Source organism: Bos mutus, chromosome 16 (genome assembly GCF_027580195.1).
Source record: "Bos mutus isolate GX-2022 chromosome 16, NWIPB_WYAK_1.1, whole genome shotgun sequence".
Classification (NCBI taxonomy): Eukaryota; Metazoa; Chordata; class Mammalia; order Artiodactyla; family Bovidae; genus Bos; species Bos mutus.
Genome location: NC_091632.1, coordinates 1,344,785 through 1,590,733, shown reverse-complemented (window position 1 = coordinate 1,590,733; position 245,949 = coordinate 1,344,785). Strand labels below are relative to the sequence as shown.

At 51.7% G+C, this 245,949-nt stretch overlaps 6 protein-coding genes and 2 long non-coding RNA genes across 27 annotated transcripts; 6 read left to right on the top strand and 2 right to left on the bottom strand.

Annotated features, from left to right (window-relative positions):
• The first annotated feature begins 4,773 nt into the window (after positions 1-4,773).
• On the top strand, positions 4,774-13,001 carry PPP1R15B (protein phosphatase 1 regulatory subunit 15B). The gene is made up of 2 exons (XM_070384547.1): positions 4,774-7,072; positions 10,137-13,001. The coding sequence occupies exons 1-2, from the start codon at positions 5,198-5,200 to the stop codon at positions 10,356-10,358; spliced, it is 2,097 nt and encodes a 698-aa protein (XP_070240648.1). The 5' UTR covers positions 4,774-5,197; the 3' UTR covers positions 10,359-13,001.
• A 20,107-nt stretch (positions 13,002-33,108) lies between these two features.
• LOC138991216 (uncharacterized) lies at positions 33,109-38,068 on the bottom strand. Its single transcript, XR_011467171.1, has 4 exons — positions 37,935-38,068; positions 35,359-35,426; positions 35,088-35,252; positions 33,109-34,285 (listed from the first exon to the last, which is right to left on the bottom strand). It is a non-coding gene; the product is annotated as an uncharacterized lncRNA (long non-coding RNA).
• Positions 37,195-176,165, top strand: PLEKHA6 (pleckstrin homology domain containing A6). 15 transcript variants are annotated; one of them, XM_070384532.1, is made up of 27 exons: positions 37,195-37,969; positions 44,445-44,521; positions 47,735-47,792; positions 131,702-131,782; positions 132,503-132,617; positions 137,159-137,263; positions 137,928-138,000; positions 140,343-140,443; positions 144,160-144,365; positions 145,820-146,302; positions 148,196-148,712; positions 149,178-149,264; positions 154,525-154,605; positions 155,370-155,438; positions 156,635-156,715; positions 156,996-157,145; positions 157,903-157,998; positions 159,491-159,602; positions 160,734-160,873; positions 163,155-163,284; positions 163,642-163,748; positions 164,588-164,761; positions 166,271-166,438; positions 166,525-166,658; positions 167,148-167,293; positions 171,677-171,800; positions 172,408-176,165. In XM_070384532.1, the coding sequence occupies exons 1-26, from the start codon at positions 37,887-37,889 to the stop codon at positions 171,790-171,792; spliced, it is 3,690 nt and encodes a 1,229-aa protein (XP_070240633.1). In that variant the 5' UTR covers positions 37,195-37,886; the 3' UTR covers positions 171,793-171,800; positions 172,408-176,165. The 15 variants fall into 15 exon arrangements, with proteins under 15 accessions (XP_070240633.1, XP_070240642.1, XP_070240632.1 ...); XM_070384531.1 differs by having other exon boundaries at positions 37,197-37,969; positions 164,585-164,761; positions 172,408-176,164; XM_070384533.1 differs by having other exon boundaries at positions 37,197-37,969; positions 144,220-144,365; positions 164,585-164,761; positions 172,408-176,163.
• On the bottom strand, positions 125,143-129,718 carry LOC138991217 (uncharacterized). Of its 3 annotated transcripts, none has more exons than XR_011467172.1 (5): positions 129,267-129,718; positions 128,582-128,682; positions 128,142-128,370; positions 127,810-127,942; positions 125,143-126,841 (listed from the first exon to the last, which is right to left on the bottom strand). It is a non-coding gene; the product is annotated as an uncharacterized lncRNA (long non-coding RNA). The 3 variants fall into 3 exon arrangements; XR_011467173.1 differs by having other exon boundaries at positions 127,810-127,939; XR_011467174.1 differs by lacking the exon at positions 128,582-128,682.
• A 17,707-nt stretch (positions 176,166-193,872) lies between the features above and the next one.
• Positions 193,873-197,803, top strand: GOLT1A (golgi transport 1A). The gene is made up of 5 exons (XM_070384736.1): positions 193,873-193,902; positions 194,135-194,413; positions 195,522-195,700; positions 196,885-196,948; positions 197,504-197,803. The coding sequence occupies exons 1-5, from the start codon at positions 193,873-193,875 to the stop codon at positions 197,540-197,542; spliced, it is 591 nt and encodes a 196-aa protein (XP_070240837.1). The 3' UTR covers positions 197,543-197,803.
• Positions 197,804-201,966: 4,163 nt separating this feature from the next.
• Positions 201,967-204,619, top strand: KISS1 (KiSS-1 metastasis suppressor). Its single transcript, XM_005898383.2, has 2 exons — positions 201,967-202,090; positions 204,315-204,619. Exons 1-2 carry the CDS (start codon positions 201,988-201,990, stop codon positions 204,617-204,619), a joined length of 408 nt encoding a protein of 135 aa, XP_005898445.1. The 5' UTR covers positions 201,967-201,987.
• Positions 204,620-215,322: 10,703 nt separating this feature from the next.
• Positions 215,323-227,897, top strand: REN (renin). 4 transcript variants are annotated; one of them, XM_005898382.3, is made up of 10 exons: positions 215,519-216,372; positions 219,699-219,849; positions 220,311-220,434; positions 220,953-221,071; positions 221,871-222,067; positions 223,821-223,829; positions 224,313-224,432; positions 224,805-224,949; positions 225,234-225,332; positions 225,927-227,896. In XM_005898382.3, the coding sequence occupies exons 1-10, from the start codon at positions 216,293-216,295 to the stop codon at positions 226,086-226,088; spliced, it is 1,206 nt and encodes a 401-aa protein (XP_005898444.1). In that variant the 5' UTR covers positions 215,519-216,292; the 3' UTR covers positions 226,089-227,896. The 4 variants fall into 4 exon arrangements, with proteins under 4 accessions (XP_070240631.1, XP_005898444.1, XP_070240630.1 ...); XM_070384530.1 differs by lacking the exons at positions 215,519-216,372; positions 223,821-223,829 and adding an exon at positions 215,323-215,488 and having other exon boundaries at positions 220,935-221,071; positions 225,927-227,897; XM_070384529.1 differs by lacking the exon at positions 223,821-223,829 and having other exon boundaries at positions 220,935-221,071.
• A 277-nt stretch (positions 227,898-228,174) lies between these two features.
• On the top strand, positions 228,175-245,704 carry ETNK2 (ethanolamine kinase 2). Its single transcript, XM_070384528.1, is given in 9 exon segments — positions 228,175-228,432; positions 230,115-230,374; positions 233,183-233,305; positions 238,121-238,197; positions 238,200-238,262; positions 238,804-238,887; positions 241,632-241,777; positions 243,315-243,388; positions 245,045-245,704. Coding segments are annotated over 9 exon segments (1,068 nt in total). The 5' UTR covers positions 228,175-228,264; the 3' UTR covers positions 245,118-245,704.
• Positions 245,705-245,949: the final 245 nt, after the last annotated feature.

Sequence of the window (245,949 nt, the reverse complement as noted above, 5' to 3'; positions counted from 1 at the left end):
CCGAGTCTCTGCTTTCATTTTCACATGGCGTTCTCCCTGTGTGCGTGCGTGCGTGTCTGTATCCAGACTTCCCCATTATACAAGGACATAGTCATGTTGGATTTGGCCACACCCTCATGACCTCATCTTAACGTACAAGGATGATATTTCTAAATAAGGTCACATTCGTAGGTCCTGGGGGATTAAGACTTCAGCATCTTTTAGAGGTGCACACATCAACCCACGAGTAAGAGAACTGGATTTGGCAAAATGTTCTTGGTGATCTTGATAAACTCTGGGTTGTTTTTTGCTGCACTGGCTCTTTGTGGTGGCCAGTGCACTTCTCTCGTTGTGGTGCATGGGCTCGTAGTTGAGATGTGTATGGGCTTAGTTGCCCCACGGTATATGGGATCTTAATTCCCCACCCAGGAATGGAACCTGTGTCCCCTGCACTGGAAGGAAGATTCGTAACCACTGGATCACCAGGAATGTCCCAATAAGAGCTGTTTTAATGAGTGTTTGGGATGAAACCCACATTGGAGTAGCCTGAAGACAGAATACGTGCAGAGAAAGTGGAGGCTGTGAGAGTAGACAACTCTTGAGAAATTTTTGCTGCAGTGGTGTAGAAACTTGGAGATGCAAGTATCTAAGGAGAAGTTATTTGTTGTTTAACATAGGTGATATTAGCCCATGTTAATGTGAGTGTTCAACTAGTTTAAGAAAAAAAATTACATGTTATAGGAAAGAGGAGATAAAGGAGGCCAGATTCCTCAAATGGACATGAAGGGATAGGATCCAATAGGCTTCTTCGCTTATAATGGGATCAAAAGCAGAGTATGTGGGTCCTGATGCAGGTAGATTGGTGGATTCGGTGGTGAAAAAATGAAGTTGTTTATGTCCAGTTGTATCTGTCTTCTCAGTGAAGTAGGAGGTGTGTCCATAAGCTGAGAAGAACGTGTATGGGAATGCTGGAACTTTGAATAAACATTGTGAGACAGGCTGAGCGGAGGCGATGCAAAGCTGCTAAGGGACTATCTAAGGGGACTTCTCTGGCTGCGCAGTAGTTAAGACTCTGCACCACTGCAGCAGGGGTGGGTGCAATCCCTGGTTGGGAAACTAGAATCCTGCATGCCTTGGCCAAAAAAATAAAATAAAAACGAACTATGTAAGAATGCCTGGCATGGATGAAATCTGTTATCACAAAGAGGAAGTGAGTCAGTCAGCATGTTTGAGTGCTTTTCTCAAGGTCGGCAAGACTGTAGGCTCAGAATAAGTGGATAGTTGGGTTTCGCTAGGGTTGAAATTTTGCCAGAGAAGAATTCTGGAGTAGGAGAAGAGCATGAGAATGAAGGGTCTTTGCATGGGGGTAGTTTTCATACTGGATCATGAGATTCTTGATTGGGTAAGGAGGCAAAGAAAGAGGGTGATGAATCATAAAAACGTGGTAAATGCGATGGTTTGGAGGTTTGGCGAGGGCAGTGATAGCAGCTGAACAGGGGTTTCAAGGCAGTGAGCTGGAAAGATAGAAGGTGGTTTTTAGAGTGTGAGATACTTGAAAAATAATTTTGGAGGTGGTACTGACTGAAAAATGAAGGGAAAAGCTACACACCCTTTACCTTAGACCCTGAAAAATCTTTTAAAATAAATATAACTGAGGTTTAAATTATCTTCTGCCAAACTGCCAGCTTGCCTGTCTAAAGACTTCTTGTCTTCACCAGCAGGCACACAGCCCTGGCAAGACAGTGCTATCTCTGCGGACAGAGCTGCCTTCCCTCTGCTGCCTGCTAGATAGCGGGCTTCAGGAGGTGGCTCACACTTTATTTTCCTGCCAAGACTGACAAGGCAAAGTCACATATTCTTAAAGTTTTCCAGTACTTTATGATCCCATTGTTTCCCTTTAGAGCAAATTCCAAGGTAAGGAAAGTAAAAATTATATATCCAATGATCAGATGGGGAAGGAAGGCCCATTCAAGATGTTTTAAGGAATATTTGGGGGGAGGCAAGTGGTGGTAGTGACAAAGCTGAATGGGATGTAAGAGACTTGGCCATAAGGAAGATGCTATTATTTTAAAGTATTAATACTCTTCCCATTCATTCAACAAACATTTATTGGTCACCGATCACGTGCCACTCAACATCCTAGGTCAGTGGTTCCTAAACGTTTTGGTCTCACGATCCCTTCCTTAAGAATTGGGAAGGACAATTCCTTAAGAATTGTTGAGGACCCCAAAGAATTTTGTTTATGTAAATTATATCTATAATTATTGTTTTAGAACTCAAACCTGAAATTTTTTAAAAATATTTATTAATTTAAAAATATAAACCCATTACATGTTAAATAAATAAGAGAAAAAAATTTTTTTTGAAAAAATGTCTAGCGAGAAGAGGGGCATCGTTCTACATTTTTTTCCCAATGTCTTTCCTATCTGGCTTACTAGAAGGCATCTGGGATCTCATATCTGCTTTTGCATTCAGTCTGTTGCCAGATCACATATCATGTACCCTCTAGAAGATACATGTGTACTATATATTCATGAGAAAAGGAAAGTTAAAAAAAAAAAAACAGCTTAGTATCATTGTGAAAATAATTTTGGCCTTGAGAACCCTCTGGAAAGGTCTTAAAATGGGATCCTCAGGGGTGTTCAAATCATACTTTGGGAACTACTGTGCAAGGTATTGGAATACAGCCCTCAACAAGCAGAGACCAGCAGGAGAGAACATTTACAGGGATATATACAGAGCAGTGTGTTACATGCTCTAATGGAGTACAGCGGTACAGTTCTGACTGTGAAGGTCAGCAGAGACTTCGAGAAGGTGTTGACATTGGAGCTGAACCTTGAAGCATGGGTAGATATACAACAGAGAAGGTGAGGGCCTTCTTGACTGAGAAACTGTGAACGGTGGCATGGAACAAATCCAGTGTTCCTCAGAGTATAACCTGCATGAAGGGAAGTTACTAAAGAGAAGGCTGGAAAAGCCTAGGGAAAGGACAGACTGTACAGAGCCTTTATTCTACAGATGATGGGAAAAAATCTTTAGTGGATACATAACAAATATTAGCTGATGTCTGTGCCTCTAATCTGGAGAAGGCAATGGCACCCCACTCTAGTACTCTTGCCTGGAAAATCCCATGGATGGAGGAACCTGGTAGGCTGCAGACCATGGGGTCACGAAGAGTCGGACACAACTGAGTGACTTCACTTTCACTTTTCCCTTTCATGCATTGGAGAATGAAATGTCAACCCACTCCAGTGTTCTTGCCTGGAGAATCCCAGGGACGGGGGAGCCTGGTGGGCCGCCGTCTATGGGGTCGCACAGAGTTGGACACGACTGAAGCGACTTAGCAGCAGCAGCAGTGCCTCTAATCTATCTAGAAGAGGAACGATATTAGAAATTTAGTTCACTCACCAACCCACTGAGCTTTGAGTATTTAATTTGCATACCCGGATCTCTTGTCATTAAACTTACTCCCATTATTAATATATTTTTTATGAATTGTAAATGAGCTATTGCTAGAGATATGGATAATAAGATAAAAGAGGATAAACCATAGAAATTGCGGACCTCTTAGTTTCCTAGAAAGAAGTGGCCATTCTTCCAACAGTCTCAACAAAGCAAGAGGCGCCCTCTGGGTTCCTGAAAGATCTTGTAGCTGTCTCCAGGGCTCAAACCTGCTACACTCCCTCTGAACAAATACTTCACTTCAGAGGTGTTGATTAAAAAGTTTTATTAGAAATAAAGAAATGGACTAAGATCAAACTCACAAGAAAGAATCAAATGTAGCAACTAAGATTATAAACTGAAGTCGCTCAGTTGTGTCCGACTCTGTGCGACCCCATGGACTGTAGCCCGCCATGCTCCTCTGTGGGATTTCCCAGGCAAGAATCCTGGGGTGGGTTGGCATTTCCTTCTCCAGACTCCTTACCCTCTGATAGACACAATTTTTTTCAAAGGATAATTCTCTGTGCTTTCTTCTTTGGGTGTTGTATCCCATGGTTCTAGGGGCTCAGGATACAAATATGACTTGAATATGACTTGAAGGGGAAGCAAAGACTAAACAGTTCTAGAGGCTCCGTTTCTTTCCTCCTCTGTTTGCCTCATTTGAAGAAACAGGGACACCACCTGAGAAACAGTTCACATTTTTAAATGAAAGACTTATGTGGGTTAGATGCTGAAAGACCTCAAAGCTGGATCCTAGGTAACGCTAACCCGTTATTTAGAAATCGTAAAACCGAGCGGGCAGGAATGCATAATGATTCATTTTTCACTTAAGACTTATTAATCACGCCACATTATTAGTGTTTTTAACACGAGATATATATTTACACATCTCCCAACTTTTACTGGACTTAAATCTTAGGGTGATGATCTACTTAGCAGTGAATAACACTGGAACCACAGTGTTGCATAAATACATGCAAGTCTAAAACATACGTGTACACTTGGACTTGGGTACGTACCACGCCATTAACAGGTCCAGGGCCCTCTCCACCCGTCTACGCCGCTCCCTTGGGCCCAGAGCGCCGAGGTAGTGGGCGAGGGAGGGCGGGCCGCGGCGGAGGGGCGGTTTCCTAGGCGACCGCTAAGCTGCAAGTGCGCACGCGCAAAGCCTGGATCCGGCTGATGCAACCTCCCGCGCGCAACCGGGTCTACCGAGAGTAAGGAAGCCGACAGGGACCTGGGCGCGGCCAATCGGCGGCCGCAGGAAAGAGCGCGGAAGGGCCCGCCCCCGGCCCGGCGAGTGACGTCAGGCGGCGCGGGGCTGGTGGCGTAGCCGGCCGCCGTCCTTCGTCTAGTCAGCCTGTCTGGAGAGGTGTTGCCGCGGCGCTGGCCCTGCGGCCATTTTGAGCTTCGCTTGCACCCGCTTGCCCTCCCAGATCAGCCCTTCCGGGGTCGCGCTGCTGAGGGGAATCTCCACGGTCCGTGCCTCCGAGGAAGCCGCCGCCGCGGAAGGGCTCCTATCTATGGTGGAGCGGCGCGGGCCGGAGTAGGACCCATTCTCGCTGCCAGGATGGACGTCGCCTTGGCCGCCGCGTCTTGTGCCCGCCGTTCCGGACTGTGGCCCGCTGCCTGCGGCCGGAGCCGCTCTCCTTGTTGGCTCTTCTGCTGGCCCGGGGGTCGGCCTGGGGCACCCACCCCGCCGCTGGGGAAGGCCGAGACTGTGTAGGGCCTCGAGCTCCGCGTCCCTACCTCCGTGAGAGACTGCCGACACCGGGAGATGGAGCCGGCGGCGGACAGCTCGCGGGAACCGGACCCCCGCTTCCGGCTGCCCTCCTTCTTCCCTCGGCCCTCGGGATCAGGCACGTCCAGGTTCCCCGCACCGCTCTCCCCGGAACCCGACCCCAGGCTGGCTCCCAGCCCCCCGCCCGAGGCCCGAAGCAGCTCCTGGATGCAGCTGCTTTCCCAGCTCCTCGCGCCGCTCCCGGGCTTGCTTCAGAAGCTGCTGGTCTGGAGCCAGCTTTTCGGTGGGATGATCCCTACCAGATGGCTAGACTTTGCTGGAGGCTACGGCCTCCTGAGGGCTCGGAAGGAGCCCGCAGCCCCCTCGGCGCCCAAAGCTCTGAGTTCGCAGCGGCTCGACCCCTCGGCCGACGCGGCCGCCAGTCCCCTTGACTGGCTAGAGGGGGGCCTCCACTGGCAGTGCTCGCCCCCAGATCTGGAATTAGAACTTAAAGCCAAGGGAAGAGCTTTGGACTCCGCAGCCCATGCTTTTTTTCTGGAGCAGCCGCTGTGGGGAGTGGAGCTGGTGCCCCGGAGCGTCCAAGCGCGTCTGTTTTCCGACCCGGAGCTTGGCCCTTCGCCCTCTGGACCGCTCAACGTTCAGCGCTTAAGCAATGTCAGTGTCGTCTCCTATTTGCTGAACCCCTCCTATCTGGACTGCCTGCCCCGGGTTGAGCTGAGCTATCAGAGCAGTGTTGGAAGCTGCGAACTGGTCGATTTCCAGGCGCTGAGCCCAGAGAGCGGCTGCCTGGATGAGGCCTCGTCTTATCCCCAGCCGCTCAACGCAGAGATGGCTCCCGCCTCGTGGCAGGGATGTCCTCCTCTCTCTAGAGAAGGCCTGCCCGAAATCCACCATCTGCGCATGAAGCGGCTGGAATTCCTTCAGCAGGCCAGCAAGGGTCAGGCTTTACCCACCCCTGACCAAGATCATGGCTACCACAGCCTAGAGGAGGAGCACAGTCTGCTCCGGATGGAGCCGAAGCACTTCGGAGATAGTCCGACTCAGTGTGTTCCTGCTGCTGGAGCCGTTCCCGGAACCGCCCAGGAACCCACTGAAGAGAAAACAGAATTGTTGATTAGAGAAATTCCTTTTGGATTGGAAAGACAGGGCCCCTCGGGAGGCATTCTATCTTGTGAGACTGGACAGGAGCTTGGAGAGGACCAAATAAGTGTAGTTGACTCTTCAGACATAGACGATGACCTTCCCATTTCTGCCAGACCAGCCTGTAGTAACAAGTTGATAGATTACATTTTGGGAGGTGCAGCCAGTGATCTGGAAACAAGTTCTGATTCGGAAGATGAGGATTGGGACGAAGACGTTGAGGATGACGGTTTTGATAGTGATAGCTCATTCTCAGAATCAGACCTTGAGCAAGACTCAGAAGGGCTCCACCTTTGGAACTCTTTCTATAGTGTGGATCCTTATAATCCGCAAAACTTCACAGCAACAATTCAGACTGCTGCCAGAATTCTTCCCGGAAACCCTTCTGATTCAGAGAAGGATTTGTCTGACAAATCTGACCTAGGGAATTCTCCCCAGACTGAAAGTCTTCCCGAGTTTCCTGATCATAATTCTGGAGATGATGATGACTGGGAATCTAGTGCAGATGAAGCAGAGAGTCTCAAACTGTGGAATTCTTTTTGTAATTCGGACGACCCCTACAACCTTCTAAATTTTAAGGCTCCTTTTCAAACAGGGAAAAATTGGAAAAGCTATCTTGACTCAGAGAGGCCATCTGAGCCCATTTCTGAGTGTCACACCTTACTTTCCTGTAAGGGGCAGCTGTTAGGGAGCCCAGAAAGTAAATGTCCAGACTTGGTACGGGGTGTGGTTCTTTCTGGAGAAACACACACACATATCCGGAGAAAAAAGGTTTGTTTCTTTTAACATTCTTGTACTTTCTGTTCTGATGTGGAAAAGCACGAGTTTCCTGGAGCCATAGTAGTGCTTATTTTTTAGGAAAGACTCCAAGCTCTTACACTTCGGTTGAGAAATGACCACCTCTCCTTTTCCCTTATGTAGAGTGTTGTTCCTGTCTGAATTGAAGGTGCCTGTGTATAGATGTTAGCTTGAGGGTGCTGTTTTCTTCAGGGTTGGCAACTCTGGGCTGTTTCCCTTCAAGTTTCAACTTTCACTTTTTTTAAGGAACAGAAAAATTAAAATTTGTGTATACATGATTTAATTCTAGAGGTTGAGAAGGTCCTATTGTAGCAGTAGAGTTTTGTGGTATTAAGTGTAGCATGTCATTTGCAGACAGTTACTGCTCCAGTTTCAGGATAACTGTTTTCATTCCTCTCAGTTAGAACCCAAAGGGATGATGGTACCAAGTAGCAAGTCATATTTGTCTGGTTGTTTGCCATGAAAGAAAATATTAGTTTCAGTATTAAAAACTTTGGACATTTGGAATTTTGATTGACAATAATACTGAAAATAGTATTACCTTTTCTTAAGATAGCAGTCCAAGTTATCATTGGCCCTCTATAGGTTAATCATTTGTAATTATGATGGTCACTTATTTGGTTTTCTTGAGTAGTTGTTTCCTGTTTCCAGGCTAGTCTTAAAACTTCATGGAGCATTTATATTACTCTTTCAACACATTATAAAGGTAACTGTATTTGGGTAATCTTTTGAATTGTTTTTTTTTTTTTTTTTCGGCTGATGTCATTAATTGAAGAGAAATCCCCACAAACAGACAGGGTATCTTTTATTATGGAGCAAAAGTGTCTTTAGTTACCTTTACTTTTATTTGGAAAGATAAAGTCATGGGTGAATTATTATTGACCTCAAATTCTGCTGCATCAGAGTTTCAAGTGGAAAGAACTATAATCCATTGGCTCCAAATGACCAGCTTAATCTTTGAAACTCTCCCTAGGGTAGAAAATGTCCCTAAATGGTGGTATTCTTATGTCTTAGCTGTAGAAGCAAAATAAGGCATATTAAAAATTAGGTTTTAGTTCACACTTTTGTTAATGCTGTCTTAAATGTTTTTCGCTATGTTTTTTAAAGGTCCCTGACAAAATGGCATGTTTAGTGAATAGATAAACAAAGTGAGGCAATGGAATGAGCACTTGGCATCTGGAGACTTGTGTTCCCTACTCCTAAGTGGTTAGGGCCAACAGATTTAGGAAGATAGCCAGAGCTGGGAAGTAACTTGACCTCTCATGGCTTTGACTGACTGACTTATAGTAATAATAATAATGGCTATTGTATGAATTATTGCACGATTTAAATGAGGTGAGTAGATAAAACTCATAGTTGCTTTGCCTTAAATGATAACTCTTGTTTAGGGATCTCAGCCCAGCCTCATGTCTCTTTTTAGCTTGCTCACTGAGTGAAAAGTGAGATGAGTCAAGTAGATGTTACTATTACTATGCACTAGAAGCAACATTTATAAAAGATTATGTCTGGAATATGGTAAAGTTATTTATAACCTTTGACTACATCCCATTCTTTAGGTATATGGGAATAATGGATAGTGCCCAATTCTTAGAGTGAGGCTTTCAGATCTGAGAATGCTTTTTTAAATGGCAAACATGGTGCAGATTGTAGAGCCGGGCTCAGAGTTGGAATCCTGATTGCACCCGTGGAAGCTGTGTGATTTAAATGAGTCAGTTTACCTTGGTTTCCTTATCTATACAATGAAGATGATGATGATACATACCTTATAGGGTATGTATTATTAAGTGAGATTAGTGAGATGAAAATTGTTAAGCACTTTGAAAAGAACCTGGCATATGGTAACCACTGTATAAATGTTATTTATCTTGGTGATAAAATGAATGAGTAATGCTAGAATGCAATATTTAGTAAGGTGTTACATGTCTACTAATTGTCCTCGGGGGTATTCCTTGGCCTGATGTAAAGGGAATGAAAGTAGCCAGCCACAGTGGAATTAGCTGATGTAAGTATTGAATGTACTTTAAAACAAGTTTTGACATTTGGTGTTTGATATCTTAAAAAGAAATTTCTATATTAGAAATTGAAAGATGGTAACGATAACCATGTATGCAAGACAACAAAAGAGACACAGATGTATAGAACAGTCTTTTGGACTCCGTGGGAGAGGGAGAGGGTGGGATGATTTGGGAGAATGGCACTGAAACATGTATAATGTCATATATGATATGAATCACCAGTCCAGGTTTGATGCAGGATATGGGATGCTTGGGGCTGGTGCACTGGAATGACCCAGAGGGATTGGATGGGGAGGGAGGTGGGAGGGGGGTTCAGGATGGGGAACACATGTACACCCATGGCGGATTCATGTTGATGTATGGCAAAACCAATACAATATTGTAAAGTAAAAAAGAAAAAAAAGAAATTGAGTAGGGATTAAAGGGAACTGTCACTCTTCCATGTGATCATATATATTGCAGTAGTCATAACTGCATGTATGTGTGGTGATAGCATAATGAATACAAAGAGGGTTTTTATCTTAACTACAAAGTCTCTTATAGTAACATAACCTTAAAGATATGTTTTGTTGCAGTTTGATTACTAAGTAACTTTTTCTTCTGTGTTCTGATTATAAAAGTAATTAATATAAGAATGCTGCTGCTGCTGCTAAGTCACTTCAGTTGTGTCTGACTCTGTGCGACCCCGTAGATGGCAGCCCACCAGGCTCCCCCGTCCCTGGGATAATCCAGGCAAGAATACCGGAGTGGGTTGCCATTTCCTTCTCCAATGCATGAAAGTGAAAAGTGAAAGTGAAGTCGCTCAGTCTACTACATGTTTATGATTTAAGAATTGAAAAACACTGAAAAGTTACTTTTTTTTTTGAAAAAGAAGTAGAAGTGAACTTTTGTGCTGTAATGAAAGCATTCAGGATTATATTTCTGAAATAGGAAATATCTGTCATTTTGGAGGAGTGTACAAGTTTGTTTCTTTCTTTACTTCTGTTATATTTGAGATTAAAATTACTCTTTTATCTTTATAGGTAACCTTCCTTGAAGAAGTTACTGAGTATTATATAAGCGGTGATGAGGATCGAAAAGGACCATGGGAAGAATTTGCACGGGATGGATGCAGGTTCCAGAAACGAATTCAAGAAACAGAAGAAGCTATTGGATACTGCTTGACATTTGAGCACAGAGAAAAGATGTTTAATAGACTCCAGCAAACATGTTTCAAAGGACTTAATGTTTTCGAGCAATGTTAAGATGATTCGACAGCCTCTGGCCCTAGCATACACTACCTCTTACTTGAGAGGTTACTTTTAAAAACAAAAATTGGCAGCTGTCCTTCAACCCTGTCTTAGAGGATGTGCAGCTTGGATCCAGTGACCTAGTTTAATATTTTTTTGCAACATAGCCCACTCAGAAATGTCCAGGTTTGAAGCCAGGCCCTGAAAATGAAGGATGAGATGGTGTGATTTCTAATCCTCCCTTTTTTGTTTAGTTGGATCTGTTCTAGAATGTTGTTTGCTTGCTGAAGTGAAAAGGGGACCTTTTAAGGTGTAATTTTGCACTTTGGAAACTTGTTTTCTTGGGAAACTATTTATAGGGTTCAAAGCCCATTTCCCATTCTAATTTAAATTATGTGCACCTGTCTAAAAACTCTGGGCTCTCCCCTCCCTCCAACATTCTGAAATTACTGGGCTGTTAACGTTTTCTATATATTCAGTAATTTGACCCTTCTACTTCAATGTTAAGAAAAATAATTTTGTATATACGACCAACTTAAAGTACATTATCGTGTGTCTTTTTTTTTCTTTTCCTAAAAATGACTGGTTGAAAATGTGTGGTTGGTTTTTATTTCCAGGTTAAGCTCTACCTAGGAAATGTTTCCAAGGACTGCCACAAAACCTATATGTGCAGTACTTTCTGCTGCTTTGGGAAAGCTGCATATTTCTGCCAAATTTTAACATCTGATATATTTAAGTTCTTTGTAAACTCTTTTTGGAGAGGATTCTGTATATGTTATTGTAGTTCCCACTTGAGTGGTTCTTTGTGTCTTCAACAGGTAGAAATTGTTGTTAAAAGACTCCAGAAAGTAATAATTGTGTCATAGTTGCTTTTAAATTTAAAAGCTTAGAATTTTCCAGGAAGAAGAACAGGAGACATCTCAGAGCAATTTGGTTTTGTTGTATATGCTCTCAAAAGAAAACCAGTGTTAATAATATCATGCCTCAGCACCGTCACTTTTATAACTTGTCAGGGTGACACTGTAAACTTGGAAATGGGCAGTTCTGAATTTTCCAGTTTGAAATGTAAAATATAGACTTCAGTCAACATCCAAGTTTATTGTGTTCTTCTTTTTTAATAGAGAAGTAATGGCAAGGCCTATAATTTCAGGAAAGATCTATAGATTTGACAGATTGAAAGTTTTAATATCTTCATCCCAAAGCTTACATTTGAATTGAAGTTTCTGCAGTGACTGACTGTGTTTGGTTTAGTTAGCACTACATGATGTGCATATGATAGGTTGAGGGAATATTAACCAACAACTTTCTGGTCTGTTTTTACTTCACACACCTCCTGTTACAAGTAATAGAAAGTACGAGCAGAATAGATGACCTCTTAGTTTTGAAATTTTTCATCAGAAGTGCTTGCAGGATTACTACCTCAGTTTATAATCTACCTGGTCGTTATTTTTTTTCCATTTGGTTTGCTCTGAGAGTACAACAGCATAAAAGTTGGTCAGACTTTTGCAGAGCTCTTTTTCAGTGTGTTTTGTGCCCCTCTATTTTAAGTAATCATAGGGAATGCATTTATAGAGTCTGGTGTAACACCATGGAAATGCTAAATTTCAAGCATCAGCTGTGTCAGTTGGAAAGAAAGTATTGCCTTGAAAAGAAAACTGAAAATGTATAGGCATTCTTTTAAAACCAGACTGAAGTATACTATTTTATTTCAGAGACTTAGGTTGTGTTTTGGGGTTTTAAGTCTTGCACCTCTGCATATATGAAAATAATGGGAAATCTTTACATTTACTAGGCTTCCCTGGTGGCTCAGATGGTAAAGAATCCACCTGCACTGCAGGAGACCTGGGTTTGATCCCTGGGTCAGGAAGATCTCCTGGAGCCAAGGGAATGGTAACCCACTCCAGTGTTCTTGCCTGGAGAATTCCATGGACAGAGGAGCCTGGCAGGCTACAGTCCCTGGGGTCACAAAGACTCAGACGTGACTGAACGACTGACACTTTACATTTACTGGATTTTGGAGAATTGTTCTCTTGAGATTCCAACCTCACTGCTAAATATGTAAAAGTTTGGTGAAGAATTCTTCCATTTACTACCCTCCTTTAAAAGAAGTGATCAGACAGTAATGAGAAGGACAAAAGGTGAAGAATTCTTCCATTTACTACCCTCCTTTAAAAGAAGTGATCAGACAGCGCTGAGAAGGACAAAAGGGACCATTTTAAAGTTGGACAAGGGAAAAACAATTCTTACCAGTTTTGTCCAGATCCTAATTGTTAGAACAAAGTTAAAACTTCAGTCTTAAGAAAATCCTTGGAAGTTTTAATTGAACATTTTACACACTTAAAGTCTTGCAATGGTGCTTTATGTATCAATGTAGCATATGAAAGGCTTTGTGCAGAGAAGTAAACATTTCCTTTTTTAAGTGTTAAAATGTGATAACACCATCTCCTCATCTTTAACTTGAAATCAAAACTATCAGATTTTATTTTTTTATAATTTAAGGAAGGTGAAGTTAGGGGCCTAAAAGACTTATAAATTGGCTTCTTCAGATCCAATGACTTAAATGTAACCAGTTTTTGTTGGGACTTTATAAAATTATATTGTGTATATAACAACTAATCTGTAAATTATAATAAATATATTTGCAATTATTAAATGTTACTTGATGTTTTGGTTCAACTTTATATTGTGTTTTACATTGTTTTTGGAATTACTGAGCAGGAGTTTCAGAATTAAGTCAGGTGTTTTTGTAGAAGCATTATAAACGTAAAAGGTGCTGTACAGATTTATGTGGTTAAAAAGGTTATGTGACATGGTAATTGCTCTTCAGCTAACTGAAGAGGAGGAAATCGTTAAGGGGGTAAATATAATTGCAAACTACATTTCAGTATTAGATAAACGAGAAGTTGGTTCTTAGAGTATGAAGTGACCTTCTTAGAGACTGGGGATTTGATTGTAAAACTCACCCCAGCTCTGTACTAATGCTGCAAAGAAAATAGTATTCACAGAAGCAGTAAATTAATATGCTGGGGTTAGCATAGTGTTTCTCCTAAGTAGCATGGAAGTCTGCTGCTTTATTTTGTGCATTATGATTAATGATAACTGGTATTGTCAATCAGCATGTTCTCCCATTTATAATATTGAATAAATGTGATGGTAACATCTGAAAAAACAAACTTCTTATCTTGAAGGAAAAAAAGACATTTGGACTATAGCAAGCTTATTAATGGAATTAATTATTAATTATAGCATTCTTAATTTAGGCATTTGAATCTTGCTAGGAGGTCGCGCAGAGTCAGACACGACTGAAGCGACTTAGCAGCAGCAGCAGCTAATGAAAAATTATTAAAAGTGTATTTCTTAACTGGAAGGAAAGAAACAGTTGCAGATAAATCAGTGTTTAGTACAAACTGAATTGACAGCCTAGGTTATACTTTTATTACCATCTTAGGGTTAATTTAAGCATCTTTGGCTGTCTCTCCCCCAGGAAGATGTATGAAAATAGTCATGTTCACATCAAGCCAGGTTTATTATGACTATCCTGGTATCCCTATAGAGGTGATGATGTTTGTTGTTTAACAGAAAGTTTAAAGCAAGTATTTAATTGCTGATCTCAGAAATTTTGAGTTATACACAGTTTTGGGAGTTTGTTAGTCTTATTTGGAGACTTCCTTTGGACCCTCCTTTATGTACCTTTTAAAAATGAAAATAATTATTTTTTTCCTCAGTTATAAAGGTATCTGACAGAGAGATGTACAAGGACATCCTGGTACATTCTAAAAAAGTACGTTGCCCACCATTTTTTTGGAGCTAAGAGACCTAATTTCTTTATGTGTATGAAGAGGTTTTGATACTCAACTGATTATGACACAAATATTGGCTATTTGGAATGTCCCTATATTGGGAATTATAATTCTTATGGACTTAGTTGAATGCTTTGGTCAATATGAAATACAAGTCTTTTTCTCCTTGGATTTACTCGAGACTAAGTTTTTACTGGTCAAAATGGCTCACTGGGTAAACAACCCACCTGCAACACAGGAGACAGGAGATGCAGGTTTGATCTCTGGGTTGGGAAGATCCCCTGGAGGGAGAAATGGCAGCCCACTCCAGTATTCTTGCATGGGAAATCCCACGGACAGAGGAGCCTGGCGGACTATAGTGCATGGGGTCAGGTCACAAAGAGCTGGACGTGGCTCAGCACGCAGCACGTGACTAAAACACAAAGGCAGCGTGACGCCGAGCTCTGCAAGCCTAGTGTAGTAAGTAGGGTGAGCGGATCTCACCCTGCTCGCTTTGAGGGTTCAGAAAAGACCTATAGTGCATTCAGTTAATACATGTTAGCTACAGGTTTGAGATCAGGGAAGTCAAAGAGAAATGATTTTATACGTGGAATTGAGAACGCATGGTGGAGTTTGGGATTATGTTATTACCGTATAACAGTTTGAGCCACATCAGTGTTTTACTGTTGACAGATTCAAGCTCATTAGGGAAAGATAGGGGAAATCAGACTTATGGAAATTAGGTTACTTGACATAGAGAACGCATGGTGGAGTTTGGGGTTATGTTATTACCGTATAACAATTTGAGCCACATCAGTGTTTTACCGTTGACAGACTCAAGCTCATTAGGGAAAGATAGGGGAAATCAGACTTAAGGAAATTAGGTTACTTGACATAGAGAACGCATGGTGGAGTTTGGGGTTATGTTATTACCGTATAACAATTTGAGCCACATCAGTGTTTTACCATTGACAGACTCAAGCTCATTAGGGAAAGATAGGGGAAATCAGACTTATGGAAATTAGGTTACTTGACCCAGGAAGAGGGTACCCTAGAGATCTAATGGAAACAGGTCTAGAAAGCTGAACTATTAAGAGAAAACACTTCGGAATGCTTTTTCATGTTTTGTTCTTTTATTCCATTACCCCTCCCTTTGTCTCAGTATTATTCCTTTCTTCTAGGTTCCTTCTGCCCTTGTTTGCTGAACATTTTATTTTCACTGCTGTTTTCTAGATCCTACCTAGAAGAGGAATGAGGACCTTCACAGCAGCAGAACAGCACGATTGTCAGAGGTATGTTCATTAGCAATACTATCTATCAAGATGACACTGCAAATTTCCCCACCAAAATGTTAGGTTAATACATACACTGCATTAACTTTTAGAAATATCCCCCAAATGTTCAAGGTTAAAGACAGAGGTGGTAATAAAACTGGATTATACTGCTCTGAGGCAAGCTTTTTTTCTTAATGGGGTTCATGCATTGGCTTTGAAGGCAGAAACCAGAGAGGAGTCCCAAAAGAGTTTTTTAAAAAGTTGATCTGGATATATGTTGTGGAATGGTTTTTAAAAACAAATTTCATCATGCGAAGACTTGTTTCCTCTTTGGATCTCACATATCATCTCCAAGAGACCTCTGACAACCCTATCCTCCAATCCCTCCCTTCCCACTATCTTTAACCTTTTAAAATTGTATTCACTGCCCTAATCTTAACATTGTTACTTATTTCTTGTCTACGGTCACACCCTATAAACTCTGTAAGAGTCTTGCTCTGTGTCTTGTTCACTCTATGAGCACATCGCCTAGGACTGCACCTGCGTCATAGTCAACAGATGCTTGAATGAGTCGATAACTTTAAGTCAGTTCCCATACAGTCTTTATTGAGACTTCGTCACAGCCATGTCTGATTAGACTCCAGTGTGCCTCAGCCATAGATGATACAGAATCACAGAACTGAAAGGTCCTTAGGGAGAAGCTGTAGCACAGCTCTAAATTTTTTGAATGTAATTACAAATTTCAATTGTAATTGAAATTTGTGCTAGAGATACCTCATCAATTAATTTGAGTGTCATTAACAAGGTACATGTTAATTTAATTTACGAAGTTAATATGTGAGCAAATCAGCTGAGACCTTTCTTTTCCAGGATTAAAGAGTACTAAAGTATTGGGCGTGTGTGCTAAGTCACTTCAGTTGTATCTGACTGTAACGCTGTGGTCTATAGCCCACCAGGCTCCTCTGTCCATAGGATTCTCCAGGAAAGAATACTGGAGTGGGTTGCTGCGCCCTGCTCCAGGGGATCTTCCCCACCCACCACGGATTGAATCTGCATGTCTTAAGTCTCCCTCATTGATAGGCAGGTTCTTTACCATTAGCACCACCTGTACTGAAGTATTAAAAGTATTTTCCCCACCACACCAGAGGTTTCATTTCTACTCCTCTTTTTTAGAAAACAGTTGGCTTTGAGTTTCTAGAGATGCTCAGTTGATTCCACCAGATGGCGTGACTTGCCATCTTAGAGCGCCTGACAGATTCCTATCACTGCTAATCTGATGGCTGTTGCTTGGAGGTCATTTCCTTAGTATATAAACAAGCTGGCAAACCGCACTGCCCTGCCCATGCTAGATCTGCCTGGCCAATGGTGACTTCACCTTTTTGTGGTAAGTACTCATCACTGATAGCTCCCTGATAGCTTCCCTGGTGGCTCAGCTGGTAAAGAATCCACCTGCAATGCAGGAGACCTGAGTTTGATCCCTGGGTTGGGAAGATCCCCTGGAGAAGGGAAAGGCTACCCACTCCGGTATTCTGGCCTGGAGAATTCCATGGACTGTAAAGTCTGTGGGGTCACAAAAAGTTGGACATGACTTTCACTTATCACTGGGGGCTGTTCCTTACAGGAGAACCAAAATTTATATTTGAACACAAATGATTCTTCATGGTCTCCATGGAGGAATAATAAAATGAATATGGCAATTTAGGTGATTGTAAGTGAGATATAAGAGGCTGATGTACAGATATTTGCTGGGTTTTTGTGTTAGAGTTTTTCTCTTTAGGGTTTTATCTCACTTAACTGTTTGTTCAACATTCAGTTTTCTGTTGCATTCCTGTGCATCGGGGCAGTCACTGTCAATGAGAGGAGACAGCCACGGTGCTTGGGGCATGGGAACTCCCTGTGCCTGATTACAGAGCTGTATATGCAACTGGCGTGGAAGGAGGAAAAGAGCCTCGAGAACTGTTGGTCTGAGGCTTTGTGCTGGCGTTACCTGTTTCCCGCTCAGTAGCCAAGGCCAGGTGGGTATCCAGGACTGCTCTTTGGTGGGTTTGACATTGGCTCCAAGGGGCTGCTCCTATCTGCTTCTAGGTGTACGGAATGGAGGCCATTACACGTTTGCCTACAACTGGTAAAGCATCTGCCTACAATGCGGGAGACCCAGGTTCGATCCCTGGGTTGGGAAGATCCTCTGGAGAAGGAAATGGCAACCCACTCCGGTACTCTTGCCTGGAAAATCCCGTGGACGGAAGAGCGTTGTAGGCTACAGTCCATGGGGTCACAAAGAGTCGGACACGACTGAGCAACTTCACTTTGACTTTCTCCTACGCCTGCAGTGACGGAGGCACTTTGAGCTTGCGGTGGTTTCCTTTCTTTTGGTTCTGCTTGGTTTGACTGTGTAGGGAGGCGAGGCATGTTTTTGTACCTTCAGGAATTTACATGGGAGTTCTTTGTTTTCTTTACTTCTGATTGCCACATTTTCTAGATATCCACCTCTGAACAGATCTCCCTTCCCCAGGACAATCTGCTGAAAGTCACAGCCTGATTGGCCTGGGGGATATAACCCAGTACTACCTGAGAGATGGCAATACTTTTAGAATAATATTGAATTACAGAAGAAAAGTCCTTCATTGGGATGAAAGTGAAAGTGTTAGTCACTCAGTGATGTCCGACTCTTTGTGACCCCATGGACTGTAGCCTGCTGGGCTCCTCTGTCCATGGAATTCTCCAGGCAAGAATACTGGAGTGGGTTGCCATTTTCTTCTCCAGGGAATCTTCCTGACCCAGGGATCAACCCCTGATCTCCTGCATTGCAGACAGATTCTTTACCATCTGAGCCACCAGGGAAGCCCCAATAGGGTGAAACAGCTGCATTTTCTTGCAATTAATTTCCCAGGTTCTTTCAGATAGGATGACAGTTACATTAGCCACTGTTCATTATTTTTCCTTTTTTCTCATGCAGTTGTTAAAAAAATTAAATTTAATTAAGCTTAAAAAAAAAATCAGTTCACCCATTTCTTCCACTCTCATGCTCTTCTCTGGCAATCACCAATCTGTTATCTGTATCTTTGAACTTGTTTTTATTTGTTCAGCTTTTGTTGTTGTTAAGATTTCACATATAAGAGACAGCATGCGATATTTGTCTTTACTTATTTCATTTAGCTCAATGCCCCCTAGGTCCCAGGTTGTCTCAAATGGCAAGATTTCATTCTCTCCAGGGTCTCTTCTTATCATTTAGCACAGAGCCCTCAAGGGTCCCTTGGGAATGTTTGCCTCTTGTGATCAGGTTTCATCTGCCCTCTACAGGCTTCCCCGATGACTCCATCTCTATATCCTCAGAGCTCATTGTCATGTTTTCACTTTTACAGTGCCCTGGACACCTTCTGATCACTGTTCATCACATTGAATTGTAATTATGTTTGAAATTCCATTTCTTCCTGTAGATTGTCACCTCTTTGGTGGAGGGGTCCCTCAGCACAGGGACCAGAACGTCTTGGGTGCACAATATACTTTTAACTCAAGTTACAGTTTCCAGTCTCCTTCTCCCAAAGGATAGGCTCCCTACCCCACACAACAATTGAGTAATTTACTAATTCACGTATTTCAAAGAAGCAATTAAATATGTGAAAAAGTCTGTCTTCAGTATAAATGTAATTTTTATTTCTAGTAGTTGAGATATTTTGAGAAGCTAGGCGATGGCACCCCACTCCAGTACTCTTGCCTGGAAAATCCCATGGATGGAGGAGCCTGGTGGGCTGCAGTCCATGGGGTCGCGAAGAGTCCAACACGACAGAGCGACTTCACTTTCACTTTTCACCTTCATGCATTGGAGAAGGAAATGGCAACCCACTCCAGTGTTCTTGCCTGGAGAATCCCAGGGACGGGGAGCCTGGTGGGCTGCCGTCTATGGGGTTGCACAGAGTCAGACACGACTGAAGCAACTTAGCAGCAGCAGCAGCAGTATTACTAGTGATGACTTTACACCTAAGGTTTTAGATCAGTTGATATTCTGTCTTCATTACTGATCTTTCAAGTGATACCATGAGGTTTATTGAAATTTGATCAGTATTATGAAAGGCACTTCTTCATTAGGCAGGGTATAATTCATATCCAATTTTCCTAGTTAAGGACTTTTTTTCAATCAGCTTATTGAGGTATACTTTACATATAAATAAAAATGTCCAATTTTCAGTATAAAATTCAATGAGTTTTAAGATTTGTGTACAGTCATGTAAACACTACCACAATAAAAATATAGAGCATTTCCATCACTCCAAAAAGTTGCCTTATACTCTTTTCTGTTCAGCCGCCTCTCCAACCTCCAGCTTTCGGCAGTCATTGCTGTGCTTTTTATCATTGTTTCACCTTTTCTAGAATTTTTAAGAATGGTGTCATATATACAGTATGTACCCTTTTGTGTTTGGCTTCTTTTACCAGTGCGATGCTTTGAGATTCATCTGTGCTGTTTAGTATGTCAGCAGTCCGTTCTTTTTTGTTGCTGAGCAGTATTCCCTTGTATGAGTATATCACCATTTACTTATTCATTCACTAGTTGACAGATGGTTGGTTTGTTTAGTTTATGGCTATTGTGATTAAAGTTGCTATGAACATTTTCATATAAGTGTTTCTGTAGATGTACATTTTCATTCCTTTTGGATAGATTTAAGAATGATATGCTGGATAAAATGATAACTATATATATATATATATATATAAAATTTTATAAGAAAACTCCCAGTTTTCCAAAGTAGCTGTTCCACTTGGCAGCCAGTATGAGAGATCCAGTTGTTTCACACCCTTGCCAACACTTTACATTATAAATCTTTTTAAGTTTAGCTACTCTAGTGGGTTTGTAGTGACATCTTATTTTAGTGTAAATTTTTTTTCCTTGATGTTTAATGATATGGCAAAGCATATGTTCAAATCTTTTGTCCATTTTTTAAACCAAGTTGTGTGTGTGTATATAGAAAATATTTTCTCCTAGTCAGTAGCTTGCTTTTTCATTTTCTTAATGTTATTTGAAGAGCAAAATTTTTAATGTTGCTGAAGTCCAATTTATCGATTTTTATTCTATGGTCTGTGCTTTTTTTATTGCCCTACCTCATAACTCTTTCTCTAATGCAAAGTCATAAATATTTTTTCCTATTTCTTTTTCTGGACATTTTATGGTTTTAATTTTGACATTTAAGTCAGTGATCCATTTATAGTTAACTTTTTGTGTGTTTGTTTGTTTTCAAATGGGCTTAATTAATTTGTTATTTGGCTGTTCCGGGTTTGCACTGTGGCACAGGCTCTTCACTGCGTGCTTCTCTAGCTGCGGCACAGGGGTTAGTTGCCCTGCGGCATGTGGGATCTTAGTTCCATGACCAGGGATTGAACCCAGGCCCCCGGCATTGGGAGCTCAGAGTCTCAGGGACTGGACCACTTCGGGAAGTCCCTGAGTTAATTTTTGTATATGATATGAAGTAAGGTCGTGAGATTGATATTTTTACACACAGATAATAAATTGTTGAAAAGTAACATTGGCATCTTTGTTAAAAATCAATTGACTATATTAGGATTTCCCTTGCAGTCCAGTGGTTAAGATGCCATGCTTCCAATGCAGGGGGCAAGGGTTCCATCCCTGGTCAGGGAACTAAGATTCCTCCCCAGCTCCCCATATGCTGTATGTATGGGCAAAAAAAAAAAAATCAACTGATTATATACTATTTCAATTTCTGTTTCAGTGGTTTGTATCTCTGTCCTTACATAAATGCTATACTGTCTTGATTACTGTTAACTTTATAATAAGTCTTGAAATCACTTTGTTCTTTTTCAACATAGTTTTGGCTCTTGTAGGTCCTTTGCATTTCTCTTTTATCTTATAAGCAGCTTATTCTTACCAAAAAAAAAAACTTAACTAAGGTATTAAATGGGATTGCATTGACCTTATAGATTGACTTTAGAACATTGACACCTTAGCAATATTGTCTTCTGATCCAAAAACAGAGTACATTTCTCCATTTATTGGGGCTTTAAAGTTTTTCTATCACCAACGTTTCATATGTTTCATGGTTAGTAGGCTAGGTGATGTCCTCTCTGTCATTCCCAGTGTTGGTGATTTATATCTTTCCTCTTCTCTTTCTTTTTAATCTGTCAAGAGGTTTGTCAATTTTATCAATCTTTCAAAAGAAGCAGCATTTGGTTTCGTTGATTTTTTCCATTGTACTTTGCTCTGTTTTGTGTTCTAGTCCACTGATTTCTGATTTGTAATCTACTTCCTTCTTTCACATTCTTTGGGTTTAATTGTCTTTTTCAAATTTCTTAAGGTGGAACTTGAAGCACTGTTTCAAAACCTTTCTTTTCTTCTAATGTAACTACCCAATGCTATAAATTTCCCTATAAGCACTGCTCTAGCAGCTTCTCAAATGTGCTCACATGTTGTAATTTCATTTTCATACAGTTCTAGATATTTTCTTTTTTTTTAATTAACTTTTTATTGAAGGATAATTGCTTTACAGACTTTTTGTTTTCTATCAAACCTCAACATGAATCAGCCATAGGTATACAAATACCCCCTCCCTTTTGTGAATACTCAAGACTCTTAATGATCATGTTTTTAATAAAAATATAACATGTGAAAACTAATTTGAATAAACAATCAGGGTACTTATTACTCATTATTATTTCAATTTTTAAAAAATTTTATTTTATTTTTAAACTTTACAAATTGTATTAGTTTCGCCAAATATCAAAATGAATCCTCCCTCACAACAAGGATTTATCCAGTCCCAAATGTCATGTTCTGAGGTTGAGAAACCCACTTTCTTTATTACTTTATACCCAAAGCTCTAGCAGTTATTCAAGAATAAATACTCCTTATATTGGGGGAGGCACCTTTGGTTCATTTCCAGAGCCCTGAGATATTTCTTTTTGATGGTTTGTCCAGTTTTGTGTTTGCTTTTGGTGGAGAGGATTGACAGTCTTGTCACACTGCCATAGCTGTAAGTTTGACCATACTTTTATTTCTAACCGCACCTGTCCTTGTATTTGGGCTTCCCTAGTGGCTCAGCTGGTAAAGAACCCACATGAGCTGCGGGAGACCTGGGTTTGACCCATGGGTTGGGAAGATTTCCTGGAGAAGGCAACAGCTTCTCAGCATTCCAGTGTTCTGGCCTGGAGAATTCCATGGACTGTGTAGTCCTCATATTTAAAGCAGGTTTCCTGTAGACAACATACAGCGGCTTTTTGTTGTTTAGTTGCTCAGTTGTGTCCAACTCTTTGTGACCTCTATGGACTGCAGCCCGCCAGGCTCCATTGCGCACGGGATTTCCTAGGCAAGAATACAGGAGTGGGTTGCCATTTCCTTCTCCAGGGGATCTTCCCAACCCAGGAATTGAAACCACTTCTCCTGCATGTCAGATGGATTTTTTACTGCTGAGCCACTGGGGAAGCCTGTTATAGTTGCTTTCTTTAAAAAAAAAAAAAAAAAATTTGGGGGTACTTGTTGCTGTGTGGAGGTTTTCTCTAGCTATGGTGAGTGAGGGGCTACTCTTCATTTTGGAGCTCAGGCCTCTCGCTGCAGTGGCTTCTCTTGCCGTGGAGCGCAGGCTCTAGGGGTGTGGGCTTCATCGTTGCAGCACACAGCTTCAGTAGTTGTGGTGCCTGGGCTTAGTTGTTCCACGGAATGTGGAATCTTCCTACACCAGGAACTGAACACATGTGCCCTGCATTAACAGGTGGATTCCTATCCACTGCACCACCAGGAAAGTCCGTACAGTTGTATTTTTAAAACCAATATGATGATGTCTGCCTTTTAATTGGGAGTATTTAGACCACTTATATTTAATGTAATTGTCAATAGAGTTAAATTTAAATTTACTGTCTTGCTCTTTGTTTTCTTTATGTTCCATCTGATTTCATTTTTTTCTCTCTTTTCTTACCTTCTTTTGGATTGAGTATTTTTTTGTGTGTGATTTTATCTACACTATTGACCTATCAGCTATACCTCTTTATCTGATTTCATTTTTGTGGCTATTGTAATGTTTAAATATATAGGTTAACTCATCACAGTAGATCTTTAAATAATATTATACCATTTCATGTGTGTACACACAGAGACTTTATTGACTACGCTAAAGCCTTTGTGTGGATCACAAGAAACTGGAAAATTCTTAAAAGAGATAGGCATACCAAACTGCCATACCTGCCTCCTGAGAAATCTGTATGCAGGTCAAGAAGCAACAGTTAGAACTGGACATGAAACAGCAGACTGGTTCCAAATTGGGAAAGGAGTATGTCAAGGCTGTATATTGTCACCCTGCTTATTTAACCTATATGCAGAGTGCCTTATGTGAAATGCTGGGCTGGATGAAGCACAAACTGAAATCAAGACTGCTGGGAGAAATATCAATAACCTCACATATGCAGATGACACCATCCTTATGGCAGAAAGCGAAGAGGAACTAAAGAGCTCTTGATGAAGTGAAAGAGGAGAGTGAAAGAGTTGCCTTAAAGCTCAACATTCAGAAAACGAAGATCATGGCATCCAGTCCCATCACTTCCTGGCACATAGATGGGGAAACAATGGAAACAGTAACAGACTTTGTTTTCTTGGGCTCCAAAATCACTGTGGATGGTGACTGCAGCCACGAAATTAAAAGATGCTTGCTCCTTGGAAGAAAAACTATGACAAACCTAGACAGTGTATTAAAAACAGAGACATTACTTTGCCAACAAAGGTCCGTCTAGTCAAGGCTATGGTTTTTCCAGTGGTCATGTATGGATGTGAGAGTTGGACTGACTATAAAGAAGTCTGAGTGTCAAAGAATTGATGCTTTTGAACTGTGGTGTTTTAGAAGATTCTTGTGAGTCCCTTGGATTGCAAGGAGATCCAACCAGTCCATCCTAAAGGAAATCAGTCTGAATATTCATTGGAAAGACTGATACTGAAGCTCCAATACTTTGGCCACCAGATGTGACAAGCTGACTCCTTGGAAAAGACTCTAATGCTGGGAAAGACTGAAGACAGGAGGAGCAGGGGATGACAGAGGATGAGATGGTTGGATGGCATCACGGACTCAATGGACATGAGTTTGAGCAAGCTCTGGGAGTTGGTGAAGCACAGGGAAGCCTGGCGTGCTGCAGTTCATGGGGTCGCAAAGAGTCGGACACGACTGAGCGACTGGACAACAACAACAGCAAGGTCCGCATCGCTGTGTGTGGGCTTGCTCTCGCTGCAGGGCTCAGGCTTCTCATTGTGGTTGCTTCTCTTGTTGCAGAGCGCAGGCTCTAGAGAGCGCTCAGGCTCCAGTAGCTGTGGCTGGCAGCCTCAGTAGTTCTGGCTCGCGGGCTCCAGAGTGCGGGCTAACCCTTTATTTTTGAATGATATTTTCACTAGCCAAAGAATTCTAGGTTAATTTTTTTTTCTTTCAGTACTTTGAAGATGTCACTCCATTGTCTTGTCCAGCTCCTAAACTCTGAGTCTCTGATTTTGTGCTAGGTTCCTTGGGGTTAAAATGTTACACACAGCACTTGTCTCCTCAAGTTAACAGTTTGCCTTTTCCCAGCAACAATCCTGACATTGCTTTTGGGAATGTAGCCTGATGTTGCTATTAAGATCATAACCTGATATTGCTATTAAGATCATTACACATAACTGTGTAACGTACAGTTCTTTCTTTTCACCTGAGGGGTTATATACTGGCTCATCACCTCCCTTTGACTCTGATCCTGATGTTACTTCCTCCTGATTCTGTGTTTCTCTGTCCTCCTTCCAGAGCACACAGTCTTCGCTGCCTGTTCCATCTAAGCGGCAGTTTAAAGGATCAGACCTCTCTGCTTTCCTTCCCTGGGTCTTTCTAGTGCTGTGAAGGAAACCTAGGCATTGATCCAGACAGACTTGGGCTTGAATTCCAGTTTTCCATTTCCACCAGCTGTGTGCCCTTGAATATTAAGGGGTCATACCTAAAATCTGAATAATAATAATCCCTCTCAGAGAAGTTGGGAGGACTAAATTAGATAATGTATGAAAAGTTCTTAGTACCATATTTGACACATAATAATACCAACTAGTGTATATTATGTGATATGTGTATATATCTCCTGCTTTACGGATGAGGGACCTGACACATAGTAACCTACCCAAGGTTACACAGCTAGGGAATGGCAGAGAACTGAGAGTTAAGCCCTGATTGGTTCTAGCATCCACACTTTTAACTATGATGCTTCACTCATTCTCTCAGTAAATGGGTTGGAGTTTGAAAAATAAGTGATCAGGGGAATGTTGGAGGAAGAGGGAAGTTAAAGGATAGGGAGGTAAAAGACACTTCAAGTAGAAAAAAATGGGTTTAGAGAAAAGGTAGAAATGGAAGAATATAGAGAGCATGTTGGAGAAATTTCGAATAAGCTGGTCAAACTGGGTTAGGTTCTATGGGATGGAGGACAGGTTTGTTACGTAGGGTCTGAATGATAGAGTACTTTGAAAGCCATGCTAAGCAGTTTGGTCTGTTTCCTTCTACATAAAGTATCAAGCCAGCCAGGCAGTGACATGGTCAGACTGATTCTTTTGGAATGGCTCTTGGATCATTTGGTGGTTGGACTGAACTGAGCAGAAGCCAGAAGAGAGATCAAGTAGGATGTTCTTGTACAAGTATAGGTATGAAGCAGTGAGCTCAACCAGAGAGATGGCTAGACTGGAGAGGGGAGCTGGGGAGCAATGAAGGTATTATGGTTGACAGGACTCAGTGACTGATCAGATGAAGGAGGAGGAGAAATTACAATGGGCCAGCTCTACTATGCTTGGCGACAAGGATGAAGATGATGTTTAATAAGCATCGCAAACTTAATACATCTTTCAATTAGTTTTCCCTGAGTCCTCATTATCTCAGAATATGGTCCAATTAACAATCACCCCATTTCTTGGCCCCTCAAACCTAGGAGTAGTATGACCAACTGTCCTGATTTGCCTGGGACCCTGGGTTGGGAAAGATCTCTTGGTGAAGGGAACGGCTACCCACTCCAGTACTCTTGCCTGGAGAATCCCATGGACAGAGGAGCCTGGCGGGCCACAGTCCCTGGGGTCATAAAGAGTCGGACACGACTGAGCGACTGACACTTTCACTTTTGTCCTGGTTTTAGCTCTGATAACTCCACGCCCCAGGAAACCCCTCCGCCTCAGGCAAAACAGAGATTGTTGGTCATCCTAACCCAAAAGTCACCCTAGATTTCCATTTCTCACAATCAATTGGATCTCCCTGCCTCCAGATATACCCCCTTTCCACCTACACTGCCGCCTGGTCCATGCCTCCACTGTGTCCTACCCACAAGGAGTAGGCAGTTGGATCTGTGCATCTGAAGCCCAGGGGAGAGGTCAGACTCAAACAGAAACTTGGGAACCAGCAGCATGTGGATGAGATTTAAAACAATGGAGGACGGACTTGCCTGGTGCTCCAGGGGTTAAGAATCTGCCTGGGAATGCAGGGGACACGGGTGTGATACCTAGTTGGGAGGTTGGGGAACTAAGATCATACACGCTGCAGGCAGCTAAGCCTACACACCACAACGAAAGACCCCACGTGCGGCAACTAAACCCAGTTGCGGTGCCAGTAAGTAACTAAACATTAAAACAAAAAAATGGTAGAGATTGCCTAGAGAGAGTAGGTAGAGAGTATGCAGACTGCAGAAACAGGCCAGGGTGGAGTTTGGTGGAGTTGGAATACTCCAACATTTTGAGGTTAAACAGAGAAGTTGTAATCCAAGAGTTTAAGAAGCAATAGCCAGTGAAGTGGGAGATAAACCAGGGAAATGTGGTGTCATGAAGGCCTGGGGGAAAAAAAGCTCCAGGCAGGTTGTGGTGGCCAACTGTGTCAAATCCTGGACAAACAAGTAGGTTTAAAAGAGAGTTCCTGTTCCCAAGGAGTTTCAGTCCAGGGAAATAGGAAAGTGAGCTCTCACACACGATGAGTACTGTAACAGCGGCAAACGTGGGGCACATGGCCAGTGCAGAGGGCGTCTTCCTGGGCTGTGATTTCAAGGAGAATTGAAGAAGAAAACAGAGAAGGATTCCTCAGGCCAAGGGGGCCACAGGCACGAAGGATAATCAGCTGTAGGGGTTTCAGGATGGCTGGGCTGTAGAGGGTGAAACAGATGTGGCACCCATTGCAGGAAGGAGAGAAGGAAGAACTGTCATCAGGAGGGTCACCTAAGGTGAGACAGAAGATGATCTGCTGGATTTGGCAACCTGGAAATGAATGCTTATTTTTGTCAGAAGAATTCTAACCATTTTCAAGGAGACAAGGGAACAGAAACCAGATTGTGAGTAACCGGAAATAAGAGATTAGACACGCCAAGGACATAGGGCATTCCTTTAAGAAACTTGAAGTCAAAGAAAGGAGAAAGTGGTGATAAGGTAATTGGGGTGGGGGGTTGGCATGGGGCTTTTTTTTTTTTTTTTTTTAAGGCAGAATTCTTGAACTTCAGGGAAAAGCTTGAAACTGTAGGGAAGAAGAGATAGTTGATTTGAGTAAGATTTCTGAAGGGCTTCCCCGGGGGCACTAGTGGTAAAGAACCCGCCTGGTAATGCAGGAGACATAAGGGACAAGGGTTCAGTTGCTGGGTCAGGAAGATCCCCCGGGAGGAGAAAATGGCAACTTGCTCCAGTACTCTTGGCTGGAGAATCCCGGGGACAGAGGAGTCTGGTGAGGAACCGGGAAGAATGAGAACATGAAAATGTAGCTGCGGATAGGAAGCAAGAGACACAGATGGGTAGAAATATAGACTGTTGTAACAATAGGCATGGGGAGACTGCAGTGAAGGTGTATAGACAATGTAACAATAGGCATGGGGAGGCTGTAGTGAAGGTGTATAGACAATGTAACAATGGGCATGGGGAGGCTGCAGTGAAGGTGTATAGACAATGTTGTAACAATAGGCATGGGGAGGCTGCAGTGAAGGTGTATAGACAATGTAACAATAGGCATGGGGAGGCTGCAGTGAAGGTGTATAGACAATGTAACAATAGGCATGGGGAGGCTGCAGTGAAGGTGTATAGACAATGTAACAATGGGCATGGGGAGGCTGCAGTGAAGGTGTATAGACAATGTTGTAACAATAGGCATGGGGAGGCTGCAGTGAAGGTGTATAGACAATGTAACAATAGGCATGGGGAGGCTGCAGTGAAGGTGTATAGACAATGTAACAATAGGCATGGGGAGGCTGCAGTGAGACAATGTTGTAACAATAGGCATGGGGATGCTGTAACAATAATGGCAATAGGCATGGGAGGCTGCAGTGAAGGTGTATAGACAATGTTGTAACAATAGGCATGGGGAGGCTGCAGTGAAGGTGTATAGACAATGTTGTAACAATAGGCATGGGGAGGCTGCAGTGAAGGTGTATAGACAATGTTGTAACAATAGGCATGGGGAGGCTGCAGTGAAGGTGTATAGACAATGTTGTAACAATAGGCATGGGGAGGCTGCAGTGAAGGTGTATAGACAATGTTGTAACAATAGGCATGGGGAGGCTGTAGTGAAGGTGTATAGACAATGTAACAATAGGCATGGGGAGGCTGCAGTGAAGGTGTATAGACAATGTAACAATAGGCATGGGGAGGCTGCAGTGAAGGTGTATAGACAATGTAACAATAGGCATGGGGAGGCTGCAGTGAAGGTGTATAGACAATGTAACAATAGGCATGGGGAGGCTGCAGTGAAGGTGTATAGACAATGTTGTAACAATAACAATAGGCATGGGAGGCTGCAGTGAAGGTGTATAGACAATGTTGTAACAATAGGCATGGGGAGGCTGTAGTGAAGGTGTATAGACAATGTTGTAACAATAGGCATGGGGAGGCTGCAGTGAAGGTGTATAGACAATGTTGTAACAATAGGCATGGGGAGGCTGCAGTGAAGGTGTATAGACAATGTAACAATAGGCATGGGGAGGCTGCAGTGAAGGTGTATAGACAATGTAACAATAGGCATGGGGAGGCTGCAGTGAAGGTGTATAGACAATGTTGTAACAATAGGCATGGGGAGGCTGCAGTGAAGGTGTATAGACAGTGTTGTAACAATAGGCATGGGGAGGCTGCAGTGAAGGTGTATAGACAATGTAACAATAGGCATGGGGAGGCTGCAGTGAAGGTGTATAGACAATGTAATAATAGGCATGGGGAGGCTGCAGTGAAGGTGTTCTAGGTTAAAGTGGTGCTTTCCTTACGGCCTTTATTTTCTCTTGGAATGATGATGGTCTGCTGCTGAGAGTGACTACAGACACAGAAGGAGGCCTGTGGGAGACTGGAGAGTGTGAATGATAGGGGTATCGATTTATTTAATCCCTACAATGGCTTGGTAGGATATTTTTCTAGGCATTGGAGCAGAAAAGGTGGGCAGATAAATTCCAAGTGGAGTTTTCAGTAGGGTAACAGCTGAGAACACATGGACTAGAATCTTGGTTAGTGAGGGGATAAAGTCACAGGCCAAGCGTTTGAGTAGAGCGCTGCAGTAAGTGAAATAAGCGATAGATTAGGAGGAAAGTCAAGAGGCTAAAGGTACTGACCATGGGGTTGCAAAGAGTCGGACACGACTGAAGCGACTGAGCACACAGGTACTGTAGGAAGGCAAGGAACATGTGTAAAGGGAAGAAAGTAAAGAGGACATTAAAAGAACCGAAACTGTGGTCAGAACGTGGGATATTAGACATTTTGCCTTCCAGATAGGAGTAAATCTGAGTTGTGAGAAAGTCCAAGGAATGGCCTTGGGTGTGAGTAACTTACTGGAGTGGAGGTGAATGTCCCTGGAACTGCAGAGATTAAGGTGTTGCGAGGTTAGGACATTGAGTAGTTTCTTCACATCAGCACTGAAATTCCCCAAAGTGAAAGGGAGACAGGAATGGGGAGGATGATGGTGAGCCAGAAGCTGGCGTAGAAGCCTGACCAGCAGGTTGGTGAGTGACAGAGACAGGAGAAGGAACTGGTTGGTTAAAGGCTGGAATGGTTTCAGAGATACAGGCATAATGGTGCCTTGTAAGTTTATTGAACTAAACTGAACCAAAGTGCTGTGATAGTTCCAGGAAACGCCAAAGTCAGCACTAGCTGCCATTTTCTAGAAAAACCCCAGGTCAGACTTTAAAGTCAGTGCTTAAAGATTCAAGAAGAAACCCAGAGAGGAAATGCAAGCAGTGGCTCCAGGCCCCGCCTGCCCGTATCTGCCTGTGATGATAGACTGTTCTCTCAGCCCTGCCCCACCCGCCCTCCACGCCGTGGCTCTGGGGAGCTGCCAGCGCCTGGTCTCTGCGCCAGGACACAGTCCTGGAGGAGAAGTCAGACAGCCATCTCGGGCTGGCCTCCTTCCCAGGAGAAGCCAGCACAGGGACAGAGACGCGGCCTGACGGAAGCACGTTTCAGGCGCTCCTCTCCGTGCTGAGCAAGGGCTCATTAGCGAAAACGATCATCTTCCAGGGCTCTTCTCAGACCAACCACAAAATAACCTGAGCGGTCTCTCCACGCTCTCACCCAGGAGTACAAGTCTCTTCCTGCTCAGACAGAACCCAGCCTAACCTCAGCCCTTCTGGAACACACGCAACATTTGCACACTCCTCCTCCTCAAGAGTGACGTGAACGCACTCAAGGCTCACTTTCAGGACGGTTCTCTCTTGTTTGCCTCCCGCTTCATTAGCCACTTGTGACTGAGTCTTTTGTTCAGGTTCCCTCTCATTAACACGACCTCTAAAAAGTAGTGTGTCCTGGTTCTCAGCCCTTGATCTCTGCCTCCTCCCTACTCACACACATTTTCTTTGTGATCTCAACTTGCTTCATGGTATTAATACCATCTAACCACTGAAAAATACCAAATCTCCCTACTCCTGGCCCAGACGCTAATCTCATACGTGCCGACATCTCCTTGGCATCTCTGCCGGGGTATCTCAGGCATCTCCAGCATGGCGTGCTCAGAGCTGAAGTGGTTTCCCCCTCTCCCTGCCATGCCTGCTCTTTCTGCAGCCGACTCCCATCTCAGTCAGTGGCAACTCTGTCCTTTCTGGTGCTCAGGCCAAATCCCTCGTAGTCAGGTAGGAGGAAACCTTGGAAGTGAGCCTTGAGAGCATTCTCATCATTCACAAAGAAAAGGAGAGGGCAGATCGTGCGTGCATTGTCTTTCTCTCACAGTCCAGTTACAATCTGTAAGCAATTTCTAGCAATTCTACCTTTAAAAGATACTCGGAATCTGACGGTTTCTCACTGCTTCTATCCACCAACACAACGAACCAAACCAGCATGGTGTCTTGCTTGGATTATTGCAGTAGCCTCATAACTGGAATCTGTTTCTGCTCTATTTCGAATACTCGCTAGAATGATCCTCTAAGAGAGTCAGTAAATCATAATGATGATGTCTCCTACACTCAAACCTCCAGTAGTTCCCCATCTCATTTAGAATAACAGCTGATCTTCTTCCCGTATCCTGGAATGATCTAGCTTCTCCCACTGGCCCCCAGCCCACTGGTCCTCATCTCCTTTGCCTCGTTTATTCCGCTTCAGCCATGCTGGCCTCATTATTTCACAAACATTCCAAGGATATTCGTGCCTCAGGGCCTTTGCACTTGTTGTTTCCTCTACTTGGAAAATGTTTCCCCAGGGTCACATGGTTTGCTCTCTCTTCCTTCAAGTCTTTGTCCAAATGTCCTTCTGCTTAATGAGGCCTTTGCTGCCAACCCTATATGAAATCTATGGAATATAAGATAGCAGCATCCACTACCCTCCTCTCCTTTACTCTTTCCACTTTTCTCCATAGACTCATTGTCCTCCAAGACTGTGTATTTATTAAATGTAAATTCTATGTGCGCAAGGACTTTTCTGTTTTATTCACTCTTGGATCCTCTGTACCTAGAAGAATATTGGGGTCACAGAAGGTACTCGGCAAATATCTGTGGAACAAATGTAATTCAGGTCAACTGGCTTTAGAGAAATTTCAGGATTCCACAATCCTCTGGTTACCAGCATCAGTTCAACAGTTTTTTTATAACAAAACGTGCCACTCTCAAGATTTCCCTGGTGGTCCAGAAGTTAAGGATCTGCTTCACAATGCCGAGGACAAGGGTATAATCCCTGGGTGGCGAACACGGATTCCACATGCCAGGAGCGGCGGGGCCCACAGGCCTACATGCTGCAGCTACTGGCCTGCACACCACAGCCGCTGAGAGCCACACGATCCGAGATCAGGCAAAGGAACGGACAATATAAACACTAAAAACCCCACCTCTCTGAAACCTTTATCGAATCACCACTTCTATCAAGCAACTGGTTTGGGCTCTTGCATGTTTACATAATCGTATATCTATTAATCATCCCAGCAGAGAGGGCCTTGATTTCTTTTCCTTTGCTTCCTAGTTCCTGTAAAATAATTAACAGTGGCTAGTGACCTAGCCTGCTGCAGAGCTATTAAACACCAGCACTCAACAAAAACTACTGTTGTGGGTCTTCTTTAGCAGAGCAGAGGAATCAGTTATAATTATAACTGTGAGTCTCTTGGCCAGATACGTTTAAATGATAAAGCAAATGCCTTTAAATATAGCTTTCTACTGATCGGGTTCTCAGGAGACCTGAGTTGTGGTCCCAACTCTCCCGAGGAATTGCCACAACTCTGGGTACTTCTCCTGAGTTCTCTAGTACCCTTAAGAGGGAAATTACAGACTTTGACCAGATGGTCACAAAAGACCTTTCCTTGATCTAAAATTGCAGTTTTATTGGAAGAGTTCACATTCTCAAGTCACTAGAAGTGCAGGTGGTTATCTCATTGACTTTCTCAAAGAAACATTGGTTACAACAAAGCAGAAGGGCCACAGGACACTTTGACCTTTGTCCTGGCTAGGACTTTTTCAGTTGTCAGGGGCAGAAACTGGCTGGAGCAAATAAGGGTGTTTCTGGGCACCTACAAGTAGAAATCCCAGTGATAGGGCCTCTCCTGGCAGGCTGGTCCTGGGGCTCTGGGATACAAGGACGCAGCGTGTCTGTATCTTCTGACTCCACTTTCTCCTGGACTGGACTCGCTCTCAGCCAGCTTCCCCTCAGAAAGACCCCAGCAGCACCAGAGTGACATCTGCCCGCTTGGAATCCAAGAGAGAAAGGGCTTCTTCCCAAGAGCTCTGCTGCTGCTGCTGCTAAGTCAAGACTCTGTGCGACCCCATAGATGGCAGCCCACCAGGCTCCCCCGTCTCTGGGATTCTCCAGGCAAGAACACTGGAGTAGGTTGCCATTTCCTTCTCCAATGCATGAAACTGAGAAGTTAAAGTGAAGTCGCTCAGTCGTGTCCGACTCTAGCGACTCCATCCATGGGATTTTCCAGGCAAGAGTACTGGAGTGGGGTGCCATTGCCTTCTCTGCCCAGGAGCTCTAGGATCTTCTTAAAACTGAGTCTCACTGGTCTGGTCTGAGCCATGTGTCCTTCCTGAACCGATGGAGCTGGGGTGAGTGTGGGGGCAGCCCACTCAACCCACATGGACTGACAGCGGCAAAAAGCTAGACGTCAAAGGGAAGCTCCAGGGGCTATTAACAGGAGACAGGAGGTTGGATATTGGACAAGTTAAAATAACAGACATTTATGTCGGTCCTCAATAACGTATTATTTTCTTATAGGTACTGTGTGAATTTACCAAGATGCTATAGCAAATTACCTCAAATTGGCTGGCTTAAAACAAAAAAAAATTTATTTTCTCACAGTTCTGGATTCCAGAAGACTGAAATTTGAAGTGTTAGGGCCACACTCCCTCTGCAGGCTCGGGGGAAGAATTCCTTCTTCGTCTCTTCGAGGTTCTGGTGACTGTCACCATCCCTTGCTTTGTGGTGGCTTCACTCCAGCCTCTGCCTCTGTGGTCACATTGCTTCCTGCTCTCCGTCTGTCTCAAGTCTCCTCCTGCTTTTCTCCTATAAGGACATGTGTCATTGAATTTAGGGCCCACCCTGAATAATCCGGGATAATCTCATCTCCAGATCCTTATCCTAATTCCATCCAAGTAAGGTCACATTCATGGGCTCCAGGGATTTGACACAGACAGTTTCTGGGCAGCTGTTTTTCAGCCTACCGCTGGAACCACGCCAGAAGCATGATAACATTCAAGTGACTGACTTAAGCTCTCAAAATACATGAGAGAATCAGAATCATTTCTAAATATCACTGATATATTTTATCCACATGATTTGTTGCTTTTAAAGAGATAAAATTTGCTGTAAGGAAAAAACAAACAGCTAAATTTCTGACTTAATTGCAAAGCAGGTAAGGTTTTCATTTCAGCATATCCCTCTCCTGCCTTCTTCCAGGTAATTGTTGAACCAATACCTATTTTTATTTGAGTTTTCTACTGTTTCTGAATTGTCTTTAGTTTCTTTGCTAAAGAAAGTTTCTTTGCTTAGCAGTATCAATCCTGATCATAATTAATAAACAAGAACTAGAATGTAAAGAGTCACTGGCAAGAATACACCACAGTGAGAAAGTATTTTCAAACCTGATTTCTTATTCCAAAAGAGTAAAAAACATTCAAAATCTCAACCACTTGCTCTTTTTTGTTTTTGGTCTAGGTAAATGTCCCAAGGAACCCCAGGCTAGATTAGAGATAAATAAGACAAAAATCTTTTGAAGAAACCCTCAGGAGCCCCTGCTCCTCCGAGAAGACAGTGGTGTGATACATGTTTTCAAAAGCATGTCATACTGTTCCCTATTTCCACCCACCTTCAGCCCAAGAAGCCGCACTTAACCGGTTGCTCAGGTTGGACAGGGAGTGCTCTGGTTGCTGGTATTTTCCCTGGAGGCATCTTGGCAGCAGTCCTGGTGGTTCGGATCATCTGATATCATAGGGGTGGGCAGGTGGCTCTGGGCTTTACCAGCGGGATGGGCCTTAACAGGTGTTTCACAGGTTGGGGATGGGGGACCGGTGAAGTCTGACCCCTTGACACTCCCAGACATGTCAATTCAGGAGCTACAGAGGGGCATGCCTCCTCACCTGTGATTCTCAGATGCAGCTCTCCTTTACTGTCAAATGCAGCTTTCTTTACTAAAAACATGTAGGATCTGAAAAGGCAGAAAAGAGTTGGGTATTATAGGTTTTTGCTCCTTTTTGCTTCTGGAGAATGGACCCAAACTGGCACCAAGAATCAGCCTGTTTGTTGGCAGAGTGAATTTCCAGTGTTGGAGGTAGAATCATGCAATGGAAAGAGTTCTGGCCTGGACATTGGGCAGAGCCTTGCTCAGTGACATGAACTTTCTCTTCACTTCTTTGCTCTTCTGCTTCCTATATTTAAGTCAAGAGGCTAGGATGAGATATTCTTTGAGGCATATTGTGGCTTCAGTGGAGAAGGCAATGGCACCCCACTCCAGTACTCCTGCCTGGAAAATCCCATGGACGGAGGAGCCTGGTAGGCTGCAGTCCATGGGGTGGCTGAGGGTCGGACACGACCGAGCGACTTCACTTTCACTTTTCACTTTCATGCATTGGAGAAGGAAATGGCAACCCACTCCAGTGTTCTTGCCTGGAGAATCTCAGGGACGGGGGAGCCTGGTGGGCTGCCATCTACGGGGTCACACAGAGTCAGACACAGCAGCAGCAGCAGTGGCTTCAGTATCTATGTACACACATTACACCTAGGTTGAGCCTTTAGGATTCCTGAGAAGGCTCACTGGTTGTTCTTTTTTCCAGAAAGCTCTCCCCACATACACCCGGATGTTGCTGGTGGTTATATTTATCTGGCCCCTAAATAGGGTCCAAAAGTACAGGATTGTGGTTAGAGTTAAGAGCCATTTCTAGTTAGGATAGTATCAGTCATTCATCAAATATAAATTGTGTGTCCCAGGTAGGTGCTGGGGCTATAAAGATGAACCAAATGGAGCCCCTGCTCTGAAGGAGACAGATAAGTAAACCAAGGATTGCATTATAGTGTGCTAAGCTCCACTGTATGTATGCTCAGTCATGTCCGACTCTTTGTGACCCAATGGACTGTAGTGGGTTGCCATTTCCTTCTCCAGATAAGCTCCACTACAGGGTTATTAATAAAGTTACATGACACATGGAGGATACACATATAAATCTGCCTAGAGTGGAATCAAGAATGGCTTTCTGGAGTAGGCAACACACGGGTTGATACCAAAGGGATGAGTAGGAATCACCTGGGTAGAACAGGCATCATGTCCCTTAGAATGCTTACAATAAACTTGCTCATTCAACAGATACTTGCCAACTGCCAAGCGACACATTGCTTCCTCTAAAGACAGGTATCTATTCCCTTTGGTCTGACACATGGATTAGGACAGTGTTTACCTAGTGGAAGCCTCAAGGGCAGGTCCTGAGTAAGCTGGGAAAGCTGACTGGAGTCCAACTTTGATGCAAACCAGAGACAGCAGAACTGTCAGTTCAGTCGCTCAGTCACCATAGGGCTCTTTGCAACCCCTTGGACCACAGAACTGTGGGCTCCAGCAATACCATTTTGATATACTAGTACTGAATGCTTGCAATCTATGTTCCGTACATGGAACACATTCCCTCCTTTCTTTCTTTCTTTCTTTTTTTTTTTTTTCTTTCCTTCCCTTTTCTGCACAAATTAGGTATACAAAAGCTGTTGCTTTCTGAGTGCATCTGAAGGTCTCACTCTGATTCTTCCTTAGTCATGGCAGGCTTCTTAGAGGAAGTACTCAGAAAGACAGGTAAGTAAGGACTAGCTTGACTCATGAGGTTGACATTCAAGCGAGAAGGGGCGCCTTGCTACTCACAGCCGTGCCAGCCTTCCCTGCATCTGACCTTTGTTCCTCTGCTAACCTCCCGCCGAGCAGAACCAGATCACTTCCCCCTTTCGGGTCAGAGGCTGGACGTGTCCCTGCGGTTCGGGATTCCCATCTCTGTCTGCCAAACGGGTGCCCCCCGCGCCGGGAGTCAGGACTCGGGGGCCCGCGGGCCGCGGCGGACCCCGCCGGCCGGGAGCGGCCCTCGGGGCGGCGCGGGGCCCCGCCCTCCGCTCGCCGGGCGGGCGGCCGCGTGCGGGCCGGGAGCCGGGCGGCAGCGCCCTCGCTCGCGCTCGGCGCCCCGCGCCCTCCGGGGAGCGTCCTCCGGCTCGCGCGCTCGCCCGCTCGGCCCCGCCGGCTGCCCGGCCGCGGCAAGCAGACGGGCCCGAGCACTAGGCGCTGCCCGCGGGCCGCCCGCGCGAGCGGGGCGGCGGAGCCCCTCCGCGCTAATTGCCCGTCATTAAGTTAAGGAGACGGCGGGAGCGGAGCGCAGACTCCGGGGGCGGCGCGCGTCTGCGGCCGGGCTCGCCCGGCCCCGCCGGGGTTAAGTCTTCCGCTCCCTGCCGCCGGCTGGCGGCCAGCTGCCTCCAGCGAGAGGCCGGAGCCCCGGGCCAGGGAACCCGGAGGACCGCCTGGACCCCCGCCCCCGTCGCCGCCTCGAGGAGGAGCAGGAGTGGGGGGCTCGCCGTAGGCCCCCCGCCCGCCTCCCACCCCGACGCCCCGGTGCTCAGAGAGCCGGAGGGGCTGCGGGACTCCGAGATGGCCGATGAGATTGACTGGCTGGACTTGCCCGGCCGGTGGACCTACGGAGTTGACCGCGGTGGGAGAGTCTTCTTCATCAAGTATGTGAGCCTCTGTCATTTTGTCTCCCCCTCTCTCTTTCCTTTCCAAGTTGTCCAACTTGAAAGGCAGCAGGGCTGGGGACCAGCCGGAGAGGCCGGGTGGTGGGAGGGGTGGCTGGAACAACCCGCATGACTAATAAGTTTATCACTGTGCCTGTTTGAATGTGGCTCCCGCCTTTCCCCAGTGGGTCAAGGTCCAGCAGAGGCTCCGCACTCCCCGCCCTGGAGAGGCGGGCCAGGTGCTGGCTTTGCCCTCTCCCCTGGCCGCCGGCAGAACGGGGTCCCCGAGGAGAACGGCTGGACCTGGTGCCCAGCGCGCAGGTCTTCCCTTCCAGCTCTGGTGACTGACAGAGCCCGCGGAGGGTCCCTTCTTCCTTGTGCCCACCCCCACCTTTCCTACAGGAAGACGTGGGCTAGGTGCCAACCACCCAGGAGACCCTCTCCTACCGTCCCTGCAGTCCCCTGACCGGCACTCAGGGCTCCTCAGATGGCAGCCCCTCTCCGGCACTTTTACAGGGCTGTGGTCAAGGGGAAGAAGGTGCCCACAATACACCTGGCATTCTTTAGAGAGGGAGGCTCTGCTGCTTTCAGTAATATATTAGCACTGTTATATTAATTTCATCAACCAAAATGGCTCTGGCTTAATCTCATTATAACAGAGTGACTCTGCTGACGCTGTTTTGGCCTGCTTCTACGACAGGTATCTTTTGCCAGGATAGAAATCTCCTGATAATATAGCAAGCCTAGAAGCACAGCATGTGAACTGTTACCCACCCATGATGGGTTTTCCCTTTCTCAAGATAGCCGCTCACAGAACATTAGAGCTGAAAGGAAGCTTGGATGCAACCCGCTCCTGTTTCAGATGGGAGGCAAGCTCTGCAGAGATGGAGAGTACTTGGCTGAGATGAGACCACTTGTTAATCAGGGCTCCCACCGAGCCCAGAGTGCAGTGCCTTCCTTGTGTTACAAAGTGCCTTTGCAGGAGTGCAGGCAGCCAGTGGTTTTCTTGTTGGTGTTACTGTTTCCACGTTTGCTATAGGCTTTTCTTCTGTAGTTATTACTGCGATCAAAGTTGATGTTATAATTATACTATCTTAGACATTAACTCCACTAAAATTCTTGACCCTGGGTCAGATTCTGAAATAACAGAACTTCTCCAGTATTAGAACAAGAGTCTCTTTGGTCAGTGGTTTGAGACTTTAGAATCCGTAAGAATCACCCAAGGAAATTAGTTTAAAAGGCCAGTTCCCAAGCCCTGCCTCCAAGGATTCTGTCTGAGTCAGAGGATCTGGGGTGGCCTCGGAATCTGCATTTCCACAGTTCCTCAGGGATTCTGATAAAGTGGTTAATTTGGCTTTTCCTATCTTTCTTCTCAGTTTCTTACTTGCCTTCCAACTTCTTTTTGTTGTTCATTCCATAGACATTTGTTGAATATCCACTATTTGTCTGCTGCAGTGTTAGGGATTGAGATAGAAAAAACAATAAGACACACAGGTTTTTCTTTAAAGGTGGTATAAAATGCAAACAAATACTTATGAAATAATAAGATACATTCCAGAGGTAATTGCATGATGTTATAGGAACACAAGGAAGAAAGAGCTAATGGTCTGAAGAGTTGAGGGAGGGCTTCCTGGAGGAGGAGACATTTCATGTCATTCTGGAGGAGAGAGACCAGAGTGAAAGGGGCCCTAGGCAGAGGCCTGCGGGTTGGAGGGCACCTATGGCTGTTGGAGCCCAGGTTGTCGTAAACACTCTGAGGGGCTCAGGAGAGATGGGATGGGCCAGCTGGGGTGCCGCAGAAGCTGAGGCAAAACAGGCAGGAGAGGGCCGCTCCAGAGGGGCTTGTGTGTTAGGCTAAGGGGTTTGAACATGATCCTGTAGGTGATAGGAAACCAAACGCGATTTCGAACAGAGAAGTGACGTAGTTAGACGTGTGCTGTAGAAGGATCTCTCTGGCAGTTGCAGAAATGATGATTTGGGGGCTGAGTGGGGTGGCATGGGAGACACTGGAGGTGTGGAGGGCAGGTAGGAGGCAGTCACCAAAGTCTGTGCTCTGCTCAGTCGTGTCAGACTCTGTGCGACCCCATGGACTGGAGCCCGCCAGGCTCCTCTGTCCATGGGATTTTCTAAGCAAGAGTACTGGAGACGGTTGCCATTTCCTCCTCCAGGGGATCTGCCTGACCTGGGATCGAGCCCACGTCTCTCTGTCTCCTGCATTGGCAGGCGGGCTCTTTACCACTGAGCCACCTGGGAAGCCCCATCAAAGTCCAGGAGAGTCCAAGAGACTTGAATTAAAGATTTTTCTCCCTAAAGGGTGGGGAGAATCTTTAGGCGTAGAATTGAGAGTTTTCATTTACTTCTTGAATGTTGAGGAATGAGGGGAGAGAGGGGGAAGAGCCCCAGATAATTCTGAGCTAAAAAAGAATGTATTTATTTCTTTTTGGCTGCAGTGGGTGTTCACTGCTGTGTGCTGGCTTTCCCCAGTTGCGGTGAGGGGGCTACTCTCTGCTGCATTGCACGGGCTTCTCACTGGTGGCTTCTCTTGTTGGGGAGCACAGTTCTAGAGCTCAGACTTCAGTAACTGTGGGGCTTGGGCTTAGCTGCCCCTCGGCGTGTGGGATCTTCCTGGATGAGGGGTCAGGCTTGTGTCCCTTACAGTGGCAGGCTGATTCTTAACCACTGAACCACCAGGGAAATGCTAAATCTTAGAATTTTTAACTTGAATTTGATAGAAATCAGGAGTATGGGAAGAGGAACAGATTTTAGGGAAGGTACAAGTTGAGCTAGGAAATCCCGAATTTGAGGTTCCCATGGGACAGTCAGGAAGTGCTGTCCTAGAGGCAGCTAGGTGTACAGGCTAGAGGTTGAAGAGAGAGGCCCTGGACTGGGGAGTCATCACGCACAGCTGGGACCACCCAGGAGTGTGTCAGGGGGAAGATGGGAGGGTCTCTGGGCAAAACCACATTTGAGGAGAGGCCAGAAGAGGAGAGGCCAGATGGAGGAGACCTGGCGTGGAGGTGGGTAGCCCCAGGGTCAGAGTGGCATGGCCCCAGATGGCGAGGAAGAGGGATGATCAGCTGTGCAAAAGCCACATGAGGTTAAGACTGGAGAGCGTTTACTGGATTGAGGAACTGGGGCATCTGTAATGACCTCTAGGAAAGTGGCTTCAGGGGAGGGCTGGGGACAGGAACCAGACTGCAGAGGTTGGTGAATGGCAGGCCAGAAAATGGGGACTGTTAGAAGGAACTCGTTTCTAACAGGGTTGTCTGATCAGGAAGAAGAGGAGCTTGGGAAGGGAGCTGGAAGGGAAAGCAGCTTTGAGAGAGAGAGACGGAGGGTTCAGTGGAAGACACAGACAGGAATGGGGCTAAAGTGACGGATGTGAGAGGGAGGGTGAAGTTGAATGTAAAGCCTGCCATGCTCAATAGAGTAAGGGTCTAGAAAAGATGGGAGATGATGTGGATTGTGACCCACGTGGACCCTTCTTCAATGGGAGAGGGCCACCTTTTGTCCAATGTAGAGACAAGTACTATAGTTCAGTTCAGTCACTCAGTTGTGTCTGACTCCTTGTGACCCCATGAACCGCAGCACGCCAGGCCTCCCTGTCCATCACCAACTCCCGGAGTCCACCCAAACCCATGTCCATCAAGTCGGTGATGCCATCCTCTGTCATCCCCTCCTCCTCCTGCCCTCAATCTTTCCCAGCATCAGGGTCTTTTCAAATGAGTCAGCTCTTTGCATCAGGTGGCCAAAGTATTGGAGTTTCAGCTTCAACATCAGTCCTTTCAATGAATATTCAGGACTGATTTCCTTTAGGATGGACTGGTTGGATGTCTTTGCTGTCCAAGGGACTCTCAAGAGTCTTCTCCAACACCACAGTTCAAAAGCATCAATTCTTCGGTGCTCAGCTTTCTTTATAGTCCAACTCTCACATCCATACATGACCACTGGAAAAACCATAGCCTTGACCAGATGGACCTTTGTTGACAAAGTAATCTCTCTGCTTTTTATTATGCTGTCTAGGTTGGTCATAACCTTCCTTCCAAGGAGTAAGCATCTTTTCATTTCATGGCTGCAATCACCATCTGCAGTGATTTTGAAGCCCAGAAAAATAAAGTCTGTCACTGTTTCCACTGTATCCCCATCTATTTGCCATGAAGTGATGGGACCAGATGCCATGATCTTAGTTTTCTGAATGTTGAGCTTTAAGCCAACTTTTTCACTTTCCTCTTTCACTTTCATCAAGAGGCTCTTTAGTTCCTCTTCACTTTCTGCCATAAGGGTGGTATCATCTGCATATCTAAGGTTATTGATATTTCTCCCGGCAATCTTGATTCCAGCTTGTGCTTCCTCCAGCCCAGCGTTTCTCATGATGTACTCTGCATGTAAGTTACATAAGCAGGGTGACGATATACAGCCTTGATGTGCTCCTTATAAGACAAGAGGAGATACGTATAAGTGTTGGGGGGAGGTTGCTTCTGCTTTGTGGTTTCTATTTCTGTTGAGTTGAGGGATGAGATTATCCACTGAGAGTGAGGGAGAGGGATGGGAGGAAGGCGGGCCTGGGACTTGCCAGCATCCTGGGACCTGAGGTTGGTGGGAAAGCCTTGGAAACACTCAGCAAGGGTCAGCGGATTGGGGTCCCTGAAGAAGATTCTAGCTGGTGGGTTTGCAATGAGCGCGGTCCTTCTGGTTCCACAGTTTCCCCACTAGCCCAGGGGCAGGGTGGGAACAACCTGTGGCTGCACTGTTCAGGGAGCTGACAGGGTGGGGGAGGATGTGGGAGAGGATGTGGGGAGTGCTGGGTGTGCCCCCTCCGTGACCCTGCGACTGTCTGAGGGGTAGAGACACATGTGGTCCGGGGAGCGAGGGCCGGAGGTCTCGCAGGCCGCAGGGGAGGGGAAGGGCTGAGTGTCCCTGGCTCTGCTCCCTCGCCCCCTGTCGCAGGACCACAGCCCAGGCCACAGGCCCTCTGCCATGATGCGCATGGCTCCAGGTCCCGTGACTTGGTTTCCTAGGCACCTGGGAATGCTCTTCCTGCAGCTGGTGTTAAAGAAACTCAGAGGAAATGCAGTGGAGTTGAGGGAGAGGAAGCAGGAGTCCACGCGAAGACCTGGACACGAGTGTTCCAAGTAGCTTTATTTGTAATGGCCCGACCTGGAAACACCCTCGGTGTTCATCAGCGGGGAGGGGGGACACACCTGCGTGTCCTGCAGTGGGAGGAGCTACTGACCCGAACCAGCACGTGGGAGAGAGACAAGAAGGAGAGAAGGCAGACAGAGAGGGCTTGTCTGTGTGATTCCACATGTGTGACACCCTGGGAACTCTAGAAAGCGCCAGTGAATCTATGGTAACAGGAAATGTACCAGTGGCTGCTGGGGACGGGGGGGACAGTGAGAACCAGTGGGTAGAAGATGGGAATTACAAAGGGGCACAGAGAGGATATGGGGGCTCACATCTTGATTTCGGGGTAGTTTCACAAGTGTGTACACATCTGTCAAAACATTACACTGTACACTTTATGTGCAGTTTATTGTATCTTACTCTAGTAGAAATTTAGTGGCACTTCCTTAGTGCATTCCATTATACTATATAATTATATTATATATTAAGGTATTAATTACTGAGTGGATCCTGTTCTGGGCTCTGAGACCCCTAGTCTAAAGCCTGGGAGATAGGGTGGTCCGGGGGTCCTGCCCTGCGCATACCTCGGGCTCAGGAAGTATCAGTGTCCTTGGTTGGCAGGGAGCTGAGAAAGGTGGGTGGACCCCCCTGCCGTGGCATCTGGAGACCAGAGGATCTACACGGGGAGCTACCTTGCTGGGAGTGAGGTGCTCGAAAGAGCTTGGGTAACAAGGGGGCACGTCTGGGCCTGGGTCCTGGCTTCATCACCTACTGATTCTGACTTTGGGGGACTTACTTAGCCTCGCGGAACCGCAGGTGTGTAATCTGCAGAGCTCCTGCTGTGAGGGAGCGTTGTGGATGGTGGTGCGCAGCCCGGCAGACACTTGAGGACTGCCGACCCTCGCAGCCTCCTCTTCTCTTGTCCGTTGCGAAGCTGCAGTGAAGAGCCTTCTGTGTGCGTCTCGTGCGGCTTCACTGGTCACCTCGAATGTCACCTCCTTCATGATGCCACCATGCTGCTGCCCTTCCCTAACCCCGTGCAGGGAGTGCTCCCCCCTCTGACTTGTAGTGCTCTCTCTGTGTGGCTCCTATCACCTCATATTCCAGATATCTTTTTACACGTCTGTCTCCCAGGTGGGTTATACAAAAGCAGTGCATCCTCTGAGGTCAGGGATCTGGGATTCTTCATCTCTGCACCCTGAGTCTGCTCAGTAAATGTTCTGCGTGTGTGCGTGAGCAAAGGCAGCCTGGTGTCTGGGGTTGGACAGTCAGTACTGATGTGACGGTGGTGATGGGTGTCCTGCGCAGGGAAGCCTCTGTGACCTCTGACATGTTCGCTTTGGTCTTCTAGTGATGAGGAGAAGTCAACCTGCTGGGTGCATCCTGGAACAGCATTGCCCATCCAGAGCGGACACTCCTCCTGTCCAGGTAAGGAGCTCGTCCCTCCCTGCCTTTGCAAGCCGTGAGGCGGGGATGCCCTGTGGTGGCTGTGGGAACCCGCTACCCTGACTTTGCTTCTGGAATTTTCCTTTGTCTTCGTATGGACTCAGCTAAGCATTGACCCACCACTGGGCAGATGAGGGCAGGAGGCTTGATGCTCACCTTGAGGTCTTTTCGAGCTTCCAGTCCTGTGCTCAGTGACTGGGACTGACCTCTGAGGATGAAGAGTTTGCTTATCCCTCTTATCCCTCTGCCCAGTTGGAAAACCCCCTCCACCCTGAGAGCGCCCTCCCAGGCTAGCAGGAAAGATGGGCCCCATCCGAGCCAAAATGGTTTCATTCTAAATTGAAGAGGTGGAGACACCAAGAATCATAAGGCCTGGGGTGTTTCAAGTGAACAGCCCACCACCTTCTTCAGGATGCTGCCGTGGACCATAGGGGAGGGGCGGGATCGACAATGTTGGACCCCCTCACCCCATCCCCGCCCCTCGCTGGCCTCCCAGCCCTTCACCCAGCCACACAGATGGCCTCCCAGCCCTTCACCCAGCCACACAGAGTCCTGGTCATTCTTGGGGCACAGGAGCACTGCCAGATGTGCGGGTCAGGTGCTGACTTGCCCAGAGCCTGCTTTCTTTTCATTTCGGAACTGGACTTATTTTGGTCCTAGAGCCAAAAAGGACTTCAGGGATCATGGAGTCTGACTCCTTCATTTTAAAGCAGAGAGAAAGGGCCTGGCTCAAGGCCACTTAGCTAATAAGCAAAGAAGCATCGGAGTCAAATGCGCAAGTTCTAGAGACAGAGAGACCTGAGCTCAAATCTTGGCTTGAGTTTTTACTAGTGTGGCTTTGAGCAAGTGGTTAGTTCTTCTGGGACTTAGCTTCTTTGTAACATGGGGATAGGATTATGAACCTCAAAACGTTGTAGCACCGATTATGCAAGAGAGTCACCATCAACAGAGGTGACTTTTATGGTTTTTGTCGTCATTGTACTTTCAACTTGAAGCAAAGCCTCATGACCCCAAGGCTGCGGCTGTCTTCCTCTGGGTTGGTGGTGCCACCTTCCACGTTTTGACTGTTTTCAGCTGGAGTCTGTCCATCTTACCGTGGCCCTAGGTAAGGCCAGAGGATGAATACAAGCCTGTGAGCCAATCCTGTCGTTTTTGGCTGCAGCCAACTGGTTGTCCAAGGTTGGGAAAGGGTTAAGATGCCCCTGAAGCTTGCTGGAAGGGCAGCTGCCTTAGTGGGCACTCCGCCTGGACAGGAATATAAGCACTCTTGGTGTTGCCTGGGCAGAGAGGGCAGTGTGCAGGGAAGTTGCTGGAAAAGGCAGGGGACATAATCCACGCTGGCCTCTTTCCCGGGCACATCACAGTGGCAGGATTATTTATGATTCTGACCCAATGGGGATCCTTCTACACGGGGAGGCTGCCAACCCACGCCCTTCTGAATGGGAGCATCCTCGCACAGGGACAGAGGGGAACAAGTAGCATTTATGGGGCAACACAGAGGAAAGAATGTGAGCTTTGCACGTAGGCGACCAGACTCCTGTCCTGGCCCAGACACTTCCTGTGTGACCTCTGGCAAGTCGATTGAGCTCTCTGGGCCTCAGTTTCCTCATCTGTACAAATGCTTGGGCTGATGCCTGTTGTGTAATGTTGCTGTGCAGACTGAATATGCTCGCAGGGGTAAACCGTGTGCCTTAGAGGAGAGAGGCTCTCACTAAGCAGTGGCCGGTGGTGTGATTTCTGTGGACCATGTCCTGAGAGGGAGGTGGGCTGCCCCGCTGCACTGAAGCATCGGCATCTCCATCAGCAGCAGCTATGGAAATGCAGAGCCTTGATACCCGGCAGTGAGTGAAGAGAACAGTGAGTAGCTGAGGCCAGCACTCTGTCCAGCCCAGGCCCCACTGTCCAGCAGCTTGTGTCTGAGGGCAGCTGGGAACAGGGCAGGAGAGGTGCAGACCAGCACTGAGTAGCCATAGTTTATAAAACCTCTTACACAGGCAGGTTGAGAAAATCTGTGCCCGTTTCCTAATGTGTCAGCCACAGGGCTCTTGCAGCGGTGCCCTGCCTGCCTCCACCTCATGCTGGATTCCCTCGGACTCCCGGAAAGCTTGTCCTCCTCTGCCGCAGTTGGAGGCGGCCTGTTTGAGAGGCAGGACTCGGCCAGGGTGACTGTTTTGGGGGGGGCGGCAGAGCCAGAGGCTCCCGGAGCGCCCTGTGGAGAAGGAGACGCGGAGTCTCTGGAGCTGTGCAGCAGGGGCTGCGCCTGCCTGGAGGACTGCCTAGATGCCTCAGAGCCAAGATCAGCTTCCTTGGCTACTCAGTCCTCTTTCATTTTGCAAGTCAGTGATTCTCCATTCTAAGCATTTTCATGGATAAATTGTTTTCAGAGGTGCTGTTAAAATTAAAAAAAAAAAAAGCCTCATTTTTTTCTGGGACTGATTTCCCAGGTCTGTGATGTCTTATTCAGAAGCAGAGCTAATGACAGTGGCCTGGGATCTGAAGACTTGTGCGTGCGTACTAAGTCGCTTCTGTTGTGTCCAGCTCCTTGCCACCACATAGACTGTAGCCTGCCACCCGCCAGGCTCCTCTGTCCATGGGACTTCCCAGGCAAGAATACTGGAGTGGGTTGCCATTTCTCCTCCAGGGGATCTTCCCGACCCAGGGATTGAACCTGCATCTCTTGCATCAGCAGGCGGGTTCTTTACCACTAGCACCATCTGGGAAAGCCCTTGGAGACTTGAGTCGTGGTCTTATCTTAAGTGCTAATTATCCATGAGATCTAGGGCCAGTGACTCGCCGTGGCTCCAGCTTCTGCTCCTGTGATATAAGCAGGGATGATCCTGAGGACCTTCTAGGGCGGTCATCTGTGCATTCACTGCTACATCCCTGGGGGCTGGCACAGGGCCTGGCCAGAACAGATGCTCAGTAACTGTTTGTTGAATGAATGAGCGAAGGCTGCAAAGGAGTGATCTGTTTTGTTGCTTCACTGCTCTCTGATGGGGGGGCATCTCCTCCACTGCTACCTCTCTTACTGTTTGCTGGAGCACAGACTGATAAGGACAGAAAAGGGTGAGATTGTTGGTTTGACCACTGCTGGCGTATCTGTGAATTGCCCTGCTTCTCCGAGTCTCCATCCCTCCTGAGTGCAGATTGGGCTTGCGGAAGAGAGGGTGATTTTGTGATTTTGCTTCCTCACAGGTTTGCCCAAGGGCTGGGAGATGGATTCTACCCAGGAAGGAGCTGTGTATTTCATCAAGTGAGTAAGATGGAGTTTCTTTCCAGTCTTGGGGTTCTACTTTTGTCCTTGTGCCTGATACCTCCTTGGGCGGAGAGACAGTTAAAGGGTCTTCCTGGAGGCCTTGCTGGGGTCTGTGAATGGCCAGGAGGTGTCACGGGTTCCAAGTTAAAGATAAAGCCCAGGGCGTGTGTGTGTGAAGCTTTGCAGATAAAGCCCAGGGTGTGTGCATGTGCATGTGTGTGTGTGTGTGTGCCCAGGAGAGCTCGTGTCAATCACAGGAAGTTCTCTGGGGTGGCGGGGTGGGGCTGGGTGATGAATGGAACGCTGGGCTGGGCTGTGTGGGTGGGAGGGACACGGCCCAACAGCGCAGAGGAGAGAAGCTCTTCTAGACACTTGGATCAAAGGGTTAGAGGAAGGAGCATGGTTGTCAGGAGAGGCGGGAAGCAGAGGTGAGTGGGAGGGAAGGGGTGAGCTGGGTGCGTGCACAGCCTGCTTCACGCCCGCCCTCCTGGGGGGGCCTCTGTCATCCTGGGGGTGGCAGGCATGTGTCTGGTACTCTGTGTCCCCTCAGGGGTGGTCAGGGCCCTCTGTCGGATGGGTGGCTCGTGTTCTTGGGCGCAGCAGGCAGCCCTGGGGGCCGGGGTGCCCGCGTCTGCCCCGCTGGACGCCTCCCCCTCTGCCCTGACCTGGGTCCCTCCGCTTCCCCGCTGGCCTGTCTCCGGTTTTGCTCTCAGGGTGAAGCGGGTGGGCTCCAGCCGGCGGGGCTGGGCGGTGGCTGCAAACAGCTGGGGCTCAGGCACCAGCAGAGGGAGCCGCTGCCCAGCCTGCAAGGAGAGCGTTTTTCTCATCTCCTTTCCTCTCTCCCTACTTTCTCACCTTCCTTGTCTGTGCTGTGAGAGGTCCTCTTTCCATCTCCTGCTTCCAGACCAGCCAGCACTTGCATCGGTTTGCCTGTTAACCGTATTCTTACCTAATTGATCGGTCATGTCTGACTCCTTGTGGTCCCCTAGACTGTGGCCCTCCAGGCTCGTCTGTCCATGAGACGACGGGCAAGAATATCGGAGTGGGTAGCCATTCTCAAACAAAAGCAGTAGGAAAAAAATGGACAACTGATCTGTTTTGGAAATTGTTCTGATATGACATGGCTCTCATAGCCTGAGCTTTTCCTGAAATTGAACTCCTTGCTTCAGTTAAGACTTGCTCCTTTTTTTTCTCCTTAATGGCAGCACCTTAGCATTCCCTTATGCATACCTGGTTCTTGAGGTCATTTACGAAACACTGTCACATGTATTAAAAAAATGTTTTTGACTGCATGTCATGCGGGCTATTAGTTCCCTGACCAGGAATGGAACTCATGCCCCCTGCAGTGAATGTGCAAAGTGGTAACCCCTGGACGGCCAGGGAAGCCTGGCACTTTTGCATGTATTACCTTGTCGGCCTTTGAAAGCGCTCCCCCTTCCTGTGGTCCCGGCCGGCCCCTCCCCGCCCTCAGCTTCCGCAGCTGGGCAGCTGCACTGATTCTCGTTTTCCCTCCATCAGGCCAAACTGATTTCTGCCTCAGGACCCTGGCACTTGCTGTTCACTCTGGCTGGGCACGCTTTCCTCCTATTTTTGCACATCTGGCTTCTACTCAACATTTCTTAGCAGGGCTTTCCTGACGACCTTGTCTGAAGCTCCCTCCTGCTCCTGCTTAGCCCCGCCGCACTTTCTTTACCCACACGACCGGAAGGGTTTTGTTTACATGTTTGTTTTCCTGTTTTCTTGTTGGTGTCCCCCACTGCCGTGTCAGCCCTGAGAGCAGATTCTGGCTGTTTTGTGTTCCACTCTGTCCTGGATCCTTTCTGGCACTTGATAGGAACCCAATATTTGGTGAAAGGAATGAACGGATGAATGAAAAATGTCAGGAGATAGAGGCATAACTAACTCCTGCTTTGGCTGCCAGCGCAGAGCCTCTCCTGAGCGCCTCCTTCAGCGTGTTCTGTCCTGAGCTCGTTGCCTTCCCACCACCAGCCTGTTTCATCTTTGTCGGAAGTGCCAGCAGCGCAGAACCCTTGGGCCCCTCCTCCAGAGGTCCTGTCAGTTTTCCTTTTAAATATCCCTCAGCACCACCACTTCTCATCATCGCTGTGGCCACCACCCAAGTCTGTGAACACAGACACTGAACACCACAGTTCAGTTCTTCGGCGCTCAGCTTTCTTCACAGTCCAACTCTCACATCCATACATGACCACTGGAAAAACCATAGCCTTGACCAGATAGACCTTTGTTGGCAAAGTAATGTCTCTGCTTTTTAATATGTTATCTAGGTTGGTCATAACTTTCCTTCCAAGGAGTAAGCGTCTTTTAATTTCATGGCTGCAGTCACCATCTGCAGTGATTTTGCAGCCCCAAAAATAAAGTCTGACACTGTTTCCACTGTTTCCCCATCTATTTCCCATGAAGTGATGAGACCAGATGGCATGATCTTCGTTTTCTGAATGTTGAGCTTTAAGCCAACTTTTTCACTCTCCTCTTTTACTTTCATCAAGAGGCTCTTTAGTTCCTCTTCACTTTTGGCCATAAGGGTGGTGTCATCTGCATATCTGAGGTTATTGATATTTCTCCTGGCAATCTTGATTCCAGCTTGTGCTTCTTCCAACCCAGCGTTTCTCATGATGTACTCTGCATATAAGTTAAATAAGCAGGGTGACAATATACAGCCTTGACGTACTCCTTTTCCTATTTGGAACCAGTCTGTTGTTCCATGTCCAGTTCTAACTGTTGCTTCCTGACCTGCATGTAGGTTTCTCAAGAGGCAGGTCAGGTGGTCTGGTATTCCCATCTCTTTCAGAATTTTCCACAGTTTATTGTGATCCACACAGTCAAAGGCTTTGGCATAGTCAATAAAGCAGAAATAGATGTTTTTCTGGAACACTCTTGCTTTTTCAATGATTCAGCGGATGTTGGCAATTTGATCTCTGGTTCCTCTGCCTTTCCAAGAGGTAATAATAAAAGTCAGATATACACATAACTTTGGAATCTGGGCTTCATTTTTTCTTCTTCTTTTAGTGTGGTTGAGTCAAATTTCAATGAGCAAATACTGATATTTGGCCAGCATCAGATAAATCTGATAATTGTGTCCAATAGATCCTTTCCTACATGGTGCTTGGGAGATCATTCTTTTGTATTACACAACTGATGGCATTGCTGAAGTGTGTGTGCAGTTTTAAAGTGTCATTGAACAGAAAGGGTGTGCAGGGAGAAGAGAAAAAGCACAGGGTTAAAATGTGGGTAAAACCCATTGCCAGCCTGTACGCATGTACACATAAATCCACTGGAGGGCGCCAAAGCACACGTGACCGGCCCACTGAGGCCTTGAAAGGGCTGGCTCCCTGCAGAGGGTGGGTCCTCTCGGAGCTGACAGGGGCGTCCTGACCCTCCTCTGCCACCCCTCAACCACTGTGGGCCTGGTGGACTCCTCTGATGCTTGGAGATCTGGCCGGGTAACACTCATCCCTGATTTTCTCTGTCCCCTGACTCCTTCCTGCTAAGGCACTCATCTGTGGAGCTTGTTAGTTCAGTCTCCAAGAGTGTGTCTCTCTTCGGTTGGCAAAGAGGGCAGTAGGACCAGGGGTCCTTTCTGCGGAGACACGCCCCCGTTACCCTTGCTCCCAGCCTGGGCCCTGCTGCCCCTCCCCCACTGGGACGCTGCCCTGTGGCCGTGCCAGCCTGCACGGGCACCTCCACCCCTCAGGGAGCCCCACCCAGCTGCTGTCACCTCCTTGTTCTGGCCTGGATACTTCCTCCAAGACGGGGCCAGGATGGGCTCTCTGCACCTGTGCCTCTGGTTCTGTCAGGGTGGGCTCAGCGCTGTGCCAGGGGCTGTAGGGGGTGGGGGGGCAGGCACACAGGAGCCCAGGGCTGGCTCACAGGAATCATCAGTAGAGAGCCCAACCTGGGGGACCCCAGAGGAGGTGGTGTCCCAGGAAGTACAATGGAGCCTCACAGGGCAAAGGAGAGAAGTCCCAGGGCAGTGAATCTGCAAGTTCATCACCTGACTAGCTCTGCCCTCCAAAAGGCAAGTAACACCCTGGAACAGTAAAGCATGAGACAGATGAGGAGAAGCGAGGCGTGGTGTGGGGCCCGGAACAGACAAGCCCCATTTGCAGATGAGGGAAACAGGCTCAGCAGCCAGGTCACTCCTTCAGAGTCCCTTAGCTGGTAGGGAACAGAGCCGGGGCTCAATCTCAGGTCCTGAAAGAGAGTTTATCACCCAGGCTCCGTTATCCACTCCCCGCTTATTACCTTCTGGCAGGAGACACCCATCCAGGCGTGGCTGGGTAAGGAAGGGGCAGACACATTTGAGGGCCAGTGGATCGCCCTCAGTTTAGTGGTCCCCGGTACTGTGGTGGGGGCGGTACTGACCCTCCAAAGGCCAGGAGGGTGCGAGTGTTCAGACTGTGAATCCGTGACTGAGTTTTGGACGTTTGTTTTTAAGCGCTGGGGGCCGTGGATTCCAAAGCGGGGCACAGATGGAGTCACAGAGGCGCGCTCTTTGGGACACCCTCCCACTCCCTCCCAACCTAGGCCTTTCAGATGGGTCTTGTTCCCCCTCTGCTGCGTTAACAGAGAGGGAATTCGGATTCGGCGCAGGTGGACTATTTCCCCGGCTCTGCCTCACCGGTCCTTGTTGGACCTTGGAGACGCCTCGCCCCTTGTGCCCCGAAGCGCAGGCGGTGTTCCCGCAGCCGCCCTCGCATGCCTCTCCAGCCCGCAGCCCCACAGATCCCCGGGAGCACCGAGGCTCTAGCTCAGGCCGCTCAGAGGACTTGGCTGCTGCCCTCGCCCTCCGTCTGCCAGAGAGAAAACTCTCAGCAGGCCCGTCTGCCTCCTGCCCGTTCCAGGTGTCTGAGGAGTTCGTGGAATGGAGGCTGGGGTCCTTGTCCCCTTTCCCACTCTGTCTGTCCCTTCCAGATGCTGTAGTCTCTGGTTCCGGCCTTACTTTGCTCCACTGGCTCCTCGAGGCCTGAGACCCCCCAGAGCCCCGCATCTCGGGCTGCCTGGGCCGGGTTCTCCCCAAGCCTGTCCTGGGCAGTCTCCCCAAGCCTGTCCTGGGCAGTCTCGCCAAGTCCTGCAGAGCAGGGACAGGTGGGCTGGACCGAGCCGGTGCTGCCTGCACGGGGCCTGTGTCCAGCATTTCTCTGTCCCTCCGCCGAGTGGCTCCCCGACGGCCAGTGAACTCAGCGTTTCAGCCTTTGGGGGGGTGAAGGGTGACCTCAGGACCCCCTTCTCCACCACAGCTGCAGGCAGGTACATGCTATTCAAACCCGGGGTCCCTGGCTCCAGCCTGGTCTGCTCTGGGGTGGGAAGGATGGCCTTTCCAGTGGCCTCCTCTGGGGTGTGGGAGTGGGCTGTGGATCAGTTGCCTCCTCTGGGATGTGGGAGTGGGCTGTGGATCAGGCCCCCTTAACACTCCCCTGCTGCTGCTCCTCCTGGACTCTGGGAGGAAGTCTGTGCGTTTGCACTTTTCATAGTAGGTTCTTTTTAACGATAAAGGCTTCAGTTGCAAAAGTGATGCTTATACTCATATTACATTAAAAGAGACCCATGGAGAAGGGAAATCGTTGTATTTAAGTGAAGAGAGGCTTAAATTTTAAAAATTAAGGTGATTCAAATAAACATTTGGAGGAGATGTAATAATCGTGTGGGTGGATGCTTGCAGCTGCCCTCTGTCTGTGCCACGCTCAGTCGCTTCAGTCGCACCTGACTCTTTGCAACCCTGTGGACTATGGGCCGCCAGGCTCCTCTGTCCATGGGATTCTCCAGGCACGAATACTGGGGTGGGCTGCCATTTCCTCCTCCAGGGGATCTTCCTGACCCAGGGGTTGAACCTGTGTCTCTTACATCTCTTGCACTGGCAGGTGGGCTCTTTACCCCTAGTGTCCCCTGGGAAGTGCCCTTTTCTAGCCCTTGCTTATTGCAATATTTCTTTACTCAGAAGTGACCCCAGGAACTCATCTGGGGTCTCCGACTTCTGGGTCTCAGAGGCAGATGGGACTAGGATCTGGTAAGCCTACCTGGAAGTTCAGGTGGGAATACTCCATTTTCTTTCCATCTTCCTGATCATGGCTAGGAAACTCAGTGTCTATCCTGCACTCGGTTATTGTCACAGAGAATCTTTTCCTAGCATCCACAGAAAGGCGAAGAGAAGGAAACTGAGGGGGTAGGGAGAGAGAGAGAACTCTGAATGGTATCGGCTTTTCTACAGAAGAAACAGGGCTGAAATCCTATTGACTGAAGCCTTCCTTTCTGCCTCTGACCCTCAATAATGCAAAACACAGGTACCCCCAGCTCAGCTAGCATCCTTGCCCAAGGTCACTGGAGACCAGTTGGACTGGGGGACCTAGAAGGTCCTGGCATCTTGTAATGAACTCCAGTCTGCTCCGAACATGATTTCTTTAAATTCACTGGGTGGACTCCGGGGAAGGGAAGGCACTAGGGCTCTGACCACAGCCTCTCTACACCCAGAGGCATGCCGGGCTCTCGGGTGGACAGCCATGGAGACGCAGGCAACCACAGGCAGGCCCGGGGAGGCCCTAGATGCCAGACCCTGGCCAGCTCTGGCTCCCTGCACTCTGGTGGGAGGACTGCAGAATGCAGCTTACATGGATGGCGGCCCAGTTGCCCTTTGGGGGGCAGCCTCGGCCCTGCGGTGGATGGCCAGGAAGCCTGTGCTGAGGAGCTCTGTTCTCACCCAGACTAGCAGCACGGGTGCTTAACAGCTCGTCACTGGGGTGGATGGAGTTAAACCTTTCCAGGGACTATTTACTCCTGATCCTAAGTGACAGCTTGGGGAGGGAGCATCACGTGGCCCTGAAATCCCCTGGGAGCCGATGGAGCATGCCCAGCTGCTTCTGCCTGGGAAAGATGCTGGATCCTGCAGTCCCCGCAGCAGCATCCTCTCCCCACGCCAGGGACCTGTCAGCCGGAGAGATGACTGATTAGACCAGACCAGACCCGAGCCCTGCACCTCGGAAGGGGGCCCCGGGGGCGGGGAGGAGGACCCCAGCTGGCCTGAGCTGGGGGGAGGGCTGCCTGGGGGCTCGGAGAGGTATAGCTTTTCGGCGTGGGGCTTGCACCTCAGCAGCCGGTGAGTCTTTTGACGCATCATGTGGGCTGGCGGGGAGCGGGGAGCTTGGGCTCTGGTCGGGGCTGGCAGCCGCCTGCCCACCGTGTGAGTCTGGGCTGCTGGCAATGCGGTGCCACTGCCTTCCCTGTCCCTCATTCTTGGCAGCGATGCTTCAGGATCGTGGATGCTGAGAATGCTAATTTTATCCCTGTCTGTGCCCCCACCGCCACCTCCAAAACCCCCGGTGAAGGCTCATGTTGTCTGAATTTATTACATTTGAACCAGATCGCCTGTGTGAGGCCAGCCTTGGGGCTGCCAGCTTCCTGGGGTCCAGCCGGGGCCCCAGTCTGGCTCGAGCAGAGAGGCCAGCCCCACCCTGCCTCTAATCTTGCCAGAGGAGTGGGTTGAAGACCAGCAGGAAGGAGAGGTGGGGTTTGGGGGCTCAGGCTCAGGTCAGCCCCAGGGACCCACCTCCCTCAGCGTGGGGGGGTCGGGTATATATTTTATGGGTTAGAGGTTGGGGCTTACAGCCGCTGAGCTCTTTAATTCCTTGGGGGCATCTGACCTCTGGGTTCTCAGATTCAGTGGGGAGCCCCTGAGAGAGCTGGAGCCTGCTGCGTGGGCATCGGGGGATGGGTTTATCATGGAGAGGGCCAGGCTGCAGCCCCCAGAGTCTTGGGTATATTGTGTGGGGTTCTGAGCACAGGTTGGCGAAATGGCAGAGTAGGGTGATGAGCGGGGGGCCAGGGGAGAGTTGGACGGGAAAGGAGGAGAGGCTCTGGGAGATTCTCCTTCTTTAACGCAGGCACAGGGGAAGGAGTGGGGGCTGCAGCCTGGACCCTTGGAAGGCCAGAGGCGGGACAGCCAGGAGGGAGCCAGCCCCGGGGCGCAGGGCCGGGTCAGTGCTGAGCTGGGGGAAGGTGGTGGGAGCAGGACGGGCACAGAGTCAGAGAGGGTCCCTGCCTTCAGAGCCTGGCTGTTCCTCCTGGGTCCCTGTAGGGCCTTTGCCCTCGGTCTGGCTCCCCTGAGGGTTTCCTGCAGGTAGGGCCGCGAGCCCTGGTGGAACAGCTCTGCCTGAGCCTGCTGTCCAGACAGCCTTGGGTGCATGGCAGGCACCTGTCTAGGACTCTCCCAGATCTGGATTCCAGACCCCCCCTGGGGGGCCCGGGAGCTGGGGGCTCCCGTGGGCTCCCACCAGGAAGGCCCGCCCCTCTACCCACTGGCTCTGCCTCCCTGGCAGAGCAGACTGTGGTGGGGGACTGGAGCCATCGCCAGGTGGGGCGGCTGGGGGGCGAGCCTGGCACTGCCCCGGGGCTTGCCTGGCAGAAAACAAGGGCTCCCTGTGTCCTCAGCAGGGCGCAGAGTACTGGGCTGCAGATATGAATTATTAAGAGTCCTTGGGTTTCCAATCAGAGGCGAGGTGCTAAACGTGTTAGCGGCTGTGTAATTAATCCTGGGGGCGCTGCACAGGCTCGAGACAATGGGGGCCTTTTTTGCCCCTGGTTCATCTTCTTTTCCTTCTTCACAGGAAGGTGATGGTGCAGGACACATTACACAGATAATTACTTTTAACGTGTCTGCCTGGATTATTCAGTTGGGTTCTTCCTGCATGGTGTAAATGACTTAATTACCGAGGAAGTCAGTGAGCAGGCAGCCCCGAGAACGGGCTGACACCTCGCCTGATGGCCTGAGCCCGGGTCCTGCCTCTTCCTTCCGGGCCTGCCGTGGGTCCCCTGAGGCTGCCACACTGAGCCTGGACCCCCAGGGGGGCCTCAGGAGGGGGAGGCTTGCAGTGGGGGGAGAGGTCGCTGAGAGGCACCTCAGCTGCGGCAGAGAGTCCTGCTTGGGGAGGAGGCGGCATGGACATCAGCCCGTCAGTGAGATGACTGGGAGGCCAGTCTCCAACAGTTTAAAAAAAAAACCCACGTGTTTAGAGAGGAAAGAGCACATTTGGGAAACATTCAGAATAAATGGTGAGCAGAGAGGAAGCACGTTGAGGGCAGGCTGAGTGGGACCCTCTTCTTGGCAGTCACAGTCCAGGTGGGCTCCTGCTCAGCACCCACGGCTCCAGACGCCTTCCAAACGCAGACGAACCCTCTGCAGCCTCCTTGAGGGGCGCATCTGGGTCCTACCCTCGCCTGGATAGTCCCAGTGACCGGGGCTCATTGACTCTCCAGGCAGCCTGCTCCACGGTCAGAACATTCTTCTGTCCTGAATCAAAACGTGCCCACTTCTCAGTTCCACCCTTTGGTTTTGATTCTTCGAAGCAGCACAGAACAAATCAGCTCTCTTTCCAAGAGTGATAAAGATGGTTTTCTTCATATTAAAATAGTGCATAATAGCCTTTGCACATGATGTAGTTTATGTAATCGTATTTGTGTTGGACACTTAGGTGGTTACCCTTATTTTCTTTTTACAACTAACACAGCATGATCATTTTTTTGCGTAGGGATTTTTCTGTATTTTGGATTATTTTCTTAGGATGAATGCTAAGACATAGAATTAATGTGATAGAGGCTATACGTTAAGAAAAAATTACTATTCTGTGAGTATAAAACTAATACATAGTCATTAAGAATGTAGGGTAACCCATAAAGAAAACATTAAAATTAAGTGTAATTCTCTCAGAGATTTAATATATAATTTGAATATTTTGGCATATATATATTTTGTGAACAGACATATGACTATATTTATTACCAAAATACACATATATACTGTTAAAAATTGACCAAGTATATATTTTTGTCACTTAAATAAAAAGCATTTCTCCATGTCATTAAGTATTCTTTTACAATATCAATTTTAGTGACTGGTATTTCCTTATAGACCTACTCCATTTATTTGTTTAACTGGCCCCGATGTTAAACTATGTGTTTCCAGCTTTTCACTTTTATAAATAATGCTACAGTGAACATATAAATATCTGAATCTTTGTACATATCAATAGCTTTTTTCCTTAGGTTACATTTCTAGAAGTGGAATTCCTATGTTTTAAAATAGGTTGACATATTTTGCCAATTCATTGTTAGAAACTACTAATTTACATTCCCAGCAGCTGTGTATAAGAATGTATTTTGTGGCATGAGCATCAGCATTGACTATTCTGACTTTTTTCAGTTTCAATTCATTGTTTCTTGAGGTGGATGAACGTTTGTCTATTAGTTTTAAAATTTAAAATTCTAAAAATTTAAAGTGTGAAGGGTCGTCTGTTATCATTTGTTTGTTCAAGTCTTTGGCTTTTCTTAAAAGATAATTTAGTGCAGTTGTCAAGATTGCAGTTACGGGGCCAAACGAAGGCCGACTCTGGGTCCTGCCACTTAGCAGGGACGTGAGCTTGACCGCAACTTAGTCTCTCTGTACCCCAGTTTCTCCATCTGTAAACTGAAGATAATAATGTACCTTATCTCACAGACGTTTTGTGAAGATAAATGAGGTCACATATGTAAAGTGCATAGAATCATGCTAAGCAGAGTAAGTGACAGTATGTTTTTATTATCTTACAAGTGTCGATTTGCACGAGAAACACAGAAGCCAGTGTCATGCTTTCCCTCCCCGCCCCGAGTCCCCCAAGTCCCCCAGGCACTTGGGAGCAGACGCCTCCGGTGACACCGCCCACCCCCTCAGGCTCTGCTGCCTCCCCCCAGGCTTGGTCTCCCCAGCACAGAGCTCGGGGAGGCAGCCGCCCCCCACTCCCAGGGCCACCCCGGGAGTGTCACGCTTCTGTGACTCCTTCTGGCAGGCGCTTGGACAAGAGAAATCGGCTCCGCTAGTGTCTTCTGCTAGCAGGACATTCCGCTGGAGTCCCTGCTGCAGCTGCCCAGCCCCTCACACGCTGCAAGGCAGATGGTATCCAGGGTGACATCAGATCCTTCCAGGTCACTTAATCTCTGTAAAGGCTTGGTCCTTATTGTATGAACACAGGATTCAGGGATGGGCAAGTCAACACTGATCTGACAAATATGGATGGATGCTGAGACGTCCCTCCTGTAGGGCCTGGGACCACCCCCTCTTCCACAGGGAAGGCAAGGCCCCTCCCTAACTGACATCACCATGTCCGCTCAGTCTGGCTCATCATTACCTGAGAACTTGAGTCTATAATTGCAGGTGCCAATTCGCTTTTAATTAGCCTAATGCTTGCAATTAGCTTGTTAAATTCAACCTAACCTCTAGTGGTGAGGTCATTTTTCCTGATTTTACTTGGTTCCTAGATCCTCATTAGTATCAATGGTCTCTCCACAGATTGCAGGCCAGTCTGCTTGTCTCTCCTAAAACTGCAGCTGCTAGCTGGGGAATTGAAGGGATCACAGCAGGGAAGGAAAATCTGCTTTAGGTGAGGTGGGATGGTGGGTTGGGAGTGTTCTGATGGAAACATAGATTTGTTGGACTCACAAGTGGGGTCTAGAATCCAGGTTCCTTCCTTCTAATTCAATGTTCTTCCCCTTCTGAACCTCAGTTTCCCCATCTCTAAAATGGGAATAATAATTATTTGCCCTGCTTGCATCACTGAGGTTCAAATGAGTTAACATAGGAGGTGGGTGTGAATGTGAAGCAATATGAAATTACTTTATCACGTCAAATGTGAAAGTTCTTTAGAATTAAACAAATGATCCCAGCGTCCCTGGACACTAGTTCCTGGACCCATCTGTCTCTTCTCTTGCTGTTTTCTTGATTCTTGATTCCATTGTCTTTGTATCTTGTTCACTCCCCCCAAACCACGGGTGATTTGAAGGCATTGACATATAACAAATGCTCCATACATATTTTTGTTGCTCAGTCGTGTCTGACTCTTTGCGACCCCATAGACTGCAGCACGCCAGGCTTCCCTGTCCTTCACCATCTTCCAGAGCTTGCTCAAACTCTGTCCATTGAGTCGGTGATGCCATTCAACCCTCTGGTCCTCTGTCATCCCCTTCTCCTCCTGCCTTCAATCTTTCCCAGCATCAGGGTCTTTTCTAATGAGTTGGCTCTTCGCATCAGGTGGCCAGAGCATTGTAACTTCAGCTTCAGCACCAGTCCTTCCAGTGAATATTCAGGACTGATTTCCTTTAGGATGGACTGGTTGGATCTCCTTGCAGTCCCAGGGGCTCTCAGAGTCTTCTCCAACACCACAGTTCAAAAGCATCAATTCGTTGGTGCTCAGCCTTCCTTATGGTCCAACTCTTGGTTGGATATATAAAGATTTGGATGGGAAGAAGTGTGGCCCAAGGGATAGCATAGGGAAACAGTTATGAGAAAGCCTTCAATGGCAGTTGGCAGGGGGCATTTACTTCCTGTCCTCCTCAGCCATGCCGCCTACTCCACTCCACTGGGCTGCTTCACGGCTGGAGCTGGTCTTGCTTGTTTTTGTGAAGTTCTGCACAGAGTCAGGCACATAGCAGTTGTTTGACACCTGCTTCATGACCGGATGAGTGAGACAGGGTAATGTGGTAGAGGGAGCGTGGAATTGGGTCAATGAACATGATTGGAATCTTGGCCCCCCTGCTTTCTTTCAGCAAATATTTATTGTGTGCTTATTATGGGCCAGATACTAGGTTGTGAAAATGAATTTTAAAATTCGTGGTCTAGGAAGGGAGCAGACGTGTGCAATGATATATGATATGAGACATATGCGTTAGAGATACATGTGTATGATATGACACCTGTGTATGAGAGAGACATGTATTGTGTTTGTTTGTGGCCAAGAAAGACTCTCTCCCTGGGGGGTCAGGAAAGGACTCCTGAGGAGGGGCCTGAACCTGGTCTCCTCAGTTTGGGGAAGTCGCTTAACGTCCTTGGGGCTCGGTTTCCCAAGCTATTGTGTGGGGGAGACTAAAACATCCTTCATGGAGGTGAGGATGAAATGAAGTAAAATAACATGAGTAAAACGTCTGGCTCCAAATAATCTTTTAATAAATGTTAAAAATGTTTTCTTAAAGCCAGGCCACATACTTAGTTGGTGGAGGAGAGGCACTAGCCAGGGTCTCAAGGAATTTCAGAAACTGATTTTACAGCTTCATTTTAGCTCTGCTAGTTAATACCTGTGTGACCTTGAACAGGTTCCTTCTCCAAATCTCAGTTGCTGTGTCTACAAAGTACGGATAACTAATTTGTTATCTGGATCAACAGAGAGACTTCAGGCAAGGTACCTAGAACATGCTTGGTCCAAAGTAAGTCGGGGAAAATAGTAGCTCTTCCTTGTTATTATTAGCAACATATTTCATGGAGAGACTACATCTGCATGCTGACACCACTGCATGCATGCTGACTCCCAGATTTGCTCAGAAAGGAAGGGGGGATGAGGGGGTCCAGGGCAAGACTGGGCAATAGCCAGCACATTCTGAGAAACGTTCCTCAAGGTGCGGTGATCAGAATTCTGTTGAAAAGTGTGGAGGCTACCAGGCTTGAGTGAATTGCTGAGGTTTGCTACAGCTCCTGTCCCAAGCTGGGAGAGCCTGCTTCATGGGAAACCGAGAGGCAACCCTCTGACAGCAGGAACTTAATTCCCTCAGGCACGTAGGGGCCGTTCCTGCAGGCAACATCCCAGTGGCTCTGTCTCCCGGCTGGTCCCCTGACCTTCCTAAGCAAAGCAGCCTGGCGGCCATGCTGGGTTGCCGTGGTAACTGGCGGCCTCCCAGCTGGGTTGCCCTGGTAACCAGTTAGCTGGTATTGGGGGAGGGGGATGGTGAGCTGGGGGAAATCAGCCTCAAAAGAGGCAGAGAAGGACAAGGGTGGGACCAAGAGGAAGACACATCCCAGATGCCCCCAGCATAGCCCACGTCTCTCCCTCGTGGGATGGGGAAATCCAGAGAAAGGCAGGTAGGAAAGGATGCTGTGTTGTCTCCTGCCCTGTGTGTGTGTGTTCTGGCGCGAGTCATCTTGAGCAACGCAGGATCCTCGAAGGTTTGATTGGGCAGCGCAGGAGCTCTCTCAGGCCATGACAAAGCAGGGAGGTCCAGAGAGGGGTCCATGTCCCCATCCCGGTCGCACCACCCCAACGGTGCTATCCTCTCTGAACCCCAGTTTCCTCATCCATGAAATGTTAGCGCAGACCTTCAGGGCCACTGGAATGGTGCCCAGTCTGCCGGTGATGGTTCCCTCATCTTTCTCGCTGATTTTCTGTTTGGTGGACGCTTTCCAGCCCGTGAGCAGCCTGTATTGGAGGCCCACCCTGCTCTGGGCCCAGCATAATGGGGGAAGGAGATGGGAGGTTTGGAATTCTTGGGAACTTAAGACCTGTCTCTCAGCCTCAGGGAGTTTACCGTCCCAGTCTCCTGAGGGCAGGAAGCAAAGGTATACAGTCGGGAACATCTGCAAGAAAGTTTTCAAAGTAGAATCTAACTGAAATTTTTGCCGCCAGCAGAAATACATTTTCCATCACAACCCAGCAAAGGTGTGTGATACCCTGTGTCATGCATACTTCATGTCGCTTTTGAGTCTAGTCTGGTCTATTTTATTTAAAAAAAAAAAGATATTTTGACCCTTCAGATTGATTTCACACCCACCTGTGGTTTGAGAAACATTGAGAGAGACCCTGAGCTAAAGCTCCTTCCACCTTCCATGTGTGGGGTTGTCTGGTTGGCTCTTCATGATTGAAGTGTGTGAGGTAACAGAGGCTCTGAGGTCACATGACTTGCCCAGGGTCACAGATTAAAAGGCATATGGTTGGCGCAGGGTCACAGAGCCAAGGCTTAAAAGGGGGTCTGTGTGGCTCAGGTTTATAGTACCCCTGTGTGTGCTGAATTTGTTGCCTATTTTCATTCTTGCTACAAGAGGATTCCTCTTCTAAACAGAGGTGAGGCTCCAAAGATCCCAAATGAGGGCCTGGGGCTGAACCCAGGCCTCAGTCCCTGACGTCTGCTGGGGGCCGAGGGGGCTATGAAAGCTGAGGCTGAGCCTGAAGCAGTCTGGGTGCTCCCTCTGCGTCTGTGAGGCTGAGCCTGCAGCGGTCTGGGTGCTCCCTCTGTGTGAGGCTGAGGCTGAAGCAGTCTGGGTGCTCCCTCTGCGTCTGTGAGGCTGAGCCTGAAGTGGTCTGGGTGCTCCCTCTATGTCTATGAGGCTGAGCCTGTAGCGGTCTGGGTGCTCCCTCTGTGTCTGTGAGGCTGAGCCTGCAGCGGTCTGGGTGCTCCCTCTGTGTCTATGAGGCTGAGCCTGTAGCGGTCTGGGTGCTCCCTCTGCATCTGTGAGGCTGAGCCTGCAGCGGTCTGGGTGCTCCCTCTGTGTCTGTGAGGCTGAGCCTGCAGTGGTCTGGGTGCTCCCTTGCTCTGTGAAGTTGAGTCTGAAGCCGTCTGGTGCTCCCTTGCGTCTGTGAGGAGAAGGGGAAGGAGAGATGAGGGCTGGGCCCGGCTGCACTGAAGCTGCCCCGCAGCGAGCTCTCCTGGGTCTGAGCCTGTCAGGGTCCTGGGGCTCCCTCCCAGCACAGGCTCCTGGGAGATTTTCTGACAGGAAAGCCTTAATCCAGGCCTGGGAAAGCCAGTTTTTAACCATCCATTTCCAGCGTGATGAAGGACATGAAAGTCAGCCCAGGGCGGCCAGGTGCAGAGTAACCGCAGAGTAGGCCCTGCTGGGCCCCCGGGGCTGAGGAGCGATGGCCCCCAGAGGACGGACCCCTGGGAGTGCCTGTGACAGGTCCAAGGTCAGGAGCAGAGTAGGAACCCGAGCCGTGGAGGAGCGTCCGTTTGCACCCTGTCTCCTCTCAGGGCCTGCGTTTCCGCCCGGGGCTCACCGGGGCGCAGGCCGTCCTCCAGTGGACCTTGCCCTTTGCAAACAGCGGAGCGAGGCGCTGCCCGCCAGGCCTTTGGGTGCATTCCCTCCTCAGTGTGGAGGGGAGGCCGGGGGGCTGCAGCTGTGAGAGGGCGCACCAGCCTCGGGCCCCTGCCCTGGTCCTCAGGCGTCTGGCCTGCGACTCCGCAGCCAATGTGAGGAGTGTCCTGTCCCAGCTGCTCGCAGCCAGGACCTTGGGCTCAGGGCTTGGGGCCAGCGCAGTGGGCGGTGCCTAGGAATTCTGCTGGGGCTCGGGTTGGGTGTGTGTCCGAGGCTGAGAGAGGGTGGGGTTCCGGTAAGGAGAATCAGTGCTTTGGGGTCAAATGAGGAGACTGTTCAGTGCTCGCAGAGGAACCGATTCACACGGGAGCTGGATGGATGTCTGTCTTGTAGGTACCCTTTCTCTCTGCATCTGTGTGTTCTGCCTGTGCCCAATTTGCTCTGTACTGTCTTCCCTTCATCTTGTCCAGGTGACGTGATCACCCCTCTAGTGGCTCAGACGGTAAAGCGTCTGTCTGCAATGCAGGACACCCGGGTTCAATCCCTGGGTTGGGAAGATCCCCTGGAGAAGGAAATGTCAGCCCACTCCAGTATTCTTGCCTGGAAAATCCCGTGGACTGCGGAGCCTGGTAGGCTACCATTCATGGGGTCACAAAGAGTCAGACTTCTTTCACTTTACTTATGAAGTATCTAGCATTTCTGAGATGATGGGACACTCATCCTGGACCGCGTTGACAAGTGGGCGAGATTGATGGTTTTCTGCCCCTCATGTGACCCAAGTTTGAATGCGTGCTTATTAGCCACAGAAGAGATGATGGAGGTGGGAGTGAGGAGGGGAGACATAACTGTCTGCTTCCCCTTTGCTATGACACCCCCGATAGTCACGGCTCAGGTCAGCCTCGCAGGGCTGCCCCACTGGCCTCTCCCTGGGTGTCCAGACCCTACGTCCTTGGGAAAGGCAGCTGGCAAATGCTGCCTTCTCTGGAGGAGCGAAGGTGTGTGCATGTGCTGCTCACATGGTCATGTGTAAGTGCAGCCGCAGGAGCCCTTCAGATCCTGTAGAGGGAGAGTCAGAGAGGCTGAGGCGAAACCTTGGCGGCACAGCCGAGCTGCAGCGGGGATCAGGGACCATGGGCAGTGTTGGTCCTTACAGCTCCCTTGGCCCATGCAGTGCTGAAGGAAGGCATTGTCTAACCAGGCAGCGGCTCCTTCAGGGGAGACAGCCTCCTTCAGCAGTACAGGCCTTCTCTGAATCCAGAAGCCAGTGTCCTCATTAAACCAACTTAGCCCTCTGGTGGCAGCCGGCAGGGCGGGCTTAACTCATTCCCTTGTTTCCCCTGTACTCCGCTCCCATGTGTTTCTGCCCTTCCCCAGCACCCCCGTCATTGAAGTTACTGTGTGTGTGTGTAGACGTGAGTGTGGAGAGAGATGCAAGAGATGTCTCCCCTCCTCACCCCCGCCTCCATCATCTCCTCTTCTGTGGCTAATAAGCACGCATTCAAACTTGGGTCACATAAGGGGCAGAAAACCATCAATCTCGCCCACTTGTCAACGCGGTCCTGGATGAGCGGCGCATCATCTCAGAAATGCTAGATTCTTCATTAGTAAAGAGGGGTCATCACTTTGCCTGGACAAGCTGAAGGGAAGGTGGTACAGAGCAAACTGGGCTCAGGCAGAACACACATTGACTTTCCCCAGTGCCTCTGATCCCGCTCTTAAGGTCAAATGACTCAGCGTAGAAAGGAGGGTCTGTGCGGGGGCCCTACTGCAGGCGCAGGGAGCAGAGCTGGGAGGAGGAGGGGTCTTGGTTGATCTGCCGTCTAGTTCAGGGTTGTGCTTGTCAAGCCAGCCACGTCCATCCGCCCGCTAGGACTTGTGCTGTGGGTGAGGTTGTATCAGGGCAGTGTGCACGTGGGTTCTTGGGGACTGAGATGGAGGTCCCAACACGTGAAGAAAGAGGAAGAGGAGGGAGAAACTGAGGCCTCGGCACAGTGGCGATGGGAAGTGAAGAGAGGGTTGTCAGTGGAGGGAAGCCTTGAAGGGCGTGGGGCCGAGGTCTGAGAAGGAAGCCTGGATTGGCATGGACAGGACCAGGCTCAGATGCCTTCTGACGGGCTACCTCTGGTCAGCTGTTCTGGAGGCAGAGTGGCAGAGCATGGCAACTTAGCGTCTAGACCCTAGAAAGGACTTTCCTGAATTTAAACGGAAAACATCCTGATCAGGCCCAGCATCTTCAAATCTGGTGTTGTCCAAGGCAAAGCCATCAACACTTGTACTTATTAAGTTATATTTTTAAAAGTGTCCTTTCATTGGCTGAAGCAGCCAGTTGGAAATAGAAGTTGCTCTGAAACATTTTCTTTCACATATGTCTTTTTGATGAATTTGTGACTCCTCGCAGTAATCACATTGTCTTGAAATAGTTGGTACAGGATGCATAGCTTCCCCCACTTCCCCTGGGTGCTCTGCGCTTGGGTTGGGGCAGTGTGCAAGAGAGTAAGACATGCAGCTGCTCTCCACCCAAGTCCTTTTGTGGGCTGAGATTTCAGATGATTTTTCCTCCTCCTGGTTTAGAGCCAGTCATTGGCTGAAGGATTTGCAGGGGGCCGTTTGACTGTGTTTTGTCCGTCTTTCTCTGTCTTTCTTCTTGGAGGTGCGGCTTTGTCACTCACTTCTTGGGTACTCGGATAATGTAGATAAAGTGCTGGCCCACAGCATAACTTAGGTAGGAAACACAGAACCCCCTTTATACTTTTAATGATGACTGTCTATATTCTTAATATCTCCTTGAGAAGCAGTGAACTATTTTCAGCCAGTTTAGAAGAGTTTATCACTCCCACAAGAACCTTATGAGTTAACAGGTCAGAGGAAGGATGTGTCAGCAGAAGCTCATTTGCATGTTTCCCACAATCTTTCCTTTGGCTCAGTTTGCAGACGTCCTAGGCAAGTTGTAGTGTGGGCATAGCTGTCACTTTCTCTCCATCACATCTACCAGAATCTGTGGGCAAGTCTGGGCTACATGTAGCTCATTATAAACACTGTGCTCGGATGTCAGAGCCTATTTTTCCAGATGGAGAGACCAAGACAGGAGAGGGACCTAGAATCTCAGCATTGGAAGCAGCCTTTCATTTGGTCCAACCTTCCTCCCAAATAGCAGCACCTAGATGTGTGACCAGCCAGCACTCTTGAGCCCCCAGTGACTGGGAGCACTGCTCTGTGAAGCAGCTTCATCTGTCGTTGGACAGCTTCAACTCACATCCTTCCTTGATACTGAACTCAAACTTTCCTTCTTCTACCATCCATTCTTTGGTTCTAGTTCAGCATCCTGGCCATCCTGACCATCTTTGCTGAGAACACTCGTTTGTTTTCAAGAGTCCAGTGTTAAGAGAGTGTGGCATGGTGGGAAAACATAGGCTGCAGGGTTCACCTGCCTGAGCTTGCACCTTCCTACTACTCATCAGCTGTGTGACCTGGTTATAATCCCAGCCTCTTCAAACCTCTGTAAATGTGTTCATCCATCTGTAAAGTGTGGATAATGATGGTACTTATCTCATGGGGTGGTTGAGAGACCTAACTGCATTAACATATGTAGAAGGCTTAGAACAGGGCCTGGCAACTGCAAGCTACTCTGTGCAAGTGCAAGCTTTTTATCTTCTCTTAAATTGTCTAGAATTGAACACAGCATTGCAGCTGTGGTCTGTTCAGTGGGACTCCGATGCCCTCTGCTTGACCGTCTCTTTCTGTTAGGTCAGACTCAGTTTGAAAATCACTGGTGTTTAAGTTGTGCTCATTGTGCGGAAATCCTCAGGTTATTTTCCCGTGGACAGTTGCTAGGTTTAGAGCTCTCCCATCTTCTACATCAAAGACGTGCTCTGCTTTAGAGGGCAGGTCGGCGTCAAGGGGCGCCCCGAGCATCCCTTCCGGTTGGTTCCAAATGCGCATGAGCCCTCGGTGGCGCCGTCTGGTCGTCTTTGTAAGACTACTCTACATCTGGTGTTCTACTTGGAAAATACCTTGACCCACGCGGGTCTGAAATAAAAGCCCTCACCCCCATGCGTCTCTCCTCTCTCAGGGGTCTCTTTCACTCTTCTCTGCTCATCTGGTGCACACTTGCTTGTCGGGTGGGCTGAGCGGGCACTTTTGGACTTTCCTGACCTCCGGATTCAGCTCCTGCACTTCCCAGAGTCCCCAAGCCATAGGGAAAGGGACACCAATGCCCCAGACGTATTCAGAGCGCCTGGTTTCACGGGTAGGCTTTGAGACCCTCTAAACCTTTGTTCTTTATAAGCAGCCTCTACATCATTTGGGAATGTGTTAGAGATAGAGTCTCAGGCTTCACTCCTGATCTACAGAATCAGAATCCAAATTTAACAACGGCCCCTACAATGTCACATTAAAATTTGAGAGGTACTGCTCTGCATTATTCAACTTGGAGTAGGAATGAGGGTGAGGCGGGGAGAATTCTATCTTCCAAGATCTCACTGACTTACTAAAATCAGTCTTACTGACAAGGCTCCTAGGGACAAACATAAAACTATTTCTAGGATATTTGATCACTAACTGTCCACATGCCCTGTTGTTTCTTGGACTGCCAATAATAGGGTTTTTTATAAAACTCTCATGCCTGAAAAAAAAAAAAAACTAGATTGGATTTGAGTTTTCCCATTTTATTAGTGATAAGCTCTTGAGCATCTTTCAAAGCTTTGAATTATATGCACAATGGGAATCTTTTAAATGATAAGTGTAGGGTTTTACGTTTGATAGATTTCCTTTTGTCAGTGGTAGGCCACTGTTTCAGTGTGTGGAATCTTGATTCTGCCCTACGTGTGTTAGCCCTCCCTCTCGGCCTTGTCAGGAGCAAATCTGGTAGCCTCCCCTTCTGGGTCTTTATGCAAATTGTAGATGAACCCGTGGAACACAGCAGGATCCTGGCCAGACCCCGGTGGAGCTCATTCATTCGTTCCGCCAGCCTTGCTGAGCACAAGAGCTGCGCCTCTGCAGTCAGATGAGCTGGCTTGAGCTCTGCTTCTGCTGCCTGCTGCTTTCGTCACCTTTCGCAAAGTATTACCACGGCAGACTCCTGCTTCTTCATCTGCCGTGGAGGAAGCTGGGGGAGTCAGCGGGATCCCCCGGTGCACTAAAGAAGGCCTCCTCCCCTCCCACTCGGAGACCTGATCCAGTTAGTCTGTGGTGGTACCCAGGTATTAGTACTTTTAGAAGCTCTCTAGGTAATTCTCACGTGAAGCCGGATTGAGAACCCCTGGGCCAGATGTCTGTCCTTGCACAATCTGCTGCTCTGAGCTCAGAGGCTCCCTGGCAGCTTGACAGTCATCTTCTGGGGCCTCTGCCCCCGCAGCCTGAGCAGTACCGGCCGGGTCTGTGGTAGGAGAGAGGGTGCTGGTGCTGGGCAGGTCATGCAGAACTGCAGGGTACCCTTGTCTTCCCCAACCCTCTGGGAGAGGACTTGGGGTGCCCCCTATCAGCCATCTGCCCTTCTGCCCTTCTCTGGACAGTAGAATCATCTTTGACTTCTCTGACGTTAGCTTCTGTGTTTCAGAGCTTGCTGCTTAAGAAAAATAGTCAAAGGCCAGTGGAGGTCAGTTTTAGCATCAGCCAGACAAGATGGCTCCCTGTCTGGTTCCTCTCTTTGTTCTCTGGTTCTGTGCCCCTGTGACTCAGAAGGTGACAGCCCCTCTGAGGCCTCCTCTTACAAACCTTCCCCTCCATGGGCTCCCATAGGCCAAAAGCTACCCCTGGGGCAGCCCCCAGGGACTTTGCTGGCAACACGTGGATGCATGCATACTCCTCTGACTTGGCACTGGGGTGGGGTGTCAGAGAACCTCCTTGCCTAGCCTGGCTCATTTGGGACTAGACTGGCCTCGGCCCTGCGGCTCAGGATGTCCCTTTGAATGTCCCTTCCCTGCTTCTGGGGTATGAGTGTGCTCAAGATCTGTGTCATCTTGTCCCATCCCCTTCCTCCCCGTGGTCACCGCTGGGTACCACTGCTGGCTACGGGAAGTGTCTCTGCAGTGGGCTTGGTAATTGGCGCTTCAGCTGGCTGATTGACTGTAATGCAGGCGAACATTTATTTACCCCGGCAGCCGCCTCTCAGACAGCCGTTAATTGCAGGCACAAGAGAGACAATAATTATGGGATAATGGGTGGTTTTTGTGGGAGGCCTTCTCCTTGCACTGTGTCAGCAAACATGGAGGGTTTGTTTCCTAACATTTGGCTCCCCTGCTGAGGAGATGCCGAAGCCCCATCCCACTCCCCCCGTTCCTGTCATCCATCCCCCGACCCCTCCGGGTTTTACCCACATCCCCTGGGTGACATCTTCCAAAACATCATCTGCTAATTCCCATGCAGTCATGACCCTATTTTTAGGATTTGTAAGGTTGAACTGGTGCCTTTTAGAAAGTAGTAGTTAATTAACTCTTCCTAAAACAAGGGTGAGTAAATACCGAACTATGTGCTTTATTCCATGGGCCCTTCTGATCTTTGTTAATATTTTTACATAGTTATAATTAGCGTACAGCTCTTGTCCTATGCCCTGCATTTTTTTTTTTTGCTTAATATTATTTTATCTAAACACTTCCAGGTATGATGATGGTCCATAAATTTTTCATTTTAGATAGCCATCAATAATTCTGTCATGTTACTCCATGATTGTATTGCTTTTCTCTTATTACTGGAAATCTGGGTTGTTTCCAGTTTGTTGCTGTTATGAATAGCTCTGTTATTCATTTGTATGTTACTGATTTTTTTCTCCCAGTGGGTAAATTGAATTATGAGTTATATTGATCTGGCTTCATGTTGGGAAAAGTTGAGGGGAGAGGCGAGCTGGACGCTCCTGAAGAGTTTAACCTGTTCCCTCACCTCCCTCTCCCAATACTGATGCTCCGTCTTCTCACCTCTTTTCTAATCCATTTCTAGTAAGATTCTTGCTCCAAATCCCCTAGTCACAGCCCAGGCTAGTGAAGACGAGACTTGGTACTCTGGCAAGAATTGCTGCAGGCTAGATCATCTCCAAAACACAGTGGCTCAGCGCATCAGCTTCCCTGGGTTTCCTGGGCTCAGCTAGGTGCTTACTTGGGCTTTCTTATGGTCATCTGAAGGCTGCACTGGGCCAGACAGCCGAGGTGGCGCCATGCATGAGTGTCCTCTGGGAGCTCGGCTGGAGCTGGCCACTTGAGCACCTGTGCGTGGCCTCTCCACGTGGCCTGGACTCCCCTCGGTGTGGCAGTTGGTTCCCAGAGGGAGTGACTCCAGACAGAGCATTTCAAGAGACCCAAGCAGAAACTTTAGGGCTTCTTATGCTGTAACCTCAGATGTCATACAACATCACTTCTGTTACATTCCGTGGGTCCAACCAAATCGTGGGTCCACCCAATGCACGGGGAGAGGAGCAGACTCTGTCCCCCAATTTGCAGCCATCTCTGATCTCTGTTCTTAGAGATGGAAAGTGTGTATGGATTCCTGCTACATTCTGCCTTCAGAGAGGCCACGTGAGAGATGGAGCCCCTTGGCTTCCGCTCTGAATCCTGCCTCTTTTCAGTCTTAGGAGTCCTGTGATCTCCCCTCAGAGCCTCTCTCGGGCCCTAAAACCATCAAATCTCTCTTCCTGGTCCCTCTTCTCTTCCCTTTCTTAACTCCCGAGGCTCTGTATCTTTGTCTGCCTTGTCTCACACTGTTCTTATCACACATCATAGCACTTGGTTATTTATGGGCTTGGCTTGTTAGGTTGTAAACTCCTACTCAAAGGCAGGGACTGTGTCCCTCTCTTCTTGTTAACCTCCACACCCTACTCCAAGTGCCTGGAACGAAAAAAGAGCTTCCAAAATTCCATCCCATCCCCAACTTCAGACAATGACCCCTCCACTGTCTGTTGAATGAATCAGATCATATCAGATCAGATTAGTCACTCAGTCGTGTCCGACTGTTTGCGACCCCATGAATCACAGCATGCCAGGCCTCCCTGTCCATCACCAACTCCCGGAGTTCACTCAGACTCACGTCCATCGAGTCAGTGATGCCATCCAGCCATCTCATCCTCTGTCGTCCCCTTCTCCTCTTGCCCCCAGTCCCTCCCAGCATCAGTCTTTTCCAATGAGTCAACTCTTCGCATGAGGTGGCCAAAAGTACTGGAGTTTCAGCTTTAGCATCATTCCCTCCAAAGAAATCCCAGGGCTGATCTCCTTCAGAAGGGACTGGTTGGATCTCCTTGCAGTCCAAGGGACTCTCAAGAGTCTTCTCCAACACCACAGTTCAAAAGCATCAATTCTTCGGCGCTCAGCCTTCTTCATAGTCCAACTCTCACATCCATACATGACCACAGGAAAAATGAATAAGTTCTCTTAATGGGAGGGTGGTGGGGGAAGAGGAGAAAGATCTATTGAACACTTGCTATATGGAGCTTTATATAAATTATGTCATTTAATTTTTAAAAAACCTGGAAAGTATGTAGTGATATCTCAGTTGTACAGATGGTAAAGCTGAGGTTCAGAAATGTTAAATAATATGTGCAGGTGACAGCCTTAGGGTCGTGGAGTTAGAAAATTGTAGAGCCTAGGTCTTTGGGAACGTGGGGCAAATCTTCTCTCCCGTACACTTAACCTCTTAGAACCTTATTTATCTATAAAAGGGGGAGGATAGCTCTTACCTCATAGGGTGGTTTTGGATGAACTAGACATGCCACACATCCGGTGTTTGTTATAGAGTAGGCGTTCACTCCATATTGCCTACTGGGACCTGACTTCATGTTTGCAAGGGCTTGACAGGCACTCTGCATGCTGGGGATGCTTCTGTGGCTAGCGGAGCAGCTGATGGCACGGCCCTGCTAACGTCTTTGGGTGCCTGCACTGTTCACCAGCACATACAGAACTGCTCTGGAACAGGCTTCCCAGTGACTACTCGCCTCGCCCTGAAGCACTTGGGAGCCATTCCCCTGGACTTTCTCCCGCTGTGCACCGTCCCACCTTCTTTGTAAACACAGCTTCCCCTGGAGCACCGAGCCTGCAGATTCCCCACCGTAATCGTTTTTTGTTTGGTCTTTGAAAATTAATTCCGACAAGAGCTCATTCGTTTTCTTTCTTTCCCTTCATCCTCCTGCTCACATGTTCTCTTCGCCTCTCTGCCCCGGTTCCAGTTTTTGCTCTCTCTCTGTCTCGCCACATACGAGTACGCCATTCAAGATAATCGCACAGTGGTGGTGTTTCACTGGGTGAATTATATGAACTTGAAAGGAGACTGCAGCACAGTGAAGGGGGGTCCTTGGTAGAGCCGGGGACCGCGATAATTTATGTCTTTCCTTCCCTGATGCCCTTCCCTCTTACTGCTTTGGCTCTGGTCTCAGCCTTCTCTGGCTGGAGATTCTGCCTGGGAAGGGAGGAGCTGGCTCGTCCAGGCGTCCACTGGTCTGGCCCGCTCTTCTGTCGCTTCATTCCCAGCTCAGTTTGGTCTCCCACTCCCCTGCCTGGCCACTCATATATACCATTGAGTTGCCAGAATCACAGATGGCAGAAGAAGTTGGATTATTTTTTCTTAACTCTTTTCATCCCCTTCCCTCCAGAGGTTCAAACTGAAAAGGCTGGAAGTCCAGACAGAAGGGAATTACTTAACTTTCCTCCCTGCCTCAGGTCCTTCTTCCCTCCCAATGTTAGGTATTTGGTGGGGCTAAGGGCTAAGGGGGGCGGCGGGGAAATGGAAGCCCTGCTAGCACACCGCCCACAGGAACTGCAGAGGAGACCTCTCCAGATCAACCCTGCTCTCTTTATCACTCGGTCCAGCACCCGCAGGAGGCTCATCATCGGCAGTTGCTAGCTTGTGTGATTCTGTGTGGTGCCATCAACTACTCCGCCATCCACAAAGGCTTCCTAAACAGTCCAATTCTGTTCCTGGATGCTTGGAGTCTGACAGATGGTTCAGTGCAAAACGGCATTTCCTGCATCCACACGGGTGTCCTTCATGCTTACAAACCCGTGGTGCTTGGGGTGGAGCGGGAGAGTGAGGAGGAGGAGGGCAGACCAGTTACAAGCTGGTCCAGTGCATAATTTTAAATAATGCTTCACACACACACACACACACACACACATACCTGATGGCCTTAGACAGAAGTGGTCTCTCCTTCCACTAGAATTCCTCTGGCACAATGACTTGTAACACTTACAGGAAATCTATGCTTCTGGTTGTAGGGTAGAAGTAGATCATATTGGACAAATTGGGGCTGGGTTATAGAAGGCCCTGGGTTTCGAGGTAAGACGTTTAGCTTTTATCCTACAGTCAGTGGAGATACGTTGTAGGTTTATGAGCATGACTAAATTATCATTCGAAGAGGGGAGGAGAGTGCCGGTAGTGGGAGTAGAAGTAGAGGAGACCAGATTCAGAGGTATTTCACCTTCAGGGCATGGAAACGATGGAATGATGGAACCGGGGAGTCCATAGTTCAGGTGGGTTCCTGGGTCACGGATAGTCTGTAGTTTAAAGACCGCATCATGGATGGGGGAGATTGATTGGTGATGGGAGTTTCTAATGACAAACTGAGAGTTATTTCAGGGGCTTAGAGGGTGAGGTTGGAAATCCAAGTCTTAATTGGTGAGTGGAGGCAGGAAGGTCAGGGTTATGGTGAGAGTTAGGGCGTGTGGGACCCGATTGGGAGATGAGGTTCAGGAGCCCTTGGAAGGCTCCTCTGAAACTTGAGAAGTTTTCACTGGACACCGTCACATGTAGGAGATTTTGCCCTGTGCTCTGGTTCTTGTCATTTGTTAGAACAGCAGGACTCAGGAAGGGTGAACTCTCGGGGGAGGGCTGAAGCGTCTCCTGGAGCACCTTAGAGGCACCTCTTAAAGGGACCCAGCAGGGTTGTTTCCTGGCCCTGAGAGTAACTGAGGTGAGGTGACAGGGCCGTGTCAAGCAGCGGCGGGGCTGTGCGAGACTGAGGAGGAGGCGCAGCTGTGTCCACGTCACACAGGTGCCATCAGGCCCCGCGCCTGCCTGAGAGCGGCTGGCCCCTCCGTGCACCTGCCCGCCCACGCAGGGAAGGGGAAGCCGGGGAGTGACCCGCCTCCTCATCTGCCAGCTTTCTTCTGAGGTCGCCTTTGTCAACACTGGCACCATCTTTCTGGAACTGCCACCCCTAGAGCTGAGGCTGCCCAGCGTTTTCTGAGTGTCTTCTTGCCTTAGTCTAGTTGCCCTGCCACTGCCGCCTCAGAGATGCATTTGGGATCCAGAATCCTGAAACACAGCCGCCCCCTCCCTACTTCCTCCCCTAAGAGGGGCCTTCTCTGGAGCCTGTCTCCGGTGGGGAAGGCAGGGAGGAGCTTGGTCCAAGGGGCCCAGCCCGGGTGTCTATATGTTGAGTAAAGTTGTCTGCAGAGTTGGGCTGAAGCCAAGCTAAACATCCCCCCCACAGCCCCCCAACACTTGCCAGCTGCCCCAGCCATCCTGCAGTTCCAGCCTGGCTGGGAAGAGGGGCCAGGGGCGGGGGGGGCGGGTCTGTTGGTTAACCCTTGGGAGGCCAAGGAGATGAAAGAATCTCTTGGGAGGAAAGCATCTCTGTCTTTTCCAAGGTGGTCTCATCTAGACTAGGAGGCCCAGAGCCTTCATCCAACGGTGAGTTTACAGGACGTGCAAATATATTTTATGAATAATTAGAAAAGTTTGGAGGCTCGGGGTCTTTTATGGACTCTTTATTTTAGCTCAAAGATTTAAGATTTTGTTGAACAGGAGGCACAGGGAACTTTCCTTCCAACTCACCTTACTGCCTCCCCTACTTGGCTTCTCTCTGAGATGGGGGAGCTATGCTCTGTCTGACTCCCCCACTTACATGCGTGATTGCCTCATGGGACCTTTTTCTGGCACCTGGGCTGAAGCATGTCTGGTCCATACTGCCTGCTCCACCCTGTCTGAAGCCTGCTCCCAGGGAAGGTTCTGGAGACGGGGGATTCTCATTTTCCTCTGCGATGGCCACAGTCAGCATTGTATTACTCTTGCCCATTTGTATTCAAAACCTGGGGAGAAATGGTCCAAAGCTGGACCTCTCAGAACTCACAACCTCGGAGGGACTTTGTCATTTTGAATAAGCTGAGTAAGAATTTGTTGTCGACCAGGAGCATGATGAATGGACATTTCTTAAATTTTTAAGGGAATTTATTGCCAGTGAAACCCTGAACTTGCCTGAACTGCCTTTATCCCCTGAGGCCCCTGAACTTGCCTGATCTGGACTTCTAGGTTGCTAATGGTTGGTTGAGGTAGCCCGTCACGGGAGCCCTCCCCAGAGCGGCTGTAGACTAGGACTGGGGGCCTGTCCAGCGAGCAGGACCTGGCCTCCATGTTTAGTGTCTGCCCTTCCCCTGAGGGCCAGGCCCTGGGCTGACCGAGGGGCAGAAATGGACGCTGACAGGCAGAGCTGGGTTTCCTGGGCAGTCCCCTAAGATGTGCAACTTTGGATCACTCTCTCTCCCCTCTGAGCCCTAGCTGTTTAATCAGTGGCGGTCTAGGGCTGACAATGTAAGGCTTCCTCCTTTGGGTTCTGTGAAGCTGCGACTGGGGAGCAGGCCACGTGTATAAAATGCAATGTGTCAATGTCAAAGATTATTACTTACAGTATTATTCTTAGGAGAGGCACAAAACTTTGGAGCCCCAGTTGCTCGTGGAAATTCCTGCAGCCCACAACTTCCTCCCTGGAGAAGTAAAGGAGAAGCAACCCTTGGGGTATGAACTGCCTGCTCTTCCGGAGCCACACTGCTTTCAGTGCTGAAGCCTGATGGCTAGAGAAACCCCAGATCACGCCTGGGCCTTCCCTCTTGACTGTGCTGTGTCTGCGTTTTCCCTCTGATGGGGCTTGTGGGGTGGGGGTTGGGGGCTCTGCTCTTCTGCACAGGGTGCTGAGACCCAGCCTCGGTACTCTCTGGCTTGGTGCGTTGTTTGCCTTAGGCTTTCTTGGGACAGCATTGCAGAGCCTGACAGAAACCTGCCTCCTCCTTCCTAGGTGTGGCCAGAACATTGTTTATGGTAGTGATACCTAGCATTTATAGAGCGTCACTTCCTCTTTGGATCCTCAGCCCTTATCCTTCCGTGCACGCTCCCATCTCTCTGCAGGTGCAGGCTGAGCCCCAGGGTCATATAACTTTGTAATGAAGACTCGGCGCTGTTCAGGGACTTGCCTGAGGTCTCAGCCAGCAAGTGGCAGAGCCAGGATTTGAGCTTCAGAGTCGGCACTCCCTCTGGGGTTACTTGTGAGGGCCCTTGAAGCTCAGTGGGAGACTCGTGGTCCACTTCCTCAGGGCCTGAGGGGTGGCTCCAAGGTAACTTTGGGTCTTGTGGCCCCTGAAGGTCAGTGAGCATGAGAGGTGGGCGGCGGTCATCCCGTGACCGCCCAGCGTGGGCATGAATATGGAGCAGGCGCCTTGGAGGAGCGCTCGGTTAAGCCCGTGTCCCCTTGAGCGATGTGCCCCGAAAGGGCGGGCTCCGGCAGGCTGCCTGGATCTGCCCCTTGGCCCGGGGTGGAGCCTGCCCTGGCCCTCCCCACTCAGGAGGCAGGTGGATCGTCAGTCTCTCCGGAGCAGCTGCCGGGAGGTAGGCGAGGGCAGAGGGGCCAGGTTCGTGGAGCTGGCGCCTGCACGCCTGTGCGCAGCCAGCGAGGCAAGGGCCCCCTCTGAGCACATGGCTGGGCACGGCTGCTCGGGCCGAGGCTGGGGCTGCGGGGTGGCTGGGCTGGTGGCCGAGCCCTGGTTCTGGCTGTGGGCCCCTGGTCCGGCCTGGCCCCACCCCATCTCTCTGGCCTCCCTCCTACTGCTGTTTCCTCTCTCCTTTGCTCTCTTTTCTCTTCTCTCCCTTTGATTCAGTTACTTCCCCAGCAGCTCTGAGCTCTGGAATGTCCCAGGTCTGATGCTCACTGCTCCTCGTCCTCCCTTCTGGAGGCGTCTGCAGATACCCCAGACTGTCCCACCCTCCCCCCACAACTTCTCCGTGCCCTCTCCCCAGCCTTGTCTCCCCTCCCAGGAGCTCTGTGAGCCATAGCTCCAGGAAGTGCCAGGGGAGGACCCGCCTGGGTGGTGCCAGCTGTTTGCCCAGGGTGAGGTTGGCCTCAGCCTGGGTCCCCGGGCTGGGCTGGGGGACACTGGGTCTCCGGGCTCCGCGGCGGCCTGTGCTGCCCGCTCCTCCCTCCACCTTCCTCCTCTGCTTCCTCCCAGTGGAGGCGGAAAGGCAGCGTGGGTTTGATCCAGCGGCTGTGGGTGCTGCTTTGCGGGAATGCTGGCTCTTTTGCGGGGTAGTGAGAGGCTAAATTCAGGATGGGGCTGGGAGAGCTATTAGTCTTCGGCTCTGAGCTAGGATGGTCTGAGGGAAAGCTGGAGTGTGGCGTTCTACCTCCAGAGCTGGAGTATGGCTCCATTGCTGTCTTGGGGCACGATCTTGGGAGAGTTGCTTTCTCTACAGAGTGTTGGCTCTACCACTGTCAGAGGCCCGAGGGGATCTGCTGTAGCAAGTGCTAAGTGCTGCAGTGGTAGTACTGGAAAGGGAAAAGCAGTCTGGGGGTTCTCTGCATCATTCTCAAGGGTGGGGGAACAGAGGCCAGAGCCAGTGCCCTGGCCCGTTTGGAGGAGTTTATTACTGCACTGGGCTTCCCTGGCGGCTCAGATGGTAAAGGATTCACCTGTAACGCAGGAGACCTGGGTTTGGTCCCGGGGTCATGAAGATCCCCTGGAGAAGGGAAAGGGCTACTCACTCCAGTACTCTTGCCTGGAGAATTCCATGGACAGAGGAGCCTGGTGGCCTACAGTCCCTGGGGTTGCAAAGAATCGGACACAACTGAGCAACTAACACACACACACATTATTGCACTACCACAGTGATGACCATGGAGAGTCTGATTTTCACTTAAAAAAACTTTTTTCTTGTAGAAAGCTGTAGACATACACAAAAGTAGAGAGAATAGTGTAGTAGCCCTCATACACTCAGAGTTTTTAAGTCATCTCACAGCCCATGTTGTTTTATGTACACTCCCAGTCCTTTCTACCCTCTGATTATTTTGAAGTGAATTCTACACAGCTTATCACTTCATCTGTAAAGATAGAAACTCTGAAAAAATCATCATCACACCTAAACAAATGAATACTTCCTTAATATAATCAAATATCCAGTTGGTATTCTTATTTCCCTGCTTATCAGAAATTTATTTCCTAGTTTTTTTTTTTTTAATTTGGCTCCAAATAAGTCCATGCACTGTGGTTGGTTGCTATAGCCAAGAGTCACTCTCAACTGTAAGTAATGTTTGTCTTTCTCTTATGATGTTTTGCTGAAGAAACTGGGTCATTTGTCTTATAGAGTTCTGCATATTCTGAATTTGGCTGACTGCATCCTCATCATGTCATTTGCCATGTTCCACTGTCCCTGGAGCCTGGTGGGCCACAGTCCATAGGTTCGCAAAGAGGCAGACACGACTGAAGCGACTTAGAACACGTGCACGCACTGTCCCTGTGTTTCCTGTACATACACTTAGATTTAGGGCTTGGTCACACTCAGGTTCCTTTAGTCTATTCATTAGAGGGGCAAGACTCTCTTGGTTATGGTGTGTACATCTATCAGGAGACACACAATGTCTGGTTGTCTTCCCTTTTGTGTTATTAGCCTCCTTGATGATCATTGCCAGGATCCATCCATTCATTATAGGCTAATGGCCTATAAATGACTCTTTGTAATTAGACGTTGCTTCTTTCATCCCACAGTAAGTGATCTCTTGCTTTGGAAAGAAGCCTCCTTCTCTGGGAGGTGTTGCTGTGGAGGCTGAGCCCACATGGCAACAGGGTGGCCCCCTCCCATCCATTCTGGTGTCTCTGTGGATTGGTAAGACAGATGTCTTACAAATGCCAGGCTGGGAGTCTCAGGAAGAGTCTTTTACACCTCTACAGCGTTCAGTCAAATTTCAAGTCTTTGTGTTGATGGAGGGCGTCGAAGCCCAGGATACTCCAAATAACTTTTCCAGTTACCTCTGAAATACAGTTCATCTTTAATTAGATTAATGCTCAGACACAAACCTTCGCTATCTCCTGTACCCACCAGCCTGGCTCATACTACTATGCTCGACCTGATAATAACTCCTCTATATTTGTACAGCAGTTTGTAGTTTACAAAGTGCATGCACTTACATGCACGGATGCACACACACACTCATGCATGAGAGGTTAAGAGTGAAGCGTTGAGATCAGCTTGCTTGAGTGTGGATTTTGATCCAACTTTCTAGCCGCGAGCAAGTGAGCTAACTTCTCTGTGAATCGGTGTCTCCACCTGCCTCACAGGGATATTAAATAATGTAAACAAAGCACGTGCCTGACGCATAGTAGGTGCTCAGTAAATGTTGGCTGCTGGAATGAGCAATCAGGTATCTAGCTGTGAGATCTGCAGACCCTACAAGGACAGAGCAGCGGCAGAGAATTGAGAGCTAACTGTATGTCACAGGTATAGGGTTGTATGCTAGCTGTTCCAGGAGCCACCAATAAGCAGGTCAAGCAGCATTTGGTAGCAATTTCATTTCTTTTCAGCTTAGCCAGAGTCGTCAGAAAGCAGCCTAGGGCTTCAGCCCAAATTTTAAGGATAATGAGGTTGTATCCAGAGAAGTTGCTCTCAGAAACACAGCAAGTCAGAAGATGTGCATAAAATGGGAGAAACAGTCTGGCCTCCCTGGCTCCCTGATGCCTGCTTTGTCCCTGCCTTAGGAATGGGAGCAGGCAGGAGGGAGTAGGAGGCCACAGGGGCTGGCTGAGACTCGCTCTTGTATTTTTCCCTTTTGGAGGTCTGACTGTTTCTTATCCTTGAGGAGGCCCCCTGAGGCCTTGGGCCTAGTGAGCCAGGTGGACACGCCTCCTCCCCGGGAGCTTGCAGTCCCCTGGGGCCTGGCACAGCTGCTTGCCCATCTGCCCATGCAGATCAGAGATAGAAATCTGCAGCTAGACAGGCAGACACAGCAGCCCGCCTGGGCAGAGGCGGAAGCTTACTTATAAGGTGCTGGCTGGTCGGGCACGGGACTTGGTGCACTCCTCGGCCTCAGTGGGCCAGAGACGCCAGGCGGAGCAGGGCTCTGCAAGGGGCTCACAGAAAGAGAGGAGACTAGCAGGCCCCAACCTTGTGTGCTCGTATGAGCTCTGATTGCTGGCTGGTTCCTCGAACTCGCAAGCGCTGAGCTGTGTAGACAACAGGACGCCGTTTGTGGGTCTGATGAGAGAGAGAAAGGGCTGAGAGGAGCAGGGAGTAAGCCCTCGATGGGAAGGACAGGTGGGAAGGCCGGGCAAGCAGTGAGCTCGCACTGCCTTCCTAGGCATCAAAAAAGGAAGACTGGTACTGAATGAACAAAATAAATGCTTGCATTTCTGTTTGCTGGCGCCAGCCTGTTGTATCCTTGAGCTACTTCTTTTGCTGGGAGCTCAGCCTTGTGACTGAAACATGTGAGCAGACAGAGGCAAAGTTTCCATCCCAGGCAGAGGAGAAAGTGGTAAGGGAGAGACTGGGGCGAGGCAGAAACCCAAGTAACCGCTTTGTCCGTAACTCCAGACTACAGAGGCTACTGTCTGGAGCTGGCTTCTGCCTGGGCCTATTCTAAGCAGAGGACCCCAGGGTTTGGGCAGTGAGCAGAGTTCAAGGGCACAGAGCCATGAACATTTGGATGATATAGCCGGAGTGAGGCTGGATTAAACTTCCTCCCAGACTGCTAATGCCTAGCTCCGTGCTGGCACGCCAAAGGCACTTGTGAAATACAAACTGAGTGGATGGATGGATGGATGGATGGATGAACCAGTCAAGGAGAAAGAAAAGGGGTTTAACTACATTTATCCTTAGATTCTTTAAGAATTCTCTAACTTGATCCTTAGGGTTTGGACTTCAGTCTCAAAATGGTTGTCTGTTAGGAATGTGTTGTAAATTGAGGCAAAGCTTGACTCTATCCCACAGAGCTCTGCTTCATGAATTAACCAGGATTTGGGGCTTCTCTTCTTTGCCTTTTATCTCCCTGTCTCTGCAGGCTCACTTGGGTGGGTGTGCGGGAACCAGAGGCGGGCGGTCGTACTTAGAACCTTAGAGTGAGAGCTGGGGAAGTCTGTAGCCTTCAGCTCCGTGAGTCCTGTGCCCCCGGGTTCTGAGTCTGGGTGTCAGTGCCGTTTCTTGCCCTGTGCTTCGCACGGAGTGGGTGCTATAGGACATTTGCTGAGTTAAGAAATGACTGAGTCGGCAGAGGCAGGACGGAGAAGCTTTCTCCATCCTAACTTCTTCGCCCCTTTTCCTTCTTCTGGGCCTTAGAATGGGGCAGACTCCTTTAAGGGACAGAGGAGCTGAGTATCCAGTCATGCCCTCTGGTCTCCTTGAACTCAGGGGCCCAGTTTGAGCTGGGCTCTGTTTCAGCTGGCAGAAGGGGCATGGAACCAGAGCCTGCCCTCGGCCGTAGAGAAAGGCGGCTACAGCAGGACTGGACACATTGAGTGCTCAGCAGCCTGCCCTACAAACCAGCTTAGGGAAAATTAAATGGATTCAAGCCAGGGGAAGCTCGGTTCGTGGCACTGGACTCTGTAGGGAGGACGCTGGGCAGGGTGAAGAATGAGGGGGCACTGCCCCTTTTTGTGCTCTGTCCAGTCTAGAAGTTCCTAGCTGCTTGCTTGGCTGAACTTGGCACTGGCCGCCTGGAAATGGCTGTTATTACCTCTCCCCATGTCCATCTTTCAGTCCCTTGCCTGCTCTGACCCCTGAGATCTTGGTAGGATGAGTGACCTCTGGGGAAAGTCAGGGAGCAGAATCCTGCCTTATGGCCTCCTCCTGGGTTTGCTTGCAAGCTATTCTAAGAAATTTCCAAGGAGGAGCTTTTTTAGGGCGCAGGGTCCTGAGCAACTTCAGTCATTTTCTAGCAGATTTTCAAGCTCAGAAGGCAAACTTATCTGGGTCTTCTGGAGGAAGTAAGGCCCAGCAAGGCCAGTTTGTGCCCAAAGGCTCACTGGAAGGCATCAGGGCACTTGACCTCCCAACCCTGGGACCTGACCTCTCAGTATTTCTGAGCATCAGGTTTCCCCATGGTGCCCGTGGGTTCTCTGCCAAACCAGAGACTTCTTTAACATGTGAGCCCTTCATTAGGGTGGCCCATTTGTTCTGATTTGTCTCTGCTTTAGCACTGAGAGTCCAGCATTCTGGGAACCCTTCATTGCTGGGCAAACTGAAACAGTTGGCCACCCATCCCTGGGGATTCTCGCTCTGTTAGCTCTCTAACCCTGGTCTGCTTTTCTCCATGTTGCTTAAATCACAGGGAACATTTTCAGCTTCTGTGGGCTGACCCTAGAGATCTAAAGTCACAGATAACTGGACAGAGATGTCACCTACCCAAGGTGCAGGAGGCACTTCTTCCCCGTCTCTCAGGAGCTCTAATACAATCAGAATAGTTGCTCCTCTCTGCAACTGGAGCACCTGAAGCGCTGCCTGGAGATGGCTCCTGCCTGTCCGTCGCCAAGAGCTCCGACCAGATCTCACGTTTCTGCATCTCTTCTCCTCTGAGTAACTCCAAGCATCCTCCGCTCTCTGGCCTCCTGGACCCTAGCATGGTTCCTGTGCCAGAGGACACAGACATGTACAGGTGACACATGCCTCTTAATAACTAGAGGAGCTGAAGTCTAGGGATGGTTCAGTAAGCTTTAGGCCCAAGAGCACACAGAAGCACTAAGATCAGAATCAACTTATAATTCAGCAACCTTTAGGCACAAATCTTCAGCATTTGTGATTTCTGGAATAGCCTCTCCCGCTTCAAATCACTTCTGAATCTTGTCCCTCCCACTTAAGATTTTGTCAGAGAAAGGCGCCTCAGAGAAGATTATTTCCGCCTGCTCTTTCTTTGGCCCCTGTCCCCGTCTTGTTGGTGATGAGACTTTTCCTAAGTGGCCCGCCTCCTTTTCTGATGGGGGCTGAAAATAGCAAGAGCTGAAGTTGCCTCGTCCCGTCCTTCCCGTCCCCTCCCATAAAGGAGTTATTCACGGAGGCCCCTCTCTTTAGCCTATTTATAAATCTTTCCAGCATGTCTTTGTCCCAGTGACGAACACTACTCTACCCTCCTTAATGCTGCCTTCTACTTCAGCCTTGGTTGAGATGCTAGAAATTTCCTTCCTGGATACTCTGGTCTTCACCGTTCATAGCCCCAATGCTTACCAGGCCTGTTTTGCAATCAAGTCAGAGTGGAGAGCTGCTCTTTGGGGGATAGGCCCACGGGTCACGGCTGGACTCTGGGGTGCAGACGCTGGAAAGGACTTGTGAAGTCCTTGTGCAGCTGACACACACCCTCTGCCGCCACCCTGGGCTGGATTTTTATTACACTTCACTCCAGCCGGGGGTGACTCATGCAGAAACTTGGGGCCCAGGGCAGAAGTGTGACTTCAGCCTTCACTCAGCACTCATCAGAACACTCATTCAGTGTGCTTGTAGTGGGAACTGAGTGGTTATCATGGATGGCAGGAGCGTATGACCTGCACTTGGCTGACGTGGTCAAGAGCACAGCTCTGGCATCGGTCTGACTGGGTTCCGTCCAGAGCCTGCCATTCTGGGTATTTACCTCATTTTGTCTCATCTATGCAAGGGAGATGGTAAGAGCCATCTCAGAAGATTGTTGTGAAGATGAAGTGAGTTGATTTAGGATTATGCCTGACACAAAGTCTGCACTCAAACAGCCGTTATTATTAGCTGGCTCATACCCTCTGCCATTTGCCTGTCTAGCAAGTTGTTCGTTCATTTGACAGATATGTACTGAGTGCCTATTATGTACCAGGAAAACAGATAAACTTCTTCAAAGTTTCCAGTTACACAAGCATTTTCTAAGGCTCTCTATTTTTGCTTTAGCCTCTTGGCAGCAACAGAGTTTGAGAAGTGGGTCATCACTCAGGTCCCATCTTGATGACCCTCGTCTGCCTGTTATGGGGCAGGGTTTCATGCATAGGTCACTCGCCTGGTGTCAAAGGACCTGAATACTGTTGATGACCTGGCTGCTAACCAGGTCATAGCAACCAGGTGACCTTAAACAGATCACTTAATCTTCCTGGGCCTCGGTGCCCCCCTCTCTCAAATGGAATAATAATCTCTTTCAACCTTACCTTGTATGGGTGCTCCGCGGATAAAATGAGATAATGGTTGCCAAAGCACCTTGCAAAAGTAAAAGTTCTTTGTTAACGACAGACTAGAGGATGACAAAGAGGAGACAGTTTTCAGAGAGCTCCGGATCTAAGTGCCTCCCCCAGGGAAGGGCCTGAAGGGGATTAGCAGCAGTGCAAGAAGCTCCTCGAGGGCACTGAATGTCCAGTGCTTAGCAGAGCGCTTGGCACATAGTAGACACACAATAAATGCCTGGCACATAGTTGAGGGGCCTCAGTAAATGTTTGTCAAATGAATGAGTGTAACAAATGGTTCCCTCCAACATAGCTGCAGGGAGGATACTAAGTTCTGGGGAAATACAAAGCAAAGGCAAGACCGGTGCTGGGCACGGTCTGTTAGGACCATGACAGAGCTAAAGTCACACAGTTCAGAGCCATATTGTTAATAATACATCGTTATTTCCTTTAAAGAAAAGAAGTCTGGGTGCACATAAGTGCTCATTTGTTCAAATATTTGAGCTGGGCAGTGTGAGACTAGGATCAAGGCATGGTCAGACTACCCTGAGGTCCTGTCTAAGCTCTGCAGCCCGTGTGTGCTGCTGCTGCTAAGTCTCTTCAGTCATGTCTGACTCTGTGCGACCCCATAGACAGCAGCCCACCAGGCTCCCCTGTCCCTGGGATACTCCAGGCAAGAACACTGGCTTGGGTTGCCATTTCCTTCTCCAGTGCATGAAAGTGAAAAGTGAAAGTGGACTGCAGCCCACCAGGCTCCTCCATCCATGGGATTTTCCAGGCAAGAGTACTGGAGTGGGGTGCCATTGCCTTCTCCTGCACCCCGCGTGTAGCCTTGAGCAGTTTTCTCCATCTGTCAGGACCATCCTGAAAGAGATGATATAGATTTAGCATGGGAAGAAGGAGGAGAACTTGCATCAGTAAAATGATACTCCATGAGACAGGAAAGGCATTTGCAAAGTCCCCAGGGCCGGTTAGCTTAGTTTGAGTTGGTGGGGGGTGGGGTGGTCACAGGAGAAGTGAAAGGAGTGTTTGAGAGTAGCCCTTGAAGCCCAGGCAGAGGAGTCCGCTTGGGCAGTAGCTCCAGCTGGATTTTGAGAGAGAAATACTGGTTAGGGGAATGTGGAGGGGCACATTTGCGAAGCCGATCGTGGCTGGTCGGGGAGCAGACCACAGGCGGCCCGGTCTCTGCTGTTTCCCTGTTAGGAGAAGAATCTCAGTGGTTGATAGCTCTGGATAACAGGGACAGTGGTTGAGGCTGCAGGGACCCGGGCCACCTGCCCAGCAGCGGTTAATGACACTTTGAAGGTGGTAAAAGCTGGATGGCAGCACTCTGCCCTGCAGTCCCACTGGCTTCCCCAGTCAGGGTGGGGAGCTGGCCTGGCTTATTTGTTTTGGAAACTTCTGTTGCAGTGGAAAGGAAAGGAATTGAGAATTTCTAGTGGGCCACCTGGGTAGCTAGGACTAAAGTCATACAGTTTAGAGCCTTGAGTTAATACATCATTATTTCCTCCTTTAAAAAAAGAAGTCTGGGCACACACAGGTGCTCATTTATTTGCATATTTAAACTGGGCAGCATGAGACTAAGGGCAAGGGGTGGTCAGACCGATTTGAGGTCCTAGCTAAGCTCTGCTACCTGCTATGTGACCTTGAGCAGGTTTCTCATCCTCTCTGAGCATCACCTGACTCATCTACAGAGGCCTTTGTCAGAGAGTTAATTTGAGGATTAAAAAAAATAGTACGGACAGCAGTGCCTACAAGGTACGTGTGAAGTTCTCAGAAGTGGTCATCGTCTACGCTCTCAGCTTCTCCTGCTAAGACAAAGCGGGCAGAGCAGGCCATGTGCAGCCCACGGGGCCGGTCCTGGCCTCTGCTTTTCCTGACTGGGCGGTAGGCTGGGCTCTGTGCCCGTGCTGCCCTGGACACTGGCGACCCCAGACATGAGACTGCCTTTCCCTCTCTGTATCCTGGTACCTCACAGGGCCTGGCACAGAGCAAACATTTACTGAATGTCTGTGTAATGGAAGATGAATTTAACATGGCCCTTTAAAGTTCATAGTCTAGCAGAGGAGACAGACTTGTAAACAAAGAATTGAGAAAAGTAAGATTAGATGCACTGAGTGCTTTGCAAACACAGAGGAAGGAAGACAAAATCACCTGAGTGGAAGTCAAGAGCAGCTGCAGGGGGCAGGCTTGGGCTCATCCTCAAAGCGTGGCTGAGGGAGTGGAAGGGGTGCAGCTCAGGCAGAGGAACAGTGTGCTTGGAGGGGAACTGGAAATATGTCAGCACGCTGAAACGCAGAGAACACTTCCGGGATCCTGGAGTAGGAGGCTGGGGTGGGCGTGGCTTGTGAAGACCCTCGGCGGCTCTACCAGGAGGGTGGGTTTAATCCTTTCAGGGTCTGAGCCCACTGGGGCACCGTTTGCTACCTCTTTCTCCTTGCCCTCGCTTGTCCTTAGGGCCCTGCACAGATGAGATCCTCCTTGAGGATCGGAGAGGCCCGTGGCCTGCCTGAGAGAACACCGCGTGTGAGCCGTAGGGTCCGAATGAGAACTCAGCCAGCGCCCTTGGCTTTCCCCGACCGATGTTTCAGTAGTAGGTTGTCCTTGTGGGTGTCTCCGTGGCCTCCAGCTGACATGATCCCACGTTCTGCCCTGCAACAACTGCCCCGTCTGTTCAGAGAGCCCAGTGTGACTGACCCTGGACGCGGCTCCCCAACCCAGCTCTTTGGTGCAAAGGAGAAGCCACAAGACCTGCTGGAATAAGTTCCTGCTTCATTGCTAGGTGCCTGGCTGCCTGGCACGTGCCAGATTTGGCTTGAGGGCTTGTATTTCCAAAGAGGTTGGGCAGGATTTGCCGAGTGTGATGGCATCATTCTGGACTTTTCGGAGAAAGCCAAGAAGCCCCTCTGCCCTCTCCCGCCCCACCTGCCGCCCTCAGGGCCAGTGTGCCTTGCAGACCGGGGGTCTCCACAAGCATGTGCGGAGTGAGCAGTGGCCCGTGTAGGAAGGGCTTGGGGACCTGGTACTTTCTAGAAAAGCGGGAGGAGCAGGGGGGCCTCACAGGGGCTCAGGCTGAGCAAGAAGCCTCCTTATCTCCTCGTCCTGGGGAAATTCCCGAGAGAGGCCAGCTTGCTGAGTTACAGTTTCCAGTGGTTTCCCAGTGCTGCAGGAGCTCCTTCCCACAGGGGCTGCCCCTCCGTCCCGCCTCAGGGAGGTGGGGTGGCCTTTTGTGGGGGGTCCAGGCGGAGGGATGTGGTTTCTTCTTCAGGTTCCTGTGGTGCCAGCTCCTCACCCGGGAAGCACCCCCAAAGCTCACCCCACCTCCGGGGCTGAGCATCCAGGGGAGGGGCTGCCCCAGCCTGGATTGCCGGTCCCCCTCCCCTGAATCCATGCCCATCATCCAGGACAGAAAGGAGCCTCCATTGACAGGTGGGCATGGCAAGGCGTGCGGGGTGGCGCAGGCGCGCCCGAGAAGCAGCAACACCCATCCTCTCACTTTTCGAGGTGAGAAAGCCAAGAGGGCAGTGGCGTCCTGGGACCCTGCCAGGCCTGCCTGGTAGCTGACGGCCACCCCCTTTCGAGTGCTCCCTAAGTCTGTCCTGGACGGGCTCTGGGGGCTGCAGCCCGCGTCTGTGCGTCCCAGTGTGACCTAGATCAGCGGAGGGTCATGTGTGCGGTCCGGCCCTGTGCCTTGAGGTGACGTTCTCTCCTGGCGCCTGCTCAGCCCTCTTTCCCCCCTGGCTCCTGCCTGCCTTCCTGCTTACTCCCCCTTCTCTCCTCCTTCCCTCCTTAGTCCTCCCCCCTTTCCATCTCTCTCTTCTCTCCCCGCCCTCTTTGTCCATCCCACCTTCCCTGCCTTCCCACCCTCTCTTGGCCAGACATTTATTAGGAAATCACTAGCTGCTAGATACCAGGAATGCAAAGATTAGTAAGACATGGTCACTGCTCTCGAGGAACTCAGAGTACTGTGTGGGAGACAGATCCATAAACAGATCATCACACAGGGATGATAGCATGGCTCAGAAATACCTGTGCAGGAGAGGGAGTGGTCCTTTTCACTGGAGTGGGGAGGGGGGTGCAGGTGATGGGGAAGAGACGTTCCTGCCACCTCCAGTAGGAGCCTGGCCTTGCTGGGACCTGCCCTCACTTATATTCACAAAGTCTGTGACCAGGAGCAAGTCCTTAACCTCCCTGGATCTCAAGTTTTCCTATTTATTTTTTAAAAAGAGTTGTTTGAGGCTTACTACAGAATGAAAATATACAAACAAAAGCATGGGTTTTGCCTTGTAGGAGGCGATGTTAGCCAGCTCTCACTGGAGGGACAGTGAACAAGGATGCTGGGGACTCCAGAGGCAGTGGCCGCCCAGCTGGTGGGACAGGAGTGGCTGCCCCTCCCCTTGCTCTGTGCTTTTTCCGTGGCAGGTGCGCGACTGTGGGCGGCCCAGGGAAAGGAGAGGCTTCGTTCACAGTTACGGCTGTGTTGTCCTTTTTGTCTGTCCTCTTTCTTCCCACCAGAAGTATCAGCTGGGTTTGATGAAGCCCGCGGTTGGTTTCAGAGACAAACTGAGTGTCCTGTGTTAGGGGAGTTGGCATCGATGTCCAGGTGGGGAGCAAACAAGGGCAGACTGAGAGCCAGGTTCTCCCAGACGCTTTGTGACGGGGGACCTGACTCCCTCTTTTCTTGTCTCCCGGAAACCTTCCCACTCTCTGCTGAACGTTCACGCAAGTGAGCTCGGGCAAGGTTGGGAGACGGAAGGATCCTGGCATCTCTGGACCATAGTGAAGATAAAGTGATACATGATGAGAAAGAACCTGAGTCCTCTGGAATAAGGGGTGAGAGCGTTTAATATCTTCCGGCCAGGTTTACACTGCGCAGATCGAGTGCTTAACACATGTGGTCATAAGCCCTGTTAACCAACTTCATTACCTCCGGCTGTTGTAGTAGAACTCTGTGGACTCTGTTATGGGACCCTGGGGGTGCTTTTGCTGAACTCGAGCATTAGAAAATTAAATCGCCTGGCTTTGAGGTGAGTGCAGGAGAAGCCCCCCTCTCACAAACAGAGCCGTCTCCTCCGTGGCACAAGCTTCTTTCACGTGTGAGAAGGTGGCATCAAAGGAAGCAGACAATGTGGTGTATGCAATGGGTAACAGCCCAGACGGGGCAGTCAGAGCTCACATTCAGGCTCCACCACTGATACGCCGTGTGGCAAGTTCACCTCTCGGTGCTGCTTCCTTACTTGGAAGATGGGCCTGGTAATACCTACCACATAGGGGTGTGTTGAATTAAAAGAGCTAATCGGGAAAGCGCTTAGCATAGTGCTCTCATGCTGGCGCTCACCCTGCTCCGGCTTGTGTTCCTCAAACTGTTGTTGTTTAGTCACTAAGCTGTGTCCGACTCTTTTGCACCCCCATGGACTGTAGTCTCCCAGGCTCCTCTGTCCATGGCGTTTTCCAGCAAGAATGCTGGAGTGGGTTGCCGTTTCCTTCTCCAGGGGATCTTCCTGGACCAGGGATTGAATCCGTGTCTTCTCAGTGACAGGCAGATACTTTACCACTGAGCCTCCAGGAAAGCCCAACTTCAAATCACCTAAGCCTCTTTCCCTAAAGCTATGTGTATGAACACTCATGAAACCTCTGACACTTGGGAATCTTGTCTTTGGAGAGACACTTCTTTGCTTCTCCCACAGCAAAGATTTCAGCCTTTCTGTCCATACTACAGAAAGATATAAATAAGCACACACATGTACACATGTATGTATAATATAGCACTTAAGCCAACAGCTTTCCAACCACTTTCTGTAGCTAACTAATGTAATTCTCGCAACAGCCTTAAAAGGCGGACGCTATCAGAATACTCATTTTAAAGATGAAGACACAGAAACACAGAAAGACAAGCAACTGAGCCAAGACCGTAACTCTTGCGTGTGCCTGCGTGTGTGTGTCACGGGTTTGAGAGGTATCGCAGAGTAATGCTTACTCTTACCAAGCGCGCACGGAGATTTTCTATTCTATTCCATTGAATTTTAAAAGTGCTAATCTTGACTTGCTAAATTGATTTCACAACCTGCCGATGAGTCAAAAATTACATGGTAAAAGCCCTACAGAGTCTCCTCAGAAAGCCGGGAGGGTAATCAGGGGAAACGTCTGAGTGGAAGAAGGACAAGGGCATGGTGGCTTCACGTGGCCTTTTTTGAGAAATGATGGCGCTCTTGCTGGGAGCACTGGGGTTCTGAGACTGCGAAGGGACCTCACTGCTCCCAGATGGGGACTCTCAAGAGCATCAGACCCTGGGAGGGGGCTGGGTGGGGCTCGGGATGTCACTCTTGTTTTCTATCCCTTCCCAGGTGGATCAGAGAAGGGCTCCCCAGCCTGGAGCTCCTGCCTGGAGCCCGGGACGAGGGCCCGATTGTTGAACGCGTGAGGCAGCTGGGCTTCTCTCGAGCTGCTAGTGTTCTGTCAGTAGCACCCTGGGTTTTGCTTTTAGGGTTAGCTTTTGAAACACTAAAGAAGTGAAGAAGAACTAAAGATCCTCTTGATAGAGTGAAAAAGCTGGCTTAAAGCTCAATATTAAGAAAACTAAGATCATGGCATCCCTTCCCATCACTTCATGGCAAATGGATGGGGAAACAGCGACAGACTTTATTTTCTTGGGCTCCAAAATCACTGCAGATGGTGACTGCAGCCATGAAATTAAGAGGTACTTGCTCCTTGGAAGAAAAGCTATGACCAACCTAGACAGCATATTAAAAAGCATAGACGTTACTTTGCTGACTAAGGTCCATGTAGTCATAGCTATGGTTTTTCCAGTGGTCATGTATGGGTGTGAGAGTTTGACTGTGGAGAAAGCTGAGTGCCAAAGAATTGATGCTTTTGGACTGTGGAGTTGAAGAAGACTCTTGAGAGTCCCTTGGACTGCAAGGAGATCCAACCAGTCCATCCTAAAGGAAATCAGTCCTGGGTGTTCATTGGAAGGACTAATGTTGAAGCTGAAACTCCAATACTTTGGCCATCTGATGCGGAGAGCTGATTCATTTGAAAAGCCCCTGATGCTGGGAAAGATTGAGGGCAGGAAGAGAAGGGGATGACAGAGGGTGAGATGGTTGGATGGCATCACTGACTCAATGGACATGGGTTTGGGTGGACTCTGGCAGTTGGTGATGGACACAGAGGCCTGGTGTGCTGCAGTTCATGGGGTCGCAAAGAGTCAGACATGACTGAGCGACTGAACTGAACTTTGAAACACTCCTGTATTTATTAACTTACTTTATACTCACGAGAGCTAAATTAAGTGAATGTAGGTTCCATTCCATTCCACGGGTGAAGGAAGAGAGGCACAGAGACATTCAGTGGTCCGGCCAGGGCTCAGGGAAAGCTAGAATGCAGGCTCTGGGCTTCTGGCTCCGGTGATTTTAGCTGCAGGTTATACAGGCGGTGGTGTGACTGCATGTGATGATGATGAAGGAAGCGGATACACAGAGGCCGCCTCGCCGACCTGGGCCGTTACCTGCTGTTCAGCCGCATGGCCTCCTGGTGAAATGCAGGGAGCACCCCACCCCAGGGGGTCCTAGCACAGGAGCCACAGGCAGCGGGAACAGGCTGTGCATGGCTTCTGTCAGCCTGTGCTGGCACTCTTATCGGGGTGAGTCTGATATCTGGGTTGACTTCCCTAGTGTGGGATGGCTTAAATTCCAGCCAGCCAGATAAAGGTCAACCCAAAGACTGGAAGGCCGGAGAAGGTGGAAGCCGGGGGAAGCTGTGACCTTTCAGAAGGACCTCTGTCTCTCTGGGGTGGGTCAGCGGAGCCACTGCCCCTGCAGCAGGAGGGACAAGCTCAGCTCATGAGACCCCGCCAGCTCTGGGGAGCCCTGCCCCTCAAGTCCAGCGCTGTATTAGGGAGAGGGGCTGGGGGAGGCTGGGCCCGCTAGGCAGCCTGCGGGGAACCCTCTTCCCGCGTGGGCCCCTGTCCTGAGCGCCCTGCAGCTGTCTTTCAGGGCAGCTGTCCCCACAGGCCTTGCCCAGCTTTCAGGGGGATCGGCTCTCACACCCACTCCCACATCCTGTGTCAGGAAAGCCAGGCTGTCTCCCAGCCAGCGCCTCACCTCCCCTTATCTGTCCCGGGGTTGCTTTTAGTAGTTTAAAAAGTTAGGAAAATATTGTTCAGAGCTGTGGCTGCTCCTGAGTGCTTCCTGCTGCTGGCAGTGAGGCTTCAAAGGTCATTTTGTCCGTTGATCAGTGAGAACATATTTACTGAGCACCGGCCGCTTTGTGCCTGGTGGGCCCCGCAGCCAGTCCCCCGACGCTCCCCCAGCTCCAGTTCCTTCTGAGGGACCATGGGGTGGCAAGTATGGAGTGGTAAACACGGGAGTGGACACGCGTTCGCCCCTGTGTTACTCTCACCTCTCGGCGTGACTCCTGACCCAGGCCAGGGGTCGGTTTTCTGCCACCCCTTTTCTGTGGCTTTTTCTGGGGGGCCCGCCCTGGGTCTCCCAGAAGCTGCTGTCTCCATGCGGCTGCCTCCCTGACCTGCTCCTGCCTCTGCCTTATTCTGCCCTCATCATGCGCTGCCTTTGAGACGAGGACAGTTTGGTAGGTTTGGTTTGTCTGTGTCCAGGACTAGATTGGAGTTTCTCGAGTGCAGGGACCCCTCTTAAAGTCTAAAGACTGAGAAGTCTTCAGCCCTGTGGATGCACAGGATGTCCCTGGAATGAGTGGTGGATATGTGCCCATATCTGCACACGGGAGGAGGCTTTCTGTGGGCCGGGGGTGTTTGTTGCAGGCTTTCTGGGAACGGTGGCATTGGCGCTCCCCCTTAAAGCAGTGTCTGCTTGCTTTTGGATGCCTGGGTTCAACAGGCATCTAGAATGGAATCTAGAAATCAGGTTCTTAGAGAAGTCCCTCAGGCTATCAGACAATCAGTTTGGTTAAGATCTGCAGGTGGCTTGCTCTGGTGGCTGAGAGGAGTGGGGCGTCTTGTTGGGGGGTGGGCATGGCCCAAAGCAGAGATCCTTAAGGCTCTGGGGGCAAATATTGGGACGCTGTGGCTGGACTAGAATTTCTTTCACATGGAGCACTGGGACAGGACGTTTGAAAGATGACTGGGGATTCACTGTGGTGGACCTGGGATGCTAATCGAGGCGCGAGGCCTTCATGTGGCCGGCCAGGGGAAATTTCTGAGTGAGAAAGTAACATGATGAAAACAGGCACTAAACCATACCCTGCAGAGGGGACATGGGCTATATTTTTAAAGCACAGAGTCCTAAACTTCCTCTTATTACTCATTCCAAGTGCTTCTGGGTGTCTAACCTAAATCTCTCTGGCTGCAACCAAAGTACAGTTTGTCTCCTAGGAATTGGAAAACACCTGGACAGAACAGTCATCCTCCCATTTCTGTCAGCGAGAACCCACATATCTCAGCGGAACCGGTATGTGTGCCAGGGTTCTGGGCCAAATTGGCAGAGCCCTGGGGCACGGGAGGGTACTGTAGCTGACATCGATACGGGGCCCACCTCTCGGGGTAGAGGCTGGGGTCCTCAGAGCCCCCGGTGGGTTAGAGGCCCTGGACTTGTCTCTTGGGTGCTGTTCCCTCCCCCACTCCCGGTACAGGCAAACGCACTGCCCCTTGGAAAAGCTTGCAGGCATAGAGACAGGCCCTCGACCCTCCTCCCTAGTGAGGGTAAGAGAGAGAAGGCTGATAAAGGTCTCTAAGCCGGGAGAGGAGGGCATGGAAGAAGAACAAGGGAGGGGCAAAGGAGCAGAGGTGAGCGGTGGGGGCTCTCACCCCTGCTTGTCAGGGTGCCCATCTGATGCCCGAAGGCGGCTGTGCCAGGAGGGAGCAGACTGTGGTGTCTGTTCCCTGCCAGTCTCCAGCTTGTACCAGCCCTGGGCTCGGGGGCGCGGAGCTCGAGTTTAAGTCTGTCTGGTCCTCCTCTGTCCTCTGCTGTGGCTCTCGCTCCCTCCCTCCACCTGCCACCCGCAGCAGTGTCTGATGGAATCCCAGACACACTAGTCTCTAGAAAAGAAAGCTGTTCTTGAAGAGGGACTCCCGCCCCACTCCCCCTGGGCTCCCAGGGCGAGTGGAACGTTCCATTTAAAGGGTGAGCCGGGACCAGGTGAGCTACAGTGCAGACAGGAGAGAGGACTCAGAGCCACAAGTGGGAGGAGTGTGGCTGAGCCCCCATGCTGCCCACCTCCCCGCCAGCCCTTCCTCCCCAGCGGCTGGAGGGCCCCTTGCTTCCTGAGCCCAGACCCCAAACTAGGATGTGGCCCTGGGACACCTACAGAGGCCAGGTAGGCAGACGCCCTCTCAGGAGACCCTGCCCCTCGCGCCTGGGCACAGGCACTTTCCCACCCACCCGGCGCTCTAGGGGCACATTCACACCGTGCTCCATGTGACTGGCACCCCCGGGGTGTGCTGGGGATGGGAAGGCAGTGCCAGCAGATAAGGAGGAGGGCAGAATTAGACACTTTTCTGTATTCCAGGCAAACAATAGGGAACTTCCAGGACGCTCGGGAGAGGGAGTTGCCTGTAAGAAGATCCCCAAGTGGACGCTCTGTGAGGTGCTTAAACAGGGTTTTGCATTTGCCGCTGGTTGCTTAATTAGACACCTACATGGTGCTCTCTGCTAATGACTGTATCTCCCGGGGAGATGACACATAAAGGGCTGGGTGGCTTCAGAGGCCAGCTGAAGTTCTCAAGGACAGCCACCTGAGAATGGGGGCGAGGGAGGTAGGACCTCTTGGCACTTCCTTGGGCCGATACAGACTCTAGACCATCAGAGAGAGTGGTGCTCTCTCTCCAGGGCCTGAGGAGGGAAGCAGGGCTTGGGGCCCATCCTGCCTCCAGTCTTAACATCCTGTGTGGGCTCCAAACTCCTGGCTGTGGTTTGCCTCTTCAGAAATGGGGAGGGTCATCCCCTGTGTCCAGGCAGTCACTGAGGCCAGATGACGCCAGTCATGTGCGTGCTTCTGGAGGTAAGTGCTCTGCCGTGCAGAGCAACTAGGGTTTTTTCCAGGCACCTGCACGTTAGGTTGGAAAGAGAGCTGGGTGGGCGGCTCTGACAATTGCCTGGAGGAGGGCATTGCTCAGCATTGTGAACTCCAACTGGACAATCAAGAACTTTTGTGGGATCTGAAGCTCAGTTTCGATAATGGGCTAAGAGCCTAGCCACAAATGTTTCAGAGCTGCTCAGAGGGTGTGCTAGAGGCAAAGTGACGCTGGTAATTTTCTGCTGGGGTTGGCAGAGATGGCCTAGTGTCATGGAAACTTTGGATTGTAGGGAAGGCTGAAGTTTGAGGCTGGGCAGACCGAGCTTTGAATTTTGGCTTCCCTACTTACTAGCTTATTCCCTGTGGAACTGGGGGACTGGCTGGATACAAGTGTTTGTGACTCTTCTTGCCTAACCCCACCTTCTGTAGCACATCTTCCTAAAACTGTGGTTTTGCGGATATAGGGCAAAGAGGCCCCAGCCCTGTCCTGCATGAGCCAGCCAAATATTTACCAAAAGCAGGGCTGCAGAGGAAAGGTGCCAGGATCCAGGTAAATGCTGTGTTTGTGGTGCCCAAATAATGCCATACTTCATGGGCTCCCAAGTGCTTTAGCCCTGCTGGGAGGCCTGAGCCAGGCCCCTGTGAAGGCTGGTTGTGGGGAAGTCCCAGAGGGATGACAGATAAAGGAGAGGGTGGCTTTAGAGGCCAGGTGAAGCAAGGGGCCTATGAGCAGTTGGGTAGTAAGATGGCAGAGTGCAGGTGGGCAGCGTGAATGGCTCAGTCACACCCTTCCCACCTGTGTCAGTCCATGTGTGAGCCAGAGAGACGCCCTCCCATTCTGCCTCTGGGTATCTGGGGCACTGGCATCCTGGCTTTGGCTTGTCTTTGGTCTCCTTTCCTCCATCCCGGGGAGGCCTGAATACTTCAGGAGGATGCAATCTGATGGGCTGCAGGACGGCTGTATGCTTCTGATGGTCCTGATGGAACTTCTCATTTCTGCCCATTTCAAAGACAGGGTGATCTAGTGTCACGGAAACTTTGGACTGTAGGAAAGGCTGAATTTCGAAGCTGGGCAGACCAAGCTTTGAATTTTGGCTTTACTACTTACTAGCTGTGTTCCCTGTGGCCTAACACGGGATTTCAGAACCCACATGGCCATGGGTGTTGGTGATGATTCCTCCCATGGGGAAATAAAGCAGTCTATTCTACAGCATAACCCTGAATGCTTTCCTGTTGGGAAACAGGGACTATATTCAATTTCATTTCATAAACATTTACAAAATCTTCGTCTGCGTCTTTGGCTGCATCGTGTTTTACTTGTGGCACTTGGCATTTCCATTGTGGTGCACAGGCTCTCTAGCTGTGTCTCGGGGGCTCAGTAGCTGCAGCGCTCGGGATTAGTTGCTCCTCGGCATGTGGGATCTTAGTTCCCCGACCAGGGATCAAACCTGCGCCCCCTGCATTGCATGGCAGATTCTTAACCTCTGGACCGCGCAAGTCTCTCCGTAGACATATTTTAGCAAAGATATTTCCAGTTCCAAAGAGTCAATGATTTTATGTTTTTTGAAAAAAGTATCTTGGAAGGAAGCAATATTCAAAAATTCTATTGTATTTGGCAATTATCATCAGTTTTATTTATTTTTCAACCCACTCAGGAAACCTTTGTTTAGCTCAGAACTGGAAATAATGGGTGGAGGCAGAAAGCGGGCTGATGGCATGCTTCAGTAGCAGGATAGACCACCTTCAAAGGTAGTGCCTTGTCCTTGCGGGAGTCCATGTGGCTCGTTTGTCTTTTCCGACTGCTGGAGGCAGCTTTTCCTCCTTTGGGTGGGAGAGAAGACTGCTTTGTGCTGAGATCGCTCCTAAACATGGAAGGTCTGATTCTGGGATCACCACAATTCCCCAGGAGAGGATAGGGAGGTTTCCCTTCACTACTAGGCAAATGCACGAGAGATTGGAATTAGAGGGTTCCCCTGGGGCTTCCTGACTGCCTTCTCCAAAGCACAGCCCCTTTCATTTGGATCAAACCTTGACTCTTTCCTGTCCCTAAATGTTTATCACCGTCAAAGACCTTGAGCTTGTGTACACTCTTGCCTTGCTGCGTGTCTCAGAACCAGCTTCTGTTCTGGGTGGATCTGTGCTCTGTATTCCAAACCTTCTCTAGCAGGATGGGAGATTAACAATCAAGCAACCATTTATGGCATTCCTACTGGGCGCAAGGCAGTGGTGTAGGAGACCCAGGAAGGCAAGGTATTGTCCCAGTCCTTAAAAAGCTCCAGTCTCTCTTTGGGAAATGAGCTTTACACAAGTAAAAAGTCAGTTAAGGGTACAAGGCTCTATGAAACGAGAGCCGAGTGGTAGCGACAGTGGTAGGGGTGGGTGGGAGAGCAGTCGATTAGCTAGTGCTGGGCTGAGGCACCGGTGAACCAGGCCAGTGGATTTTGGACACTGATCACTGTGGAGAGATGGGGTGGGAGAGACTCAAAGCTGTGGTTATAAGCCTGGTTGCCTGGGACAGTTTATGTTGACATTTACAGAAGTAAGACAGCTTATATGGGGAGCCCATTAATAATTAACTGTTTTTATTTAAAAAAAAATTTTTTTTTAACCATGCATAGGTTATACTTTTCAAAAGTACAGAATAGTATTCCATGAAGAGTTTCTCCTACCTCGTCTCAGATTTAGCCTCAGCTCCCTCCTTGGAGGTGATCACTGTTACCAGTGTCTGCTATGCCCTTTCTGAAATGCTCTAAGCCAGTCTAGGCTATGACCCATGGGCCAAATCTAGCCCCCCACCTAATTTTGTCTGAGAAAGACCCAGCAATGATGGTTACCCTTAAATGGCTAAGAAAATAAGAATAGTGGTTTGTGATGCATGAAAGTTGTATGAAATTTAAGTGTTTGTGTCCACAAGTACAGTTTTATTGTAACACAGCCACGCTCACTTGTTTATGCTCATTTATTTACACATTGTCTCTGGCTGCTTTTGTGCTACAAAGGCGGAATTGAGTATTTGCGACAGAGACGATAAGGCCCATTAAGCTGAAAATATGTGCCATCTAAGCCTTTACATAAAAAATTTGTTGACCTCTGCTCTAGGCAAACATATATAGGTAGTTACAAGTCATTTCTTAACCCAAATGGTAGCATATGAAGCTAAATGTTCTGCCCCTTACTATCTTTGTTTACTGTATCTTGTAGACTGATCATATCAATACAATAATATAGTCAGTGGGTGGTGAATCTTAATTTGATTTTAGGTATGTGAGTTTAAGGCCAAGCCCCTTGGGGAAATGCTCCTTGTCCAGCTGGGCTGAAGCTTGTAGCCTGGAGGTGAAGATGTGAGTGACGTCTGCTGGGAGGACTTCAACGCAAATCTATGACCTTGGCCTGTAGATCAAAGATTTTCTTTTACAGAAATGAAGCATCACATGCTGAGCAAGGTTAAAAGTAAACTGAATGCTAATAGGTTGACATAAAGACAATGAACTGGAAACAGTAAGCCAACCCCTGGAAGAACAGCAAGTACTAAAGGCCATTCAAGCCAGCCAGTAAAATCTAGCGTGCAGTCACAGACGGAAGGGTGCTCAGTGGATCCTTACTGAATGCCTGTTGTATGCCAACTGCTTTATACATGTTATATATGTAGTCGCTACTCTCTCAGGTAGGATTTTTTTTTGCCTCATTTTACAAATGAGGATAAGGCTCAGAGAGGTTAAGTGAACAATTAGTGGTTCAAGGGATCATCTAGTTGTGTTAAAGCATCTGACTTTTAAAGCCTCTTTTTATTCTGCTACCCAAGATGCCAAATCTGGCTAGAAGTCATTGCCTAGCTTTGACAAGCCATTTCATCTTCCTGGCCTCAGCTCTCTCATCTGCAAAATGAGCCAGTTGTCACCAGATTTTCCTTCCCACTCTCACCTGGCCTGATTCTGTTACAGCTAAAACATAAGGGAAAGGGGTGACTCTGTAAGAGCCAGATGCAGAAACTTGGAGGAGAGGAAGGTGTGGTTAGCAATTAATATATGCTAGACTGTGAAGAAAGCTGAGCGCTGAAGAAAGCTGAGTGCTGAAGAATTGATGCTTTTGAACTGTGGTGTTGGAGAAGACTCTTGAGAGTCCCTTGGACTGCAAGGAGATCCAACCAGTCCATTCTGAAGGAGATCAGCCCTGGGATTTCTTTGGAAGGAATGATGCTAAAGCTGAAACTCCAGTACTTTTGGCCACCTCATGCAAAGAGTTGACTCACTGGAAAAGACTCTGATGCTGGGAGGGATTGGGGGCAGGAGGAGAAGGGGATGACAGAGGATGAGATGGCTAGATGGCATCACTGACTCGATGGACGTGAGTCTGAGTGAACTCTGGGAGTTGGTGATGGACAGGGAGGCCTGGTGTGCTGCGATTCATGGGGTCGCAAAGAGTCGGACACGACTGAGCGACTGAACTGAACTGAACTGAACTGAGACCAGTTATCTGGAAGCTGATCCTTAGGAGAGTATTATTCCTTGACATGGAGGAAGTCTCCAGAAATCTTTGCTCCTCAACTGGAAACTTCCCACCCTCCTCGCTGCCGTGACCCTGAGCGTCACTTAAGCACGTGGACTTGAACAGCTGGAGGGGGCGGGCTGGGAGAGCCTGTGGACAGCGCCTGGCAGTGTCTGGGCCCGCATGGCTCCGCTGTACTCGGGCGCCTGGAGGAGCTGCAGCTAGAGGGCTGTCTGATGCTCCCGAGCTGCAGGCTGGGTGGGGAGGAGGGGAGCGCGAGGGCGGGTAAGCCATCAGACCCGCGGAGCCGGGGGTGTGAGTGTATTTATATAGGACTGAGCCAACCTGCAGTTTCAGATTTCAGACTCTGCTTTATTGGAGAATTTTCCCTGGTTTTCAGTCAATGCTGTAACAGAGAGAAAGCTGACACCAGAGCCTTCCTGGAAGGCTGGGGAAATTCTGGATTGCCGGGCCCTCTCCTTGTCTCCTTCCTTCTCAAGGGAGGAGCCACTCTCGGATCAGGAGTGTTGTTAGGATTCTTTCCCAATCAACAGCCTGCGTCTTCCAGCTGGGTCCTGGCTGCCAGCATGGAAGGTAATATCTGGGGTCCCGGGCACCTGGGCTGGGAAGAAATGGGGCTGTCCAAGCCTTCAGGGGAGAGGACCCTGGGGGGAGGAGGATACACATGTTGGGCAAAGAGGAGTGGTTCACAATAAGAGAGATAAGAGAGAGAGAGAGGAGTGTCTGCTGAGGGAGAGGAAGGGCAGGGAGGGAGGCAGTGTGTCTGTGTGTGTGTGAAGCACTTCTATTGTTTTTGGAAAGCAAATCATCTTTACACTTTCTCTTTATTATCATCTCTTTATCTCCTAACAAATAAGAGTGTCCCATGAATATCTATCTTCCTTGAGGGTCTCCAATCAAAAAGTTAGAGAAAATTTCTGACTTCCTAGAATGTGAGTATTTTTTCACTTGTGGGATGCAAAGGGAACTTAGGGACATGGAGGTGTGTGTCCAGAAGACTCTTGTCCCTGGAGTCAGCCCTGGGTGTTGCAGGCACTTGGAAACACTCCCGGTAGAGCTAACTTGTAAGTCTGTAGAGTGGGACGGTTTAACCAGTATAAATTCTAGCATGGCCTCCACATAGTATTAGGGTGATCCAGCTGAGTGAGATCAAAGCTATTAGAGACAAGTGCCAGGAGCACTTTCTTCTCAGAGCCTCAGAACTGGGCAGGATGGAGGCCAGTGCCTGGGGTGGAGGTGGGGTAGGGGCTTGGCACTCTTCCTGAAACCCAAGTTTGGATGGGGTGGTGATTGGTGAGTCAGACTGGCTGAATGCGGCTCTGTCTTCCCAGGGTTTGCATGGTGTTTCTCAATGGCCAGGAGCAGAGATCAGAGGCCTACCTCATACTGGGGCTGGTGGGTGGGCAGCCGGGCCAAGGTGCCAGGACCTGTCTGTGCAGTGATGTCCCCTGGGCAGCACGTGCTGTGCAGCAGGGTCCGCAGGAGTGGTGGGTGCTGGCCGGGCTGGGCCAGATGTGGCTTTTGAAAAGCAGATTTGGGGTGCTGAGATAAGCATTGGAAGAGGAGTGTGGTGGAGTCTGCTAGAGGCAGAACATGGAGTTCTGGAAAGGATCCAGGAGAGGGGACTAGGGAATCTTAGGTTCTGATACAGTTCAAGGCTGTAGCCAAACAGAGACCTCAACTCTCAACACGGATGTAACCTGTGGGTGAGAGGACCACAGTTTGCCTGCTGACTTCTGAATATAATGAGATGGATGGATGAGAGGTGATGAGGGCTAGGCAAAACACATTTTCAGCTTGAGAAATTATATACTGCAGTTGAGTCTGGGAGGCAATCACACAGTTATTTATTAGGCAGGATAATTAATATGTAGTGTAGCCTGGTTATTTTTGAAACTATGGGCATTTAAAAAAACTATTTTTTATTTACATCACTAGCTGCTTCCAAATAGAATTTTAGTGTTTTTTTTTATTTGGTAGATGGTGCAATGCATCAGTTTGGCCAACAGATAATAATAACCTTTCATTTCATTCACTTGTGTATGGTTTTCCAGCTTGGAGACACTCTCTGGCCCAGTTCAAGCAGCTGTTTACCAAGCCTTGTTCTCTCCTAGGTGCTGTGTTAGAGACTGGGTATACAGTCTCTAAGACTTATCTACAGATAAGACCTGGTTCCGCCCTCAAGGATCTCACAGTCACTGTAACCCTATCAGGAAGACAGAATATCATTCCTATAACATAGATGAGGAGACGGGAGCTAAAAAGTGCTAAGGGACTCACGGTTAGTCAGCAGAAGGATTAGGATAAGATGCAGCTCCTAATCCAGTGCTCTTTTGTGTTTCCTCTGCCCCGAAGTAGTGTCAACTTCCCTCCACTTCATCCCCCACCTTGTCTCCACCAGAGTCACGAGCAAGCATGTGGAAGGCAGCATGGAAAAAGTGCTTCCTGCAATGGAGTCGGTCCTCTCTTGGGTCCTACTTGTGCAACTGAAATGGCATCAGTGGGTCTGCATACATGTGAGCTGCTGACCTGATCCTCTCTACCACTCCCCAGTAGCCTCCTTTAGCTCTTTATTCTTTTCTTTTTCTTGCGGGTGTGCCGGGTCTTCGTTGCTGTGGGCTTTCTCTGGCTGTGGTGCACAGGGGCTGCTCTTCATTGTGGGGCACGAGCTTCTCTGAGCAGCGGCTTCTCTTGTTGTGAGCGCAGGCTGGAGGCGCCCAGGCTTCAGGAGTCGTGGCTGACAGGCTGAGTCTCTCCTCGGCATGGGGAGTCTTCCAGGACCAGGCATCGACTCGTGTCCCCTGCCCTGGCAGGCAGACTCCTACCCGCTGTTCCACCGGGGAAGTTCTCTCTCAGATCGTTCTTGACTTTGGGCAGATTATCTTCCTCCCCCTTTTTTCCTGGATTATCTGAACAGACAAGGGGACAGTAAAATCCAGGAGCTCATGGAAACCTGGGAGACTCCACGAGGAGGTAGATGCTCACTGAACACTGGATTTATAAAATAATCAACATTGCTTAGTTCTTTGTAGTTGACAGAGTGTGTTCACATGAGCAAAGATGCTTGTCGATTCCCCCTCCCTTTCAAGTCTGCCAGCTCTGATTTCCTGGAAAGGTCTGAATCACCAAAGCTTAGGATTGTTCTCTTCATTTTTAGGCTTAAGCTGAAAAGGACATAGAGAGGTCATCTATCCCAGTGATTATCAAATTTTGGTCTGTGACAAGAGTTTTCACCAGTCTGAAATGAAATGAGAAAAGAAAGGGAAAGCATATTGAACTTTTTGGCAGGGAAGCAAAAATGTATTCAGTTTAAAGGATTTCTTTTGGGGGCAGGAGATGCACTCAAATATTTATTCTGAGGCTATGGCTTGCTTATTCTTTTCAAGAATTGGTGATGAGAGTAGATGGTAGGTAGGCTTTTTAAATATCCTTATTTGGCAAATTGAAAAGTTGGCAACTTTATAGTGGTTCCTTAAATTTCATTTTTTGAAATTTAACTAGTTCATGAAATCAAAAAATCTTGCCTCCAGGCACGATTTTCTTCAGACAGATGAGACTCTACTTCCCTGATAGGGGTTCTTTGGGGCAGATTTCTGAAAACTTGGATTCTGATCTTGTCATCACTGTTCTTTCCCTCTGGGTTCTTGGGCCATGATAAACTCACATAGAGTCTCGGTTTCTTCATTTTTCCATTGTGGGCGGTTTCTGCCTCCAGGACAAGGTCACCAGCAGAGGAATGTGTTCTCACTTCCTCCTCGCCTGAGTCTGAGACTCTCAAAGGGGTTCTGGAATCAGACCTTGCTGGTTCCTATTCCTATAGTCATCTCCTTTGCTTGGAAAAGATGGAGAGGGTTTGTAGTTTGAAATAGGCAGCAGCATGAGGTACATTTTACGTTTGAAGTCTTGGTGTCCAGTGTTAATCATTTGGAAGCACCTTTTTAACTAGGTGGCCAAGAGGCAAGGGTATTAGAAAGGTCTTGCCATCAATTTTTGAAATGGTGGATATCAACTGGAGCTTTTCTAAATCTGGAGGCTCCTGAGGCCTTAGAGTGTTTTGAGTCTTTTACCTTCTGTAGTCAGGCCTGAAATAGCAACAAATATGTGGGAATTCCCGGGCAGCCCCAGCTACCAGACTGAGACTCGTGGTTGGGTGTGCACATGTGTGCAGACTTGTAGGAGAGAAGACGTTTAGAGGAGAATCAGTTTGAAATCACCCTAGAAATTGAACTAGATGCTCTTTTTGAGACTTGTTCTAGGACCTTTTTTTCCTGAAAGCCCGGGAATCTTTTTGTAGGATAGAATTTTCTGATTTTCCACCCTAATTTTATGTTCTGAAACAAGAACCCTCCTAACCTAGGAAAGCAGCGTTTGGACTTAGTTGAGTTTGGGAGTTTGGTAGTAGACTCACCCCAAGCTTCCGTGGGGAGGAGGGAGACGTGGGACAGACTGCTAAAGGCAACAGGAGAGCCGCAGGCTCTGAGCCGGAAGACCAAGCCCAGGGGCAAAATCCTCTCAGAGGTTTCTGGATGGTGGTGGGGCACGAGTACAGCCACCTGGGAACAGCGCTACGGAAAAGCCTGAGCCTGTGGATGATGGACACCACAGCCTTACTCAAACCAACGGAGAGGGACGGACAAAGTGAGAAGGATCCAAGAAGTTCAGATGGGAGATCTCTGCCGCCCGCGGAGCTCCTGCCCAGGAGACCCCTCAACGGCCCCTCTGATGGCTCCGCCGAGGTTTGGGGCCGTGGTTTTCTTAGCTCATCCCTGATCACCAGCAATTTTGGCTTTCCCCAAGAGAGCTTTCATGAGGATTTTGTCCTACCTTTGGGTAGATCGGGACACAGAGTCAAGGAGCACAGTGAAATTCTTGGAGAAAATCTCTTCTGAAATTTTCAAGCCAAAGGTGAACGCCATTCAGCATGCCTTTTTCTGACAGCAAAGGTCAGCAAGATGTGACTGGAGCTTCACAGACATCCCCATCCTCGTCACAGTGAGGTAATAGAAAGCACTATCCTTTTTCTGACTGCAAAGGTCAACAAGATGTGACTGGAGCTTCACAGACGTTCCCATCCTTGTCCCAGTGAAGTGACAGAAAGCACTATCCAGGCTCCAGGGCCACCTTTCCTTTCCATTGACTGCATGATTTTGGGCAATTCAGTCCCTCTCTAGGTCTCAGATTTCTCATCTGTGAAGCAAGAGGGTTGAATTTGATTGCCACTATCCTACTCAGCTCTGCATGTACCAATTCTCCATTTGACCAACAGACCTTATCACTCCGAGAGTCTTCTGTTTTCCTCTGAGATGCAGGTCTGCTGTCCAGCAGTTGCAGGTCTGTTGGAAAAGTAGCTTGAGGTGGCAGGATAAGATGAGTTATTTTCGAGACAACAGACCCAGGGTCAGAACTGAGATACCCACTTGGACAATCGTGCATCAGGACAGGTTAAGTCCTTCACAGTCATTAGTAAGTCCCTGAAATGTACGGCTAGAGCCAAGGGACCTGTGAATAACAGTTGCCCAGTATTGGTCACAGTTATGGGCCCGGGTTTTCTACTATTTTAAAAGCCTCCTGGGGTCATGAAACAGCATTAGGGAAACACGCCAAACCTGTTCCACTGCGTGTCCGATGTTTGTTTCTCATCCAGAGTGTCCATCTTCATCATTTCTCTCACACTCAGCATCTTTTCTTCCTTTAGCCCAATTCCCCACACTCTTTGGCTCTCTCCACCCCTTAGCATTCCCCAAGTCTCTGTCACCCCTTCCCCTGAGAATGCCTCTAGGGAGGAGGGAGCAGAGGTGAAACTGTGGGGCAGTGGTAGTGGAGAAGGTGCTAGAAGCCCAATGAGGTGGGGAGTTGGAAGCATATTTGGAATATTCAGGCATGTCTATACCTGAAGCCAATCAAATACCAGCACGCTGCCTCTGCCAGCTCTGTTGGGGTGGAAAAGCAGCAGATTCTTATGGGCTGATGGGCTGGTCTTTGGATCCCCTCCCCTCCCCATGCCAACTTGTGTTCCAGGAAGCTGGCTCCAGGCTGCAGGAACCCAGGGACCCAGAAGAGATTCAGATTGTGGCAAGGCAAAAGCTTTCAGTATTTGTCAACATCTTTAGCTTAAATAACCCTGATGGCCTTCCTGAGCCACCTGACTTCAGGGGCTGGAGGAGGAGCTCAGATAGCTCCAAAACTCATCATCTGAAATGCCTGGGGCCTGTGGATTTCAGAATGGTAACATGATGCACACACTATGTATTACATAAAAACCTCCGGCAGAGTCTGGAACAGCTCCAAAATCACACATATTAATATTTCCGCAGCAAGATGTGTCTAAAGAATCACAGAAGTGGGATTTTTTAAAAAGGCTAAAATGAGTCTCATGCCAGTTCAAGTGATGCTACCAACTAGGTTTGAGTCAGGTTGGGTTCTGCCATCAATCCAGTTAAGAAAAAACTTTACATTTTCAGATATTTGTGGATTTGGGAATGTAATTAAGGCATTGCAGTTCTATACTGCCTCATATAACCCTATCACGTGGAATTAGCATTCCCATTTTACAGATGAGGAAACTAAGGCTCAGAGAGCATCAGTAGCTTGTCTAATGCCATTTGGCGGGTAAGTGGATTCAATCAGAGCTGACCTGTGATTCCATGCCACCCCTGTTCATCTCCAGAGACAAGCCGTTTCCTCCGAGGTAGGGCGCACTTTACCTTTAGCAGTGACTGAAGGAGACTCGGGGGTGTGTGGGTGGGGGCGGAGCGCTGACTTTGGCATCTTCCCTCATTAGGAATGCTTTTCCTGCACATCTGATAGGGATCATTTACTGACTTGTTCTTATTTATACTTTGACTTCTGGGATCCCAGTAAGCTAAGGTCTCAGAAGAGAAGAAGCTAAAGTTCAGTCAATTTTGTGGCTTACAAGAAGAATCCAGCTGGCTTCATCGGGGCTGTGAGAGCCAAGAACAGATGGGGTCAAGTTGGGTTTAGTGAGAGAAGCATCACTTCAGTGGAAACAACTCTGCAGAACCAGTGGGATACAGTGCTTTCTGCTTCCCCACCCACCACCTGCTGCAGAAGGCTTGCCTTGAGCAGGGACCCATTTGAGAAGACTGTCTGGAAGGATAACAAACTCCAGATGAGGGTGAGAATGGTATGCAGCTTGAAGTAAGGAGAACTCAATTAGGAGGGTTTCACTGGTCTTCATTAGTGATGTGAAAAAAAGGTCAAAGGAAGAGCTAATTCAATTTATTGAAGATAGACCACATGCTTTTTAACACTTCATTGGACAGATGATCGTTGGTCTGTTGTCTGGGCAGTGACATACGTAACCTCCCTCCCCGACCTGCTAACTGCTGTCAGACAGTGCCTGCTATTCCTGTGTCACCTCTCCGACAGGAAGGATTTGAGCTCTTATGCAGGCGCACAGGAGCCCGCAGCGTCCTGTGCTGTCAGGAGCCTTCCATCCGTGAATTCCAAGCAGCTTGCAGGTCAGCCGCTCTGTCTGGGGAGTGGCCTGTGCTGTGTGTGTCCTTCCCTAGGAAGCTACCGTTAGGAGGAGTGGTAGGTTCGTTGCCATAGTGACAAGGAACATCTGCTCTGGCCAACTAGAGAACAGAGGAGGAAGATATTCTTAAAGGGACCATTAGCTCATGGATTTGGTGGCAGGGAAGAATTGATGCTTTTGAACTGTGGTGTTGGAGAAGACTCTTGAGAGTCGCCTGGACTGCAAGGAGATCCAACCAGTCCATTCTGAAGGAGATCAACCCTGGGATTTCTTTGGAAGGAATGATGCTAAAGCTGAAACTCCAGTACTTTGGCCACCTCATGCGAAGAGTTGACTCATTGGAAAAGACTCTGATGCTGGGAGGGATTGGGAGCAGGAGGAGAAGGGGACGACAGAGGATGAGATGGCTGGATGGCATCACTGACTCGATGGACGTGAGTCCGAGTGAACTCCGGGAGTTGGTGATGGACGGGGAGGCCTGGCGTGCTGCGATTCATGGGGTCGCAAAGAGTCAAACACGACTGAGTGACTGAACTGAACTGAAGTGTTTCTAAAGGCCTGAAGGACAGAGCAGATCCCTTAGTCTGAGAGAGCTGTGAGTCTCTAAGGTGGCAAAGGACCCTCTTTTGCTTTGGAAAGGGCAGGAGAAAGGATATAAATTTCCTCCTCTCCTGAATAACGAATGTCCTCTGGGAACGTGCTCCCAGACCCCTGGCCCATCCGTCAGCAGAGGTGGCCTACCACCTTCACTAGGGACTTAGCTCACACACGTGGCCCGCACTTCTCCTGTTGCCAGCTCTCTAAACACCCGAGGAGCTTTCCCTGACCTGGGAGGCAGCAAATCCACCTGCTTTCTCTGACCCCTACCTACATCCACCCTGTCCTCCTGCATGGCCTTCTAGGCCAGCTCAGGTCTTAACGGCACTGTGTTCTGCAACCCTTGGGCAAACTCCTTGGCCCTTTTCCTTCCTCTTCCTTCCTTTTCTTCCTCATGTCAGCCACATCTACGGAGTTTAGACGCTGGATCCTCCAGAATTCATCTTGTCTCTCTTTCTGATGTTAGTTATAACTTTCGAGTATGTTACTGGAACTGCTCAAAGGACTTGAAGCCCCAAGGGGATTGCATTGTGAAGTTCAGAGGGATGGCTGGGCTGCAGGAACAAGCTAGAATCAAGAAGCTGGCTGGTGCAAGTGTGGCCTTGCCCATTGGTCCTCTTCATGGGCTGGCTTCAGGCTCTTCTCCCTGCAGGGCTGTCCTGGCTCTGTGTCAGTCTAAAGAGATGGCTTCTCGCAGCTCCCTTGTGTACATGTCACCTGAAGAAGGACTGGTCTTTTTTTTTCTCTGAATTCCAATTCCCATCCCTGGAAAGGTGTTTTGGCTGAGCTAGGGTTGGGTGGCTACCTGGAACCAAGAGAGTGGCATGAGGTTGCAGGAACATGGCTATTACCGCTGTAACTCTGTGGTATCGGGGTGGAGGGGCAGTGTCTAGAAAGGGATGGGTACTTTCTTTTTTTGGGGGGGGGATGGGTACTTTCTATCACCGATAGCCTTTCCTGGACCTCCAAGCCCAGAGGTGTTTGATTTGCAGAGTTTATACACCCCCATATCCTTTGTCCAGCTCTCTCCCCACCTGTCTACGAGGCTGCCGAGGCCTAGGAGGTAGTGACGGCAGTGTGGCTGAAGAGGCCAAGGCGTGGCTGTCCTTGCCATCCCCCACGGGTGGACAAAGTGTGGAACCTGAATCTTGAAGGCCATTCAGGGCCCCACCCTCCCCAGAGGTAACATTCTATCCCTTTAGTAAAGTCCTTCATGAAAGATTTATTGTTTCATCAGACACTAGGGAGTCAGGATCTAAAAGCCGCACATCAAAAGCTCATCACTGTTTCTACATTCAGTCTTTGATATTGTCGTTGAGTCCAAGGTCCCCCATTCCATCTTGGGCTTGTTGGAGGACCGATGCCATCTTGTTTGGGTTAGTATTGAAACAGGGACCATGACATCATCGCCTTGTGTGAGACGACAGGGTGGCTAGGCCAGGGTGTGTGGGATTGGGAACCATTTCTGGCTGGCTGTTGCCCTTAATCCAAATGAACTCCAAAGAAAACACAACGAGGGGTCAGGTTTGTCTAAGCTTTTCGTGGCGCTGTGTCTCCTTCATGCCTTCCCCTGCCAAAAGCCTCAGCTCCATCCACAGTGATGGCAGACACCCCAGAAGTGCGGGGGCTGGAAGGGGTGGGCGTGTGGGGAGGCGGCCCAGCCTGGCTCTGCTCTGGGAGGGGCGTGCGGGAGGGCAGTGGGGAACTGAGCCCTCCCCTGCTCCAGCCTGATGCCCCTGGAGCCTGGGAGTCTTTGGGTGGAGGAGAGGGAGGGCCTGCAGGGTCCCAGGGGCTGGGCTATTTCTGTAACCCAGAACACACATGCCACAGCCACAGAGAAGGTCAAACTCTGGGCACAGGGCTGGAATGCAGGGGCCAGGCAGCGGAGGGAGCTGCGGTCGCACCCCTCCTGGCAGCTCAGCCGGCCCCTGCATTGCTCCCTGGGGAAGGTGTGTTACCCAGAGCAAAGTGCGTGGCGTGGGGAGGGACGGTGGCAGAGATGCTGGTGCAGTGCTTTGGAGGGGTTTGGGGAGAGCACAAAATCCAAATACCCATTGCACTGGGATGGGGAGGAATTTAATTCCAGGGTGTGGGACTCTATTTCATGCTCTCTGCCATGGAAAAATCAGGTCAGGCAAAGCCCTGTGTGAAGGGCAAGAGAAACAGCGCTGAGGCTGGGCCCAGGAGGCTCGGACAAGCACAGGTGTGTGAGTTGCGCCTGTGTTCAGAGATCCGGACGGACAGATGCGGGGTCAGTTTACGAGAAGCAGGGTCAGCCTCTGTCCGCTTAGCGTGAGCCTCCCACCCACACCGGCTCCGTCCAAGGCCCCTCTTCACTTGGGTTTGCAGTCCTTTCCTTCGTAAGCGCTGCCCACGTTGATGCGCTTCAGGCCCACTCACCTGGCTCCGCCCCTGCGTCCTGGGCGCCGGCACGCGCACCGCCCCTCGACCCCGCCTGCCGCTGCACTAGCCCTTCCTCCTGCGTACGGTGCCCGCTGTCCTTCACGCTGTGCCCGCATCCTCACACGTGCTTGTGTGTGGTTTGGGGCTTCTGGGGTTTCTGTTTATAGTTAGAAAATCGCCCTGCTCCCGCTCTGCCTTTGTCGCAGGAGAACCATCTTCCTGGCTGAATCTGACCGCCGCCTGACCCTTGGGCGCCCTGCCCTTGGTCCGCCCCTGTTCAGCCCCCTGCTGCGTGTCTGCTGGCTTGTCTGCCTTCTCCTGCTGTAGGGCTCCTCAGCCGGAGGACCCCAAGACGGGAGCGTGCTCCAGAGGGGCTTAGGCTTTCCTGGACGGGTAACCTTCCCCACCTCCTTTGCCCGGCTCTTTGCTGAAGTGCCCAGGACTTAGTGGCCTCTTGTACGCTCTCATCAACTCTGCGGACAAGGTGGCTCCCCGCTCAGGCCCGGTGGGCCCCAGGGGCAAGCACTTGCCTGCATTATACAGCTGCATGGGCGACTACCAGCACTAGGGCCTGAACCTTCCCAGACAACTCCTCCAGCCCAGGGATGTGGCCCCTAGATGGACTTGCTGTTTAACTTCTAAGTGTGACATGACATAGAAAAACAAGATCCCCTCCTCGTTCAGAGCACGGGAGGACAGACCTCCGTCCTCTCTAAGATTCTTAGGTGTCGATTATGCTGGCTCCTGAGGGTAAGGGGTCTGCCTCAGATGATTGCGAGTGGTCTGAGGTGGGTGGGGGCTTCAAGGCATTCTTAACTAGGTTGAGAATATCCAAAATACTATCTTGATGGATAACTTCTTTAGGAGCAGTTGTTAAGCATTTGTCTTCATGTGTCAAAGTGCTGAGGGGTTTTATAGTCAGAAATTAGGCCATCACTTCCTATGAGCGAATGATCTGAGGCAGGGGCAGATAGTAATGATTTCTGGCATTTATTGAACATTGCAAGGTCCGGGTCTCTCAAATTCTCTGCTTGTATAATCTCATTTAATCCTATGACAAACCCTTGAGGTAGCAGTTTATATTATCTCTGTTTGCAGATGGGGAGATGAAAGCACAGAAAAGTTATCACTCACTCAGAGCCCCTTAGGTAATAACCGGTGCCGTCAGATTGGAATTGGGGCGGTCTGACTTCGGAGCCAAAAATCCCAAGGCCAATGCAGATTCAACTCCACAAAAATAAACTAAAGGGTTAGTTTGTAGGATGATGCATGAGAAGGGAATTTCAAGTTGCACAACAAACTGGAAGTGGGAAAAGAGTTGGCTTTGGGCTGTGTCCTGGGCTCTCACCCCGGCTTTCCCGTTTCCAAGCTGCCTAGAGCTGCTTCCCTGATGGCTCAGCTTCCTCCTCTGCAAGTGCAGGGCCGTGGTGCCTGCCTCAGGAGGTTGAGCAGAGAATGTGCTAGTTTCATGGCCTGGGTCAGTGTTAATTTCCTCTCTTTTCGGTGCCAGTTGTCAAGTCTTCCTGGAGCGAGTGAGGAGTGATTTGAGAATTCAAGGTTAATTCTTTTTTTGAGAAGCAAATGTCTAACCAGCCCTCCAAGACCTGATCTTCCGGACAAGACTTCCTACCATTACCATTTCCTACTGGTCCCTGCTGGGACTGCCTGGAATTGGAGGAAAGACAGGCTGGACAGAGAGGAGTGTTTGGCTTAATGTAGCTCTCAGACCGCCGTCACCCTCTGACCCTTATCACTTTATTTTTTCCTTTTAAAAATAAGGACATTCTCTTACATAAACCCAGTACAGTGTACAAATTCAGGAAACAACACTGATACGTTACTATTATCTAGTAGACAGGCCATATTCAGTTTCACCAGTTGCCCTAATAATGTCATTGGAATCTAATCCAGGAGCATGTCTCTGCTCCTCTTTAATCTGGAATAATTCCTCAGCCTTTCTTTGTTTTTCATGCACTGAGGTTTTTTGAAGAGTGCAGACCTCTCCCTGGCCCTTTCGGGGCCCTGTCTCGTCTCCCTATCTCTCTCCCAGTCTCTCCAGTCTCATCCCTGAGCAGGGCTGAGTAAGGTAAGGTGGTTGAGGCAGTCTCCTTAGGCACAGCATTTAAGAGGCTGCCAGAAGACTCAGTAATCAAGATAAATAGCATTTATTGCAATATTAAAAGAAATAAAAATCAGTGTGAAAATTTCACCAAGGACAAAATATCAACATTTTCAGTAACAACAGAATCAGTAACAGTGCCACCCTAAGCCATGTTGGAGCCTCAGGCGAATTGGAAATTGTGTACTACTAAGGGAATGGCACCCCACTCCAGTACTCTTGTCTGGAAAATCCTATGGATGGAGGGGCCTGGTAGGCTGTAGTCCATGGGGTCGCTAAGAGTTGGACATGACTGAGCGACTTCACTTTCACTTTTCACTTTCATGCATTGGAGAAGGAAATGGCAAGCCACTCCAGTGTTCTTGCCTGGAGAATCCCAGGGACAGAGGAGCCTTGTGGGCTGCCATCTATGGGGTCGTACAGAGTTGGACATGACTGAAGCGACTTAGCAGAAGCAGCAGCAATCTGGTCTTTATTTAAAATATTTCACGCATTATGGATATTTTGTACTAATTTTTATTCCAAGATACTGCATAAAACTTTGATCAAACTTGATCATTGAGCTTTTCGATGCCTCTTACGTTTTGCACCTTGCAGCGTGGGTTTCCGCCCTCCCGTCACCCTGTCCTCAGAACAAGGGAGAGAGGAGGGGGGCTCCCAGCCCCCACAGAGCAGGGGGGCAGATGAAGAGGGGAAGGAGGCGCAGGGCCTGGAGCCCTCTAACAGCTTCCAGCTGCTTCCGCATCCACCAGACTTCTGCCTTGGGAGTGGTGTTGGGTTGGTTTCCCTCCTCTCTCATCAGATACGCGGTCTGATTAGACCCTCAGATCCCCTCTTCTCTCCCAGGCGAGCCTGTCTTAGTATGGCATGGTTCCCCTTAGCTGAGCTCATTATGACCCGAGACCTGCCCCGTTTTCCTCCATCCTAGGGTCCCTTCCAGTCTCATAGCAGCACTTGTGTGCTACGAGAACGTCTGCTCAGCGTGGGGCGAGCATCCCGATGCTGGTCTGCGTTCCGTGGTCCTGGGAGCCGAGCCAGGGCTGAGGGACGGGCGGGGTGCCCCCAGGCTGCGGGCAGACCGTAGTTAGCAGGAAGAGCTCCACGCTGAGGGTAAGGGACTCTTGTAGGAGGTGGGTGATCTTACCTCTGTGAGCCTCAGGCTTTCTGTTTGTATGTTTTTTTGTAAAATGAGAGTGTTAATATTTTTCTGCCTACCATATAGAACCATAAAAGAATCATGTGAGATGATGAGGAGAGGACTTTGTGAACCAGGTTTTATTTGATATTTTCCCTTCTGTCATAAAACAATTATTTTTATAAAGACGATCTTCAGGTCTGCCAAATTATTTGACCTAAATCCAGGAGAGAGGTCCAGGCTGATTCAAGGCCACATCGGTGCCCGTCTTTAACCAGCCGTCAAAGCAGGTCACTAGGGAAGCTGGAATCCCCACCCTGCCCCGCCACACCCCTACCTGCCCAGATCCATCACAGCAGAGGCCCAGGGGTAGGTGGTTTTTTTTTTAATGTCTCATCTGAAGACTTTTCTTTTTTATAGCTTTAGAGAGGTACAATTGATTTATGATAACTATTGAAGGGGTTAAATTTGATGCATTTTTTTTAAACTGTAGCTACAATTAAGATAGTACACCTGTATCTGCTGCTGCTGTTGCTAAGTCGCTTCAGTCATGTCCCACTCTTAGCAACCCCATGGACTGCAGCCTACCAGGCTCCTCCGTCCATGGTATTTTCCAGGCAAGAGTCCTGGAGTGGGGTGCCATTGCCTTCTCAGACAATGTATCTATCACTCCCCAAAGTTTCTTCCTGCCTTTTTGAAATCCCTCTGTCTACCCCATCGCCATAATAACTGCTGATTTGCTTTCTGCCACTATAAATTAGTTTACCTTTGTGAGGGTTTTGTATAATGGAATCATAAAGTATACATTATTTATTTGGGGGAAGGGAGTTCAGCTTCTCTCTCTCAACACGATTATTTTCAGATGCATCTGTGTTGTTATGTATGTCAATAATTCATTTCTTTTTATTGTTGAGTCATGTTCCATTGTATGGATGGTACACATAATGTATTCTCCTATTCATGGACATTTGAGTTTCTTGCAGTTTGGGGCTCTTACAAACAAACTTCTGTGAACATTTGTGTTCAAGTCTTTGTGTGAACATATATTTTCATTTCTTTTGGACAAATACCTAGGAATCCATGTATGTTAAACTGCATGGAAAAGTTTGGCAGTTTCTTAAAAAGGTAAACAAAGTGGAAGTACCATTTGCAGCCTTATCAGCAGGGTATGACTTTCAGTTCATTTACATTTTGGTCAACATTTGGTATGATTAGCCTTAATTTTAGCAGTTCTGGTGGGTGTATTAGTGTTAGCTCGTTGTGGATTCAATTTGCTTTTCCCTAATGACTAATGCTGTTGAGCATGTTTTCCTGTACTTTATTTGACATAGCGTTTCCTCTTTGGTGTAGGATCTGTTTAAATCTTTTGCACATTAATGGACTTCCCTGGTAGCTCAGCTGGTAAGGAATCCACCTGCAATGCAGGAGACCCGTTCGATTTCCGGGTCAGGAAAATCCCTTGGAGAAGGGATAGGCTACCCACTCCAGTATTCTGGCCTGGAGAATTCCCATGGGGTCGTGAAGAGTGGGACAAGACTGAGTGACTTTCACTTTCACTTTGCTGTCCTGATATTTAGGTGTAAGAGTTCTTTATATATTCTAGATGAAAGTCTTATGTCACATGCTTTGCTAATATTTTCTCTAGTTTATGGCTTACCTTTTTATTTTTGTAACATGTTTTGAAAAGTAAAGCTTTTTGTTTCAATGAAGTTTGATTTCTTGATATTTTGTTTAAAACTGGTGCATCTTATGTCGTATTTAAGAGATTTGCCAAGCCAAAAGCCACTTAAGATTTTTTCCTCTGTTTTCTTGTAGAAATCTTATAGTTGAAGCTTTTCATTTTAGGCCTTGGTCCATTTTAAGTTAATTTTTAATGGTAAAGTCGAGGCATTTTGTTTTTGCTTTTGGTATATGGACCTCTAGTTTTTCTAGCACCATGTACCGAAAAGACTGTCATTCCCCCATTGAAATGTCCTTATGCTGCTGCTGCTACTGCTGCTAAGTCGCTTTAGTCGTGTCCGACTCTGTGCGACCCCAGAGACGGCAGCCCACCAGGCTCCCCCGTCCCTGGGATTCTCCAGGCAAGAACACTGGAGTGGGTTGCCATTTCCTTCTCCAATGCATTAAAGTGAAAGGTGAAGTCGCTCAGTCGTGTCCGACTCTTAGCGACCCCATGGACTGCAGCCCACCAAGCCCCTCCGTCCACGGGATTTTCCAGGCAAGAGTACTGGAGTGGGGTGCCATCGCCTTCTCTGGAATTATCCTTATACTTCTATGGAAAACCAACTGACCGTAAATGAATGGGTTTATCCCTAGACTCTATTCTGTTCAGTTTATCTGTAGGTGTATCTTTATGCAGATACCACATTGTCTTGACTACTGTAGATTCTAATCTTAAAGTCAGATCATCTAAGACTTCTAACTTTATTCTTCTTTTTGTAACTTTTGGGGGTTATTATAGGTCCTTTTAATTTCTATATGAATTTCAGAGTACCTGTATCAATTTTTACAAATAACCTATTGGGATTGTATTGACTCTATAGGAAAATTAGTGGAGAATTGATATTCTAACAATATTTAATTTCCTTTTTCATACAAACAGTATATCTGCCTTTTATTTAGATTTGATTTAATTTTTCTCAGTAGTAGTTTAGAGTTTTTGGTATATAGGTCTTGCACATCTGTTGTCAAATTTATTCCTAAATATTTCATATTTTTTACCCTGTTGTATGTAGTATTTTTAAAATTTCAATTTTTCACCGTTTGCTACTAGTATCTAGAAATAGAACTGATTTTTCTATGTTGACTTTATATCCTGAGCCCCTGTCCCCCTTTAAAACTCAGTTTCACAGAGTGGGAACCTTTAAATACTGAGATGCAGGGCTTTTACATGAAATGATAAGCATTTACAACAAAGGCACAAACATCAGCGTCCTTTCCCGGTTTAAGCTGATCACACTCTGGCAGTCCTGCAGCCAGCTGTGGCTCTAAGGGACGTGAGCGGGGAGCGGTATGGTGAACCTGACTCTGCAGGCAGTGCGGCACCAGGTTTCTGGGAGTATTTCTGAGGGTGGACGCGGCAGGCTGGGAATGCTCGCAGCCCCTTTAAGAGACCAGGGCCAACCCGCCATCAGGCAGCTGGGAAGGCAGCCCAGGAGATAAGAAAGGGCCCCCTGGTAGATTTAAGCCAGGGTCTTGAGCCACAGTGACTGGACTACTGACAGACAAGAACAAGGGGTGGTGAGAGGAGATGCAGCCACTAGACCCAGGCTGGTACGAGCTGGAGCAGCACCACCCACTGGGGCCAGAGAGGAAAAGGGGGTATTAACTGTGGGCGTGCAGAGAGAGGGTGCTGACGTTCTCCAGCATAGCCTACCATGTTTATGATTATGGTTTAAAAACCCTACGAGACTACTTCAAGGCTTTATATGTAGTAAATGTTCAATAAATATGTTTATTGAGCCCTATATGCTATGCTCCCTCTACTGATATCTCACTTATGCTACAGCATACAGTGAGATCCTCTGTTATAGGGTTTGGAGACTACCGGATTTCTTGCTCAAACTAGAAAAATCCTGGCAAGGACTTACTCTGAAAAGCCTGGAGCTGCTCATTTGCACATATCTGCATAGATTTGCATACGTCCTACATGTAGATACTTTTATGCTGGATTTAGATTTTCCCAAATCAGTTGCCTATTTTTAAAGGGAAAAAGAGGTAATTTCTCTCTGCTCGTTCCTGGTCACCTTTCTTTCGCATCCACTAAAGATGCAAAAATGATTTCTGCAACTCTGAAATATAGATTACCTGTGCCCCACAGTTTGTGTAGATACAAGCAATCCTTTGCCTGTCAAGTTATTTTCCTTTTTCATTTCTGTTACAGTTCCTAGCTCCAAACTCCTGGGTGAGTCAGGGAATCATTAAGGCAAAGAAACCCTCTAGCTAAACAGCCAGGAGCTGAAATTGCCTAGAAGCCTTCCGGGATTCCGCCCTGTACCTGCATAGGGAGGCTAGAGGCGCTTTCACTGACCTGAAGCCCCCTTCCCACTGTTTCCTGGCCCACGGCTAGGCATGCTATGACTACCTTTGTCTGTTCTCTCTCCTCCAGGAATAAATAAAAATATCACCCCTCCCCCCTGATCCTGGCTCCTCTATTGGCCTGCTAGGCAAATATTTCATAATGTGGGCTCATCCAATTGGGCATTGTGCCAAGACCAAGCGCCTCAGGTTGCCAGTGTGCTCCAATCAGGCAGGGCAGCCTGGGTGGGACTAGAGGGCTCCTGCTCTCCACATGGGAGGCAGCGGCATTACTCAGGTGGATGGCATCAAGGCAGGAGTTCCTGCTTTCTCGGAGCTGGGAAGAGGGGACGGGGCTGTCCATCAGCCAGCTGGAGGCAGCCAGCACCGAAGGGGTTAAAGCCAGTCAGCATGTGTGGCTGTTAATGATTGCTACCCACCAGGGGCCTGATGAGTGTTAAAGGAGAGCCTTTTCCCTATTCCTGAGTGTGAAAGGAGTCAGAGAGAGCAGAGGGCATCGCAGAGAAGAGCTGGTAAGTGAGTGGTCCTCTGTCTCGCTGTCTGTCTGTCTGGGAGGCTCTGGAGCAAGTAAGGGAGCTCCAGTATTCCCATACCATCAGCTGGAGTGGGCTTTGTTACAACTGGATGCACATTCTCAGCGTTGGGCCAGATTTCAGTATCACTCCTATTTATTAGAAGGAAATCTTCAGGGTTCTCTTAGTCCAAGGGGGTGAACCCCTTGGCACAGATGCCAGAAATACAAGTCATTGTCTGCCCTGCTGCAGAGACAATGGTTTTGTGTACCCCTCTGCATGCAGAGCTGGAGCCCGGCTCCCCCCGCTCCCTGAGCCATTGTCTCCAGAGCAGGGGACTCGGGAGCTCTGGGCAGAAGTGCCATCGGCCTCCTCACAGCCATTTCCTGGGCCCAGCACTGAAGGAAAGCAGCGAGGGCTAAACCAGAGGAGACTGGCATAGCTGTGCCCTGCCTTTTATTCCCTTTACTTCACGTCAAGTGTGGAGAGGTGGGAGGCAGGATGCAAGGAGGGGGCGTGGAATAGAGAGTTGGCGCGAGACTCAACTCATTAGAAGACAAAGTTTGTCATTTGGGAGCAACAGAAATCCAGGAAGAGAGAGAGCCATTCTTCTGGATTTAGGTATCTGTTGTCCCCTTTCCCCAAACTGCCAACTCAGGACCCTCATTCCTTCTAAATATTGGGGCTCTTTGACCGAGGCACCTTCTCACGTTGGTCAGACTTGTGCAGGGAATGTGGACAAGTTTCTTTGCTTTGTTGGTGGAGTGCTAAGACGGACTTGTCTCAGCTGATGTTGTGTGTGTGTGTGTGTGTGTGTGTGTGTACTCATGCATGCACAAAAAATGAAAGCCTGATTTGTCTCCAAAGCAGAAATGTTGACTTTACCCCCATCGTAGCCAGAAGCCCTTTTGTCCCCTGCCTCTTTCTTGGGAGGAAAAATGTTCGATGACATAATGGTAATAGTAGGCGGCCCTGGAGGGGTCTGTCGGGTAGGAACAGAGGGTTCCCTGTGCCGGTCTTGAAGGCAGGTTTGAAAGATAAGGCAAGTCCAACCCTCTGGCTTTCAGCTGTGGTGCTTCCTCCAGCTAAGCTGCCCACAGGCAAACAGAAACCAGGCACGAGAAGGGGTGGTGCCAGCTACCAGACCCAGCGGCAGCAGCGAAAGCAGCCGTGTTTCCGGGCATGTAAGCCAAGAAAGAGGGGAAAGTAGGAACTGGGAGAGGAGCTGCCCCTTCTGGTGTTCTGCCTTGTGCTAAGAGTTAGCCGCAAGGATGACTAGCTGCCCTCCATCCTCAAACTTCCAGGAGAAGCACCACAGAGCAATTGGTGTTCCCAGGCAGGGCGGTCTTCGTGGGCACACAGCTTGTGCCGTGGCCCTGCATCCTCAGAAGGGCTTGGTGTAATGCCCTCCTGTCACCGTCCTGAACTTCATAATGTTTGAGCAAGGAGCTCTGCCTTTTATTTGGCTCTGGGGCCTGCGAATTACGTAGCTGCACTATTCCCAGGCCAGCCACAAGGGGCAGCATCGGGATGGTGTTCACGTGCTCCAAAAGGCACAGGCACACTCACCCGTCACTCAGGTGTCCCTTACCAAGACTGGCTTCCGTCCTGACCAGGACCAAGCCCAGCGTCCCTTTTGTCCTCTCCAAAGCACATGTGTCTTCTTGTCTCAGCATCCCCACCGAGGCCTCCTTCAAGGCTACTGCATGGCAGGGGGACAGGGCAGGGGCCCGCAGTGTCCCTCCCCAGGTTCTCCCATCCACTTTCCTTTTCTTCCCAAGCTCCTCTGTCCCTTGTCTGGGCTCCAGGCAGGGTCTAGGCCTGGGAACACCTCTCCCATTCCTCTGAGGTCTTCTCCCCTCCCGGCTCCAAGCCAGTTATCAATGGGCACACTCTGGCACCTGCTTTGGGTGCTGTGTGTTTAAGAACAGACTGTACCCCTGGGATTAGCACAGGTTCCAGGCTGGGTGGGGACAGGGAGGTGCAAGGGAAGGAAGACCCTGAGCCTGCTGTCTTCCCTGCAGTTCCTTTCCCTGCCTCCCACCCCGTGGAGGCAGGACCAGGCAGACCCTGCAGGCCAGCTGTCCCTTCTTCCCCCTCCAGCCTCACCAGCAGCTGGCCGACCCAAGAAGGAGAAGGAGGTAGGAAGGAGGGCCCGTTCCTTGCCCTTTTCCCTTTGCCAGCCTCCATGATCCTCTCTGTAACTTTTCTCAATTGCCTCTCCCAGGGCCTGTGCCCATTAGGGCTGTTAACAACAATATTTTCAAACCCTGGAGGAGTCTTCGTGCATCTATTTTAAAATGATAGATACCTACATTAACTTTGGACTTTCAGATGTATCCTTTGATTTTAGATGTTTAACATTTTTGTTATTGTTGTTGGCAACAGATTTCCTTTTCCCTTTTCTTTTTTCCTTAGCTTAGGGCTATAAGAGAACTTGCATTTCCCTGAGGACACTAAACCCATGTCAGCTGGTGGAAGGACAGACTGGTTTGGAGTTATATGTTTTATAGAATCCAAAATTATTAGAACTGGAAGATGGCTTAAAGAACATCTAGCCCAGTGCTGTCCAACAGAATATCCACTGGGGTAGAACATGCTATAACCTTCCTGTCCAATTTGGTGGCCTCTAGCTGTGGTGGCTCTCAAGCCCCAGCAGATTGTGGCTAGCATGACTGAGGAACTGAAATTTTAATTTTATTTAATTTTAATTAGTGAGAATGTAAATAGCTGCATGTTGACTAGTGGCTACTAAAATGGATGGGATAGTGCTCTTTGTTTTATTTTATTCTTTTATTTTATTAATGTTTATAACATCAGTCACTGACTGAGCAACTGTTACGTGCCAAGCGTTCTCCTGGGTGCTTTAAATATGTGTTCTTGTTTAATCTTCCGAGGGCTTCCCAAGTGGTTCAGGTGGTAAAGAATCTGCTGGCAATGCAGGAGACCTGGGTTTGATCCCTGGAGAGGGGAATGGCTACCCACTCCAGTATTCTTGCCTAGAGAATCCCATGGACAGAAGAGCCTGGTGGACTATAGTCCATGGGGTCGCAAAGAGTCGGACACGACTGAACGACTAGCACTTTCACTTTAATTCTCTGAACAATTCGGTATCACTCCATGTTCCAGACGAGGAAACTGAGGCCCAGAAAAGTTGAGATGTCAGTACTGGTCAGCTACAGTCACGCGCCCACCATTCTTTAAGTGACAAGTGTCTCCAAAAGTTCTCTAAGTTCTTTCCCTTCCAGGTCTCACTTTCTCTTTCTGGGCTGTCAGGGGAGCTCACGGTGATTTTTCTCAGCACACAGAGATGGAGACAGCAGTGACTCTCTCCAGGCACAGCCATTGCGTGCCGACTGCTTCCTCTGGTGGCCCTTGTCCCCAAGCTCCTCTTGTATCTTCTGCAGCAGACAGCAATCTGGGAGAGCCCTCTGTCTTCCAAGCCCTGAGCCAGCTCCCTGCGTCCATGGGAAGTTCCAGACTCCTCGCTCCCATCAGGAGGAGGTGTTCAGAGTTTCCCACAATCCATCTGTGTCCCTGCTGTTCCAGGTCAGGAGAACCAAGCAGCCGAGCCCTCGCGGCCGGCGAGTGAGGGGCGGTGCTCACACTGGGGCTTTGCTCCCGGCCCACCTGCCTTTGCATCTGCACCACGTGCAGCCCTGTGAGGTGGGGACCTCCTTCCTCCCAGAGCAGATGCCTCGGCCCTGCCCTCCTGCGCCCATTGATTCACTGCTCTCTTCTCCACCAGACGAAGCTCTGCTCAGTAGACTCTTAGCAGAGCCTGGCTGGCCAGTCGGAAGGGAGAAGGGAGAGGCCCCAGAGCAGATAGAGCCCGTCCGTCAGATCCCCTGGGGAGAGGCTTCATGGCTGAGCTCCCCTGCCTCACTCCCAGTTCAGCCTCCGGGAGCAGAGCAGCACGCCCCATCCACCTGCCATGGGCAGACCGCTGGCCACAGATCTGGCCAGACAGATCGCAGCCACCACATCAGACAAATCTCAGCCACCCCACCAAACAGCCGTCCACTTCCCGGGTGTGAGGTGCCGGCCAGGGCACAGGGACAAAGAAGGCCCAGGCTGTGAGCGGTTTGTGTGTGGCTGCCCCTGCACTCCTCTGCACTAGGCAGGTGTTGTGGGACTCACGTTTTTGGGCACGTCCCACCCCACGTCACACATGTCACCTGTGGCCTTCAGGGGTTCACACGGGGCGGGGGGTGGTGTGACCTTCATCGCTGCCTTCTTGCAGCAGGCCTTGTGGAGCCGGAGTCCTCCTGATTCACAAGCCTCTCTCCCTCTTCTCTTCTAGAGTGAGGAGCTCAGGCTGGAGACGCGGTGGGGACTGGGGGCAACCAAGGAGATGTGAACTTTGTCTTGTATCTCTTGTTACTGTGAGTGAGTGAGTGAGTGAAAGAAAGTCGCTCAGTCGTGTCTGACTCTATACAGTCCATGGAATTCTGCAGGCCAGAATACTGGAGTGGGTAGCCTTTCCCTGCTCCAGGGGATCTTCCCAACCCAGGGATCGAACCCAGGTCTCCCGCACTGCAGGTGGATTCTTTAGCAGCTGAGCCACAAGGGAAGCCCCTTGTTACTATAGCCGAGGCAATGAATCTCAGCTCCCCTGACTTGCGTGGGCCTTGCCCTGCTCCCAGGCCAAGGACCAGAGACCATGTGAGTTTAATGTTTTCCTGTGTTCACCCCTTCAGAGCATCATCAGCTTTATTCCTCTGCTGTCTAGTCTAGTAGGATATTTAAGCACAGCACAGTGGAGCACTAAACAGGCCACTACTCATTACTACTGTTTCATTCTTAAAATGAGGAAACTGAGGCACGAAACAGCTTGACCCTTGCAGATTGCTGGGTTGGGAACCAAGAAGGCATGTGTAGCTTTTCAGGGTGTGGAAGGAGGGGGCCAGCCCAGCTGTGTTACTCTCCAAACACTCACTTGGTACTGTTCCTTCCCTCGGGGTGGGTGGGGTGACTGCTGTCTGCGGGACGCCAGGACCGAAGCTGCCGAGCTAGGAAGGGGGAGGCCTGGAAGCGGACAGCTGGGCTGCCTCAGTGTCTGGAGAGCAGGGCTCAGCTTTGTTGGGTGAGGGGAGGTAATTAGTTCCTGCCCTGCTTGTTCCTCTGGGGCCTCTTCCCCGTTGCTGACCGTCGGGGAAGCAGCTTAGAGGCTGAGGGGAGGGGACTGGAGCCCTTCTCCTCTGTTCTGTCTGGCTTGGCGGGGCCCCCAGAGGAGGTTGAGAGAGGGAAAGCGTGCCCCCCTTGTTCGCCTTCTCTTCTTCTCCCCTTAGCGGGACGGCCAGAAGCTCAGGGACAAGGAGTATGAGGAGCCGGGAGCCAGGCTGCCCCGGCTCTCCAAGTTGGGTCACGGTGTGCAGAGGCCGGGCTGCCCCGGCTCTCCAAGTTGGGTCACGGTGTGCGGAGGCAGAACGCCTCCCAACCTGCTTGAGACAGCTTCTTTTTTATTTTAGTCTTCTGTTTTGTTATTTTTTAAATTTATTTTTATTGAAGGATAGTTGATTTGTAATGCTGTTCATTCCTGTTATGCAGCAGCATGATTTGGTTATGCACACATTCTTTTTTTTAAAATATTGTTTTCTATTATGGTTTATCATAGGATTTTTTTAATTGAAGGATAACTGCTTTACAGTGTTGTGCTGAGACAACTTCTGAGACCAGAATCATTTTAACACCTGAAAGGGCTGTCAGTGTTCAGACAGTGAAGGAACAGTCATCCCAGGAATGACATTTAATAATTTATCAACCAGAAAGGACACAGGCCTGGCATCCTGGAGGGCCCTAAGATATTTCTGGATCACACAGAGGAGGGGAGGGCCAGATATGAAAGTACTGAGATTCTTCCTTATTGGAAGAGTAGCCCTTTACCAACTAGTATGGAAGCGTCTCAGTATTTTAATAAATGGCATGGTTATGCTGAATATCCACCCCGTTTATTTTTCAGAAGACAAATGGAGGTCCGTAAAGTAAGATAATCAGTTTGAAGATAAGATAATGCAAGTTGAGACAGAAGATCAGCATGAAGATTCCCCATGAATTTACCCTGAGTACCCCCCTCTGCCAGACACACACACACCCACTGAGACACACACGCACGCACTCACGTACACACAGTAAAGTGCTGTGTGCTCAGTCGGGTCTGATTCTTTGTGACCCCGTGGACTGTAGCCCACCAGGCTCCTCTGACCGGGGCATTATCTCAGCCAGAATACTGGAGCGGGCTGGCATTTCCTCCTTCAAGGGAGACAGGCCTGCGTGTGCTCACATACACACAGTGAAGCATTACCCTGACTCGAGAGCACACAAGGCTCTCCTACCCTGACCTGCAGTTGTAGGCTTTCCTACCTCCTATTCTTAAAATAAAAGGAATGTCCAGGCCCAGGAGAGACTAGGGAAGGACATCCACATAGGATGGCAGGGAGGAAGCCTGGATCTGGAGCCCTGATTTGTGACTTCCATCCCTTGGCTACTGAGCCAGCTTTTCTGCTTGCTACCTGAGCTCGGGGCCAAGCTGAGGCTAAAACTGCCCCAGTGCTCCATGTCTGATTACGACAGGGGAGGAAAGGTGTTCTGACTCTGGGGCAGTGATGGGGCTGTGAGGATAGGCAGAGTTAAGTGGGAGAGACCAAGCCTGGGTCTTCCGTCCTCACTACTTCCTGCAGCCCCGTAGCCAGCTTTTTTTATGTTTCGAGCTTACTTGGGGAAGACACTGTCATCTTGGCATTTTGGAAATGACCGTGCACAGCAGGAAGGCTGGAGCAAAGGCGGGGAGGACAGAGAGCAAGCGCAAGCACAGGGCTGACAGCTGTGTCCCCCGAGACCGCACGGCTGGTGTTTTGATCTGTTGGCAGCATTTCGAAAAGACCCAGTGTCTCTTGAAGGTGCCTTTCCCCCTTGCATACCTACAGGTGCCGCCAGGCCTGACCCCCTTCGGCCTCCTCTTTGTATGGCTGCAGTAGGCGGGAGAGCAGTGGGGCTTGGGTGGGGAGAACTTGGCTAGGGAAGTGTATTTTTTCCTAGGAATGATGGGGGTGGGTGGGAGGGGGGAGCCTCAGGAATCAGGCACATCAGGATTGTTGGGAACGTGAACCAAGTTGGTTTTTAATTGGGACAGAAAAGTGGAGCACATAAAGCTCCTTGAAATGATGATGACATCCAGAGGGGAGGTGGAGAGCGGGAGCCCGACCTTCGCTTCCTTTGCAGGCTGCAGAAATTTTCCTGTGTGTGGACAGCCTCAGCTTGGAATTTGCGAGCTGGGGGAAGAAGGAAGTGGGAGGGGTGGGCTGTGGCAGCCCTCCTCTCCGCTCACCTCGCAGTCCTCTCTCCATCTAATGAGCTGCAAGGCCAAAAGCCAGAGCTTTGTTGGGATGGAAAAACCTGGCTGGCACGCATTCTCGGGAGCTCTGGGGTTGCAGCAGCTTGGTGTTTTGCAAATAACCAAGAGGAGCCCAAGGTGGAAGGAGTTGAATGTATCTCTCTCGTTGTTCAGTATTTATCACGATGGGAGCTGTCCATTCTGAGTGTGTGTGTGTGTGTGTGTGTGCAGGTGTGTGTACACGTGTGTGAACATGCCTGTCTGCAAAGGGTCCTGAGCATCCGGGTTGCTTTTGCTGCTTCTGACTGCACGGTGCCGGGTATCGTTCCAGGTCGACGCGGATTCTTAGGGAGTAGTTTGGAGGTTGGTCAGCGCACGGTTACCTCCGTAGCGATGCTGTACCAGCGCCAGCACTTAGAGGCTGCGGGTGTCTCTTAAACTGTAGAAAAGCCCAAACTAGATGAGGGGACAGTGCTTAGAAAAGGGACAGGCTCTATCTCGTTTCTTTGTAGTTTATTGGTTTGGGCACTTCTGGAATGCCAGCCCCTGCTACGTTCACAGCCGTCTTAAGCCCGAGACTGGTTTTCATTTTCTAGCTCCAGTACTTAGCATATATCTTGATTTGTTTTTAAGCAGAAAATATAGCCATTGTGTTTTATATATAAAATGTTTCACATCTTGAAAGTTTCTAGGTATTATTTCACAGAACTAGAAAGGACCTCATTTGCCAGAGAAGGCCCTCTCGTGTAGGGCCTTGGACTGAAAGGTCAGTCATTCCAGTTCTCTCTTCACTGATGGCCACTGGGGCCACCTTTGTAGGTACAGTGGGTGAGGGGACCACCTAGTGGGCAACTCAGGAGTTTAGGGATGCTCCTGCCCCCTTTACTGCTTGAGTCCCCCCTTCCCTTGAGAGGAATTTGAGCAGTACATTTGGAGGTAGATTCATAACCATTTGTCCTTGAGAAATGGAGGCCTTTGATGTCCTAAAAGAAAGGGAAGAGGAGAGAAAAAAAAAAAAACCTGATCACCTGTCTCTCTTTCCCTTTTTTAATAATGTCCAGTACTTGGTAAGTTCCTCCTGGTGTCTAACCTAATGGAAACCTGTCATCTGTGTAGTTTAGTAGCAAAGGAAAAAGAAAAACTCCAGTCAGGTATTCTGTGTGCTCATGTAATCCTGAGGATTGCAGAGCTCTCAACAGACAGGGGAAACCCTTGGGCCTCTGTCCCTCTGCCTGCGCTATCTCCACCAGGCAGGAGAAGTCATTTAACTTGCAAAGTTAAGCAAAGGCTGTGGGAGGCCCCTGAGCTCAACTTGAAGGGAAAAGGGACATTTTTGCCTTCTAGTGGGAGAAATCTCATTTCTCAGTGCACCTCAACACCTCCTCCTGTGCACAGGAGCTTAATTTTCTTCCCCTCCTAATGAAGATGGATCAAAGCCAAGCTGTATAGTCAAGGGGGAGCCAGGCAGGGAAGCTGAGTGAAGGGGGTGAGGGGGCAGAAATGGAGCTGTTCTCATAGAGAGGAAGTAATTAATTTTGAGAGAGCAAAGATAAGGAAGCCCTTGGTAATACAATGTCAAACTCCAAATGCAGCTGGCTAAAAATTAAATCAGAGCATAGGGAGTTTCTTTTGTTCATTCATTCATTCACTTATTCATTCAACAAATATTTATTGGGACCTACTGTGCACAGGCAGAGATCCCAAGCAGGAACTGGGAGAGGGCCCAGCTCGCCATGACCACAGCAGGGCTCCAGGAACTGGATTAGGGATAGGGAGAGGTGGATTTGCAAAGTGAAGCCATTTGTCATCAGGATAAAGCATTTGCAGAAGTACCACTAAATGGCTGAATATATTGACCTTTTGGATTTAGGATTAGTTGCTTAAATATCAGCCCCAGCTATACCCGACCAGCTTGTCTCATCATGGGTTAAATAATGTCTTTTCTACTTACTGATTGCATTGTTCTCTGACTGGGTTCTGTCTTCAAACCAAACAATTAGATTAGCTCCTCCCTTTCTGTGTCTGTTGGCGTCACAAAATTGCTGTAACAACAGACTATGATGTCAACAGAATGCCTGGTGCTGCTGAAAGGAACCACATAGGTCAGAAAGGATTCTGTCATCTGAAGATAAAAATGGAACAATATCCAAAGCTAGAGAAACTAAAATTTGATATCAAAAAAGAACATCTCCAAAAAAACCAAAAACATCTCGGCAGTGTAAGATAATGGTAGGTCTGGAGCATCCTTTACTGAAACCCTTCACAAACAGCCAAGACACTCACCGAGACTGATTGCAGAGCAGGCTTGCCTGGTGGCAGGGGCTTGGAAGAGATGACCATCAGAAGCCCCTTGCATGGAGGGCCCTTGCACTTTAAGACATGGAGGACATCAGGAAAAGAAGAGATGTGACTATCTTCAATCTCTGGAGAGTTTGGAGTAGCTAACGACGATGCAAACCTCCTTGCCCCAAGCAGATCTGACAGTCTCCAGCTGGCATTTATCACATTGCATCTGGGCAGATTTACAAAAATTAACACATGATGACCCCCACTCTGAGCCCCATTTGCTACCCTCTTCCTCCTAAGATTTGGGAAGAAGCTGTTCTCCTAGTTCACCCGAGCAAAGAAGTAAATCCCCACCACTGGCTCTGGCTCCACGACACCCACACCCACGCGCTTCACTTGCTCATCTGCTGGGCCACCCCATGTGGAGGGTGAGTGACCTGGGCGACAGCCTGGGGCGGTGTCTGGAGGGGTCGTGTAGGGGGACGCCGCGAAGCCTCGTCCACCGCGCTCCTGTCTGCACAGAAGAAGGCTGGGCAGGCTGAGAGCAGAGAGAGGAGACCCCGTCAGTCTCCGCTTCCAGCATCAGTATGGCACAACAGCCACACGTGAATCCAGAGCTTCATTTAACCTTGTGCCCACGGGCTCAGAAGGGTCTCTCTGAAGCGAGTGGATTTCACCCGGGGGCCTGTGTTGTGGGCCAGGAGGTGGGGCGGCAGGGAGGGCTGGCGTGGGTTTCTGCCATGCAGATGGGGATGCAGCCCCGGACTCCTCCACCCTCCCAGCGACTCCGTATCCTTAGCGCCACGAGGTCAGACTGCCTAGGAGTGGTACACCTGCGCTGTGTGCCTGCTCCATCTCTCCGCGTTCGCTGTTTCTCCTTGGGGACCTGAACTGAGCCTATCATCCCCCACTCACTCATCCTGCCCCCGGCGCTCTGCCCAGCAACATTCCGACTGAATGCTGGGAAGCCACAGGCCCCCCTAGGGCACCCGGGCACCCCTGCCACCCAGAGAGAGGCCCTCCCCCTCCCCGGTGCCGGAGCCGGAGGAGGGAACCAGCAGTGCCCGCTGCCACCACGCGCTGGAGCCCGGCCGGCACTGCGAGCAGGACCGGAGGACTCACTTCTCAGAGGGATGCTACGAGCAGGCTGGCTGCCGGGTCCTCTGAGGCTGCCGCACAGGGGCCAGAGCTGCCAACAAGATGCTGAAGTTTCGAGCCGATCGACGGGTCAGGTAGGGTTTCTGCAGCGGACTGTGAGCCAGGTGAAGTGAGAGCTGAGTTGGCGGGTCACTGGCTCTGGGGGCGTCACAGTGAGGGGCCCGCCCCGTGTGACCTGGAGATCAGAGTAGTTAGGTCAGTGGTTGCTGCATTGCAGTGCTTGTGAAGGGGACGCTGTTTTGAAATTGGTAGCGCCTGGGTGGGGTGAGGACGTCATCTGTCGGGGTTGCTGGGTAGGAGACTCTAGGGCAGGAAGAATTCAGTGTCCTTTGAAAGACTTGTGCCGGCTGACAGCAAACTCTGTGTGGCTTCGGGGGGTGTGTGTGTGTCTTTCCGTCTGTTCATCTGTACCAGTGCCTGCAGGAAAGATTCCAGCAGAGTTATCACAGGGAATGTGTACAGCAGACTGGGCCAAAGGCGATGATTTGGGGGAGAGTGTCGGGGGGTAGGTGATCTGAGCTGGAAAACAGCAGAGACCTTGGTGCCTCAAGGATCTTAGCTATTGCAGCCTGCCTGCCCCCCACCCCCTCCACAGAGCAGAGCCAGGCATGTGGGTGACCGGAAACAACTGCTCTCCCTTGCCGAGACCCCCTGTTGAGGAGAGTATCCTTATAAACCTGGGACAAAGGGAGGAATACAGTTTGAGAAACAGAAAGTGAGTTATCAATGTGATAGAGTTAGAACCCAGGCTAACTAGACACTGGCCAGACTTAGGGTCCCGTCTGGTAAGCCCAGGCTGCAAAACCCAGATTTCCACATAGGCTGTAGCCACTGCCCACTGGGCTTCTATCTACCACGTGTCTTTGGATTTGATCTGAACATGACTGGTTTGGAAGCTGAAAAAAACACCCGCTGATATTACGTCTAACTTCAGCAAAAAGTTCGGCTGGGAAGTGTCCCAGACTATGGAAAGCAGCTCTCCGAAAGGTTACTTTACTTCTCTCATGCAACTAAAGTGATGTCCTGAGGTCTCTTCCCCCTGCTAGCTGACCTGCCACGTGCCAAGCCCCAGTGCAGCCTCCGCGGGCTCTGTGCAGACACTAGCTTCTGGGGGTGGACTGGGCATGTCTGGGCTCTCACAGTCTCTCTCAAGAGGGGTGGGAAAAGAAGACCTTAAAATTCTCCCAGCACCCCCACTGGCTGCAGGCTTGAATCTCCTACCGTTTTCTTGCCAGGTGGTCCTTGGCTTGCAGAGTCCACCTCAAATGACCGCTACTCATGGCTTAGACCCTCTGCACCAGCCCCTCCCTAAGTTCTATCTGCTGCCCTTCCTCCCCTGTCTCTCTGCGGAGCCCCCAGGGAACTTTCCTGACAGTCAGCCAGAAGAGCCCCAGCAGGGCCTCCACGATACAGCCCCACCTGCCTCTGCACAGACCCCACCCCTGGTCCAGGTTTCCCTCTGCTTCCCGAGGGCCGTCTTCACAGCAGCCACTCCCCTGCCACGGTATCCATTAGTCAGACGTGACTGCTGAGCCAGCGGTCACCTCCAATGCTGGACTGGCCCAAGGGCTCGGCTGCGTCAGCTACTCCCTTGCCAGGGAGGTCCTGGACTTGGAGTGAGTGGGGCCCAGCCCGAGCTCAAGAAGGAAGCCCTGGATCTCTTGTTTCATTTGAAGAAAGAGGTAGAACAGGGGAGGAAGAGGTCCAAGGTCACAAGAGAATTCCTTCAGCAAATGACGAGTGAGCAGTTTTATGCAGAGCCCTGGCCGGAGTTGTCTTGCTGAGGGTGCCCGCCAAACGCCAAGTCTTGACCATTGGACCCCTCCCCACCCACAACAGACATGCCCAGAATGGCCACCGAAAGGGTTAAGTGGGCTTCTTTCCAGCCTAGGGATCTCTGCTGCTGCTGCTGCTAAGTCGCTTCAGTCGTGTCCGACTCTGTGCGACCCCATAGACAGCAGCCCACCAGGCTCCCCCGTCCCTGGGATTCTCCAGGCAAGAACACTGGAGTGGGTTGCCATTTCCTTCTCCAATGCATGAAAGTGAAAAGTGAAAGTGAAGTCGCTCAGTCGTGTCCAACTCTAGCAACCCCATGGACTGCAGCCCACCAGGCTCCTCTGTCCATGGGATTTTCCAGGCAAAAGTACTGGAGTGGGGTGCCATTGCCTATCTCTAGTGAGTCGTTAACACTGTTGGAAAGACCGCTTCCCCTCCTGACGGACCTGCTGCCGCTTCTGCAGCCCGGCCCTCGCTTGTTGCTTTCAGTCGTGCTGGAGGGCAGAGTGACAAGCTCCTGGAGGTCCCCATGCCCGTCTCTGCCCGGGCCCGTCCACCCTCGGGCCCGTGTGTCTGCCTTCTTCACCTTGACCACGGCTTTTTTCTCTCTCTTGCCTCTACAGCCATAATGAAAGACGGAACACATTTCTACACCCACTGACTGGCCAGGTTCCAGAGGAAAACAAAAAGTTTGACTTGAAAATGTATGTTTACTCCCTGCCCACTATTTGGCCTTTGCATCCTTGACCACCATGATCTGTGCAGCTGGGAAGCAGAGGGAATGGGGGGCAGAAAGCGGAGCAGAGGACTTTAGGGTCACTCACCTCAGTTCTGAGGGCTGGAAACTTCTGAGGCCCATCTGGCTTGACACCCTTACCCTCTTTCCTGGAATCTTGTTGGGCCTAGGCTGATGCATCCCATGGGCTGAGCTCAAGGAGTGAAACAGGTCTGAGGCTGGCATGTCGTTCATCTGGGCCTCTGAGGGGCTAGTGAGCGTCTGCTGTGACCACGAGAACCTTGGCTCTGTCAATGAAAGAAAAAAAAGATAATTAAATGTCTCTCATTTCCACCATGTCTTTTAAATCCACCATCTCATTTTAAATGTCTCTCATTTAAAAAAGATAATTAAATGTCTCTCATGTCCACCATGTCTTTTAAATTAGAAGGAGAAGAAGTCCCAGAGTCCCAGGGCCTAGGTTTTTAAGGTAACTTTTCAGGAAAGGAAGAGGAGAATGTGCAGAGCCCCTGGTGGATGGTCTCGGAAGCGCAGTGGGGGCAGCTGAGGCCCCCTTGGGGGTGCTGGGGGCCCTCACTTGTGCTGAACACTGGAACGGTGAACGGCACGGTGGGGAAGGGGCGGGCAGCACCGTTGTTTCCTGGTTCTCACTGGCCTCTTTCTTCTTTTCTGGTCAACTTGCAATCAGATCAGCTTTGGACATGTCCAATAAAGCAGGTGGGAAACGCTCAGCCGCCACCGACCGTGACCTAACCAACCACAGCATGGTGTCTGAGGTCCCTCCAGAGCGGCCCGGCGTCCGGGTAAGCCTAGCCGATCCTTGGAAATGTATCAGGCTGCTTGCTTGCTCCTGCAGGTTGCAAAGAGCAGGTGATGGGATGCAGGGAGTGGGGAGCCGGAAGGGAAGAGGGCTCAGACCAGAACCATACGGAAGGCCCACCTCTAGCCCGGGGGTCTCAGCCTCAGCACCGCCAGCACTGGGTCTGGGTCCCTCTTTGCCGTGTGCGGCCACCCTTTCATGATAGGGTGCTGAGCAGTGTCCCTGGCCTCCGCCCAAGATGCCCATCACCCATCCCACGACAACCAAATGTCTCTCAACATTGTTAGATGTCCCCTGGGGGACAAAACTGTCCCACCCTCACTGAGAACCACCGACCTAGGGGGGCAGCAGGAGAATAGCTAATGAAGGGCCTGGCAACTGGGTGCTCAGAAACGGGGAGGAAGGGAGTGTCAGGAGAAAGGAGCAACCAGAGAAGAATGTCGCAGAGAGGTCTGGTTAGAGGAGGGCTGGGAGTGTCCGTGGGGTTTAAACACTGTGGTAGCTGGGGGCTCTGACAAGAGTAGTCGCAGTGGTGTGAGGAGAGCAGAAGACAGACACAAGCGGAGAGGGCTTATGAGGAGATGGGAGGGCAGGCGCGGGGCGCTGAGGAGTAGAGGCTGCTCTTGCTAGAAGCGAGACCGTCAGTGGTGTCACAGCCCTCTGGTCCAGGGACTGGAGCTGGGTGTATGACAAGGATAAATCTTAAAAACAATGTCAAGTTGGAAAGTATGAAAACTATAGTGTCATTTATGTAAACTGCAAAAGCATGAAAATAATTCAGCATTTTTATAGATAAGCTTGCAGTACAAACATATATCCATGGAGGAAGAAAAGGTGGTGAGGTCAGGGAGGGGGCTCACAGGGAGTTTCAGCTTATTTGTCAGATTTTATTAGGAAAGAAGACAGCATGTAGTGGTGATTTAGGCCCCACTTTGCTGAAATGGTTGAAATATTTCAAAAAAAAATTTCTAAAGTAACTTAACTATGAAGGGAAATGAGGGGACAGAGGGCGGCAGCTATGAGATATGCAAGATGGAGGGAGGTTTTCTTTTTTTGTTTTGTTTCACGATGTTAAGGGCAGGAGGCAAATGGCCCAGGAGGCAGTTTCAGGAGAAAGGGCATAGCCGACGTGTCGTGTTTCTGTAGAGCCAGGAGCCAGGTGCAGAGGTGGTGTTAGCCAGGTTAGAGGAGGGGCCCTCTTCCTGAGGCTGCGTAGAAAGGTGTGTCAAGCGTGGGGGCGGGGCTAGGAGGTTAAAGACGTCCCCCCAGATGTTTTCAGTTTTTGCGGGAAAGTAGGAGGTACAGTTTTCTGCTAAGAGTGGGATAGGTAGAGGGGCATCGGGGGCAGGGCTTCAGGATAAATCCAAGGGTCAGCGGCCAGCAAGGGACATTTGGAATAATGCCTGATAATATTGAAGGGTCACCTGAGGTCGTAGAGGGAGTCTGTGGCTCTGACTCACGGGTGGGTGTGCTTCTCCTCCAGCAGTACTATGGCCTGGCAGACAGTTGTGTTGACTGGAGGTTGAGGGTTGCTGGGAAGCAGTGGCAGAGCGATAAGAAGGCTGGGTTATTCCTGAGGGGTTGGCAGGGGAATGGCTGAAGTGGCTGCTTCTGGGAGCAGCTTTTAGGCTGCAGAGAGCCCGTGAAACTATGCCAGATGTCGGACTGAGAGAAAAGGGAGAGACGTAAGGATTTGCATATTTTGAGGGTGATGGATAACTTCTTCAGATAGCTAATCTCTGCCACTGTGTGTGAGTCTTTACAAGTAAAGTAGAGAAAATAATTTCACTTCCCAGTTTGGGAGGGACTTTATGATAAACCCCAGTTTCTTCTTTCCTTCCTCCTACAAGTGTTTGCTAAGTGCTTGTGATAGCTGGACACCTTGCTAGGCTCTGGTGATGATGACGAACAGAAATCTCTCTGTACAGAGAGCTCACAGTCTAGTGAGGGAGATGGGGAGCCCACGGTCCTGTTGCAGTGTGACAGGGTCTAGACTGTGAGAATGCCCAAGAAGAGGCAGCAGCGCCACCCTGGGAGAGCAGGGAGGTTCTGTGGGCTCGGGGTGCTGAGCTAGGCTCTCAAGGACGGGTAACGGCAGCGGGGCCTTCCAGGAAAGGCCTCACGGGGTGGGAGAGACCCACTCGGAGTTTGGCGTGACCAGTGGCAGTGACTGTGTGGTGGAGTTGCTGAGAGTGGGCGACGGCCCAGCCAGGTCTTGCAGACCTGTCCCTGCATGCTGTGCTGAGGACTGGAATTCTCTTCTAAATGATGGAACAAGTGAGAAGTTTTAAGCAAAAGAGTAGGGTAATTAATAAAAGTGTAGTTCATTACAGAGGGTAGCTAGCAAGAAGAGATGACAAGCCACGAGGCAACAGCAGCAGCGGCATTTGAGGGGAAAGGGTGGGCTTGAAACTCATTCAGAAGATAAAGTCGCCAGCCCCATATGTAGAGTTGTGAGGAGTGCGGAGAGGAGGGGACGCTGACAGCCGGCGCAGAGAGCGGCTTTAGGCCCGAGCGGAGTGTGGGCCAGTCCCCGGAGGAGAAACGCAGAAGTAGAGAAGAGCAAGGTTGGTTACAAAGGGGATGGCTTTGGTTTTGCGCTTATTCAACCCTAGCTGGACGACTAGTGAGCAAATGGACTGGCCTTAGATAGGGTTAGGGAGCTTTTAGCACTTTGCTGGCAGCTGAGGCGATGGATGTGGACGAGGTGACGCGGACAGTGTTTGGTGAGAGGAAAGGAGTGAGTTTGAAGCCCACCAGCACTTACAGAGGAGGCAGAGCGTGGGAAGGGCTGGCGCAGACAGAAGTACTGAAGAGTGAGGAACGGCGTCCCAGAGACCAGAGGAGAGTTGCGGGGGGCAGAAAGGCTCAGTGCCGGCGTTCTAGAATGTCAGGGACCACGTGGCCTGAGTTCAGTGACGTCGCAGGGACCATTTCAGAAGAGGCGTGGGAGGCTGACAAGGAAAGGGGGGAGGAAAGAGACGGAAGGGAGGGCAGGTGTTCCCGGACAGTGGACGGTGGGTGGAGGGGCAGTCAGGGTGTGTGCGTGTTTGAGAGACAGACAGACGGATGGATGATTTGAGATGGACAGGCCTGAGCACCTTTGCCGAGGAGAAGCCGCCAGTGGAGGAGGAAGAGAAGAAGACAGAGTTGAGAGATTACAGGTGAAGCAAGTCTCAGAGGAGACAGCTGGCTGGACTCAACGGCCCTGGAAAGAAGGAAAATGCCTCTTCTTTCGACCTTGTAGGGAAGGAGACAAGGAGAGTGGCGAGGGCGTCATTTTCTGGGTAAAAGGGTGTGAAATTGAGGAAGTGCGTATCTGACAGCCTTCATTTTCTCAGTGAGGATCAGGGCCCGTGGAGGGCAGGGTGGGCAGAGGGCAGGGGAGCGGTGAGGGTGTGCCGGCCTGAGGGACCTGTCTGCGCTAAGAGTGCAGGGAGGGCGGACGATTTGATCTGATTACTCTGTGGTTTAGAGTTGCAGAGAAGATCAAGGAAAAGCGCTGGATGGGGTGCTGGAGAGTGCGGTTGATCTACCCTGCTAGGGAACCTAGGCTTTATAGGAAGACAACTGATACCAGGAGGTAGCTAATGAATCACAAGAAAAGGGGAGACATTCAGGAGCTGGGGGTCACAGCGGAAAAGAAAAGCTGGTGTAGGTGAGTGATGGAGTGAGAAAGCCCAGAGGACGGGACGCTGAGGTGGAAAGACGGGAGTATGAGAACTGGTGATGCTGGTGACAGAGTCCTGGGAGCAGGCCAGGTCTAAGGTGTTGCCGTGGGGGTGAGTTGCTGGGGTGCAAGTGGACGATTCTGGACTTGAGGAATCAGGGTAGTTTAAACTCAGGCCACTGGATGGGCCATTGGAGCCATGAAATTGTCACTGTGATGCAAGACTTTAGAACAAAGCAGATGACTGATATCAAAATCCTTCGTCTCTGAAGGAATGGTCTAGGAGCTGATCGTGGTAAGAAAGGCTAGACAGTGAAAGACCAGTAGTACTTCAAGAGAGACTGTTGCCAGAATGTGGGAAGAATGGCAGTGTCCGTGTGGCAGTAAGGAGCCAGGAGAACACCCTTACATCCTTCCTGGTCTGTGGCATGCTGATGTTCAGGAGTGAATAGGACTCGGAGAGGATGGAGATGTAGGGAATCTACTTCCAACTGAGTGGGTCCAAGACAGCATTATGAAAGAGGTAAGGAGTGAGGCCGATAGGAGGAGGATAGGCCAGAAGTGAAATGGGAAAAAAAAAGTCTTATTTTCTCCTTAACAAAAACCACATCACAGTGAGACAGGTAGGACTATTCTTTTGAGCCCCACATTAGAGATTTAAAAAAGAGTCAAAAAATTGAAAGCCTGTGCCCTTGAGTTAGTAACAGATCCAAGGTTCTCACCTGAGCTGCTTAACCTGAGGGCCCCCGGGGTGGCTCTGGAGAGGGACCTCTCCTGCCAAGGGCAGCCCCTCCGTGCAGGTGGGGCGGGAAGGAGAGGGAGAGAGTGAAGCCGGCTGCCGTCTGTCTCCCTAGGCCGCCCGGCCATCCCGAAAGGCCATCGCTTTCGGCAAGCGCTCCCACTCCATGAAGCGGAACCCCAGTGCTCCCGTCACCAAGGCAGGCTGGCTCTTCAAGCAGGTGAGGCCTCCTCCGCCATCCTGCCCCTCACAACGCTGCTTCTCCTTATACCGTCATTTCTCTGTACTCAGAAGAGCCCACGTATAAAACTTTGCTATGTCTTTCCCAGGTTCTATTTTGGTATATTTCTGTGAACAGATCTCCTGATTTTATAAAGGCTCCGGGAGGTCGAGTATCTTCCTAAAGTCACAAAGAGAAATTAGCATCATATTTGGGAGTCCAGCCAGGTCTCCTGATGGGCAGAGGCAATGACTTTGAAATATACTAGGCCCCTCACCCTGTGAGAGCAGCCAATGGCTCTGTCGGCAGGCCCGCTTGTTACGAAGGGAGGGATGTCTCCTCTGAGTCGCAGGGTCCAGTTCTCCTTGCTGACCCTGCCACTACCGCTGCCTGCCCTTCTGCTCAGTCCTTCCGACTCTTTGCTGCCGCATTTAGCTTCCCTGGGGGAGACGCTGAGGCGCAGAACCACGGAAGTGGAAGGTCCCAGGCAGTACTGGGACCCCCAGCCCACCTCTGAGGGCTCTTGGGGGCCCTTCTTAGTGACAGAGCCACAACCAGAAGCCGGGTGTCCTTATACTGAGTGCAGCCCTCTTTCCACCGCGGCCCCCTCCTCGCCGCACCCAGCTCACAGACCCTCCTGTCTGTTCCCCTGTGTGTCCTGCAGGCCAGCTCTGGAGTTAAGCAATGGAATAAGCGCTGGTTCGTCCTGGTGGATCGCTGCCTCTTCTACTACAAAGGTGAGCTTGTCCCTGGTGCTGGCAGGGGATGCCGAGAGCCAGTGCCCCCTCTTTATCATTCTGCCCTGTCACGGGGCTCTTAACCTGATGCATGTCGGTGCATAGGGGTGCACACATCCCCTCTGTGGTCTCTGGCACCGGTGGGGCATGACCGTGAGATAAGACACAGCTTTCTTGCTTACACTCTCTCACTCGTTTCCTGCTCGACAGTATTTACTGAGTGCCTCCTGGGCTTCAGGCAGTTCTGATGGGTAGTGCGGTACATGAACAAGACTGTCAGGTGGCAGAGGGTGAAGTCTGGGTGAGGAGGGCAGGAGAGGAGAAGGAGGGAGAAGAGGAGAGTGCCTGGCCACAAAGCAGGCCACCTGCTAACTGGACCTTGTCTGCTGAGCTCCCTCCTGCCCCACTGGAACGCATGGTCCGGCCTGTGCGGGCGGGGTTTTTTGGTCAGTTTTGTTCACTGTTGTATCCACAGCACCAAAAACAGCCCATGGCATGCGCTAGGCGCTCTGTCGATGTGGGATAAACGATCATCCCCCAGCTTCTGCCCTCTCTGCCTGCCCCAATACTCACTCCCTTCCCTCCCCTCAAAAGAGGGTAAAGCTCTTGTAACTTGGGTGCAGCGGCCCCTAGGAGGTTATTTTCAAAGCATGCACAGCATTACTTTGTCATGGAGGGCGTGGAGGGAACTGGTAGGGGCTGATGGCAGTGACAGTCCTGTCTTCTGACGCCTGGGCGCTGAGGAGAGAGAAGGGGAAGGGATGTAGCAGGTGTGGCTGTCTCCTTCTCCCACGTGCCCGGAAAGGTGGGGATCCGACTTCTCCCGGTCTCCTGGGGGCAGTTCAGGGGACCATTAACTTTGGAACACAAAGGTTGTACCCAGGGACCCCTCCTTACTGTCGCTGTGCCCCGAGGCTCCTGAGTCCCTAGGAGAGACAGCAGGAAGGGGCTGCACGTGTAGGTCCAATCACAGAGGAAACCCTGAGACTGAGAGCAAGGAATCTGCTTGGGCCGGCCCCGGGACGCAGGGCCCCCCTGGAGCCAGAGAGTGACAGCAACTCCAGGTGGGAGGGAGGCTGGGGTCTCTGTGGGTGTGAGAGGGAACCTTGAAAAGCCCTGAGCTCCAGGCGAGCAGAGATGGGGGGTGCTCTCCATGAGGCATGCTCTCAGGAGATCCCTAAACACTGGTCTGCACTCAGCCCAGCGGGGCCCACCCACTCCGGGGAGACAGCCTCCGCCTCCTGAAGAAGCTCCAGGTCCCCAGCCCTCCTGTGCGTCTGCCCAGCCCTTGATTGGCACTGCGCAGGGTCAGCGCAGGAACCTTGGCCCGAGGGTCTTTGTAGGGATGAGTAAGGGGGAGGCGGAGTTCGTGGATTCTGTAACCCTTCTGACAGCTCCTCTGACCCCTCCTGAGGGCTTCACAGAGTCTCCAGCCCAGGAATAAAGTGCTCTCCCGGGGAAGTGGGGAGGCTCTTGCATGGCCTCAGGGAGTCCCCACCTCGTGGTCCCCACAGAGCACCTCTGCCCCTGTGAGTGTGTGGGTGTGTGGGACACCTGACACCTGGGAACCAGCTAACTGATCCATCAGGCTCCTGCGGAGATCCGGGATGAGTCATGCTGCAGCCTGTTCCTTCACCTGCTTCTTCCCCAGGGCCAGAGGCCACGCAGGGGTGTGTCTTCTGGGCAGACTCAGACCTTAGTGGGGAGTCTAGTCGGGGGAGGACAGAGCAAGCTGCCAGGAGCCTGGGAAAACCTTAGAGACAGCCACCCAGAGGAGGCCAAGATGCGAGTGTCCGCTCTACCCCCCATTAAGACCTGTTCCGGGCGTCACTGCTGGGACTGCCTTGTCTGGAGGGGCACTGGGGGCAGGAGGTAGGTTACAAATGCTAGCTTGACAGTCAGACGTCTTGGGCCAAAGATCAGTCTACCACTTTCTACTTAAGTAGCCTTGGACAAATTATGTAACCTTCCTGTGCCTCAGCCTCCTTGCCTACATAAAAATGGAGGTCATGCAGTACCCTTCACAGGATTGTTGGGCGAGTTAAATCTAAGGCTTTAACTTAGAACACTGCCTGACCTGCTGCAAGTACTCCAAAATGTTGGCTCTTACGTGCTTGTTTGCGGTTCCTAGGAACGTGAGCTCCCCGAGTCTAGCACAGTGTCTGCAGGGCCGCCATGCTCCCCAGCTCTCGCGTGGCTGTGCGATGGCCCCGAGTAGCTGACGGACAGGCGGTGGGGAGCCGGGGTTCGCGGGTGTTTATCACCGTAAGGCTGAGGCGCTGCGCTCCCCCGCCCCGCCCCACGGGCACGCACGCGTCTCACCGTCGCTGTTTCCTCGACAGATGAGAAGGAGGAGAGCGTCCTGGGCAGCGTGCCCCTCCTGAGCTTCCGGGTGGCCGCGGTGCAGCCCTCGGACAACATCAGCCGGAAGCACACCTTTAAGGTCAGTGGGCCTTCCTCTCCCAGGCTGGGTGGGGGCTGGAGGCACTTCTCCTCGAGCGCACGGAACGCAGCGGGGTCAGGAGCCGCCGCCTTGAGCAGTTCCGGGCAGTGGTACTGGGGGAGTAGGCAGTGGCCCCAAGACTCAGTCCAGGCTGCTGCAAGGCTCACCCAAGGCTGGCCCCTGGTCTTCGCTCCCAGAGCCGGCCTGTAGAGATGAGCTTCCGTGACACCACAGTCTCCTGGGGGAGAATTCATTCTGTGCTGCGTCCGCGGACCCTCTGCGCAGCGTCCTGGCACTGAGGAAATCCTTCGCCGCAGAGGCAGAAGCTGTGGGCCCATGGGTTTTTAAGATCCGCTCTGGAAAGTCTTCCTCCACACCTTTACGGGAACTAGACCCCCAGGCTACCTTAATTAAAGGGGCTCAGATGTCAGCTCTTCGTTCCTATTCAGTGCCCAGCATGCTCCCACGGCCGTGTAAGGGCCCTCAATTTGTCATTGGTCCTCACTTCCCTTTTTTGCTTTGCCCTTCAACCCTGCTGCCTGCTCCCTGTCCCCTTCACAGCCCTTGTCATGGCCCAGCGCCCTGCTATATTTGTAACCTTGCAAAATGGCTTTTGTAGGCCTGTGTGTTTTAGATTCCATAAACAATGTGCTCTACCTGAAAAAAAAAATCTTTGGAGAAAATTTAGGAAGTGAGTTTCATGGTGGCTCAGATGGTAAAGAATCTGCCTGCAATGAAGATCTAGGTTCAGTCTCTGGGTCACGAAGATGCCCTGGAGAAGAGAATGGCAACCCACTCCAGTATTCTTGCCCGGACAATCCCATGGACAGGAGCCTGGCAGGCTATAGTCCATGGAGTCTCAAGGAGTCAGATATGACTGAGCGACTAACTGGGTGCAAGAGTATAAAGGGCACAGTAATTAAAAGCCACTAACCTCATGGAGACACAATTTGAGGAGTAAGGGCCCAGGGAGACGGGCCCCACCTGCCTGCTCTGAGCAGCGAGCATTGCTGCTCAGAACCCATGGGGGATCTACCTATCAAAGACGCGTCTGCAGCTGTCTCTTCCTGGGCCAGTGTTTTTCCACATTTAAAAATTCATGGCCTGTTTGAAGTGATAAAAAAAATTCCTTGCCTTTTTTGGACTTAATGATGCAAAGATCATAGGTTCTTTTTCATTTTCCAAATATAAAATTATGATATCGACCATGCATTTTCTTCGTACAAAGCCCTCTCTCCCCCAGTTGAGAAATACTGTCTAAGACCCTGAAAACCCACAGGTTGCTCGAGGGCAGCGTCAAAGTTCCTGGGGCCCCAGAGACTCTGGTCACCTGGCTCCAGAGAGGTGGGCAGATACACAGGTGCTGCTCCGGGGAATAAGGACGGGCTACTCAGGCACATAATTGGCTTCCAGTCTCCACGGGTCCTGTCTGCAGAATGGATAATCAATAGGAGCCTGGCTCCAGGGCACCAGATTTTAGCTGGGGAAATAGGAACAGGCTGTTTAACCAACAACAAACGGTCGTGCTACACACAGATACGTACACACACCCACACAGTCAGACAGCCTATCTCACCCTCCCCTGCAGACCTGTGCACACAGACACGCTCCAGCCCGGAGCCCTGCTGGCAGTCGCCTTAGAGAAACGTCCCTAGTGACTGCCACACCTGCTCCGCAAACCCGGGCCTCCGCGCCCATCAGCCCTCTCCTCCTTTCCTTGAGGAGCGCACTGCCTCTTTAAACCCGACTTGAGGGCTGTGCTCAGTGGCCCACAAAAGGTCCTGATTGTGGTCACTCAGTGGCCTCCCCAGGGAAGGGAGGGGCGAGGAGACAGATGGGAGGCTTGTCCCGCCGCGACACCCTCAGATGGCCAGTAGTGAGGGGCCGTCCTGCCCATCCTGTGGCTGAATGCCTTGCCGTGCCCTGAGCCGCCCGTGGGGGCTCGGTGGGCTCCCCACGGGCGCCACCCCCGTGCTCTGGCCCCTCTTGTGTTTCCAGGCTGGTGCGGCTCCGCGTCAGTCGCCCTGTCTTTTCCCAGGCCCTCTGCTTCACCGTCACAGGCAGTTGTTCCTGTGCCTTGGCTCTCTGCTTGTTTCCCCATGGGCGTGTTTTGTCCTCCAGCTTGACTGCCAGCTCTTCAGGTGCAGGGAGCGTGTCTTTGCCCTCCCTGTGACTGGTGCTCAGGGCAGAGCTCTGCACACACAGGGCGCTCACTGGAAGCGCAGCGGGTGAATTGTCTGCTGCCGCTCCCACCAGCCCAGGGCACACATCCTCGTCCCCCGGTGCGGTTCTCCTCTGCAGGATCCCTGTGTCCTCCACCCCAGGGGCCTTACTCTGGGCCCTGCTATAGTTTCAACCCCTGGAGACCTCCTTACAGCCTCGGTGGCTTTACAGTCTACAGTGGCTCTACAGTTAGCAGCCCCCTTCCTCTGCCTGCCTGCTGGGCAGCCCGGCGGGACAGTGGGGACTGGCAGGATCCGGAGGAAGGAGCCCCCTCTCTGTGCTGAGAGAAGCAGTATGCTCCTCCACTGGGCAGCGGCTCCTAGGAAGGAAACCCTGTCCCAGGGAAGCTGCTGAGGGTGTGCGGAGCCTGGCTGGGGGAACTCCCGGAGGGTGTGGGCTCAGTGTTGCTGTTTAGGAGAGCCCTGGGGCTCGTCAGAACAGCCCTGCCTTCTCTGCTCCCAAACCCCGGAGACCCAGGATTTGCACCCAAGGGGTCAGAGGCCAATGTGCACTCTGGGATCTCTCTTGATGAGTGGGATGCACAGAGCCAGCTGCTTTTTCTGTGAGATGGTGGCTCTCACCTGGGGAGTGTTCTCAGCTCTCAGAATCAAGCTCGGGAGCGTCTTTTCCTCATGGACATACCCATGGAACAGGTGCCTCCGTTAAGGCCAGAGCCACATGGCAATGTGTTTGCAGTTGCCGAGCTGGTCAGGAACAGAGCTAGGATTAGCACTGGGCTGCCCTGCCCTCTCACCTCTGCCGGTCGAGGTTCTCCGGGTCTGAGCTCTCCACCACGGCTCCTGGTGGTGGACTGGGCCTTGCTGGGTGCTGTGGTCCTGGTGGTGACGCTGAGTAGGAGGGGTAGCCCGAGGAGCTCCCCACGTCCCCCTGCTCCTCAACATTCCTGCCACGCCGTCTCCTGTCTCTGCCTCTGGTGTTTGATTGACCTGTTCTCTGCTTCTCCTCCTTCTGGCCACGTGAGGACCCCTCCTCTGGACAGGAGCTCTCTTCGGGGTGCCCGCCTGCCATGCCTGCTTGCGGCCGCCAACTAGGTAGCGTGCTCTGACTGTCTCTGCATGCCCCTGTGTGCCCGTGCTGTCCCTCTGCCTAGGAGGGGGCCTCCTGGAGGCTGAGCTGGGGCCGGGATGGGCCATGCTTGAGGGTGGGAGGCATCTCTCCCAGGCATGGGGGTGACTGACCTTCACATCAGAGACCAAATTTGGTGGGCGAAGCGGGTGAGGTAATTAATTGTCCCTTCTGCTTGTAACCGCCTCAGGTAGGGCAGGTAAGCCTGCCTGGCTATTACTGGGCTGCCTGGTGGTGTCCCGAGGGCTAGTCACAGGCAGGCAGGCGGAGGCCAGCTGGAGCCCTTGGGACCGCTGTGGCCTGCCTCTTCAGCTTGCCCTGAGCTCCAGATGGAGCCAAGAGCTGCCGGTCGGGGGAGTGATTGGCCTGACCACCCCTCCTGCGGGCTGGGTGTCTTCTCCCCACAGGTGACTGTGTGCTGGGTGGACGAGGCTGGGGCCAGTTCCACGCACTGCCTCTCCCCACAGGCTGAGCACGCCGGGGTCCGCACCTACTTCTTCAGCGCCGAGAGCCCCGAGGAGCAGGAGGCCTGGATCCAGGCCATGGGGGAGGCCGCCCGAGTACAGATTCCCCCAGCCCAGAAGTCGGTGCCGCCCCAGGCTTCGCGTCACAAGTGAGTGTGGGGCTGGAGCAGGGCATGGGCAGTGCCATCATAGAGGGAGTGGGGTGAAGAGGCCCCCATCCCACGCCATTGCTGAGCCCAGCACATGGGCTTGAACCCCAAGAAAAGGTGAACAAGCTCCTTGCCTCCCAGGAGCTTGCCTGACTAAGTGACTTCAGAGCTGTAGTCTCTTTTCCCTTGGGCATCTCCTCCTCTTCTTTCTGAGCCACTGGAGGCCAACAGAAAAGCCAGTTCCAGCAGTGCCTGGCCAGGAACCATATAGGGTCATTGGCTCATTTTGTTCAGCACACCACCTTTGTGGGACTCAGGTTCGAAGCCCAGCTCAGCCACTTGCCCACTGTGTGACCTGAGTGTAAGTTACTTAGCCTCTGACCCTCAGAGACAGCCTTTATAATCCTACCTCTGGGTTGAGAGGACAATATGGTGTATATAAAATGCTTGACGTGCAGCAAGCGCTCAGTGTGTGAGTCACTTTATCCCATCATTACCCGGAGCCTCAGCCCCTGGCTCTGCTTCAGCTTTGCATCTGAAGTTAGATTTTAATAGGGACCCAGCAGAAAGAGGTTTTACAGTGTAGACTCCAAGACTTTATGCATGTCTTAGAATTGTTCACCAAGCAGTGTCTCAGCAAGGATGCTTGACTGTTGAATTAGAGAAGGTATAAAGAGATCGCTGTCAGGAGACTCCGTCCTTGCCTCTACCAAGGAGTGAACTTCCAGGGGTTCACTTATTCTTTTCACAAATATTTACTGTAAATACTAACGTGTATAGGCTGCTAGGAAAACAAGGTAGGAAAAGTCTGACAAGCGCAAACCTCATGAAGCTTAGATTCTCAGAGAAAGTCCTGTGAGAAGCTTGTTCAGGAAAGGGGTTTCTGTGCCTGTGAAGTCTGAGGCAGCCACTCTGGCCCCTGGTGTGCCTGCCGCATTTGACCTCACACAGTCCTTACCCACTCTGCCACTGAGGAGCCCAAGACTTGTGGACATTAAATAACTTTCTCTAGGAGAGAAGGCTTGCCTGTCACAAGCCTCTGTAGCTGGGACATCAGCAGTTTCTATTCTGTGTCGTGTACAGTTGCCACCAAGTGAGGCAGCTGGGTCCTGGACAGACTGCAGAGGAGACCCAGTCTGGGTGGGGTTGGTCTCGGCCATAGCTTGAAGGCTCGACTCCAGGTGGGTCAGCAGAAGGGAGTGGAGGGTGGCCCTTGGGGACGACAAGCAAACACACACAGGTAACCCTGGATTGTGCTTTACAGTTGCCCCGACTGGAGCAGGGAGAGAGAGCGGAAGGTGGGATTTAGGAAGCAGAATGGAATACATTGACTACTGTTTCCATCGCTGCTTTCTTGCCCATCCTTTTCATCCCTTTTCTCCTTCTCACTTTCCTCCACCTGAACTCCACGCCGGGCTGGGGTCACTTACAACACCGCCCTTGGCGTCCCACAGCCATGAGAAGCCAGACTCCGAGAACATCCCACCCGGCAAACACCATCATCAGCTCCCCCACAACAGCGTTCCCAAGCCTGAACCAGAGGCCAAGACTCGCGGTGAGGGTGACGGCCGGGGCTGCGAGAAGGCGGAGCGGAGGCCCGAGAGGCCCGACGCCAAGAGCGAGCCGCTGGTGAAATCCAACGGTGTCCACGCCGGACCGGAACCCGCCTCAGAGCCAGGCAGCCCTTTCCCTGAGGGCCTGAGGGTCCCGGGAGGTGGGGAGCGGCCCGCCCAGCCCAATGGCTGGCAGTATAGCTCCCCTAGCCGGCCGGGGAGCACGGCCTTCCCGCCTCAGGACTCCGAGAGCGGGGGTCACCGGCGGAGCTTCCCGCCACGCACCAACCCTGACAAAATCGCCCAGCGCAAGAGCTCCATGAACCAGCTTCAGCAGTGGGTGAACCTGCGCCGAGGGATACCCCCTCCTGAAGACCTTCGGAGGTGCGGCCTGGGGCGGGTAGGGTGGGGTGCTGTTCCCCCTGGGGCTGGGGTGTGACATGCAGGCAGCCTGCGTTGGATACCTTCCAGAAGCCAGGCTGGATGGGGAAACCAGCCCCATTCCCTGCCTGCCCAAGTCCTTCCTGCCCCATGGTTGCCCCCTACCCCTGATGCTTCCTTCAGAGGAAGCGGGCAGAGCGCCCAATGCCTCGCCCAGGATAGTAAACAGAGGAAAGGCAAGTGAACTGGCTCAGCCGTGTCCGACTCTTTGCAAACCCATGGACTGTAGCCCACCAGGCTCGTCTGTCCATGGGGATTTCCAGGCAAGAGTACAGGAGTGGGTTGCCACTCCCTTCTCCAGGGGATCTTCCTGACCCAGGGATTGAACCCAGATCTCCTGCATTGCAGGCAGACTCTTTACCATCTGAGCCACCAGGGAAGCCCCACAGGGCACTGGGTGGACTGAAATGTGGAGGCAGTCACAACGAGGGACCTTTAAAGCTGTTCCAGCTAGACATCCATCCCTGCTTCCCACCCTGTATAACATCCAGGGTTTCCACCAGTGCGAGACCCACTAACCGCCAAGGCAACTCGCTTTGTGTTTGAATGGCTCTAACTGTTTGAAAGCCATTATTTATAAACACTTTTTGAAAAAGAAAGATGTTGCCACTCATTGGCCCTAGTTCTACCCTCTAGACAAGTTTACTTCAGTTCAGTTCAGTTCAGTTGCTCAGTCGTGTCCGACTCTTTGCGACCCCGTGAATCACAGCACGCCAGGCCTCCCTGTCCATCACCAACTCCCGGAGTTCCCCCAGACTCACGTGCATCGAGTCAGTGATGCCATCCAGCCATCTCATCCTCTGTCGTCCCCTTCTCTTCCTGCCCCCAATCCCTCCCAGCATCAGGGTCTTTTCCAATGAGTCACCTCTTCACATGAGGTGGCCAAAGTATTGGAGTTTCAGCCTCAGCATCAGTCCTTCCAATGAACACCCAGGACTGATCTCCTTTAGGATGGACTGGTTGGATCTCCTTGCAGTCCAAGGGACTTGCAAGAGTCTTCTCCAGCACCACAGTTCAAAAGCATCAATTACTTCTATTACTATCTATTACTAGATAATAGTGACTGGCTTTCATTTGAGGACATTTATTGGATATCTGATATTTGAATTTTTTGGATATTTGACATTTTGGATAGAAGACATTTATTTTTCTTTTGGATGTCTTTACATGTCTTTTGGATAGAAGACATTTATTGGATATTAGATATTTGGATATTTGAAGACCTTTATTGGACCTGAGTATGTTCATCAGGCAGGTGGGGTTACCACTCCTTCCCTGGGGCTCTGGGCAGCTCCAGGGCTGCAGGTAACAGTTCACTGTGGTGATCTGCCCTGCCCTGGGGAGAGCTCCTCGCTTGGGTTGAGTCCCAGGACCCGACTGGCTGAGTCTTTGACGGGACCTGAAATCAGGGAAGGCGCCCCTGTGTGTCCTCTTTTGCCCATCTCCAGGGGCCTGGTGCACTCCACTTCTTTCTGCTTGCAGCCTCTCTGGAAAGGATCTGAGAAATTGGTTCCTGCTGAGATGGAGATGGCTGAAGGGCTTAAAGTTTCTCCCTAGCATTTCATTTTAAAGAGACAAGGATGGAAGCTCTGAATAGTGAAATTTCTGGCCTCAGGGAGCTGGTTGAGGGAGGGAGTTTGAGGACTGGTCTTTCTTGAACCTCTGGAAACAAGCCTCTGTGCGTGGGCAGTGCACGCAAGGTCAGCCTAGGGCACATCCACATAGTCAGAACCCGCCTAGGCTGGAGGACAGGGAGGGGCGGCTGGGGCACGGGCAGGTGGCTGGGAATATGCCCGTCTTGTCTGGCTTCCTTACAGAGTCCTCTCTCTCTCTCAGTCCTTCTAGGTTCTACCCTGTGTCCCGTAGGGTCCCTGAGTATTACAGCCCCTACTCCTCCCAGTTCCCTGATGATTACCAGTACTACCCCCCAGGGGTGCGGCCGGACAGCATCTGCTCGATGCCGGCCTACGACCGGGTCAGCCCGCCCTGGGCCCTGGAGGATAAGCGGCACTCCTTCCGGAACGGAGGCGGCCCTGCCTTCCAGCTGCGCGAGTGGAAGGAGCCTGCTGGCCTTGGGCGGCCGGATGGCACCGTCTGGATCCCCAGCCCCTCCCGGCAGCCCGTCTACTACGACGAGCTGGATGCCGCCTCCGGCTCCCTGCGCCGCCTGTCCCTGCAGCCCCGCTCCCACTCCGTGCCCCGCTCGCCTGGCCAGGGTTCCTACAGCCGCAGCCGCGTGTACTCCCCCGCCCGCTCACCCAGGGCCCATTTTGAGCGGCTGCCGCCTCGCAGTGAGGACATCTACGCTGACCCTGCCGCCTACGTGATGAGGCGATCCATCAGCTCCCCCAAGGTGAGCCCCCCCGCCTTCCCCGCCTTCCTCAGCCCCTGAGGTCCCCCGGAAGCCTGAGGCCGTCGGTCGAGAAGACATGGAGAGGCGGGGGCGTGTGGGGCCTTTGGGTCCCTCGGCTGGCTCCACAAGACCAAAGGTGCCTCCTGGGGCGGGGCCGCTAGCCCCGCGGTCCTGTCCATGGAGGAGTCGCTTTGCCTCTGCGCAGGAACTTTGCTCTCTGTGCCCCTCCCCAGGCTGTGCCAGGAGCCCTGATGCTGTATAAGAGGGCAGAGAGGCTCTGTTTGCTTCAGACCTCGAGGACCTGGACAGATCATTGCAATCATATTGCAGTGGGTAAATGCTGTCCATGTTAGTTTGAAATCTGCTCCAGGACAGGATACAGCATCCCTGACCTTGAGCTGCAGTTGGTGGGGAAGCTTATGTCCCAGCTGAAGCCTCACCTCTCCAATCCCCTTTCTCTTCCAGTATGATTACCTGGGAGACAGGCGGCCAGTCCCTGCAGGACTGTTCCCCTACAACTACCCACCATCCCCCACGGTCCACGATAAGATGGTATGTCCTCTCCCCCGACTCCGCTTCCCCTCAGGCCCCCTCCTCCCAGGGGAGGACGGATGCTCTGTGCCCGGTGCCTGGACCGTCTGGTCTTTGGCAGCCTCTGGATACCTCCTCCCTGCAGCCTGGACTCTAACGTCAATACTGAGTGCGGTGCTAATTACCCCTTCTCTGCAGTGACACAGGGCAGAGGAGCAGGGACAAACCCTGGAAACGTGAGATGTCCCCGTCCTCTGCATCTCAGGACAGCCCCTGTCCGGTATGCAGAGGGGACTGGCTTAGGCTGCGGGCTGAGAAGAAAACTTAGGCTTGCGCTCCCCAAACAGGCGTGGCTGTCTAGGTTTCTTCCCCCTAAGTATACTTTCCTCGAGCTTGCCCTCTCCTGGAATGTTACTTAGGGGGAAAGAGACGAGAGGTGGGATTGAGGAAGAGTCCATATTGTGTCTTCTCGTATCTTCTCTCACCTTTCCACTCGTGTCTCTTCCTGGAATTTGTTCTCCAGAGAATTCTGTCTCCCCTGGAGAACTTGATACAGATATTCCACTTGGAGAGCTGGGAGAGCCTCTGGAAGCAACAGGCAGAGTCCTTGTCCCCAAGGGCCTGTGATTGACCTCCCTCAACGAGTCTCCTCTGCGTGTGTCCAAACTCTGTAGTCTTGACACAGAGCAAATGCACCCACCCAGAAACAGTGGATTTCCCCAGAAAACGCAGGGCTGACAGTGCTGCCTGAGTGGCTTCCTGGTTCCTCCATCTCCCAGGCGAGGGCCAGGCCTACCGGGAGCCATGGCACCGGGAGCCACAGCGTGTGCCCCTCCTCTGCCCCCTCCCTGCCCTAGACCCCTCAGGGCCAGGGCGGCCCCTCTTTGTCACTGCCCAGCTAACTCTTAACTGCTTTGCTTCCTTTTTTTATTGTCTTCTTTTGTTGTGTTCCTGTTGTTTGTGTTGCTGTTGGGCCTCGGGCTCCGGGTAGGATGAACTTTTAGACCTTCAGTTGCAAAGAAACCTAGAGTATTTGGATCAGCAGGTAGGCAGAGCTGGTGCCCCTCGCCACCCCCTGCCCTTCCATCACGTCCGCCTGTTCCTCCTCGCCTCCTCATCTTCCATCCATTCAACAGCCTTTGTTGGCACAACCAGGGCACAACAAAGCGGCTTATATTTTGGTTCACAGCTTCACACCCCTTCTCTGCAAAGCCCTTTAGGACAGCTGGGAGTTTCCTGGGGAAGGGAGAACAGTAAATCACCACATGAATAATTAATGTAGCCATCTATTTGTTCGGCCCAGATGGAAATGCCCCCAGGGAGCAGGCAACAATTTGCATTTTTGCTGGAGAGAGTTGCAGAGATAGGGAGGAGCTCTAAAATGGGAGTTTTGGCTAAAGCTAAACTAAATCCTAAAGCTAAGGATATAGTTCAGCTTGAATCTGGGAAATTAGCCTATCCTATTCCACAATTCCAGGTTGTGGTTAAATTCCATAATTTGTAAATGAAGGACCATAGACCTGCCCTCATGATTTTTTAGTTTATGTTAATTCAGTATATTTGTTAGTTCCTCTGCAAAGTTCTTTTGTATACACAGCTTATGTTTTCCTGAGAATTCAGTGCCGTAGACAGAGGGAGTATTAACCAACCCAGTGTTACAGATGAGCATCCTGAAGAGGCAGTGCGTGTCCCTGTGTGATGGAAGGAATCCACTACCTGGGCTCTCGCCTTTGGCTGCCGTGCCTTTGAGGCTAATGAGGCTGTGATACTGGGTTTAGATAGGTCAGGGGTCAATATGCTGGGCATTTATATGAGGACGTACTCATGTTCAGATCTGTACCCCTAAATCGTGGGGGATCTGAATGTGCGCCAGGCCCAGGTGGAGGTAGCCTAGGGTGGTGGAAAGAATAATGACAGCAATAATAACAATGGCAGACTTACCATAATTGGATGCTTCCTCTGTGCCCCATACTGTTTTAAGCACTTTATAGATCCTAACTCATTTAATCTTTATAACAACCCTGCAAGGTGGGTGTTGTTATTATCCCCATTTTGTACAGGATACGATGAAACTAAGGACTTCCCTGGTGGCTCAGCAGTAAAGAATCCACCTGCCAATGCAGGAGATGCAGGTTTGATCCCTGAGTCAGGAGGATCTCCTGGAAAAGGATGTGGCAACCCACTCCAGTATTCTTGCCTGGGAAGTCCTATAGACAGAGGAGCCTGGTGGGCTACAGTCCATGGGATCACAAAAGAGTCGGACACAGCTTGGCAACTAAAAACAATAATGGTGAAAAATAATGGTGAAACAATAATGGGGAAAAGCCCAAAGAGATCAAATAACATGCCAAGGACACGCAGCCAATGAACAACAGAGGTTGGCTATGACTCTGAGCTTTTGACTCAGTTTACAGCTGAGGAAACATCTAACGTGAAGAAGTTGGGGTCAAACCTCATCAGATTAATTTTGTGCTCTTAACGTTGTGGAGAGGATCACAAACATGGTATCAGAGGACGGGGCTGTAACTGCTGGTGGTTCTAGTCACAAGCCATGTGACTTTCATCTCCTAGGGTCGTGGTGTCTCAGTGAGCTCAGCCTCGTGGGAGACCCTGGGCACTGGGAAACACAATACACACACTTTAATCAGCGATGGCTCCCAGTCCCCAAGAACGTGGCATTTTAGTCCCAGAAGGCACTGTGCACATTCTAGGCTGTGTGCGGGTGAGTCTCAGGATGTCCGCCAGAGCTCAGGGCTGGGAAGCACTGGCAGGAAGCGGGGTCTGCAGGGCTGTGGGCTGGTGAGTGGCAGGGCTCCCAGTCGGGCCTTCCTCCCTGCAGCCCATCCACGTGGCTGGCTGTCCCATTCAGGTGTCAGGTGTCAGAACCCCTTCCTGGGGGCTTCTGCCCTCACAGGAGGGCTGGGGGCTTCAGGAATAACGCTTCAGAGGAGCTCTTCCTAGATAGAGGATAATATTCTTAAAAGACAGTTTTGTATGACGAGAAGAGTCCGAAATATAGTCAGACACTACACTCGAGTTCCAACTGTGCTGTTTACAAGGACTTTCCTTAAACCTTGGAAATGTCACTTGGTCTCTCTGGGTCTTTGTTTTCTCAGTCATGAGATGGACTTTGTAGGACCTGCCCTTTGTACCTCAGAGTTTTTGGGAGAGCCAGGTCAGAAGGCGTATGAGAGCCCTCTGGCAGACACTGATGTGGGTAGTGATTGCTAATATGATCACTTTTTCGTTTTCTTCCAAAACTCAAAAATATTAACTTGACCACCCTTGACCCCAGTGCTACGTATTAGTATAAGGTCCTGGGTTAGGCGCTTTCTCACCAGATTTCTCTAACGTTTTGGAGGGACAGAAGGTGGCACACAGGAACTCCCCTAGAGGCAAGGTCCACACGGGCTAAACCGTCCTGGGAGGCACAGCACGGCGGGGGTGGTCAGGGCGAGACTGCTGCCGCTTCCTTTATTGTTTTAGATCCCTGGTTGGGGCAGGAGTGAGACCTGTGCGGGACCAGCAAGAGCCTGGGCTTCTCTTGCCCTCTCAGAGCCTGAGGTGCTGGTGGACATGCTTTGTCCTGTACGCATCCGCGTGTCCCCCACACGTGGGACATGGGCCCGACGCACAGGCAGCAAACGTAAACACACACATGCCACATGCAGTCACACGCATACCACGCGGGCACAGCCTGTACACAGCACACACACACCACATGCAGTCACACGCATACCACGCGGGCACACCCTGTACACAGCACACACACACCACATGCAGTCACACGCATGCCACGCGGGCACACCCTGTACACAGCACACACACACCACATGCAGTCACACGCATACCACGCGGGCACACCCTGTACATAGCACACACACACCACATGCAGTCACACGCATACCACGCAGGCACACCCTGTACACAGCACACACACGCTCACACACGTGCACAGGCTCTGAGACGATAGGAATTGAGCTTAGACCCTACAGAAAATGTGGCTGATGTCCTGTTGACTTTTAACCATTTAACAAATACTCAACCTCATATTAGAGTTGTTCTTTTAGAAGCCTTTTAAATCACACTTTATGTTATAGGAAAAAAACTCCGAAGCAGGCTAAAAAAGTAGAAAAATCAGATCCTAGGAAAGCCCTTTAACGTGCGCTAGAGCCTGTGAATGGAGTAGGAAGGGTGCCCCTTGCCCTGCCTGCAGAGTATAGAAGAAAGGCTGCATTTGGGCAGCCACCCAAAGCAGGCAGGAGGGAAATGTGTGTGGGTCCAACACAGACTGGGAAGACAAGGGTAAAAAATGTGGTAAAAAATCTTCTAACCCCAGAAGATCTGCCCTAAGGTGGCTCTGCCCCTCCCCTTACTCACTTCCCTCCCCTGGAAGTGTTTTCTGCACACGCCCGCTGTGTTCCGCCACCTTCCCCTGCAGATCAGCCGAGTTACAGGGACATAGCCAGGGACACCCTCCATGTGTCTACACTCGACGCTGCCACCCTGGAGCTGGGGGAGATGCCGGCCTTCCCGGTTGGTTTGCTTGGCCAGTGCTCCCTCCACCCTCTCATTCTCCCTCAGCCTTCCTCCCGCTCTTTCTCTTTCATTTGGCAAGCAGTCTTCCCCCTCCATGTTCCTGAAGATCTCTGAAGCATAAAGAGTGCATGTTGGGAGTGCGGTGTCCCAGTCTGGTGTCTCTCTAACATGGCTTGCTTGCTTTGACTTCCTTATTTGCTCCCTGGCATCATCCCAGGTCAGCATGGATGCTATCAGCCCAGCTCTGGAAACAGAATTTTACAGTCCTCTCTACTCTAGAGCAGAGGTGGGCAGGACTCGGGGAGAGAGGCCTGTGCCTAACCGACGTGAAGGCCCATCCAAAGAGCAGGTCGCATTTTCTTTAAAGTTGTTTCACTTAGTTCCCGTCTGGGGAGATTGGCCGTTCCCACTGCCTGTGTGGTCCTTGACCAAACCAGAGTGAGAAACGAGGGCTGGGCCGGGGGGCGAGGCCCGCAACGCTCAGGCACCTGAGCAGGTATCCCTGGGCCCGGGCCAGGCCACGTGACCTCCCGCCTCCCTGCCATGGCCTTTCCTCATGGGCAGCTTTGGTGCGGGTCCTGAATCAGAATTCACAGCGGGTGAGTGACGGGCGAGAGCAGAGAGGGTGCTGGAGGCCCCAGGAGGAGGATCCGCCCTCCGCTGTCTCCTGGAGCCCAGGCAGGCATGGGGAAGACCCCCGTGTGGACTGCATCTGAGCTGTCCGTTCCTCCCTCTGCCACAGATGAGTGAGAGCGAGGCTCTGATCAGTGTGGTGAACCGCATGGTGGAGAGCTCCTCCCCCAGCGCCCAGCTCTTCATGCAAGTAAGGCCTCTGCCTGGCAGCACGCTCCCGTCAGCATCATTCCCGCCTCCCGTGCATGGTCGAGCCGCTCCTCTGCCAGGCCTTACCCCTGGGCTCAGCCCGGCCTTCCTCCTTTCATTCCTGGGGTCGCCTCCATTCTTCATGTTCGTGGGTAAACCGGGCTCATTCCCCAAACCATCAGCATAGCCAGCCCTGACATCTCATGCCATGCCAGTGATCACAGAGTGTCCAGGACTTCTTCCTCGCGTTTGGTGCCTGCTTACCAGTGGCTGGGGTGGGGAGCGTGGGGCGTGGTGTGCAGCCGTCCAGGGACACTTGTGCAGGGTGGCTGTGTTCGCTGCATGTGTCACCAGTGGAAGGCGCGCTTGCCGGACTGAGAGGCGCCTCCGGCTTAGGCCCAGTCCCTGGGACTGGCACGTCGTCTACTAGGGCAGTCGTTTTCAGACGCTTCCGATGCTCCTTCCTTCTCCCAGGTCTTATCCTCAAAACCAGCCGAGACTTAACTGTTGTTCCCACGGTTGTTACGCGTGACCCGTTTGGGAGCTACCCGGCGCTGGAGCCCCTCCAGAACTGCTGGGACGGGCTTCGGCTGGGCCGTCCCCTGCTCTCCAGCAGGCAGAGCGCCGGCTCAGCTCGGGTTCTGGAGTGGGTGCTGTCTGAGCTGGAAGGCTGTGGTCGGTGGCAGGAACAAGGCGGGGCCGTCAGCTCTCCCGTGCCCGCACGCCCTGCCCTCTGCCGCGGTAACCAGTCTCCTGTTCCTGCAGGTCCCTCCGTACCCAGAAGTGTTCCAGGACAGCCTCCATACCTACAAGCTGAATGAGCAAGACACAGACGTAAGAGCAGCTCACTGCTCCTTCTGCCCCTCTGGCCCCACCGCTGCCCCCTCATTCTAGCTCTCCCCTTGGGGGCTTTTCCTGTGCCCCCTCTCGTCCCCTGTGGCCCCTCACAAATCTGGTCCCTGTCCCATCTCCCTGCAGACAGTGCTCTCTGCCCGAGCCCCCTCAGCCCGTTCTCATCCTCACTGCTCACCCTACCTGGCATCGTGGCTGTGTGTTTCTCCACTGAGTGCGAGGCCCTCTTGTCTATAGCAGTGGCCCATGCTTATTTCAGGCACGCAGACTTTAGTAGGAAGTAGCCCCAGGTGCCTGGAAGGAAGACTGTGGCCCGGTCCCTCCTCAGGGAGCTTCTGCGCAACAGGAGGCTCGGGTCTCAGCAGACCTGTCCCAGGGCCTGCAGGAGGGCAGGGCTGGGCGCCATGCTAGCTTGTGGGCCTGGGACACGAGCAGGTGGTATATGAGCCAATCTTGAAGTAAAGGACCCAGGGGACAAGATTCTTGGTCCATAGAAGGGAGCCAAGGGGGTGTTTGAGGAGTGGCGTGAATACAGGTGTGGACACAGGAAAGCACATGTCTCCCCAGGAAACAAGTTGGGCCTCACCTGCCTCTTCCCACTGGCCTTGTGTGAGTGGTGGATCTGCCCAGCAGGCAGGGCACAGGCTCCGTGCAGGCCAGGACCAGACCTCAGAGGGACCCCAGCGTCAGCCGTCCTGAGACTCTGGAAGGAGGAGGGGAGGTCAGGGTCCCGTGGGCCTCAGGACCAGTGTACATTGTTCACTGGTTTTACTAAGACTTGTTCGGAAACCGGCGTACCCCTCCGATCCATACATACCTGGAGGCCTGAGAGGCGAGGCCGTGTTATCGCCTCAGCCCCTTGTGAACTGGCACCCCCAAGAGGAGGGGCGAGCAGGAACTCAACATTTAGCTCTCAGCCCTCTCCCTGCTCAAGCTGACTCGCTTCTTCAGAATAAGTCCATCTCCTCCCCCAACAGGTCTTTGGGGAGTGCCCCAAGGTGAAGACAACTTCCTGTTCGCAGGAGCCTCCAAGGTTAGGGTGAAGGTCCAGGCTTCCTGGGCAGGGGAAAGGAGGTGGTATCCAGAGGCCCAGTCCTGCTTATCCAGTTCCCAGGTCCCTGTCAGGCCATGCCCTTGACTTCCTTCTCTCTCCCTCCCTTCCCCCTTGGGGACCCTAGAAGCTGCTGGGCAAGTTGTGTGAGCAGAACAAGGCGGTGCGGGAGCAGGAGCGGCTGGTGCAGCAGCTGCGAGCTGAGAAGGTGAGAGCCGTGGGGTTGTCCTTAGCGGGCACACGGGGGCTGGCCCAGAGAAGGGGTAGGTGGCTCCTCCATCCTAACTCAGCTGCTGAAGCTTTGTCCCTCCCCAAACCTCTGTCCTGCCCTTACTCAGCCCTGCTGAAGCTCCTCTGGGGATCTTGGCCAGTGTGAGGAACCTCCGCTAAGCTGCCTGGCTGAACCCCTGTGGCTCCAGCCCTTGCTGCCAAAAGCCCCAGCAAGGAGTTAACAGGGCTCCTCATAGCATTCCCCTGCCTTTCTTCAGGAAAGTCTGGAAAGTGCCTTGATGGGGACCCACCAGGAACTGGAGATGTTTGGAAGCCAGCCCGCCTACCCAGAGAAACTGCTGCACAAAAAGGAGTCGCTGCAGAACCAGCTCATCAACATCCGGGTGGAGCTGTCTCAGGCAACCACGGTGATCCTGTGCTCCTCCCTGCTCAGAGAGCCACCCCTCCCAGCCTGGGCTCCCCTAGTCCCCTCTCTCCCCGAGGGCAAGAGCAAGCTGTCTGGGAGGGATGTAAACAAAGCCCTTAATGCTGCCTTGCAAAACGGCAGCAAGCCGCCTCATCCCATCGAGTCTCCACCAGGGAGCTTGGCTTCTTTCCCACGAGCCACATCTGCGCCAGGATTTGTTCACGACAAAGTGAAGTTGAGGGCCACTTACTTCCTCGGCTGCTTTAACAGCTTTGCTGCACACCCCTTCTCTCCCCTCTCTGGAGAACCAAGACATTGGCAACATGCCACCCTGGCTACTTCCTAGTAGGCACCGGGCGGGCCCTCCAATGCAGACAGCAGCAGCAAAAGCCCTGGAAAACTGAAGCCCAAAGGGAGGAAGGTGTCTAGCCTCCGGAGGGTGGACTCCTCTGGCTCTCCTTTAGTCTCTGTCACCCACCCTGGGGACAGCACAGGGGCATAGGAGTGAGATCAGCCCCTTTCAGCCTGTCTGGAGAAGATCCTGTTTTCTTCCTATTTGGACGTACGATAGGCTAAGCAGTTTGTACCTCCTCTAAGGCCAGGGTTTGGCTGTCATCAGACTATCTCAGCCCTGTGCCTTCTCCCATCCCTCCGTGTCCTCCTCCCCAACCTGCCAGACCCCAGGTGCCCCGGCCCGAGGCAGGACGAGGAGGGGCGGTTTGGCACTTGCGGTTTCTCAGTGAGCCCTCCCCTTGCAGGCCCTGGCGAACAGCACCATGGAGTATGAGAGCCTGGAGGCAGAAGTCTCTGCCCTGCACGACGAGCTCTGGGAGCAGCTCAGCTTGGACCTCCAGGTGAAGGGGCTTCCAGGCAGGCAGGGCCCCTGTCCTTTGGTCCACAGTATCTTCCTTTCATGCTTTGGAAAGTTCAGAGACTTAAAACCGGGAGGTTGTCCTGGAATGAAAGACAAGGTTCAGTTCAGTTCAGTCACTCAGGAATGTCCGACTCTTTGCGACCCCATGGACTACAGCACACTAGGCCTCCCAGTCCATCTCCAACTCTTGGAGTTTACTCAGACTTATGTCCATCGAGTCGGTGATGCCGTCCAACCATCTCATCCTCTGTTGTCTCCTTCTCCTCCTGCCCTCAATCTTTCCCAGCATCGGGGTCTTTTCAAATGAGTCAGTTCTGTGCATCAGGTGGCCAAAGTATTGGAGTTCAGGGCGTGTTAAAACAGACTCTCAGTTTCAGGGTGAAGATAATGTGGGAACATTCTTTAGTTCTGTCAAATCTTGGGGGACAAAGAGAAGTTGAAGCGTGGGAGACTTTAACAGACATGCAGATATAAACAATGGCGAGTTTTTAGACGGGAAAGAGGCCTTCCTTTCTGGCATGGGTCAGGAATGCCTGCTTGGAGGCAGGAGGATGGACACTGGGGGCATTTTCTTTTCCGCCCTCTGTCTTCTCTCTCCCCAGGCTCCACTCCTTTGGCTCGCTTTGTAAGCCCTGTCTCTCTGAGGCAGTTAACACCCTGCTTTCTCCTTTCTTCTTCCTGGTAACTAAGCTTACCACCCAACCTTGCAGCTGTCTAGGTGGGTGAGGTGAGGGCCAGAGGCCCCACGCACCACCATGTTCTGTGGGCAAGGCCTCAGTTCGACATGCACATTTTGGGAGATGGGAGAGCATCATGGTCAAGGTGCCGGCTCTTGAGACAAGTAGACCCAGATTCAGATGGTGGCCACGCTGCTTACTGACAGACGGTCTTGGGCGTGAGCCTCTCCACCTCTGAAGTGCGGACAACTGCTGTCCTTGCCTCAGAGAGGTGCTGTGCAGCCGCAGTGAGTCCGTGTGTGCAAAGCACTCAGCGCAGCCCCTGGTAGGGGTTGGGGGGCACAGGGAATGCTAAATCAAGGGAGCTATTGTTTTTCAAGGAGTGGACACTGTAACTGAGGAGAATTCATGGCAATTAGGCAGAAGTTGGATGCGGGCATTACAGAAGGGCTATTTGGCTGTGAAACAAGACAGTAAAGCTGAAGCTCTCGCCCCAGGAAAACAGGCCACCACCAAGTGTCCACCTAAGGGGCGGTCACTCCAAGACCATCCTGAGTGCCCCTGGGTGGGGCGGGATCAGAGGGACAGGTCCTCGCTCTTGGTTTACTGAAGAGGGCTCTTTGCTGTGATAACAGAGCCCTCTTCTCCCGCAGTTCTGGACGCTGAAGAGACAGAGGCTACCCGTGAAGAAGGCGTGTGCTGGAGGGATGTGTGTGCGAGCGTGAGCGCGGGAATGCTCCCGCCAGGACGCTCCTTGGTAGCAACTTCCTTTGACCTGCTTTCTGGCCGTTTCAGAATGAGGTGCTCAACCGGCAAATCCAGAAGGAGATCTGGAGGATCCAGGATGTAATGGAGGGGCTGAGGAAGAATAACCCGTCCCGGGGCACAGACACAGCCAAGCACAGAGGTAGGTGCTCTCTCCAGCAGCCTCCTGGGCTCCTGGCCTCAGCAGAAAAAGCGTGTCTCTGGTCTCCATCCCGCAGCTGCCAACTTGTACCTCTGCAGGCCCTCACACCATGCTCAGAGCCAGCCTGGGCCTTCTCAGGGCTCCAGAAACATCCCCCACCCAGAACAGACCAGATACACCAAAGAGGCTGTTGCCTTGATCCTCATGATTCCTCCCTGGAATAGGTCAAAGAGCACAGCGCTTTCCTGGCCCTCAGTTCAGTTCAGTCACTCAGTTGTGTCTGACTCTTTGCAACCCCACGAACTGCAACATGCCAGGCCTCCCTGTCTATCACCAACTCCCGGAGTTTACCCAAACTCATGTCTACTGAGTTGGTGATGCCATCCAACCATCTCATCCTCTGTTGTCCCCTTCTCTTCCTGCCTTCAGTCTTTCCCAGCATCAGGGTCTTTTCAAATGAGTCAGCTCTTCACATCAGATGGCCAAAGTACTGGAGCTTCAGCTTCAACATCAGTCTTTCTAATGAACACCCAGGATTGATCTCCTTTAGGATGGACTGGTTGGATCTCCTTGCAGTCCAAGGGACTCCCAAGAGTCTTCTCCAACACCACAGTTCAAAAGCATCAATTCTTCTGAGCTCAGCTTTCTTTATAGTCCAACTCTCACATCCATACATGACCACTGGAAAAACCATAGCCTTGACTAGACAGACCTTCGACAAAGTAATGTCTCTGCTTTTGAATATGCTATCTAGGTTGGTCATAACTTTCCTTCCAAGGAGTTAAGTGCCTTTTAATTTTATGGCTGCAGTCACCATCTGCAGTGATTTTGGAGCCATGGGCTAACTGGTGATCTGAGACCACTAGCTTAGTGTCTTCCTTCCTTCAGCCCAGGGACTTTGGTCTGGCTCTCTGTGACCCTTGGAGGCAGTGGTGTTATTTCCATCCATTATCTTTTCCTGCCCAGCTTGCCTCTCGACAGCCAGCCTGTGACCCAGCCCCAGTCCCTTCAGCAGGCCAGGTGGCCCTGACACCCTAAACCACCCCCTGCCTTCCCACCACAGAGCCCGGCTACACTCCAGGCCACACCCCTGCCCCTGTCCTCACCTCTCTCCTCTTCTGCTTCCCCAAGGAGGACTTGGCCCCTCGGGCACCTACAGCTCCAACAGCCCCGCCAGCCCTCTGAGCTCTGCCAGCCTCACCAGCCCACTGAGCCCCTTCTCCCTGGTGTCTGGCTCTCAGGGGTCCCCCACCAAGCCTGGCTTCAGTGAGGTAAGCTGAGGTCGTGGGTAAGGTGGGCCGGGGAGGGAGGACCCAGTCCTCATTTGCTTGAAACTGTACAAATTCTGTGCTCATCTCCTCCCCAGAGGCCCCTAGTGCTCTGTCTCTCTCACTAAGATGGTCATTCTCACACCCAGTTTGTGAACTTCACTCCAGATTTCTCCTTTGCCTGTTCTTATCTCTAGCTGTCATTTTTAGTTGCCGTTTAGGGCAGTCTTCCTGAGCTCCATGATGGTTAGCAAAGATACCAAACACTTAATAGAAATTTAAATCTGGGATTGTTTCAGGGACAGGAGAGCTGAGAGTCAGTGTGGGAAGCATTTTCTGAGTCAGTAAATCAGCCAAGTCTTTTCTGAGACTGGGCAAGGGATGGTGTGAGGCCCTCTCAAGAAAGATGCCTGCGGGGCTTTACCCCATTCACAGTGAACAGCCCTCCTCTGGAACGTGGTGGCGTGTGTCTCAGTATTGAGCCACACGGTTCAGACTGCAGAAGCGCCAGTGTTCCAAAGAGAAGGTGGAATCTAAGCTGGGCCATGAAGCATTGGGGCAGGTAGAAGGACAGGCGGAAGGCATTAGTCAGGAGAGATAGCAGAACAGAGGTAGAAGGGAGGATGTGCCCAGAGTGATGGGGGTGGTGATGAGGAGAGAGCTCTGAAGAACATGCTGGGGCCTCAGTACAGGAGGGCGTCACGGGCAGGCAGGGCTTGCGCTGCAGATGGAGTCCACCCTGGCTCGGGTGGGAGTGAGGTGGTCTTGGGCCCGCCCCGGCTTGGGTCGGAGTGTGGTGGTCCTGCCCCACCCAGGCTTGGGTGGGAGTGAGGGGGTCCCGCCCGCCCCAGCTCAGGTGGGAGTATGGCGGTCCGGCCCGCCCAGGCTCCTGCAGTGTCGCGTCTGCCTCTGCTAACGTTCTCTTCTTCTGCTCTCACAGCGGCTGCTCTTGTTCCTCCTAACGCTCTGGCTTCTCTCTGCCTCAGGAGCCCGGCCCGCCGCGGCCCCCCCTCCCCAAAGCCTACGTCCCCCTGGAGTCTCCTCCCACTGTGCCTCCACTCCCTAGCGAGAGCCGCTTCTGGCCGCACCCCAACTCCCCTTCCTGGCACCGCGGTGGTGAGACAGCCAGGGGTCAGGTACCCAGCGCCCTCGGGCCCCGAGGGCAGGGATGGAGGGAACGGCCTGCAGGAGACCAAGTCACTGACCCTATGCCAGGGTTGACTTTCCCACAGCTCAGTGTTCCTGGCCTCTGTCTAGTCAGACTCTGGGATGAGCAAAGGGATGGCTGAGGCCCTCGTACCGGCCCTCTTTCCCCTTTTGCTTCCTGTGGACAATGGAAAACTGCGTTGCTGCCCTGCCCCATGGCAGCCCATGGCTGTAGGTGGTGGGTTGGGGCCCTCTCCCTGCCAGCGTGACCAACAGCGGAGACCCCGCGATGCCCCATCCCCACCAGTGCCGTTCTGGTCTCTTCCTGCCTTGGTCCACCTCAGCCCCCATCCCCCCACGCTCTCCTTCTCCCCTTGCCTGTGTCTCTGGGCTTCACCAGCCCCCGGAATGTAAGGATACACACACTTTCTCCCCTGTTCTGGCTCCTTCTCTCACCTGAATCGCTAGCCAAGGTTCAGGAGAAATGTGCAGTTAGGCTTGGAAGAGGTTGCATGCTGAGTAGAAAGAGTCGTAAAACAGGCTCAGCCATTTACTGGTAATATGCACAACCCTGAGGGTCTGCCTGGTAAGGTGGGCAGGACAGGCATCATTACCTCAGTTTTACAGACAAAAACAGGTGGTAGGACTCACCCAAGCTCTCCAGTTGGGCCAGAGCTAGTTTCTGACCTCTGGTCTAGTTACACGGTTCTGGGAGTCCACAACCCCAATGCCCTTTTCCTTCCCACAAAACTCATCTGGTTTTCTTGTGGGAAAACCCGATAGAATCCTCAGAGATCTTTGGTTTTGTGGCCCCCTCTTCCAGTCGTTCCTCCTCTGGCTCATAGCAAGTCTGTACATTTCATGTTTGCCATGAGGGAATTTCTCTGATGAGCCTCAACTGGGGGCCTCTTGGAGACCCTGAGCCCTCATTCCACAAGAGGGCCCCACATTGGCATGGGTGGGAGGCTCAAGTGCATCCTTGCCCACTTGCCAGTGAGTGCACAGTCTCCCTGCTCCATGTCTCTTTCAAAGGTTGGCACTCCAACCACTGCAAAACAAAGCATCACCACCCAGGGCCAAGTTCTCCGAGGTTACTGTAGCACAGTCCGTCCATCCATCTTCTCATCCTTTCTCCTAGCCCAAGGCAAGCTACGAGCAAAGCAAGAGAGACCCCCAACAGACATCCCCCCTGGACACCTCTAGAGACATCAGCCTTGTGTCCACCAGGCAAGAAGTTGAGGCAGAGAAGCAGGCGGCTCTCAACAAAGGTACCCCCTGCCCCGCTGTCCCCTAGAAGCAAGGCTTCGCACCAGGGGGGAGCCCAGAGAGGTGCTCGCTCACACCCAAGAAAGCGCTTCCCCACCTGGGCCTCCACCTCTGCAGCGGGGCGGACGGAGCCCTCTCTGAGAAGGGGCGGGGCCGAGCCTCCCTAAGAAGGGGCGGGGCCGAGCCCTTCTGAGGAATGGGCGGGGCCGAGCATCTCTGAGAAGGGGCGGGGCCGAGCATCCCTGAGAAGGGGCGGGGCCGAGTCTCCTTGAGAAGGGGCGGGGCCGAGCCCTTATGAGGGAGCGGGCAGCCCTGTGTCCCTCTTTGTGGGACCCACTGGCCACTGTGTCTCCCTGCAGTGGGCATCGTACCCCCACGGACCAAGTCACCCACCGATGAAGAAGTGACCCCGTCGAGGGTGGTGAGGAGGAGTGCCAACGGGCTCACCAATGGCCTCTCCTCCCGGGTGAGTGCACGCCCGCAGGCCCCGAGCTTGGCGGCCCGAGCTGGGCTGGGAGTCAGCCTCTGTGTGGCCGCCTGTCACAGTTCAGGAAGCCCGGAGCTAGAGGAGGAAAGTAGAACAAGACAGAAGGGAAGCAGGGGAGTGCTTCAAGGAAACATGCCATGAGACGAGGAAGCTGTGCATAATCAAGATATCATATTGAACAAAATTGTTATAATGTGCCACTGATGAAACAAACGCTAAAGTCAATGGTCAAAGATACATGTGCTGGCCAGAGGCACTGTGTTAGTTTCCTAGGAAGTTAGCAAAATGCCACGAATATGGTGACTGAAAACAAATTATTCCCTCACCATTAGAGAGGCCAGCATCCAGAATCAAGGTGTCTGAGGTGGGCTGTGTGTGCAGGCTGAGGAAACACCCATTCCGTGCTGCCCTCCTGCCTTCTGGTTGTTGCTGGCAACATTTGGCTTGTAGACACATTCTTTGGCTTGTAGACACGCCACCCCAATCTCTGCCCCACCTTCAATCACCTTCTACTCTATATGTCTTCTTTTTCCTGTTGCTTATAAAGGCACCCATTATTAAATTTAGAACACACCACATTTGAAAATGATCTCATCTTGGGCTCCGTAGCGTAATTACACCTGCAAAAACTCCATTTCCAAATAAGGTCACATGCACAGATACTGCGGTTAGGACTTAGATGTATTCTTCGGGGTTCACAATGTAACTCATTACCGGCAGGCTTCCCAGAGAAGGGAAATTTTAAGGGATACTGGCAGGTAAAAAGTCGGAGGGCAGGGGAGGGCACCAGTCCGAGCCCTGTCCTCCCCCCGCAGCAGGAGCGCCCCAAGAGTGCTGTGTTTCCCTGCGAGGGCAAGGCCAAAATGAGCGTGGAGGAGCAGATGGACCGCATGCGGCGGCGCCAGAGCGGCTCTGCGAGGGACAAGCGGAGGAGTCTGCAGCTCCCACCCAGCCCGGCCCCCGACCCCGGCGCCCGGCCTGCCTATAAAGTGGTAACGTCCTCCCGGCCCCACAGACATGGCCTGGCGTCTGCCAGCACTGCCCACTACCAGGCATGGTCAACCTCAGCCGGAGGGGCCTGGAGGAGGAGGAGGTTTCAGCAGGGAGGGGCCAGGACGGACCCAAGCCAGGCAACTGGGAGACCTGGGGAAGCTTCTCCCACGCTGGGCAGAAGACATACTGCAGCAAGCGTTTGCCTCTTTAGTGTTTTAAGAAAAATAACTCACAAAAAGAAATGCCTTGATTGTTTTAGTTGAAGTGAATTATACAAAATTCATTGAATAGAGAATAGTACAGAATCCACAGCCTAGATGTTTCTAATGTTTCTAGAGCATTTCCTGTGCGCTTAGAAGGTCATCATCACAGCGCACCAGCACATGCTAGATGTTTCTAATGTTTCTAGAGCATTTCCTGTGCCCTTAACATTGGGCTGGGGGTGGCAGAAGGTCATCATCACAGCGCACCAGCACATGCTGCAGTACAGGTCCCAAGCCCTTTTGTCTCGTTTAGTCGTTTCAAGGATACTGGACTAGGAAGTGTTACCCCCACTGTTGTTGTGGTTCAGTCACTAAGTCGTTTCAGACTCTTTACGACCCCATGGACTGCAGCACACCAGCCTTCCCCATCCTTCACTATCTCCTGGAGCTTGCTCAAATGTATGTCCATCGAGATGCTGATGCTAATTAACTGTCTCATCCTCTGTCACCCCCTTCTTTTGCCTATAATCTTTCCCAGCATCAAGATCCTTTCCACTGAGTTGGCTCTTCAAATGATGTGGCCAAAGTATTGGAGCTTCAGCATCAGTCCTTCCAATGAATATTCAGGGTTGATTTCCTTTAGGATTGACTGATTGGATCTCCTTGCAGTCCAAGGGATTCTCAAGAGTTTTCAGCACCACAATTAGAAAGCATCAATTCTTTGCTCTCAGCCTTCTTTATGGTCCCACTCTCACATCCATACATGACCACTGGAGAAACCATAGCTTTGACTAGATGGGCTTTTGTCCCCATTTTAGAGACCGGGGAAAAAGTCATGAGAAATTAAGGAGCTCTGGGCCACACAGCTCCTAAGTGCAGAGCTAAGAATAGCCCAAACTATGGGGCTAACTTCTCTTTCCACTAAATTTCAGAAATACAGAAAAATTATGACCCATAAATCCTGCCCTTTTTTCACGTGATAAGGCTAGAGATCCATGTAAGACACACTGATTCCGTTACTCAAAATATATGGCACAGGATGTGAACACAGGGGAGGCGGGCGGAGAGAGACAAGCACTGACGGGAGACAGTGATGAGGTGTTTCCTCTGCACCCTTGTAGGCGAGCAGGCTTTGGACGAGCACCACGGAAGGAGGGTAGCTTTGCAGTGGGTGTGGTGGGTACAGTGGGGTGGTTGCCAGGTCAGGCGTGCTGGGCAGGGCCGGTGAGGACCCCGGCGTGGTTGGGGCTGCCTGGAGGCAGCGGGACACAGGCCCCGCGTGGTCCTGACTCTGCTGCCCCCCAGGTGCGCCGCCACCGCAGCATCCACGAGGTAGACATCTCCAACCTGGAGGCAGCGCTGCGAGCCGAGGAGCCCGGCGGGCAGGCCTACGAGACTCCGCGGGAGGAGATCGCCCGGCTCCGCAAGATGGAGCTGGAGCCCCAGCATTATGACGTGGATATCAACAAGGAGGTGAGCAGCGTCCTGCAAGAGCAGCACAGGGCGGGGGTGGGGGGACCGTAGAAGGGCGTGGAGGTGGTGACCGCGTCTCTCCACAGCTCTCCACCCCAGACAAAGTCCTCATCCCCGAGCGGTACATTGACCTGGAGCCCGACATGCCCCTGAGCCCAGAGGAGCTGAAGGAGAAGCAGAAGAAGGTGGAGAGGATCAAGACGCTCATTGCCAAGTCCAGGTAACAGGCCTCGGGTGACCTCTACCTAATCCACCCACCCTGGCACCCAGGACATCAAGGGCACTAGCGCTACTGAATCCAGTGCCCGGACATGTGGTTGGTTCTCCCAAGCCTCCCACCGTGGAAGAAGTGGTTTGAGGCGGCAGACTGGGCTGAGACACGTGGCCGGGTCGGTGACGCAGCCCTCGGTGCCGTAAAGACCTCCTGGGCGCATGCATGTGCTCTCATCAAGACAAACGGATGAGTTGCCCTCTGCTGACTTCTTTTCCCCATCAAGGCTGCCCTGAGTGTTCTCTTAAACCTTCTAGTTCGTTCTGAAATGTTGCAGGCAGGGGTCCTGACATGCATTTTGCCAGGGTCCTACTCACCCCAGGGGACAGGCTTGCACACTCACAGGCCCCCGGACCCCCACCACCCTCAGCCCGCAGGTCCCCCAAGCCAGCTGGACCATCCTGCCCCCTCCATGTCTGTGTGTCTGTGCCTCTTCAGTATGCAGAACGTGGTGCCCGTCGGCGAGGGGGACTTTGTGGACGTGCCCCAGGACTCAGAGAGCCAGCTGCAGGAGCAGGAGAAGCGGATTGAAATCTCCTGTGCCCTGGCGACCGAGGCCTCCCGCAGAGGCCGCATGCTGTCTGGTGAGAGGGGCTGGGCCTCGCTCTGCCAGGGAGACCGGCTGCCCAGGAGTAGGGGAGGCAGTGTGGCAGGGGCGAGCATAGAGCAGGGCAGTGTTCCTTGAGGTCAGGATGAGCGCTTGTTGAGCACCAGGGACTGTGCTAGGCTCACGGGGTGCGAAGGGACCAGAGTCGCTGACATCTGGGAGCTCCGAGTCACCATGACCCGCCTCGCTGCTGGTTGGCGGAATGGCCAGAGGCCATGTGGGGAGCGCAGGGAGCCGTTGTACCTGCGCAGGTCCAGGAAAGGCCCAGAGAAGGGGTGATGACTGAGCCTGATGGGGAGATATACAAGTGTGTGCCAGAGTGTGGCGGAGTGAGGGCCAGTGTTCCAGGGCATTCTCCAACTTCCCATTCGTGCTGCAGGCAAATAGCAGAAATGAAAAGGGAAGATGGTACAAGTAGCCAATAGAGTCACCACCTTGGCTATTGACCCAAACCCACTTTCCTGCTAAGAAAAGATGAGTGTAAGGAGCTGACTTCACACTGATACAAAGGCTAGGGGGTCTTAGTGGACACTACAGGGTGTAGCCAGTAGAATTAACTTCTCTTCCGTCTGAAGGGAAGCATCCTGGAAAAGAGGAGAATGTAATTGGGAAGAACGGAAGAGACTCTGTGAATGGGAGGCTTTGTGGTGGAGGAAGTGGTCAAGTCACGAAGCCTGGGAGACAGAATATTCCCTCTTCCTCAACATGAAAGGTGCTTCGGATGGAGAGGGGGAAGGCTCCAAAGGCCAGCCAAGACAAATGCCCTAGATGGATGCCAGGCTTGTGGTAACTTTAGTCGTGCTGGCCACAGTTCTAATGCCCTGGGTGAGTGTCAGATTAGGATCGTGGCTAGACGCACAGAGGAAGGAAAGGCTTTTCATGTTAGTGGCACAGGGTTTCAGTCCTGGCTCTTTTCTGCATCTGTAAAGTTTAAATCAAGATACCTGTCTAGTGGTGTGAGGATGGAAACAAGGGGTGCTAAGCAGCTAGCACCGTGCCTGGCGCTCAGTAACTGCTCAGTAAATGCTCCCCTGCTGTGGGAGCGGTAGTCCCAGTGCTGGGGGTCATATTAGTTGAAATAGCAGCAGCTAAAGTAGAAGCAGGAGCCTTTTGTGGTTTTTCTAGCTATTTTAAATATGGATATTTTCAGAAACCAAAGCGTTTTGAGATACAGCAAAAGGGATCTAAGTAAGCTTTAAGAGAGAAGCTACTAGCAGTTGGGGTGTAAATGGACTTTAGAATGGGTGGCCAGGGAAAGTCCTTGGAGATCTTTCAGAAACAAGCTCTCAGTTGGCAGGAGAGGAGAGCAAGAGAAGTGATAGGCTTCAGAGAGCCCCATCCTGCAGCCAAAAGGCAGCAGAACCAGTTTGGCTACAAGGAAGCTTCTGTCAACCGCCGTGTAGTTTAGCTACAAAATGAACCCGAACCTTCCAAAGATCAAATTCCACATGCTCTGGGCAAAAGGCAACTTCCTGTTTCAAGAGTTAGAACAGACGGCGCTATTAAAACTTCTCTGCCCCTCCCCAGCCCCTGGCTTTCCCTGCTACAGCTCCCCTACCGAAGGCGCTGTGAAAACAAAGCTCACCCTGGCTTTTCAGATTCTCCCTTGATAGACATGGGCTTACATTCCAGAGTCTGTGTGCAGAAAGCAAATGGTCACCCTGCTTTTGCCAAAACCCCAACTATTTAAAACATGGCTGTGGCCCGGCCAGACCTCAGACTTACCCTGTCCCCACAGCCCCGACCTGTGGCTCACGTTCCCAGAGCTCTGCCAGGCACGGCAGACGCTGTGTGGGAGAGGGTGCCCGTGGGCTGGTGCAGCGGGAGGGGGTGCAGTTAGGGCCTGAGTGCAGTGTGTGGCCTGGGTGCGGAGGCGGGCGGCGAGCTTGTAGCCGTTGTCGGTGTCCTGGCGTGCAGTACACGGAAGATGGGGCAATAGTGGGTTTGTCCATGTGGCGTGATGTCATCGCAGTGTCTGTACTGGGTAATGGCTGTAGGTACACATGTATGTGTGTATATTCACGTATGTGATGTATGCGTGGAGGGAATGTTTGCAAATATAGGAGTGTGTCTGTGTGTGCAAGATGCCTATGGGTGTTGTGCAGAGACCCATTATTTATCAGTACAGGTGGTGTTTGGGAAACTGTTGCTGTGAGTGTACAATATGTAGGTGGAGGTGGTGCTTAAAAATGCAGACGTTTACACGTGATGGGCTTTCTTTGCAGTGTGATGGATGATCGAGGCTATTTGTGTATATGTTGTGCACAGTGTGTGTGTGGAACTTTTGTGAAAACACACCGACGTGTGCAGGATGGAGAGAGCACAGCCTCATGAACGTGAATACGTGTGACTGATTATTTATACGTGCAGGTGTGGTAGTACTTGTGAACACACAACTGAAGTAGCACATTGTACAATGCCTATGTGCTGCATATGTGAACTTATTTTGATGGACATGTTCATAATCTGTGTTTAGTATTTTTCTGATTTCTTAGAGGTTGTATTTAACATAATTAATCTTTCTTGTTCTCGCTCATTTAGTATCATTATGCATGTACGTGTGCTAAGTCACTTCAGTTGTGTCTGACTCTTTGCGCCCCCGTGGATTACAGCCCACCAGGCTCCTCTGTCCATGGGGATTCTCCAGGCAAGAATACTGGAGTGGGTTGCCGTGCCCTCTTCCAGAGGATCTTCCCAACCCAGGGATCGAACCAGCATCTCCTGTATTGGCAGGCGGGTTCTTTACCACTAGAGTATCATTATAAATGTCCTTATTTTGCTGACCTCTGTGGAAGAGATGCCCTTGGGGTCTCTAATCCGTACAGATCTATTTGTGGCCCTGCTAAATGCTCCCAGACTGTGAAGGCTTTAAAGTTAATATGTCTCCTTTTCACAGAAGGTGCGCTCGCCTTCAGTTGTGCCTCAGTGGGCCTCTCAACTCCTCTTTCTCTCTCCCTCTCCTAATTTTCCTATTTCTAATCTCTCATGGGCTAGAAACCCAGCAAGTCAACACCTATCATAATTGTGTTTAAATAAGTATCTGGACTCCAAGGAACTCTTCAGTGAATAAATTGTAAGAGCTTTATTGCATGCACATTGTAGCATCTATTTGGCTTCCTTAAGATCTTCCTTGCTTAGGTTTTGGTTTTTTGACTCTTAGGAATCGAAGTTACCAGACAACTACCCATTGGATCTGTGATACGGGTGTGCACATGGATGTGTGCTTCAGAGGTGTTTGTGGATGTATTTGTATGAAAAGTGACAAGTGTGTTGGGTTGTGTACGAGGCGCAGGCTCAGTCGTGCCCACACACACACATGAGTTGTGTGCGCTGAGTAGAAAAGTGTGGTGTTGCTGGACCCATGCAGACTGGATCACTTCCTTCTGTATGTTTGTGGGCATGCACAGATGTGCCACGGGGCTGTGTGGGCCCTTTCTCCTGTGCAGAGGCCAGGGAAGGTGATGAGGACCCAGGCAGGGTGGGAGCAGGGGTCTGGGAAGGCCGGTGCCGGGTCCCTCTCCGGAGGGAGACAGTGTGACCCTGGCCCAGGCCTGGTTCTGCTCTGAGCCTGAGTGAGGCTCCCACAGCCACACCAAGGGAGCACGGGGGTCTAGAGACTTGCAGGGCTTGTTCCTAACACTACAACTCCTTGTCCTTCACTTTGCTGTTCTCAGCATGGAAAAGAATGATAATAGAGTAAAATCTCATGAATTCAAATGTCACCACTTTCGGGCTTAAATGATCTGTTTAGAGGTGGATTGAAGTTGGCCTTTCCTGGATGGATGAAAAGAGATCTCAAGTGACAGCGGGAATCGCTTTTGAACCCTCCAGTCAAAGTTAGACTGGTTTGAAGCCCATCAGGAGCCTCTGTCCTCGTGGAGCTGATGAACACTGGGATCACTCCACTTTGAGTCATTGAATGAGGGCCTGGTGATTTGGATTAGTGTGATTTTACTGCACTATTAATCATGGTCATCAGTGATATCACTGCCTCTGAAGGTGCCACCCCTCACCCTGTCCACAGTCGGGAGGTGTGAGCATCTCCCCGCTGCACAGATGGAAGGGGAGCTCTAGGCTCAGAGGGGCCAGCATCACCCCCAGTCACCCTGGTTCTCAGCAGAGCTTGGATGCGGCCAGGTCTCCCCTGGGGCCCCGTGCTCTCCTCCATGGCGACCCTGGAACCAGCTCCGCTCAGCTTGAACAGATGCCCAAGCTCAGCGCTCCTCTCTGCTTGCCTCCTGCCTTGCTCCCTGCGTGGAGGAGGGCCTCGCTTGCTCTGGGCACCGGCCTCATGCCTCCGCCTTCCCCACCCCCCACCCCCGCAGCCCCTATTCACTGCCCTGTTCATTTCTGTTTCCAGTGCAATGTGCCACCCCAAGCCCTCCCACCTCCCCTGCCTCCCCGGCTCCACCAGCCAACCCCCTACCGTCTGAACCCCCGCGGGGCGCCGACAGCAGCCATGTCATGCGGGTCTGAGCTCTGACGTAAGCACTTTTCTACCGTATTTCATCCAGCCCCGGGAGTGGGACCCCTGCCCTCCCCCCGCCAGCCGCCTGCACCCTCCATCCCGCCCGCCATCGCTTCTCCCCGCGCCGGCGCGCCTCGCCGCTCTTCCCCTCCGTCGTCCATCCTGCGCGGTGCTGGGCTGGAGCCGGCTGGCAGGGCTGCTTCCGGAAGCTGCGGTGCCAGTGGCTTTGCGTCTCCAGGAGCAGACGGGACAGAGGCCGCTCCTGTCCGCTGTCAGAGGGCTACCCCAGCTCCCCACCCCTGCACCTCCTGTCGGCCTGCAAGCCTGCCATCTGTTCCCTGCCTCAGAAGCCCCTAGAAGCTGCTTCTCCCAGATCTTATCTCTCCCAGATGGTACCCAGGTCTTCTGTAAAGTGGCCCCGGACAGCTCTAGGCAAAGGCTGTGTCCCTTCCCCCTAGCACACAGCCCCTCAGTATCAGGCAGCTGAACAAGAACTGACTTCTGTTCCTTTGTCCCCCTCTCACACGGTTGAGGGGTGGTTTTTGCAGAAGAGACTTTCTGGGTGGGTGGGCTGGAGGGCCCTCCCCGTGCAGCGCCTTCTCACCCGCGTCTCTCTCCTCCAGTGCAAGCCCTGGCTGAAGCCAACGCCGCGAAGCTCCAGAGAGCCACGTTCTGAAGCCGCCTCTGCCCCGCGGCCCACCCTGGCCCCCCAACCCCTGCGCTCCCACGGGAATGCTGCAGGAGCCAGGCCAGGGGCTGGGGTCGCCCAACAGCAGCACAGACACTGCGGTGTCCACACCCCCGGGACTCCGGCCCGAGATCCTCGCTACTCAGACAGCCACCCTAGGCTGGGCGTTAGGTGGCGGGGTGAGGAGCGCCATCCTGTCCGCTGCCCTCGGCACAGGGAGCCTCGCTCTGGCCCTGGCTGGGGTGGTGACAGCCCTGCTGGAACATTCCTTGGTGGAGAAGATGCGGTGGGGAATGCACCCTGGGCCCTCTTAGGTTAGGACTTGTCGCTCGATGCCAAGAGCGGGGCCTGCCGTCATCCCCTTCCATCAGCCCCGCCCTGCTGTCCAGCGGTGCCCAGGGTCTTGGCACATCCCGGTTTATTGGGTGCTCCTTTGGGGTCCAGTGGAGACTGACCACCTGCCTGAGCCAAAGACAAGCTGACAAGAGATGGGAGAGGCTCCTCGGCTCCCAGAGGGGAGCGCTGGCCGTGGGTGGGAAGCGGCAAGTATGTGCAGCGTCTGAGGGCAGGTTGAGAAGGGGTAGCGGAGAGAAGGGGAGAGGTCTCGGGAGGGCAGGAGGAAAGGGAGCGGCAGGGCTCGTGTGCGGGGAGGAGGGGGAGGACAGAGATGAGAAGGGAATGGGGTCGGTTTCCCCGGGGTGGAGCCTCAGGTTAGTGCCAGGCACAGTGCCAGGTGTCAGCTCAGCTCTCCCCACCTTGTGCCGGGATCGGGGGCTGCCAGCTCCAGGACCCCCACGGAGCACGCTGCTGTGGGGCGGAGGTGTGCGCTGAGGGCCCGGGGAGCGTGGGCTGGGGACAGCTTCTTCTGGATCTGGGCCTGATGTCGGCCTCCCCGTCCTGGGGTCAGGAGCAGAGACAAGGACCTGTCTTGGTCCTGCTGGAAGACCAGAAGGTGTGGGGTGGTCGGGGTGTGGAGCGTGTGATCAGCCACGGGGCCTTCCCTAAACGTTTCTGTGACACCATCTCATCGCCTTCCCCCTGGAATGTGCTGTGGGCCAGCTGAGCGTGTGCCCCAGGAGAGCAGATGTGGCCTGAGCCTGGTAGGCCAGATTCTGGAGTCCTCCTCTCAATCCCAGGCGTCCCACACAGGGACAGGTTGAAGCTGTTGGAGCGTCTCACTTCTCGCGTGGCTCATTCACACCCTGCGTAGCCAGGGGACCAGTGGCGGAGCGATAGGAGCAAAGCCTGTTGTCCCTCCGCTCCACCACCTTCGGATGAATGTAGCCAGAGAGGACGGAGGAGCTAGAGTGAAAACCCTTGGCCCCTAGACCTTCTCTTTGCCAGGGTTGCTTCCCCGAGACTTCAACCTGACCTTCAGAGACCCTGAGAACGATTCCTTCATCTTCTAGCAATTGCTCTCCACTCCTTCGTGGCTGGGACAGTTATGGTTCATATGCGAGTAAAGCTGACAATTCACTTAACAAATATTCCCTGAGCACCTTTTATGTATCAGGCGCTGTTGTAGGTGCTTAAGACATTCCCATGTTTCTGAGGGTTTACAGACAGGAGGATTCGCTCACCCTCACATCTAGCAGGTTTTTGTAAACGTGACCCTTGGCTGCATCTCCCATCTTCAGCACAGCTCAAGCACCCCAAACGTGTCCTTTCTCCCCCATAGACTGACAGGTGGGATCAGCTCCCAGGTAACCTTCTCTCCCTTGTCCATCTTCTCCCACACCTTGTCCATCCATAAAAAGCAGAGTTTGGGGTCCTTCCACGCCTTCTCCCTTTCTTTGTGTCTGTTTTTTAAGTGATACTTTTAGAAATACATGTGAAATACCAAGGATTAATGTCTGCCCCTCTGCGACCTCTCTTTCACCTCTTTTTCATAAAGCTGGCTCTTTATGTTGCTTTACATGCCTTAATATATGTTTTGTGAAGATTATCATATTGCAGATGTATATGTAATATATATATATATATTTGTTTGGACATCTGATCCTTTCCTGAAACTCCTGCCCAGGCCCGTTTTCTCTCCTTTCCTTTCCACATCATTCCAAGCATACTGTGGCCATACCCCATGCCTTTTGATCCAAAGAGGGGGAGAGGAGTTATTTTAAGACAGATCTATTTTACATTTTTGTTATAAAAGCAAATCTATTTTCCACATGTGCAATGTCTGAATGGAATTGGCAGACGATGTGAGGGACTGGGGGGCTGCCTCTAGGTCCCGCCCTCCACCCTTCCCTCCTCCTCAGCAGCCTCCTCCTTCCCATTCCCAGTCTGCCAAGGGCTGGTCCCCAGAACTCAGCCGGAGAGGATCTTGCCAGGGCAGGACATTCTCTTGCAGTCCTGGTCTAAGGATTTGATTACACTGTCAACTTTTGATGACTCTCTAGGGTTATTGAATGTGAACCTTCTTGAAGGAAATGTTTACAGCTGTGTGCACAAAAGCAGACCCTTGCAGGCATACACCCCCAGATGTGCTCCTGGATCACCACCTTTATCACCCTGCTGGAATATGCCAAACAGCACTGAGAATGTCGGTCTATTGTTTGATGGACCCAGGATATGGTGCAACGGCCAGTGCAAACAGTTTGACATCTCTGGTCCTTCGGGGCAGACACATTCAAGTTCCTTGGACTTCTCACATTCCTCTTCACTTGGTCCCGCTCTGGTCTGAGTGACATCTACGGCACCTGCCTCCCTCTGTGACCTTTCTTCTGGGGCCCGTTGTTAAGGGGATGGTACCCCAGTCTGGCATCCAGACTGTGAAGTCAGCCCTGAGGGTCCGAAGGATGAGGTGCATCTCAGCCTTGCCCAGGACTTTCCTGCTGCTGGGGCCCTGAACTAAGCCAGCTCAGCCTTCCAAACTGCTTAGTGACTACTGAAGTGGGCAAGGGGCTCTTGCTTTGCAAGGATTTGGGCAGAATGGAAGTCTTTTGTCCAGATCTGGAATCAAAGGTTTTGGAGCCTAGCACAGAGTTCCTGGCCAGCATCTGAAGCCTGGCCTCCCACTTTGACCTTTGCTGGCACCCTATTCCGAGCTTAAAACATCTTGCTAGGAATGAAGGGGGCCTGGCTGGGGGCCCAGAGCTAAGTAACCCACCCGGGGAAAGCCCTGGTTACTAATCTAGGGCCTTCCCAATTAACACATTACCTCCCTCAACAATAACCAGGAGGCTGTAATCAAGTACTAATGTTGTCACTTTAGAGATTTTCTGAGGTTGAAGGCTGTGCATACTTGCTCACCTGTGTTGGTGAGAGGGATGCTCTTGGAGCAGGGCCGACTGTAGCAAGACAGAAGTAATTCCCTTCCCTTTAGGCAGCCCCTCACCTGGCAGCTCTTAAAACTAAGGAAAATATGAAATATACGTATATATACATATATCTATTTATGCACATATCGGGGCCAATTTGATTTGCTAGTATTAGACAATAAACTCTACAAGGAAATTTATGGTCTTGGTGTCTTTTTTTAGTATAAAAATGACCTTAGAAGAAGAGTTAAGGTTAGATGAACAGTGAGTATCTGTCAGGGCTCCATAGCAGCCCCTTAGCTTCTTTCTAGCCAACAAGCCCCTCCCCAGGGAGGGGCCATCCCAACTGACAGGTGAGAGCTTGCTTCCTTCTCAGCAACATTCTTTTTATAGATACAGGTACTGAAGCACTCAGTGAACTCTGCATTTGTATCTTGCAAGTTTGTATAAACCCAATACAGGAAATAAATGGTTTGTGCAAGTGGCGTGTCTCTGGCACTCCGTGTCCATGTCTGCCATGCCTGGCCTTGGGGGCCATGGCAGTTTACATGCCTGGCAGAAAGGGCGAGGAGGCCTGGGCCAGGCCTTCCCTAAGGGACCACCCGCTCCCCCTAAGCCGGGGGCTGCCCTCCTTGGCCTGCCTCCTGGGCAGGAATCCCAGAATTCTCGGAAGGATGGGACCTCCCCACAGACTGGGGATGATGGTTTGCTGTCAACACGACTGTCATCTTTTTGATCCACGTGATCCCAGATCAAGACTTGTCCCAAGTCTGAGCAGTGGAAGTATCACGTGCTTCAGGCCCCGGAACCTTCCGCTGAAGTCAGGGTGGGGGTTGGTATCAGAAAGGCTGCCTGAATTCTTTTCATCCAGCTTCAGAGATTTGGGGCCACATCTCCTGGCAGGTACTCAGTGCTTATCCTTTATTGACACTCAGTGTGAAGGACTTTAGCAGAGCTGCTCAATTTGAAATGTTTGCGAGGAGTGAGAATTAAGAAACCCTGTGAATTCTGTGGGGAAGCGGGTGGAGAGTGAACATGAGCCCAGGACAGCAGCAGGCTTTGCTGGGCTTCCGCAGGATCTCTGGGGAGAGAAGGTGGCATTCCTGGTTCGAGAAAGAGGATATACAGGAAGGCAAGCTTGATTAGCTTGGTTCTAATGGCTGGTTTTGAATTCTGGGCACCTTTTCTCATCCCTAAAGGGCTAGTAGCACCTGTATTAATGACTGGATTTTGGATTTTGTAACATCCCAAGAGAGTTATTAACCTTAATGTCCTTTGTGAATCAAGAACTGGGACCAGATGCAGGCTCGCGCAGAAGCCTGTAGAGCTGGAGGAGGCATACTGGAGAAGTTGCCCACACACCGGACCTGTTTTTCTGTCTAGGCCAGAGCCAGGGGCTTGGAGAGGACATGGAGCGTGATGGCCCGGCTTCCCTCTAGGCAGGATGCTCACAGGCCCTGACTGCTCCACTCTCTGGCCCACATCAGTCCTTCCATCAAGTCAGGCTAGGGGTGCAAAAGAGGTTGGTAGTCAGCAACCAAACATGAACAAGCAGCTCGGAGAAGGCCCTTTAAGGAGCGGACTCTGTAACTGCATGGCCATGTCCTTATTCGTGATGACGGGTGTGCTGGGGGCCAGGCAAGCAGCCAGACTTCAGACCCTGCTGCTGCAGGGAACGGGCCCATGCCACACACCCACTCAGCCCCAAGCCTCCAGTGCAGAACCGGCTCACCCCACTGCGAGACTGGTGCAGCAGAGGAGACGCTGTGCTCAATTCCTGGTCCCGCTCCTTGCTAGCTGCATAAAGATTTGGACAAGTCACTAAAATTCTTGAATCTCAAATACTTATCTGTGAAATGGGGATATTAACTACCATCCATAAGGAGCTCTCGAGAAAGTCAAATAAAAAAAAGGGATGGAAAGCACTTTCAAAATGCAAATTCATTTACAAATGTGAGGAGACGGTAGTGACCCTGTGTTGGCCCCTTGGCTGTCTTTAGGGTCACGATGAAGGGAGAGGGAGAATGTCTCCTTGGAGATCCTTGGCTGACCCCACGGTCTTCGCTGGAGGACTTCGGTAGGGCCCCTACCCTTCAGCCATTGGGGGTCCTCCCCTGCCGCTTCCATCCCTGCAGCCCCGGGAGCAGCTGCGCTCTCCCAGCCCTTCCCCACGGACCAGAACAGGCATCCCAGGGCCTGCGTCCTCCTCTCTGAGGTTGCCCCCACGAAGGGGCCCCTCTTCAGGATGGTGGGCTGTAGACAAGCCCGTGGGCCCAACTCTGGTACACAGTGCTGTCATCTGAGGATCAGATGAAAATGGTCCAATTTCAGGACAGTTCAGTTCCTAGCTTACAGGTGGGCTCCATGGCTGAGAGGAATGTATTCCTAGCTGCTACTCCTAGTAGCTCAGATGGTAGAGAATCCGCCTGCAATGTGAGAGACCTGGGTTCGATCCCTGGGTTGGGAAGATCCCCTGGAGAAGGAACGGCTACCCACTCCATTCTGGCCTGGAGAATTCCATGGACTGTGTAGTCCATGGGGTCACAAAGATTCGGACACAACTGAGCGACTTTCACTTTCACTCCTGTGGGAGCAGTTTGAAACCATAACTGAAATCCAAGTCTTTCATACAGCAGCACTAGACAATAGAGTAATAATAGTAATGTTAATAACAGTATAATTATTACAGCTGTATGAAAATAGTAATAACAGTGGCTCATTAAGTATTTATTATGAGCCAGGTACCCAGTTCTATGTACTTCACATGCATTTACTCACTAATTCTCACATTTATGTGATTATTATCCAAGAAACTGAGGCACAAAAAGAGTGAATAGAATATCTAAAGGTCTTATGAAGCTAGAGTGAAGCCCAGGGCACTCTGATGTCATAGCCTGAGCTCCCTACCTACCAGTTTCAATGGGAATTATACGGCCCCCTAAGGGTGATTTTGAAAATTTTCAGGTCTTAAGTTGTCTTAGTGTTAAGGAGGCAAAACTTTTACTGGCATTTAGTAGCTCCAATGCACAGGAGAGTTTTCCAAAATAATTAATTGCCTTCTGTCCTGTATAACTTTCAGTTCAGTTCAGTCGCTCAGTCGTGTCCGACTTTTTGCGACCCCATGAATCGCAGCACACCAGGCCTCCCTGTCGATCACCAACTCCCGGAGTTTATCCAAACTCATGTCCATCGAGTCCGTGATACCATCCAGCCATCTCATCCTCTGTCATCCCCTTCTCCTCCTGTCCCCAATCCCTCCCAGCATCAGGATCTTTTCCAATGGGTTAGCTCTTAGCATGAGGTGGCCAAAGTACTGGAGTTTCAGCTCCAACATCAGTCCTTCCAATGAACACCCAGGACTGATCTCCTTTAGGATGGACTCGTTGGACCTCCTTGCAGTCCAAGGGACTCTCAAGAGTCTTCTCCAACACCACAGTTCAAAAGCATCAATTCTTCGGCGCTCAGCTTTCTTCACAGTCCAACTCTCACATCCATACATGACCACTGGAAAAACCATAGCCTTGACTAGACGGACTTTTGTTGGCAAAGTAATGTCTCTGCTTTTGAATATGCTATCTAGGTTGGTCATAACTTTCCTTCCAAGGAGTAAGCGTCTTTTAATTTCATGGCTGCAATCACCATCTGCAGTGATTTTGGAGCCCAAAAAAATAAAGTTGACACTGTTTCCACTGTTTCCCCATCTATTTCCCATGAAGTGATGGGACCCGATGCCATGATCTTCGTTTTCTGAATGTTGAGCTTTAAGCCAACTTTTTCACTCTCCACTTTCACTTTCAGCAAGAGGCTTTTTAGTTCCTCTTCACTTTCTGCCCTAAGGGTGGTGTCATCTGCATATCTGAGGTTATTGATATTTCTCCCGGCAATCTTGATTCCAGCTTGTGCTTCTTCCAGCCCAGCGTTTCTCATGATGTACTCTGCATATAAGTTAAATAAGCAGGGTGACAATATACAGCCTTGACGTACTCCTTTTCCTATTTGGAACCAGTCTGTTGTTCCATGTCCAGTTCTAACTGTTGCTGTATAACTTTAAACAAATCTAAAACAAATAGACTAAACCAGTGTAAGTCAGTCATATTACTATTCATAATAGTTCTAAAAAGTTTTTGCATGCTTCTAATTTTTTAAAAAATTAGTTTTCTGAATAACTCAGGAAGTTGCTGCTGCTGCTAAGTCACCTCAGTTGTATCCGACTTTGTGAGACCCCATAGACGGCAGCCCACCAGGCTTCCCCGTCCCTGGGATTCTCCAGGCAAGAACACTGGAGTGGGTTGCCATTTCCTTCTCCAATGCATGAAAGTGAAAAGTGAAAGTGAAGTCATTCAGTCGTGTCCGACTCTTCTCGACCCCATGGACTGCAGCCTACCAGGTTCCTCCATGGGATTTTCCAGGCAAGAGTACTGGAGTGGGGTGCCATTGCATTCTCCGTCAGTAAGTTAAGAGATGCTTATTATGGAGAAGACACTTAAATGGAATAAAGACATTGTCTCAAAATTATTGAATAATCTACTCCAATCATTGTCTATACAACAGATTCTAACACTGCAACTACTGTATATTTGGTTCCAATGCAGTGGTCTTACTGAAAAAGCAGAGGCTGATTGCAAACAGTTAACAGAGGAGCTCTGAGAGAACCAAATATCATTAAAGCAAAGATTCTTGAGATGCAAGGTCTCCTTGGCTCTCCTTAATACCTGTTTTTAGACATTATTTCATATTACAGTATTGCCTCCTTCATATTTTTTAAGTTTTTACAGCCCAAAAATGAACATCTATGTTGTAACAATTGCATATGGAAATGTTTGGGGGAATTGCCTGCTGTTTTTCTCAGGGTGCACATTCAATTGCTTTAAACAGCTTATATCACCACTTCTCTTTCCAATCCTTCCTATATTGCCCTTTGGAAATATATGATCTCCAAGGCCTTTTAAGATCCCCCAGATTGAAGTTAGCCTGAACACACGATGGTGTTTCAAAACACAGATCTGTGGGGACTTCCCTGGTGGCCCGGTGGTTACAGCTTCGCCTTCCAATGCAGGGGGTGTGAGTTTAACCCCTGGTTGGGGAGCTGAGATCCCACATCCCCTGCACACCAAAATGCCAAAAAAACATTAAAAAAAAAAAAAAGAAGAAGAAGCAATATTGTAACAAATTCAATAAAGACTAAAAATAGTCCATATTAAAAAAAATCTTAAGAAAAGTAAAGCACAGATCTATGTGTCTGTGACATGTTTCCACTGCCCCATCCCATGTGGTAACACGGGGAGCTATTTTTAACAGCACACATCAAATCCGGTTTTTGGTTTGTGGTTTTGGGTGGCTTGGGGGATTTCAGTTGCCTGACCAGGGAACATGGGCCCCAGCAGTGAGAGAGCCAAACCCTAACCACCAGACCTCCAGGGAGGTCCGTCAGACTGTCTGTCTGCACTCACATTGTATTCCCTCCATTTTCTCACGTTGTCACCTTTAACTTGCTTTGCTATGTTAGCTGTACTTCAGTGAAGGTTATTTCCCTCTTTTATATGTATACGTGCAAAGACCTCTGGTCTGTTTTTACCTACCTAACAGTTTTTATTCTAGTGTTCACTCCCTACTGCTCTTTTGATTTTTTTGTATATAGAGAGGGGTTATTTGGTGTTCTGTTTTTTTTTTTTTTTTGGAAGGGTGGCCCAAGTCTTCTATTTCTCTTAAATTCAAACTTATTACAATTAGGTGCAAGCAATCTGCCTACTTTATGTCTTCTGTTAAGTCTTGTCTAACAGATGGTGACTGCAGCCATGAAATTAAAAGACGCTTAGTCCTTGGAAGAAAAGTTATGACCAACCTAGGTAGCATATTCAAAAGCAGAGACATTACTTTGCCAACAAAGGTCCATCTAGTCAAGGCTATGGTTTTTCCAGTGGTCATGTATGGATGTGAGAGTTAGACTGTGAAGAAAACTGAACGCCGAAGAATTGATGCTTTTGAACTGTGGTGTTGGAGAAGACTCTTGAGAGTCCCTTGGACTGCAAGGAGATCCAACCAGTCCATCCTAAAGGAGATCAGTCCTGGGTGTTCTTTGGAAGGAATGATGCTAAAGCTGAAACTCCAGTACTTTGGCCACCTCATGCAAAGAGTTGACTCATTGGAAAAGACTCTGATGCTGGGAGGGATTGAGGGCAGGGGGAGAAGGGGATGACAGAGGATGAGATGGCTGGATGGCATCACCGACTCGATGGATGTGAGTTTGAGTGAACTCCGGGAGTTGGTGATGGACAGGGAGTCCTGGCGTGCTGTGATTCATGGGATCGCAAAGAGCTGGACATAACTGAGCAACTGAACTGAACTGAACTGAACAGTTACATACGGAGACATTGTGTCTTATTGTAATATTTTCTTCTTTATTATAATTACCTTTGAGGTGTTTAAATGAAGGCTGTAGACTAGTCATATCATCTATGAAACTGCACTGCAGGATAGAGGGCATGTTGCAAAGGGGATGCCAGCTCTAATGGGATTGAGAGCCACTGCTCTCCACCGAGAGAGAGGAGGTTAGGAACCGGTCAGCTTCTCCTTTTTCAGGCTCAGAGAAGGCGGAGGGACACAGCCGCATCTGCACAGCAGGTGGGCGGGCTAGAACCGAGCGTCCTGACTCGTTGTCCAGCCCCACCCCAAGCCTAGATTCATCTTTCCACAGCTCAGCCTCACAGTCCAGAGCCGGACAACGCTGGGGGAAAGGGGCGAAGCTGTGTGTCTAACACCCTTGGGACATTCTGCCCTAGAGTCAACTGAATCTGGCGCTCTCAGACGGTCAGCAACAGGTCTCAATTAGCTGCTTGTCGCCCCCGGCGTCTAGCGTGGGCATCAGCACAAAGCGATCCAACTGCTTACAAGATGAATCTATTAACATTGTTGTTCAGTCGCTCAGTTGTGTCCGACTCTTGGCGACCCCATGGACTGCGGCGCGCCAGGCTTCCACGTCCCTCACCGTTTCCTGGAGTCTGCTCAAACTCATGTCCACTGAGTCACTGATGCCCTCCAGCCATCTCATCCTGTTCATGGGGTTCTCAAGGCAAGAAAGCTGAAGTGGCTCGCCATCCCCTTCTCCCGTGGACCACGTTTTGTCAGAACTCTCCACCATGACCCGCCTGTCTTGGGTGGCCCTACACAGCATGGCTCATAGTTTCATTGAGTTAGGCGAGGCTGTGGTCCATGCGATCAGTTTGGTTAGTTTCCTGTAATTCTGGTTTTCTTTCTGTCTGCCCTCTGATGGATGAGTATAAGAGGCTTGTGGACCCTTCCTGATGGGAGGGACTGGCTGTGGGGAAAACTGGGTCTTGCTCTGGTGGGCAGGGCCATGCCCAGTAAATCTTTAATCTGATTTTCTGCTGATGGGTGGGGCTGTGTTCCCTCCATGTAGTTTGGCCTGAGGCCAAACTGGTAGGGGTAATGGCTGTAATGGCAACCTCCTTCAAAAGGACTTACACCAGCACCCTGAGCCTCCCAGGACTGCTGTGGCCAGTGCCCTGACCCCGTGCTGTCGACCCACACCCCACCAGAGACTCCCACACACACAGGCAAGTCTGGCTCAGTCTCTTGTGGGGTCATTGCTCCCTTCTCCTGGGTCCTGGTGTGCACAAGATTTTGTTCGTGCCCGCCAAGAGTCTCTGTTTCACCAGCCCTATGGAAGTTCTGCAATCAAATCTCGCTGCTCTTCAAAGGCAGATTCCCCGGGGATACTGAGTCCCTTTACTTGGGTAGTCTGGTGGGGCCTGGAACCTTCAGAGCAGTGAGAACTTCTTTGGTATGATTGTCCTCCAGTTTGTGAGTTGCCCACCTGGCGGCCCGACAGTGGGGCTCATGGTGACTCCTCCAAGAGGACCTGGGCCACAGGCCGCACCTCCCAGGACTGCTGCTGCCGGAGCCCCTGTCCCTGCAGCAGGCCCCTGCAGGAGACCTTCAGACACCACGGCAGGTCTGGCCCATCTCTTGTGGGGGTCACTGCTCCTCTCCTCGGTCCTGGTGCATGCATGGTTTTGTTTGTGCCCTCCAAGCATCTCTGGGGGGCATGAGGTTTGATCTTAAACGCGATTGCACCCCTCCTACTATCGTGTTGCGGCTTCTCCTTTGCCTTTGGTTGTGGGCTATCTTTTTTGGTCGGTTCCAACTTGAATTTGCATTATGCATCCCTTAACACTGGCTGGAGGTATTACGGTAATACTGCTTTTGACTTCACTTCTGAGTTCATACTGCATTTATTAATGAATTTAATCAACAAATGAATTTATTAATAGTACTTTCCCAAAGAGAAACAGATCCCAACTCTTCCCACACCATCTACCAAACCATGTAAGGAAGCCAGGTACTTCCCTAAACAGTTCTTCCCTAAACAGTCCAAGATTTGCCAGAGAGATGGAAACTGCAGAACTCAGCCTCAGTGGATGGGTTGGGAGGAATTACAGGAGTCAGATGGGTGTGGACTTCCCAGAGGGAGGGAGCAGTGCCCTCCGGGAGAAACTGTGACTTTAAGCAGCCCTGTATGTGAGTGTATGTGGGTGAGTGTGTGTGTCTGTGTGCATGTAGGTGTGTGTCTGTGTTAATGATTTGCCAGAGGCTCATTTCACAACTTACCAAGGGTCAGCTTCCCTTGAGCATGTCCAGGTTCGGTCCCCAGGGCTCCTTGCCCCTGGCCAGCTTCCTCCTGGAGCGTCCCCCAGGCAGCCCTCGACATGATCTCCATTACCGAATGGCAGAGTGAGTGCTGGGGGCTGGGCCCATGCTTCTGAGGGGGCTGGGCTGGGGCGCGGGGAGGTGCGGCCCCTCCCAGCCTGGCCGGCCCTGGGGAACCTGCAAGGTGACCTCTGGAGCCAGTGGCTGGGAGCTGCCACGTTGGCCTCCTCCAGGCCGCAGGGCTGAGGCCAGCTGGGATCCCTGCCGTCCGGGGTGGGGGCTGCTCAGGGCTCCCAGGAGGCCAGAGGCTGCTGCCCAGAGGAACTGGCAGGCTCACCACTTTGATCCCATCCCCATTCAGGATTCTGAAACTGGGGGTACTGCAAGGGTGAACCTAGAAGGCCTCTTATTCAGACTTTTTCCCCCACAAACTGTTAAAGTCTCCTGTAGCCCTGGCACCTTCTTATCAGAAACTAAACTCAAATCCTCTCCCTAAATCACCCTGTCTTCACTCCTAAGTGTCTTTCCCATTTCTTGCCGAGAGAGGACAGGGAGGTAGTCCCCAGGGCCGGGAAAAGTGATGAGAACTGTGGCTCTGTGAGTTTCGCTTGGGTGAGTTACTTAAAGCCAGTGTCTCATCCGTGAACTGGAGACAGTATCCATTCATTCACTGTCTCCTCTATGTGCCAAGCACTGTGTTGGGCACAGCGTATGCACCAATGCATGAAACATATATTCTCTGCTTATACTCCAGGATGAGGAAACAGGTAACTAGCCGATGAAGAGGTCAGTATGTAGTATGTCAGGTGGTGATACACCCTCTGGACAAAAATAAAACAGGGTAAAGAGGCGTGCGAGTGACGAGTAGGAGGGGTTACTGCTTTGTATAGAGTGGTCACTAAACTCCCCAGGGAAAGTGCATGGGAATTGAGGGGGCAAAGCCACGTAGCTGTATGGAGGGAGAGATCTTCTTGGGAGAGGGGAACACCAGGGCCAAAGCCCGGAGGCATTGGGTAGGAACACAAGGCGGCTAGAGTGGGTGAAGCTCAGCGAGGACGGGAGAGCGGCAGGAGGCTGGTCAGGAGGCCACCCAGCAGCCAGGCTGCGTGAGGATTCCAGCTTCATCTGCAGAAGACAGGAAGCCGTTAGAAGAGTTTGTGCAGAGGCATGGTAGATCTGCTTACGTTTTTAAAAGATCCCTCTGAGTACTGGCCTGAGAGTAGACAGCAACAGAGAGGCCGGGTAAGAGGCAGGAGACGGTGACGGGAGACGCTCTGAGCTGACAGATGGTGGGGAGACCAGGGTGGTAGCATCAAAGTGGTGGGAAATAGTGCTAGGCGTGCGCTGAGCAAACTGCCCAAAGGGCTTGCTGTGGATTGGATGTGGGGTGTGAGAGAAAGAACTCAGGAGTGCCTCAATATTTACAGCCTGAGCAATTAGAAGGGTTGAGAAGGAAAGCAGGAGTTGGGTTTTAGACATGCTGAGTTTGTGGTCAAGTAGGTAGTCAGGTATATGAGTCTGGAAGGCAGAGAAATCTGGGAATTGCCAGCATACAGATAGTATTTAAACCATGAGATTGTCTGGCGTGCAGTTTCTCAGCCTCCCCACTACTGACATTTGCGGGCAGGGTAGTTCTTTGCAAGGCAGGAGACCCCAGTTCGATTCCTGGGGGGGGAAGTTCCACTGGAGAAGAGATAGGCTACCCACTTGAGTATTCTTCCCTTGTGGGCTCCCCTTGTGGTTCAGCTGGTTAAGAACCCGCCTGCAATGCGGGAGACCTGGGTTCAATTCCTGGGTTAGGAAGATACCCTGGAAAAGGGAAAGGCTACCCACTCAAGCATTCTGGCCTGGAGAACTCCATGGATTAGTCCGTGGGGTCACAAAGAGTCGGATATGACTTTCAGTTCTTTGTTTTAGGGGGGTCCAAAATCATTGCAGATGGTGACTGCAGCCACGAAATTGAAAGACACTTACTCCTTGGAAGGAAAGTTATGACCAACCTAGATAGCATATTAAAAAGCAGAGACATTACTTTGCCAACAAATCTAGTCAAGCCCAACAAGTCAAATCAAGTCCATCTAGTCAAGGCTATGGTTTTTCCTGTGGTCATGTATGGATGTGAGAGTTAGACTGTGAAGAAAGCTGAACACCGAAGAATTGATGCTTTTGAACTGTGGTGTTGGAGAAGACTCTTGAGAGTCCCTTGGACTGCAAGGACATCCAACCACTCCGTCCTAAAGGAGATCAGTCCTGGGTGTTCTTTGGAAGGAATGATGCTAGAGCTGAAACTCCAGCGCTTTGGCCACCTCATGCGAAGAGTTGACTCATTGGAAAAAACTCTGATGCTGGGAGGGATTGGGGGCAGGAGGAGAAGGGGATGACAGAGGATGAGATGGCTGGATGGCATCACTGACTCGATGGACGTGAGTTTGAGTGAACTCCGGGAGTTGGTGATGGACAGGGAGGCCTGGCATGCTGCGATTCATGGGGTCGCAAAGAGTCGGACTGAGGACTGAACTGAACTGAAGTTCCTATTATAGGCTTTTAGCAGCATCCCTGGCCTCTCCCCACTAGATGGCAGTAGCACACTCTCACCACCGACTGTGACCATCAGCCTGTCTGCTGCTGCTGCTGCTAAGGCACTTCAGTAGTGTCGGACTCTGTGTGACCCCATAGACGGCAGCCCACCAGGCTCCCCCGTCCCTGGGATTCTCCAGGCAAGAACACTGGAGTGGGTTGCCATTTCCTTCTTGGGAACAGAATTGCCAACCACCATCTATCAGCCCTCCCCCCACCCACCAAGTTGAGAAACACTGACCTGGAGGAAAAATAAAGAGGGCTGAGGCCTGAGCCGGGGGACAAGCCTACATTTTATTAAACCAAAATGTGCTAAGTTCTAAGAAGAATGTGCTAAGTCAGTCCTGCGAGAGAGAAAAATGAGGCAACCAAATTAAGTCAGGAATGGAGAGAAGACCAAACTTCCCTGAGAAACTGACATTTACGTTGAGACCCGAAGGCGGAGTGTGTGTCAGCCAGATAACAAGTGGGAAGCAGCCCTGTGTACAGAGGCCCTGAGGTAGGAAGGCCCGTCCTGGAAACAAGGATGTGCTCGGAGTGTGGCGGGCGAGGATCATACTCTTGCCTGCCCTGCTCCAGGAGATGCAGTCGGAAAAGCAAGCCGAGGCCCCGTGATGGGCCCGGGAGCCGAGGCACGGCTGGGAGGACTCTTTCCTTCTAAGCCCACGGGAAGCCATGACGGATTGCCCGCTGCACTAATACGAGTAGACTGCATGTTTCCCAAGACCCCTGACGACTGTATGGAGAAGGGATAACGGGGGCAGGAACGCAGCAGGAGACTAACTGGGGAATGTCGCAGAGTGCAGGAAAGAGGAAATGGTGGTTTAGAATTAAGTCGTAAGCGTGGAGAGGAACGGACAGCTTTCAAGATACACTTGGGAGGAAGGAGCAATAACACTTACCTGTGGATCGAATGGGGAGCGGGTGGCGGAGCTGTGAGGCCACTGGGCTTCTGCCTTGAGCTGCGGGGTGGATGGTGATGACATTTTGTTCATTTGGGGAAAACTGAGCCAAGTGCAGCTTTAAGGAAGGAAACCAATAGCTCAGTTGGGACCTGTTGAGTTCAAGATGTCCTGAAGAGAGAAAAACATGCAGATATGCCAAGTAGGCAGCTGGATAGGAGTTTGGAAGCTCAAAGAAGCCAAGAGCTAGAGAGAGAAATATCGACATTGTCAGCACACAGGAGATACTTAAAGAAGTGGGAGTCCATGTGCAACTAGACTGAGAAGAGAAATGAGCTGGAGCTGAAGCCCTGAGTAGTTCAGACCCCGGGAGGGAGAGAGAGAAAGGGGAGCTGGCAAAGAAGCCTGGGAGGAGCGGCCAGAATAGCAGGAAGAAATCGAGAATATGGTGTCTCGGAGCCCACTAGAGGATGCTGCAAGAAGGGGGTAGCCAGCTGCTGACAGAGGAGGCCCGACCCCTATCCTTTGCACTTTGGATGTCCGGAGACCCTGGCCAGAGCAGTTCCTGCAGAGGGGGTGGGGGCAGGAGTGGGCTGGACAGGGCGTTCAAGTCACTTCTCTAGAGTCGGTCTGCTGGGTTCACACCCTGGTTCTGCTGCTGCTGGCTGTGCACCCCGGGGCCCAGGTTAACACCATTCACGTTTCAGTTCTGTCTGTGAAATGGGGGGCATGCATACCTACCGCATAGGCAGTTATGAAGACGAGATGAGTTAATACGCACGAAGCGCTTAGACTGCCTGGCACCATGCGCTCACCAGTGTTAACAATGACTACCATTCGTCAGCGCTGTTAATTCTGTAAAGAGAAACAGGCTCTTTCTCTTCCCCTTTCCCTCCTTCTTCAACAATTCCGGAAGCGGGGCAGTGCCCAGGGCGGGCGTCAGAGCGCTCCCCAGGTTGGAGGGTTCACGCTGGGTGGGGTTCAGCTGGCCAGGAGGAGGGGGCGTCTGGCAGGGTCGTGGTGGAAGCTGGAGAGTCACTTTATGTGGAGGGTCCTGCAGACTCCGACTTCAAGAAACATCCTCAGTAGCGGTCAAATGGGAATCGTGCGTCACTGACAGTGGCAGGAGGAGAACACGGCATCACCTCTTGCTGATATTTCTGCATAACCCGAATACAGACATGTGGAGACATCAGACAAACCCAAATAGAGGGAGTGCTACTGGATGACCGGCTCAGATCTTCCAAGTGTCAAGGTCCTGTCAAGGAGAGACTGCAGAACTGTTCTAGACATAACAGTCTGAAGAGACAAGGCAAGCACATGCCACTTGTGACCCTGAACTGGACCTTTTTGCTGGGAATGGTATTATAGGGACAACTGATGAAACATGAATGGGGCTGAGCGCTGGATGGTAGTCATGTATCAGTGTTAATCTCCTGACCTCTAATAAGAGGTTTTTATAGTGGTCATAAAAACTTAAGATATTTTTGTCATTCAGATTGTGGTCTTCCTCCACAATATCCTGGCCCATGTTAAATAATCACAACAAGGTAGAAATACTTCTTGATCCTCAGTTTATTGTCTCTTCATGCATGGACGCTCAGTTGCTTCAGTCATGTCCAACTCTTTGCAAACCCATGGACCGTAGCCTGCCAGGCCCCTCTCTCCATGGGATTTTCCTGGCAAGAAAATTGGAGTGGGTTGCCATGCCCTCCTCCAGGGGATCTTTCTGATCCAGAGCTCAAACCCACTCTCCTGTGTCTCCTGCATTGCAGGCTGATTCTTTACTGCTGAGCCACTGGGGAAGCCCTTATTGTCCCTGAGGGTAGAAAAATCATGCAATGGAAAGAACACAAACTTCATAACGACCAAGGAGGTTGTATTTTGCCCAGTGTCTTGGGCTCTAAGAGATTTAATATGGGCAGGCATTCTAGAAGGTAGAAATAGGAAGCTTGAATAGATTACAGAGGTTTGTCAGAAACAGGAGGAATTGCTCTTTGTTGCAGATGGATTCTGGTGGTGGGGCAATATGTTGAGAGAAATGATGTTGTGCTGGTTCCTAACAAATCCAACTCTGCCAAAAGGGAGAACTAATTAGGCTGGCTTTTTTTTTTTTTTTGAATATGAGTTGAATGAGGTTTCAGTACAAATCTCATTTCTGTATTTTTAATGATTCTTTTAAGGAAAGCCTTTAGCCTTATTTCTACACTGGAACCGGTGTTAATTTCCTCCTAAGATCTGTATGATAACAAGTTGTTGTTTTTGTTTAGTCACTAAGTCGTGTCCAACTCTTTTGCGACCCCATGGACTGTAGCCCGCCAGGCTCCTCTGTCCATGGGATTTCCAGGCAAGAATACTGGAGTGGGTTGTTACTTCCTTCTCCAGGGGATCTTCCCAACCCAGAGATCGAACCTGTGTCTCCTGCATTTCAAGCAGATTCTTTACCCACTGAGCCATGGGCACAGATTAGGAAAGATTAATTACCTGAAAGACAATTGTGTTTCATTCTCTTTCAGTTGTAAATATAATGAAGCCAGTAAGCCTTGTCCTCATAATTCTGTTTTTATTTTGTTTTCTTAGTTCTGCTCTTAACAACCAAACTTTTAGCAACTTTTTACAACGCTCTATGGAGACATAGCAGTTTCAATCCCTGGGTTGGGAAGATCCCCTGGAGTAGAAATGGCAACCCACTACGGTGTTCTTGCCTGGAAAACCCCATGTACAGAGGAGTCTGGTGAGCTACAGTCCATGGGGTCACAAAGAGTTGGACATGACTGACTGACTGAGCACACACACATAGAAACATGGCAATAATACCAATTTCACAGAGATGCCGAGGATCAGTTCTGAGATGTTAGTTAACAAGTCCAGTAAAAATTTTATTTTTAAAATTTACCTATGTGTTTTCTTTTTAAAAATTAAGCTATTTTTAATAAAGCTATACATGTTGTAGTTGAAAAAGACACTCTAGCTCTTTCTCTATTCATCGTAACAAATGATTTTCATATTCAACAAAAAGAAAATAAGGCATTTTAGCTATATTAAGTAAATAAAGTGAGTTGCAAAACAATATAAACAATAAAATGTAAACTTTAAGTTGTACCTCATCAGTAATTTTTTTAAAAGGAAGCAACATATTCCCTTTACCATAGCATCAAAAAGAATAAAATCCTTAGGAATAAACTTAACTAAAGAGGCAAAAGTCTTGTACCCTGAAAACTAAAAAATGTTGCTAAAAGAAATTTTAAAAGATGCTAATATGTAGAATATTCCAGCAAATTTGGAAAACTCAGCAGTAGCCACAGGACTGGAAAAGGTCAGTTTTCATTCCAATCCCAAAGAAAGGCAATGCCAAAGAATGCTCAAACTACCGCACAATTGCACTCATCTCACACGCTAGTAAAGTAATGCTCAAAATTCTCCAAGCCAGGCTTCAGCAATATGTGAACCGTGAACTTCCTGATGTTCAAGCTGGTTTTAGAAAAGGCAGAGGAACCAGAGATCAAATTGCCAACATCCGCTGGATCATGGAAAAAGCAAGAGAGTTCCAGAAAAACATCTATTTCTGCTTTATTGACTATGCCAAAGCCTTTGACTGTGTGGATCACAGGAAACTGTGGAAAATTCTGAAAGAGATGGGAATACCAGACCACCTGACCTGCCTCTTGAGAAATGTGTATGCAGGTCAGGAAGCAACAGTTAGAACTGGACATCAAACAACAGACTGGTTCCAAATAGGAAAAGGAGTACGTCAAGGCTGTATATTGTCACCCTGCTTATTTAACTTATATGCAAAGTACATCATGAGAAACTCTGGGCTGGAAGAAACACAAGCTGGAATCAAGATTGCTGGGAGAAATATCAATCACCTCAGATATGCAGATGACACCACCCTTATGGCAGAAAGTGAAGAGGAACTAAAAAGCCTCTTGATGAATATGAAAGAGGAGAGTGAAAAAGTTGGCTTAAAGCTCAACATTCAGAAAATGAAGATCATGGCATCTAGTCCCATCACTTCATGGAAAATAGATGGGGAAACAGTGGAAACAGTGTCAGACTTTATTTTTGGGGGCTCCAAAATCACTGCAGATGGTGACTGCAGCCATGAAATTAAAAGATGCTTACTCCTTGGAAGGAAAGTTATGACCAACCTAGATAGCATATTCAAAAGCAGAGACATTACTTTGCCAACAAAGGTCCGTCTAGTCAAGGCTCTGGTTTTTCCTGTGGTCATGTATGGATGTGAGAGTTGGACTGTGAAGAAGGTTGAGCGCCAAAGAATTGATGCTTTTGAACTGTGGTGTTGGAGAAGACTCTTGAGAGTCCCTTGGACTGCAAGGAGATCCAACCAGTCCATTCTGAAGGAGATCAGCCCTGGGATTTCTTTGGAAGGAATGATGCTAAAGCTGAAACTCCAGTACTTTGGCCACCTCATGCGAAGAGTTGACTCATTGGAAAAGACTCTGATGCTGGGAGGGATCGGGGGCAGGGGGAGAAGGACAACAGAGGATAAGATGGCTGGATGGCATCACTGACTTGATGGACGTGAGTCTGAGTAAACTCCGGGAGTTGGTGATGGACAGGGGGACTGGCGTGCTGCAGTTCATGGGGTCGCAAAGAGTCGGACACGACTGAGCGACTGAACTGAACTGAACTGAACTGAATATGTAGAAAGACCCATATTTGTGGATTGGCAGACAATGTTGTTGTTAAGCTGTCAATACTATCCAGAGCAGTCTACAGATTTATTGCAATAATCGATCAAAATCCCAATGACATTTTTTGCAGAAATAGAAAAATTCATTCTTAAATACACATGAATCTCAAGGAATCTTGAATAGCCAAAGCAATCTTGAAAAAGAAGAACGAAGTTGGAGGTTTCAAACTTCTTGATTTCGAAACTTATTACAAAGCTACAGTAATCAAAGCAGTGAGACTGGCAAGAAGACAAACAGAGAGAAGGATGGAATGTAAAAGAGAGCCCAGAAACAAGCCCTGGCATACCTGGGCACATGGTTTTCAACAAGGGCACCAAGACCACTCAGTGGAGAAGGGACAGTCTTTTCAACAAATGATGTTGGGGAAACTGGATATTCACAGGCAAAAGAATGAAGCTGGAGCCTTACCTTACACCACATATAAAAATTAAAGTTCATTTTAGCTCTAAGTAAGATCTAAAACAGTTCTTAGAAGAAAACAGAAGAGAAAGGCTTCACAATGCTCGATTTGGCAATTATTTCTTGGGTGTGATACCAAAAGCTCAGGCAACTACAGAGAAAATAAAAACATTGGACTATATAAAAATTTAAGACTCCTGTGCATCAAAAGACACGAGAGAGTGAAAAGGCAACCTACAGAATAGGAGAAAATATTTGAATAGGATAGGAAATATAGGAATAGGAAAAATATTTATCATATATCCGATAAGGGGTTACTATCCAAAATATACAAAGTACTCCTATAACTGAACAATAAAAAATCCAAACAACCTGTTTTAAAAATGAGCAAAGGCCTTAAATAGACACTTCTCCAAAACAGATACACAAATGACCAACAAGTGCATGAAAGATTCTCAACATTAGTAATCATCAAGGAAATGCAAACCACAGCCTCAGTGAGATACCACTTCACACCCTTTAGGATGAATGCTATCAGAAACAAAACAGAGCAAAAACCAGAAAGTAACAAGTGTTGGTGAGGATGTGGAGAAGTTGGAATCCCTTGCACATCACTACTAGGAACGTAGAATGGTGTAACTTCTGTGGGAAATAGTATGGGGCAGTCACTTTGCTGGCTGCGGTACAGACTTCCAGGTGATGATCTGGTCGATGACTTCTGTTTCCCTATCAAGTGTGAAGGGTCATCACTGGAAAGTCGGTGACCAGAGCAGTTTAGAAAAGAAAGGAGAGGCTGTGAGAATCATCAGGAGGACAAGCCTCCTGAGCAATAGGCCAGGCCAGCTGAGCAGGTCTGAGGTCCTCTGGGGCTGTGGCGATGAGTCTTTGGTGCTACTCTTTCACCCGGGTGTGAGCTGGCATCAAGTGGCTCCCAACTACAGGAAAACAGGGACAGAGCAGGCAACGGGTTGTGTTCAGCCGGAGTCACAACCCTGATAATGATCTGGCAGAGAAGAAGTCAGAAGATCTTGAAGACAAGAGGGAACTGCAAATAGAAGCAGCGAGGGCAGCACCGGCTTCCTGTGGTGAGGGCAGGGTGTGGGCAGGGCCCAGCAGCAGTTTCCAGGCGCTAAACGGAGGCTTGTGCCCACCTGCCCCTTCCTTCCCATCCTCCTCTGAGAGCATGGAAGCCAAGGTTCCGGGTGACAGCAGAGCCACCCTGCCTCCCACCCCCGGAGGGCACCTGTCCAGGGACGACGGGGGCAGCTGCAGCATCCCAGCTTGCTCCCCAAACCCATCCCACCACAACTTCCTTGCCCATTGCAGAGATTGGTGTGGGCACCACTGGCTTCGGCATCTTCTTCATCCTCTTTGGAATGCTCCTGTACTTTGATTCGGTGCTGCTGGCCTTCGGAAATGTGAGTCTTCCAGCCCTGTGAACCTGCGTGAGGTCTCCACTGCCGGGAGGGTCGGCCCCGAGTTTACTCAGATTGGGTCCAGCCAGGCATCGTGTGCCACCTGCGTTGGGCAGGCAGGGGCTGGTGGCTGGGGATGGACAATAAGGCCTCCCGGGCACAGAGGACCTGAGGACCTGGATTCTCATGCTAAGCTCCGGGTGAGGCCCTGGGCTGGGGGTGGGGGGCGGGAATTCAGATGAATCCGACACTGGCCCTCCCTTCAGAATCCCACCACCCAGGGAGGGGAATGTGACATCAACCTCATGGCTGGGGAGGAAGGCAGGGGCAGTGGTAAAGTCACTGTAAGATAAATACACCTAATATAGAAAGAGGTGCTTGGGGGAAAGAGTACGCACAGTGAGAGAAGGACGAGAAAGAATTTAAAGAAAGAGTGTGGGGAGGATAAAGCACTTCCAGGTGGGTGGATCTGCTAGAGCAGAGGTATGGAGAAGACGGGAAAGCACGGAACATGCTGGAAGAGGGCCGAGAGCTCAGTCTGACAGGAGCCCGAGGCGCTCGCAGGGCTCGGGAGGAGCCTGGCTGAGGTGGCGACAGGCCGCGGGGTGGAGGGCCGGGGCTCCACCAGCTCCCTGGGACTCGGGTGTGGCTGCCCAACCTACTCAGGCCTGGCTTCAGCCTCTGTGAAATGGAGTCTTTTCCGCGTTACTTGGGAGGTGTGACGAGAAATATCATACGTGAGGAAGTGCTTGGGATCCAAGAAACCAGGCTGAGCTGGGTGACAAGCGAGAGGCCTCCAAAAGCCTCGGGTTCCCTGCCTCTGGGTCCTTCTGCCCATCACCAGCCCCAGTAACTCGGGGCTCCCGCTGGCTCGCCCTCACTGATACATCGGCCTCTGAAGAAGGAGCAGGTCCCGCCCCCCAATCTGGTGCGGCTCTGGGCCTGGCCATGGACTCTGCGGGGGGCGGGGGTCCCGCAGCCAGCGTGCCTGCTCTCACCCTCCCGACCCCTCTGCCCCCCATCCGGTGCGGCTCCGCGCCTGGCCACGGACTCGGGGGCTCGGAGCCAGCGTGCCCACTCTCACCCGCCTGACTGCTCTCCCTCCTCACAGCTGCTGTTCCTGACTGGCCTCTCTCTCATCATCGGCCTGAGGAGGACGTTCTCCTTCTTCTTCCAGAGGCACAAATTCAAGGGCACCAGCTTCTTCCTGGGGGGCGTGGTCATCGTCCTGCTGCGCTGGCCTCTCTTGGGCATGTGCCTAGAAACCTATGGCTTCTTTAGCCTCTTCAGGTGAGAACAGGTCCCGGGCCTCGCGATGGGCACCCCAGGGCCTCTGAGCAGCTGAGCTCAGGCTCCAGCGGGTGTGGGCAGCGTGACTGGCAGTGCGTGCAGAAGCCGGACTTTATCCCGAAAGAGGCGGAGACTCAGAAGGGCTGGGAACAGGGGTGGGCCCCTGGTGGACACTGCGAGCTGGAGGAACAGGCACACCCACCAGCAAACATGGAGTGCCTGCTGTGTGCCCATCACTGTGCCCAGCACCTGGGAGTAGGCCCACGACCTGCCCGCAAGCCTAGCAGTCAGACAGGGACAGTGAACTCACATCTGCGAAGCCCCTCACAGGCACGGAGCAGGCTCACAATTTTCCTCTCATTCTGTCATCTCCACAACCCACCGTAGGGCTGTCCTCTTGTAGATAAGGAAACCAAGGCCCAGAGAGGCTGCCGCTGCCTGAACTCTCACAAGGAGCATGCAGAGGATCTGAACTTGATCCAAGTGTGGATCAAAAGTGCGAGTGGGGCCTCTGCAGACTCAGTAGTTCTAGCCAAAAGTAAACCTTGACAAAGACAGCTTGCAGCAGCATTGAAGGGAGAAGAAAATCACAGCTACCAGAGACCTCAGAAATGCAAGTGGACCTCAGGGAACCGAGGTCCAAGGAAAGGAAGTAGTTCAGCCAGAATTCAGATCTCTATTCCCTCCCCACACCAGCCTCTGTGCCCCCAAGCCCTTTGGAGGGTCACCATTCTTGCCAGGGGAGGGGTGTGGGGAGAACAGTCTGAGCACAGCCCCCAGTGGTGATCCGTGCCGGGGCTTGGAAACCTGTGGCTGCTGGTTCACAGCCAGTCTAGGGAGAGACGACTAACAAAAATAAACATTTCCCAAGCAGTTCTTTGTGGAGATGTGGATGCTATTACTATTAACCCCATTTTACAACTGAAAACAGATTCAGAGGTGTTAAGGAATTTGCCCAAGGGCCAGTGAGAGGTGGAGTCCAGATGGGACCCCAGGAGTCTGATCCCAAGGCCTTCATTCATAACTACCCCACCGTACTGCCTCTTGAAAAGCAGGGGTGCAGAGCCATGCCTACCCAGGGTCCAAGGGCCTGCTCTCCCAGGAGCCAAAGCTGGAGCCTGTAGCAGGACCTCAGCCTCCCCTCCGGCTCATCCCTGATCCCCCCTCCGCCTCTCTGCTCCTAGGGGCTTTTTCCCTGTTGCCTTTGGCTTCCTGGGCAGCGCCTCCAACATCCCCTTCCTGAGTTCGGTAAGTGAATCATGTGAATGGCTTGGTGGTGGTCCTTGGGGAGGGGGAAGCACACGGACTTGGTGAAGCTGCAGAGGATCCTTTCCCATCTCCCCTCAAAACCCCTCCCCAGCTGGCCCGTCTCAGCCCCTTTTCTCCGACAAGAGCGGATGAGGGTTCTGTGAGCAGTTGTGCCAAAGGTGTGGGTGTTGGGAATGGTGTCGGTCAACAGCTCCCTGTTAGAGCCAAAGAAACGGAGCCTTAAGGGGTCTCAGTGACCCAGCAGAAAGTGCCAGATTCCTGGAGAACTGGGCCTCTATCCTTTTCTTGGGGCAGGGGGTGGTCCCCGGCCCCGCCCCTCCCCTCTCTGAAGCACCTGGAGTGAAGAGAACACAGCCCTCTAGAAGCCCAGGGAGGCCCTCGGCCGCCCCTCGACACGCCCGCCCCCGGCACACCCCGCAGCCCCCTCCATACCTGCACCTGGCACTCCAGCTCTCAAGGCTGGCTTCACAATGACCTGGATATTGAGTCTGCTCCCCGCTCTTTGTCTGGAGTAATGATTCTTGCCTCCCACAGCTGTTCCAGAGGCTTCAAGGCACCAGTTCAATGGTCTGAACAGCAGAGATGCACTCCTTGAACTTGGATCACTGGGCGAGGGGGCTGGAAAGGAAATGGGAGACATCTCGCAGGCGCCCACCCCGCACTGACTCATTCCCCTGACGCATCCGGACCTCTCCAGGTCCAGAAGGACGGACGGAGCCGAGGGACTGACCTCGATCCCCAAGCCAATGCAGGAAGCCATCAGGACTGCTGGGAACAGAGACCCAGGGCCCACGAGAGGAAAAGCAGAGATTAAACCCCTAAGCTGTGAACGTGCCCGAGACTCAGTGTCTCTAGCCCACTAAGCCCACTCTCTGACTCAGGGTGGGCGCACAGACATCACTCCGCCCAAGGAGGGGCAGGCCAGCCCTCACGGCCCATCATTAAACCCTGGTGTTTACCAGCCCTAATGAGGGAGATAAGATGTTTGCAGCTGTTAAACAAGGGATGAGTATTAATCCCCAGGATGGTGGGAAGTGCTTCCCAGCTACTGATTAGGTGGATGTCTGCACAGCACACTCTCCAGGCAGCTTCTGTGCTGGGGTAGAGGGCTGTGCCCCTACCTTCTAAGAGCCCCAGTCTGTCTTGGGAAGCCCCTCATCTAAGGGTAAAGCACACTCTCGCAGGCCCAGGAAAGAGTCAGGAATCCCCTGCAATGAGCACATTTAATACGTTTCTGTGAGGGCCCCTGCGTCTGTGCAGAACCAGGGAGCGGGTGCTGAAGATGCAAGGAAAGCAGACCTCCCCACTTTGAAGAGAGGTTCACGGCGATTTCAGAATGGCGAGGCTGTGGCTCCACAGGATGTGGCCGAGGTGCTGCAGGAGCCGCAGGTCACACACCCTCACCTGGAGAGCTCTCCTCCGTTCCCTCAGCACTCCCCGGGACACCCGCCTTCTGCCTTTTTGCGCTGCCTTCCTAGCTGGCTGCTCTCATGCCTGTCTTGCCCATCTGACCACCGCACGTTCCTCTCCAAACCCTGAGCTGAGCTCAGGAATTGCTTGGGGAAAGAAGGGAGCAGAGAAGAAAAAAGAGACAATCCCCCTACCAAGTCCTAGACCCCAGCCCCCAACCCAGAAGCTGCTGTCTGGTCAGAGACCCCAGCTGAGCTGCCAGGGCTGGGGGGTCACGGGGGACAAGCGTGCCGAGCCTCCCCCATCCTCAAACAGTCCCTTTCCACGTTGTTTGCGGGCAGAGTGGATCTGTGAGTGGGCCTGGGGTGAGGAGGCTGCAAAGAACTATTAGGAATCAGAAAGCCAGCCCTGGAAGACTCCTGGAGAGGGAGCAAAAGGCTGATTTTAGCCACGGGCACCAGGAGGCAGGAGGCAGGAGCCAGCAGCAGGGAGCAGGAGGGCTGCACTCTCCGAGGGGCTGGGGGCGGGCAGAGGTGGGTCTGTGCCTGCAGACGTCACCCCGGGCTTTATAAGGGACAGGATCAGGGCATCGGTGAGAGTGAGCCCAGGAGCCCAGCTCGCCTGCCTCCAGGTGCCCCCCCGCCCAAGTGGTGTCATCCTTTGGAGACCCCTCAGGACACAGCCAAGGCAAGGTAGGTGGCCGCAGCCTCCACACCAGGGGAGGGGTCTGGCCGGACCCAGGGAGGCTCACGAGGTGGGAGCAGGCATGTGTCCAGGCAGGCCAAAGGGGTGCTGATCTTCCCTGATGACTGGGATGTCAGGGTAAATACACTGACTTGCACTTTTTGAAACCAGGACCTTGGGGGTTACTTTCTGGGGAGTGACTGCAGTGAATGAGCTCCCCGTGGCTGGGATAAGGGGTCACAGAGGCGTCTGGAGGGGCCTGGGGAACACGGGGGGCTCCTCTGGGCAGTTCCCCGTTGCGCAGATGGCAAACACAGACATAAACAAAGAGCTCGTGAGTGCCCTGCCAGCCCCGGCACTAGGAGATGGGGTCACCCCAGAAGGGAGCCACCCCACCCCAAAAGCTTTCCAAGCAAGCCTGGAGTTTCCGTTACTCTCTAGGTTCAAAACCCCTGGGACAGCGGGACCACAAAATCGCCACTGTGGCCCTTGGAAGCTGATGGTTCTTTTCCAAACAGTTCAGTTCCACCACATGTTAAAAGCCCCTGTGCGCAGGACAGGTAGGAGGGAAAAAGCAAAGTCCTCACACGGCGCCCATGCAAGCACTACCTCTGCTGGGATGGGGAGGACGCAATACAAGTGAGAGGAGCGTGAAGGAGGAACACCACCTTCTAACCACACAGCTTGGCCACTGCCCCTCCCTCATGTACCACCCTGCTTCTGAAGAGCAGCCTGAATTCTCCATCCGAAAGCTCATCTACACACACTCCAGTCTGACTCACACTGCTCCGAGATGAAGCCTCTGGTGGCCCCTTTCCCAGCCTCATCGCTCACTCTCTCCCCAGCCAACACCCACCCCCCCCCGGCAGGCTGGAGGGCGGCACTTCCCTCTTCTCCTGGCGTCGGCTTCCTTGCTGGGACTGCCGTCAATGAACCTTTATTCACCTGGCTGACTTGTGCTCAGAAACTCAGCTCAGGCGCCACCCCCGCAGAAAACCTGCCTGGACCCTCCAGGTCAGGCTCCGGTGGGCTCTGAAGCACCCCGGGCGGCCTGCAGTGCTGCCTGCTCCCCACCAGTCTATCTTTCATTGTTTGATGGACAATCTCAAAGTGCCTGATGACTTTTCCAAAGAGACATCAGACTTGGGAGCTAGAAGAGCCGGAGGAGGGCAGTGGAGGATAAGAAGGCAAGGGGGTGAAAAGGGGCTCAGGGTCTCCCCGACCCCACCCACGTGCTCACAAGCCTCCGGTCAATCACTGGCCATGTTACCTTGAGACGGTCTGCTTATGACTCAATTTCTTGCGCTAGATCTCAGGAGAAGGCCCGGGGAAGGTGTGCAATACCTGTTGTTGTTACCAGGAATGATTTCTGAACTGACCTGGACCCTGTGCATCCATGGTCTAAAGCCACAATAGAAACAGTTTTACACTCTTCTCTCTAGTGGATTGAACCTGTCTCCACTCCACACCCTGCCCCAGGCCTTAAGGCTGGTGCAGAAAGCCATGATCTGGGTTTCAGGGTACCACAGAGTCAAAGTCTACAAGGAAAGTGACCATCTGAGGGGACAGTTAGTGGCCAGTCTGATCCAATGCTCTTATTTTTCACAGGTAACAATAAGATCCAGAGATTGGGGGTGGACCTGTTCTAATCTCACAGGAGGGAGGGAGGAGCTGCAGCCACATTTGAGTCCTTCTGATACCATTCTTATCCTACCCCATACTTGCATCTCGGAGGGAGCAGGAGGGGACTGGGGCGCAGGAGCAAGAACAGAGGGATGGATGGGCTGAGCTGCCACTGGCAGCCGATGGGTACAAACAGCTCCCCCACCCACTTCCCCCGGACCGCACAGGGAGGTCCGGCCTTAGATCCGGCACCCACACCCGTTCCGCTCAGCCTGCAGTGCTGCCTGTTCTCCACCCATCTGTCTTTCATTGTGTTTGCTGGGCAGTCTCAAAGTGCCTGATGACTTTTCCAAAGAGAAATCAGCCTTGGGAGCTGGAAGAGCCAGAGGGGGGCAGTGGAGGATGAGAAGGGAAGAGGGTGAAAAGGGGGTCAGAGGCTACAGCTCCCCCCTCAACTGCCAAGATCACACAGTCAATTAAATCCATACCCTCTCAGGGCCCGCAGAGAACAGAATGTGGAGACAATCGACCTGATCCATCAGGGAAAGCCTTTTTCTCTTTCCTGAATTATAGGCAATAAGACAATTTAATGATGGTTTTCAAGGCTATGAAGGGTTATGAGAGCAAGCAAGATGATTACCTCTTCCTTTTTTCTTGAAAAAGGAAAAAAAAGAAGTTCCTGTTACAGCAAGAGGGGCTGGGCCAGATTTAGAAAGGCACGCTCCAGCTGGGAGAGTGGAGCATGGAGAGCTGTGATTCCGGCAAAGCCTAGCGTGCAGGCAAGAGGCCCCTGCTCCCAGGCCAGGGAAATGGCCGGGGCCTCAGCATCCTGCACTCAGTGCAGCTCTTTGCCCACCTCACTTAACCCCTCCCTGCTCATCGTTACACTGCATCTCACTCCTCGTTTTTCCAACATTCCTCTCAAGCAAACCCGAAGTTCAGAACCCTGGCCATTTTCCAACCTGAGCAGTCCTGCCCCTTCCACAAGTATGGCTCCTCCCTCCCTTCTTTCCTTCCTAACTTTACTGGCCTTGCCTGGCAGGAGGCCCTCCCTGATGATCTTCACCTTAGCATGAGTTTAGCTTGAACTATATGGCGCGAGGGCTCTCAGTCCTATTTCCATGCTGTGTTGGTTCAGGCTTGTCCCTCCACGGGCAGGGTTGTCTCCTCCCTTCCAGGTGCCTGCTGCACGCGGGGCTCTGCCCCAGGGCCTAGCCCAGGCAGCGAGCCTAACCCCGTTCCTCCTCCCTCTCTCTGTCTTGGACTCAGGGCACTTCCAAGACCTGCATCTTCTCACCAGGATGAACGTGCTGCTTTCCTGGCAGCTGATGCTTCTCCTTTGTGCCACCGCCTTCAGGGAGACATTGGAAAAGGTGGCGCCCATGGAGAATCCTAGAACCACAGGTATGAGTTGTCTGGGAAGAAGGTTGGGAGGGAGCAGTGAATTGATGCAAAATGAGAGTTGCCACATTTTTCAGAGATGGCTAGTCTGCTGCTATGAATGTAAAGCTGCACAGTGGAAACCTAAGGTGACACATGCAACACACACGGGGCTCCACTAGCCTTGCGAGCAAGAGACGGATTTCTGCCGTTACAGACGTCAGGAGGCTCACCCAAGTGCAGGTGCTTGGTAACCCCCGAGCTCCTTCACGGGCTTCTCTGCTCGATGCCAACCGCTCCTCTGTGCAGATCTGCTGGGCAGGCATTTACTATGCAAGTCAATCTTATCAGTGACCTCAGTTCCTTTATGGGGAATCTGAAAAAAAAAAAACAAAAAAAACCTACACAAAAGGATAGATCCTTAATACCTCTCAATCTTATGAGTTCATTGTGGGATTGAAGAGCTGGAGAAACTGAGGCCCAAAGAGGTAAAGAAACCTTCCCAAAGTCACTCAATCCAAGGCTGCAGAAACCCAGCAGGTGCTGAGCTCTCCCCAAGAGGGCCCTCTACAGGGCGTGAGCTAGTGGTCACCCCCAAGTCAGGAATCAAGGTTTAATGCTGCTTGGTGGTCAGCCTGGCCTCTTGGGACCTGTGTTCCTCTCCAGCGATGGAACGTGCACCATTCTTTCTACACAAGATGTCCTTGTGCCCATAGATATCCCAAAGGGGGCTTCCCTGGTGGCTCAGTGGTCAAGAATCTGCCTGCCAATGCAGGAGACACGGGTTTGATTCCTGGTTTGGGAAGGAAAACCAAGCCCAAGCACCACAACTACTGAGCCTGTGCTTTAGTGCCCAAGAACCACAGCTAGCGAAGCCCGCACACGTGAGATGTGTGCACACTTGAGACTCCACAAGAGAAGCCACTGCCAAGAGTAGCCCACCTGCCACGACTAGAGAGTAGCCCCTGCTCGCTGTAACTAGAGAAAGCCCATGTGCAGAAGACCCTGTGCTGCCAAAACTAAAATAAATAAATTAAAAAAAAAGATGTTCCAATGCAAAGAGATCGTGGATGCGGGCGTCCCTTGCCAAGAACATCTTCTCTCCTGGGACCAGGTGCTCTTTCTGGGTAAGGCTGGATCCCCCGGAGAATAATGTCATCACCGCCCTGGGGACACTGAGCTCTTGGCTCTTTTTGGCAAAACCTTTTAGGTGATGCTAAAAACAGTGATGCCTAAGTAATGATCCACCTGCTGGGATGATGGCTGTAGCTGGACAAGAGGTCCTCGTCCCTCCCATCTCAGCCAGGCCCAGGGCCCTCCTTGGAAGAGTATCACTCACCCTGGGCCAGACTCACCCACGCTCCTCTCCTCCAGAGAGTGCCGGGGCACTGAAGAGCAGGGCTCAGAGTCAACTATCCTCCTCCACCCAACACACACCCACTCACACCCCAGACCGCATTTCCACCTATCCCTGGCCACAACTGGCTGGGGCCATTGTCTCCTGAGAGCTAGCTGCACTATCTTACTGCTAACAATTTAATGAACTTAATGAGCCTTGCATGTGAAGTGCCTTCCAAGTTAGCCTCATTAGCCCTCAGTGTGAAGGGGAGAGATTACACGTGGAGTAGGGGAGGTGAGCTGGTTGAGGTGACCCAGTTCCCCTTCTTTGCTGAAGCCCTGATATAGCTTATTAGGGGTCACATTTGCTGAGGGTGTGGGAGCACAGTGGTCTTTGCTTCGCTTTCTTCATTTGTATGACTGCAAGCCTTTCATTAGTTTTTATATATTTAACAAGGCTTTTTGAGGCCCTGCTATGAGCAAGGCACTCTGAAAGACTCAGATGAGTGGACATGGCCCCAACCACCCCGAGGAGCTCGGTCTAGTAGGAGCCTGATGAAAAGCAGGGGTACAGGGCCAGCCAGCCGTGAAGAGAAGTGAAGCTGATTATTTCCAAGCTCTATCCTGCTTGCTTCCTTAAAAAAAAAAAAAGAAGAAGAAGAAGAATTCAATGTAAAAGACACTCAAGAAAATCCTGTGAAATATCTGAAATCATAGCTATGTTGAAGGAGAGAGGAGCAAACGGACTAGTCACCCAAGCTAAGATGCTGCTGGTGCCCAGCGTGGAGCGCTGAGCTTCCTAGGGGTCAAGCGACAAAAGGGAAGCCGAAGATGGGGATGTGAGGAGGTGGTCCAAAGCCTTTCTCCGGGCCCCCGCCTCACTCAGCATCTCCCTGTGGCTCTGTCCTAGGCTCGCAGCTTGGACCCGCGACGCTCCGGGCGCCCTGGGAGCAGAGCCCGCAGTGCGCGGCGGGGAAGCCCGAGGTGGCCGGGCCTCGGCCTCGGGGGGCCGCGCTGTGCCCCCCTGAGAGCTCCGCGGGCCCCCAGCGGCTGGGCCCGTGCGCCCCGCGAAACCGCCTGATCCCGTCTCCGAGGGGCGCGGTGCTGGTGCAGCGGGAGAAGGACGTGTCCGCCTACAACTGGAACTCCTTCGGCCTGCGCTACGGCAGGCGGCAGGCGGCGCTGCCCGGGAGCCGCAGCGCCGCGCGGGGCTGAGCGCCGAGGTAGGGCCTTCGCCTCCAGCCCCACCCGGGCCGGAGTGGGGCGGGCAGGGCAGGGCTGTCGAGCTGCAATTTGTGTCCCGAAGCAATAAAGGGAATGCTGCCGACTCACCTGCGTGTGACCTGGGGCTCATTTTTGCAGGTGGCGCGGGTGAGATTGTTACCCTGTCTCTCAACTGCATCTTTAGCTGGTTTTAAGGTGGCTTTATCATCTTATCGAGGTCGGTGCTTTTCAAACTAGAGGTGGTGAAGGACCAGCTTGTTTTTCCCCCAATGGGGCAGATCAGTACTATTACACACACATACACACGCACACACACACAGAATCTAAGACTTTAAAAAACAACCAAAAAGAAACCCCAGTTGGATGCTGCTTGGGTGGTATTACAGCAACATCAAATTACTATAAAATTTTCTGAAGACGTTCTCTCAGTTCCTAGACTTATGTCACTGCAGCTGGGTAGCAAGCATTTTACAGAGGGCCCTGAGCCCCGCGCCCACACTTTGAGGAGGGGGAAGGCAGCTGGCTTAAGCACCGCCCCTTTTGCCAGGGAAGTTTTCAGCCAGTCGAACAGCCTGATTTGAGAGACTATACTGATCACCGCCCCATTCACTGAGGTATAAATATCACCCTAGTTCCACAGTCAGACCTCCACTGGGGTGCTTGGCCACAAGACCCTAAAGCCCCACTCCATTTGCAAGGAGTGTCAGCAGGGACTGAGCCATGCATCCACCACTGCAACCCCTGGAAACCCTGGGTGGATCCACCACACCCCCTGGAAACCCTGGGTGGATTTTACGTGCATCATTTCTCTACATCCTTGGAGGCACCCAGGGGGCTTAGCATGTATTGACCCCATTTTCCACAGTGAATACCCTAAGGTTTGAAAAGAAGAATAACACTCGAGGCACACAGCCAATGAGTAGCAAGCCATTTCAGGCTCCTGACTGCAGAGCCTGGCTTCCCCATCGCACTGTCACACTTCTCTGACATGGCATGACATTAGAGTAAGCTGTGGTGGACATCAGAAAGGGTCAATCTGCCTTGTGCAGACATTCCTGGGGGTCCCCAATGGCTGGGGAGTTTAAATTGCTGTAGGAAGGAGAGAGTAGTTAGGAAACTCCAGGAAATCGAGGCTTCTGCGCACAGAAAAACCCAGCCCTATTTGACAGCCTCAGGCTACCACTACCCTGCTTGGTCTAGAATGGAAACGCTCTTTCCGAGAAGGACTGTGAGGTTCACCACCATTCCATGAAACACCCGTTACAGAAACCCGAGCTCCGTGGATTAGAGGCAGAAACCCGAGCTCCGCGGATTAGAGGCAGAATCTTGTTGCTATGGCAGTGAGATAGGCTGCCATGGAAACAGGGCAACCTGCCCCACCTCATCTCTACCCCGAAACCGTCCTCAAGGATCTCTCATGTTTTTGAAACTGCTGTGAGCTCGGGTCCTAGCGTGGTGTGACAGGGTGATGCTGCTGATATATCCTCCTCCAAACAGCCTCGAGTGTGTCTCTGTACTTCTAGGAGAGGAATCATAAACTCAACACCTACTCTGTTAGGTGAGTTTTTCTCCTATTCCTGGACTAGTCCTTTCTCTGATGAAGTCTGTGGGTAGGAAGAAGTTAACGAGTCTCCAAAATTTGCCCTTAGCCAGCCTACTTTTACAAAATCTCCTGTGATCCCCTCTAACTCTCCTCATGACCTTAAGTTTAAGCAGATAGGAGACAGGTGTGTGTGCTTGTGTGTGTGTGTGTGTGTGTGTGTGTGTGTGTGACTTGAGGGCTGAAAGTGTGAAACGTGTTCTCTGGTATAAGAAGCAGGCCTGTGTGTGAGAAGGTATGTGTAAGAGAGGGGTAAATGTGAGAAGCACATGTGTGTTTGTGTGACTATCTGTGGTGTGGCCCCTCTAACTGCATTTCAGGCCTTGTTAGCTCCCTCTGCAGCCCAGATGCTCTCCAGGATCTCTGCTCTAGCTGCTTCAGTGGGCAGCAGGAGGAGAACTGGGTCTGCCAATCCTGTCTTCTCTCCAAGGACCCCAGGCCCTGCAGTTCTTGGCCCCATGTACTGTGTAGGGATGGGGGTCTCCACGGGACGAAGGGGGTCTTTGGTTTCATGAGGGTCCCAGCCTGACTCTGAACAGATTGAAGGGAATGTCCAGAGCACATTGCAGGCAGTGAGGTGCTCCAGGGACTCCCGAGACCTCTGGCTCAGAGAGCTAGGGCAACAGGGCCTGAAGACTTGGAGGTAGGGCTCCTAGGGGCTCTCAAATGCACTCCTTCCTGAAAACTCTGGACAGCCCCCAAGGGGCTAGAACCCAGGAGGCCTGGGCATCTTTCCCTGGGGAAGGGGAAGTGGGAGGACCTCTTTCCACGTTCCTCCCCTTTTGGTAAGTCTGTTGCACTAGGAGGGCGTTGGTCTCATGGCCTGAAGCCTATGAGGGGTGGGAGTGGGAGGGATCCAGGGGGGTTTCTGCCTCTAGTATCACTCTTAATATATTAACGAGCAAGTTTTTTAAGAAACTACACTGTGCCAAGTGCAGGGCTACTCCATTTTAACCTCACAACAACTGTATGAAGTGGGCAGTATTCTCAGAAAGGTTAAGTGATGCGCCCAAGGTCACATAGCTGGCGAGTTCGAGAGCCAGAGTGAGACTCTGACCTTCCAATTCCAAGTATCATCATCTTCCTACACACTACAACCTTTCCTTTCTCTGCTCTGCTGTGTGGCAGAGCCAGCCATCTTCCTGAATTATTTGTCTTGGGTAGCAGGTCTCTGGCAGTCAATGTAACTGTATCCTGATCCCTCTCTGACTTCTTTAATAACAACACAGGTGAGCTCACCAATCCCCAGAGCAAGCCTCCTCCCCTCAAACCTCCTATTAGGGATCAGGCAACTGATTTGGTCCCTGTCTGTCTCCTTCTTTCTCTGGAAGCAGCTTCCCCAGGTCCAGACTTGGTCATAGGGAGGCGAAGGTGTCAAGTCCCAGGGGAGCTAGTGTGCCCTTGCTCACCTTGGGTGCCTCCTTCCATTTTAGACATCAGAGCCCAACAGGCTCAGAGCAGGGGGCCTGGAGGCCAGGAGGGCCGATTTTGGTCATCAGGAGAGAGCCAGATTACAGCAAAGAGCAGCCAATTTCATCCTATTTTTGGACTTTGCTTGCCTATATTTTATTTATTATCTGTCCAATATAGCCTTTTAAAATTTTTTATTTATTTTCAATGGAAGGATAATTGCTTTACAATGTTGTGTTGGTTTCTGCCACAGGTATACATACATATGTCCCCTCCCTCTTGACCCTCCGTCCCACCTCCCACACCATCCCACCCCTCTACGTTGTCACAGAGCACTGTGTTGAGCTGCCTGCATCCGACAGCAAATTCCTGCTGGCTATCTCTCTTACATGTGGTATGCATATGTGTTAATGCTACTCTTTCATTCGTCTCACCCTCTCCTTCCCCACCCCAGGTCCAAGGTCTGTTCTCTATGTCTGTGTCTCTATTCCTGCCCCCCAAATAGCTTCATCAGTACAATTTTTCTAGATTCCATACATATGCATTAATACATGACATTTGTTTTTCTCTTTCTGACTTCTTCACTCTGTATTAGAGGCTCTAGGTTCATCCACCTCACTAGAACTGGCTCAAATTCTTTCCTTTTTAGGGCTGAGTAATATTCCAGAGTATACAGGTAGTACAACTTCTTTATCCATTCATCTGTTGATGGACATCTAGGTTGCTTCCAAGTCCTGGCTATCAAAAATAGTGCTGTGATGAACACTGGGGTACACGTGTCTTTTAGAATTGTGGTTTTCTCAGGCTGTATGCCCAGGAGTGAGATTGCTGGTCACAATATAGTCTAACAACTATCTTGTCGACATATTACCTTCACAAAATGTTTCACGGTACCACTTTTGACTCATTCATGCCTGTTCACTCCTTAAACCCCTTAAAAGATAGCAAAGGAACAAGAAAGGAATAAACTCCCAAGGACAGAGAGAAGGGTTAGGAAACCACAGCAGGTGAGAAATGACAGCCAAATATTGGAGATGGAAATTAGATGGAGGACTTGGCAGAATGAAGGAAGTTACAACCTCAAAGCCAGCAAAAGGGGACTACCGAAGGGCCATAACTGATTGACTCCCAGAGCCAACTCTTGGTACCTGGAGGTACTTGGGACAAATTCTAGACTGAAAATGGGGGACTGGCTGGAAATCTCTATGTGAGTAGCCAGACTTCCTGAGTCCCCTCTATCCAGCCAACACAGCCATGCTTCCTGCTTCCCCATCGGGAAGAAGCTAGAGGCTTTCTCTCAAGGATTCAGTAGAGACTCTAGTCAGGGGGTCACAAGCACAGTGAGGATGGGGATAAAGAGAGTGCCTGAAAAGAGGGAAAAAGAGAGTGGACTGTGTGAAAGTCTTGCTGGGTAAGTCCCCAGACCTTTTGCAACCTCTTCTTAGAATGTAGTCAGCAACGGGATAGAGAACGCCCCAAAGGAAACACCAAAAGATTCTGACATTGAAGGGTACATGCCTTAGTTCACTTGGGCTGTTTTAACTACCTACCACAAATTCAGTGGCTAATAAACCACAGAAATTGATTTTTCACAGTTCTGGAGGCTGGGAAGTCCACAATCAAGGGACCCTGATTTTACCTGGTGAGGGCCCACTTTCCCGTTCACAGATGACTGTGCTTCTGTTGTGTCCTCACATGGCAGAAAGGAGCAGGGAGCTCTCTGAGGTCTTTTATATAAGGGCACTAATCCCTTTCATGGGGGCCCCACCCTTATGACCTAATCACCCATGAAGGTCCCACCTCCTAATATCATCACACTGAGAGTTAAGATTTCAACATATGATTTGGGAGGGACACAAACATTCATCTGTAGCAGTGCTCCAGGGAAAAGTCTGCTGAAAGCCCTCATCTAGAGTGGGGTACCAGAGAAGGCAATGGCACCCCACTCCAGTACTCTTGCCTGGAAAATCCCATGGACAGAGGAGCCAGGTGGGCTGCAGTCCATGGGGTTGTTAAGGGTTGGCGACTGAGCGACTTCACTTTCACTTTTCACTTTCATGCATTGGAAAATGAAATGGCAACCCACTCCAGTGTTCTTGCCTGGAGAATCCCAGGGACGGGGGAGCCTGGTGGGCTGCCGTCTATGGGGTCGCACAGAGTCGGACACGACTGAAGCAACTTAGCAGCAGCAGCAGCAGCAGAGTGGGGTACACCAGCTGTGAACCTTGTCCCTGCACACCAAGTTTCTAGGCCCTTCTACCTGTCTGTGTTAATGAATGGAGAACCAAGTTGTCCCAGGAGCTTGAATAAAACCTTTATTTGGAAGAGAAGACCAAAACAAACAAACACAGAGAAACCAGAGACATAGCGAAAATATTCAGTTCAGTTCAGTTGCTCAGTCGTGTCCAACTCTTTGCGACCCCATGAACCGCAGCACGCCAGGCCTCCCTGTCCATCACCAACTCCTGGAGTCCACCCAAACCCATGTCCATTGAGTCAGTGATGCCATCCAACCATCTCATCCTCTGTCATCCCCTTCTCCTCCTGCCCTCAATCTTTCCCAGCATCAGGGTCTTTTCAAATGAGTCAGCTCTTCTCATCAGGTGGCCAAAGTATTGGAGTTTCAGCTTCAACATAAGTCCTTCCAATGAATATTCAGGACTGATTTCCTTTAGGATTGACTGGTTGGATTTCCTTGCAGTCCAAGGGACTCTCAAGAGTCTTCTCCAACACCACAGTTCAAAAGCATCAATTCTTTGGTGCTCAGCTTTCTTTATAGTCCAACTCTCACATCCATACATGACTACTGGAAAAGCCATAGCCTTGACTAGATAGACCTTTGTTAACAATGTAATGTTTCTGCTTTGTAATATGCTATCTAGGTTGGTCATAACTTTCCTTCCAAGGAGTAACCGTCTTTTAATTTCATAGCTGCAATCACCATCTGCAATGATTTTGGAAAAATTAGTCTGTAATTAATATCCTCAGAGGGCATAAGAGAAAATTTTGCACCTACAAAACAAATAGTGAATACAATAAAATGGAATAATAAAAGAATCAGAAAGGTCCTTCGAAGTTAAAATTAAAGGAGATAATTTTTTAAGACATAAAAGTTGGAACATCAAGTTAAAAAAATCTCATAGAAGGTAGAACAAAAAGAAATCAGGAGATAAAAATGTAAGAAATTTAGGAATCAAACAGAAGCTGTAATACCCTAATAATGTGAGTTCCAGAAGTCAGAAAGGAGGAAATGGAAAGGAAAAAATGACCAAAGAATTAATGCAGGATGATTTTCCAGAAGGGAAGGACATGAATTTCCAGGTTGAGGGCATCCACTGAGTGCTCAGCACACAAATGGGAAAATATCCATGCCAGGAGTAGGGAAGGTGGTGAGACACCCTAAAGATCAAACCATAGAAGAGTCTGGAGTCAGAGTACCATACTTGTTAAAATCAAAAGATACTGGAAAACAACTTCCAACTTCAGAGGGGAAATAAGCTTCAGCCTAGAATTCTACTCACACTTTGAAGAGTAAGGAGTAATGGAAACATTTTTAGACATGCCAGTACTGGAAGTGTTTACTTATCCTGTACTTTTTCTCTGCAAACTTTGGAATACATCTTCCACTTAAACACGTGTCAACTGAGAAAGAAGAAGCCCCAGAGCCTGGACACAGGAAGCCGCAGAGGGGAGCAGCAAAGAGATCCCCCAGACAATGATGTGCTGCAAACTCAGGAGCACCGAGCCCCCAGGAGAAAATCCCACTGGTGCATTAGCTGGGCATCCCACCAGGCGCAGGGTGGTCTGGAGCAGCTGGGCACAGAAAAACAAGGAGTGGGAAAGGAGGGGGGTGATGACGAACTTAATGGAAAGCAGAAAATTACACGAAGAAATGTAATTTTAATACACGTGAATGTTAGTTTAATTATAATAATTTAAGTACTGACTTTTGATTTTGCCAAATCAAGAGGGACAGAATATAAGAGAAATCTTTAATTGCCACAAAAGAAGTAATAATGAATAAAATTGAAAAATCTAGAAATGGCAGTTTAAGCATAACCTTTAGGGATATGTACAACCAACAATAGCAAAATAGCCAAGAGAGATGAAGGGTTTTGCCTCGGTAGAGCAGGACTTGTCATGGGGACTGGACGCAGGGCTGGAGGTGCTGGTTACCCTTAAAAGCCTTTGGGTTCCGTTGGGTTTTAAAACTAGAGCCTTTATTTCTCTGATAAAGAAAGGAAAGAGAGAAGAAAGAGAGGAAGGGGTCCATTTTCTAGGAAATGTTCTTGGAGTACAACCACTTCCCTCCACTTCCCTGGTGAGACGGGCACACACAGCCGAGCACCTTCCCGTCAGAACCACTGCCCTGGGTCATCACCCCTGCCTAGCACACGCACATGCACACACACGCATGCGCGCGCACACATGTGTGCACACACATGCACACGCACACACACACACCCTCCACCAAGCTGCTCCACTGGTACCCCTCTTCTGGAAAAGGAACCTTCTTCTAGTTTAAGCTTTCTCTGATAATGGAGCAGACCCCGATCTGGGGAAGCAGTTTATTATGCTTCCAGCTTCCATGCCTCAGGGTATGGGGTCTGGTTCCACTACATTGGTGGGTCTCGTTTCAGAAATTCTCCTTTGATCAGGCTCTTTCACCAAGCCCTCAGCCTCCCTGCCAGGCCTATCATCTCCCTCGGGCCCCAGCACCTCCTAAGGCCTGGGTGACCTGCCTTCAATTTCCTGGGCCTTCGCTTGAGCAGGCCTCGAGTTGGGATCACCCCAACCCTGTGGCTGGTTTTCTGTTCCTCCAAGGTCCCCAGAACAACCAGCTAAGGACACTTGGTTCTCTGCATCCCCACCCCCCAGCTTCAAGGTGCTCCTGGTCCCAGCCCCGATGCCTTCCAAGTAGTCATCCCCTCCGGAGGGTCCACCCACACAAAGCCAGCCCTGGCTGGCTATTAACTCCACTCTGGGTCTCAAGGCCCTCCTCTCAAGGCCCCAGCTGCTCATCTCTGCAAGCTCAGTGCTCCCATCTGATTGAAAAATTCCTCCGAGGAGGCAGCTGGGCCCTCTGGGGACAGAGGGTTAAGTGTGACGTGGGGAGGAAGACAGGTAAAGAAAAGATGTGTCCATTTTTATCTCTGTTCCTGCTTCCCCGTTTGCTTTTTATGCACAGAAGCAGGACCAGTCCAGAGATATTTAGCTCCCCAATTCCAAGCCTCGTGAATTCGACCTCTTTCCACCTTCCCCAGGACTGTATGTAGCCTTGGCAAGAGCTTTCCACTAAACTAATGCTGGTGGGAATAAATCCATGAACCTTTCAAAGCAGCAAAAACCAGGCTCTCTGTGCCACTCAGCCTTCTCCCCGTCTACCCTTCACCCCTGCTGGCCCCTCCATCCTTGGTCACAATCCTGAATCTCCTTGGAATCACTGTCCTAGAGCAAAGGGGGTTTGGGACCACTTGTAGAGAAACCCTGAGTCCCACTGTCTCCTGAGAGATTTGCAGTTCCCCAGCCCCCTGCGAAAGTCCCTTCCCCCACCCTGCACGCCCAGCGGATCTGAAGAGAGAGCAGAGAGGCTGGAGGGATTTACGCTTTTCCGGAGGGCGCTGGCGTCACGGGCCTGCCCCAGGGGAGAGGGCAGGTGCCGCCCAGCCCCTGCCTCTGCCCCGGCTGCTTCCCGACCTCCAGGTGACGCAGCCTGGGGCCTCGCCTGGGACTCCACGGGGGCTTCTGTGAGAAATCCTGGACCCAGGCTGATGGGGCCGCTCGATAACCTGAGAAAGGTCCCTACATACCCACGCTCCTTCCCTCCCACAGCACGGGGCACTGGTGGGCCACAGCTCAGAGGGAGACCCACCCACCGTCCAGACCATCCTCACACGACCCCAGAGACGGGAGAGGAACAGGCTGGCCACCAGGCAGGCAGGCAGGACCACAGAATCCTAAAACCCCGGACCGACTGTCCCAGGGTCCGAGGTGACTCCAGGCAGGGCATTTGTGGTCACTGGACGATGCTGACTGCTCCTCCTTAGAGTGGAGCTGAAACCGGATTCTTTCTCCTGCCATCACAGACCTCAGCTCTGTACGATGAGGCTGCACAAACAGCTCTGGTTCCAGCTTCTGTGGAAGAACCTTCAAGGGCTCTGTGACCCCTGAGGCCCCTCGCTCCCAGTCAAGCTTCTGCAGAGCCCTCCATGGACCTCCAGGTCTCGCTTCCTGGATTCCTGCTGGTTCTGACTCCGGGCCACAGTCTCGCTGGGATGTGCTACCTGCTGTCTGGCCTCAGGATCCGGGTCCCACAAGGGCGGGGTGGGTAGGCTGAGAGGAGCTGGTGAGAAAGAGCAAGAAACAGCTGCCGCTCCCAGCTCTGCCGGGGTCCTGGGAGAAGCTAGAGCCAATGGTGTCCGGGCCGCGTCACCCCTCAGAAGCTGGCTCCCTGCCTCCCCTCTGGTGCCTGCGACTCTGGTCTGCAATCTGACAAATGTATGTCTCTCCTGGAGGTCACTCCCTCTTCTATTTACACTGGTGCACAGGGCCAGCACTCATGCAAGCTGCACACACTGGCAGGACACAGGGAGGTGGGCGGGAAGGGTGTTTCTGGCTGGACAGTGTCTGGGGCCCCAGAGGGCTGGACCGGCTGGGGGGACCCCCGGCCCTACCTTTGCCATGGAAGAGTCTGGAGTCGGAGCTAGGACACAGCCGAGGGCCCCACTGTGCCCAGCGTCCACACTGCAGCAAGGCCGCGGCTCTGAAGAGCTCTCAGAGAGCTCTGCGGGCTGGCACACTCAGCCCCAGCCCGGCACCCTCTCCTTTGCATCCCGTGGGCTCGGGCGGGCACGAAGCCCCAAAGAGGAGCCAGGAGTCCCGGGCACACCGCTCGGCTTGCCCTTCCCTGAGTCCTCTGAAGCCTCAGCCTCCTGTCTGAGCAGGGGGTCTGACGGTCGCCCCTCATAGGGCTGCGGAGAAAGAAGCGTGGTTCTGTCATCTTTCTAACTCTCGCATCTGGACAAGGGCCTGACACGTAAGAAACGCTCAGTGATACTTGCTAATGAATGGAAGAGCGCGGAGACCCACAGGGACGTTTAGTGAATATTTAGTCAGTCTGATAAGACAGAAGTTCCCACTGAAAGGTTCTCCCGGGCCCTCAAATGCTTCCCCCAGTGCCAACCACAACGCTTGAAAATTCTCCAGTGAGAGTTTGTACCAAGAAGCACCGGCTTCTCTCATCCCTCGGCAAGGCTGTTATAGTTGCAGAGATCCCGACGCATTAAGTAGTCCGCACAGCGGCAGCACAGTTTCACTCCGCTGGTTAAGTTCTTTCCGCCCACAGGTGCAGAGAGCAGCACGCTGAAGACACGGGACCTGGCTGCTAGAGCGTCCACACGGGCGGGCAGCCTGGGGCCGCCCAGCGTCGGCTTCCTCACACCGCTTGGGCACTACGGCCCAGAGAGGGGCGCACGCCCCCACGTCACGCAGCAAGTTAAGCCAGGCCCCTGGCCCTGCCCATCACGGTTCACTGGGCGCTCATTTGATGAGCGGTGAGCGCCACTCTGGGAGAGAGGCAGAGGCATGCACATCGAAACGATTCCGAGAGTGGACAGCCGAGGCCTGTGCTTTCACAGAAGGCGCGCGTCTGCACCGTGGGAGCCCCAGCAGAGACCGTCAGTTCCAGGCTGAATCCACGCCTGCTTCCTGGAGGCGACAGAGATCCTGGAAGTGGGCCCCAAAGAGTGAGCAGGGAAGAGCCAGGAGAGGAGGTCCTAGGCTGCGTAAACAGCATCCACCCTGGGATTCAGGGGCCAGGTGGATGTGTGGTGAGCGGCTCCAGACTGCTGGTAAGCCATAAAAAGGGAAGGAGGCAGACATGCCCCAGAGAGGACTCAGGGAGAAGCAGAGAGAGGGAGAGGGGTGGAAAGACCAGCTGCTCCACCTCATTCTTTGGCAGAGAGCAGCCTCCCCCAGTCCTGGGGCTTCCCTTCCCTTCCACCAGCACAGGTCATCTAAGATGGAACCACGTCCCTGCCCCCAGCTCCTTACTTCCAGAGGAGGTCTGTGCTGCACTTTCCCATAAACAGCCGCTGCTAACAGAGACCTGAGGGGAGGCCGCGTCGGGACTCCCTGGATCTGGCTCTGTCAGGGAATGAGCTGGAGGGATCACCCATGTTCCAGATGGTAACACTGAGACGCAGCCTGGGAGTCGCCAGTCAGGGGCACAGCCAAGGTTAACACAGAGGCAAGAGACGGGCTTGGGGGCTGGAAACCGGGGTCCTGCGCTTGTTCCAGCCCTGTCCTGGTTCCCTAGTGGTGCTGTTTCTCATCGGCTTCGGTCTTCCCTGAGGGGTCACAGGGCCAGGCCGAGACAGGGCTACTGGCGTCACTGGGCGCAGCCTTGCTTTCCCACAGCCATCCTTCTTCCAGCCCCCCTGCTCCACGTCAGAAACCTGGTCACCCTTCACCCACTTAGCTCAGCCCCATTGAGGGATTTATTACCGGCTGCCCCGCCATCTGCCCCGCGGTAATAAATCAGGGCAGAGCAGAATCGCAGCCATCCCGAGTGTGCGTGTATAAAAGGAGAGGGTGCTTCAGGGGACCCCAGAGCGAGCTGGGCACCCAGGCGAAGTGTGGACCAGTGCAGCAAGATGCCTCTCTGGGGACTCCTGCTGGTGCTCTGGGGCTCCTGCACCTTCAGTCTCCCTGCAGACACTGCCGCCTTCAGACGGTAACTGGGAGAAAGGGTGGGGGGAGGAGGGATCCTCACTTGCCTGACATAGGTTGGGGGGGGTGGTTCAAACAAGTGATGTCACCCCGTCCTCACAAGCAACCGGGCAGGGAGAGTTTTGCCCCAATCAGAGAGGTCAGGTGACTTGCCCGATGTCACACAGCCAGCAGAGGCACTAGCTGGGCCTTTTTGATCCTAGCCCAGAGTTTTCAGTTCCTGCACAGATCACCAGGCTAGGCACTTTGGGGGGACTCGGAGATGACTGAGACATGTTCTCTGCCCCTCGGGAGCTCACAGACTAATTACTAAGAAGGGTGTGGTATTGTTAACTCTACCAGGGAAGCAGGACAACGTAGTGGTTAAATGCAAAGCTTCCAGAGCTGAATAGTTCTGGTTTAAATTCTGTTGCACCAGCAGTGCCAACTAACTCCGGAACCGTGGGCAAGACCCTGAACCTGGCCACGTCCAAGTTTGCCACTGTTATTTTTCAGTATTCATTTATTTGGCTACACAGCCCGCTTGGATCTTCACGGCAGCAGGCAGGGTCTTTTAGTTGTGGCGTGAGAACACTCAGTTGCAGCTCGTGGGATCTGGTTCCCTGACCGGGGATTGAACACAGGCCCCCGGCGCCGGGAGCATGGCGTCTTGGCCACCGGACCACCAGGGACGTTCCGGTTTACCATTTTTAAAACAGGGATAATATTTTACAGAGACGAACCTATTTTACAGAGCTGCTTTGAAGAGTGAATGAGATATTGCCTGTAAATGCCTCAGCCTGGTGCAGGCATGCTGTAAAAACCCAGCTGTTACCATCTCCAGGGGGATTATCACGAACATTAAAAGAAAGGTTTAAGGCAGCCCAAAGGAGGAGGATAAAGACCCTACATCCATGTTTGGCGACAGGCCCTGAGGGAACCCTGACGGCTCAGCTGGTAAAGAATCCGCCTGCAATGTGAGAGACCTGGGTTCGATCCCTGGGTTGGGAAGATCCCCTGGAGAAGGGAAAGGCCTGGAGAATACCATGGACTGTATAGTCCGTGCGCTCGCAGAGAGTCGGACACGACTGAGTGGCTTTCAGTTTCACTTTCTTCCCTGAGGGAACAAGCAGTTCTTCAAAGCTGCAGGAGTGGGGAGGCAGGTGGGAGAGGGCCTCCTAGAGAAAGGGTTTCACGCTGGGGAAGCAGATGGGACCAGAAGACCTGAAGTTAAGGGGCAGGCTTTCATAACAGTGGGAGTTGCTAGGCCTGTAAAATGCTGAGGACTTCATAGGATTGTTTCCTGTGTCTCAGCTCAAATCATCCTCCCAACAGTCCCATTTTAAAGCTCGGGACACTGAGGTTCAGGGAGGTCAGCCTGGGCACACGCTGCGACATGTGTTTCCAAGCCTCTTTCCTCTGCTCCAGGGAGAGCAGCTGCTTGGCTGGGGGCATGGTGTGCCCCCAGCCAGGGAGAGGCGCTTCCCAGTGGCAGCGTGTGCCTGAGGTTGGCCCCCACCCCCAGGATAAGGGGAGGGAAAGGAAAAACATTCTCCTTCGTCTCTTCAGCATGAGAAGAAGAATGAATTGGACCAGGGTGAAGAGGGAGTCAGGCTTTCCAAATGTACTTAGAGGAGTTTTGCTAACTGACATGAGCCTCAGTGTCCCTATGCAAGGCTCTTTGGCGCCTGAACGGCAGATCCCATTCTCAAGGTGCTTTTACACACAGACGCCTTTTACAACATGTACTGAGCACTGGGCAACTCAATCTGCAAAGTGCTTACTCTCGGTGGTAGGTACTACATTAAGTCCCTGGTTACAGAGACCCAGAGGAGGTCAGGTAAGTTGCTCAGAATCAGGCAGGTAGGAGGGGATTCGAGCACATCCCACGACCACTACACCCTCATCACAGACGGCATGAGGCTGTGCCGTGCTGGGTACAGACACCCGGGGAAAACAGGGCAGGCGCCCAGGCAAAGGGGAGGCCAGCACGGGGGCACAGGGCTTCCAGGAGGCGGGGTGCACGCTGGCCTTCGAGGGCTGGGAAGTGCTGGTGTTGGGGGGCGGGGGAAGGGGAGAAGGAAGGGATTCTCTAAAAGGAGAGGGTAAAAGGAGAGGTCCAGAGTAAACAGTGGGAACGGAGCCCTCTCTCGGGTCTAGCCTTCTCTGTTCCTCCATTTTCCCATCTGTAAAATGAGAATAGTAAAGTTACTCACCTCAGGTGATGGCTGCGAATCCAATAGATCATAGTCGTGAAAATACTTTGTGCAAGAATAGACCACGTTATGAATACAGCAGGTCATTTCTGTTAAAATACTAACACCAACAAGCATGAAAGTTGCATCCACGTTTGTGGGCAAAATGCATGGGGCCTGACAAGGAAAGGCTAGTGCAAGTACATAAGAAGAAACAGGGACCCTCCAGACTTTGGGCTGCAAGCCTGGGACCCCCAACAATGGCTCAGGCTGTGGCACACAGCCTTCACATCGGAGTCCGGGGACCCGTGTGGGAGATGGGCCAGTCAGGGCACCTCGAATCCCTGCTGCATCTACTCCTGAGTCGCCTCATCCCTCACCCCAGAGTGAGGACAGCCAGCCTGCAGGATGGGAATGAGGTCACGTGGTGGGGGTGGCCTGCACAGCGCTGGGCGCCCGCACGGTGGCAGCTCAGGGTGACCTGAGTTTCCCAGATCTCTTTAACTCTGCCTCCCGAAGGTGACAGGAAAGCGTCAGGACAAGAAGCGGAGGGCCTGGGACCTAGGCTCAGGAAGGCGCTTCTTCCCAAGGGCGGGCTGCACAGGCACTCTGGAGACGCCTGCCTCCCCCCACCCCACCCAGTCAGCCCCAGGGCCCGGGCTGGGTGCTGCCTGGGGCTTCCTGCGGCCCCGCCCGGGCCGCGTGGGCGTGTGCTGCCCCCTGCAGGCCCCGCGTGGCACTGCCTCACCCACCCAGCTGTGAGCCGGCGCGTCCAGCCTTCACCTCCTCAGGGGGAAGTCAGTGCTGTTTCCTCCTGCATCTTCCCACCGCTGGAGCCCCTGAAAGGCAGTGATGATCTCTGCATCTCTAGCATCCAGCATGGTGCAGGCACAGAGTAGGTGTCCAACCTGTGATTGTGGAGTGAATGATCTTAAAATGATGAGCAAAATCAAACAACAGGAGCAAGTTAGTTGAGGATCATTTAATACCAGCACAGGTAACCATGGAGTCTCCTTCAGAGACTTAAGAGCTCTAGAGTGATCCCTAGGTGCCTGGGCTAAGGTTGGGGTAGTTTTATTAGAAGCTTCTAGAACGCTACCATTACTGTGGGAGGGGACAGAGCTCTTCTACTTTTTCTTACTCCATCATGGGCTAGGATCTTCCTCAAGAAGATGCCCTCAGTCCGGGAAAGCCTGAAGGAGCGAGGTGTGGACATGGCCCGGCTGGGTGCTGAGTGGAGCCAGCTCACCAAGACTCTCTCCTTTGGCAACCGCACCTCCCCTGTGGTCCTCACCAACTACCTGGACGTGAGTGCCCTGCTCGGTCCCTTGCCCGCTTCACTCTCTCCTTCTTCTCTTGGGCCTAAGGCATTTTTGCCCTTTCTGAGCACCTCATGAAATTCCCATTTCACAGCTGGAAAGACTGAGGCACAGAGGACCGGAAGGAGCCCAGAGGCAGGGTCCAGGCCCTGGGCCCCCAAGTAAGGGTGTTGCGGGGGCAGGGGCTCAGCGAAGCATCAGGGTTTCTGTGGGGCATGGGGCCCCTCCCTGCTTCACTGGCAGTACGTTTAATTTGCCCTTTGGTTTTACCGAGCCTCCCACTTCCTGTCATGAAACACTGCTAAGCCTCTGACTCCATCCCTGCTGAAAATGAAGCCCAGAGAGGCTACGTGGTCTGCCTCATCTCACCCCAAGTTCCAAAGAGCATATCAGGCAAGACCCCAAGGCTCCCCAAGCCCTTCAGGCCACCTCTCTCCTTCGCCCTGCAGACCCAATACTACGGTGAGATCGGCATCGGCACCCCACCGCAGACCTTCAAAGTCGTCTTTGACACAGGCTCCGCCAACCTCTGGGTGCCGTCCACCAAGTGCAGCCCCCTCTACACGGCCTGTGGTGAGACCAGGGGCCTGGGTGCCTCCCCACGCCGCTCCCCTGTCAGGCCTCAGCCCCAGCTCAGTACCTCCTGATGCCCCCTGAGCTTCCTCCTGTCTGCCTCTGTGCCCCCTGCCCCTGAGAGGAGAGGAGAGAATGTCTCCCATTGTTCTGACATGACCACCAAGTAAAAAGCATGCTCCAGAAGGACTGAATTCTCAGACCCATTCAGAGCATGGGCTCTGTCCTCCTTAACCTCAGGGAACCACTGAGTGCTTCTGGGGACCAGAGTCCTCTCGCCATCCTAGGATCAGCAATTACTTTAAGACACTTCATCTGAGACAAAATTCTCAGAGACATGAGCACATTACAGGGGCCCAAGAAATACAGACCTTGATTGATTAACCATATTTTTCAAGCCTCCCAACTCAGGGCCGCCCCGTCTTTGCACTCAGGCCTCAACACACGGGCCCCACCCAGCACCTGCCTCCAACCCCTTCCCTGTGTTTCTTGGCCTTGAGCCTTTGTCTTCCCGCCAGAGATTCACAGCCTCTACGACTCCCTGGAATCCTCCAGCTATGTGGAGAATGGGACGGAGTTCACCATCCACTATGGATCCGGGAAGGTCAAAGGTTTCCTGAGCCAGGACCTGGTGACTGTAAGTGAGGCTGTCTCAGGTCATCTGCCCTCCTAGTCCCCAGACCTCCTCTGCCACCCTAGCTCCCGCGGTTGGGGATGGTGCAGCCCAGCCCACCTTGGAGGAGCACCCTCCTCTGCGACTGCTCCCTGGAGCTGCAAGCACCTGGGGCAGAGCAGAGCTGAATTCTGGGCACTACCCGAGTGATCTGTGAGGGCCTCTGCAGCTACGGCATTCGTGGAGTTTGTCCTGAGCCCAGTCTCCAATCGAGGAACCTGCTTGGGGTCATCCGGCTCTGACTGAGCTCTTAACCAGACCCTAGACCGAAATCCCGAGTCAGGGTCAGGGTCAAGGGTACCATCAGCCTTATGGTCAGGATCATTTTGGAGTTAGGCACAGGTTCTAAGCTCACAGCTGAATTCAGAGTTTGGAATTAGGGTCAGTCCTGGTTCACACTGTCACTTGGTCTGTGTCTGACCTGCCTCCATCTCTAGGCTTCTCCATTCCCTGCTCTGGCAGAGTTAGGGTAGGGGTACCCATGGAACTGGGAGGAAATCAGTGTGAGCCCATGAAATAGGGGAAAGGGGGCATGAAGGGCAGGCCTGACTGTGGTGCTGCCTTCTGCCTCTGCCCCTCCTTGTCGCTCTAGACCCCCAGCCCAGACGTGTGTTAGGAGGGCTGCTGTGCACGTGGGGTTGATGAAGTGGTCACACCCTGGCGCGGTGTGTCCCTGGGGCCCTTCGTGCAGAGGCCGGGACTGGACTCTGGCCAGGGGATGGGCCACGGGCTTGGTCTCCCCTGGTGCTTCGTCCTTCCACAGGTGGGTGGGATCACAGTCACACAGACCTTTGGCGAGGTCACGGAGCTGCCCCTGCTGCCCTTCATGCTGGCCAAATTTGACGGCGTCCTGGGCATGGGCTTCCCCGCCCAGGCCGTCGGCGGCGTCACGCCGGTCTTTGACCACATCCTCGCCCAGCGGGTGCTGACGGACGACGTCTTCTCCGTCTACTACAGCAGGTGGGCCGGCCGGGGCGGGGCCGGGGCGGGGCCGGGGCAAGAGGAGGCGGTCCGAGCAGGACTGTGCTGTGTTCAGGATCAGGCGGTGTTCAGTCCATATCCAGAGGGATACGATCCAACATGGAAGCCAGCGCTTAAATGAAAAGGAAATAAAGTCAGGCACTCAAATCCTCAGTCGTACTGTACCTTTCAAGTACTCAGTGGCCACAGTGACTACCGGCTCCCACACTGGACTGTACAAGTACAGCACATTTCCATCTTGGCAGACGAGTCTTTTACTTACAGTTTAGTTCAGCAGTGCTCTAGAGCAAGAGAAGAAAGCAGAGTGGGGGTGATGGGAAGTGAGGCATTGCCATGACCGCTGGACCTCCTGTGAGGGCCTGGCTCTTCTCATGTGGACTGCTGACTTCATTCATTAGTCCCTTCACTTATCTGCTCAGTCCCTAACTCCAAACACTGGACACGGACATGACAAGCGCTGTGCAAGGCTCTAGGGGTACAACCATGAACGCAGTGTACAAGACAGAGTTCCAGCCCTCACAGAGCTTACAGTCCAGCAGGGAAGACAAGAAACATTACAATATGATGAGCAAAACAGGGGACACGAGGTTGAAACCCTGTGCTTTCAACTCCAGGCCAAACTTGAGTGCAGCACAGCCAGGCTTGGAGAAGCGGCCACCAGCTGTGGAGCAGAGCTGTGATCTGCCCTGAGCTGCTGGGCACGAGCTGGAGACAGGGGGTCAGGCGTGAGAACTGCAGGCCAGAAGCAATGAGGACAGAGGGGAAGGTCAGCGCCCAGAAACATCGCACAGATAAACGGAAAGGAGTGTCTGGTTTGGCGAGAGAAAGAGAGTGGCTGAGAAAAGGCCACCAACTGGCGGGCAGGGCAGTCTTGGGAGGAGCTGCTGCAGAAGTCGGGCAAGGGCTTCCGTAGGCAGTGCAGAGGCAGGTGCGGGTGTCAGGAAGGGAAAGGCCCACCCTGAGAAGTCTGCCTGGGGACGGACGCAGACACAGCTGCGCAGAGAAGCAGGGAGAGACATGCAGGTGTTTGTAAATGCTGGAGGGTGCCCGAGGACGGGCAGGTGGGAAAAGCAGCCAGCAGAAGGTGAGCAACGGAGAAGGCGGGAAAAGAGGAGACAATTGAGGGCAGGAGCCGAGAGGCCACGGGATGGAGGGGAATCCCAGCGAAGAGGCCTTGTTGAGGAGAGACCTGCCTCTTCCTTTACTCTGGGATGAGAAGGAGGAAACGTCCAGAGAGATCATGAAGTGTTGGGAGAGATGTAAGGGGAACTTGTCTAGCCCAGGTGCACATGTGCTGGATTTATAATGATGCAATTAATGCACTCGCACCAATAACATGTGTGACCTACGTGCTTCAACGTGCACACACACATGCCTCCTACTAAGAGTGCTGGAAAACCCCATCTCTCTCTCTTAAATACACACACACACACACACACACACACACATCCACACACACACATAGGAAACCATCCCTAAGGTAGACCCTCACTTGTGGGAGGCATCATGCCATCTGGAGGAGAGGAAAGCAAGGGGCACCAGCTTCGGATGGGGCACCAGAGGTCCTGGCTCCAGTCCCCCACTCACTGCCAGGGTGGCTTCAGTGACTTACCTCCTGGTGATTCCACTGCCTGTAGGGTAAAAAGAGTGTGTAATACCACCTTGCCAAACAACGGGCTGGTGGGGCTCATCTGAAACATAAGCTTCCTTTCTGCTGTCTCTTTCTCTGCAGAGATTCCAAGTAAGGAGATGGAAAGCCCTCACTTGGCCCTGACCCTCCAGAACGCCTGGCCCAGAATCACACATGCCATCTGCCCCAAACTCAATGCAGCGGGCCAGGCGCCACTGATGCCCAAGCTCCCCACCCACCCCCGCCTTCCTCACGCCCCTGCCCACCACCCCAGCAGCAACCCGGGGTCCATCCCAGGTCCCCCACTGCTCAGGCCCCAGTGAGGTGGGAGCGATCTGCGTCTTGGACGCATTCTGCCCTGTCCTGTGTCTGCTCCTCTGTGACCTCTCTGGGGAGGCTTTACTGGGTGCTGCTGCTGGGCCACCCTGGAACCCCCAGACTGAGCTTTGGGGACGGGCAGAGGTGGAGAAGCGGCCTCCACGTCGCGCCCCAGCCTTGCCGCCGACCCTGAGCCTGGGCCCAGCCTCCCTGGTGGCCGGGGTTACTGAGTCCTGGAGGCCGTGGGTGTCCACGCTACTCTAATCTTCCCTTTAGGAATTCCCACTTGCTAGGGGGCGAGATCGTGCTGGGAGGCAGTGACCCCCAGTATTACCAAGAGAATTTCCACTACGTGAGCATCAGCAAGCCTGGCTCCTGGCAGATCAGAATGAAAGGGTCAGGACCTTCAACCCTCTTCCCTCTGAAAGTGCTGCTGCTGCTGTGGGTGGGCCTGCAAGGGGGCCGGGCTGCCGTCCCGCCCTCTCTCCGAGTGCAGCCCTTGCTCTCTGCTTGCTTGGTCTGGGGAAGGGACATGGAGATGATGGGTCAGGGGGAGGGGGCAACAAGAAGAAGCGGAGGGTCACTAAGCCATGTGCTGGGGTGGGCAGCATTCTCCTCTTCCAGCTCACGTGTCACGCATCCCTCTCCGCGTCACCGGACCTCCAGCATGGCCTCTTATCACCTGCCCGCACTCAGGAAAGCTGTGCAGCTTGGTGGTGCCCCTCAGCCTTCTGTCCAGCTGTCTGTCTGACGCTGTGGCCTCCCCAGGGTGTCTGTGAGGTCGACTACCTTGCTCTGTGAGGAGGGCTGCATGGTCATAGTGGATACTGGTGCATCTTACATCTCGGGCCCCACCAGCTCCCTGAGACTGCTCATGGAGGCCTTGGGGGCCAAGGAGCTGAGCATAGATAAAGTAAGGAGCTGGGGGACGGGCACCAGGGAGGAGGGCGCACCAACCGGCCCAGGCCCCCAGATCACCCCAGGATGCTTTGGTTCTGAAGGGGACCGTTTCTGGCCTTCCTCTCCTGCCTCTCACAGTCTTCCACATGTGACCCGGGCCCTGGGAGGGGGGGCTTGGGAAGCTGGGGGCTGTGCCCACCCCTCTCCGGCAGAGGGGCCAGGCCACAAGCACAGGGTTGCGTCTCCTGGGGTACCTCCCACACTCAAAGGGGCTCCTGTGACCCTACCCGCTGCCAGTATGTCGTGAACTGTAACCAGATGCCCACACTCCCCGACATCTCCTTCCACCTTGGAGGCAAAGCCTACACACTCACCAGTGCGGACTATGTGTTACAGGTGAGGCTCCAGTCTGCTCCTTGGTGGCAGGGAGGAAGAGGGGGCAGGGGCCCTCAAAAACAGACATGTCATTATGCACAGATTACCTGCTAGACCAGCGGTTCTCAAACTTGGCTGCACGTTAGGGTTACCTGGGAGCTTTTAGAAATCCCAGTAACAAGCCACATTCCCATACCAACTGATACCTCTGGGGGTAACTGGGCAACCATGTTTACCAAACTCCCCAGGTAATTGCAGCGTGCAGCCAGATTTGGAAATCACTGTGCTCATCTCCTGATCTCCATTCTGATCAAATGTCCCCAGTAATGCTATCTGCTTTTTATACTCAGTATGTTTAGAGGTGTTAATAGTTTGTCTAGGACCAGAAGCTCTGCCAGACTGTGAGCTCCTGAAGGCAGCGCTGTGCCCGATGCGTTGTTAGCAGCATCTGGCTTAGTGCCTGCCTCTGGGAGGGGTGTGACCCATGATGGCTGAAAGGGCCAAGATGTGATGGAGGCCCAGTGCAGATGGGGCACAGGTGGGCAGATGCTGCTGAGGAGTCTGGCAAGATGGTTATGTGCCAGGCAGTGGAGGAACCCTTCTACTTCCTGCCAGGATCCCTACAATAATGATGATCTGTGCACACTGGCCCTCCATGGTATGGACATCCCACCACCCACTGGACCAGTCTGGGTCCTGGGTGCCACCTTCATCCGCAAGTTCTACACGGAGTTTGATCGGCGTAACAATCGCATCGGCTTTGCCCTGGCCCGCTGAGGCCCTCTGCTGCCCTGCCCTGGCCCGGAACTAGAGCACTCTCTGGGACCACCCCCCAACCCCTGCCTGCGCCCTCACTCAGCGGGGTGGAACTCCCCCCGGACGTGTGCCCTGCCCCAGCACTGGCTCTTCCCTTCTTTGAGGACCACAGAATAAAGACTTCATGTTCCCAACCCCACTGCACCTGGGTTCTCAAGGATTTGAAACAGGGAAGAACAGTGTGTGATCTCGTGCAGACAGAACGTGACACAATGAGAAGCTCACAAGCACACAAGCACAGGTTCCTGCACGCAGGGCTGATGCCACCCGTGCAATGTCGGCAGGGTTCGGATGGAGTTGCTCACACTGCCCTGGGCGGGAAGTTTGCAGAGAGCCAGCCCCTGGGGAACCAAAGCTAACGCCGTAGCAGACCATAGACAGAAAGACACCCCAGGCTCATGGAGCTTAGCCGCCAACTCAGGCTCCGTGCCTCCTCACACAGCCATGTAACATGCCATCGAAGGCACTGACACCTAAAACATAGAACCACAGAGGTCTGCCTAATATTCCCTTTGTACATGAGGATAAACTGAGCCTCAGAGAGTGACAGCATTTGGCCAGGGTTGCTCAGTGACATGTGAAAAACCACAACTAGAAGGCTGCCCATCGGACTCAGACCTTGGGCGCTTCCCACCTTCCCACATACAGGTGACCTCCACAGGTTCAGAGCTTCCGCCACCCCGGTACGGGCCCAGGTGCACAAGCACACAGATCTTCCGCATCACAAGACCTGGGGCTCAGGTCGAGGTCTGCTCCCACTCCGACGCCTTGGGCTGTCTGTGGGAGACCTGTAGCTCGGGGAATAAGACACCGTATCCGCCCGAATGAAGCCACTGACACTGTCCCTCTTCGTGACAGCTGCTCACCCCTCTTTTGACTGAAAGGAGTGAGGCACGGAGGGGCTCACCCAGGCCCCAGCAAACCTCATACCTCGAGAATTACCACCTGTTGGGATTGTATTGAAACCCCAGGACCTCTCTCTGGCAGCATTCCCACATCTGTGACATCCCTGTGCAGAGCCAGGAGCATGACTCTCTGAGTCTTCTTGCCTGCTTAGCTGTATTTCCTCGCTGCAGGAAGGCTTGGAGTCACGGTCCTTTCCCAACATCCTGGATTCCGTGACCTTAAGTAGCACACCCCCCCCATCCCCAACATCTTCTAATCCTATTCTACAAGACAGCCATATACGGCTGTTTACATTAGACATAAAATTAAACTAAATGTCACACTAGCCCCATTTCAGTCGCTGGACAATTACATGTGGCTGGTAGCCACAGCCCTGGACAAGACAGAAACAGAACACTCATCAGCCCAGAAGTTCTGCGGGGCAGAGCGGGATTCTGGGCAGCGATGAGGACAGGGGCCTTGCGGTTGGGAGGTTCCCGAAGAGGTGAAAGGGGCCACGTGGGGAAACAGGCACTTTCCTGGGTGGCGCCGCGAGCGCTCTCCCAAGCCGGCTGGTGACTGAGGTCCCCACGGGCACGGCCGCCCACAAAATGCCATCTCCCCAGTCCCCTCGCCATCCCAAAAGGCCTACTCCAGCGGAGCCTCTTGCAGGAGTCCAGGAACTGGGGGCTCAGGTGGTGCCGCCCAAGCTGACCACCTGGGGGCGGCGGAACCTCCACACCTCCGGGCGGACTCGGGGCGCGGCGGCCGCTTTTCCCGGGCCCCGTCCCGGTTATCCGGGGGCGCGGCCTCCGGCGGGGCTGGAGGGAGGAGGCCTCTCGCGGCCTCGGAAGTCGGGGAGCGAACCGGGGCTGCCCCATCCGCGGCCCGGTACCCGCCGCGCCCCGGCCCCGCATCCCGGCTCCCGCGGGCAGCCCCGCGCGCGGGCAGCCAAGGGTGCAGGAGGCGGTGCCGCCCCGGCCGGCGGCACGTGACGTCGCGGCCGCAGGCGCCCGGCCCCGCCCCCGCCGCGCCCGCACCCCGCCCCCGCCGCACCCCGGCCCCGCCCCGCCGCGCCCGCGCCCCGGCCCGCGCCGCGCCCGGCCCCGCCCCGCCGCACCCCGGCCCCGCCCCGCCGCGCCCCGTCCGCGCGGCGCTCCGGGGGCGGGGCTGCAGGGGCCGGCCGTGGCCCGGCTGCCCGGCCCGCCCTCCTACCTGAGGGCCGGGGCCACCCCCGCGGCGCGCATGGGGCATGGAGGCGGCGGCCGGCGCCGGCCGCGGGGCGCCCCCGGGACCCCCGAGAGCCGCCGCCGTCCCATGTTTCGGCATTTCGGTGGACCAGGACGACATCCTCCCGGGCGCCCTGCGCCTCATCCGGGAGCTGCGGCCGCGCTGGAAGCCCGAACGAGTCCGGACCAAGGTAAGCCGAGCAGGCGGGCCGCCGGGGACGCGGCCCCGCGGGGCTGCAGCTGGGCTGCCCGCGCGTCTGGCCAGGCATCCCTTCGGGTGTGGGTCTCAGGGGTGCGCGCCGCTGCTGCATGCGAGGGGGTGCGCCGGCGGCGTGCCTGGGTCCTTCTTTCTCTGTCTCGGTCCCTGAGCACAGCCAGGCTCCCCGCTCTCTCGGCCCTGCACACGCACCCCTCCTCTCGGGGCCCGGGCGCGCCAGAGGGCCACCTGCCCACTGTCAGCGCGCCGCGCGTGCGGGCCCCACCCCCGGGCGCTGTGCGCGCGTGTCCCCCCTGCCCAGAAGCCGGTGCCCACCCGGCTCTGAAAGCTGCGGAGGCAGGAACTTTTAAGGGCGCCCCCCACACTCTCACGTCTCACATCAGTGCCCCCGCTGCAGCCCAGAGTGGGAGCGAAGTCTGCGGGCTCTGAGCTGCTCCTGCTGGTCCCAGGAGCCACCCTGTGGAACTCGAGCTAGCCCCCAGCCCCGCGCCCGGTGGAAAGCCTCTCTACTGCCTTGAGCTCTGGCTCAGCACCCCCTACACAGGGCACCTCCCTGTTCCGCTGGGCACAGGCGTAGGGACACAAACGCGGGCAGTCTCTCCCTGAGCAGCCCCAGGCTGACTCCCCAGCAGACCTCGGGAGAGGGTCCTCAGCTGCCCCAGCCTGTCCGGGAGCTGCATGTGGGGGCTGCTGCCTTGAGTGGGCACCTGCGGCTTGTACTAGAGCAGCAGGGGCTCCGCGCTGCTGGGGCTGCCGGTGGGGAGAGGGAGGTTCAGGACCTGGGAAGGCTTACAGACCCTTTCGGGAGAGGGGGAGGGGTAACCTTTTCACAGTAAAAGACCACCTTGGTGTAAAATTGTCAGGCCATCAAGCAGGCCTGAGGTTAATTCTAGCACTGGCCTAACATGTTGCCTTCCAGTCCCTCCATTCTCTGCGCCTCAGCTTCCCCACCTTTTCTTGCTTCAGATGTCCCCTAAGGCCCCTTCCACCCCTCTCACTCTGTACCCCATAAACTCCGTGGTTCACTCCCCCTTGTCACCCTGCTCAGAGAACCTGCTCTCCCAGCCAAGGATCTTCTGTCTGTCTCTCCTGGCCATAAGGAGCTGTGACCACCTGGCCCTGGAGCGGGTGCCAATCTCAGTACCCTCCTGTACTGCTGCCGCTGGGTGGGGCAAGAGGGATGGCAAGGGGCCCTCGGTCTGGCAGGCAGAGAGATAAGAGGTGAGTCAGGTCAGGCTGCCCCCATCCTGGGCAACTCCTTGCCCCCTCTGTGGCACTCTGGCCCATGGAGGTTTCTTTTAGAGCCTGATGGGACCTGGGGGTAGGGAGTGGTGGGGCAGGCTTCTGCCCACTAAGTGGTGTGAAAATTCTTCAGCAGCCAAATCCCATTCACCAGAGGCAGACCCAGGAGAAGTGTGTCTGGGGTGAGCCCAAGCTCCTGTTTCTTTCTTGAACTCTCTGGTCTGTCTCAAGCGTTGGGAAAGGGTGGAGGGTTAAGAGCAATGCTGAGCTCTTCACTAAATGAGAGGGCTAAAGGATGTGGGTTCTGTGTGATTGCGCTCAGCATTCAAACCAGCAGCACCTGCTGGAGCTGGGGCAGCACGGGGTGCCTTGCCTGCCCCACACGCCCCTGCACTGCCCTCTCCCCTGTGCCAGCGCTTCACTGACGGCATCACCAACAAGCTGGTGGCCTGCTACGTGGAGGAGGACATGCGGGACTGTGTGCTGGTCCGAGTCTATGGGGAGCGGACGGAGCTGTTGGTGGACCGTGAGAGCGAGGTCCGGAACTTCCAGCTGCTGCGGGCTCACGGCTGTGCACCGAAACTCTACTGCACCTTCCAGAATGGTCTGTGCTATGAGTACATGAGGGGCGTGGCCCTGGGGCCAGAGCACATCCGTGAGCCCCGACTCTTCAGGTAAGGAGGGCACCCGGGGTACTGTTCATCTCCAGGATTCCACAGGCCCTGGGCTTTGAAGTCGTTGGCCAGCTTCCCTGGTGGAGCCGAGTCCGTGAAAGAGTCTTAAGATCTATGAACTCCTTGAAATTGCATGAAACGTGTGTGTGTGCCTTGCTCTGTGGAGAGCAGCTGTCGTTTTGTCTCGATATTCAGTGAGGTCTGCTAAAAAGATGTGTTCTTGGGGAGGCAAGTGAGAATTTTGCTGAACGTGAAACCAAAGGGGATCTGCTTCCTGGCCCATGCCTCAGTCCTCTGCCCACCCCACATCTGACCGGGAAACATCGCGTAGCCTTGGAAGTGAAACCTGAGCCAAATCCCCAGAGCGCTCAAGGTTTCCTGCTTCCCTCCTCCTGCCAAGAGCCCAGGGACTCCTGGAGAACAGGCCTTACCCGGGCTGAGTGTGGCTGTCCCCTCCCAGAAGGTGCCAGCCCTCTCCCCATACGAGCTCTTTCTGTTCTTCCTGACAGGGTGGGAGCCCAGGTTCGGAGACTGCTGAGGCTTCCTTCCAGAGATTCCTAAGCACCTATACCCCTTAGGGATCACCTCCTATTCAATGCCTGGATGTGTAGGACCCAGGAACTAGACTTAACCTGTGGATGCTTCTGTTGGGGGTCTGGAAGGGGGAGAACAAAAGAAGAGCCCTCTGATGCTCTCCTCTTACCATGCTGGGCAGGGAGGTTGGGCAGGATTCTCCTTCTTGCCACGCCCACGGGCAGGGCGTTCAGACCACAGGGAGGCTTGAGGCAGGCTGAAATTTACCCCAGACACCCCCGATAGCAGCACAGGGGTCTGCTTGAGATCCGTGGGATCTGTCCTGTCTCCCCTAAGGGGAAGAAGCTTTTCAGCTCTCGAGGGGAAACAGGAAAGCCCACTTAGGGAGTAGACCAAGAAGCATCTTTGCTCCGTCATCTTGAGGTTACCCAGCTAACCCCAAGTTAGTTAGTGCCCCTGCCCCATTTGCAGCGAAGCCCTAGCAGGCCCTCTGGGGACGTGGAAGAAGGGACTCTGAGAGCACTGCCTTTCGGGCTGGTTGGGCCCCAGGATATTCACGTGCAGTTGCGTGTGTGGGGTGGGTAAGGATGGAATGTGCACCCCCGTGAGAGGGTTTTCTCAGGCTGCAGGTCCATACGCACCCAGCTGGAGACATGAGGTCAGAGTGGGCTGCAGCGGGGCGGACCCCATCCTGACTCCTCCCATAGTCCCCCCCAGCTCCCCCTCAGCCTTGTGCCAAGAAGTTCACAGATCCTCCCCACCCCCGTTCTCCCACGGATACTGCCCGGCATCCTCCCGTGGAAACGGTTACCACTGTCAGGAATATTGCAGATGGATTTAGGTTTGATAAGAAGAAGAACTTTACACTTAGGGGAGAGTCAGAACTTGGGATAGAGGCAGGAAGCAGACGCTTCCTCCATGATTCTCAGGATGGACCATTGTCCTTTTGGTGAAGGTGGATCTCTGGGGGAAAGGCAGGGGGGAGGCGCAGGAGCTACTTCCCCGGGTGTCCCTGAACCTCACTCCCAACCTCCGCATGATGCTTTCATGCTCTGCAGCATAAAAATGCTGTGTTAAGGTTACTTTCTTTGCTATTCCAGACAACAACCCTGTTGATATTCAAGAAAACGCTCTGTTTAGGCTCTTTGCTTTGGAATCTTCCCTGGAGTAGGGGAGCCCCGGGTTTCAGGTCTGCATCCCCACCTTGCCCAAGCTCTGGTGGGCTCACTCCTGCCCTAGGGCCTCTCTCTCGCCCCTGAGAGGACAGGCTTCCTCTCTCACCCACTTGGCTGCTACCACGCCTCCTGCCCCTCCACCCTTTAAAGGGGGGGCTTCTCGGGGAGCCCCTGGTCTGTCCAGCTCTCCTGGTGGGTGATGGCTGCTCCTTGCCAGGACCTGGCAAGTGGAGGGGTTGTCCCTAGAACAACTTAGTAACAAGGTTTCAAACAGCCAATGCTCTTGTTGTCTTTCCCAGCGATTATTATTTGAGCAGCAGGCAGGGGCGAAGGAAGCTTGAATGTTGGAGGCTCGCAGCTGGGTGGGGGTGGGGCTGCAGGAGGGGGAGCTGGCAGGGGGCGGGGGAGCCCGCGGGGGCGAGGGCCTCAGACGCTGGGCCCCTTATCAGGGCCTTCCCTCTCTGAGCAACCCGTCCTCTGTCCACTCCCACCCTCTCAGCAACCTCCCCAGCTCTGCTTTCTCCCCTCCCACCACCCCCTGCTTCCCTCCTGGGACCTTGGATAATGTCCACGGGAGAACTTGAAAATAGAACGCTGGTTTGTTTTGCGTCCTTGGCACCCAGCCGCCAGCATCGCCTCCTTGCTGCAGAGGAAGGGGCTGCCCAGGGCCGGCCTGCCTCCCTCCCCACCTTGGCCAGGCTGATAAGAGATGTGCATTGCTCCTCTGCTTGGCATCACCACCCTGATTCCTTGGGGCCGGGCATCTACCTCATTCTGATGGCATGGGTCTGAGTCTAGATGGGCGGGGGTGGGGCGGTGGGAGGGGTTCCGCCCCCACGCCCAGGTGACCCCTCTGTCCTCGGGGTTTGCCGTGGTTACTCAGCCTTGTGGTGGGGCAAGGTCCTTGACCTGTGGCCACAGCTCACTGCTTTGCCCTTTCGCTCCCTGATGCTGTCCCAGCTGCTGGGCTGAAGGCCTTATCTTTTTCACGTCCTGAAGGTCCTGAGACTTTCCTTCTGCAGGACCCAGAGCTCCTGACTTGTGATAGTCCCACACTGGCCCCACTCTCAGACTCTGCCCTCCCTCTTTTCTGCTGCAGGCTAATCGCCTTAGAAATGGCCAAGATCCACACCATCCATGCCAACGGCAGCCTGCCTAAGCCCACCCTCTGGCACAAGATACACAATTACTTCGCCCTCGTGAAGAACGAGATCAACCCCAGGTACGAGTATCTCAGAGAGCCCGAGGCTTCCGCTGTCGCTGCAGCCTTAGCATGGCCCCCGGCCCAGCCTGCTCGACAGAAGGTTTAGCTTCAGTCCCGATTCCTGGGCCTCTCTCTCCACGCAGAGTGCGGCCAGTCCGTGAAATCTCAGGAACTTGTTCCCACAGTTTTGTCCTTATGAGCTTATTTCTCCTTCAGTTTTTGGTTATGGCAGGTACTAGGGTTGAGGACAACGTTTCCCCATTTCACTTGAAGGATACTGAGCTCAGAGACGAGGCTTTTCCTGGGGTCCCAGGGCTAGTCTGAGGCAGGGCTCTTGTTTCTGCAGGACCCTTTCTCCCTGAGCTGGCTCCGAGCCCTGGGAAGGGATGGCCTGGCCCTCTTGAGAGAACAGTATGGGGCTCAGCTCACCAGCTGACAAGCCCTTGAGACATCAAGATTCCTGCTACTTGCCCGGACACCTCTTGCCCCCACACGGCTCCAGGACCCCACTCCCCAACCTTGTTCAAACTGACAGCTGCTGCTACCTCACTGCTCTTCCCAGGGAGGGCGTGCTCTGCCCCTCCTGACACTGCCTTTTCCCGGGTGAGATGGAGTTCCCTGGACCTTTCCTTATGCTCTCTGGCCAGCAACCTGAGATCCTTCTAGCCTTCAGATCCTTGATTCCCCAGCCTACCCTTGAATAGGTAGACTGAAGTCATCCCTGCCCCTGGAAAAGGCAATGGCACCCCACTCCAGTACTCTTGCCTGGAAAATCCCATGGACGGAGAAGCCTGGTGGGCTGCAGTCCATGGGGTCACTAGGAGTCAGACACGACTGAGCGACTTCACTTTCACTTTTCACTTTGTGCATTGGAGAAGGAAATGGCAACCCACTCCAGTGTTCTTGCCTGGAGATTCCCAGTGACAGGGGAGCCTGGTGGGCTGCCGTCTATGGGGTTGCACAGGGTTGGACACAACTGAAGCTACTTAGCAGCAGCAGCAGCATCCCTGCCCCCTCAAAAGGCCATAGTGCGTCTCTGATCTCTCCATGTTCCCCACTGAGGTTGAGCATCACTCTTTTCCAAATGTTCATAGGGGCAGGGTACAGAAGAGGTCTGATGGAAGGGTGTCATGTCCCCTCTGAGATAAGACAATAATTATCCATCCCGAGGATGCATCTCTGTCACACGCACGCACTCATGACCGTATCGGGGTCTTCCCTCTCACTGATTATTAAGCACCACTTGGGGACTGTTTGTCTCGGATGGCCCGTGTTCACACCTTCCACATCAGTGTCTCTGGGACAAGAACCGCCTTCCCTCTAGGAAGGGACTAGAACTTGTTCTAGGACTTGAGCAGCACACAGAGAGCAAGACCCTCTGATCAGCCAGCCTCCCACTTTCACTTGGCAGATGGAAAAACTGAAGCCCAGAGGAGAGATGGGCTTGCCCACCTGATCAATGGCCGTTCAAGGACTGGAGCCCAGGCTCGATGTTCAGGCATGACTCTTGTTCCTGCCGCTTCTTTTGACTGTACTGTCACTGTGTAATCTTAAGAGGGTGACCTTGTTGAGAGGGGCGTGCTCTTTGAAGAAGAGCTGGCCGAATTCCTTTTCTCTCATCACACCTTTGACCTTGGGCAAATCAAGCTGCTTAAGTTGAGCCTCTTTAGGGGATGGACCCTGCCCTAAGCTGTCTAACCTGCCACAAGCAGGACAGCGACGAACAATCACTTGGATGAGACTTGGAAGCACTTGAGTTCCCGTCGTTGCCTAATAACCCTGACTTAGGGTTCATCTCACAAACACTGATTGGACTTTAAAACAATAAAAATACCTGAGGGAGAAGTGGCCCTGCCCTCAAGGAGCTTAGAAGTCATCCATGTAAATAGGACCCGCCTGTGCAGGGTATGTGAGCATGAGAGGGAGCATCAGGGACCGTCTTCTTGGCAGAGGTAGATGGCAGCGATGAGAAGGGAGGCCTCCGGCTGGAGGAGAGGCTTGTTTATGGATGATGAGTGGATGAGGTGGCTGGAGCCAGTCTTAGGAGGGACTGGGGGCAAGTTGTGGGAGATGGGACCGCAGAGGGGAGTTGGAGCTAGATTGTGAGGGGCCTTCATGGTGGGTAAAGGAGCCCAGATTAATTTAGCAGGCAGTGGAGAGTCACTGTGAAAGTGTTAGATACCTTCACCTTGTAAGGAGCTCATTGTAAAGGGCAGACTTGGGTGGGAGTTGGGGGCTTTGAGGCAGGGAGGCCAGTGGGGGGAGTGTTGTAATCTGATGGGCAACATCTAAGCCTCGGGTCCCTAAGCTGGAGCATGAGGTCCCCCTGGGTTCTTGCATGTGTAGATTCTGAGCCTAACCCTGGAGGTTGATTGGGAGGTCTTACATGAGACCCTGGGAATCTGCATATTGACAGGCTCCCTGGGTGTTCTGGGCGGGGGATCAGGGAGCTGCCTTCCGAGGAACATTGCCATGGCAGCTTCCCGGGGAGACGGAGGACAGGGGGACGAGGCAGGCCCGGCGGGATGGGCATGGTGGTCTGGTGCTAGGTGGGGGCCTGGAGGGGCCCAGCGTGGTGGGGACAGGGGCTGATCACTGCTCAGGGGGCATCAGGAGGCGGTGTGCATGGCTTGATTGGTACATACGTGTGAACACTTAGAAAGCCCTTTCTCCAGGGAGACAGTACCCCACCCCCCTACACCAGCGCACCTGGATCTGAGAGCTCGGTGGACACCCCCAGGTTTCCCTGAGGGGGCCCCCAGCCCTGTCACCCGCTCCCACTGCCTCTGAGGGACAGAGGAGTCGGAGGAGCTGTCTGCTCGGGGGGTGGGAGTTTCTGTGACGCGGCAGTGGTTACTGCTCTGCCATCCGCTCAGCCTTGAGAGACGTCAGGGCTGAAGGCAGCAAAGCTGGCGCTCTTTCCGGAGCTCAGCAGAGGGAAGCAGGGCAGCGCACGGAGGAGGCAGGTCTGGGCTGCTCCTGCAGTATAACGAGCAGCGTGGCCTTGGGGTGGCCAGTGGAGGGTCAGACAGGGGTCAGGGCCTGGGCAGCCGGCATCGTGGATGGCAGAGACAGGCTTCTCAGGCTAAGACCTGGGCAAGCCAAAGGAAGCTCCTAATGCTTATCTTGGGATGGTCAGTTCAAGGCGGGAGGCGGGAAGGAATCTGGGAAGAAAAGGGAGCCTCTAAGGAAAGCCAAGATTGAAATGCACTTTGTGCAGGCCTGTCGACACAGAGACATTGCTGCGAGAGTGAGGGGCGGCCTCCCCAGCCCGGCCCCTAACGGACCCGCAGACTCAGAGTGGGCAGTGCAGAGCCTGAGGGCGCTGACACCCTCTCAGGGCAGAGGCTCGGCTTGGGTTTGGATTCTTGCACACGCCAAGGACTGCTCTCCTTAGGTGAGGGAGTAGAGTGTCCAGGTGTGTAAGACTCTGGAGGTGGGAGGAAGCCTCTGCCCTGAGCCTCTGTTTCCCCCTGGAGCTGGACTGGAGGCCTCAGATGCTCTTTAGCTCTGACCCTCTTAAAGCCTGGGGGAAGCCTCCTGCTCGTCCTTTTACAGGGCTGTGTGAAGGTGCCTCAGCCGCTTGAATACTCTACATTCTGGCTTCTGGGCTGGGTGAGGGCCAGTGGGGCATCCTATGGGAGAGTCAACAAGGACACGTCTTATTCTCAGCCTCCTGCATGTATCCCAGCTGTCCTGGACAAGAAAGCAAATAGGAGTCACATGAATGGAGATAAAACCCCAGAACCACCAGTGGGTGGAGGGGAGGAGGCTAGGTGTTTAAGGGCTCTGCTAACTATTTAGTTTTGCAGTGTACACAGACCTGAGTGCTTTGCAGGACCAAAGTTCAGGACACTGGTGCCAGAGCACCCGCATCAGCCTCCCCATGGCCTCTGAGAGCCTCGTTGACTGACCCGTTCATTCATTCATCAACGTGTGTCTTTAGCAGAAGTGCTTCCTGTGGGCCGCAGGGTGGGGTGGGCTGAGGGACAGGTGGGTCGCGCATCCACAGGTATACATCTTCACTCCTACTCTGGACTTGCCCTCACACACGCAGGGGGCCGGGGCAGGGTCACACACCCACAGTTCAGGCAGGAAGAGGTGAGTTACTGAGGCGCAAGAGAAGTGTCTTTCTACCGAGAGGCCCTCGTTTTCCCTTGGCCTTGTAGACGTGGGGCTAAGAAGCATTTTTTTTGGCTTTCTTATGTGGACCCGAGTGGTCTCTCTGTGCAGTGGGAAGCTAGTCAAAATGGTCTCGGGTCCTTTCTGACCATGTCAGCAGCTGCCAGGGCAGGAGGGAGACACACCCAGACGTCCCTCTGCCTGCTCAAGAGGGCCTCAGTGCTCCAGCCACTTCCAGGGCTCCGTCCCTCGCCCACGGGAGGAGTTCTGGGCTCTTCTTTAAGAGAGCTACATCTCGCCCTCAGAACTGTTCTGAGGAGGTCTGTTGCATCTCTCCCCTGCCGCCCTTCTCCTTTCTGGGATAACTGAGTTTGGATGTTTGTTCTCTCCTCCCTGACGCCTCCTGAGCCTCTCCTATCTCCTGCTGCCTTTGAAGAAGCAGGACACTGTTCACTCAGGGACTTGTATGCTTCGCAAAGTGCTTCTGTGCCCATGTGTTAAACAGCTTCTCAGAGTAACCACAGAAAGTCAGAAGGACAGGAAAGCCTTAGTGCCCTTTTACACGCGACTGAAGTGAGGGCTCGAAAGGCCGACCGCCTGTCCAGGGTCCCTGTGCAGTGAGAGGCGGGGTGGGGGCCGGGCCCGGGGTGTCTAAGGCCGCGCCCGCCTGCCCTCAGCCCCTCACCGGCCGCCTTTCTTGCCGCCGTGCAGCCTGTCCGCGGACGTCCCTGAGGCCGGCGTGCTGGAGCGGGAGCTGGTCTGGCTGAAGGAGCACCTGCCTCAGCTGGACTCCCGGTGGTGTTCTGTCACAACGACCTGCTCTGCAAAAACATCATCTACGACAGCAGCAAAGGTACTGTGTCCCGGGCCGGGCGGCGGGCTGCCGCGGCCCCGTCAGCAGCTGCAGGGCGACCCTCCTCAGGCTGGCACTGGGCAAGCAGAGGGAGACCGTCTGCTGTAGGTCTCAAGTTGATTAGTAGGAGAGAAGTGAAAAAGAAACAAATTCCTGGTTAGAAAACTTTACCGCAAAAGAACTCAAAATTACGGTTTGTGGAGCCATCCTCCCTGACAGTGAGGACACCCCGGCTGCCCTGAGCCTTCACGGAGAGCAACCTCCCTGAGTTCCTGACCACAGCTTCGCCCCCACAGAGGCCTTAGCCTTGTTTTCTGGTCCTCAGCTGAGGGCCCAGCTGGGTGAGAGGGGGAGCTGGAGCTGGGCAAATGGACAGACGGAAGGAAGCAGCTTAGAAGGTGGCCACTGAGACGCTGGGTTAGGCTGGGTTGCAGCAGAGCCCGTGAGCGTCAGCGGGGGCACTCCTGAGTCTGGCACAGCCTGACTAAACCCTGTGTCCAGCTCTGGGGCCAACCCTTCCTGCCTTTCCTCTACCTCACAGGTCATGTACGGTTCATTGACTATGAATATGCTGGCTACAACTACCAAGCTTTTGACATTGGCAACCATTTCAATGAGTTTGCAGGTGAGAAGGGTGTTGCTCTTTAGCCTATGTCCAAGACGTCCTTGAGATGGGGGGCCAGGTCTGGGGTAACTGCGGGAGGGGGTTCAGTTTATGAGGAAAGGAGGCTGGACACGCCTGTCCTCAAGATATCACAACTCAGCGGAGGGGCGGGCACAGCCTGCTTGAGGAGGCCCCAGGTCTCAAGGTAGGGTGGGGAGTGGGCGGGTCCGTATACACGGTGAGCCCCTGCTAGCCCGTGTGGCACTTTGGTACACATTCGGAAAACATGCCCTCTGTGGGATCCCTGAGGACGCTCAGCTTGACGGGTAAGATAGAAAGAGATCCCTTCCTCTGGGCAGACATAGCCCACCCGCTGCTCCAGCGAAGCTTGATGTCAGCTGCCACTCACCCCCGTCTGGGCTGCTTTGGGCCCAGTGCAGCCCATGTAAATGGGGGCCCTGCAGGCAGAGAAGGCAGAAGCAGCAAGTAGCTATTGGCCTGGTGGCCCGATGAGATTAACTGTGGTGGAACTGGTTCAAAGCGTGTACCCCAACATGACTCCCCCAGTTCACTTTTTGGCTTTGTTGCTGACTAGCTGTATGACCCTTAAGGCAAGTTCCTTACATTCTCTGTGCCTCTGTAAGATGGAGAAGATAGCGCCTGCTTCATGGTTTTGATGCGTGACACACACACCAGCGTGGCACACACTAAGCCCCAAGCCTGCTGGCATCAGTCAGGGGAGCGCTCAAGGGAGGCTGGAGCAGCTTGGAAGAGGTTAGATGAGGGGTATGTCCCGGTGTAGGCTGTCCTTCCATAAAGGCAGGTGTGTACAATGGAATCGTTTGTGTAGAAGAAGCAGGGCAGGTTTTTCCAGCTTGGGGGCTTAATTGTTAAACAATTTGATGGGGCTAAAGAGGTGACTGGTGGTTGAAGGTGGGCACTGGGGTGGGAGGGACATCCCCAGGCTGACAGTGTGGGGTGCTGGGGTGATGTGACCAGTCCCGTGGCTTTGGAGAGGGAAGGCACCCGCTCCAGCCAACCGGGCCAATTCTTCCCCTTCTGGAATCCCAGGTGACCAGGGCTGTCAAGCTCTGTACCTGAGGGTGTGACTCCCCGGGGTGCCACCAGCAGCACCCAGAAACCCACGGGGTGGTGGGGCCTCAGCTGGACAGAGCAGCTGAACTGTGGGATGTGGCCTGGAGCAGAGGCTGGCACCACTGAGCACTGGGCCTGTGATTGCTCGGTTGCCAAACCCACCAGCCTTTCCAAAGTGGGTAACTGTCAAGCATCTTAAGGCCTTCTCACCCACCACACAGAGCAGAGTCCAGCTGGACTTCCTCCAAGGGGCCAAGATCGTATCCTGCTTCCAAGTTGAGAATGAAGGCCAGGAACCTAGGATGGGGGGATGGGGAGAGCAGTGGAGGAGAGGCACCTCCTGGGTTCTTAGGAGCAGGGAGTGTACAGGGAGACCCTGCTAGGAAGGGGAGCTAAGAACCAGACTCTAACTGGCTTTGTGACCTTGAACAACTGTCTTCTCTCTGGGCCTTCGAGTGTAGGTCCGTGCCAGCAGCTTCTTTTCCAGCCGTACTCTTGGGGGCCCAGAAGACTGTGTGTTTCTCCAGGAACACAAGGAAGCTTGAGAAAGATAGGGAGAAAAGAGAGGGAGGAGGAGACAAGGGAAAGTAGCCCAGTCCTGGTCCCGTCTTTAACAAACCGCTTCTTCCTGTGCCGGCTCTGCAGTCAGCCTCTCTGCCACCGTGCCCGGGATGTGGCTGGTGTGTATTGGGCTGGCAGCTTGAGGACTCAAGAAAGGGCAGAACTAGAAGGCATTGAGGCTGCTTAGCTCAGGGCTCCCAAGCATGGCTGTGTGTCCATATCATCTGGAGAGCGGGACAGGGTGGGTCCCTGGCAGTCTGTATCTTTGCCAAGCACTCCAGGTGATGTTTTTAGGCAACTGGTTCAACACTGGTTGCCTAAAAAGGAGGCGGGGCTTCAGATATTGATACATTGCATCCAGTTCCTCTGCTTTATAAATAAGATTCAGGCCGCTGAAAAGGAAGGGCTTGTTCAAAGTTAACTGGAGGTTAGCGTCAGATCTGGGAGAAGGCAATGGCACCCCACTCCAGGACTCTTGCCTGGAAAATCCCATGGACAGAGGAGCCTGGTAGGCTGCAGTCCATGGAGTCACGAAGAGTCGGACAGGACTGAACGACTTCACTTTCCCTTTTCTCTTTCATGCATTGGAGAAGGAAATGGCAACCCACTCCAGTGTTCTTGCCTGGAGAATCCCAGGGACGGGGGAGCCTGGTGGGCTGCCATCTATGGGGTCTCAGAGTCGGACACGACTGAAGCGACTTAGCAGCAGCAGCAGCAGCAGCGTCAGATCTAAGACAACTAGACTCCTGATTCGGGGCTTTGGCCTAGCACCTCCTATGTGCTGTGGTTTTGTGTAGGGTTCAGGGATGCAGTGGTGCTGTCTTAGGGGAACCCCCGTCACTTGCAGGACAGTGCCTTGCCCCTCAACAAATCTGCCTCCCTCTGTCCTTTCCTCCGGCTCAGCTGAAAGCAGTGCCCTCAGCTGGGATGGGGGTCGGCTCTCCATACATTAGAGTTTTTTGGTGGTCAAAGAAGCAGGTTTCTTTGGCACAGCCCCCCAGGGCAAAGGAGATGGAGGTTTTGAGGGCAGCGGGGAACACTGCTGAGCTGGAGGAGACCCCCAGTGGGCCCGTCTCCCAGCAGCTTCTGAGCGGCCGCGTTGCCCTCAGGTGTGAACGAGGTCGATTACTCTCGGTACCCGGCGCGCGAGACCCAGCTGCTGTGGCTGCGCTACTACCTGCAGGCCCAGAAAGGGACAGCTGTGACCCCCAGAGAGGTGGAGAGGCTCTACGTGCAAGTCAACAAGTTTGCTCTGGTGAGTGCTGGGGGCAGGGAGGGAGGAGCCGGGAGGAGGACTCACCCTCAGCTCCTTGCCCTCACAGCCCTGTGATCGGAGGAAGCAGAGCCCAGGGTCAGGGCTGAGGTCCAGAGCATTCCAGCCTTGAGGCGGAGTCTGGGAAGAGCCATCTTGGACTTAATACTAAGATGCCCTGTTCTCTGCTGTCCACCCATTCATTCCATCAAGTCCAGGTTCTCTCTCCTTCCTGGAGAACTATTTCCAAGGAAGATCCCTGCTTCCTGTTTTAGCAGTTCTCCTCATTTGGACAAGTTCTTTCTAGTGTCTAACCTTAGCCTTTCATGCTACAATTAAATGCATCCCATTTTTTTTTTTTTTTTTTTAGCCTTTGGAAAAAGTAGAGAGTGTCAGTTCTAAAAAATCCTCCTTGTTGACTGTCCCCGCTGACTTACTCAGAACTCTGTCAGCCTTTCCCATCAGGCTCTTTCTTCTGAAATTACTGTGCTGTCAGTTCTGTTTTGAGCACTGCTTACCCGAGGTACATGCTTCATCCGGTCTCCACTGACAGTGCCAAGGGGATTGCTAGCTAGCCTTTCTAATGTCAGTCATGTGTGAGCAAGAAGATGCATCAGCTGCCCTGAACTTCACAATGCATTATAGAGCTCAAATAAAATCTTTAATCTCATGTAATTTTGAATTGCCTATTCTATTTTCCTTATTGGTATAAAAGCGATTCTTGTCAGGTTCTCCCTCCTCTTTAAAAATATTTATTTTATTGAAGCATAGTTGATTTACAACGTTATGTTAATTTCTGCTGTACAACCAAGTGACTCTTTTTAAGGTTCTTCGCCCATGCCTTCCTTTGGCTAAATTTTTAGTAACCATTCCTACTTGCTAATTGATCTAAGTCGCGACAAGAGAGGTACTGCAGAGCCGACCGCAGAGTGGGCAGGACTCGGGGTGGAGAGGGAGATCATGGGAGCGGGCCCTGGCCTGGGCCACCCGGCAGCAGGGACCCCAGCGCTCTGGCTTCTGGAGCCTGGGGTGGCCTGGGCAGCAGATGGACCCCTGCTCGGTGGCCTGGCTCCTGTCTGTGTTTATTTCCTAGCCCACCCACCTCATGATAGGAGAGAGGGCAGTGTAGAGGCCTTCCTGTGACTCGATCTCTGATGCCCTTGTGGCCAGGGCGCTGTGGACGGGATGCCAGCCCCCCACTAGCAAGCAGGCCTGAGCTCTGCCTTTGGGATTTCTCTTCCTAGGGGTTTTCCTGGGTAGCGGGGAGGCCAGGGCTGGAGTTCAGGTCCAGCTGAAGCTGGGGAACAAGCTGAAGGTCTGTGTAAGCCTGAGGGCAGGGAGAACCTACCCTGCTTGCCTTCTGCTAGCACGAGTGGAGTCCCCGAGCGCCATGCAGTGACCCCGGACTCCCCCCACCCGTGTGTTTCTGCTAGCGTGTTGGCTCTGTGTGTCTTCCACGGCGACCGTGTCCTTCCAGCTGTCAGGGTCCATGACAGATTTGGGGGGCTCACCACACTGATCTTCTCTGACCTGTTTTCAGGCATCTCACTTCCTCTGGGCACTCTGGGCCCTCATCCAGAACCAGTTCTCCACCATCGACTTTGATTTCCTCAGGTGAGTGCGGGGAGCAAGCTGGGAGTTATTGGGGGAGCAGGGGTGGGGGGTGGGGGGAGGAAGAGCCTTGAGCCCAGGGTGTGGGGGTGAAGGACACCCCGAACAGACCGCCCAAGATGCATGCTTCTGCTCCGTTCACCGCCCCCATTCCTGCCAGCCCTGCCGAGGAGGGCCGCTGCTGCCCGGACGCCTGCAGAGTACATGTGCCCAGGACCCCTCTCTAAGGGGTCAGAAGCCTCTCACCCCGCCTCCTGCTGAGCTGCTTCCTCCTCCTCTGTTGTAGCCTGCTGTCTGCTCCACTGGCTGGCTCTTCCCCACACAGCCTGGCGCTGATGGAAATTGCTGGAAACTAGTCTAAGATCATGAGTGCAACCCTCATTTGATAGCAGAAGGGACAGAGGTCCAGAGGGTGGATGTCCGGCAAGGTCGTTCAGTGGCTGGTGCTCCGTGCATGGGGTCCTGGACCCAAGTGCTCCTTTAAGGGCCCCTAGTGACCCATCAGGGGCTGTCCTGAGAGTGTAGTGAGTACTGACCACTCAGGTGGCCCTGATGTGTGAGACATGGCCCCGAAGGACCAGGAATCATTTTGCCTTCCATTCTGGTCCAGTCTCTGTCTTTATCGTCCCTACCCACCCTCAGCTGAAAAGGAATCACAATGCTGGCTTCAAAGTGTTCCCCCAAATTAGAAAAATGCAAGTCGAACCCCCAGTCACCCCCGCCTCACACCCACTAGGATGGCTGCTTTTAAAATACACAGAAAATAACACGTGTTGGTGAGGACGTGGAGGCATGGGAACCCTGGGCTCTGCTGTTGGGAACGTGAAATGGTGTAACTTCTGTGCAGAAGAATACGGTCCTTCCTCCAAGAGTGAACGTAGAATTACTGTATGATCCAGCAGCCTTAACTGCTGGGTCTGTGTACTCAAAAGAAGTGACAGCAGGGTCTCAAACAGATATTTTTTTTTTTTTTTTCTTGAGCAAAAAGGATTTGTTGAGTTCTAGGTACATCAAACAGATATTTGCAGAACCGTGTTCACAGTAGCATTATTCACGGTAACCAACAGGTGAAAGCAACCCCAAGGGTCCATTGATGGGTGAGGGGATAAGCAAAACACGGTCTGTACACACAGGGAATGGTATTCAGCCTCTGAAGAGGAAGGAAATTATGCCACATAATACAGCACAGATGAACCTTAGGAGCATTGTGCTAAGTGAAATAAGCCAGTCACAAGAAGACGAATGCTGTGTGATCCCACTTAGATGAGCTAACTAAATAGTCACATCCGTAGGGACGGAAGTAGAATGGTGGGTGCTGGGGGCCGGGCACTTGCTGTGTCGGGGAGAGTCCAGGTTTACAGAATGGCAAGTCCTGGAGCTCTGTTGCTCAACAAGGCGAACATACTAACCACACTGAGCTGTAAAGAATCAACAAACAAACATGTCTGGGGAGAAGCTGCTCCAGTCTGATCTAAGAAAAAAAAAATTATAGTTGAAGTCAAAACAAAATGAACAAAAACCCCAACCTGGGCTGGGGTCCATTTATCCAGACCTAGATGGGCTGAGCTGGTGAGAAATTGTCCCCATGGTGTGAGTGCCCCCAACAGGGCTCACCTGGCCTCCCTTCTCACGCAAGTTCCCTTTCCTGTGTTCTGGCAGGTATGCAGTGATCCGATTCAACCAGTATTTCAAGGTGAAGCCTCAAGTGGCGGCCCTGGAGATGCCAAAGTGACCACCCTTCCCAGTCCTCCCCCGTCTGCCTGGCCAGACCTGCTCTCCAGGGCCCGGCTCTGCTCTGGGGTCTGCACCTTGGACAAGGTGGGCAAGGGGCCGGGGGGTGTCCCTGAAGAGCGCTCTGCCCCTGTCCCCAGCCCTGAGAGATGCTTCTGGTGACCGATTTTGTTTGGATGGGCTGGTAGAACCCAGCCCTGAGGGTCCTCTCCACCTCGCCAGACTTGGTAATGGGGAGTGCCTGAAGCCAGGCAGGGCTGGGACTGCAGCCACCCTGGGAGGCCCAGTCTTCCCATCCCGGCCATCCTGAGTCTGGGCTCAGACCTCAACCACCCTGGGAGGCCCAGCCTTCCCATCCCGGCCATCCTGAGTCTGGGCTCAGACCTCAACCACCCTGGGAGGCCCAGCCTTCCCATCCCGGCCATCCTGAGTCTGGGCTCAGACCTCAACCATCCTGGGAGGCCCAGCCTTCCCATCCTGGCCATCCTGAGTCTGGGCTGGGACTCAACCACCCTGGGAGGCCCAGCTTTCCCATCCCAGCCATCCTGAGTCTGGGCTGGAACTCAACCACCCTGGGAAGCCCAGCCTTCCCATCCCAGCCATCCTGGAGTCAGGGCTGCCCTGGGAAGCCCAGCCTTCCCATCCCAGCTATCCTGAGTCTGGGCTGGGATCAACCACCTTGGGAAGCCCAGCCTTCCCATCCCAGGCCATCCTGAGTCTGGGCTCAGACCTCAACCACCCTGGGAGGCCCAGCCTTCCCACCCCGGCCATCCCGAGTCTGGGCTGCCTTCGTGTGTTTGACCTTCCTGGCCTGGGGAAAGGGGAGGGTGGAA

Coding starts and splice junctions, on each gene's coding strand:
- PPP1R15B (XM_070384547.1), top strand. CDS start 5,198: ATGGAGCCGGCGGCGGACAGCTCGCGGGAACCGGACCCCCGCTTCCGG. Junction 7,073..10,136: donor CACATATCCGGAGAAAAAAG/GTTTGTTTCTTT, acceptor TTATCTTTATAG/GTAACCTTCCTTGAAGAAGT.
- PLEKHA6 (XM_070384531.1), top strand. CDS start 37,887: ATGGCCGATGAGATTGACTGGCTGGACTTGCCCGGCCGGTGGACCTAC. Junction 140,444..144,159: donor GCCGGAAGCACACCTTTAAG/GTCAGTGGGCCT, acceptor TTCTCCCCACAG/GTGACTGTGTGCTGGGTGGA. Junction 163,285..163,641: donor GCAGGCGGCTCTCAACAAAG/GTACCCCCTGCC, acceptor GTCTCCCTGCAG/TGGGCATCGTACCCCCACGG.
- GOLT1A (XM_070384736.1), top strand. CDS start 193,873: ATGAGTCTTTGGTGCTACTCTTTCACCCGG. Junction 193,903..194,134: donor GGTGCTACTCTTTCACCCGG/GTGTGAGCTGGC, acceptor CGCTAAACGGAG/GCTTGTGCCCACCTGCCCCT. Junction 196,949..197,503: donor ACATCCCCTTCCTGAGTTCG/GTAAGTGAATCA, acceptor TGCCTCCCACAG/CTGTTCCAGAGGCTTCAAGG.
- KISS1 (XM_005898383.2), top strand. CDS start 201,988: ATGAACGTGCTGCTTTCCTGGCAGCTGATGCTTCTCCTTTGTGCCACC. Junction 202,091..204,314: donor GGAGAATCCTAGAACCACAG/GTATGAGTTGTC, acceptor GCTCTGTCCTAG/GCTCGCAGCTTGGACCCGCG.
- REN (XM_070384529.1), top strand. CDS start 216,293: ATGCCTCTCTGGGGACTCCTGCTGGTGCTCTGGGGCTCCTGCACCTTC. Junction 219,850..220,310: donor TCCTCACCAACTACCTGGAC/GTGAGTGCCCTG, acceptor TTCGCCCTGCAG/ACCCAATACTACGGTGAGAT. Junction 222,068..224,312: donor TTCTCCGTCTACTACAGCAG/GTGGGCCGGCCG, acceptor TCTTCCCTTTAG/GAATTCCCACTTGCTAGGGG.